This window comes from Poecilia reticulata, chromosome 17 (assembly GCF_904066995.2).
Source record: "Poecilia reticulata chromosome 17, P_reticulata-male-v2, whole genome shotgun sequence".
Classification (NCBI taxonomy): domain Eukaryota; kingdom Metazoa; phylum Chordata; class Actinopteri; order Cyprinodontiformes; family Poeciliidae; genus Poecilia; species Poecilia reticulata.
In genome coordinates this window covers 5,640,333-5,882,312 of record NC_088846.1, presented here as the reverse complement: position 1 = coordinate 5,882,312, position 241,980 = coordinate 5,640,333, and the positions used below count along the sequence as shown (strand labels likewise).

Genomic DNA, 241,980 nt, shown 5'->3' with positions numbered 1-241,980 from the left:
TTCACCCTCAGATGGAAAAAAATTGGTTTGTAATGATGCAGAGAAAAATGAGTGAGCACAGTGTGTTCCTCATGTGAAAGCCTCTGTTGGTGATGACGACTTTACATTTATCGTAGAAAAAAAAATTATGTTTACACAGAATAAATATTTTGTAAAATATTGTACCAATATTTCTGATGAAACTAATTACAGATAAATGTCAGTATAGACAGGGGAAATATTAGCAATTTTGTAAGAAGTACAATGGACAGAAAAAATAAAACTAATTTGTTCAAATTCCAGTTCAGCACTAACCAGTTCAGAATATAGTCATTTAGGCCAGACATGTTATTAGAAATGCAACAATCATTAAATAGGATACAAATGATGGGATTAACAGTTATACTTATTTGCATTCCAGCACATATTGGGATTAAGGGAAACAAAACAGCAGATAGGGAAGAGAAAAAAAGGACAAGTCAACTTTACAATAAATACAATCAAATAAAAAGTGTAACTGAACAAAAATTGAGGGAATGGGGTGAAGATAACAAAGGAAGGTGGTAATCTTAGGATTCCAAAAAAGTATGAGGAATGAGAGAAGGAAGGAGAAACTTTTAATAGTTTTCAGAGTACATCAGCACAATACAGGAAATGCCAATATTATGGAGGAAATGAGACAACCGAACATTATTTTCGTTCGTAGAAGATGTGAGATAGAAAGGAGACCAATGGAGGGATTCTGAAAAAAAGAGAATCCCTCTTTTTAAAAAAAAAAACGTAAAATTTGGGATGTATCCAGTGGCGCAAAAAGTGGGCATGCAGGGTATGCAACGCATAGGGGCGCAGCACCAGAGGGGGCGCCAAAACCCCGTCTGGAGGGGCGACGCGCCGATGACGTTTTCCCATACACTTCAGCGCGCCTTACGCTCCTTCACCTCGCGCCCATAACGAGGTAAATGTAGCGAGTTTTACCCTTCACATGATTAATTGTGGCTATGACAAATATTGGAAAGATATTTTTTGGGTTGAATTAAGGTCTTTCATTTACATTTCAAAGAAAAACCTGAGTATTTTAAAAAACAGTACTTATTTTTTATATCATTGGTATCTGATATTATGACAGTATTTGCCTTTTTGACAACATCCGGTCGCTGAGTCATGTGACTCGTGTGATGCGGGGGAAAAAAAAAAGTGTTTCCATTGAGGATTTGTACCGCTGAAACTTGAAAGAAAAACAAGTCTTTTCTTTCGAAATTGGCGTATTTCCATTAAGCGAATTTATTTTCAAAATGTCAACTTGTACGCTCAATGGAAATGCAGATATGCCGTTTCTCCACAATGACTGACGCCATTGTGCTCAAGAAGCTATAGCTTAAAAAAAATAGTGACGCCGTGTCAAAGATGGTTTCCTGCTCACCTGGTTTTCATCTGCTGTTACCTTTCAGACCAGTCTACACATTGACCTCTGAAAGTGTCCAGACAGCTGCTGTTCACTGCATATTTATGCATTTTCAGCCCATTTTTTGTAAACCAGAGATGGTTGTGTGTGAAAATCCCAGCTGAGCAGCAGATTCTGAGATCTTCAAACCGTCTGAGCTCGCCGCTATGTTTGCCTAATAACTTGTCCAATTAGTCATTAACCAAGGTCTGATGGCGTTGTTGGACGGTTCCACAGTGCTGTGTTGATTTTAACTTTGAGTTTGTGTTCTTCTTCCCCTGTTCTCCGCCTCTCATTCTGCTAACCATTTATTTCCCAGTTCACCCTGTTGAACCTTCTGCCACATTCCATCTGGATTCTCCTAATTGTTATTATTCGTGCCTCTGGCTTAATTCTGACCCTTCAGCTTGTGGTCATCCGGTTTGTCCGGTGGAATGATAATGGGCGCCTCATGGGGATTTTTTTAATGCACACAGTGTAAGTGGGAGGCTGGTTAACTGAGAATATTTTTTTTGTTTTTGCTTTTTTCTTTTTCTTTTCCTCTCAAGAAAACTTTGGAAGGTCATCTGGTGCTCAGAAAACAACAACAAAAAAAAAACACATTTAAAGTTTGTCCAAGATTATAAAATACTCCGTCCATTAAAAAGTCCTGCTTGGACTTTTTTTTCACCACGTAAAATGATACAAGTTACACAGTGGAGAGGAAGTGAAATATTTTAACTTTTATTTTGTTTTTACACATATTTTTACTAAATCCTCACTAGTAGTTAGACAAGAATTAGAAGAGATAATCCATCATTTTGAAAAGTTGCTGCAAGCTTCACCAGCTTTGCTTTTTCTCCCGATTTCACTTTTAAAAGTTAACTGTTTAAGCAAATAATTATAAAGTATTTTTTGAGAACTGTAAATTTAATTTGTGCTTAAAAAAGGTCTAAAAATATAAAGTTCTAATGACTGCACTGAACTCCAATGTGTTTTAAGACAACCGCTAAAGAACGCAACTCAGAGTGGAGTTTTGGTTCATATGGTGCTGATGTCATTTCCTGGGAGCCGATCTGATCATCTGTTCACCTTGATTAAACCTGACGACAAAACTGCTTTATAAACCTTTCAGTTTAAAACAATAAGAAGAAAAGGAGTGTTGTTGTTACTTTGCTGCCAATGCAGGTCCATCAATAAATAATATTGATACCAGGTTTGTATCGGTATCAGATCGATAGCAGCAGGATAAGATAACATTTTAAATAAAATTTTATTTTCAGTATTGTAACTCTGCCTCAGAAAAGATTTTGTTGTGATTTATTCTCAGATGATCTTTTTTCTTTATACAGTAGTATCAGAATCGGTGATACTGATACTTATCAGATTGATACCAAAATATGCAACATTGCACATCTCTAGTGTCTGTTACTTAAATACATTTGTTATTTATAATACCATTTAGCTTGAATTGTAAATGTAAGTAAATTACAAGATATTTTATTGATTAATGGGACTAATCAACATTCTGATAACTGACATGTTCTGATTTTTCTTGGTTGGATTTAGAAAGTTTTTTTTTTGTGTGTGTGTTTGTGAAGCTTCCTATGGACAATTTTAACCAGAACTCTGAGGCCATAACCTGCTGTGGAGACGGGAATGATCGTATGTATCTGTATAAATGTGTTGGAATGGTTGCGCACTCAAACTTTTTAAATGTCCATGTCTGAAAGCAGCTAGTGGCAGCAGCACAGACTCAGGTTCTTCTAAATGTGTTGCCTGGTTTTGTATTTATTCATCTTTTTCTTCTTCTTTTAATTAACAAACATGCGGCGACAGTAGAGACACGAGACGGCGCCTGGACGTCAACCGAGGGACGCCACATTGACTATCACACTTTGGTGTCAAATTGTTTGCACTTTATGTAGATTCCTAATGTTTTTTTTTGTTTTGTTATTGCTGTCTAGTCCACTATGTGTGCTGCTGTCTTTCTTGACCAGGTCATCCTTAAATGTCGGTGTATTAAGGCTATCGTCATTTCTGACAATTTGAGATTAACCTCCTAAACTCCAGAAGTTTTTTCTTTTCTAGGAAATTTCTGAGTTTGAAAAGTTAAAAAAAAAAAGAAAAGAAAAAGATATATATATATATATATATATATATATATATATATATATATATATATATATATATATATATATATATATATATATATATCCAAAAGAAATAGAAAAATATCCAAAATGTTGAGATTAATCTCAGAAAGTTTCTTGAAAAAATCAGCTTCAAAAGTCAAAAACTTTTGACTTTCAAAACTCAGGAATTTCCTTGTTTTTTTTTTTTCTAGAAATTTCAGAGTGTTTTTTGGCAGAAATTTACTCCTCAAATACCCCTGTGAAAGAAGTCTTTACCTCAATGAGTTTTTAAAATGTTGCGTCAAATCTGGCCTGGTTGACGCAGACGGACACTTTACCTTTTGCTTTCTTTCTTTAACAGATAAATATCTTTTAAAAAATTGGTCCAAAAAATAGATTCCTATTTATTAAAGTTTTTACTTTTGGAGTAAGTAAGGCCACAAACATTGACCTACTTTTTTTTTTTTTTCATCAAAAGCAAATCTTACTTCATAAATAAGAAAACAATCAGCCCTCTTCCCCCAAGAAATGTAGAAACCTTAAGTCTTTTTTATGTTTTGCATCTACAATAATTTACAGATCAGTTTTCTAAAATCGGAATACTTGAATTTCTAATAAAATCGAAATGACTTTGTTTAGAAAGGCACCAAAAGTCTGTTTTAAAAATGTTTTCCACTTAATGACTTTGTCCCTCATGGTTAAAGGTTTGACCGTTTAGAGCGTAAAGTATCTATAAGCTCTTAATGGTGATTTATTAAACCACATAACATTGTGTTATAATTATATACTTGCTTTAGTAAACCCAGTATCTCATCTGCAAACTACAGAGACAGAGTGAGGCCAGTTTGCTGTACATCGTTGCCATGGCGATGATGTTTCTCTATAATTTACACTGTAAACAAATGGAAGCGGTGTCTGTTTGTAAAGCTTGTTAGAGGTTTCGATGAGTCGATGTTTATCTGCAGTTCACTGTGGTTCAGTTAAAGTCTCAGTACTTTGAGCAGTGAGATATATTTATTGCAAAAGGGAAAAAAACAGAAGTTAATTTAGAAATGAAACCATGACATATGAAATACTGAACAAAACCTGCTGTGAGCAGATTCTGAATGGATTTCTGCCTGTTGAATTTTTATTTATTTTTTGACACTTTTTGCCTGATTACAACCCTAAACCTAAACGTAATTTTTTGGGACTTTGTCACTGAGTAACATGAAGTGGCAGATAAACGTGGGGAGGTTAGTACCTTCACTCTCTGATACCCCTAAATAAAATCCACCTGTGTGTAACTCAGTCTCTGCCTACACTGACAGGCGAAGGCATAATGGTGCTTGGTGAAAGCACTTCTATGTTGCAGGATGTCCTAGTTAAAGACCAAATAAAAATCTAGCCAAAACTCTTGGGCAAGACTTGAACAGTTGTTGCTCACAGACACCATCAAACCAGTCTGAGAGAGCTTGAGCTGTTATCACAGAATCAAAGGCAAAAACTTTCAGTCCAGTTTTTTTTTTGTGAAAAAAGCAAAAAATATAAACGATTTGTTTTTATCCTGCACAACGAAACTCGTTGGAGTTTGTGGTTTTGTAACGGGACAAAATGTGACAAAATTCACCAAATATGAGGCACTATGGGCTGCACAGTGGCGCAGTTGGTAGAGCTGTTGCCTTGCAGCAAGAAGGTTCTGGGTTCAATTCCCGGCCTGGGGTCTTTCTGCATGGAGTTTGCATGTTCTCCCTGTGCATGCGTGGGTTTACTCCGGTTTCCTCCCACAGTCCAAAAACATGACTGTCAGGTTAAGTGGCCTCTCCAAATTGCCCCTGAGTGTGAGTGTGTGTGTGTGTGTGCATGGTGTTTGTCCTGTGTGTCTCTGTGTTGCCGTGCGACAGACTGGCGACCTGTCCAGGGTGACCCCCGCCTCTCACCCAGCACGCTAGCTGGAGATGGGCACCAGCAACCCTCCCGACCCCACAAAGGGAAAAGGGTGTCAGAAAATGGATGGATGAGGCGCTGTAGCTTTAAGAAGTTAACACCAGATCAACAAATGTGGCAAATTAAATTCCTTTTCCAAAAAAAGCCAAAGAAAATAACCAGATAAAGTTAAATACTTTACCGCTTTTAATGAAACAGAAGTCCAAACCGTATTCAACGGGTTTCATTTGGACACATAACCTGCACCGGTGGCTCATGTCGCATTTCTCTGCCTTCAGACAAGATTTTCTACATTCATGTTTTTTTTTCTCTTTGCCATTGTGTCGCCAAAACACTTTATTCAAAATAAAAGCATTGTGTTTAAACAAGTGAGTGATGCTAAAAAATCCTTACAACAGCTTTTATTCCCATATATGCATTCTATATATATATATATAAAAAAAGACGTTTAGATTGATTCGATTACACATCCAGTACCTTGAATACCATGAACCGTTAGGTATGTTGCTCTACCACACATGCTTGTAAATTATTAGGAAATAATCAATGCTGTGAATTTTTACAGAATTGGACGTGAGCAGAAGCTGAGCAGGAAAAGCAAACAGAGCCTGGTTTGTGGTTGTCGGCTGGCTTTATGGCGGCTATGCTAGGGCTAACATGCTTCTCCTGTTGGTCATTTAAGGCAAAAAAACAAAAAAAAGGGGTTGGAGTAGGAATGCTGAAGATAATGTGAGATGGATAAGGAAGCGTGGCGTTCAAGTTTTTTGTTTTGCATTAATAATGGAAGGATTTGGAGGATCCTGGAGGCTCAGAAGGCAGAGAAGCAGAAGGAAACGTCTTGTTTTAACCATCAGACATGCCTCAGCCTGTTTTTGGACCACACCGTTCTTTCTTTTTGTTTTTTTTTCTTCTTTGCTTGCATGTTTCATCACATCTTCTTTAACGAGAAAACATTTTCCACTGCTGCCGTGAACAGTCAGAATAAGAAAAAGAGAAATATATAAAATCTGGTTGTTATGCTAAAACATTTCGAATACATAATAAATAAAAATATCTATTAAATTATGCTTTTTTTTTCTGGTTGAAGTCCACAGAAGAAACCAGAGGCCTTTCATTACTATCTGACGACTTTCTTCTGCTTTGCTTTGTGCTGTTGTTGTTGTTACATTGTTCATCTTGTGAGTCTCGCAGCACGCTGTCGCCGTCGCTAAATATGACATCTTTGATAAATATTTACACATAAACATCAATAATATAATGTGGGTCATTATACAGGTTATGTAAAAAAAAAAAGAAAAGAAAAGAAGTCTGTTTATTTAATTTAAAAATTTTTCCCTCTGGTTCCAGTCTCAGTGCGAACGCGAAGCCGTCCCCTCTGCTTCCATCCATTGGAACCAGAGCTCTAAAGCGGGTCGGTCCGGTCCGGTCCGGTCCTCTCAGACGTTGGTCTCCAGGCCGTTCATGTCCACAGAACAGTGGTCCTTGTCTCTGTGCTCTCGCTTGTGGTGCGGGCCGTGGCCGTGTTTCTTCTTCTCCACCGGCCGGATGCCTTCCTCCAGCTGGATCAGGCGGGCCACGTCCGGGGACACGTGGTCCTGCCGGCTGCCCGGCGGCGGCGGCTGGTAGCAGCCGTTCTTTTGGTTCTGGTACGTCATCATCTGCTGGATGCTTATCATGGGTTTGGTCTCACAGATCAGGGGTACCTGAAGGAGAAATAAAAAAAAACAAAAAGCGACTGAATCGTCTCTTTAAATTGTCTGCAACAACGTTATAAATATTTCTGAAGATTTAAAGGGGCAGTATTACGTATTTTCCAGGCACATAGTGTAAGTTTGTAGCACAATAAGGTAGTTGTGTTTTCTTCAGTTGTTTTAAAAGTGCTTTATATAGAATATGACTTAAAATAAATTAGACTTTGCAATTGGGCCTCTGTCTCTTTAAAAACTCCTGCTCTTTCTGAAACTCCGCCTCCAGGAAGTCATCACATCATGGCTCCTCTATTAAAACCCTTTAACAACGTTTTTACCAGCATTTCACTGAGCAGCAGCTCCTATAATGAGCTCAAGAAATGTGTAGTTCCACCAGGTGTTTGCTAATTGCTGCTGGCTAGTCTGAAGGAGCTGAGTGGAAGAGTCTGTGTGACAGTCCAAGCGGATGCTGCCACCTCACTGTAGCAGGTTTGTCTTGAGAAAATGCAGATTTATTTTTGAAAAACTTACTTTCTCCAACCTCCTGATATTAAAAACAGCTGTTAGACTTCTTCACTCAGTAAAACTCCGTCTCAGTTTGTGCCTTGAATTCAATTGAATTTATTAATTTGCATATGGACAAATGTTGCATATTAACAGTTACCATAAAGCCAGAGCTAATTTGCAAAGCCTTGACCTTAGCTTGGTTTTTAGTTCCATAAATTCATTCACTCACACGTCACTTTGTAGCTACAAGCGGTCGCTCCATAGATGTAAACAAACAATTTTTTCCCACCCAAACCATTGGATATAATTGCATTTTTTCCCCTTGTAGTCAAGTACCGCCATGAATATTTTAACTCGTCCTAAAAATCTCAAACTTTCTGAAAACTTTGCACCACAACCAATTAAGTTTTATTTTGGCTCTCGTCCCGGCCGGTCCACGCTCCTGAAACGCAGCAGATCAGAACCAGAGTGACTTTAAACAACGTCTTGCTGCATATTTTAATTATTGGAGTAACATAACCACGTTGCCTTCCAGCAACTGTAAACAAATGATAGAAAAAGCTCCATTTTTGCTTTCTAATTTCTACACTGAAATGATTCGTCAAAGAAAAAAAACAGGCATTTTCTGAAATATGCTTTCCTTTGCCGCTAATAGCCGTGAAACCTTCCACAGCATTTCTTCCGGCAGAACACAAATTCGTTTGGCCTTTTCTGGAGGTCGTATGGAGGAGCTACCAGCAGGACCGTGAGTGATGAAAGTGATATTTCTTGGTCTTTGCAGCCTCCCACTGCTGCTGGTCTTTTTCTCAACGATCTGTGTGTTTACACATACCCTGCATCCCACCAAGGTAACCTTCCATCAGATGAAACTTTACTCTTTTTTCTTCTTCTTCCACATTCATATATCATATATTCCTCTTTCTTTAAAATAAAAACAAGACCGATGTTTGTACCGGTTTGTACCGTCCGAGTCGTATCGATCCAGCTTTTTCTCGCTCTCACCTGCTCCCCCTCCTTGACGAAATCCTTTCTGCAGATGTGAGCCATGATGCCGGTAGCCAGAGCGTCGCCCATAACGTTGACCATGGTCCTGAATCGATCCCTGGACAACACAGTGAAAGGCCATTTGTTGTTACAACTATTAAACATGTATTTATGGCCGTCACTGCACAGTATAGCTGCTTTGACACTGTCACTGCAGACATAATAGGAAAAAATGAAAACATTTGTACCGAGATGTCGATGGTTGACAGTAATATGCCCAGATCCTCAGGGTTTCTGCAGGTCACCTCAAATTTAATACTTTTTAAGACCACTATGAATGAAAATTAAGACCTGTATCACCTCAGAAATGTACCAAAGAAACAGCCTTAACCCCGTAGTGCTAAACGACAGAATGAATTTAGCATCGCGCAGATTAGCAAGACAAACAATCCAATGGCGAAGACGAACGTTTTCCAGCCACCTAGGGATAAATTTGCACATAAACCATGGTAGACGCAAATAAACAAGCTTGCTAGCTTTCTAGCTCACTTGTTTTTCTTTTCTTTTTTTTTTTACAGCTAGCCAGATGTTTTTAGCCAGTTTTTGTCCTCCCTCTGTTTTCATTGCAGGAACCAGAACCTTTGCTGCTATGTTTTACTGTAGATGTAGAACTCGCATCTATTCTGGATGTAAGATCTACCTCTAAAGTAGATGTAGATGTTCTACATATATATGTAGCTACGTTGAGGCTACCAGTAGCCTCAACAGCCTCCTGTCACAGAACAATGAAGAAGCAACTCAAACATCTACCTAACAGAAAAGTCCCACTAGAATACCACATTAAATAGTCCTGCCACCACAAAGTTTCAGACCTGTGATGAACATATTTAAGGCCAACTTACTCTTTCCTGATTAAATTTTATTCATTTTAAAGCCATAATTTTAGATGCATAAATTTAAGTCTTTAAGGATGTGTGGAGACCCTGTGGCTTCAACAAAGCCTTTCTGCGCCAACAGCGAGGTGCCCGTGTTGAAACGCTGGTTGGGTTTTCTGTGAATGTGTTGCTCTGCTTCACAGCCTCACATCTTCACTTCTGGTGAAACTGTCTGGGGAGCCGGATGAGCCTGTTGGCAGCAGTGGCAGCGTGTCCATTCTGTTGAGCTGGCAGACACCAGCATGGCCTCATTTGTCAGACAATTTCAAGTTGGACTGGCTATGCTAACCTCATGCCAAGGCTACAACCAGAGATGCGCACAAATGGACACAAGGATGTGCTAAAGCACTTTTTAGTTTTTTTTCTTCCTTTGGACAAAAAGAAAGTACCCTTCTGAAATTAATTTTTTTTTTTTTAACACAGTGTATTGTGTGCAACCCAAGAGAGCTCACAGCTAGCAATAAATCAATTAACCGCATGATGAACTAAAACGAACTCAATTTCTATTTGCAGGATTTATTGTTTTTCTTTATTCTCTGCTAAAAACTGGATGACCAAAGTCTTCAGTCTGGTGCTTTAGACCTATTTTTTGTGAAGGTCAATTTTAACAGAAGCGGTGGGACGTGCCCGGAACACCTCACCAGGGAGGCGTCCAGGAGGCATCCTTACCAGATGCCCGAGCCACCTCAACTGGCTCCTCTCGACGTGGAGGAGCAGCGGCTCTACTCTGAGTCCCTCCCGGATGACCGAGCTTCTCACCCTATCTCTAAGGGAGAGCCCAGCCACCCTGCGGAGGAAACACATTTCGGCCGCTTGTATCCGTGATCTCGTTCTTTCGGTCATGACCCAAAGCTCATGACCATAGATGAGGGTGGGAACGTAGATCGACTGGTAAATCGAGAGCTTCGCTTTTTGACTCAGCTCTCTCTTCACCACGACGGACCGGTACAGCGCCCGCTTCACGGCAGACGCTGCCCCAATCCGCCTGTCGATCTCCCGCTCCCTTCTTCCCTCATTCGTGAACAAGATCCCCAGATACTTAAACTCCTCCACTTGAGGCAGGACGACCCCCCTGACCCGGAGAAGACACTCTCCGGGTCGGGGGAAAAAAAAAAAAAAAAGAGGGGGAAATGTATCTTGATAAAATGTATCTTTTGCCCTGAAGGCAAAGGGACATTTTTAAAACTTATGTTCCTCAGTCATTCCGTTGTGAAGCTTCAAAAGGTTGTTGTAATTAGTTTTTCTCAGTCCTGGCAGCAGCAGCACCAAAACCGTATCTAAAAGATTCACTGAACACCATTGCGCTTTTCTGAAGTGGGGAGGAAAAAAAAAAAAGATTTTACTTACAAGGCCCAGTCAACAGCAATGATGAGAGTGATGTCATCGGTGGGTAGACCCACGGAGGTCAACACGATCACCATGGTGACGAGTCCGGCCTGCGGGATTCCAGCTGCGCCAATGCTGGCGGCCGTGGCGGTGATGCTGGGTATAGCGAGCGGATCAGCGGGTCATTAGAAAAAAAACAAAAAAACAAATCACACAATCAGAACCGAAGGTGTGTGAAAGCTTTCTGAGCTGACCGGCGCGCATTTCTTAGCAAGAGACTGTTGGAATAAAAAAAACAGCAAAAACACAAATCAGAACAGCAGGGGAAGTGCTTTCAAACACCTGAAGTGTTCTCTGTACTTTTATTTTCCAGCAGGATTTTTATTTTCTTCCCTTCCAACTGAAGGTTACCATGTACTTTGAGTATTTATTTTTTTTAATTTGATTGGCACAAAATGCCTTATATTAGAGGAGTATTTGAAATTCTGGGGGTGGGAAAACAACCTCAAGCCTCAATTTCTTGAGCCGATTTGCAGAAGTTACAAGCAGTGTGTCTATTTTTTAATAATCTTGTTACCAGAATGTTAATCTTCAAGCGAGAAGAAAGAAGCGCTGAAGCTTTCTTAAGGTTGCTCAAAAAGCTGTTAGATGATCTTTAAGTCGCTTTTTTTACGTCTATTTGAATTGGTATTTTTTTTTACTTGAGCGTCCTGAAAGCTGCTTTTAAATACATCCATCCATTTTCTATCACCCTTGTCCCTTAGTGGGGTCAGGAGGGTTGCTGGTGCCCATCTCCAGCTAACGTTCCGGGCGAGAGGCGGGGTCACCCTGGACAGGTCACCCTGGACAGGTCGCCAGTCCGTTGCAGCTTTTAAATACAATGTATTATTATTTTTATGATATCTATTGTTTTAAATTATTTTTAGACAGAGTTCTTAAGGGCCATTGTGGAAGATTCAAAGAGCCTCTCGGTCTCAGACCCCTGACTTTCCCAAATAGGTTAAAAACAAGAGCAATCATAACAGTGCAAGTCTTGCTATTCTGGCGTTTTAACAAACTGATTATTTTTGGCAATGATAAAAACGGGATTAGCAAAACCAGAAAACGTTTAGCCTGATTTCATCTCAGACAGTGATGGGAGAAAAAAAAAGGCCTTTTTTTCCTTCTTTTTTTTTTTTTTACAGTTTATATAAACATCTGGTTTGAACCGCGGTCGCTGCAAAGCGGTCGGTTTGGACTCGTTATCTGAAAGCGGCGCTTCGGGTCGGGTTGGCGTACAGATGGAGGAGCTCCGTGGTCCGGAGCCAAGCGGCGCAGGGACAGAGAGGGAAGCGATTATAATTCTGTCGTGAGATGAGTAATACAGGTCATGTGGGTTTTACAGCCGAGGGATTAGACGGAGGGACCGTGCGTCAAGAGCGCGGCCGTGAGGACAGGTCTGCTCCTCACAACGTTACGGTCAAACGTGGCCTCCGGTCAGGTGAGGACCAGGACGTTTGTTAGCGTCTCTTTTCCTTGTTGCTAGCGGAGTCAGAACGTTTGATTAATTACATTTTTTTTTTTTTTTTTTTGCGCCATCACCGAGTTCCAATTCATCTGAAATCAGATCAGACTAAGAGGCTCTCACACCAGCTGTAATCTGTGTGACATTTACATATACGCGAATCTACTCAATCCCATAATAGTATTAATAATTCAGATTTGAACGTGTGATGCTAAATTCCTTCACATGCTGAACTCGAAGCAACCCGGTCAGGCTGGCTGTGACTTCCTGGGATTCTGATTTTGTTTTAAGAAAATTCAGATTTGCACTGAAATGCAATGGGTGAGCCAAGTTCCAAAAAAATAATTTGTAACAGAAAGTCAGATTAAGTTTATCCATGTAAATATATTAAATTTACTAAGTTGTCATATTAAACAAATTAAAGGGGCAGTAATTGTGTGTTTTCCTGGCACATATAAAATGCATTTTATAGAATAATCAAGTAGCTGTTATCTTCAGTTGTTAGAAAAATGCTGTTCATGTCATATATGACCTAATAGAAAATTTACTCCCTAATGACAATTAATTGGGCCACTATGTCTTTACACAGCCCCTCTATTAACCCTGTAACATTTTACCAGTGTTGCTCTGAGCAGTAACTCCTACAATAAGCTCAGTTCCACCAGGTGTTTGCTAATTGTTGCTGGCTAGTCTGAAGGAGTGGGGGAAGCTCCGAAGCTTGGAAACTGCAGCTCCAAGGAGGAGCTTCGTCCTTGAGGGCAGGGCTAGGCCCACCCAGACGTTTTGAAATGCTGAATGGTTGCTATGGAGATTCAAGGATGTTTTTTTTCTCCCAAACATACATGACAGAATCAAGGCAACACTCCAGCTCTGTTTTTGATGAGGGAATAACATTATAAGATTATGTTAAGCTAAAGAAGCCGATTTTGCATAATACTGCCACTTTTGGTTTATTCAGTTGTCATGTTAAACATAAAAAAATAAGCTGGACACACTAAATTTGGTTACATTTAACGAATTAACTTTTGAAAAGTTGTAGCTCCATTCTTTTTTTCACCTGTGGTTTATTTTTTATTTAAGCTGAATTAATGCTTTAGTTATGAAATATCTTAGCATGGATTGTTCGCTGTAAAACATTCAACAGTTTTTTTTTGTTGCTGTTTTATTTTTCTCAACAATTTGACTGGATAAACTTTCCACAAGTCGGCTTTTACCACAAATGAGAGTGAAAAGTGTCCCTGGGCCTTTCTGTTCAGAGAGTTAGTAGCCTCAACATGTAGTTCAACGATGCAACGCAACCGTGGAAACATCCTAACCTTTAGTCTTTACTGAAAGGGTAAAAAAAAAAAAATTCAACACAGGATTCTGTCTGAAGGTAAATATCAAGCACTTTTAAACTCCCTGTTCTCATTTGAAAGCAAAATTTGAAGCAGGCATGTGAGCCTGGAATGGCTAAGTGTTCAGGAAGCTTCTTTAAATTCACAAAATACACTAGACGGTGTAGCTTAATTAGCATGCTGAACGAGAAACCACGCATACGTTGAGCTGAACTTGACCTCATGTAAAAAACCCTTAGAGCAGCTATTTAATCATGTAGCTTTTCTAGTTATTTAAACTGAAAGAACCTGCCACGAGGAAACTTTGAAATATTTGCTTGAAAAGGGCAAACCGAGCTAATATCCCTTCTCCAGCCTCCTGCCGCCCCTGAGGCTGACATTTCTTCGCGCAACATTCAGCAGAAAAGCCTCAGAGTTGTTTCGACTTTACCTGATGGTGATGATCTGCCCAAAGTCGAGCTCGTAATTATTCACTTGGGCGATGAAGATGGCCGCCACGGCCTCGTAGAGAGCGGTGCCGTCCATGTTGATGGTGGCCCCGACGGGCAGCACGAAGCGGATGATGCGCCGGTCGATATGGTTGTTCTCTAGGAGGCACTTGAAGGTGATAGGCAGAGTGGCAGAGCTGCGGCACGAAGGCAGAAAAACAAAAGGTCAAAGCAACGGTCAGTGGTGTTAATGATTACTTATTTTGATCGGAACCCCCCCCCCTCACCCGGATGAGATCAAATCGCTAATCGCAGAATTTAGCTGTAAAACGTGAGCTGGAAAAGTTACATTTTCTTTGTGACTTTAACTGAAGATCAAAAGAAGTTTTTTATGCTCTTATATTAACTCTGGCAGCATTTCAGAAGATGCAAGTCTGTTTCAGAACCAGCCACAGTACATAGACTGATATCATACTAGCCCTTAGCGCAGTTTTTGACCATCATAACTATCCAGTTTGACACTGTGGTCAAAATGTCACGGGTTTGAAGTTGCTAAAAGAAGTGTTTAGTTTGTGTTGTCAGACCCGACTGAATCACCTTTGTGAGTTTCCAGAGTGTTTTACATTGGTGTGTATTGGAAGTTGATTGACTTTGTGGATTTGTTTAGCTGACTAAGAGTTTGAATTGTTGGGAGCAGTGCTTAGACTGCATAGGGATGTTAATATACTGTGGCAAGCAATGAAGCTCAGTACTCAGAAGAACTGTCTCAACCGTCTTTGTTAAAAGGTTTTTACATTTTAGACAGATTTGAACTTCTAGAGCTGCCTTGAAGTCGGGAACAGAAAACGTGTTCATTAGAGCGGTGTATCCAAAATATGGTGTTCCACAAGGCTGAGCTTTTAGGTCCCACACTTTTCTTAATTTTTCCCCCTCCAATCATTTGGTGGTGTAATCAAGGGGCATTAATTTTCAGTTGCGCTGATGACACACAGCTCTTCATTAGCGTCTCTCTTTAACGATCCCAGACCTATATGTGCATTTTTAAACTATTTGAAAGCTCTGATTGGCAGACAATTTGCCTCATCTTAGGAAAAAACTGAATGTTTAATCATAGACGGAGATACTAGAGCAAGAAAATCACATCCCAACCTCTGACACTAACCTTTAACTCACCATTAGACTTTACAAACCACATTAAGATTGTTACATAAAATGTATTTCGGCATTTGAAAAAATGCAGTAGTTTCTTTGCCGGTCTAACGGGGAGATTTTTCTAAGCTACTTTAGAATTTAGCTGCAAGAATTGTAGACGAGGACCAGAAATCAAACTCTCTTCACATCAGTCTGAACGTCTCAGCATTGGCTGCCTCTCCATGTTAGAATTTATTTTAAGTATTAATAAAAGGTATGAATGATCTTCCCCAATCTATTTATCAAATTAGGTTTTTCTTGCTTCAGACCCGTCAGGTCTTCTATAGATCCTGTTAAAACCTGAATCATAACAAAGACACACAATGAGTCGATTTTTGTTTTTTTAGCCATGAATCAGGCTTGTTAAAGACCTTAAGGCAGCTAAAAACATGGATGTAATAAGCAATCTGTTCAGTTTATAGTATTTATTTTTTAGAATGTACTACTTCATTTCAATATTACGTAGTTCTTTTTTATTTTGGTGACCACTATATCTTTTTGATAGTTCAGATTCTATCACAAACATGTAGGTATTTGTATGTTTACTACTCTATTCATACTTTTAGGTTACTATAATAGTGTTGCACTGCAATGCTGGCTTTTCATTACTAATTTAAACAGTTACATGTCCTCAGCTCATCATCCCCCAACAGTGATTCATTTATCTGATTGAAGAAATGTATTTTTTCATATTTTTTACTTTGTCTGACTATTTCTAATGTGCGTAGCTCCCTAGTTTTTTTTATTTTTTTATCTCTGTCCACTTTAAACCCTTTAAATCTCTTGAAAATACAATGAGATGTCTGAAATGTGTTCTGTAAATAAAAATTGCTGGGTTTTATTGATTGATTCATCTATAATTCTGGGCTAAAACGTCCTAATAACTGTCCAGCATGATGCCGGTATCACAAAAATGCATCCATATGTTTGGAGGACATGTACAAAGCTCAAGACAACAAAACCCCTACTGAGCTGAGTATCTGAAGAGGTACAGATGGATCATCATTTTGTTTTTACCTGGAGGAGGTGGCGAGAGAGATGAGCAGAGCCTGCAGAATCCCTCTAATGTACACGATGGGACTCTTCTTGGTGATGAAAAAGTACATGGCAGGGAGGATGAAAAGGCCATGGAGCACCAAGCCCATGACCACAGTGATGGCATAAAAGCCTAGTTTCTTCCCCATGGCTGACGGGTCATCCATTTCCAAGATCTTCCCAGCAACAAGGAAAACGATGCCAAAGGGAAAATACCTGGAGGAGAGGAGAAGAGAGACGAGGAAAGCTTGTTAAGAACTTGGACTCAAAATATAAGCTTTCCCAAAGCCGTATTCTTTGTGTGAGTGTTGCTAGTGACCCTTAAACATTAAGTAAGAGCTGAAAACAAAAACATCCTCATGCTAGAATAAACTGTTAGCCATCAGAAATTGGCATGTTAGCAAAGGTAGTTATAGCTAACTAAATCTATCGAAATGACAGAAACTGAAATTGAGAAGATTTTTGGTAGCTGAAATGAATAAAAATGGTAATTTATGGGGAACAGCGCTAACGGGAACTATGTTACGCATTTATAAAACCAACTAAAAACATACTGAAATTATAGATGTATCCTTTGACTTTGTGTTTATAAAGCTATTTATTAGCCTTTTGAACTAATAGTTTGTTTGTGTCACACAAGCTGTTTACGTCAGCTATCAGCAAATTACGGCACTCCGTAATCTGATTGATACTTTCAAAACAGTCTGTGGTTCAAAACATTCAAACCCACTACTGGTGCCAGCAAACCATCTACCAGCACAAACAAATACAACAATTTGAACCGCATGAATGCTTCTGATGATTTGGGTTATAAGTCACCAATCTAAATAAATGCAGAATGTCTCCGCTGGCAACGAGGTGTTTTATCCTTTTTACTGTCAGTTCTCATTCCTCGTGTGATCATTGTTCAGTGAACCATGTAATGTCAGGTAATAATAATCACAGACTTCCTGAGGATTAAGCTGTGGATTTCTTTTGGTTGGGTGTTGAAGAACGAAGGAAAACGTCCCGGTAAATGCCTTCAGGACGTGCTGGTGAAGATTTAACTGTTTTATCATCAACGGAAGATCACTGTATAAAAAACTGGCCTCAGGTCAGGTCAACACAGCAGTGAATAGTGCAGCTCTGCACAGAGTAAGCTAGCCAAGATACTTAGAGAAACCTGGAAATAAACTCACCACATCTCACACTGAAATCTTTAGGACAGTGGCGTCCAAAATCTATTGTAAAGTGGCCAAAGCTGACAAGTTGAAAGGACTCTAAGGATAACTAACACAAAATCATTTGATTGTGAATTGTTTCTTTTTTTTTGCCTGCTGAGGAGCACATTCAAAATACATTATTCCAATGAAACAAAGAAGAAATGAACAAATAACTGTATGTCTGAAAAAGGGTCTCAGGTGTTTTGTCTTCATAAAAGAAAAGTATACAGTTTCCTGAGTTTTTGGATCAAATATTTATGGCTTTGTAGGTCTTGAATGTGTTTTTAGCTTTTTATTGAAAAAAAAATGAATGGCTGAATATTTCCAGCCATTCACAATAATATGAAAGGGAAAAAAAGGCTTACCAAAGAAAAATACATTTTGCTGTCTCTAATATTTTCATTTAAAAAGAAATAAATTTGTCATTAAAACTCTCATCCTATTTATTTTTCTTCTTTTCATCAGCTTCGATCGCTGTAGGGTCAAATTGCTACCTGCTCTTGAACTGCACTCTGGGGCCACACTTTATAATAATCCAACATATTATTTCAGAAATAAATAATATTTTTTCCCTTCTATTGTGTGAAGGGGTGCAGGGGGGGAAATCCCATATCGAGAAATAATTGTTTTCTCTATTGGTGCCCCTAACGATACTTTTGAAATGCATGCAACTGAAATTGAAATAACTGGGTTTTAATCCCCCAACTCACACTTTCACTCAAACATGTCCAGCTACAGTATTTAGGCATAATGGAGGAATTAAATACCCCAATGCTGCTAGAAGCACTGTGGAATTAAAATTGTAATGGAACAATAAATGATGATCAATATTTTTCTAGGATGTCTAACATGATGGGGATGACTGAGATTTGTTATATTCCATTTCATTTCTGAGAGGTCAAAGAACTTCCGTTATGACTTAAGGCAATAGAACGTTTTCTGCATCCCCAAGCATTTGGCTCTGGCCCCAAAAGGCAAAAACAGAAAATTACTGGCTTTCCATACAAGAAAGAAAAATTAACGTTACAAAAATGTCGACACATTGATACTTTTGTTTGCACTTTCAAATCCGATTAAAAGTTGTTCGTCTTGGTTATTGGGACAGGTTTGCTTGGGTGTTGATGAGCGCTGAAGCCCAGTTTGCTCTGGAACTAAGCTGCTCTGTTGTCCGATGTTTTGAGGGAGGTAATGCAACAGCTCCAAAGCTGGCTGTTGGAGAATTGCACAGGACAGAGGCATCTTGAGGTTCACCAGGTCTTAATAACAACCATTTTCTGCCAACTGGTTGTTTGGGAGTGATGACTGAAAAGTAATTTTCTGTCTTTTCATCACACACGAAAACATGGGAAAGTCGACACATATCAGCACTGGGAGAACGATCCAGAAAATAAACCCAACTCAACACAGAAACGGTTAATCAGACTCAAAATCAGCCTTTCTTTGTTGAATTGGACATTTCCAAATTGACAGCCCATTTATGGTCGTCTGAATGATTTTATGCAGCACCATAAATAATTCAAAAATGAAGACTCTGGCCTGTGAGTAGAAACTGATCGATGCAGATGGACACTTTTTAAAAAGTATTTTATTTTCACAGTCGCCCCATTATACAAACACTAAATACAACAAAGGACTTTTTATTTATCAACTCGGTTTAGTCATTAGAACCAAAAAAAACCCTTACCCAACAAACAAAAGACTCAAACCAAGAAGTTAGGCAACTACTATCCTCTTCTGTAGTAACCCGTCTACTCAAGACCCTTTTAACATATTGGATTGTCTGTGATTTCAGTTTTGTAAAAAAAAAAAAAAAAAAAAAAAAAATAGACTATTTTGTTTTGGTAGTTTTGTAAAAAATTGCATTTTCAGTTTATTATTGGGCAAATACAGAAAGAAGAAATACATTTGCTTAAAATACATTTTTGTGGCCTCCAAGTGCTTTCAAAATTTTCCATAAGGAGTGACACTCTTGCAAAAAACGGGGGAACTTTATTTTTAGGCCGTTTACACCTCCCTTTAGATTAGACTCAATCTTTATTCATTAATATACTTCTTTAGTGGATATATGAAAATTTAGAATTGGAAATATATATATATATATATTAGTCACTGTTGGATTGGGCTGAGTAAGGTGTGTTGTTGCTTTATGTGAACTCTCCGTTTCCACTGTGACTCTTACCAGATGACAATGGCAACAATCTTCAGAACTGCTTCATTTAAACTCTGGCAAAAGTTGACCAACGCGCTTCCATTGGGTCCCATCCTTCCCAGCATGATTCCTATAATAAGAGGTTAAAAAAAATCAACAGAAAGTAACTACGTTGATCATGTATACGGGGATGCATATTATGTTTACCTGGGGTTCATCTACAGGGAAGTTTTCAAACTGTGCTAATTGCTCACCAGGGGTGAAACTCGTGTTTCTAACTGAATCATTTAGAAATGTGGAACATGCCCAGACCGTCACTTTGAGCTGCTGCTACTTCGGGTGTAGTGCATGCTAATGTTTGCAGGGGCCAAACACTTACCCATAGTCGCAGAAAAAATAACAATCCCCAGCACGTTCATGCCCTCGCTGGTCCCGGGCGACGTCTTGACGATGACGTCGGGAGGCGGCGTCAGGTCCAAGGAGAAGTTCTGGATGTCGGTGCCGTTGTCGTCCTGGACGCCGTAGATGTAGACCCGCCGTGTTGTGGTCTCATCCAGCAGCTGGGTCACCGTGGGCTTGGGGATCAGCTCAGCCACTCTGTGTGTCCGATACTGGAGGACGGAAAAAAAACAAGCAGGAGCCTCTAAATCAGCACAATAATCGGAGTGGAAACACCAACCACATGGTTGGGCTTTTTTTTTGTTGTTGTTGTTTTTTAACAACTGACTGCATGCCATTTTCTCAATGTTATGTTTCTAATTTATGATAATCCACACAACAAACACTTGATCAAACAGAAGTCTGCACTGAATTGGGACAGGCATTTAAAAAAAATTTTTTTTAGGATCACCTTCATTTTAAAATTACACGCCATTATCTTCTGGTTTTGAAGATGACTAGTTCAGACAAGATAATGACTTTACTTCCACACAACTAGAGATTTAAATTATATCTATTCAAATAAATCAGCCTTTCAAATTCAGGATAATTATCCACTAATCATAGGAAACAAGAAGATTTATTGTAAAGAGCAACATTTTTGAGATAAAGAGAGCAATTAAAACTGATCAGCAGAATCTTGAGGTAGGAGAGTTGATTACTTCTGGCATCTGCATTATATGACACATGAGGCTGTATGAGTTAGTTGTAAGTCTAAAACCAAGTTGGATTTGTTTATTGCTGTGTTCAGTGACATGGCTAAGTATTGTGACACGCCTTCTCCAATTTATTTTTGGAAAATCCGTCCAACTTTTTTTCTTCATAGCGTATCAAAAATATTTGAATTGAAAAATGCGACTTGAGGAGGTGAAAACCAATGTGCACTGCTACTTGGCACCCTATTGGTAGATGTTTACGAAAGGAGCCAATCCAAGGGCTGCATTTATTTGTCTTGTCACTGATTGGTTCTACCACCAGTAGCAGAAATAAAGAAGACTGTAGATGTTAGCCTGTGCGGTTGAGCTAATATGGTTTCCACTGCCTGTATTAAAGCACAGTAATATATATTTGGTGTTTGAACTATTAAAATAAGCAGCTGTAAGCAATTTCAACAATTTGTAGATTTTAAATTTTGGCAGTGGTTCCTAACACCCGTGAATCGCCGTGCTGTAAGCTAACTGTCTGCTAGCTTTGTACAAATGCTGTAGCATCTTTTGTTGACATAAGATAAGATGTATACATTTTTTGTTGGAGAAAAAAAATGTATACCTGCAAAATCTTAAACGACACCATGTATGATCTCCTTTCTAAAATATTTTATTACCATGTCATACTGATATTAGCTTACCTGTTGAAATGTAGCTTGAACCAAGTTGGCTGGAAACATGTTGCTGGGGGAAAAAAGTGGGAAAAATTGATCAGTGACTGTCAGATGTCATACTGTATGGGTTCAATGATGCGGTTTCAACAGTGCTACTAAATGTTACTAAGGCTCATGTGGGAGGACAGGCAGCCAGTGTGTAACTATGGCAACACATGCAGAAGTACCGGAGATATCAGAGACTGAGTGAAGATGAAAAGGCTAATTAAGAAAAACTTACTATATCAAAACACTAAACCTGTACTTGTCAAATATCACATGTAGGCTTTTATCAAACTATGGTTATGTTCAAATGATCTTATGTTTCCATAGAACCTTGCTTTTTGTTTCCGTCTACAGTTAAGTCCAAAGTTATTCATAAAGTAGCTGTTCAATATTACCAACACGTTTCTTCTGACTAATATGAATATTAATGCTGTGAAACAGGTCATCCAGAGTTCAGGCATGAATCTGAAATAAAAATCTGTTTGTGTAGCTGGAAATTAGAGTAAAAGGAAAAAAAGGCCTTAAAGAAACTAGTGACAACGGAAGAATCATCAGTGGACCAGTGAAAAACTGGTACAAGCTGCTCAGCAGTATGAGAATGGTTTCATTGCTGTGGAGCCAATTTGGAGTTTTCCAATGGTGATTGAGAAGAATATGTATTACTAAATGCAAAAACTGATAAATAATTATCTCTCTATACAGATCCTTCTTTCAGCTTGCCGGTCTCTTTTCCTGACAGACGCAAACTTCTTTGTAGGAGGAAATTTATTTCAGGGTTTTGAATCACTTTTGGCAGTTGGGTAAGAAATTTATCAGTGAGCTTTCTAGAAGAAGACACAGCTGTTATTATTGGGGCGGCAAGACGTTTTGGTGGTTTTATTTGATGGTAAAGAGTACTTGTCAAGAATTGTTATTAAATCTGTAACCCATGTAGAGGTGAGCCCAAAATCAGACCTGCTGCTAGCACAACAGCGGCTAAAAAAGACCAAGCAATCCCAGCAGACACAAATATGTATGTAATATATATTAACTAACACAGTTCACCACACTGATACATCTGGTTGCCCAAGCAGTCATAACACTTTGAATTGAAACCCAAATTTTGGGTCATTGTTAATAATTTAAATACCCTGTCTTCACTCAGTATCTCTATCCAATAGTATTTTTTTTGTAGTCCACGTTGTGTCTGATGTGAAACTCTTGACTAATACATTATAAAAGCAGGTTTTACACTATGAAACATCCTTTAAAGTAATAATAAACACATTTCACTCGAACGCACTCAGCTTTTCTCATGTAGCAACAGAACATCACCAGATTGGGATGCCTCCAGGAAAATGATGAATAAACAGCATACTGCACAGCAGACCTGCAAAAGTCCTGACCATACAAACTGATGAGGATTTTCTCATTTTCTCAATGTACCAACAAGAAGGTCACTTGTTAACAACAGAAAGGACCCAACGTGGTCAGAGACCCCCATGCAGAATTCCATTTGTGGATCGACTTGCACTTAAAACGCCTTTTTTTTTGTCTAGGGATTTATTACAGACAGAGACATCGCATGACTTCTGATCATTTTGATCAACATGGTTTACAGATAATAACCAGAAAGTTCAGAAATGTTGAACTTTAAAATAGGATTTTAGATAAAGAAATGCCTTAATGGTCACATAGTCTCACCACATGGTTAGGAAGTGCCGTTTGTTATGCAATACTCAAATCGTTGAAGAAACTAAATTTTAAGGTTTTCATTAACTGTCTGCTGTGATCATCAAAATATATCAGTGTGTGTCACTATTCTAATAAATGAAATACAAATTTTACTTCTTGAACTGAATTGCTAAAGCAAAGTAACTTTTTAATACTTTATTTCCATCATTTGTATTTAAGCTCAAATGACTCGTTTGTCATTTTGTCCTTTTAGAATTTTATTCAGTCTTGGAGCTCCTCGTGCCTGCAGGGGCCCTCAAGCACACTGACCCTCAACAAGAAAGGTCAAACTGACTTTGAATCTGCTGGCACAATTACCTTCACGTTTCTGTACATAAGCGGAAAATAATCTTGTAAAATGCATCGAGGCGACGTTTGCCGTGAACCTGCGCCGCGTAAACAAACCGAACTGAACTGAAACGCTGGAACCGGTTGTCAATCCCACGCCAGTGCAGAGTCAAAGATGAGTAATCTATGAGAGATTAAGACGTACTTTATTCTAAAGAAAGCTTAGTAAACAGAGTGGGCGGAGTCAGTCAGGTGGGACTTATTCACGAAGTCCTCTGAACTGATTTAATTACAAAGAGAAACTGTAGAGCAAACTGCGTTTTAGTTAATGAGCCACTCTGCGTTCAGAATAAACGCATTCATGCTCATTTATATAATGTGGCGGCACGTGTTCACTCACAACAAACACCACTGCGTGAGGGTCAGGTGCTTTTGTGAGGATGCAGCTATAGCTGACCATGACTGCATGTTAGATGGAGGCAGTAAAGAAGCTTTGCGCAATAAATCCAAAGCCCAGCTGTGCTCTGTAAACACACACACTCACACACGCACACACACACGCACACACACACACACACACACACACACACACACACACACACGCACACACACACACACACACACACACACACACACACACACACACACACACACACACACACACACACACACACACACATACTGGTTTTGGTGTACTAGCAGGACACTTTTTTCAAACCAGTTTTTTGCAACACTAAACGGACACCCCCTTCCACTTATGCTAGAAAGACGTAGTAAGTTGTCAAAAATCTTGTTAGAGCTACACAACATAGATCTCACTTAAAAATTTAGATACACACTTCAGAACTCAAAATACAAGAATGTGACCCAATGCTGTATTAAAAGGACAAACGATAATGAGGTGCTTGGCTCCGCCCATGACACCAACAGTAATTGTCAGGGCCAATTTTATTTATCAGGACCATGGCATACACATACAAAAAACATAAAATTTATGTGCATTAAGAAGTCCAAAAATGGAAATATGGACTATAACTAGTCCATATTTCTGTGGAGTGCATTTGTCATCCCATGAGATGTCTGAATCATCTACGGAATCAGGAGCATACTCCTCTTCTGATGATATCGCTTCACTTGAACTTTGTTCTGGACAGACCTGTTGATTAAAAACATATTTTGTATACATTGAAAGCGTTTCAGCAAGAATATTTCTACTAAAAGCTTACCAGTGATGTCCTCCTTTTATTTACAATAACACATTTTGTGCAGGGACTGGTTGCAAACTAGACAGAGAAAAGTAAGAATTGACAAAGGGAGGTAAGCATAAGTATTTAAAAAGTCAGTGCTGCACTATGACTCAATTTCAACATACAGCACAACTAGACATGGAAGATCATATTCAAAAGATGAACCCAATTCCCATTCTCAAAAAATTACCTTTACATCACACACCACTCCATTTCAGAGGTGAAAACAGTCCTTCACATAAAACATTTTTCTAAACTTGACATTTCATCATGGATGATATCATGATCTCACACACAGTTAACCACTGTTAACCGAAAAAAGTGTAATCTTAAAATAAGAATTTGATCCTGACACTTGTGAAGGTATCAAAACCAATGAATTGTTATGATTATTTGTTTTTAATCGTAATTACCCTGTGTTTGAACAGTACTTAGTATTCTCATGACTATTTAGAAAATAAAAGGTCATTGAGATAAAACTTATGTCAGGTGAGTTACCAGAAAATAATTTGCATGCATCCAACTCAGCAGCCTGACAAGGCATCTCTATGGAGAGCTAAAATGAAGGATAAACACTGAATGATTGTTTCTAAAAATAAAACAATGTCCACCTAATGTATGAACCTATCCAGTTTATTAGAGGATCCATGTGTCTGTGCTCATCTGAACTTAACTTTCATTCTTTTCTACATGTAATTTCAAAACTCAGTCCTCCAAATTTCTGCACCTTACATGATGAGTATTACACAAGACCAGTGTGTTTGAATAGTACTTAATATTATTTCAATGACTTTATATAAGAAACAAAGTTGGTTGTCGGAGACCAAATTACCTCTGGAGGGTTGGTTGAACAGGATCCGCATACATCCATGTCACCAGCCTGACACAGTTCATCTTTGGAAATCTGAAATGTAAAGAACACTCACTAAATGTGAGTTTGTTGCCAATGTAGAGAACAGTCCTCCCTATTCCTGCACCTTACATTTTGAGTATTACACAGGACCCATGTGTATGTCCACTCCTAAATGTGACTTTCATTCTTCTGTACTTGTAATTTCAATACTCAGTCCTCCCTATTCCTGCACCTTATATTTGAGTACTACACAGGACCCGTGTGTATGTGCGTTTCTAAATGTAATTTTCATTCTTTTCAACCTGTAATTTCAAAATTCAGGTTTCCACATTTCTGCAACTTACATGATGAGTATTACACAAGACCAGTGTGTATGTGCACTCCTAAATGTGACTTTCATTTTCTGTACTTGTAATTTCAATACTCAGTCCTCACTATTCCTGCACCTTATATTTGAGTATTACACAGGACCTGTGTGTATGTGCATTTCTAAATGTCATTTTCATTCTTTTCTACCTGTAATTTCAAAATTCAGGTTTCCAAATTTCTGCAACTTACATAATGAGTATTACACAAGACCAGTGTGTATGTGCACTCCTAAATGTGACTTTCATTTTTCTGTACTTGTAATTTCAATACTCAGTCCTCACTATTCCTGCACCTTATATTTTGAGTATTACACAGGACCTGTGTGTATGTGCGTTTCTAAATGTCATTTTCATTCTTTTCAACCTGTAATTTCAAAATTCAGGTTTCCAAATTTCTGCAACTTACATGATGAGTATTACACAAGACCAGTGTGTATGTGCACTCCTAAATGTGACTTTCATTTTTCTGTACTTGTAATTTCAATACTCAGTCCTCACTATTCCTGCACCTTATATTTTGAGTATTACACAGGACCTGTGTGTATGTGCGTTTCTTAATGTAATTTTCATTCTTTTCTACCTGTAATTTCAAAATTCAGGTTTCCAAATTTCTGCAACTTACATGATGAGTATTACACAAGACCAGTGTGTACGTGCACTCCTAAATGTGACTTTCATTTTTCTGTACTTGTAATTTCAATACTCAGTCCTCCCTATTCCTGCACCTTACATTTTGAGTATTACACAGGACCTGTGTGTATGTGCGTTTCTAAATGTCATTTTCATTCTTTTCTACCTGTAATTTCAAAATTCAGGTTTCCAAATTTCTGCAACTTACATGATGAGTATTACACAAGACCAGTGTGTATGTGCACTCCTAAATGTGACTTTCATTTTTCTGTACTTGTAATTTCAATACTCAGTCCTCACTATTCCTGCACCTTATATTTTGAGTATTACACAGGACCTGTGTGTATGTGCGTTTCTAAATGTCATTTTCATTCTTTTCTACCTGTAATTTCAAAATTCAGGTTTCCAAATTTCTGCAACTTACATGATGAGTATTACACAAGACCAGTGTGTATGTGCACTCCTAAATGTGACTTTCATTTTTCTGTACTTGTAATTTCAATACTCAGTCCTCACTATTCCTGCACCTTATATTTTGAGTATTACACAGGACCTGTGTGTATGTGCGTTTCTTAATGTAATTTTCATTCTTTTCTACCTGTAATTTCAAAATTCAGGTTTCCAAATTTCTGCAACTTACATGATGAGTATTACACAAGACCAGTGTGTACGTGCACTCCTAAATGTGACTTTCATTTTTCTGTACTTGTAATTTCAATACTCAGTCCTCCCTATTCCTGTACCTTACATTTTGAGTATTACACAGGACCTGCGTGTATGTGCGCTTCTAAATGTAGCTTTCATTCTTTTGTACTTGTAATTTCAAACCTCAGTTCTCTCCTTTTATGCAGCTTACATATCAAGTGTTACGCAAGACTTGTGTGTTTGAACAGTACTTAACATCATATCAAAAACTGTATTTTAGAAATAAGTTGGTCGTTGGAGACCAAAATTACCTCTGGATGGTTGATTGAAGAGGACCCGCCTGAATCCACGTCACCAGCCTGACACGGTTCATCTTTGGAAATCTGAAATATAAAGAACACTCACTGAATATGAGTTTGTTCCCAATTTAGAAAACAGTCCTCCCTATTCCTGCCCCTTACATTTTGAGTATTACACAGGACCTGTGTGTATGATCGCTTCTAAAACAGCTTCCATTCTTCTGTACTTGTAATTTCAAAACGTAGTCCTCCTTATTCCGGCACCTTACATTTTGAGTATTACACTGGACCTGTGTGTATGTGCGCTTCTAAATGTAACTTTCATTTTTTTGTACATGTAATTTCAAAACTCAGTCCTCCCTTTTTATGCAGCTTACATATCAAGTATTACACAAGACCTGTGTGTTTGAACCGTACTTAACAGTCATCCCCAACCACAGGCCGCAGATCAGTACCAGTCCGTGAACCAATTGGTACCACAAGAAAAATATTTTTGGTTTACATATTGTCTGAGTATGGAGGATCGTTTATTTTGAAAACCCTTTAACCGGATTCTCTCTGTTACGTCTTGCTCACCAACATTGAGCCCACAATGAGTAAGAAAGCGATATGTTTGGAAAGTTTCTTTAAAAAAGGGGAAAAGGACCAGAGACAGGAGAGTGGATTTATCCTTGACTTGTAGGTGACTCCCATGTTCCAAGCCCACTCTGCATAATATGTACCGGCTTACAGATGAGGCAATGGAGCTTCAAACTGCTTTGCCATTACACCCTCTGCATTGTGTGTCATCGTTTCCAAGGTGGGATCATCTCATTGCAGAGAAACAAGCTCAGGACTCCCATTAATTTGTCATTGTCGTAAGTTAAAATTTTCATGAAAATAAATATTCGTTTTTGTGGCATTTTCAAATCTTATATTGAAGGGATGTGTGAACGTTAGCATAGCGACTAGAGTCAGAAAGCATTATGGCAGTGATCGAGACGAGAAAAGAGGAGTATAGCTTGTAAGTCTTAAGTCTGGTTCACACGGCAAGATTTAGGATTGTCAGACGATTTTCCAAATTCTGTGACCACAGAGCTGATAAAAGTACAACAGGTTTATGTGTCCAGCCACATAACAGGAGCAAATCTTGCCATGTGAGCAGGCTTTAGTACAAAATGATGTCACAACTACAATCTACCTGCAATGCATATAGCTAGTGTAAGCATCAAGCCTTGACTGAATGAATAGCCTTGTGTCACGTTAATTTAATGATGGATAGCTGAAAAGTTACCGGGTTTATCAACTGTGGTAGCAATTTTGCTCCAACTCCACTCGTCATCATTTCTGTGGATATTCTTTGTACGAAATGCTGAATAAACATTCATGCTGTTTCCACATATCTCCGATGTCCACCGGACTCATTTTGGGCATGTCAGCTCAGCTGTTTGGGATTCCCCTCCATGAGCTACGTCATAGCGCTTTCTGATTGGCTGCCTGTCAAATTGAACAGGTTGAGTTCTAGCTCCCAATCAAGGAAAACCCTACAAGCTGTGAGAATATGCCCGATTTTAGATCGGAGCAGTCCCAATGTTCCAACGACTGGATGCGATCAGTCTTAACAAGCCATAGATGGCAGGATGAACGGTTACGATTATCGCAAGCAACGTTCTAAGATTGTTGTAAGGGGAAATTCGGGGTAAAAAAGAAGAAACCGAGCCACAGAAAAATGGCCAAGTCTTCACCGGTCCGCGGTGATAAAAGGATGGGGACCACTGGTACTTAATATCATTTCAAAGACTTTATCTTAGAAAATAAGTTGGTCGATGGAGACCAAAATTACCTCTGCAAGGTTGGTTGAACAGAATCCGCATGCATCCACGTCACCAGCCTGACACAGTTCATCTTTGGAAATCTGAAATGTAAAGAACACTCACTAAATGTGAGTGTGTTCCCAATGTAGAAAACAGTCCTCTCTATTCCTGCACCTTACATTTTGAGTATTACACAGGACCTGTGAGTATGTGTCCTTCTCAATGTAACTTTCATTCTTCTGTACTTGTAATTTCGAAACTCAGTCCTCCCTATTCCTGCACCTTACATTTTGAGTATTACACAGGACTTGTGTGTATGTGCGCTTCTAAATGTAATTTTCATTCTTCTATACTTGTAATTTCAAAACTCAGTCCTCCCTTTTAATCCAGCTAACATATTTAGTATTACACAACACCTATGTGTTTGAACAGTACTTAATATGATTTCAATTACTTTATTTAGAGAATAAGTTGGTCGATGGAGACCAAAATTACCTATGCAAGGGTTGGTTGAACAGAATCCGCATGCATCCACGTCACCAGCCTGACACAGTTCATCTTTAGAAATCTGAAATGTAAAGAACACTCACTATATGTGAGTTTGTTCCCAATGTAGAAAACAGTCCTCCCTATTCCTGCACCTTACATTTTGAGTATTACACAGGACCTGTGTGTATGTGTGCTTCTCAATGTAACTTTCATTCTTCTGTACTTGTAATTTCAAAACTCAGTCCTCCCTATTCCTGCACCTTACATTTTGAGTATTACACAGTACCTGTGTGTATGTGTGCTTCTCAATGTAACTTTCATTCTTCTGTACTTGTAATTTCAAAACTCAGTCCTCCCTATTCCTTCACCTTACATTTGAGTATTACATAGGACCTGTGTGTATGTGCGCTTCTAAATGTAATTTTCATTCTTCTATACTTGTCATTCCAAAACTCAGTCCTCCTTTTTATGCAGCTAACATATCTAGTATTACACAACGCATGTGTGTTTGAACAATATTTAATATCATTTCAATTACTTTATTTTAGAGAATAAGTTGGTCGTTGGAGACCAAAATTACCTCTGGAGGGTTGGTTGAACAGGATCCGCATGTCCACATCACCAGCCTGACGGTTCAACTTTGGAAATCTGAAATGAAGGGATGTACACTGAATTATTCCATAAATAAAGTCCACCAACTGTATGAGCAAAGCACCTTTAGCTGAACACACCTCTACCTGTAGGTACACATAATAAGTAGGATAAACTTCAACAATGCAGATATATCAAATAGTAGCAAATGAAATTAACATTTTTCAAATCAGTCAATTGATCTAATTGTATGTCTTTCTGTGGTTACTTAAACATTTTTTGTCAACCGAATGCAACTCATTATTTTGTACTTGTAATTTCAAAACTCAGTCCTCAGACTGTTTTCATATATATATATATATATATATATATATATATATATATATATATATATATATATATATATATATATATATAAAAACAGTCCTCTCTATTTTTTTTTTTTTTTTTTTTTTAAAAAAAAAAAAAAAATATTTGATTAATATATATATATATATATATATATATATATATATATATATATATATATATATATATATATAATATAAGCTTTTGTATTTTGAGCAGTTGCTTGTCTCCTTTGGAAAAAGAAAGGTATTCTGATTATAATGATCATCGAACATGATCTATGCTAATAATGTGTAGTATAAAAATTGTTTAAAAGTGAAAGCAAAACAAAGGAAAAAACAATACTTTAATAAACACTGGAATCCTATGCATAATAAAGTCACAACTCACCTTTAAATGAATTGGGATATTTTACATCAAATCCTTCTTTATCTTCACCTAAGGAGCAATAACAATTGGAATCATGTTTGCTCTCTGAGACCTCTTTGCTGACATCTTCTGCAAAGATCAGAGAATGTGTTGCTGAGTAACAACATGATACTGTACACCAGGGGTGTCAAACTCCAGGCCTCCTGGGCCAGTGTACTGCAACTTTTACATGTCTGTCTGGTCTAAAACACCATAAGTATATTACTGAAATAGCTCCTCAGTGCAGTCAAGTTGATGACCATCCCATCTGATCCAGCCATGTGACATCAGAAACACATCTAAATGTTGCTGGACACCAGCCCTCAAGACCTTGAGTTTGACACCCCTGCTGTACATAATATGATTTGGTGTTATTTATGCGAAAATGATGTACTGAAGTACACAGTTCTACATAATTGACTTTCTATTGACAGGTTCTCAAAATCTTAAAAAAATTAAAACATCATCTCAATACTAATGATTACTATCTAGGATAATTTGTGCCCGTGAAACAATATCACTCACTGATGTACAGAAAATGACCAAATACAGTTTTATCTAATTCTGGAGTGAGCCACCTTCCCTTTAAACTCTGGTACATTGGCTAACATGGTTGGTAATTACTAGCTAAACTGCTGCAAATCAGATGCTTTGGTGTATCCAAGCATCAAGTAACCTACAACATTCTGCAAAATTACTAAACTATATGTACTTAAATGTCTTAAGAGATTCTGTATGAGTCTTACCTCTTTCTCCACGCAAAACAAATGAAACAAGTTAAATGAATACTAATGGCTTGCACCTGGACTTGTCGGATTGTACCAAGTTGATAGAGGAGGAGGGATACAACAAAAGGAGAATTCCATTTTGTTTCTGAAGCACACAAGGTCTGATTTTTTTCCAGGAACAAGAAAAAACTATTTGAGTAATATTTTGTAACTTTCATTCAATATTTCAAAGTTAAATAGTTTATCATACATTTTTCTTTATTTAAGAGGCAACAGTTAGATGGTATCTCCCACCAGCAATGTTGTCACTTCTTTTAATCATTTCTGTTCAATCAATTAATCATGTTTATTTGTATAGCACATTTCAGCAGCAGGGCAGTTCCAAACACTTGTTTTTATGATAAAGATCCAACATAAACTGTTGTCTAATGGCAGACACAACACCTGCAGAAAAAGGTTGGCTGATGTACCTGCCAATAGACAATTTAGACTACCTAGACAATCTACATGTATGCAGAGTAGCGACATTGAGATTACGACAAAATATACATTTTAAAAGTTTTGTGCTAACAGTAACATAAGTAATCATGATATTTTTGGCACTTTAAATATTTTTTAAATAAATGCTTTTTATTTTATATTTGTAATTATGTATTATTCCATGACTGGTTATCCCTTCTTTCAAATTCAAAATACTTTATTGATCCTAAAAGGGAAATTAAATTAAAAAAAAGCTTGGGTCCTCTACCACAAGCCTTGGAGCGTGAGTGGTCTTCACAGTATATTAGCAGTTCCCAAAGGTGTGCTTCTCTGTATCAAGAGGTCTGATGTATCTCCAGGTATTTGTTTGAGTCACTCTTCCAGTTTAGGGGTCATTACCCTGAGGGTTTCAGTGACCACAGGCACTACTGTTGACTTCAACTTCCACATTCTTTGTAACCACCTAAGACCCAAACTCTTGCATGGCATGCATTATTAATTCATCTGATATTTGGGTTGATTGGGACCTAATGATTGCAAAAACAAAGAATTATCTTTTTACATGATATCTGGACATCATTTTTCTCAGAAAATACTTATTCATTTTAAATCACCATGTTTAGCACCATGGTAAAGCTATACAGTTGCTAACTTTTGTAAACTTACACAACAAAAGAAACACTGAACATCTTGAGTCTAACCTGTAATGTGTTATAATCTTCCACCACCACTAAGTCATAAATAATGGCCTAACGTGTGGACACCAGACCCATCTAGAACAAAATTTAGTATTGTGGACTAGACAGTCCAAAATAAGTCATCCACTTATGTGGACAAATTTTTTCTCAGGTTCTAGGAGGATGATGGTTCTTTTTAGTCTTTGGTATTTCTCTAGTTTTTTCTGTACCTTCTGTTCATTCAGGATAGCTACATCATAACAACTGCTTTGCTCTGCTGCTCAATGATCACCATGTTCAGTTGGTTTGCTTTTCCTGTTTTGTCTTCCTGTATATGGAAGGCCCACAGAATCTTAGCTTGTTCGTTTTCTACCACCTTGTGTGGCATTTCCCATTTTAAAGAGGTGTGTTCAAGGTTATATTCCCTTCAGATGTTTCTTCACACTATTCTGGGTACTTGGTTGTGGCGTTCCATGTATTCTTATCATGCTACCATCTTGCATCCTGGTGTTAGCTACTAGATTGTCTCAGGGGACTCATTGCATAGCATTCACTGAATATCTTGCTTGGTATTACAAATCTGGGTCGTTATTGCTCTGGTTCTAGGGACCTGCTTATGTGCCATCATGAATACTGCCTCTGTGCTGTGGTTCAGTCTAAGACTTTGTCAAATGGAGCTGTCAGTGCATACCTGTTGATTGTCTGGACCTTGTTTCTGTCATTGGACTTGCCTTACTATTTGTAAGTACAGTGGCTTGCAAAAGTATCCATAGCCTTGAACTTTTCCATATTTTGTCACAACTGCAAATATATTTTCACAGAATTTTATGGAAAATAAAAGCTAAAAGTCCAGTATTCAGCCCCCGTCCCTGAATGCAACCAATTGTCTTCAGAAGTTGACTGCTAATGGTAAAAATTCAACTCCTCTATGACTGCCACAAAAGTTGGCTAAGAGAATATTGGGGAACAAACAGCATGAAGTCCAAGGAACACACCAGACAGGACAGGGATAAAGTTGTGGAGAAGCTTAAAGCAGGCTTAGGCCATCTCACAGAGTACTGTTCTATTAATCATCTGGAAATGGAAAGAGCAAATCACACAGCTGTGAACCTACCAAGAAAAGGTCATCCACCTAAACTTACAGGCTGAGCAAGAAGAGCACTGATCAGAGATACAGCCAAGAGGCTCATGGTGGATCTGGATGAAATGCAGAGATATCCACACCTCAGGTGGGGAATCTGTCCACAGTATAAACTATTAGTCATGCACTGCAAAATGTGGTTTATGGAAGAGTGGCAATAGAAAAGCCATGGTATAAAGAAAACTATAAGAAGTCCCTATAACTATGAGAAGTTGCAGTTTGCCAAAAGCCATATTGGGATACAGCAAAATGATGAGACAAGACCAAAATGAACTTTTGGCAAAAATGCAAAGCACTATTTGTGGTGGAGAACAAACACTGCACATCAATCTGAACACACCTTCCCCACTGACAAACATGGTGGTGCCAGAATCTTGCTCTGAGGGTGCTTCTTTCTTCAGGGACAGGGAAAATTGTTAGAGTTGATTGTAAGATGGACTAAGCCAAATACAGGGTAATCTTGGAAGAAAACCTGAACACACCTGAACCTGGAGTCTGCAAAAGACTTGAGGCTGGGGCAGAGGTTCACATTCCAGAAGGACAACTACCCTAAACATAAAGCCAGATCTACAATGGAATGGTTTAAATAAAAACATATTTATGTGTTAGAATGGCAAAGTCAAAGTCTAGACATAAACTCAGCAGAGATTCTTTGGCAAGATCTGAAACTGCTGACAAGTCAATTTTATTTGTATAGCATATTTCAGCCACAAGGCCAAAGTGCTTTACATCAAAGAACTAAAAAGTCATAAAATAACATACATTTACCATAAAAGAAAAACAAAGAAATTAAATTCAAAGTAAATCAAAATTAAAATCATATACATAAATGTATTGATACATCTACCAATGATTAAGATTCAGAAACAACTGTAAATTGGTGTGGTTTTAGCCTTGATTTAAAGGAATTCAACTGTGTTGCAGTTTTCTGGAAGTTTATTCAAGATTTGTGGTACATTGAAGCTAAATTCTGCTTCAAAATGCTTGGTTCTGGGGATGCAGAGCAGACCAGAATCAACAAACTGTTAGCAGTGGAATAGTTTGGTGAAAAAATTGCTTTATTATGGTTTATATTTATTTTAATCCATGCACTTATTCCACACATTTATTATTCATAATATTTTAATTAAACAAAATTTGATCAAAATATATATTAATTTCTGTATATTTTAGGTGCCACATACATTCCAAGGTTGGGTTTAGGCATCCAACTAACCTTTATAAAATATTCAGTCTTATAGCACAGAGTAATCATATTGCCATCTCATCCCCAGTGTAAGAGTTGGCAATTTACACACAATTCATGTGTGTAAACAGCGACACGTGAATTAGAAAGACACTGTAGTAATTAGCAGGACCTTCCGGCAGACAACCAATCAGAATGAGAGGTTGTGTGAATATTCATGAGGTCCTGCTATTACACAAACCTGCCATAGGGGGCGCTGTGGTGATACACAGATTATACACAAAATCAGGTTTATGTGTATTAACCGGACATCTCGTTTTTTTTGCATTTTTGGGGTTATTAGACCAATAGAAACCTTTCTACGCTTTTAGATTTTTGTCAAAATTAGCAGGACACCGCTCCTGTCCCGTTAATTCAAAATGTCCTGCTAGTGTTGTGTGTATTCTGACGAAATGTCCTGCTAAACCACATTTACCAACGCACACACACACACACACACACACACACACACACACACACACACACACACACAGTTTGTTGCCTATTATAGACCAGGCTTCACCACTGCACATGATCAGTACATAGCTGGATTTATGAGCTCGGCCAGTTTATAACCCTGTTTTTTTTTAATTCCTGCTAAACGCAAGCCAAAATGGAATATATTTTAATTCTGTTTTTATAGCAAAACATCCTGAAGCTAAATAAAGTCCTAATTAAGCATTAATTTATTTAAATTACCTAGACGTCTGTCTGTGTTTGTTCACGTTTTCGAAGGTTTTTATGAATTTCTTTAATTCATCTCTCCAGATCTTGATTTGGTGGCGTTTGGCCGTAGTCCACCGTCCGACTGACACGGCCCACGTTTTCCTCAGCAGGCCTGACCCAGGTTTACCTCTAATACAACCAGACTTCAGCACTAATTAGCTTAGCACAGTAACCCAGTCACATATAAGTTTCCAGGCCCCTGTAGTCTTAAAAGAGCAGGGTGGATCCTTTAAGGTTGCGTTATTTTATGTTTAATTTTTCAAAATAATTTAAATCAGCTGGTATCGATACTTTTGCAAGGCCACCCTTTCTCCATGGGTTTCTCGATGGCCTCTTACCGGATGAGGTCCAGCAGCGCATCGGCAGAACTCGTCATGGGCTTCTTGCTGTCCTCAGAGTCCTCCTTCTGGGCGGCGCCACCCGGATGGATGATGTACACCATGAGGATGCCCACCACCACGGCAACAAACGTGGTCCACAAGTAGTAGGAAATGGTCATGATGCCCAAGCGACTTGAGCACTTGGCGTCCAGGGCAGCGAGACCTGACATCAAACTGAAGTGTGGGGTGGGGTGGAGTGGGGGTGCCACAAACAGGAGAGAATTCAGGAAAGACAGAGAGGAAAAAAGGAGGAGAAAGTTAGTATTTGACAAGCTTTGAGGAGCTGCTTCCCTCAGAGCTCCTTTTCTACTGCCTGTCAAAGAGGACACTTTGAATGAGTTTTCCTGCAGAGGGAGATAAGCAAGAAGCACGAATGCCGAGTTGTGTTGGAAACGCTCAACTAACGCTTTGTGTGAGGAAATTATTCACACCGCCGTATTTAGCAATATAAAATTTCCACCATAATTATGCAGCGTGCCTCACGTGAAAGTAAAAGCTCGCCTTTTCACGTTCGCTCGGGAGCAATTGCAGCACTCGACGAGACTGAATGGGCCTGTTTAAAATCACGGAGGGCCTCCGTGTCGCCCCACTGCCTCAGCTCCCTGAAGTACGGCAATCTGAACACATTTGCTGTTAGGCCTTTCACAGCAACATAACTTTCCTTTTCAGCTCAAAGATTGTAGGCTGGGGTGGGGGAGTAGAAAAAAACAAAACAAAAACTCTTTTCACAGCATAAAAAGACAAATTTGCATTCAAATTGGCTTTAAATCCTTTTTCACTGGAGCAATTTGGGTTACTTTAGAAGCGAACTCAGGAATACAGAAAAAAGAAGCAAGCAGGAAGCTTTCAGGCGTAGCTGCGTCTCAGTTGGTGTGGAACCCAGCGGGCTGAAAAATGTCACTTCTGAGAAGTGAAGGTACGAAGATATGGAGCCAGAAACAGGTGGTGGTGTCACTGAAGCAACGCCTGGGAAATCCTGATTCAACTGAAAGCTCCTGTCTGATGTTCACTTACGTACTGTTGCAGTGTGATAATGAAATAAAACCGTGAAAATAAGTTATTTTTGATGATTTCACTTGACCGTACCTTTAAGAAGACTATTAATCATTGCATTACAGTCATGTTGCAAGCTAGGCGTTAGACCGTGTTTAGAAGAAACACGGTCTTCTAAACACGCCTTCAAGCTTTTCATCAACCATACAGCTAATTTCAAACAAAACCAACATACTATTGACTCACTAAATGTAAGAACCGGTTGGAGGGTTTAAAAGGAAGATTTTAGATATCCACGTTTAAAGGTAAAGACAATTAGTGTCTATTTTTTTTCTTCTTCCTGTGAGCACAGCTGCCAAATATGTAAAATCTAAAAATGACAATGTAATGAAATGCAGCCCCAGAATCGATCAGCGTGATGGTGTGGATGGTAGAAGAGGAAAAAAGAACCAAGGAAACCTTTCAAGCTGAACTCCAAGGTGGTAAGATTGCTCAGTGCTTTGCAATTTGAACTTAATGAGCCCCATGAAAGAAGCAGAGGGATGCACCTCTATTTACAGAAAGACGAAAACTGTCTTTCTGTAAGTAGAGTTCTGTCCACAGACAGAACTCGGAGAGAATGAAGGTGAATACTTCCATATTCAATAGAATCAGTTATCTAAAGCAAAGCCAGGTTTGTCTTTAAGGGAAGGTATTCTGTATTTTCCAGGCACATAGAGCCATTTTATAGCACAATCAAGTGTTGCCTTCAGTTTTAAAAATGCAGCTGAACATAAATCAAACAAAGAAAAGTAAAATAATTTTTACTTTATTTACAAGGTGCGCAATTTGGCACCTTGAAATTCGGCCTCTGTCTCTTTAAGAAGCTCCTCCTCTTTCCGACACTTGGACTTTAGGAAGTCACCACAACAATGTTCCTCCGTTAAGTCATTTACAACCATTCTTAGGCGTGTTGGACTGAGAAGTAGTGTGTATGATGGACTCAGAAGACGTGCAGTTCCACCAGGTGTTTGCTAATTGCTGCTGTTGCTAGTCTGAAGGAGCTGAGTGGGGAAGTTGTGGAGGGGGGGTGGAGCTTTGTGGAAATAGGCGGTGCTTTGTGAGAGCAAGTGTTTAGGCGCCCCAGATGGTTGCCACGGGAGAATCAAACATGCATGAAAGAGTTAAAGCAACACACCAGATATGTTTATATAAAGCTATAACATGACACAAAGCTTAAAAAGTCAATTTTACATAATTCTTCCTCCCCTTTAAATATAGGAGAAACAGTAAAAGGCAACTTAAAAACATGTCATTTTCACGTTATTCCAGAAGTACTTTTGTTGTTTTGTGGAAGGGCGCCAACATTCGCCTGCAACTGTATCTCTGCTCAGTCTGTTGAGCTTGTGTGACAAGATTATCTGGCCGTCAGACCATAATCTGCTCGCACTTGGTCAGTGTTGTCATGGACGTGTTCAGTGGGTCAGGACTTCATGGATTTTCACAGAGTGATTGGCGGTTACACACCAATCAAAGGCAAATATGTAACCTTATTACAGCGTAACGAGCTGCTAAACTGAAAGGTTTCAGACATCGAAAAAAAAGTTTTCCACTTGATGAAAGCAATGTGAGGTATTGTCATTCCATCGATCTCAGTGTCACTGCAGAGAATTCAGCGTAGCAACATTCAGCAAATGATTTAATAGAAATGGTAGCTGTTGAATGTGAATCGGATGCTTTTTATGGGAACAGTTACCTGTGAAGATATTAAAGTTCCTGTTAAATAACCTCAACCCTCGTGGTTAATGTATTTGATAACATATAACAAACAACAAGAGATCTGAAGGTTTTTTTTTTTTGTATTGTTGACCAGGTTGTTCTCCTACTGTAGCAAGCATTACAGTGAAAAACTAATTCTCACATGTCAGTCTGTCACACATTCAGCCTCAGTGTTCGATCCTCGGTCCGGTTCTATTCACCATTTTTATTAAGCATTCATTGAAAAACTGTAAAATCAATCTTTAATGCAGATTTATTTACTGCTTTACTGACTGTATTATGCTGTTTAAAATCTAAAGTAATTCTCGCTTAACCTTCAGAAACACTTCCATAATTTAAAACTGCTCAAGATGGATATCGCTAACAAATGTAGGAAAGTTTATTCTGAGCCAATAAGTGATCTTCCAGTTTAGAGAGTGTTGATCTGCAAATATCGAAGCATCTGGATGTTAATTATATTATAAATACGGACTCAGACATTAGATTTTCTTTTTAGAAAGAATATTTATATCTGTTCATCTGCAACACTAAGTCTACTGTCTGACATTTGATGACCGAAACAAGTGTAAAAAAAACACCCCAAAAAACAGTAGAAATTTGCCAGGGGGAAAATGCTTTCTTTTTCTTGACAAAAAATTCTTAATTGAAGAAACTCATAAAAAATGTTAATTACTTTATCACAGAATTATATGTATTGTAGATGATTGGGTGCTTGATGATTTTTTTATTTACTTGTTACACAACTTAAAAAAAGAAGAAATCCCATTCTAGATTGAAACATAATTTCAAATCATCTGAATACACTTAGTAGCACAAACAGTATTGATATTTCTCATAAATCACTTGAACTTTGACTCGTTTCACCATCCAGACAACGATAATATAGATTTTCTACATGAAATGAGGCGACATGTGGGCAGTAAGAAAATCTTTTTTTTTTTCCCCCTCTTACATAAGAACAGAAATGCTCTATTAGTTGTTGCTAAATGTTAAATACCTTTGACAATTTGTTGTCCTGAGCTGAACGTTGGGATCAGACAGGATTTACATATAATCATAGATTGATGCACAGATTGTGAGAATACCCTCTCCGCCCGCCGGTATTCTGGACACCGAGCTTGGCGGCGGGAACGACCGAGGGACCCAACCCTTTAGCCTGGCAGAGTACGATAAGCTCCAGCAGAAAGAAAAAAACATCTCCAGCATTCTGCCGAGGGTCAAAGCAGCAGAGTCGTACAATATGAAGGAACACACAAATGACGGGCGACATAAGCCAAGATGTCTAAGGGCGAGAGGTGAAACATCTCCTGAGGTGGATCTGTTTTTAAACTGATAACTTCCTCAGCAGAATAACAAAAGGTGGACGAGAAAAGACGGAGCGACCAGTGAGAGGCGGGGCCCCCGCTGGGCACGCCGAGCAAATAAAAGAAATGAAAAGTTACAAACAATAATCAAGAAATTGCAGCGTGCATGTCCTTCTTGTTGTCCTCCCAAGCTTACTTATGTTAAACAGAGTTCCATACTCGCAGTATGCACACTGTAAATCAAAAGTCAAATGTTAGTTCACCTTGTTTTGGTTCTAAACCTTTATGCATGAGATTGTAGTAAAAGTCATCTGGCTCTCTATGGCTTTATGCTGTTAAGCAGATTCTACATCTATATTTTCTTCCAACATTTCAACTCAACTTAAGCTACGTCGTTCCAAATCACAACAAAGGTCACCTCAGTACCAGACCAGCTCTGATTCATACATAGGCATGCAAAATCAGCTTCAAATATCAGAATCCAATCATAAAGACAGATTAAAACTCATGCGTACTTTACAATCAAACCTACTTACAACATAAAGCAGTCAAATTTGGATTTAAAGCCCAGTTGGTAGAAATTTAATGTCGGTCTTGAATTTTTGGTTCAAGACCATACACCATGGCCTTCACTGTGCCATAAACTTGAAAATCAATCAAGTTTATTCGTATAGCATATCTCAGCAGCAAGGCGGTTCAAAGTGCTTTATATCATAGGATAATTCCTTATTCTGATTGATACCTTTGTGCAGTGAGAACAATGTAAATGTTTGTAACTGTGGCTTTAGCTCGTACATGAGTAAATGTCCAGAAAAACCTACTAATTGACAAATTAATCAATCACTCAATAAAATCAATTTTACTTCAAAGTACTTGTCTTTGCAACCAGGTTTTGTGGTGCTTATTACTTAGTTTTTTTTTTTTCCTCTACATAATTTTTATTTTCCTCTTGGGTTGAACAGGTCAAAGGCAAATTATTGGTGTCATGTCAAATTATTTGTGGAAACAAGTTTTAATTGTTTAAAAGTTTTAATTGTTTAAAGTCTCAGATGTGAATAAATACGGCTTGGTACCAGAAAGTCTTCTTTGTAAAACAATACGGCAACATGTTTTAGGTTAGAACAGGAAAGTCCAGAATGAATATTTATGTACTTTATCATTCTTTGGCTTCATCATGTTGAAGTGAGTCCAGACGGAACAGATTAGCAGACTTCATCTGGGGGCAGGGCTCAGAGGCCAAAGACTCTTCTGAATAGGATGTGTTTGAAACGCTTCTATGAGTCTGCAGCAGAATGGAACATGAATAAATAATGTTTAATGTCACAATAATCTGAACCTGAACCTTCACAAAGATGGACTTGAAATAACTCATTCAACTGAAGCCGGGAGTCGTAATGGGAGTGGTAGAGGAAACGCATGTTTCTATCTAATCCAGCTACAGGCGTCTCGAGGCTGTTTAATGATTTTCATCACTGCTTCTGTTGTCTGGGTTGCCTTTTCTAATGCTTATGTCATTTATGATGTGTTGTAACTTGTGATTCACCTCAGGTGGCACTTTTTACATTTTGAAAACCAGAAAAGGACTATATCCATTCTAGCATGTATATTTTTAACCGTATTGCCCAGGCACTTGTTGTTGCAAGGCGACAGTGCTAACTTTGCTACCATCCAGTTGAGTTGTTGAATTTCTGAAAAGTCGTGTTTTTGTATGCATTCTTCCTGAATGAAGAGTCTGCTGAACCAGCATTTGCTGCAATTCCAGCTTCAAGTCTTGGGCTGTTACTAGATTTGCATACTTTCTTTACAAAACAGCTCAGTCTCAGAGTGAATGGACATAATTAAACATCAGATTCTCGGGTAGATGACGTCTGGTCTTTGACTAGATCATTCTAACACATGAATATTCTTCGTCTCTTCTGGTCCCCTTAAGCCTTTTGCAGTCTCTTAACAGGCTTTCTTTTAGGCTTGCCCTGTATTTAGCTCCATCCCTCTTACCATCAAACTGCTGATGAAAAGCATCCGCAACACAAAATACTCAACATGATGGATCAGCATGTGCAGGATGACATAACATCACACATAGCGTTGCACTCGGGTTATGTTAGACTCAATCAACCAGAGCACCATCTTCCACATGACTGGCATCCACGACAAGATAATGTTGAGAGTTTTTTAGGTCACTAGCAAAGTCATTGTCATGACTAATCAATTCCTTGCTGGTGTCATTGACACTAATGATTCTAGAAAGTCCCCAACAATGCAAAAACTTTTCATTTTTCAAGATTTCATCTTTCTAACACCTCCACTGCAGCATTGGCTCGTCTTCGCAGACAGATTCACAGAAATTCACACCTTAGGACGTGACCAAAACAGTGTAGATGTTGGCTGTGTTGGGGGCTTGTTAAGATCGTCAATGTCAGCAACTCCAACAAGGAATTGAAAGAGTCTAAATTCAGAGACTCATGTGACCTCGATGGCCTTCATTAGTAATATCAATGGCCTTGTTAATGATCCCCGTTGCTCAGTCACATAAATAGCAGCTGATGCTGTCCCATAGTTTGAGCTTTTCCCACATCTCGCCAACTACAAAGGCCTTAAATACCTTTGCAAGGCACGGTAACCAAGAAACCTTGCAGCTGAGCTGCTCTTGAGACTGGGCGGGATTATAGCGTTGGCACCTGCCATGTGCAGCCTCCTTGACCGCGACAGGTTGGGGCACATGCGTGGCTGATCTGCCACAAGAGTTCAGGGCCATATGGAGCTTAGAGCCTTCCCTGCTCCACCTTTGCTGTGCAAGAGCATTAGAGTAATCCCACATCCAGATGAAAGAGAGACAGCAGCGGCTCCTTGGAAGAGGGTTATCCTTGACATCTAGGACTGACACCCTGGCCTTTTCCTTGAGCAGCTCAGATAATTATAGGCCGGATGAGTCCTCTAACTCTGCGGCAGCTTCTAAATTTGATTTCTCCGGTTTTTATTTTGGGTTTATAGATGCAACGAGGGGTGCACTTGGTACCACCGTTTCCTTGGTTGCAAGACTTTCACAAGCAGGTCCGTGCCACACCGAGTCATCACAAATCCCGTACAAAGAAGTGTGACTGTGCACAACAAGCTCCAGCTGGAAAAGGCTATTGTTTGAATGCGGCGTACTTCAGGTTGTGCCAGGATTGATTAAAATTAAGAAAAATAGCCCCTTTACAGCGTTCCATTCTCTTTCAGTGAGCTGCTGTGATGGTGCTAAAAAATAAATAAAATAAAAAAAAACATGACACACTCCCTTGTTGATATAAAGCTGAATGCTTTGTGAGCATCAGTGGAAAAAACAGCGTCCGGACAGTTTTACCTCATTTGTCCGACTCTCTTCTTCTGCCTTATTTGGAGCAACAGGAGGTTCATGGACAGCAGACCGAGTCGGGAAGAGGATTCTCCTGGCTCTGCTCAACTCCGCTGTGTTTATCTGGCCCTCTGTACGCTGAGATTAAGAAAACCAATTTTCCATAAACCTCTCATTCATCCAACTCCACTTCCTGACCTACCAAGCAAACCAATTGCGGCATGAAGCATGCAGCTGAAGTCTTAGCTGTAGATTTACATTTTCTCTGCTGGTCAGGACCAAGGACCAGGCCTTGACTAGAAAATAAAACATACCTACCTCTAGTTCCTACAAAATAAAATATGTATTCTTTAATGGACTGCTGGAATGAGGTCTGTCAAGTAGCCATCCGAAAGAAGAAATAAAAAACGCCATATGTTGTCTTTTGCAGGACAGATGATGATGTTATCTTTTACATTTTATGATGGTATTAGGAACAATCCACAGGAAAGGAGAGGACAAGCTTAAAAAAAAGCAAATCCAGTAGATTTTGGTCTCATCTTGAAATTGATGACATCATGAGGAAAGAACATTATGTGGAAATATTGAGGGAACATCAAACATCTGCAAGACAGTAGGAGTGCCCCTATTTATCTGCACAGATTTCCTTCATTTTGGAAGAGCAGTGATCGACCAATTCATATGAAGCAGATATCCCCATCAGCAAAGGTCTAAAAATCAACCACTGTTCTCTTCTGCTCTACAGAGAGAGGTTTGACTGACAGACCGGCCCACCAGGTCATGTCTGCATGTTTGTAGTTAATATTCATCCCACTGTTGCCAACTCAGTGACTTTCTTGCCTTCTGACATGTTCATTCTCTCAATATTGTGGCATTTAGAAAACAGAAATAATTTTGTTTTTTCTGTCTAAAAACAAAAGAAGTTTTATTTGATTCTCCTTCATGTTCTAGGTTTGCGCCGAGGACTTGGAGTCTGTCTCAGCAGTCAATAAATATGACACTTTGAATAGTTGCCCAGCAACAGGGCCAGCACTGAAACACACAAAGACAAACTCCAGTGCTTGTTATCAGGTCAGCCTGAGATGAGTTTCCTCAGCAGAGCAGCGAGGCTCCTTCAAATCACAGTGTGAGCTGGAGAGGGACGGCGGGGGTGAGGGGTCGTTTTAAGAGCCAGCAATTAGGGAGGGAGACTGATTTCAGTCAATAACCACGTCCAGACTTTTGGCCTGCACAGTTCATCTTTGGTAACTAGTTGCATAACTGTTTTTTGTTGTTGTTTTTTTTCCCCTAAACATGCTTAAAGGTTTTTGAGGAGAATTGTGTCTTTTAGCTTCTCACATTTTCTCTTCATTAGAAAGTTAGTTTATGTAACTCTTATTTTATTAGATTTTTAGTTTATCAAAATATGGAAAAACTAGGATCCCAATTTATTTATTTATTTATTTATTTATTTATTTATTTATTTATTTATTTATTTATTTATTTATTTTTAAGATCTATTATCCAATATGCTAATTTGCCCAGCTCCATTTCACCATTCTTTTTTATTTTTTATTTTTTACAGCTTTGCCTTGTTGTCGTGACTTTTTCAGGGCATGATTCAGATTGCAGAAAGAGTGGGACGTAATAATGCCATACAATGTGGAGGCAGAAGCAGAAAGAGTCGTTGTGTTCTGTTCTGATCTAACCTTGTTTCTGAATGAAAGCTATGGAGGAAAAAAAAGGCAGGTTGCAAGAAAAATGTGTAGCGCAATCAAAACCAGACGTAAAGTGTTATTTTGTGCAATGAGGTGAAGTGCTTTTTTTTTTTAGATAATCAGTGAGGTTCTGCTTTAGTTTGAATGACAAAAGCATGTAGGGAAGGAAATGTAATTCAGCCCCTTTTATAAAATTGAATACAAGGATACAAAGCCGCCATGGATCTATTATTTTTATTAGAACTGTTATGTAATTCACGCAATAAAAATGTTGTACCATGATACAATAAAAACCCTGCATTCCTAGTCGCTTTAATTCAATAAATGCTTGAATGCTTTAATTCAATAAATGCTTGAATTAAATCTTAAATTAGGTTAGATTAGATTTGTTAGAGAATGAGAATATGAATGAATTTGATTTGATGATTTCAGCACAGATACAATAATAGATTTAAAATATGACATAAGATTTATAAAGGTATACTTGTAAAAGTGCAAACAATAATCCTAATTATTTATAGCCTAAGGCCACAAAAAGAGAAAATGTCTCATACATAAATACTAAAACGTACATAGTTTTCCCATAAATTGAAAATAAACATGTTTAATTTACATCAGTAGATGTATTTGGCAGATTACTTGAAATTCAAACACAGGGGTGAAACTCGTGGAGCTCTCTTGACTTTTTAAAATGTTAAAAATAAGGAAAAACTGGACATTCGCTACATCTGCTTTGAGCTAACAACAATGTCGGAAGGATAACTGGGGTAAAGATTTGCTTTATTTGATTCCTTGTTACTTGCAACCTCTGTCTACCAAGGAGCATTAAGGACTTGGACATGCTTTGTAGTCTGTTAGGTAGGAATATTTATAATTTATTTGGAAAGTACTCAGTCTGCCAATACAGTTAGTGATGCTAACTGTGCTAATTGCTAACAGCTTAGCAAAATGATCAACCAGACGAAGCTATAATGAAGAGTAAGAAAACTGAGAGAAAATGTGAAGTTAAAGTTTGCTGTTGAAATAATAGGAAATTTGAGAGAAGGATAAAGTAGCAGAGCAAGAAGAAATGGAGTTGGTTCTCCAGTAGCCAAAGCCTGTGGTAGCACATCTACAGAGATAGCCCAGGAAACCTAAGCCAGTATGACTAGAAGCTTTATCAGAAAGTAAAGTTTTAAGGCATGACTTAAAAGACGACTGCGAGAGACGGAGTGTCTGAATAACACAGTAGAGGAGCCTAATAACTAAAGGATGTGATTCCCATTCTACCTTTAGAACCTTTAGGAACCAGCACCAAATCTGCAAAGTCCTCTGTTACGAACATATGGACCAGTCAAATCTCTGATTAAGGGTTTTATGTGAGCAGGAGAATCTTGAAGTCCATTCTGGATTGAACAGGGAGCCAGTGGAGGGAGTCTAAAATAGGGATTGTTTAATTATCCTGATCAAAAATAACACAGAGTCTTTACTTTACCATCTAAGCCATCCAGATCAAGAGATTGATTAAGCAGTTTTTCAGATACTCTGGTTCAAAGACAACAACTTCTGTTTAATCAGAATTTAAAAGCAAAGAATGTCTTAAAAACCAAAAAACAGTCTGGTTTTTTGGTCTTTAAGACATGCGTGTACTATACTTAAGTGACTGAATTTATAAGAATTTATGGATTTAAAAAAAAAGCTGAGTGTCATCAGCATAGCAGTGGAAGTTTGTCCCTTGCTGTATGATGATTTTCCCATACAGCATCAACCGCACAGAACCCTGCGGTTTCAAGAAGCTAAAGTCACAGTCTGGTTAGCGCTGTCCTATTGGCGCTAAAAGGGCGTTTTACAGTTTAAGTAGTCTAGACTGCATTTGATCATCAGCATCTTCATTTCTAGTTCAAATCTAAAATTCTTAATCTGGCCTTTATTCTATTCATGAAGGCTAAGAAGGTGTCACTTTCAAAGTGTTTGTTTCTTTAAGTTCATGTTAAAATTATAGTAGCAAAAAAAACCTTCAACATGTGGACAATTAAAACTTAGACCAAAATGCTATTGTTCCTATTAGAGACTATTTAAGACTAAGTTTGTAATTTGTGAAGCATATTTTTTTCTCATTCTCATAAACCTGGTACGATGACACGTCATATTATGAGTATACAGTATTGCAACATTGCAGAAAATTATGCACAGATCACAAATCTAAATTGTTGTATTTTGCTACATTCAAAGCTTAAATTCCTTGTTTTCAATGTTTTGTATACCATGAAGGACCAAGTTCCTCTATAATAAGGTTCACCGCCTGTTTTCTGTTATTGATTTTTTTTTGTCACTATTTGTCTCTCCCAAAACAAGATTTTTATACACAAAATGAAAGCATAAGGAGGCTTCTAGTGTAGTGGCCATTGTTTTTTTTTTGTTTTTTGTTTCTTTTGGCCTGACGTATTCATGGGATAATCTGGTTTCCGCTTTGGTTGGCGCACAGATGGCACTGGGAGGGGAAAAACGGGGACAGACACACCGTGGGGCCAGAGAGGACATTCACCCCTAGATAAGCCCTACTGTACCGCGCGCCGGGCCGAGCAGCCGGCCTCTGGGTCCCGGCAAGACCTTCCAGCAGAAGAGAGGAGGGGGAAAAAGCAGGTGAAACTCTGCGAGACCGCAGCTGGATCAGCATCAGGCGGAGTGAGACATTCACACATATAAATGATCCTGAAAGTGGACAGCGTAGCGGGCCAACGGTGGTCAGCCGAAGGTAACAGGAAACGTCTTCCAGGCTCGATACGGGTCATTGCTGCGGCCGAGATGCTGTCTGATGCGCCGCAGAATCACAGCATCAGTTAAATAATCACTCTGATTGCTTTTATACTCCCATGTGCTGGACTGACCTGCAGAGACGACTTCAGATCAGTTCATGTCTTTTCCTGTAACATGATCCATGTTTGGCACTGAAGTGGAACCCAAATGCAAAAAAAAAAAAAAAGAAAAAAGAAAGGAAAAGGACACTAGCAGGAGTTGATAAACAAGTCTCCATGCTTAGAGTGCACATGTTCCAGGATGAAGACTGGAAATATTCAAAGAAAATGTGTGTAAACACCAACAGACAGAGATGAAGACAGAGCGGGAGAACAGACAGCAGAGATGGAGCGATGGAGAGAGAGAGGGGGGGATTAACCTCTCATCCAGTCTTTGCTGTTGCATTGATTGTAAGTAGCTTATTGCACAAAACAGCCTGGATGTTGCCCGCGCGTCTGCATGATTCGTTTGGAGCGTGTGTGCGATACACACCGCCGATCTCATAGAGGAAACCAAGCGCTTCTGAAGGGGGGGGGGCAGATGATCAAGCATTCTCTGAAGCCGGCACACGGCGACCTGCGTTCCCAGAAACATATTACTCTTTAATCCTGGATTCTTCAAAAAGTAATTGGGCAGAGGAACAATCTCATCAATGTTGTCCGTCTCATCTGGCCTAATCATCGCTCAGGCACGCAGGAAGACCCTCGCATGTCCGGCGGAAGCAAATAAATGAATCGGAATCTGGAAAAAACATCACCCAGCATTTTTTCCTGAGGCTTAAAAAAAACGAGAGCGCTCATTATGTGTGCTTTGCAAAACTAACGTTACGCAAGGCACACTAAAAGCATAAACCTTAATGTATGCCTGCTGAGATTTTATGGGCTTAACCAGCACACCAATTTTAGCTAAATTTAAGCTACAATTGGTGTAAGATTAACAGTTGGCATCAAATTTCCAGCAATATGACGTAAAATGTTAAATGTAAAAGAAAAAGGGACACACTGTTTTGCTTCTCATTGTGAACACTACAATGACTGGATAACAAGGTCAGAAAAAAAGTTTAATTAGAACAAATAAATAGAGAGGGAGAGAGAAGTAGTTCACATGTGCTAGCTTGACTTTGACAACCGTAATACATAGATGTGCTGTGGAATTTGGCGTGTTTCAGTTCAGGTGCAAAATAATAAAAAGGCAACCTAAACACCAACTCTGACAAATCATCAGTAGAGCAGGTGTTCAAATTATCTAATCAACCATAGCTGTGGTAGATTAGCTAATAACAGTGGTAGTTGGTGCTTGTATCTGACAGAAAATTCTAATAAAATGCATTAAAATACTGGTATTAATGTTAACAAAAAAAAGTGAAAAGGTTCAGAAGGTGAGTGTTTGCGTTGCGTCATGGCTGCACTGTAAAACCTGTTTTTCTGTTTTGTAGAGGGGGGGAAAAATAGAGATAACTCTAATAGAGGACATGAAGACATGCCAGGCTTTCCTAAGTAGTCGTTCTCGTTGGATCATGATTCATAATAAAACTGAGAAGCCGCCTCAAATTGAAAGCTAAACACCTTATCCTGATGCAGCACATGCGCTTGCAGCAGAGTGGCCGTATTTTTTCCCAGAATGCGCAGCTTTCATTATTTTTTCCCCATATATATTTCATCAAGTCTGAGGAAGAAAGGAGACCTGTTAAGCTGATTTCTCAGTCGGAACATATTTGAAGCATTAATGATTGCTGCCAGAGGCAACGACGCAAAACCAGTGTGATAAATAACTCAAACGCTCTCTTTGTATGTATGAGCATACATGGGGACAAATGCAGCAACAATGATTGTTCTCCAAAAACCAGGATACATTAGATATTCGTTTAGTCTTGTTCATTTAGGCCTGTTTGATGTCCTTCACTTGGTAAGACAGATTCAATACACAGCGAGTTACACACACATTAAATTCCCATCAAGAATTTTACATCTAGTCACCTTTGGGGTTAAAATCATGTTAAAGTTGAATTTTTAATGAGACATTTGAACTCTTCTTTTAGTGGCGTGGACTGATATGGGAACTCTACATCAAGGAGTTGTTTTTAACTCAGGTTTAGGGACACACCTCTGAATTTTATGTGTGTTTTTCTCCAATCTACACAGAGTCAAAATTATATTAGACTCAAATATATCCATAAACATGGGTTAGCTGCCAATGTCCCTGACTTAATAAATAAAACAAATCTGATCATTCCCTGCAATCTAATTCAGGGAGTCTTGGTTAATTCATTAAAATATGTAAATTCTACTTTTGCTCGCAAAACCAGCAAATAGTTGAAACAAAGCAAACACAAGGTGTTTTTTGCCCACACATTTGCTCTCTCCTATTTTGTAATACCATTAGGTTTCCATGGAAATGCACCACTAATAAATGACTAAAAGTTGTGTAACAAGGAAACCACACTGTCTTTGTAGCCATCGTCAATAGTTCTGGCATAAGTCTGGATGGATACGCAACCTTTAACGTATGTGAAAATGTTGAGGTTCATTTTAATTGGTTGGTTTTCTGGTCCTGATTCGACTTTGATTTAAATCTCAAAAATTTATATGATTAGGTCAAGTTCAGGGTCAGGTAAGCAGCGAGACGCTGACATGTTATGGGGATTATTACGACGGCCATTGCATAAAGGAAAAAATAGAGGAGTAAATTTCCACCAAAATACTCAGAAAGTTTGAGATTAAACTCAGAAATTTTCTAGAAAAAACTTGGAAATTTGTGAATTTGTAAAGTCAGTTTTTTGACTTGACAGTTTCTCAGAAATCTCAGAGGTTAATATCAAAAGTCCTCTTTTTTTTTCTAGCAAATTTTTATAACTAATTCTCAACTTCCCAGGCTCAGAAATTTCCAGGTTGCGTTTTCTCAAAAAACTCAGATTACTCTCAAATTTCCAAGTTTTTCTAGAAAATATCTGAGAAGTGTCATAAATTCACTTGGCTGTGCAGGTTTATTGCTCAGTCAGAACAACAAACTGTCTCAACCCTTTACCAGCTGGTTTAAGGAAAAACTGAAAACTTGGATGCTTTAGATTTTTCCAACCACTTTGTTGAGTGATTATTCTTGTGTTAAAAAAACCCACTTTCCTTGGACTTGAACACAGCTGGACAGCCCGACAGGATAACAATCTCAAAAACACATCAGAACTTGTTTCGAAAGGGATAACTCCGGCTTCCTGAATGCCTCACAGCTCACTGCTGGGGGAAATTTATTCTTGACATTCCTACCAAGCAGAGCGGTCAAATATCCGGACAGAACTACAAAAAGTGTGTGTGTCAGACAGTAGCACACAGCATGTGTGTGTGCGCGTGTGTGTATTTTGAAGTGTTTCTGTCTAACAGCTGGTTCTCTTACCTTGAAACAACAAGAGGCAAGATTAGCATTTTCAGCATCCTCATCAGCAGCTCACCGGGAAACTGGAAGTACTTCACCTCCTGAAAGCAACAGAGACGGTTTTTTAATGGATGTAGTTGCTGACAGCCAGTCACAGTGCCGATGTCTGAGAACCGAGACGCATCACGCATTGTTTCTTCAGTAAATCGGAGCCTGAGAAGGCGCCGGTCTTCGTGTTTTTCTCACTGAATAGACTTAAAGATTAAATTCTTCTCTTGGAGTACGTTGTTCGCCGCCTTTCAGTTTAAAGCGGGATCTCCGCGCAACTCCGGATATCAGGTCATCAGAAGTTTCTTCTTCCAAAAAGGTTTTTCAGCGAAAAGTTATTTTTCATTTACTTGTCAATAACAGTCCCTGACCTTGTTGTGACCTGTATGTATGAGAGAGAGAGAGAGACAGAGAGAGAGAGAGACAGAGAGAGAGAGAAAGAGAGAGAGAGAGAGAGAGAGAGAGAGAGAGAGAGAGAGAGAGAGAGAGATGTTCTGAAAGGCCTTGCTGCCTGTTTCAACACTTTGTTCTACACAGTACTTGATGTGACCCTCTGTGGTATTTCTTAATTTTACTTTTTTTTCTTCACAACTGAAAAGACCTACCAAACATTTTATAAAAATCATTGGCAAACGCAACAGAAAAGACCAGTGTGACTTTAATTTCTAAAATGTCTTAACGTTTCGATTAAGCCTTTACTGTCCACAGCCTGTATAGTCTTAGAGCAACCTTGAGCAACACTTTGCGATTGCTTTAAGAGTTTCTGTTTTATTAAAATGCATTTCACCCACACTAACTTTGTTGAGATGGGACTTGAGAAATCAGTGTACAGTTTTGGAATGGTTGGTTGAGTATTTTCTTTAAAGGTTTTATTAGCTCTAGTGGCCTTTATTTGATAGTTAGTTGACAGGAAAGTGGGTAATGAGAGAGGGGGAAGACATGTGGCAATGGTCTCCAGGCCGGGAATTGAACCTGCAATGGCCACGTCGAGGACTGAGGCCTCCATATGTGGACTGTGCTTAACCCCTGCGCCACCACAGCACACCCAAGTATTTGTTCTTTGATGATCGGTTCAGTTTCCTCTACAGATTATAGATCAGAAACCCCCCCCGCCCCCACAAAAAAAACAAGACGGCTCCTTCTGGTTCTAATAAAAACAAAAATTCAATTATAAACTGGACCATAAATCTACAGTATGTAACTTTTTATTAAAACTATCACCCTGTTGTGCGATAATCTGTGAAGAAAATCCAGCTCCTCTTCCTTCTCGCAGTGTTAACTGCAGAAGTACGCCACTCAGTCAGAAACATCCAATCAGAGGCAGGAGGAGGGCCTTACAGCTGTCAGTCATGCTTGTGTATGCACCGCTCACACCCTCCCCATTGCTAAGGCATTCACGCGATAGTCATTGGGGGCTATCTCCAGTCATAGCCCCCAATGACTGGAGATAAACAGTTGTCTTAGAACAATTAGTTGTTTCTACGCTATTAGTTCATTGAGCAGCGCATACATGAGTGTGATTGACAGTGTTAAGACCCTCCTCCTGTCTGATTGGTTGTTTTTGATCGCTATAGTAGCTCAGGGGGAAGGCAGAAGAGCTCGATTTGTTTGGCATCTTATGACAGTATCATAAGATGTTATCATGACATGGTGACAGTTTTAACAAATATGCAAAAAAAAAAAAAAAAACATATTTATAAAAGTTATATACTGTAGTTCTAAGGTATTAACCTTATCATGGTCATTTTTCATTAATTTATGTGTAAAGTCAACCAGCTGACTTCGCTCAACGTTGGCCACACCAAAAACAAAAATGTTTCATGGTGGAGGGTTTGTTTATTTTGATTTATTTCAACCACTGGATTTTCATATTTTCTTTTTTTTTATTTGCTACTTTCATTATTTCACTTATCAGTTACAATATATAGAGGAAATGTCATAAAAAAGTGGTATAAATAAAACCGTCTGAAACACAAACTGAATCCTAAGTATCTGACCGGTGAAAACGTGACCCGGTCCTCTGTGGGAAGGCAATTTCCTCCTCTTATCTCCTCCCCCCTTCGATTGCTCCCCAACTCGGCGTTTGAAATAAGTTCTCATTTTTCCCAAAAAACTAAAAAAAAAAATCAACCGGAGGATTCGTAACGGAGCCTCCAGGGCAAAAATTAATTGGTCTCACTGGAGGACCTGAAAGGCTAAGAAATGTCAAAGCCAATTAAAGGCAATAAAAACCGAACAAACACCCTGACAACGCAACTTTTCCTTGAGACATATTGATAGAATGAAAAACCAAAATAAGCTGCAATTATTTTTTATTTTGACTGCTTGCTTGTTGAGGACTGACGTTGGTACAAATGAGATTGTTTGTAAAAGTCAGGACCGTTTTCAGCATGAAAGTTGATTTTCTTTGCACCTTTATTACGAGGCCTCTGGAAGACATTCAATTTAGAAATAAAGCATTCTGTTTCACATCCAAAACCTAAGATGACTTGAAATAAAAAAAACAAACACTGAAATGTGTTACTCTGTCTGAAACTAAAATGAAAATTATTTTGAAACAAAACAAGCTAGTGATCGAGACACTGAGCCAAAGTATCAATGATATCAATACCAAGTCAGTATTGGTATCGGATCAATGGGAGCAGATCAATAGCTACTTTAGCTTCAGATTCAAAATTTTACATTATTTTTTATATCGTAGTTTCTCAATTCTACCTCAAAAAATTTGTTTTGATTTGCTCCTTTTGATCATTTTTTGCACTCTTTTAAGAAAATGGGTAGAAATGTGTTTTTTTTTACTGTTGTCCCTGTTTATTTGGATATGTAAAATAGTTTATAAGCCTTTAAACTTGGTTCAAATTCTGTCATTTAGCAAAATGATTCAATAAGTAAACATTCAATAATAGAAAAAGTATCGTTACCTGTGATACTGGTGTATCGACTTCATCGGATTGATAAAATATTATTAGCTCAAGTTATTTATTTATTTTTGCCAAAATTGATTTTTACTTAAATCATTAACTCTTTTTTGCCAAGAGATTGTTTAGGTAAAAAAAAATAAAAAAATAAAAAATCAGTTTTAGCAAAAAATGACTTTATTTTAGGAAGATGACGATATGCAGTATCACACACCTCTCCTACAAAACACGTTACTCACTTCCACCCAGAGGAGGGAAGAAACCAGCTGAATTTATCCACCTTAGTCAACAACAGAACCACTGACCAGGTGATGCTGAAGCAAATTCGAAAGTTTATGGGAACTTTTACTGCAAATGATGTCCAACCGATGACAGCTGCCCCCTGAGGTTTATTTCACTGGGATATCTTCTGACACGTGGCAGCTGCTGTGTTGTATACTCCAAAAAAACAAAAACATAACGCCGAATGAGTATGACAGATGCAAATATGAAGGACTTAAATTGTGCAGGACAGAGGAAGGACAGCAAAGTGGCCCCAGACCATCACACTGCCTCCACCGTGTTCAGGGTTTCCCTCAGTGTGTTATAAGCCTTTAGACGGGTTAAAAAGGCTCTTTGGTGAAATGGTTGGAGCCATTATCTTCAAATTTCCTGTCAACTTTCAACATTTTTTAAGATAAAAACACTTTGCTTTCTTCCCTAATGTTTGTTGACGTTCTGTTTCTGAAACTCTGTGGGAGTTGAATGTCGGACGTAACAACATTGTGCTCCAAACGAAAAAGGTCCTGATTTCTCATTTTGTCTCAAAGGTCCACAGAATATTTACCTGACGAGTTTCAGGACATTTGTGGTCTTGTAGGTCAGCAGTGGTTTAGACCTTTGAACTCTTTAATTGATGCCATTTTCTTGTTGCTGAATCCTGAACTCTGGCTTTAACTGAAGGACCTGCTTCAGCTAAAGTAGGCTTTGTTCTGGGTTATTTTGCGTCTTCTTGGATGAATTTATGAAGTAAATTTGGATGATCGGCCACTTCTGGGACGGTTTGTAACTATATATATATATATATATATATATATATATATATATATATATATATATATATATATATATATATATATATATATATATATGGTGTTAGGAACAGGCCCTAAACACCAGAGCAATAGAGGCTCAGATCTACCACACCAGACAAGACCCAAGGTGTAGGTTGTGCAAGGAGGCCCCTGAGACAGTCCAGCACATAATAGCAGGGTGCAAGATGCTGGCAGGGAAAGCGTACATGGAACGACATAACCAAGTGGCGGGCATAGTGTACAGGAACATCTGTGCAGAATATGGACTGGAAGCCCCGAGATCAAAGTGGGGAACACCCCCAAAAGTGGTGGAGAATGACCGAGCTAAGATCCTGTGGGACTTCCAGATCCAGACAGACAAGATGGTAATGGCGAACCAACCGGACATTGTGGTGGTGGATAAAGAACAGAGGAAAGCCGTTGTGGTGGATGTAGCAATACCAAGTGACTACAACATCAGGAAAAAGGAGCATGAGAAACTGGAGAAGTACCAGGGCCTCAGGGAGGAACTGGAAAAGACCTGGAAGGTGAAGACCACAGTGGTGCCTGTGGTCATCGGGGCCCTCGGGGCAGTCACCCCCAAACTGGAGCAGTGGCTCAAACAGATCCCAGGAACAACATCAGACATCTCAGTCCAGAAATGTGCAGTTCTAGGCACAGCCAAGATACTGCGCAGAACCCTCAAGCTCCCAGGCCTCTGGTAGAGGACCCGAGCTCAGAGGATGAAACAGACCACCCGCGGAGGGTGAGAAGGGAATTTTTTTTTTTTTTTTATAGATAGATAGATAGATAGATAGATAGATAGATAGATAGATAGATAGATAGATAGATGATAGATAGATAGATAGATAGATAGATAGATAGATAGATAGATAGATAGATAGATAGATAGATAGATAGATAGATAGATAGATAGATAGATAGATAGATAGATAGATAGATAGACATTTTTGTTTCATCTGTGGATAATAGTTCTTCCTGTGGTTTGTTGGACTCACAGCAAATCACAATTTGCTGTGTTTTCTTTTTCTTTTTTTCTTACAGCACAGCAAATTGAAAATAAAACATAGTTTCTTGCTGAATTGCGTGTTCTGCTTTGACACAAATCAGGTTCCTTGCTTGAATTTCGGATCCATTTTTAAACCAGAATGATTTGTAGATGATATGGCTTAACAAACACAGACAATCTTAAAAGATCTCAAGAAAGTCTGGCACTTTAGAAGTAAACAATAGCAAGTTAAATAGCAAGTTTTCTCAGAAGGATTCATGTGTCATTCCAGTGTAAGGTGGGAGACTCCATACTCAAGATTTGCAGCAACATGTGGTAGAAACAAAAACAAAACACAACTTCACATGCTGTGTTTTGAGCTCCTTCTGACCTATCATACATAATTATTACCTCCTGTCACAAAGTGTCCTCTGAGCCATATTGGACTTTTTTTTTCACCTAACAAAAACTGAAACAAAGGGTCACTAAACGTCTTCCTGCAATCTGTTTACAGCTACAAAACCCTCATAAGAGGAACTCGGACAAAGCGAACCCAGCTCTCTGAGACGCCTGCTTTGTTCACAAGGATTCAATCAGTTGAATACCTTTGATAGCAAACCTTGTTAAATTGACGCATTCATCACCGTGAGTATGAATGTAATGTAAGTGAGCTTTCTAAAAACATATAATCATTTTTTTCTCATTCAAACACGTCAAAGAGAACATTTTATTCTATTTTAACACTAAAATACCAGTTTGCTGAGTTTTTAAAAATGTCCAATAACAGATATGTCTCCAAAAATGTTTACAGATGACAAAAACGCAAAATTCAGTGTCACAGAAAATTAGAACACTGTGAAACCGGTAATTATTGGAAACCAAGTGTCACAGCCTAATCAGATAATTAACTCAAAACACCTGCAAATGTTTCCTGAGCCTTTAAACGCTCGATCTGGGTCAGTCGGCTGCACAATCTGCTGAGTTCACAGATGTCCAGAAGACGGTCACGGACGTCCTGCACAAGGACGGGAAGACACTGAAGGTCGTTACTAAAGAAGCTGGTTGTTAGGGCGTTCGTATCCAAGCAATTTAAAGGAGCAGTACTGTGGGTTTTCCAGACACATAGAGCCATTTTATGCCACAATCAAATAACCGTCACCAATAGCTGTTATAAAAGTGCTGGAAATATCGAATATTACTCAGAATTATGTTGCCATAGAAATGTTATGTTGCAACACCGACATGACATTATTGATGCAGAAAGTCTCTTCCTGTAGTTTTAACTTCCACAAATGTATTTTTTTTAAATGAACGAAAAAATCTTTGCTGTCCAATGCAAAAAATCTAAAAAGAAAATGGTGGAAAACATGAACGGTAATATCTGAAGGAAGTTGGAAATCGGTAAATAGAAAATAATAATAAATGTAAATAGCGGCATATTCAGAGAAATGCATTTTGAACAGGAGTTGATGGCAATAGAAACACTTTGTCTCACTTAGCGTTAGCCAGGTGAAAGCTTCCAAGGAGGAACAACTTATGAACATTTTAAAAATAAACATTTAAAATACACAACCTGGTGAAATTTTGTGGAATTTGCATCAACTGAGCCAAAGTTTATGTATAAACACGTATTATATAAAGCGCAAAGATTTTTTACCCAGATCTGGTCTGTTGAAACATTTAAGGTAAAAATGTTTCTTCCTCACTTTAGCATCTGTTTCATTTGTGGCTGAAGAAAAAACAACCGACATGATAAAACACAAAATCATTTAAAGAAAAGGAACAAATTGCTCCTGAATGTTTTTGACTCTGCTGCAGTTTTACTGCTTGTGAATCGATTACAGAAATGAAGCAAATAGATGGAGCACGTGGAGCAGCTGCAGTAAATAGACGGACCTTGTGGTCCTTTGTGATGTTCCCTGAATTGCAGACGTACTTTGCTTTCTTGTTTATTTCAGACCAAATTATGATGAAAGAACAAGAACTGGTTTAGATTTCATCCATTCTAACCTGGATGAGTCGAGTCGCTCCTGCTCTGAGTCTTTTTTCTTACTGCAAAAAATTACAAAAATAATGAATCCGTTTACCTTGAAAGAGATTCGTAGGATGTGCAGGGTCACTGCCTGCAATGGCTTAAAAAAGAAAAAAAAAACAACATTTCTGACTTTTAGCTAATGGGCAACATTAACATTCTTTTGTTTAATGGAAGTCAGAGCGCGGAGCTGAGGGCCGAGAACAGAAATGTAAGTACATGACATCTGTGAGATGACGGAGCAATGAAAGCTTTTCGCTAGTGTTTTGGAGTGGCAGGGCTTTTAGCGCAAATGAGTGTGTTCATTTTGTGTGTGTGTGAAGTAGGGAGGGGGGTGTATATGAGGACATACTGAGGGTATATACCAGCTTGTGCTAGTTGGTGTGTGTGTGAAGGACAATCGCAGCTGTCACTGTGTCCTGGCATCTGCTAAACAGTGGAACAAACAGTGTCAGTACTCCCACACACACACACACTCTCTCTCTTTCACACACGCAAACACACACGCAGACAGGAGGCCCATTAACTCAACAGACGTATGGATTCTTGAAGTTTCTCTTTGAAAGCTGCTGTTAAAGTTTTTCCTATAATAATGCCTGAAGCTGATGGCATGACGATTATCTCATGATTTGTCTCTCAGCAGACTGTGCAATAATTTCGCTGAAACTTAAAGAAAAATGAACAAAACTATTGTTTGAAGAGCAGCAGGATGCCTGTTGAAGCTGCTAATCTTTAATCTGCACCGTCATGCCGGAGGTTCGCAGCTCCCTGTACTATTACGCTCCCATTATTTTTGGAAATTTCCATCGGCTCGGATAATTATAAGAGTTTAATTGCTTTTTTTTTTTTTGAATGGTAAACTTGTGCCTGAAATGGAAAGTTTCTTTTCTTTCAAATCGCATGCATTTATTTTTCATCTTTTTGCCCCAGACGCCTGCATTGTTGATATCTACTATTAACAAGTTATACTACTTGTTAATAGTACTATTACTATTATGGCAAATCCAAATTCCTGGTTTTGCCAAATCATGAATTTGGCAAAACTACTAAAGCTTTAAATAATGCAGCTAAATTTTTAAAAAGCAGCTGATCAGTAAGGCCCCACAATATGGCTGAACCATATAAGCGTTTCCTATCAGTTGATGTCGATAATGAAACCCTTTTAAACCTGTGACGGTACCTCTCCTGTTTTACCTACAGCTTTCACTCCACGTTGTTTTTTTTTTAAGCAGCCATGAGGCAAAACCTGAAACTGCTGCTGCGCGAGTTCCTCCACAGATCGCTGCAAGGTAACCAAAGAGCGAGTGAGTTGATGCCACCCAGCTAACTTAGCTGGCGATGAGAGGTTGAGCAGCTGAAGTCTTTCCTTTGCCTACATCTCCCAGAATGCTGTGAGGTTCTGAGTCAGTGAAATAATTAAATATTCCATCAGATGTATTATCTATTGATACTGATTACTTGTCTGATGCAGTGTGTATTGTTTCTTCTTAGTAGGGATGCATGATATATCGGCAACAACATCGGTATCGACCAGTGTTAGTAAAGCTGGGCTGATATTAACAACCAATGCTTATTTCCATCTGGTTGCCATGGTTTCAGGATGGTGACGTGTTTTCTTTTTTTGGTCATGTGACAGTGATAGAGAGATTGTGGCACGTTTAACTGAAGCAGAGAAGCAATTTCAGCAGTGTCGTATTTAAAAATTTTTTTTTCCTGGATTAGGAAAGAGCAGGGAAATATTTACATCAACATCAGATACATCTATCAGTGCATTCTTACTAAAAACAACAATTTAATTCCTAAGAGAAATAAAAACAAACCGAATGGCTGAAGATTAGTGGCTTTACAATGTGGTAACAAAGAGCACAGCAACTCACACAGAGAACTGAATCTATGTCAGTGACCCCGGGGTCAGCGTCTGTTATGCTGACCCCAACCTCACCAGATGCAGCGGAGCAGGTTTTTATTTGTTTTGTTTTGTTTTTCCCCACAACGTCCCCAAAAATGCTGTTTTCAATAACTGTCCATTCAGAGTTCGGTACTGAATGTTTGAGTCCAGCTAACAGATGATGGGATCAGATCAGTCCTGTAGCGTTTTATGGTTATATGAGGAACAAATCATGATTGAACTAAACCATAAAAACAGAATGTTTGTCAAACCGCCATCAACCTTTAATGCGTTGCTCATTCTGCACACGTTTATTCTTAGAACAAAAAAAAAAAAAAACAGAACAGTTTTGGTTAGTTGGATATTTCTTTGTTGTAACAGTGCTTCTTGGTAATAAATGTTACTTTTTTAGAAAGTCTGTGCATTTCCTCTCCTTGGATTGTGTTGTAATTGCGACGCTGTGCGCCCCCCAGCGACACACAGATTGGATTTCAGACCAGTCAGAACTTGACTGAAGCTGGAGGAGTCGCCTAACGACGATCACGGCTCCATTATCCGCAGCGCCATCAAGACAAAACTTTAGGAGAGAGCACCGACTCAAAGTAACGTATAAATGTGTTCGAGTGCTTTCGCGCTTACCAAGCGAGAACAGAGTCACTCTGACCAAACAGATCAGCAATCATCACAGCGCAGCCCTGGTTCCCGACTGTCCAAGGCTGGCTCTGTGTGTCGGATCTATTGACTTTTACTGCAGGTGTTGCAGCTTTTTTTATTGTTCTTGCTTCATGTGTGTGTGCGTGCGTTTGTTTGTTATACCTTGTGGGAGCCATTTCCTGACGCATACTAAGTTGTGGGGACCCACTGCTTCTTGTGGGGACCAAAGTCTGGTTACCACAAGGGGAAACAATTTTTTGTGGGGTCAGGGGTTAGATTTAGGACTAAGTTTGAGAATTTTCACTCTCGAGGTAACCAATTGACCCTAACCCTAACCAATTGAGTTTTGGTTAGGGTTAGGATTAGGATAAGGTTTAAGCTGTGGAAATGCATGGAAGTCAATGGAAAGTCCCCACAAAGATAGCCACACAAACATGTGTGTGCGTGCATGCGTGTGTGTGTGTATGCAGAAAAAAATCAATTGTATAGAAAATCGCAGTTTCTAGTCATGGGAGTTCTGAATCAAAATGCTCAAAAGTTGATTTTAGTTAGCTTAATTAATTTTTAAACTTTTGGTAGTTTAAGATTCAAAATTGAATCCACAAACTTATTTTTGTTTAAATATAAACTGATGGAAATGTATTTTATTTTCTTAAACCTCGACTTCACCAGGAAAATCCCATAGAGATTAATTAAAATCTTTTTATCGAGAGAATCCTGGTAGCAACAGGCAGATGGTTACAGAACATTCGCGGCAAAAGCAGAAAAAAAGTTTATACTGTCATAAATAAATTCAATTTTAAAGATTCCTCTGTTGGAACAGTTACAGACAGGATGATCAAAATAAAAAACAATAAATCATGCAAATGGAAATGATTGAGCTTGTTTTAATCCACCGTGCGATTAATCGATTCATTGCTTATTGCGACACACCCACGTTTGAAAAGAAAAAAAAAAGCAAAAATATCGGAATCTACTGGTTAAACGCTGAAGGATTCACATCTCTAGTCATTCAGTCTGAAAATCTTTAAATAAACAACTTAGTGGTTTCAAATATGCTCTATAAGATCTGATCTTTAGTCCACTCTGACTGGGGCAAAGATTAGGGTTAGGCTTGTAATCGTTGCGGTTAAGCCTCTGGGAACTTGATGTGTATCTCCAACACAACCTGTGGGATTTCTGTTGTGTTAAGAAAAAATGTGTAGAAGAGGGAGTGTGAAAGTTGGGGGCATCACTCAGAGACATCGTGAAGCGAGGGGGGCCAGGGTAGAGAGGTAAAGAGGGCAGGAAATTGAGTGTGTGCATCGGGGCAGGGTGGGCGTTTGATGGGGGTCACGGCCACCAACTGACCTGCTCGGAGAGCTGCTTGCCTCTGAGGAAGAAGCCCAACAGGCAGCCGATGACCACGGCCAGCACGGACAGGATGAGCAGGCCGTTCTGCTTGCAGACGTTCTTAACTCGGCCCCACACTTCCTCCAGAGCCAGCGCCATCCTCCTCCTCCGCCGCCACCGACGGTCTCGACCGCAACTTAGCAACCCCCCTCAGAGAAAACCACCGAAGCAAGCCCCCGTCTTTAATCTGTTATTCAGCCATGGAGATCCTGTCGGGTCAACCGCCGCAGCAAACCGGGGAAGGGTGGACGCAACGGAGGCTGTGAGCAGCAGGTGGGGGCGACTAGAAGGAGGCAGACTGATTGAGGAGAAAGCGGGCTTTAAAAAGCACAAAAAAAAAAGAAATTAGGAAAAACAAAACAAAAAGGGATTTTAGTAATTAAAAAAAGTGAATAAATTAAATAGAGATCCCAAAACATGAACAGGAGGTTTTTGAGCGTCTCCCCCTCCGGGCTTCGTCCGACAGTACTTTACATCAAACCCACAGAATCCCACAGACACACTGATTGCAACCTCTCCCTCTCTCATCCCTCGTGCCCCGCAGGCCACATTTTTGCCGGCGGCCAGCAGGGGGCCCCGCGACAGCTGGTGGTATTGTCATCAGGGTTAATACTACGATCCTATTAGGCATGGTGCAGTACGACTCAGATCTAAGGCTGGATTAGAGAGCTCTCTGAACAATTGGACGGCAGATTGGTCAAGGCCACCAAACATGACGAGGACGGGAGGGAGAGTGGGGGCCATTTGCGGCGTGCGCATGCTAATGACATACAGGAAAGAAGAAAGAAGTGAATTCCATTTTATGGATTTCTTTCAGAAGTGTGTAGGTTGCGAGCCATTAAGTCCTCACCTCACAGCTTGTTCTGTGCGAGTACAATGTCAGCTGGAACGCTGTAGAGCTATAATCACAGTGCTTCGGCCCTTTAGAATACTGATTTAGAGCCATACATGAAAAACAACAGGTAGTTTACTTCATACTTTTTTCTTGCAGTTTCTTATAAGAGCGTGAGAATGTGGTGCGTTGAAACGGTTTAGCAAAAGCAATAACACCAAAAGAAGAAGTAACATTTTGTGACACATCACAGCCTAAAAATTGAGTGTAGTATATGGGGTGTTTTACGTTGTTCTTACGGCTGTGGTCACACACATTTCATTCAGCTGAAGTTCTTTAACCCCTCCAGCGTTACCTCAGGTGTCCCCCAGGGTTCTGACCTCTGGGCTTCTACTATTCATCATCAATATCATAACCCCTTTGCAACATTTTTTTCCACAAATTTGGAGGTAATTTCCACTGCGAGGCTGATGACACCCAGCTCTACCTCAACACAAAACCCTTGCCCATGCTTTCGCCCACCTTCCTCAATGATTCCATCCCTGAAATAAAAACGTTCACGCATTAAACTAAAAATTTGAGTCATATTTCATAAAGAAATTTTATCACTGAAGGTAACATAGTTACTTAATTATGCATAAAATGGCATTATGCACATGGAAAACACATAATACTCACCCTTTAAATGGATTCAAGTGATTAACACCAACCAGGAGAGTGTGTGAACTCACCTCTCAGCTTGTGTACCTGGTCTGTTGGAGGACAGAGTTACGTCAAGAGCCGAAAACGAACGCAGCGCGGCTCACTGTAGGGCTTGTTCAGTGAGGCTGGAGGGAGTCCAAGGGAGAGTAATCAGCAGAGAACAGTCAGGCTGGTAATTAATCATGAACCTATATGTCTGATTAATAGTAAGTAATAGTAAAATTGAACCACTGCCTGCACCTTCAGAGAATAAGTAACTTGCGATAGAATAATGAAGATTTATCTCTCTGGAGTAAATTCATAACATCCCAGAATGATTTCTGTCTGAGCAAAGTCTGCTTCATGAAATATGACTCGATTATTGGCAACAGGAACGTTTACTTGGGTAGCAAGATTGATTTCAGAGTGCTGTGCAGGGAAAAACAAACTGAGGTAAAGATTAATCGATTAAAGTAGGAACTACATCAAAACAATAATAATAAAATTCAACAGAAAGCATTCAAACCCACAGCAGGGAGATAGTGCATTAAGACTGCTTCCATTGGATCTATTTTTTGAGGTTTTCCTGTTTTTACCATGTAGGTGCCATTATATTAATTTAATACGATATAAATAAAAACGTGCAAGTGCCCATGTGTCCTGTGTTGACAGTAAACCGTAATGGACATTATGAGGCGGTCAAAAATGAGGCCAAAGCGGTTGACGACAACAAATTGTCTTTGTTCTTTCTGCTTACTGTGTTGTTGTTGTTTTGTTTTTTTTAGAATCAGTAAATCTAGTTGAGTCTTAAAAATGTAATTTATTTATTTATTTTTTTGTAAATTGACATTAAAATACTAATATACGGACTGGGTTATTCTACATTGCTAACAAGACTATTTAAAATACAATTTCTGTTTCTTTTTTTACATTTCTTCTTTTTTTTTTTACTTTTACAGTGTAAATTGTATTTAAACAGCAAGTGCTTTACAGAGTGCAGGAAAACAGCTTACAAAATCAACAAGAGGTGCTTAACTAAATGTTTGTCCACAAGAGTGACGTGGAGAGACTGACGGTGTGGATAGAAGAATAAGTAATTTAAAAGTCTCTGCTATTAAATTTGTTTCTATTTCCAAACCATCGGAAATCCAGGCAGTGTTTGTTTCCCGTAGGGTTTAGGTCCAACACTGCTGAATAAACATTTGTCATTCTGAATCAGTCCAAAGGAAAATTATAGACCTAAAGATAATAGAGAATAAAATATGGCCATGAATACAAGAAAAGTTTGACTGGTTCAGAAATTATAGAGAAAAATACTTAAATAACTTCTGTGTCATTAAATCATGGCCAAAGTTCATTGCTATGAACAAATGCAATTTATCTCACTCCTCGCTGAAGTTAAATAAATTAAAGAGAAAAGCCCTCCAGGAAACCTGTGGTTGTTTACCACACTTTCCATCTCCTACTATACTGTTTATGCACAGCTAATGAGCTGTTGTTGCTGTGCTGAATCATGACGGTTCTGCACGGCCGCTCCTGTACGATCCGGGTTCTGTCTAACAGCGTACGTCTGACATTTCACTCGTTAAATTAAACAACAACCTGCCAGGTAAAGAAAAAAAAAAAATCACATATCAACTCATCTCTAAGCAAGGCAGTGAGCAAATCAGACATGCCAGAGTTCTGTAGGGGAGCCGCCTCGTGCTAAATATGTTCGCAGCCGTAGTTTCTTAGCAGCTTATTAGTTCTAAAATTCAAAATCGCAACGTTGATGAAAGCTTTAATAAGACGATTTGGGCACGACTATTGACAAAAAGTCAATTAAGCGACTGGCAATGGACAAAGCCGCTGAAAAGTAATTTTGTTCTCCAAAGAATGCCGCAGCAGTCCGTTTATCAATAATTCAGATCCATTTGTCAGTCAAGTCAGGATTTGACTGGTCCAGGTAAACAAGCGATGCTCCGGCGACACAACAGGAGCTGCGTTTCCATTAGAGATTCTTTGTCTAAATCCTGCTAATGTTGAAAACAACACAATTTTGCGAGTGCAATGTTTCCATTAAATAAGACATGAAATAAAAATCACACTTTAAAAAGCTTGTTCTCGTGGTAAGTCATTAAAAATCAACGATGGATGTAAACACACGCATGAGATATATTCATAATTTGGCCGCGGCGCTAGAGCTCATCATCTATCAGCCGTCAGAGGAGACGTCTGCGTTTTATTCATGCGTGAGAAACCCCTTATAATTGGAAGCGGCTATGAATGCGACGCTTTGGGGAAATAGTAGTCAACTATTTTATAGAGGAGTTATGGATTGAAAACGTTTGAACTTGTGCGATGGCCTGAGAGCTCTGGTGGAGTCATTTATCTGAAAAAACCCCCCAAAAACAAACCATCATCGTCCTACCACCTACCACTAGGAAAAGATATGAGGGCTTTAAGCTGGAGGTCTGATGCATCTCTCCTCTGCAAACAGAAACAGTTCACTGAAGCCACAGAGAATCCATTCTGTCATCACTTGCTGTCTGCATGTCGAAGGAAAGCAGCAGCATATTCTTACTGATCAAATGAACTCTAACCACTGATAATCAGCGAGTGTGAATGTGTCTGTAAGAGCAAGAGCTTCAGAGGTTTTCTGATCGAAGCTATAATGAAACCAGAGCGATTCTTCTGCGAAAAGTAGGACATGAATGCTTGTCAAAACACGGCTTGTTGTCACTGGAGGTAATCTCTGTGAGGGGAAATATCAAGATCAATTTCTGTAACTCTGTATCTCCTCTTTTAGAGTCTAGACTGTGTCAATTCAGACTGAGGCTTTATCTGAGACTGCCTAGAGAATTGAGGGAGTGAAGAGGGTGGAGCTGTCTGCCAGCAGAAATAACCTCAACGCATTTGAACATTTGTTGGATCAGTTTGGTTGTGCGGTTTGTGAGTTGTCAACGTAACGCGCTGAATCATAAAATGTACCCGTGATATATAAATAAAAGAAAAAGGGACACGGTTTATTGTCAACACTACAATAACTAGAATAACAAGGTCAGAAAAAAAGCTTTAAAAAAAAAGTAGCGAGGGAGAGAGAGGTAAGTCAGTTATGCTAGGTTGACTTTGACAACCTTGACATGTAGAGGTGCTGCAGAATTCAGCGCGTCACTGTGAAGGATAAAAAGGCGACCCACAAACTAAAAACTGTCTGGCAAGTCATCAGTAGAGAAGGTGTTTAAATTAGCTAAGATCTTCCCCCGCTGTGTTCAGATGATCACTTATTATCGCAGCAAAATTAACATCAAGCCTGGAAACTTAAAGCCGCAACGGACTGAATGTTTGTTTTGTCTTTGTGTGGGAAATGTTTTGGTTTTTTTTTTTATGTTGGATCTTGATACATTAACGGAGTTGTTGTCAGTCGGTTGCTATGGCAACGGGTCTTTGTGTAGCATAGCCGGCACAGAGAGCGAGAAAAAAGATGAATATGAAGTGGTTTTGAGTTATTCCTTAATGTTTTTTTTCTGAGTTATTTCCCCCTTTGCTGTGGGAAAGGCACTAATTTAATAACACTTCTCCAGGTTGCATTTTGCTAGCAGAATTGTTGCAGTGCGGCAATGGATGGTGAGTAAAAGAATCGTCTTTTGTTTTCTCTGGGAGAAAGACGGAGGGCAGACACTGCGTCTGCAACAGGAAACCAGATGTGGTGTTGCCAGATTGGGCGGCATATAGAGCAAACTTAAGCAATTTCGATATTCTCTCACGAGTGTATTTTTAGGTTTCCTCTGGGGTTTTGTTTGTAGATGTTTGAAAATTGCCTATACCAGTGAGTGTAAACATGTGACGGATTGTTTGCCCCGGGGTGAACTGAAGACTCGTCCGCCCTGTTGCACACTGACTGCTCACGTTTGCTCCCATCGCCAGCGATAATGAAGAGGAAAAATAGCAAGAGTAGATGGAAGATGTCAACAACTCGTCGTGAGAGATGGAGAATGTTATCAGCCATCTGTCCGAGTGGAGCATGTGTGAAATGAAAAATGTGACAACGTTGACCTGATGGTGCACACCTTGGGACGGATTTGTGGGAACGGGAGAAAAACAGTTCGGTGGGTTGGTGTGAAAATGACTCCAGTTGACAGAATGGTCATTTTCTAAAGTGATGAGAGGATTAATGTCAAAGTTTTTTAAATGTTAGAAACCTGAAATTCTGTAAATGCTTTGTACTCTGGTGGTTAACACACTGGCTGCTGCATCCTAAATGTACAAAGGAGTGTTATATGAGATCCTTCCTCCCAACAGCTCTTTTATTGCCTTAACTACACAGTACGCTGGTCTTAATTTTTTATTCATTTTTTAAATATTTTAATATCTTTACCTTTGTGTGAACCTAAGGCCTCGATATCCTGTCATTTTGCTGCTGTTACACCTGAATTTCTCCACTGTGGAACAATAACTGATATTTTTATGGCTTCCATCCTAGCACCTTTTGCACTTTGAGAATAAACCTGCAGCTCAGCCAAATTCCTGCTGCTAACTTTTACCTTACAAAAATGACCTACATTTTTAAATTTAATTTATTATATATATATGTTTATATTTATATATTTTTTGCCTTAATCGTATATATGTTTATATTGATATTTTTTTGCCTTAATCGTCTTTTGGGAAAAAAAAAAATACTTGGACCATTATATTAGGGAGGTGACGATTTTCAGGTGTTCATGAGCTGATAGAAGGTGACAACAACGTAAGATATTTGGATAAAGGGACATTAACTTTTATTCTGTGAGATTTAGTTTTTCCAGAATCCTTTCATTCTCCAACACCGGGATAGCTTGGAGCAATAACAAAGAGTCACTGACATGCTTTGATGATATGCAGTGAAAGATGACTGCTGGTGATATTCAGAACACATTTTATGCTTTACTAATAAGCCCAGCAAACCTCTCTTTTTTGTGCGGTTGAGAAATGGTTTTAGAAAAATCAATTCCACAGCTTCAAAGACAACTGGGAATTTCTGTATTTCAGCATGAATTCAGCCAGACTATCTGGCAGCAGGAGAACAATCTAATCACTGTCTTTAGAAACTGATAAAGAAAAAATGAAAAAAGTCCATCAAATGTGTCATAAAACCTTCTGGGAAGCCATGGTTGAACAGTGTGACTGAAACTGACAAGACAAGGATGTGTATTAGCCTGTCACTTCCAGCAGAATGCTTCGCCAAGTGTCATCCCGGCGACAAATGAATCATCGTATCCCCATCAGGGTTGTTCTCACCGCGTGGGAATAATCTCGCTGTGTTCTCGCCTTTTGTTCTTCGCAAAATCCTGTTCTGCATATTAAAAGCCTGTTGCTCCACCCAGGCTGCTGGTCGCGTGTGTCCCGTCATATTCCTGCCATACACTTTTGATGAAATAACAAAAATGTTTCCTTGATTCTTTCACGGATGTTTGAAAAAAAAAAAAGTTTAAAATCCTTTAACCTCCCATGGCAGCCATTCAGCTGAGTGGACCTAGCTCCGCCTCCCAGACGGAACTCTTCCTCGGAACAGTTTCTGAGCTTCCACCTCCCAGAGCACCGCAGGACTCCCGCTCCTTCAGATTAGTCAGCACCTGTGAGAACTTCTAAGTCCAACAAAATCTGAAGGGACAGCATTACTTAAAATCGATTTTTTTGTTAGCTTTATATCACGTTATAATGTTATTTCCTCATCAAAATAATACACTACTTGATTCTACATGAAAGAATCATTTAGTGTTGCCTTGATTCTTTCATGCATGTTTGAGAAATGCTTTAATCTCCCGTGGCAACAAATCAGATGTCCAAAACGCCTGGTTGGACCTAGCACTGCCTTAAAGGCACAGCTCCTCCTCAGAGCTGCAGTTTCTGAGCTTCTGCCTCAAAGAACAGCTCTCATTTCCCACTCAGCTCCTTCAGACTAGCCCGCTGCAATTAGCAAACACTTGGTAAAATTGCAAATCTGATGAGCTCATTATAGGAGCTACTTGTCAGTAAAACGCTGGTTAAAAAATGTCATTAAATGGTGAATAGAGGAGCCATGTTGTGATGACTTCCTGTAGGCGGAGTTTCAGAAAGAGCAGGAACTTCTTAAAGAGACAAAGGCACAATTTCAGGGTATTAATTCGGGAAGTAAAATTTGCTATGAATTGGTTCCATATTTGCCTGAAAAATACAAGCAAATTTATTTTCCTAATTCCAGTCTGCACAATTTGAATGTAAACTGAAATGCCTTAAAATTGTGCATGTCAATTTTAAGGCATTTAAATTGAAACTCACAGTTTAATCTCATTGGACCTTCAAACCAGTAGAATATTTTCCGTTTTTCTTTCCTCGGATTTATTCCTTCAAACAGTCTCATCTCGGAGGCTTGCAGACGATTCCTTAGATTTCATGCTGTGTGCGCTCTGACATGCTCTAACCATGGGACCTCACACAGACAAGTGTGTGTGCCTCTCCAAATCAATTCCAGTCAACTGAATTTACCTCCAGTTGAGCTGCAGAAAACACCTCAAGGATGATGGAGCTTCATCCACAAATGCTGTGAACACTTGTGTAAATGCAAGTTTCTTTTTTTATTCTTTTTAAGACTCAAAAACAGAATTTTGAGGGGGAAAAAAAAATTCATACAATTTGGAATAGGGCTGTAATGTAACAAAAAAACATGGAAAAACGGAAGTGCACTGAATGTCTGGACTAACAGAAACACACACAGACAAACACACCATCAGTCAGTCTGCAGGGCCGCATCTATCGACTGGCATCTCAAAATTGGTGTCCCTGAGCACTTTAAAAAAAAGCCCACACAAACACTAAAAAAAAAGACAAATCCATCAAACTGAAAAAGAAAAAAAAGTTCTAAACATAGATATAACAAAAAACAAACAAAAATAAAACCCACAGTTCCATCGCTGAAATGAAAGTGAAGTCCTCTCGCAGGACTTCACTTTCGATTCCATTTAATAAATAATAACTCCCCCCATATGAGAAGAACCAGAAGTCCTTCAGTCATGTCAGTGTCACAAGCTTTACCGTGATGGGAGATATTACTCTAATTAAAGTCCCAGCTGCCACATCTGCTGCGAGGCTGGCTGTTGTGTAATCTGTAAGTGGTGTTCTTTGTGTGTGAATACACACACCGGCTCGTTCGTGTGTGAGAGCTCATAAAAGCTTTTCTCAGCCTTGAAGTGCTTATCACTCAGGTCATTATTACCTTGAAAAGTTTCAATTTAAAGGAAAAATAAATAAATAAAAGTCCACACAGCGACTTATTCACCTGCCATCTGCTGTGCGGAAAACCAAATCTCACCAGCAGACACTCAGATTTCAGAGACATTAGCCAAGGGACACAGGGACTCAATCTGGAGGCACAGCGGGTTAAAGCAATGTATGTTTTAGATGCATAAATTAAGGCAAAATGATTGGACAGATATGAAAACAATATTTTTCTTTAAAAAAAAGAAAGATTAAAAGGGACTTTGCTGGCTTCTCCTTGAGGACTGCTGACATTTGTCAAACGATTCAAGACACGCAAAGGTATTTGTTGGAGGAAGTGGTGAATCTAAGCTGGGGAAACACAATGTCTCCAGCTCTGAATCAACAGCTGACATGTCCCTCTGGGCAAGGAGTTGCTTTGGGGGAGGGAAACTGTTGCCAAGTGCTGCAATGCAGAGTACCAGGGCCATGAAACCCACTCATTTTAAAACCTTGTGTTACAGCCAGGCACTTCAAGACACACAATTTACCAACATAATAGGAAAGTGGAACACACGGCTTTCAAAACATTTCTGAAAATCTGAAAAATGATTCAGCCACCTTGTTCACTGGTAGAATCAATGATGGCTATTGCCATGCGAAGATGGATAGTTAGTCCGCCTGTGTGTGATTTAATCCTTCTGTTCTATGAAGACCTCAGAGGTTTGTTAGAGAACGTAAAACAAACAGCAGGCGGGTCAGGGAGAAGGTTCTGGAACGGTTTAAATCAGGGTTAGGCGAGAAAGCAATATCCCATACTTTGAACGTCTCACAAAGAACTGTTCAGTCAATCATCTGAAAACGGAAACATTTTGTCACAACTGACCCACCAAGATAAGAACGTCCGTCTAAATATAATTCATATTCTGGACTTGTATGGTGCTGTGGATCAACGGTTCTCTGAGTTCTCTCACACAGCTCTTAACACAATGTCTTGCCTTTTTCTTATAGTCTGTCATCTGCTGAAATACCATTCAGTCAGAAACAACCAATCAGAGTCAGGAGGAGGGGCTTAGTGCTGTCAATCACCCTCCTGTTTCCTCTCTGCTGTGCTACAGCACCTTCCTCCTACTGGATCCTGTCAGAAATGCTACTGCTAGTTAGCATGGCCACCGATGACGACGGATAAACTGTTTTCCTAGAACGGTAAGTTGCTCCTCCGCCATTAGCACATTTAGCAGCGCAAACATGAGAGGGGTTGAGCGGTGCATTTCATTAGATGACACCAGGAACTCACTCTTTTTACATATCGTCTCTTGTCACAACATGGTGACAATTTTAACAAATAAAAAAATAAAAACATATTTTTGTAAAATTTACATACTGCAGCTTTAAGAGCGCATCCAGCTGCAACAGAAATTTCTTTCTTTCTAGAGGGGAGGTGCAGTTGACCCCATTGTCAAGAGAAGCTGAGCAACCATTATGCTCCCATTTTAGAGAAGTGATCATAATCATAATCTAGACTGGATTAAGAAAAGCCTCATCATGATGAATCTACGCAAAACTAAATTAAATTGTCACAAAACATCAATATGTTTGATCGCACCATATTTACATCCTCATCACCGTTTTGATTTGTCATGTCTTCTCACCATGCTGGTCATTTTTACTGCTTCATCTATTTGATCATATTGTACACACTCGGTTGTCAGCAATTTGCCCGCTAGAATAAAGTTGCGTCATCATAAAACATGGAAGTAAAGGACAAGAAAACCAAAGTGGACAGAGGAGCAGAGCCTGCTGTTGGAGTGGAGAACAGAGAAAAGTGTTGAAATACCAGATTTGGTCCAGGGATCACACTGTGCAAACAAACAGGCAGACTTGGAGAGCGCATTGCTATGCAGATGAATGCATCGTTCTGCCTGCCGACACGCAGCAGCTGGGTATGTGAGAGGTGCTGCTGTGTGCTGCAATCAAACGCCAGAACAGGAGCCGAGCGAGGCGTGACGCAGACCTGTGGGTGTTGTAGATGACCATTTAGACTGTGGCTGCTGACATCATCGTGTGCAACACAGCAAACACTGATGTGCGTTTGTATATAACGTTTATTTTATTCTAGACTTTATTTGTCACGTTTTGTCAGGTTTTGAATAAAATAAGGTTTATTCAAGCCTTATTTTTCCAATCCGGTTCTGTTCGTCTGAAAAGTTTTTTTTTTTTAATCGTCAATTTATAAGATATATAAGATTATACATTCTTGTTCATTATATTTTGTGTATGTCAACCCACTTTTCATTCACTGTGTGTTTTGTGCTCTGATATTTATTTATCTGTACTAGAGGTTCACCCTTGACATTCCCTGCTGCAAAACTTTGTTGACATTCCACTAATGCTGGAAAAACTAAGTGGTGTTCCCATTAAATAAGGAACAGAATTAAAAATCACACATGAAGGAGGGTGTTCATGCAAAAAGTCATTGCAAAATATGCCGCGTCATCGTCGTCTTCCAACTACTTCCTGCCATCATCTTCTTCATGGTTCACGGAGCTGCCAACAAACGCTACAATAGAAAAGTAGAGTTAGCCACTTTGAGCTATTTTGATACTTAGAGCAGCCAGCAGCTGAGCTTCTGTGAAGGTTGACCAGTCAGATATTTAAACTTATTCGGTGAGCAGTAGTTTAAAATAGGGCTGCACCGATTGCAGTTTTATGGCCGATCACAGAGTACAGATCTTTTAAAAAAGCCTGACCTGCCAATTCTGATTTTTGCCGATACCAATTTTTTTGTCTGGAATGTTGCTTGATATAGCAAGAAAGTTGCTGAATTGGCAACAGTGGGGTCACTATAGTTAACTGTAAACGTGCAGACATGAGCTGGTGGGCCGGTCTGTCAGTCAGAGCTCTATAAAGGGAGACCAAAGGACTCAGAAATCAGTGGTTTTTAAACCTTTGCCAAGGTAGATAAAATCGGCGGATAAGATCAGCTTCATGTGTAAAAATCAGCCAATCACTGATCTCCCAAAATTAAGGAAATCTGCACCGATAAATTGTCTGGCCAATAAATTGGTGTAGCCCTAATTTAAATTATTTCATACTATAAACAAGTGTTACGAGGCAATCAGCTACCATGTCTGCTATGGTCTTATCATTGACTACAATCTCAGATCCACGCCACGCCCTCCAGCTCTGTCAGCAGCAACTTTGTACACCATCAGGTAAAACATAGGCTGCCTTAGCTTTGATTTGTCCCAACCTGATGAAAATGAGTGTGTGATTGCATATAAAATTCTTGATGAAAACCTCTTGTTGTTGTTCAGCCTTTTGTACTTTAAGATTTGTTGTTATAAAATGTTTTCAAGACTTGCTCTACGTGCCCCTTTCCGACTTTGAGCACCTGCCCCTCCAAAGGTCTCTGCGTGACCCTCGTTGCCAGGCAATAGAGTGGCAGAGGTGTTCAGAGAGCAGGAATGTGTTATCTGGCATTTTCTGACGTGCGTTAAAGGCAGCAGCAAAGAACGGGGCTTAGAGGAGAGCTGCATTAGGTGGGGGCGCTCCCCTCCTGCTGTGAGTGTTTTATTTCTCACACCGAGAAGCAAAGGAGTGAGTTAGTAATGAGAGAAGACTCGACTTCAGCCTCAAAGACTCAAAGATAGGCAGAGCGTTTTCCGAGTTAGAATTCATGTGAGCGGTTTTCATGAACAACTGTGTGCGTGCGTGTGTGTGTGTGTGTGTGTGTGTGTGTGTGTGTGTGTGTGTGTGTGAGAGTTCCAACCATGACACCGCTTCTCAATCTCTCCTTCACTGTCAAGTAATCCCATGTCTTTTGCCAATTTTTTTGCTGTTTGTGGATTGGTTTAGCTGAGATAATCTGGGATTAATGCCAGCAGTCGGTGATGACGTTCTCATCAGTCAAGGCAGACGTGTTCATCATTGACTGGTACTCATGCTGCGAGCCTATGCATATTTCATGAGTATAGTTTTTCTTATATACCTTACATAGTGCAATAGTGACAATCCCTGAGGACATTAGAAGATGAGACTCTTAAGTCCTTTCTTCATTGTCAGTTCTCACAATTGCTGGAAATGTCACTAGCCGAGTTGGCTGTGTGTCCATTGGCAGTGTGTTCCAGACTATGTGGGCAGGAATGTGAGTGAGCTGTAAGTACGTAGGGGCTGTTTTCGATTCTCCGATGACATTATTTAGCCTCTTTATGCCTAAGTGTGAAAATCTGTTGCTGTGTTTGCAAGGGGTGATGGTGGCAACCGTGGTAGGAGTTTGTCTTTCTGGCTCAAGCCTCCACTCTGACTGTCTCCATTGTTGTGCCCTTGGGCAAGACAAGTGGTGCCAGTGAATGTTAGCCTTAGTTCCATCAGTCTGTCCTAGGGTAGTTGCTTGCCACCATCGGCGTGTGAATGGGTGAAAGGCTGAATCCTGTGAAGGGCTTTGGTATCCTCTGGACTTGATAAAGTGATGTAGAAGTACAGGCCTTTTACCATTTGTTCATTGTGGGCCCTACACAGTTGACTATGTATGCTCTCTTCTACCACAGTTTATAAAAAGGTTTGAACCTCCAAGTTTGACCGTGCATTTATTAATTTGCAGTTCTCCATCTCTCCAAATACAATCTTGTTGCAGATTCCACGGGCCAATCAGTGATTGCAGTCTGCTTCCAATCAAATCATTTGCACGCAACAGCTGGCTATGTTCGGCTTGTACAACCCTTTAAGTGGTTCCCCAAAAAATGGGAAATAACTGCGTAGGATTTCTGAATAGAGATGTCTAACTGGGGCAAGAAATCTATGGCTGTGGAGAAGGAGCTGCACACGTCATTCAATCTTCAGACAAACAAGAAAAATACATGAGCAATCAATTCATCTCAAATAGGTTTCAAGAATCCATCCGTCCATTGTCGATACCGGCTTAGCATTGCAGGGTGGTGTTTGGGTTGGTTCCTAACACCAGCAGTTAACTCGTTGACCGCTGGAGATGGACACCAGCACGCCTCACGACCCCATCCATCCATCCATCCATCCATCCATCCATCCATCCATCCATCCATCCATCCATCCATCCATCCATCCATCCATCCATCCATCCATCCATCCATCCATCCATCCATCCATCCATCCATCCATCCATCCATCCATCCATCCATCCACAGATGGATGGATGGGTGCTTGGAGGTGTTCGTGGATGAACAAACCATTATATATGCAGCAGTATGCTCTGAAAATCCTAAAAAAGACATTTCAGAGGCAGATTGGCTCTTTAATATGATCATTGGGAATTTTTTGCAGACTCCAATTATCAGAGCAATTTCCCCTGTGCCATGCTAACCAAACAGACGGCCCCAAACCTGAAATGTGGAGTTCTCATTAGCAAGCCAGGTCTGTTCATTTGAATGCCATGACCCTTCCTGTGGATAGTTACCTCATATGAGTCTTGTGGTTTCTGTAGGGTTTCTCACATTCATTGGGATGGATGGGTTGTGTTTGTGTTTTGACTCAATCAGCTCATACATTTATCATATCGGAAAACCTCTTGCATGCAAGTCCAAACCAGGACACAAAAGTATAAATTAAGGAAGTATACTGCTGTAGTTATTTCAGTTTCATCCCATGACTGAGCATGGGCGAAAACTTTATTTATAAAATATTGTTACTCTTGCAAGGCGGTGTGTCCCAATGCAAAGTTATGAAGAATTGAATAAAGAGATAATAAAATAATAAATTGTATTTAATTGTTTTCAAAAAAGAGAAAACAATCTGAAAAGTGTGTTTTGAGTCCAGCTGGGAGTTTTTTGAGGTGGATCTTTACCAACTTTGCACATCCAGAAACAAAAAAAAATGCCCTTTTTTTTTAATTTGGAGTGCATCTGTGGACTGTTTATGTCCAGTCTTGCCACGGATGGGTATTGTGACATAAGCTTAAATACAGCTTGATCAGTGACGTGCGGTCAAGGGAGGCAGGTGAGGCTGTGCCTCACCTGTCATCATGGAAAATGATAATATAATAATTTATATTGCTATATTCACCCTGTGGTTTGTACTAAAAAGTACCTATTTTTTACTTAGCTTAACCAATTCTGATTATTTTTTCTTAAAAATCGCTGTATTGTCGCATTTTCCCATTCAAATGCTCAGAAGTGAAACCGGTGAGGCAGCAGTGAGCTGAGCCTCACTTGGGATTGCACAACCTCTCGCTAACTGCACTGGCTGCCACTCTATGGGAACATGTTCGTTCTGTCTGTACGCCGGCAATAAAATGATTAAAATACATTTAATATATTGTCAGATTTTCCATAATTTAGCTTATGCACAGTGTTTTTTGTCACCAACTGTGTGTGTATCGTGTTTTGTGTGTGGAGGAGCGAACAGAAACCGCAGAGAACCGACTCGAGGTGAGGCAGGCAGTTTTCTTGCCTCATCGCTGGGGGCGCTCATGATCCTTGATATTGTGACTCCACAACTGCAGAGTAAGACACAGTGAGCTAGCCATGGAGCTAGCCACACAGTAAATAAGTAAAGTACAGCCATATATTTGTTTTCTTCTCTCTTCCGACGTCAACATGAAAGACTACATTTCTACACTTAAACAGTTTTCTGAAGTGAATTTTCAATTGAAGCAGGAGATGATAACTAAAGGAAGACCAACACCGGAGCTGAAAGTTTTGCTTCGAGACAGTTTGATGATTCTCAAACGGAGTAGAAAAGACATGCCGAGGATAAACTTGGCTTTGGATGAACGGATATTTTTGTGCAGAATTAGGGGTGCATGGATTTCATTGATAAGTAAAGGTAAGACAGCAATAAGATGTTTTTTAGTTTTTTAATGAAATGTGCGTTTTCTGAGCTACAGTTTGTATGTCTAAATAATTCAGTAAAGTAGAAGCGGTAGCTAATCTAGCACAGCAATTATTTATTAATAAAATATTAAGCCTAAAACGTACTATAGCAACAGCCTTAATGTTCTGTTCTGTGTGCAAAATTTTTGGATGCATTTTGGTGTTAAATCCTAAAACATGAAGTGGCATTGTTGTCAGTTGCTATGGCAACGAGTCTGCGTGTAGCTCGGCTGAAGTGCTTTCTCGCTCTTTCCCTTTGCTGTGGATCATAGCACGAAATTAATACCTACATTTCTAGGTTTCACTGAGTTAACGCGGCTATAGATGACATGTAAAAGATTAGTCTTATTGCCCCCCGGCGTTGTATGCCTGCGCGAAATTTCCATACGTCCAATAACATGCATGGTGTCCAGTGGTGGGAAGTAACGAAGTACAAGTACGTCGTTACTGTACTTAAGTACAATTTTTGTGTATCTGTACTTTACTTAAGTAGATTTAATAATGGATACTTTCTACTTTTACTCCACTACATTTTACAGTAAGTATCTGTACTTTCTACTTCACTACATTTTACAAAACTGTCGCGTTACTCGTTACATCCAAGTCGCGTTGCTCTTTTTTCCCGTTAAAATGTGAAGTTCAGGGATTTAAGGTGGCGCCGTAAAATCCAATCAATAACGTGACTTAGTGTCTGTTGTCACGCATCGGCTCCACCTTTACTCGCACGCGGAGCTCCAAGACATGCGCAGTGGTTTCCTCTGAGCGTCAGTAATATAATAGAACAGAAGCGCTGCATAAATCATAAGATATGGCGACATGTAAAATCAGCAGCGCTTCGCTTTCACAGATGGTGGGGACTTTGTCCAATTTTTAACGTCACTTGGAAGGAAAGCCTAAAGAAAGGTAAGCTCCGTGGACGTGATGCTAGCAAAGCTAGCTGTATTGACTGAGACACATGTTGCATCTGCGATGACTGACATGTCGCAGATATGGGACAATGCTGTGACCAAAGTGCAATATAGTAATATGACATTCATGGACGATCCGATTCTTCTGGACGGATATTGACTAAGTCCTATAGTACTGAAGCCTCAGTGAGAGCCGTTCTTTGTTCTTGTAATGCTCTGCGTACACTGCAGTAGCTATTTTATTTCATTAAAATATCTTTATATTTAATTGGCGAATAAATAAAACAAGAACATAGGAACGCAGAGCATGCTCATTGCTCTTTGTTTTCGTCACCTGTCATGGTGGCAGACGTTGCAGCAGGAGGGAGGATGAGAACAGTCACTGTGCTCCTCCTGCTTGGTTACTTCTTGCTTATTGGGCCTTGGACAGTGTTCATAGTTGAGCGTTGTGTCGAGAAAAGTCGAGCTCATCCCACTTCCCCATGCTGGAGATTTTAGTTTAATAGTAATAATAAATAAAATTACCTTAGAATTAATTACACAGGTGACATCAAGACCCAACAGTAGAATCAGACGGTAATAAAATTAATCTGGTTGTGTGTGTTATTATTGTGTCCTGCAAACTTTGCTTTAATTCTACTTTTTTCTATTTAATCATAAAAAATCATAGTCAGGCAGAAAGAGAGTCATGAAACAGGAAGAGCTGGTTTCCTGAAGAAAAGGGGAAGTTTCTATCTTGCATCAGGCTAAAAATAGTTCAGACCATTCCTTATTTTAAAGCATTAAAGGTTTTTAAAGAATAAAATCTAAACATTTTGAGAGATTGGATAAAACCCACAGTAAAATACTTAAAATAATGACTTATAATTATGCCAATAATTAATATTGGTTTAACCAGTGGTTGATGTTGGTTTGATTATAAGAATATTTACACTTACTCTTACACTTGTGGAAGTACTTAAAGGTGAAACAAGAAACTGTAACATGATATCAGATAATTAGAATAATGGGTATTCTTGGTTTCTTTTCAGAAGTATCTGTAATAACTCACATTATGATTGTAATAAGAGTAACTAATAAGTTATGGTTATTATAACATTATAAATGAATGTTAAATCAAAAAGGTTATAAATGTGATTTTGACATTGAACTTGAAAAGGTGTAAAATGTTGTAACTGTAATTAAAGGTCACTGATGTTGTGTTGAAGGTAGATGGTAGGTGAAAGGTCAGGGGAGAAGAGGAACTGATAGGAGAGCGGAGGTGACTAAGGCCTTATTGCTAAACTTCAACTTGCCTAAGAAAAGGTTGAGCAGGAAACAGAGGTAGGAGGAACTGTTGAGCAACTTGGGGACATTAGAACAGACATCAGGACATAACTTCTCCAGGGTGATGGATATGAGATCATCTGTCCAAGCAGTCAGCCAATGAGACAGGCACAGCAACAAAGCTAGCCAATGCAAACGCACCAAAAGGTGGATAAACCCTTTATAAGGTGGGTGCAAAAGAGGAATCTTTGGTTGGATCCTTCAGGCAGCTTCGAGCCAAGACGGAGATGGACAAAGAACTCTGCAGCTGAAGAAGAGCCGGGGCCACAGAACCGGAGACTGTTCTGCACATGGGGACCAACCCGTTAGCCCCGCAACATGTGGCTTCAAATCGCACTTCTCTCAACAGCTGGGTTTAGACCCCCAAAGACAAAGACCAAGGCAAAGAGGAAGATAAAGACAAGATAAAGACAAAGGCAAAGAACAAAGGCAAAGAGGAAGAACTGGTGTGTTCCTTCCGTGGGACCAGGAAGTAGAGTGAGAGAGAAGGGGAGGGAGGTGTTGCGCAATAACAGTTGTTAATTGCTATGTTTAATGGTGCAGACAATTATTATTTCTGACATTGGCAATATGGGCAACCGCACAGGGCGTTATTTTTTTAGGGATGGCAGGAGACCTCTAGACCTCTGTGTATTGTGGCACAGAGATGAAAGCAAAACAGAATGAAGAAGAGTTTGAATTGATACTGGTTAAATTTATTTCAGCTCTAAGTATTTAATATCTAGGTGTTTTTATGGGAAAGTGAATCTTTCAGATCAATTTGAGAAGCAGTTTTGATAGGTGCACTAAATTTTATTGTCATGTAGCATGGGGTACTGGTTTTGATTTGGTCTTGGGTTCAGTGGTCCAGACTACAACTCTGCTACGTGGCTCCTTGGTTCCATGTCCTCCTCTGCCAGTTGGATTTCTTTCAAAATAAATGTGTGGCAAAAAAAGTGAAGTTTATGTTATGTTATGTTAGGACAGGAGATGTTTCCATCCCTGAAATTATGATGCATAGAATCATATATCTAAGTCTAAACTATGTTACAGAGTAAACGCAATAAAAACATGCTTTATCTGTGGCATATGATCATATGATCAGTACACTTAATGATATTAGTGATTAGGCAATGCATTCAGCAAGTACTTTTACTTTTAATACTTAAGTAATTTTAAAAACCAGTACTTTTTTACTTTTACTTAAGTGAAATGTTAATGTGGTACTTTGACTTTTACTTGAGTACATTTTTGTCTGTGTATTTGTACTTTTACTTAAGTACATTTTTTGAGTACTTTCTCCACCACTGATGGTGTCTATATAAGTCGTAAGTCAGTGCCTCACCAGCAAAGAACCTCACCGCACGTCACTGAGTTTGATGCTACCATATTGTTAAAAGGTAAATTTACTAAGTATAAACTTCTGAATTTGATGAAGAATACAGTCTGGTATTATTCAGGGAATGAATAAACAGAAAAAATATTTCCAAATCTTTACTTGACAGAGGAAAAGATTGTTTCACTCTCATCGTGTGACTAAGGAATCAGAAATTGTAATGTGACTTTTTGGTAACACTTTATTTGAAGAGGTCATTTGGTAAATAATGACACTTTTATTGCAAAGTTGACTCTATTAATGGACTCCTAATGCAAGTTTCAATGAAACTTTGCATTGAAAGTGTCATTATTTACTGAATTACACTTTGTAACAGTCATAAACATTGATGAAGACTCCTTTATGTTCATAACATGTGTTAAGTCATGTTTATGACAGTGTCATGTCAGAACACCCCTTCAAATAAAGCGTTACTGTCTTCTTATATCATGTGCACAAACTTTGGCTGTATGGTATAAAATAATTTGTTAACATTGGGTTTTTAAAGCAGCTCAAATGATGTTAAGTGTTAAACACAAACTATGTTAGTTGGAAATGATCTAAAGTCCAGAAATGATCTGGAAAAATTTTTATCATTTGGATAAAAGAGTTTCTAACTAACTAGAGACCTAACCACACTGCGTTTCTGCTGGAGCTCTATATATATAAAAAATTCCCTTCTCACCCTCCGCGGGTGGTCTGTTTCATCCTCTGAGCTCGGGTCCTCTACCAGAGGCCTGGGAGCTTGAGGGTTCTGCGCAGTATCTTGGCTGTGCCTAGAACTGCACATTTCTGGACTGAGATGTCTGATGTTGTTCCTGGGATCTGTTTTAGCCACTGCTCTAGTTTGGGGGTGACTGCCCCGAGGGCCCCAATGACCACAGGCACCACTGTGGTCTTCACCTTCCAGGTCTTTTCCAGTTCCTCCCTGAGGCCCTGGTATTTCTCCAATTTCTCATGCTCCTTTTTCCTGATGTTGTAATCACTTGGTATTGCTACATCCACCACAACGGCTTTCCTCTGTTCTTTATCCACCACCACAATGTCCGGTTGGTTCGCCATTACCATCTTGTCTGTCTGGATCTGGAAGTCCCACAGGATCTTAGCTCGGTCATTCTCCACCACTTTTGGGGGTGTTCCCCACTTTGATCTCGGGGCTTCCAGTCCATATTCTGCACAGATGTTCCTGTACACTATGCCCGCCACTTGGTTCTGTCGTTCCATGTACGCTTTCCCTGCCAGCATCTTGCACCCTGCTATTATGTGCTGGACTGTCTCAGGGGCCTCCTTGCACAACCTACACCTTGGGTCTTGTCTGGTGTGGTAGATCTGAGCCTCTATTGCTCTGGTGTTTAGGGCCTGTTCCTGGGCGGCCAGGATGAGAGCCTCTGTGCTGTCCTTGAGTCCAGCTTTCTCCAGCCATTGGTAGGTTTTCCTGACATCAGCCACTTCAGTTATTTGTCGGTGGTACATCCCATGTAGGGGCTTGTCCTCCCATGACGGTACTTCCAGCACCTTGTCTTCTGTTCCCCATTGCCTGAGACATTCGCTGAGCACATCGTCCGTTGAGGCTTTGTCCTTGATGTATTTATGGATCTTGGATGTTTCATCCTGGACAGTGGCTCTCACACTCACTAGTCCTCTGCCTCCTTCCTTACGGCTCGTGTACAGTCTCAGGGTGCTGGATTTGGGGTGGAACCCTCCATGCATGGTTAGTAGCTTCCTAGTCTTAACATCCGTGGCCTTCATCTCTTCCATTGGCCAGCTAATTATTCCGGCAGGGTATCTGATTACTGGTAAGGCATAGCTGTTTATTGCACGGATCTTGTTCTTGCCATTGAGCTGACTTCTCAGGACTTGCCTTATTCGTTGGAGGTATTTGGCTGTGGCTCCTTTCCTTGTGACCTCATCGAGGTTGCCATTTGCTTGTGGTATTCCCAGGTACTTGTAGCTGTGCTCTATGTCTGCTATTGTTCCTTCTGGGAGTGAGACCAATTAGGCTCGGTAAGTTCTCCCGTTCCTATTGGTCGGCATGAATTCCATTTAACTGGGAACTGAGTGAGTCAGTCTGAACCCGCAGCCCACTAATGACATGAAATGCAACATTTCAGCCTGCAGAGCTTTCAGCCTGAAGTCATGGGCTGACACCAAAGGGCTTCAACATAGTGAAAAGAACCCCATGACACTGGGTCGGTCCATTTGTGCCTCATCCTCCATGCTGCTCCTTTTTAAAGATGGAAAAAATAAATAAAAAAAAACATTTTAAAAGAAACCCTCTTTAGCTAGGTTCTATCTGAGATTCAGTTTGTGAGTAGTTGTTACTTTGAAATAATAATAAAAAAATCTCTTTTTATTACTTAGTCTGAAAAACATGCAGGAAAATACAAAGGTTTTGACTTTGCAGATTTTATGAATTATTTTACTATTATTGTTTAGAAATTATGATCATGAGATGCACTGATACGCCTTTCAGATGTAATCATAACATTTTCCAATTGTTTTACATTTTGTCAGGAAACACCACAAACGTCGTTTTTTTTTTTTTTTATGAAAAATCTATAATTGTGAAGTGGAAGAAAAAGCATACAAGGTTTTTAATAATTTTTTTTTTACCCATTAAAATTTACAACAGTACACTGTACATTTACATTTCACATTTGACGGTTTACTTAGAGAGCAAACAAACACACCAGTGTTTAGTAGTAATGAAAGTATTCCACAGAAATCACGACGACTGTGTTTGGTTTTTAATGATCGACTTGCTCTGTCCCTTCAAGCCTTTGTGATGACAAAGGGCTGCCTTGTGCAGTTTCGGGACTTGAGTACAGTTCTATAGTCAGTTTAAAGGTTTTTATGCGGAAGGGAAGAATATATTGATAGCTTTTGTGAAATGATCCAGAATTAACAACATAAGATGGAGTGTTGGGGAGATGGGGAGAGATTTGAGGTGGAAGATTTTGTTACTTACTGGTGTTACAGTTTAAACAGGATTTTGAAAACATGTCAATTATATTTTTGCTTAATAATTTACTGTCTGTTTTTTAAGGTGTTGCTTCCATTTCATCGGCTGCGTTTAATTGCACTAACTGAAACTATGAAAATTAAATTTGCTTAATGGAAACATGGTCATTTAGAAAAAAATTCACGTTTTTCAATAAAAAAATGTTTGAGTTAGGATGAGGTGGATTTTCAGTAGTATTGAAATCTGTGTGTTTTGTAAAATCACACGAGTCATGTGATCAACAACCGGTGTTACCACTAGTGGGAACGACGAAGATGACGACAGGAAGTGGCAGGAGGATGATGATGACGGCACGGCACCGTTTCCTGATGACTTCTCAGATGAACAAACTTATCCATGTGTGATTTTAAGTGCGTTTCTTATTTAATGTAAATTCCGCACTTGCAAAATTGTGTTTTTTTTCTTTTTACATATTGACAAAGTTTTTGTGCACATTTGTAATGGAAACGCAACTATTACTTTATCAACAAAACCGAATTTTGAGATTTTTCATGGCACTTCCAAATAATTCTAGAGATCACATTGTGACTTTATTTAATATGTGTTGTTTTGATTATCCTGCAAAGAACAGGAACTGTCTGCTACCTCCGGACAAAATCAGTCAACTCACAGATTTATTCTGTTTTTGCCTTTTTTGTGAGAAACTCATGTAAAGCAACTTTAAATAACAAGTATGATAACCTGGGTAAATTATACTTAAATTAACAAAATGCTATTTCAACTTGATTTTATTTATTAAGCCAAAAAAAAAAAAAAAGCTAACAGACCCAACTTTTACTTTTAATGAGAAAGTTGAAATGTTGATAGAAAAATCTGCTCATAAATATACCAGTGATTGAAGCATCATTTTGTTTAAACCTGACAGCTGACAAACTCATCAGATGAAAACATCTGCCATGTTGGGTTTGGTTACCTGAAACCGGAGAGAAAATGACAAGAAATAATAATAATGATCACAGAATAATTCAAACTTTATACCTCTGCTCATCTGAGCTGCCAGCCTCCAGCTGCTCCTCCCCTCTGTGTGAGAGCCAGGCTGCAGCTGCCACACTATTAACAGCAGACACCGAGTGCAAACTTCACAATTAGCACGATCTGCAGAGCCTTCGGTTGATATAGTTACATTTCAGGCAAAGTGGAGGGCAATCCATTATCGACAGCGGGTAAGGTGAGACAGATGTTTTAGCGGTCGGAGACACTCCCCGCACACAGCAGAGCTCTGCTCTTTGAAGAGAAATGTCACGACTTCTTTCCTGAACGTAGAAGATTAAGTCTGTTCTGAGACCTTCACTGTGTAAAGCTTCCAGTTAATACAGCACCTAGTTCAGTCTAAAGACGCCAGGGAGAAGCTCTCGGTCTTACAGCGGAGCTGCTCCCGCTACAAGTTTGTCAAACACGGCATCAAGTTCAGTATTCTTTGTTCCTCATAGTGCATTCCTCATTCTACATTTATTTATGTTACAAAAGAACATTGGAATAAAATGTTGCAAGCATAGCAAAACTAACCCTAGAGATTGTTGTGATATTGGATTTAAAGGAGGACCAAATAGCAGACTGGAAGTAGATGGAAAAAAATGAACAAACCACTCAGAATGATGGAAAGTAGTCAGAGTGCCGCAGAAAGAACTACTGGATAATGATAGAAAACAGGAGAATTACGGGTAACTGAATGCAACCGGGGAAGGGAGAAGGTAGGAACAAAAGAGGAAATGATAAACCACTGAGAAGGGCAGCAAATGCAGGGCTGAAGGTGAGAACAAAAACTAATAGAAAGAAAGGGGGAAGGAAATCTGAACAGTAACAAAAACAAACACGTAAAGGCAAGGGTGCCCGAAGTCGGTCCTGGGGGGCCGGCATCCTGCATGTTTTAGTTCTCTCCCTGGAGGTAGTAACAATCTTCTCAGCAGGTCAATGTTCTTCTTAGGCCTTCTGATGAGCCATCATTTGATCCAGGTGTGTTAAACGAGGAAGAGAACTGAAACATGCAGGATGCCGGGCCTCGAGGGTCAACTTTGGGTACCACTGACGTAAAGGAGAGGTATTATGTAAAATTGTTTCTTTTGTAAGCTTTACATCGTATTATAATGTCGTTCCCTCATCCAAAATATATCTGGAGCGTTAGTTTGATTTATACTGCAGTCTGGAAGCAGAGCCTTCCCCTCATAGAACATCCCTGCCCCACACTTTCCCCACTCAGCTCCTTCAGACTAGCCAGCAGCAATTAGCAAACACCTGGTGGAACTGAGCATCTGCTGAGCTTGTTTTGTGAGCTACTTCTCAGTGCAACGTTCCTGAGATTGATTGTAAACGGCATAATGGAAGAACACTGCTATGATGCTATGACGCTTCAGACCCGAGTCATTCCAAATTGTACCCACAAGTCTCAAAGTTGGAGGTGTGCAACTATGGGTACGGAAATGTTCCCGGCTCCTTCCACTGTACGTTTGCATGAACACTTGACTGTGAACTATTCAGTAGTGAGGAAACACCACCACTCCTCTGTTGAATCGCCACTTCAATGTGGTGGAGAGGTGTTGCATCCCTCCTGAGGCTACGTAGTCCAGAACTTTATCTCCTAGCCGAGTCTTCCATGGAAAATGGACCTCAGACTAAAAGTTCCCACATACTTGGACGTACAGCACGCATTCTGTGAGCTGTACAAACTCCACGCATAATGTCCATCTACAGTTGCGATTTCATACTTGAGCGTACCAATTTCCTACATGGGTCGTAACAAATTCCTTCATTTCCCACAACCTGAATGGATACTAGAAAGTTTGATGAGCTCGGTGGGTGCAGAGCCCTGTTTCTAATCCACCAGGGCATCCGCCACACACCTGTCGGTGATGCACAGAGTGGCAGTGTGAAAGCTACGTGTCATTCCGACTGTTGGCATCTTATAATCTAGGTGTTCTATGAGAACACCATTTTCCACTAATCAGTTGACTGTGTGACACAGAGTACACATACACGGTTGTAAACATTTTCCTTTGCACCCAAGTGTCTGGTAGATGTCCCTGTTGAACCTGCCTCGAGTGCACTTAGACCTCTGCAGAATGAAGTACACCAGTGTACGTGGAGCCCTAAGAGTGATTCAAAGATTCCGGATACCAAGGTGACTGAAGGTGTCTGACATTCAGAGGAAGCTCATGGTAGAGCCACTGCTCCTCTACACTGAAAGGAGTTAGGTTAGGTGAGGTAGTTTGGGTATCTGACCAGGATGGTCTTAAGTATGCCTCCCATTGGAGGTTCGCTGAGCATGCCCCAGTGGGAGGAGACCCCTGGGAAAATCCAAAACTCACTGGAGGGGCTATATATAATCCACCCAGCCTGAGAACGCCTCAAACCCTCCCAGAGCAACATGAAGGATGTCGCAGAATGTCTGGAAGTCACTCCTGGACGTGTTGCCTCACAACCCAATCTCAGATGAGCAGAAAACGATGGATGGATGGATGGACTTACACCATAGGTGGCATCATATCTCAGCACCAGGCAGGATTTCACCAAGCTCTTGAGAGAGACTCATTCTTTCACAGTTGTTTGTAGAAACAGTCCACATGCCAAGGCGCTGGATTTTATACACCTGTCGCCATGGAAGGCATTGGAACATCTCAATTCACTTACGGGAGGGGGAAACGGATACTTCTGGAAATACAGATGATGCTCTATGAAGCTTTACTGAAAGTAAAGTTTACTCCCATATCGAGCACAGATCAGTGACGTTTCAGAGAACTGCTCTCAGTTCTAGCCTCTCACGGACAAAACGGCGTTATTCTCCATGGAGCTTACCCAACTCGTGAACTCCTTCTTAGACAACATAGTCCGTTGTGTTAAGACATTCCAGACGCGTGTCTGACAGTGACTTGACACCGGCAAACACAACAGTGCTGCTTCACCCTAATTGGATATACAGCTTATGAAAAAATAATCACATTCTCACAGCATTTCAAGAAAGAAAGACAGAAAAAAAAGATGCTGATGAGTGTGTCAGTCGGTAAGAGAGAGAGAGATAGATCCATACTTTCCTTCCAATTCAAAGTTTTCTACCTCCCTCTCTTCCTCTCTCTCTCTCTGCCTCAGCGCCTTCAACTTTGCTCCCTCCATTGATGCAGTCTCACTCCTCTTCCCCCCTGTGCCCAACGGCCATCTCTCAGCCCCCAGCTCGCGCAGGAATCCGTCTCCGCGCTCTAATCCTCACATCAGAAGTGCTGTCTGTCTGTATTCCTCGCTCTTTTTTTTTTTTTTCTTCCCCTCTTCGCTGCAGCATGAGTGCTGAATGCAGCAGTTACTACAACACTGACGGCGTGTTCGTGGAGGCTTTCTCCTGCCCCAAACCCGGCAGCGCTGCCTTCGCCGTCTACTGTTGCGGCTTTAATGATGTGAAGTATTGCTGCGATGATCCCAACAGCTTTTTCCCCTACGAGTATGGATACATGTGGTGGCTAAGGTGAGCATACTTTTCTTTTCCTGTGTTTAAGACCAACGTTCTCTTAATGACTCTTAAAGACTTAATTGAGTTTGTCAGCCAGTTAGTGTGTTTATAACTGCCATTAGGATTTTGCTCCTAAAAAGGCTAAAGTTGTTTGTTTTTTTAGATTTTCTAGTCTATAGATCAACGTGATTATAAAACCTTCAAAAGGCTTTTCTTCTACCATCCCCCCCCCCCATTGCTTATTATCTGCAGAATAACCTGATTACTGCGTGACCCTCTTTTTTTTTTTCTTCCCTCAAGTATGTTTGTTTTCCACCACTAACAGAATGAAAACATTCTGATTTATCTCGAAAGTGTACAGTATAGCTTAGGTATGAAACAAGCGTTTGCACATGTTTAAATGTTAATTATTCTTCCCACCACACCTGTTTTCAAACCTGTTTTTGGTTTTTTTTTAGCCTACCAGCTCTGTTTCCTAATCGACCGCCCTGTCTCCTCTCAGTATCGGTGCTCTTGTAGGTCTATCAATCGCAGCCGTGGTGCTTCTCGCCTTCCTCATCACCGTCTGCGTCCTCTGCTACCTTTTCATAGCCACCAAACCCAATCGCCTTGACAACGGCCTGCCCCTCAGAGCACCAGGTCAGGATGGGTGTGTGTCAGACTCTTCATTTTGTGCTTCTTTTCTTCTTTTTTTAATGTGGTTCCTGAAAGCCTTAAATTAGGACGGATTTCTATTATTTGAGTGTGTGTGTGTGCGTGTGTGTGTGTGTGTGTGTGTGTGTGTGTGTGTGTGTGTGTGTGTGTGTGTGTGTGTGTGTGTGTTTCTGTGCCAGGTTAGGGTAGAGGTTGTTTTGTAATGGAACTGAACCACCTGCACTGCCGGTGAGCTATGACACAACACCAGCAGTGATATTTCTATACGCTGCATACATATCCCTTGATTCGGGCATCTACTTTTAGATTATGCTCAAAGTAAAAAAAATGTGCAGCTGGATTGTGTCATTTCTGAGTTTGGCCTTGATTTTGATTCCAACAAGTTACATGATTGGAATTTCCATGTTTCTGAAAAACAAACAAACAAAAAACAATCTAGTTGCAGGCAAACAAGACAAAATGCAAAACCCAAGAAAATCCTTTTCGAATTTTCGATGCTTGATGGAAGGTAAGTCCAAACTCTTTAGGCTTTCACTTGAGCTCTCTCTCACCCTCGTTTGTTCATAACCCTGCTGACATTACCTCCCAAAATGGCATGTAGAAATGTCGCGTTGCCGCTGCTCTCTAAGCTACGGAAGCGCATTGCTATCACGCAGGAACATTAGAGCGCTATCACGTTATAACGTGATACGTATCTTGTTAAAACGTGATACGTATCTTGTATAAACGTGATAATTTTATGTCCAGGAAGTGGCGATATTATGCTAGGCTAGTACAGTGGCTAACAGGAATTGGTCAGGTTTCCCTTCATGTTCGGTCTACACGGATACGGATGCTGCTTTGCACTGTGGTTAAAACCATTAATAGCATGTGTTAAGGAAGAATTTTTATATTACTGGTAAATTTAGCAAAACTCTGGCTCTGATACTTCCTTTTGATCCCGGGTTTTCTCGCGTGGCCACGTGCGGGGACAAAAACACAACAATGCGTGTTGACGTCACAGAATTACAGGATTTAATCCAATCAGAAGTAAATATAAGATAGTACAGGAAACTAAAGAAAGACAGATACAAACATTGTTACCTGAGACAAGAAGACAAAGAAATATCAAGGACGTCCTTGGAGAAAGAGCTGGTGCAGAAGTAAAATAAATCAGCTTTTTTTCTGAATTGTTTCCTTGTGCACAAACTTATACCTGTAGGTGTGTTTTCCTCTTTAATGTATTCAAATAAGGCGTATCTCTACTTGACCAATTGGAAGGCATCTCTGGCCCTGTTAAATTTTAGAAAAAGTCCCGCAGTTGGTCGCAAGATCAAACACCTTTGTTAAATAAGGTAGAAGCAGACTCTCTGAATTCATGGTGGTTTATGGCTTTCACAGATCAGTGTGAAAAGCTAGAACTTCCTACTGATTGTTTCCCAACAGACAAAGAGCAGATCAGAAGATCTTGACAAAACCATCTGCTTTAACTACAGTAAATATATCAATAGTCAGAAATGTTAAATTTAAAACTATAATTATGGTATTCAATCAAGTCATGATAAATTCTAAAACTAACTTATTTAAATTTATTCTTAACACTATCCGGCCTCCCGTGGCTCTACAGCCATCTGGGCAAAGAGAAACAGATGCAGAACCTCACAGGTAGCTGTGAAATTCTGGTTTCTTCTGCTCTGCCGGAACAAACCTTTAATACTTATTTAATTCAATGTAAAGTTCTCCAAAAACCCAATTGTTCTTCACTCAGCATCTCCAAAGTTTATTCTGATATCAAACCAAAAGCAATAGATAAAACAGAAAATAATGAAGTACAATTCCTGTTTCTAATTAGGAATTAGAAACAAATAAGAATTAAGACATTCATTCACCATAAACCTAATATTTTCAATACTAAACAAATCATTTCATGTGATTCTAATATAGTCAGAAATAATCAATTTCAAATACATTCATCATTAACTAAATTAATTCTAAAACAAGATAATAGAATTTTAGTCAAAACATATTATAATACTAGAAAAATGTCTTACAAATAAATGTTAGTGATTTAAAACATTTTCTGTTAATTCAGTTTTTTTGCACCATGTCAGATGTTAGTTCTGGAAGATTTCTCATCCTGGTTACGTGAACCAACCAAAGTTCCCCTTCTCAGAGTAATTCAAGTGATACTGTCCTCCACCTTCCTGCATATGTTAATTTATGACCTCCTGTCTTTAATGATAAGACCCCAGGGGTCTGAGCTGAAGCTCTCCTGCAGATCCTACAGTTCTTCGGGTTTTAAATCACTCACACAAACCTGTTCAAACTTAAGAAATTCGGTCTAAAAGGTTTAAACTGTGTTAAACACTTAAAATAATAATTTTTCTCAACAGTCCCCCTTTTGAGGTCTGAGATACACAGACCTCACAAATAAATTGATTAGGCCTTCCAATATAGGAACAAAAAAAATTCCGTGTACTAGAATAACTAAAACATTTACCTTCTTATACAGTCCCCCTTTTCAACAGGACCCCTCAGCTCCACATCCCCCTCATCTGCAGCACCACAGTAAAGCATCTGATAGGGAGGCGGAGCAGGTGGGCCTCTGCTACCCTTAGCAGTTTTATGCATCTAAAATTAAACTCCTTATTCTACCTGTAGATGATAGATTTGTTCTGTCCAGTAATTTAATACTCACCTGAAGTATTGCAAAAATTTGTAACAATCTCAATTTAAATGTAAAAATACCTATTAACCTTTTAAAAATCCTATAACTCAATTATAGCAAAACAAGCAAAACACATTACAAATCATCACCCAAAAATGATAAAATGGAAAGATGACTGAGGTACACAAAACTTACCAAAGATGGACACCAATCACAAAATCAATACTGATCATAACAATTACAATCCTTCAACAGTGTAAAAAGCAAGACCAAAAACAAAGCTGTCAAGGAAAAAGAAATTAGAACACATAAAAATCAATTACACATTTCCTTTTTTTTTTTTTACAGAATTCAATAATAGTCTTAGAGTCTGTATCTTTCTTCTTTGTCTTTCCTCAAAAACAAAAGAAGTTCTTCGTCCAGAAATGATCTAAAAATACGCGCGAAAAAAAGAAACGAAAGTTCATTGAGTTCGCAAGAAAAGACGAAAATACGCAAAAGAGAGAAGATGTGTTGACGGTGATGATCCTCTTGTAACTTGATTTCCTCGTCGGGTTTAAACCTCAGGTTCCCACCTGAGTGTCCGTTGCTCACTGAAAATTGGATTTATTGTGCCAATATAACAGTGAGTTTAAGGAGAAGGTGCAATCTCCTTTTCTTAATATAAGGACACCGGAAACAGGAGTATTATGCCTGTCCGGGCCTTTTAAGCCTCGAATTCCAGGAATTAGAAGTGGTCATGGCAGGAATTGCTGATCCTCCTCGGTCCTGGGAAGTGCCTGCAGACGCTCCTCGTCTGAAGTTGCAGATCTTCTTGTACGTCTCGGAGCGCGTTGTGGCTCCTCAGCTGTTGTGCAGTGACTCCAATGGAACCAGGTGTCTCCTTTCCCTTGCAGACGGACAGCATGAGACGTCCTCTCCACGAGTTGGTATGGTCTGGTGAAGCGAGGTTCAGACCACTGTCTTTTGATGACCTTCAGCCACACCCAGTTGATTCCTGGAACCAGTCCTGAGCCTGGACGGTCCTATGACGTCTGGTATTTTGCAAACTCTGTTGCCAGAACCTGTGACTCACTAAAAACATAATTATGAAATAAATATGCAGGTTCACCTGTCCATTCTGGAATCCGAGTGCAGGTGCTGGAAGCATCCTTCTTGTGTGGAGCTCATATGGACCCTGTTGATTTGTTAATGGACATTCAAACAAACATCCAATAATAAGCGATGCATTTACCCAATTTAAATTTAGACTGTGCACAGTTTATAGCCAATTTTGTTTTATTTACTCTCTCAACCTTGCCTTGTGATTGGGGATAATATACTGTACCGAATAAATGGGTCAATCCGAGCATCTGTTCCACATTCTGCAGATCTTGATTCCTAAAAGGAGTACCATTTACTCACCTGATCTTCGTTAGAAATCCATAGCGTGGAATGTAATGATTGATCAAGCAGAATATGAAAGCTTTGCTGTCTTCCTTTGCGCCGGCCACGCCTCCAGGTATCTTGAGTATTGCATCCAGAGGGATTAATACCTACCAGCGTCAGCATATCTATCCTTTAACCCTGTCTTTGAGAAAAGATACCACCTGTGCTCCAGGTTTTCATCACCTGTGAAATCCTTTCATGCCAAGTCCATAGACTTCTTGAAGAACCTGGAGTCTCATATCCGGAGAAAGAATCACCTTACCATTCAGTCCTTGTCTGAGTCGGTCATTAACTGACTCCTTATTGCTCATCAGAAAGCTCCAGTGGTGACACCCCCTTTTTGTGTTAAAATATCTTGTACAGATGGTTCTATTCCACCTGCTTCAGTTCTAATACTTACCATTTAAAGGAATGACAAGAATCAAACAGCCTTCTTGGCTGTGTTTGTCAGTGGCAGCGCCTTCAGCTGTCACTCTTGTCCTGCTTTCTTCATGACCCCTGTTTCAATCACAATAACAAATTAACACAGGAATAATGCTTCTACCAATTTCCATTTCAGTATCATATTTTATGCGTTTTTTAAGAACCCTGCATTTGTTGTCTTCTATGTTTTTGACTAAAGTCCCAGTTAAACGTCGTTAAACTGAAGTCCTAAAAAGGAGTGTGGGTTTTAATATTTGTATTTTTTTTTTTTTTTAAATCTCTCTATCTCACTGTTTACTCACTGTCACATGCTGTTTTATTTCAATTATGTAAAGCACTTTGAAATGCCCTGCTACTGAAATGTGCCACACAAACAAAATTCAATTTATGGATTGGTTCTGTTCCTGAAACTCACTACTTAAATCTTAAAGTAGTGCATATGCTGCTTTTATTTCATATTTACAACAGGAACCGTCTGTGTACAGACTTCTCAAATCTTTCACTTGTGGCACTCAGATGTGCTCTCCCCCTGTTTCTGAGGCAGAACTGTGTGCACTCAGTTCAGCCACAGAAACATCCAAACTAAATTGCAAATGGCAACAAGTTAGAGCCAATCATTATCAGGATAATCTAGGAGCATAGTTCCTACCATTCCTAGTCATAGAAAGAAAGTGCAGCATGTCCACCACAGTCATATCCCGGGGTGATTCAAACTCACAGCTCTGTGACTTGCAGACATCTAAATGATTTGAAACAACAAAAATGAAAATGAAAAAATAAAAAATATCAAAACTAAAAGAAGCTCTGTTCCTGGAGACTGACAGCTCAGATGTACACAGTGTATAACACTCACTAACTGAATATGATAACAAGTATGTGCAGCCTTTATCCAAGAACACAGTGTAAGTGCATTTAACAAAATATTATTCCTTTCTTTACTGAATAAAAGCTTGACCTCTAATAAGTAACACTCGAGCCAGCTTCTGTTGTCCCCTCCACTGCAGCAGACTTATGTAAACGACCAAAAGAGGAGGACCTAGTTAAAAATCAAAAGCAACAGGTGTGATGTCAGCGTGCCCCAAGTCAGTGGGACATGTGGCCCAGAACACTATATTTCATATGTTTCATGGATGGGAGAAGAAAAAGCGAGGAGCAGGAATATACCGTCAGTCTAGAATCAACAGGGAGCATGAAATTACACCTCCCAATAACTAAGGCTATGAGCCAGAGTGCAGAGCCAAAAGATCATATGGCACTGCCACTTCTAGCATGCTTTTGAGTCCAACTCATGCACCAGCAACAGCTACTTAGGCACCAAAATGCAAAAACATGTTCCAGGCACTACCTACTAAAGTTACATCAAACTACTCCTGGAACCATTCTGTCCAATTAAATCATTAAAACAGGGTGGCATGGGAAAAGGTCAAAAATCAGCCCAGAGAACACAAGTGTTCGGATCTAGGGTTTCCAAAGTGAGAAGCAGGACCAAAGCTTGGTGTGTTCATTCGTGTCCAGCTGTCAGCCAGGTGCTCCACTGATAACTGCAGCAGAAAATGTCCATGTGTAAAATCATGCACAAGCGTGTGCAAAAATGTGGCGACAGGCAGAGTCCAGTGTAGTGCAGAGAAAAGAACCACTGATTTTATTCAGTCAGAGGTCAGTGTTCAGTATGGAGTGTGCCACTCCTGCAACCACCACAAAATGGCAACAAATGTCCATCATTCTTCACGTCGATCAGGAGATCTGGCAGTGATCTCAGATCAAAAGGTCCTGCGTGTGTCAATATCGTCCAGCTTGTTTGTACTGTGCATCACATCATGGGACCGACGCAGGATCTGGTGCTTCTCTTGGCAGTTATATGTCAGCCGTACTGCCTCCAACAGGAATATGAAGCTTGTGTGGGCATTGTCGAACCCAGTGGCCCTGTTCACCACAATAAAAACACATGTCCCTGCAGTTCACACCTTGTAGACCCCTTCCCCTCACACCTGAGAAACCGGGTGCCCTTTTCCTTTTGCCACGCCAGCCTGGAGCTAAATTCTGCCAAGATGCAGCTGCAGACATGCGAGGGCCAGAATGTGTTGCTGGAGCAGGAACCCGACCCAAAACAGGTGGAAAATTTTCTGATAATGCATCAACCCCCACCTGCATTTGTTTTTCATGTTTCATCACTTTGTATCTAGCCTCCTTTATCTGAAGCTTAAGCAATTGTTTCTTTAACCGCTCCAGCTCATCAACCTGAGTTCTCTCCGCACCCTGAAACATATGCAAATGATGTAACAGATGTTTCTCCCACTCAGCATGATCACAACCTATCAGCTCCCGATTTTGGGTCATCTTTTCAGCTACAGAAGAAGGGACACCAGCTAGGATCGCCTGACGAAATTGTTCCCTCTGCTCTGAATGATTAGCCGGATGTAATCCCGTATGTTTAATCCAGATTTCAATACCCCTGTCCAAATAGAGTCTGGGACTATTAGTAAGGTCCCAAGTGAATTTTGGAATAAACAAAGGAGCCAAGAGGGGGAAAAGAATCCCTACATCTGAGCTCTGTTTATGGAGATGAACTGTTCCTTGCCAAAAAACCAAGCAACGAGCCCATTCGTGCCTGATCTGCTCTGCCTTCTCCAGGTTTTTAAAAGCGGCACCCTTAGTGAACAAACCAGCTTCACAAAGGTCTGACCGGGCTGCAGTCTCATCCGCGACTGCCCGTTTCAAAGCCTGACTTAAAATTAGGCCCAAAGGCATTTCGGTATTTAAAGGTTTATGCTGTTGTAGTACTTCCCGTTTCAAATCGTCTGCCGTCACTTTAACTGTGTTCCACCCCAATTGTTCCAAAACGCTAAGTAAACCTGTGATCTGTTCATTCAAAGATTTCCACGGACCTGAACAGAAACTCAGAATCTTATCATTTAACAAATCAATATCCATATTTAACTTAACACTAGATCCGCAGCGCAAAACACGAATTCAAATTCACACAAACAGCAGTTTTCAAACGCAGCGTCCCACTCACACTGATTCGCTCACACAACGCCACAGACACACAGAGCTCTTTACATACAAACAGCACAGATACAGAGAAACACAGAGAACAAGAGAGACAGGCTCAGGTAACAGGAAAAACGAAAAGAGAGGAAAAAATTTTGAAGCCGGCTAAAATATAGTTCTACTGCAACGCAAGAAATTCCCAACAACTTCTCAATTTTCAGAGTCGGGTCAAAACTCAATTTCAATATGTTCTTCCATCAATCCGCCCAGCTACATAATTTACGAAGAGCCAGCGAAGAAGGCGACATCAAAACCCGGCCAAATAATAATTTATCAAAAGTCTCTTCAGCCAATTTAACCCTTAAAATTATCAGTCCTTGAGGAACGAGCAAAATTCCCTGGCCGAATCAAGCCAATCCTACAACTAGAACACACAAAATTAAATCCAATTAAATTTGTTAGTTTACAGGCACAGTAAAATTCCTGCAGGCCACAAATTAAAGCCTAGCTTGAGACAGAGACTGCGCCGTTTCCCTGTTTGAGCCCGCCACCGGCTCCCTGTAGTGTGTATTCATTCATTAACATTAAACTATTCTTGCTCTTTTCGGGGGGAATTTTCTATGACATTGCAGAGAATTCCATAATTCTGCGGCGTCGCACAGCAAAGGGAAGTCGGAAGTGTCAAACGAAGCGGCGCCGCCCGCAAACTTAACACAGGCTTACCAGACCGCAGCGTCAGACCCAGACGAATTAAAAAGTCCCCACAGACGCACGTCCGAAACTTCGGAACCGGTACGAGCCCCCAAATGTTAAGGAAGAATTTTTATATTACTGGTAAATTTAGCAAAACTCTGGCTCTGATACTTCCTTTTGATCCCGGGTTTTCTCGCGTGGCCACGTGCGGGGACAAAAACACAACAATGCGTGTTGACGTCACAGAATTACAGGATTTAATCCAATCAGAAGTAAATATAAGATAGTACAGGAAACTAAAGAAAGACAGATACAAACATTGTTACCTGAGACAAGAAGACAAAGAAATATCAAGGACGTCCTTGGAGAAAGAGCTGGTGCAGAAGTAAAATAAATCAGCTTTTTTTCTGAATTGTTTCCCTTGTGCACAAACTTTTATACCTGTAGGTGTGTTTTCCTCTTTAATGTATTCAAATAAGGCGTATCTCTACTTGACCAATTGGAAGACATCTCTGGCCCTGTTAAATTTTAGAAAAAGTCCCGCAGTTTGGTCGCAAGATCAAACACCTTTTGTTAAATAAGGTAGAAGCAGACTCTCTGAATTCATGGTGGTTTATGGCTTTCACAGATCAGTGTGAAAAGCTAGAACTTCCTACTGATTGTTTCCCAACAGACAAAGAGCAGATCAGAAGATCTTGACAAACCATCTGCTTTAACTACAGTAAAATATATCAATAGGTCAGAATATGTTATAAATTTTAAAACTATAATTATGGTATTTCAATCAAGTCATGATAAATTCTAAAACTAACTTATTTTAAATTTATTTTCTTAACACTATCCGGCCTCCCGTGGCTCTACAGCCATCTGGGCAAAGAGAAACAGATGCAGGAACCTCACAGGTAGCTGTGAAATTCTGGTTTCTCTTCTGCTCTGCCCGGAACAAACCTTTAATACTTTATTTTTAATTCAATGTAAAGTTCTCCAAAAACCCAACTTGTTCTTCTGCACTCAGCATCTCCAAAGTTTAGTTCTGATATCAAACCAAAAGCAATAGATAATAAACAGAAAATAATGAAGTACAATTCCTGTTTCTAATTAGGAATTAGAAACAAATAAGAATTAAGACATTCATTCACCATAAACCTAAGTATTTTCTAATACTAAACAAATCATTTTCATGTGATTCTAATATAGTCAGAAATAATACAATTTCAAATACATTCATCATTAACTAAATTAATTCTAAAACAAGATAATAGAATTTTTAGTCAAAACATATTATTAATACTAAGAAAAATGTCTTACAAATTAAATGTTAGTGATTTAAAACATTTTCTGTTATATTCAGTTTTTTTGCACCATGTCAGATGTTAGTTCTGGAAGATTTCTCATCCTGGTTACGTGAACCAACCAAAGTTCCCCTTCTCAGAGTAATTCAAGTGATACTGTCCTCCACCTTCCTGCATATGTTAATTTATGACCTCCTGTCTTTAATGATAAGACCCCAGGGGTCTGAGCTGAAGCTCTCCTGCAGATCCTACAGTTCTTCGGGTTTTAAATCACTCACACAAACCTGTTCAAACTTAAGAAATTCGGTCTAAAAGGTTTAAACTGTGTTAAACACTTAAAATAATAATTTTTCTCAACACATGGTACTCTGAGCAGGATCCTACACAGAACGGGGCTGCACAGAAGGAAACGTCAATTCGGTTCTCTAGCTGTGGCGGCGTTCCAGACTGTCTGGATCGAAGCTGAAGTTGGCTTCCGATTGTAGCTTCTGATTCGGGAAATGGCTAAAGAGCCATTATAACTGAGGCTCAGATGTATTTGCTGAACCTTTTCTGTTCAGATTCTTTTCTTTTAACAGTACACTTGCTGAACAACGGCAACGGCTGTTCGTAACCAAGCAACCGAAATCAACAGAAGGCTAGATAGTGGCAAAAGACAAAACTTCACCACATTACCAGTCGTTACCTTTGTTACCCCCTGGTGTCTCTTGTTTCATTGTGTTTTGGATTTCCTTGTTTTTCCTGGATTTTGGATTTAGTTTTGTTTAGTTTATTAAAAATAACATCTTCATAAAGTACGTCCACTGCCTGCTGCGTTTGTGTCCACCGCCACACCATGACACAAACCAGATGAAAGAGCCCATCTTTAAATAATTAATGTGTAATTAAACAATAAAGATGACATAAATTTTATGAAATAGATCACACTTTAAGTAAATATTTGTTGTAGTTAACATATTTCAGGTAAGTAAACATGTAATGAAATAGATCCTGTCCTAGAATTGTATATTATTGAACATTACAGGTTACAAATGTGCTTATCATCTGAGGTAATACATTTTATGAAATTTAAAAAATATATATTTTTAAAATAAACATTTGGTTAAAAAATAAAAAAGGAGTCAAAATGAAATAAAAATATGCCTCATCTATATGGTCTAGTGAATAATTTCACTCAGATTTTGAGTTAATGGGGCACACAATTTGGAAGCTATTGAAGAAAACATTTAATATTTGAAATATTGAATATGACAAACATTTTATAGAGGATAGTGTGCCTCGTGTAATAGCATGAATTACCACTTTTTGTATTAGTTGGTCACAAGACAAAGCATTTATTTACAGAAGTGTTCGGAAATGTGAACCTCCGAGCACTTCAGGAGGCATCGGTAGAGAACAGCTGGCCGAAATTAGCGTTCATAAATCGGATCAACCTTGAGCTGAACGTCCCTTGCTCCGCGGAGGGCGAATATCTAGTCACCAATTTGCAAAACAACTACGCTGCGGTTGTTAATACAATGACAACACCGGTGTTCTGACTAGTTTGTTTTGGTCTCTAGGCTGCAAATCGCGCCGAGCGACGTAAATGTCATACGCTGTGACGTCAGCTCCAAAGCTCTATTGGTGCGGATTAGGAAGCACAGCCACCTGCAAAAAGTTAAAATCCATGAATACTTTAAGAAATACCCAGTAATTTAGCTACCTCGTTTTATGATCAAAAATGTTTCGTAATTGTGCGTGAGCTCCACGCCTTTCCATCGCTAACCTCGTTCTCCACCTACAGCGGGAAACCGCTTCTCGAAAAGAATCAAATACACAGTGGAAATGATCTGACTGATTTAAATCATAGAAAGTGCCCGTTCAATACTAAATCTTTTCACTGCACAGCTATAGACGTATACAAAGCAGATAAATATAATGGTCTACAAAACAAGGATGGCGATTTGAGTTGCACACAAATTGAATAAATAAGATTTCAGAACCGGACTTTGACCTTTGACTTACAGACTTGAGACTTCAAACTTGACTAAGGCTTGGGCACACATAGCTGGATCTTTATAAGAATGTCTGTTAATAGTTCTGAAGGGGTAAATATTATCTTTGATAAATTTTCCAAATACTCTAAATCATCCAGTTTTTTGTATAGTGAATTAAATGCTAACAAATTAATGAATAACTGTCAGGAAATAAAACAGGAATCTAATGTTCATGTGGTAACTTTTAACATTTTTAGAAACCTGACCTACAGAGATGCAAGGTTAGAACTGCAGCAGATGTTGTCAATTTGATAAATAAATGTTTTTTTAAAATTGTTAGACACTTGAGACTTGATTCTGACCTGGGACGAAAAACTTTAGACTTAGATTTGGTCCTGCAAGACTCGAGACTTGACTTGGAAAAGGTGACTTGTGAACATCTTCGATGCAAAATAAATAGTTTGTTCTTTCAGGCCGTCCACTTTTTCTTAGAAAGTTGAGGGTCCAGCTGGTTTTAACCAATTTGAAGGGTATAAAGTTGATAAAGAAGAAACAAAGAAAATTTACATAAGTGTCATAAGATGGAAAAGTAAGGTGATTACTAAACTTTTGTCATTTGTGCAATAGCACAAATCTTGTTTTACTCTCAACTTAACTCGTTATTGCTCCGTTGATAATGATAAGGCTTCATTTAGCTTCTTTTCTACCCAAACAAGGTGATGAATTTTGACCCAGCTAATATTTTTGGCTCAGATTTCTTCACCTTTCCAGTCCATTACCCAGCATTTGGTGTAAAGAACAACCCTTTTGTTTGTTTTTTGGTGATTATTTTTGTTTCGTCTTTGTGTTTCCCAGCTGGAGACCCCAACGAGGGACCCAGCCAAGGGAGAGCGGCCGGTGGGTCCGGTCCGCAGGGGTTCCGGAAACACATGATGAACAGGAAAGTGGACTCTGACAACGAGCCGTCGGACCCGGAGCGGCTTTTCCAGCGCTGTTTCACCGCTACGGTCACAAGCGTGAAAGTCGAAAGCCCCACATAGGCCTCCGAAAAACTTGCCTTTGAGGAAAAAAAAAGAAAAAAAAGAAGCAGTCAGTATGTCACGGCTCAGGAAGGCAGGCGAACCTGGACACAGTCAGAGCTGCCAGCGAGCCTCTCTGAGTGGGAGGACGACGGCATTAGTTGGCATCATGTGCCACACGTTGCAGTCGTGGTGGCTGAGTGGAGCAAGTTGTTTGGTTTTTTTCAATTATTGGAGTTAAAAAAAAGAAAAGGAAAAAAGCACTCCCAGTGCCGTAGAGCACTCCTGAAAGTGTTTGTCACGGTTAATGAAACTTTGTTCCATTTTAAGTGGAAATGGTTGATCTTTCATCCTCTCAGAAGTGATTTGCAGACAGTATGTGTGGCTCTGTGAGAGCTGGATAATAACACGGCGACGAAGGGATTGCAGGAAAACACGGAAAGGAAAACAGGATGTGAGTTTTCAATGTTAAGTCAGACCCTTGTGACACTCGGCGCTGCCGATTTGAGGCAGTGTCATCTCAGGAACGCAAGGACTGGAGTGGGCTGCTGGTTTCTTCACATGCTTACTGTGACATGTCTTTACATTTAAATGGCAGACATCCTTTTTCTACCCATCAACGTGACGATGACGAGAGGACGAATGAGATTGTTGGGGCTCGTCACAGTCCAGCGGTCTGACCCCCCGTCGTCAGTCAGCGACGTCGTCTTTTATCAGTTATCAAAACTGTTTTTCTCAGCAGAAGACAAAAGACTCATTGAACATGTCTAATGACATTAATAGGTTTTGTGTGATAACAGTTTGTGACAGCTTGTATTTCAGTTCTAATCACGAGGTGGTGATGTAAGAGGTCAGCTGACAGCACTGTGAATGAGCAAATGATTGTGAGACTTGAATAAAGCGAACAACAACCTCAGAGCTGAACTGGTGCTGTGCTTCAAGAGACTCTTTCACCTGAACGGGGGGAGATGTGAGATCTGACTGTAGCTTTCAGAAAGCAGGTAAAGTAAGTATTGAACACATTAGTGTTGGGCAATCAAAACACGATGAGTCAGAAAATTAATTAGGCTGTGTTACGACTGGCTCAGGGTCGTAACAAAATTAATAGACCATGCCGCGGTTAAAGTGCATACAAATTAATATTTATTAACAAAAACAACAATGGATTGTGGATATAGGTATCAGTGGTGTAATGCAAATGCTTGCATGTGTTGTATGAGTGCATATGGAAGTGTTGAGGTGCCAAAACAAAGACAAACTCAAAAGTGCAACAGGAGGGGAGCTGAGGCCTGGCCACCAAACATCACAGCGGCAGAGTGGACGCTGAGGCGACCAGCGACGCAGAAGACGGAGACAACCAGGTTAAAGTACTCTGCGCTCCCAATCAATTGATAAGAGACACCTGCAAAGGGGAGGAGCACAAAGACGGACAACAAGACACCTGCAGCCCAGCCTACAAGGCCCAGGGCCGTAACAGGCTGTCAAGACATGGGAGGCCACTACAAGCATTCGGCTTGCCGACGTGGGTGAATCTTCATCATTGCAGACTGAACGTCTGCATAATTGTATCATGGGTTTAACGTAACCTGGTTAAGTTGCTCTTTTTGCAAAGCATTGCTGCAAATTTCCTTGCGGTCTCCTTTGCATTGGGGTAAAGGATATTGACAATTTGTTCTCAATCAACCTACCTGGTAAAATAAAGGTTAAATTCAAAACCATAATAATATTCTTAACCCTTTTTACCACTTCTTCCACATCGACACGTTACAACTGCAAACTGAATTATTTTATCGGAAATGGGATGTGAAGGACCAACACAAAGCGGTGCATAACTGTTAAGTAAAATGATAAATGACAGTTTTTCAAAATTTTAATATGTGAACGTTTGACAAATGTGACATGCAATGCATCCCTTCTTACTTTTATGCCCCTTGATGAAATCCAGTCTTCAGAAAACACCTGACTATAAAATACTCAAAATGATAAAATATACCAGGTTATAGTTCCTCTGTCTGGTGCTGCACCTAAAATTGGACGGAGATTAATGCACTCCCAAAGTGACACGCGAATATTCCCGGAACCAATGGTTCGGTTTCTATCGGCCACTGGCAGATGACGAACCAAAGCCGACACGGCGAGAGAATCTGGAGGTGACCGCCGAAAAAACATTTGTGTTTGCTCCTTTCATTTGTCATTTGCACAAAAAATCCTGCCGAGAGCAGATAAGGTATAATTTTACGGTTTAGAAATAACTTGGCAGCAGCTACGATCCTTCATGAAATAACAGCAGCCTAACTGCATTCATTCTCAACTCAAAACCGGAGTGCTCACATATACAGCCGACGTCCTCTGAGAAAACCTAATGTTTTTGCTTTGTAATATTTCAGCAGCTGTCTGTATTTCTCCCTGCGATGACGCCACAAGCCAGCCCTGGGGATGTGCAACATTGGTGATCTGATCGAGGTCCAGCTCTGATAAATTGCTTGTGCTTTGTTTGTGAGAAAACAGGAGCGACCTTATTACCATGTAGATGCTGATGTATATCAGCTTTTCAGCAATGAAGCAGCAAAATATGCTAATATGAATCTTCAGAGGCCATTTTTAGGTCATCCTCCCAATCTCTGGAAGATGAAGGTGAAGCTTTAAATATAAAATCCCAATTAAGTTGTTGATGTTTTACTTTTTTTCATACTTCAAAAAGTATGAATTTTAAAAAAGGTCAAAGCTTTGCATTGCGATTATGGAAATACATCGATCGGGTAATGGATAACAGTAGATCTAATTTTCACAAAATGTATTCAATTATTGTTAAACAACCGACGGGTGTTTTCCCCCAACTTTTGCTGTTGCCATTTTGCAAACTAGTGCAGCGTAGCCACCAGGGGGGAGTATGGAGTGGTGTAATGTGACAACAGTTGACGTAAATGGACCTTATTAAGCTCCGCCCAGAAACGCCCCTCGAAAGTCCCACGTGGCTGCATGTCTCACAAACAAAGCCTCGCGGAGCTTAGTTTCTATGTGTAAACATGGCGTCTTTCATTTCGACTGACTCTCTGCAGAGTATTTCTGAGTTGATTAGTGTAGCATTTCTGCCGGATTTTCAAAAAATCAGCCACGACAATGGACAGGGGCACCAACAAGTTCATGTCATCTTTTTTGGACAACATCAAGGTTTTTGAGCCACGCGATGTCTCCAAGATTATGCGCATCACAGCTAAATGCTACCGGTTGATGAGGAACACAGATGATCCTCAGACCCTCAGCATAAATATAGCTGTGGACAAGATCACTGAAGCCTATTGTTCTTACAAGGCTGGGTAAGTCGGGCATTTATGGTTTTGAGGGTGATTTCTGTTGACAAATGTTCGTATGTGCCTAGGCCTGATACATGGTACTCGGTGCTAGCGTGGCTAACACAATTACAGTTTAGTAAAAAGTCTTTTCAGGTAAAATAAAATCTTTAATGTATGTCAGATACGGTACACATTGCATATTGATCTGTTCAGCTAACGTAAGACTGTAACAGACTGTAAGTTGTATCGGTACTGCCATTATGATGTACTTGGCTAAACGGTTTTCATATTGGATGTGTTTATTATTGATTTTTTTTTCATTCACTAAACACAAAGGAAGCAAAGCAATAATACTTACACCAGCAGACACTCCTTTGTTCTTATTGATCCTACGACGGTTGAGCTGCAAATGCAGTCGTGCACAAGCTTTGATCCAAGCAGATCAGATTTTAAGAAGCTTTTGATTCAGATTTTGGAAATCTGTGAATTTTAGTTCCACAAATACAATCAGGATACCTGACATCGCCTGTGCAGATACCCCACTGACAGTGGAAAACCATTCTTTTTCGAGTTCTGACGCAAAAACTTTCTGCCGGTCTGCCAGTCCACAATGTACATTAGCATGTGTTTACTACTGTAGCTTGTGTTTGTGAGACGGTCAAGCACGTGGTAGCTGCGCTGTGACATGAAATGGGCATTTGTCAATGAAACGCGGCCGCTGTGGTATGGTCCATTGCTTGTGTGTGGGGAAAAAATATCAATTTCACATCAGTTACAAAGACTCAAATAGATTCATAAACACAAAAACGAAGGATATATTAATAATTTCAATATGTTTTAGTTATTTTTATAAACGCAGGATATAGCTCCAGTTAGTAATAGTTTTTCCCCCATTAATTACCGTTTTTATTTATTTCAGCAGGTCACAGATAAATCTGCAGGATGATTATATCAAAAGATTTGCGGCTGTGATTTCAGCATAAAGGTGACTGTTCTAAGTGTTGACTCAGAGATGCTGAATACAAATGCACCTCAAATATTTGGGATTTTTTTTTTATTAACATTTGTTTTTCAAATCCATGTATCAATTTACTTCCTTTCAACAACTACACACCACATTGCATTGCTCAAACTGCTGCAATTTCATTTCAGCCTCGCTTCTGTTTTTCTCCAAAGCTAACCTCGTTGCTGTGCCTTAAAGCTAATCACACGGAGGTAAAACAAAATTCTGTGGAGGTGCAAACATTTCCAAGGTCTGAAATACAGCACTCTCTCCTCCCAGAGCCACTCATCTGAAATTAAATGTTATCCACCAAGGACAGGCACAGTGCACAAGGTAAACCAAGAGCAAAATTGCCTAAATGCCAATTATTTTAAATCCTGACTGGATCTCTACCAGCAGACTGCAAGAGCAGTCAGAAGCGGTTTTGCCCTTTAGTAGATTGTTTGAGATCAGGTTTGCTTCCAGCGGGGTCGGGGTGGACTGACGGGAGCCGGAACGTCTGTAGTGAACTCATTATCTCAGCAGAGATACAGATGTAGGAGGATGACATGTGCTCCAGTCATACCGTTCTCTGCATGTAAATAATGACTGAAAAAAATAAACTTGGCTGTTGAAAAATATGCAATATTCCAAAACATGAAGAAAAACCATTCCATATACCAGTGCAAAGAAAGAAAATATTGGTGTGACTAAGTATGTTACATAAATTTAGTTTTACCTCCTTTAGTTACTTTAGTTTTATTATGTTTCTTAGGTCTAGTTATTTGTTAGTTAAATTTATTTTCCTAGTTACCCAGTTTGTTTACTCTCCCTCGACCCCTGTGCTGTTTTCTCCATCTCTCGCTCTCTCGCTCCCTCCTGTCACATCTGCAGCCCATTTCTAATCAGCCATCTGTACGTTGTTCAGTAATCAAGCTCCCCAGCATATCTATATAGAACTCATTCTCAGTCACTCCTTGCTGGTTGCTCCAGTTAAATCTCAATATGTCCCTGTTCGTTCTTGGTTTCTGCTCTGGCTCCCTGTGATCCCTTCTTTTTTTGTTTTTTGTTCATTTTTTAAAATTAAAACTTTAAAACTACTCCCCATCTCTACCTTGCTGCATTTAGGTCCTCCAACACCACCACACATTGTGACACTAACAGAAATCATCCCATCTGTCTGCACAGATCAATGCTTATTATAAAATTGTCCAAATTACACTTATCAATTGCATGAAATACTTCAAAAATAATCTTAATATAGTCACATAACATTTTAAACTGGTTTTTGGGCTTATAAAAGTTGCCTTTTATCATACTTGTGGGTCACGGAGAAGACATGTTTGTAACAATGTTGCCCAGTTCTCCCTGACAGAACCACAATAGTTCGATTGTGGATCTGTCAATAGGCTACTTCAAAAAGAGGGGGGTATTATTTCAATAAACAGTTAATATTTTTATTAAATTCTTTTAAACTATTTCTCAACCCACTACATTTGCCCAAAATACGCCGCCACCATCATGTTAAACACATATGCCATCTTGTTTGTACGCATTTTGTTAAAAAATACATATAAAAAAACTGTATCACTTTGTTTCTTCAGCATTAAGCACTACTTTGAGAGCTGTACCAAACTTTTTTTGGCATATTGCATTATGATATTTAATCATGAACAGCAGCATGGGCACAGTAAAGTTCCTCTGAGAGACGAGGTCATTTGGACTCAACAAGCTTTTTACCTTGTGTACGTCGGTAACCATATGCGCTTTTACAAGTTTGTTTGTTTGTTTTTTTTTACTTTTGAGTGATTTTTTTAATCACACAAAAGTAAAAGTCTGACACCCACCAGGCTTCCCCACTGTCCGACCGTGACATCTGCTGCGCTCCTCATGAGCGTCACGCTGCAACAAAAAATATACCCCGAAAAAAGGGCACAAACTAGATTGTAGCTTCTAACACTTATGAACCAAAAAAAATATATATTGGTGCCATCAAAAATTGGACTACAGTGTCACCAGGCTGACACTGGATGCCAAAGCTGTGATGTATTGTCATTCTGAACCTTGTGAATCAGGACTCAAAATACTGCAAATTTATGTTTAACAGTGTGCGCAATATGCACATCGCATATAAAAACGGCCACACCTTCAGAAGTTTTTTTGGTAACACTTTATTTGAAGGGGTGTGTATAAGACTGACATGACACACATGAGCAGCAGGAACACAGTAATGTTTAAAGAACAGCCCAGACATATGCTGCCTGCACTGTGGAGTGAACAATGTGTTTTGATTGGAATCATTCAGACAAAAATGCACTTCACAACAAATAATGGTTTTCCTCAATAGGCAGCAAAGAATTTCAATTTGTTCTCTGAAAAACCCTTCACTCTGAACACACCACAGCCTTATATTCATAAAATGAATCCAAATAGTTTCCTTTCACTGTAAAACTCTGGAAAGGTGTTTCTTTCACACGAATGATTTATACATTATGCGTGTTATTACTTGTAGATTTATACTGTAATGAAAACTACAGCGACGCCTGTTTCAGCAGTTCGTTTCAGCACACGTGTGTTTGAGCGCAAACCGACTCTTTGCTCTCGAAAGACGCTTCGCTACTCAGCGGACGTTTACATCTGAAAGAATGACAGGTGGAGAATCTCAAGTGGTTTGATTTTATTTCATCTGATGTCCATATCTACATTTGATTGTGTATTTTTGGATGTGCTCCATGAACTGCATACAGTCACTTATTAAAGCCTCTCATGAAATGTAAATCAAAGTCAAACTCTGGCACTGTTATTTCAGATTTCTGATATACTCTGGGTTATTTAATATTGTGAATAAAAATAAATAATAAAATAATACATAAGTATGTTTCAATGTCAACACGTAAAAGTAGATTTTAAATAATAAAAAAATGTATACATCTTTTTATAAAGACAGTTCTGTGCAATTATATATTTTTTTAAACCAAAAGGACATAATTTTTTGGACAAGTTGCTACTTTCTTTTCAAAGACTTCATTGTTATTAAGCTAGATTAGATGGTGAAACTTAAATTTTTTGGTTCTCCATCAACAGGCAAAGTTGCCGTGTTGCTAAAAACGGCAAAAGAATACAGGAGTCAGTGAGACTGAATGAGAGCAATGATCTGGTTCCAGACTTTTCGCCTTTTCTTTGCCAAGGTTCACGTAAAGCAAACAGCCAAAACTGCACATGAATAAAACGAATTGCAGCCTTCCCTTCACGTATCGTGGCTTTGCTGTAATTGCAGCATCTACAAGTTAAATATATCTATATGGTGTTTTTGCTTTATTGTTATTTACGTCTATTCCTGGATTGCAGTAACAACAAACTAAGCTGGAGCAGTAGATGTGTTTATGAAGGTGACAATTTAAACAATTCTTTAAAGATTGAGAAAAACAGTTTTTTTTTTTTTTTGGTCCCACTTTTCTTGTTAAGAAAACCATGACAATAGGAAGCTTTTGAGGACAGGTCAACCCTGCAGATGTACCAATTCACGACCTGCTTCCTCTTCAAAGTTCTGCTACTGAAGTGTGTGCAGGTGTGAATTAATACTCACTGATATTTTTGAGTTCTAAAAAGCTTTGGGGCCCGACTCTTAACACAATCCAGCTTAAAAGGATAACTTGGGATTTTTTTTGATGTGCTGTTCTTCTGAAGTAACTGTAAAGTAAATATAGTTTGCAGCTAATCCAAACCAAAAAACGGGGGCCAAGACAAAACGGTTCTTGGTCTACATACAAAGCTGCTGTCATATTTAGATGGAGAGGAAATACAGGTAGGAGTCCATGCGCCAGGGATCAGCTTCCTGTGTAAGACGCATCCTGAGAACATTCTTAGTCTGAGAAAGACTTGCTAAAAAAATGCAGTAAACTTGCTTTAAAAATCGTTTTATTATTATATCAAACATTAGCTCAGAAATGCTAAGCAATCAATCACTGTCTTCTTTGGAAATACCAACCAGTTCAAACATGAGGACAGCTTAAAGGGTCATTTACATAAACCTCTATGATAAGATTGTAGAGGTTTCAAAAATCTCATACTATCCCTTTAACACACCCAGAAGAATGTGTGAAGAAGAAATAACCATATCCTATTTTTTTTTATTAAGGTTTTTCAAGTTATTTTATACAAAGAAAGAAAAACTCATAAAGCAGCATGGAAGGGAGTCTTTAGCTCTCCTGCCTCCAGGAGAGTTTTCGGTTCAGTTGGGGAGCAAAATTGCAACATTTGTTACATTTTCAGCTGCTGCGGTTCACCTTCACACTGTGCCAACTGAATCAAACCTTCTGAGAAACCTGTTCACCTTTCGCCTGAGGTGGCGCTGCAACAGGAACCACTGAGCTAAACGACACAGACATCTCAGAAGAAGACATGAGAGCAACTTCCTTCTTCACAAAATGTAAACAAAAAAACAGTAGCGTCAGACTTTAGCAGTTGTAGGATTTCTCTTTTGCCTTCGGTGAAAGACTACGAGCCATTTCTCCTGCGACCGCTAAACACACACGTTTGTTTTGGTCGTGTTTACCCAGAATGCATTGCGCGCTATAGGTTGTTCCATGCTTTTGGAGCGGTCTCCATTCGAACTGCGTCAGAGGTAATTTTACTAGAACTGAGACGTGGATTTCAGGCGGACCAGAGTTCGACTGTGTGTTCACATCTCCCCAAAACATAGTGGACTTTCCTAGGCAAACGGACTGGAGTTGAATTAAAGTGGACTAAACAAGTGTAAGTTTCAATCAGCTGATTTATGTCTAATTTAGACAAAAGACGCATTACAGCATCAGACATTAGACACTCTATCTATACTTGTGTTTTGTGAGGAACAGAGTTACAGAATGGGAAGCTAAAGTGTTTGCTGTTGGTCAGGGGAGGAGTACCAAAGTCCATCAGACATGCTGCTTTCATTGTTGATGTGGCCTAGTTTAAGCAACACCCAGACCCATTCTCATTCATCTCTTCATTCACTTGTGCGATTGTTTTGGAAATGTCTAAAGCATTGTGGAGAAAAAAAAAGAATGCCATCTTGTTCTGCTTAAAACTTATTCAGTATTCTACAAAGACAGGGGAAAAAAAAGGTTTTTTTGTTTCCATCTGTCGTCTCAGTGAGATATTCCTCTTTAAAATCACTTCACTCGTCAGCCATCGCTGAAGTGTAAATTGCCTTTACTAAGAGCACTAATGCAACCACACCCCATCGCAGAATCCCACGCAAGTGTTAATGGAGTTTTTACATCAGCCATGTGAAGACTCCCACCTCGTTCCTTCAGATGTTAATGAACTTAATAAATGATCTGATTTCATGCCATGTCATCTGGGAGATTAATACAAATCCAGCAGCCTAATATGAATGATGAATCCCGCCGGTTGCTCGGGGTTATCTCACATTCCGGAAACATCTTCAACTCCTGTTTTAGAATATTAATGTCACACAACAGTTCATCAAACATGTTTTTCTTATTTTGTTTTTGCAACTTTAGTGCATAAAGGTCACCTTAAAATGTTCTTGCAACAAAAAGATGGACCTGATTGGATCTTTTCAATCTAGTCACAACTCATGTTCATAATTGTTGCATTAATAGCAATTAATTGAACAATTGATTGGACAATTATTTGTAAAAACCAATGACTCTTACTTAAAGGTTCTGCTTTTCTCCTACAGTAAACCCACGCAGTCTGTCAGCAACCACAGCTGCCAGCAATTATCTAAAACCTGGAAAAACATGAGGCCAACTCTTAACGCTTATAAAGTGAAACCTCGAGATACAAGATTAATTTGTTGAGGTTCCACTGCCTTTTTTAGTAGTTCAAAGACTAAATATACCTGAATATGTGTTAATACGCACAGCGGACACATTTTCAGCACTACAGCAAAAGCTAATGTCTACGATGATCCTTGTCATCGCTCTGTGGGCTACAGCCAATCAGCACCAAGGAAAGTGAATCCGTTGGATCGACTGCTTTCAAGAAGCATTGCGCCCATTTCAACTTCCTAAGCTGAATTATCTTTCGAAGGATTTAGATATACTCTACAACAAAATCCACAAGTAGGCAAATCTTCCGCGAACAATTTGGATTTTCATTCTACAGAAAAAGAAATGGATCCACCAATACCGAACCGCGAACAGGTGGACGTCCTCTGTGCCCTCCTTGGCGGTTTAGTGTTTAGAAACGCATGAATAAAAAATATATTCAATTAATTTGATTCTCACAAACTTTTTGCTGTTAGGTTAAATCAGAGTAACACATTTTCTTCAAACTCTCGAGAGACGGACAAACTTATTAAACTTGGTGCTTAATTAGTTCCATAATACCTTAAAAGCTACGTTCGTATTCAGAAGCTCAACGTCTTAGTTTCAGAAGTGGTTGACAAACCAAATTAGTGCGTTTGCTCTTTAGGTTTCTGTTTTTCTGTGTTTCTAATCCTTAGTAAATAGAAACAAGTATAATAAAACAAATACAAACTTTGTTTATGTTAATTATTAGTTCCGAGTTATCCGGTTTTATAATCCTAAATTGAAGTGTATATATTATTGATTCATGCCAAATGAATCTTAATCCGAGAAAAATGCAGAAAAGTCAGGGATTATTCAACAGGAAGGAAAAGACCTCATCTTTTAGCTGAAGGATGAATTTATTTGTATGCATCAACGTGGATTAATGCAGCTTATCAGCTTCAGTCAAGGACTGACGAACCCCCCCCTCCCTTATCTCACTACAAGCCCTAAATTATTCATTTCAACTGGCAGGTTGTCAGTCCACCAGGGGGACGTCTAACAGGAGCTTCCTAAGGATAACCTCACTGATGTATGCATGACATGACAGATGAGGAGGAAACCTGAGAAAAACTACACCTGCATAGGAGAACATGCGAACTCCAAGATTTCAATCGGACCTTCATCACTATGCAGCTCAGAAACATCTTATCAAGTACTTTTGAAAGAACAAATAACACAAGAAACAAAACATGATTAACATTTTGGAAGGACATCAACATTTTATGACCTGCGTCTCTTATTCGAACATGTAATCTGCTGTATTAAGAAAAGAGGAATATCTAAAGTTGGTGGTGGATATTTTTGAGGATCGGTCAAATGTCTACCCTAAAGAACCACTTGTTTTGTTGCAAAAAAAAAAATTGTACAAGCAAAAATACCTGAAAACCAACAGCACCAAAGTCGCACACTAACCGGCCGCACGACACTTTGGAAGAAAATCCCCCTGTGGTTAAAACAATGACTTATCAAGCACGAGCCACTTTTCAGAGCCCACATTGCAAACATCATTTCACTAGAAACCTGCAGAGTTGGAAAAGCGTATCGATTGCCGGCAAAGAGAAATGGTGCGAAAAGCTCAGAGGCGGCAGATTCAGGCAGGAGAATAATAAATGTAGCACTGCTTGGTGACAGCGACTGACGATTGTGACATGAAGATACAGTCGTCTTGTTTTCATGTCCGCTGAGAAGAAAAACATAAAAAATTGATGTCCCATCAGTTTATCTCTTCATTCACAGCTGTCGTTTTCAACGGTCCAGTGGGTAAAACAGTTTTCTCAGTGCAACTTTTCAGGTAAACATAGCAGACAACAAAAGGAATTTCCATGGCGATGAAAAAATGTCTCTAATGTTCAAAGCTTCTGTTATGATATCCCATAAACTCAAGCTATTCTCTTTGCTAATCTGTTTAAAGATGTTTTCCAGCAGTTTCGTGTTTGGTCTTTCGGTGATAATGGAATTGTTGTTTATTGATCGCACACAGCATGGTAATCAGAGACATCCCCTTGAGACTAACTAATATTTTCTAACAGAGCAGCTATTGGCTGCTAAGTTATCAAATTAACTCCAATAATTGTATGATGAAAATCATCCTAGGTGCGACTAGATTAAATGGAAATTCTTTATTTGAGGAGGTGTGCATAAGATTGACATGACATTGTCATGAACATGAAGGAGTCTTTATAAATGTCTGACTGTTGTCATGCAGTGTCATTCGGTAAGTAGACACTTAATGATAATTGCACTAAAATTGCACTAAAAGTTTTCATTAAAAGTGTAACCTTTGCAATAATGACCCTTTCAATCCAAAGTTCTGTTAAAATTTGCATTAAAAGTGTCATTAATTACCAATTGACACTTCATGACAAGAGTTATAAACATTCACAAAGCTTTGAAACATCATGTTGACGAAGGACAGCGAGACAATAGAGTGAGAACTTACCCGTAAGTTCTCAATAGAGTGAGAACTTACCTGCTTAGATCAACAGCATCCACCAAACACAGAGCTGGTAGAGCAGCTTTCTTCACCTAGCAACCGAGCAGAATAGTTCCTGATAGGATGAAAACTATCAGAAATTTTGATCCCATCTAGGATGAAATTGCTGGCCAGTAAATTGAGCCTGATTTACTTGATTTTGGGAGATTGGCGATTGGCGAATACTTGCATGAGAAACCGATCTAATCTAAATCCACAAAGGCCTGGAAATCAGCTATTGTTCCTTTTAGCGTCACATAGTGACAGACCCGCCCACAATGTGACGTCTGCACATGATGAACAATCGTCACCTCGTTGCCAACTTAGTGACTTTGTTGCTATGTTTCAGACAAAAAAAAAATTGTCCCAAATCAGAACCAGCAGGTCAGACTTTTTAAAGATCAGTGATTGGCCAGAGAGATGCAATCAGTGCACCGCTAATGGAAAAACACAATTCTAAAATTGCCGTGTTTCCATTACGCAAATGTATTTTTGTAATTTCGATTCGGGCGATTGATAAAAACACAGATAGTTTTTCAAGAAAAAAGGTTCTTGAGGATGTATGGATTCTCCTTCCATTTGCTTCTCTGCCGCACCGAAAGTCCCGGAGATTCTGTTTTACTGTTTTTGTTGTAGACGTTGTCATTTTTAAACTTAAAATTTCCTTCACTCAAGAGGGAGTGTTTGCAGTAGCCAAACGCTAGAGGGATTTTCTCACATCTGAAAATAACCATCTATCACAGCATTTCTCCTAAACTCTTTATTTACCAAAGAAAATCTTTAAGTCCTCGTCACATTGGTGTTAGAGAATTATTGCTCTAGAAATCCTCCCTGCAGATACCAGTAAATTTTCACCTCACACAGCTGCTGAATCGTTAACTCTCAGGCCCAGAGATGTAACCATAGCAACTAACCCTGACCCTCAACCCCAACCTGAAACACAAATTCATAAAATGTTAAATTATTATTTGTATATTATTCTCTCTGTAGTTGTGATTTGAAGAACAGTCGGGCTGGCGCGTAACGCCTTGGGTCTGGCGTAACTGGCACTGATAAATCTCATTGAAATGTATGGCAGAGTAAATATGCAAATTATATCAGTAGTTCAAGAAAAAGGCTGTTATATTGTTTTTCTTTACACCTCATTACATTTCCATCATGTGCCTCTGACCTGATGGGCTCACAAACATCCCCTCTCTTATCTTTTAAGAGACTCTTGTCTCATTACCCAACAGCAAAAATCAGGACAATTACTGCAAATCTAAAGCTGCAGGGATGTGAATAACATTAAGTTTAAGCTAGAAAAGTTGACATTTTGAATAAAAAAAAAAACAACTTCATAATTTAGTTTCTTAATGATCATCTTCCCTGCCCATCAAATGCTTGGAAATTAATGACTTTTCCTTAAAGTCCTTAGTGCCAAGCAATTAAATGTCATCTCTTGCACGGAAGGAAAGTCACCGACAGGCAAGAAAGAAAAACGAGAACAGAAACCAAACAGGTTTAATTATGTATTTCTACCAGTTGAACTTTTTCCACACTTTGTCAAGTTACAACCTCAGACGTCGGCGTGACGCGGCAACACGAAGCAATTTGTAACTTTGAAAGTGGCAGGAAGCCGACGCAGGAGCTTTAGATTTTATTCCGAGTAAAATTCTGAAAGGTTACTCCAAACAAGCAGGAACCTTCAGAAGCCACAAAACAGAAGAAACGGATGTTCTCGGCTAAAAGTTTGACAGGCATGAATACTTATGCAAAGGTAGCCAATAAGAGCAACTATTAGTTACTTGAACACTTACTGAGTCATTCAAATAGATATTTCACCAATGTTATACATCTTTGCTAAAAGAGATGTATAAATGTTCGACTGTATGTCAGTAACTAAGGCAAATATCTTCAAATGGTTAATGTTAATAAAACTACAGTTACTCTTTTTCATATTACCTTCAAACATATTTTACTGTAGAAAAACAAATGAGTATGAATATGAGTATTTTTGATCCTTCTATAAGTGAGATTACTGAAATCTGTAATAATGATAGAAATCTCAACAGGATTTGTATTAAAAAGAAAGGAATTGAAACTAATTTTATAAAATGAGCTTAAATTGTGTTACAATCTTAAGTAAATTACATATATATATATTTTTTTTTAGAAATTCAACACTTTGTTGATGAATTTAATCCAATTAAACTAATTTAACTGTAACTTGGGGCCTTGTAATGTTTTTTTTACCCTGTAAATATTCAGTCTCCATCATGCTTTCATGTTTTCACATGAAAGCATGAAAAAGTCGTACGGATTCGACTGAAATCGAGAAAAATCCACCGAGCAAAATGTCGGTCCATGTGAGATAAAAGAGCTGAAAGTGTCTCATTTGAAAAGATTACTGCACTCTAGAGGCCGTCACTTTGAAGTCGCTGTTTCTGTTTCACCCCCACCCCACCAAAAAAAAAAAGAAAAAGTCTTGCCAATCTTTTTGGTGGGTTGGAAAAAATAAATCCACGTTGTAAACATGCTAATTAAGCGCATCAATAATTAAACGTTGTAATTTTTTTGGAGACCTGGAGGCTCCATCACTGTGTTCCAAGTATTCATTAGTAATCCCAGGATGCCTTGTATTAGATTAACACGATGGAGTGTGTGTTGACGCCCTGAGCTTCAACGACTGATGTGTGTGCGTGTGTGTGTGGGGTCAAGGGCCAACTGTCTTGAGCTATTTCAGGCCATGCTTTTCAGATTTTTATTTGCCAAAGATTCTGCTGCAGGTGTCCAGTTCACAACTACACAACATGCTACGCTGCTCTACGCCATTTAACCTGGAATAAAAAGCAACAACCAATCAGAATGAAATGTTTCTGACTCGAAGCTGAGGCGCTTCAGCAGAAAGTGGGGAGTTTTCCGTATTAACCAGCAGCTTGGTCCAGTCAGAGCCGCTTAACAACAGGAACCTCCTTCCAACCCGGGAAGGACAAACAGGAATCTGACGTGGCGACACTGCCACCGTGTGGCCTGAGAGCGCAAATGCAGCAGCTTCGAGTACATTTCATTTCTTCCATGCGGACACTTTGTCGACCACTTAGACCAGCTGGTTCATTTCCTCACATCCCGACTGAGAACATCAACAGTTGGTCTGTCAAAGTAAGGAGAGAAGAGGGAGGAACTGTAAACCGTAATGAAGTTACTGATTAACGTCTGCCTTAAGATGGCTGGCATTGTGGTATGCTCTGCAACCTTTGCCCGGCAGCTGACTTTATTATTTCGACGAAAAGGTGAGGTAGAGGAAGAAAGACTAAAACATAAAGTAGCTTTTGCTTCCTTCTGAAACGTCGTCTGTACAGGTAAGCTTTTTTATTTACCTGACTTTGCAGTTTTTGAGCTACTTTGTCATTGTTAGAATTGCTGCTTTATATAAGCGAAAAGTTTAGGATGTTAAGCATGAAAATTGCTGGAACTTCCTTGAGGAAGGAAGGAACAAGTAGATTGTAGTTTATTCAATCAAGAGTTCTCGAATAAGCTTTAAACTCCAGACTGATTGATTAAACTTCACACTGAGACGGGGTAGAGTTGCCAAAAACTGCACTCAAGTAGTGAGCAGCATTATTTCAATATGTTAAGTAGAAGTAGAAGTGGAATGTAGCCACACACAAAAAATACACAAGTATAATAAAGCTACTTAAGTTATGAGTAACTCTGTAAAATAACAATAAAAGAATAAAATTCTGGTATTGTAGGCTATAAAATGAAACTTGAATCATTAGAAAATAATAGATTCATGCAGAGAAAACACATATTTCCAATTTTTTCAAAATAAAATAATTGTAATAAATAGAAAGCTTTGGAAACTGATACTTCCAGTAGTTAATGTTAATATGTTAACACAGCGTGAATCATGTCGAGTGATAATATTTCCACAGACTTAGCCAACAGAAAATAACATCAGAACAATGAAGCTTGTTTATAATCCAGAAATCTGACTTTTATACTTGGTCATACTTGAAAGTAATTTTACTGAAGTAGAAATATAAAGTGCAGAGCAGCAAAACTGCTAAGGTTTGATTTTTGTCAGAATGTTTCTGGAATAACTGTGTGGTATTAGTGTTTATCCCTTCCTGATTCACTTTTTTGTATGTTTCAGAATATCAAACTAATCTCAATATGAGCTAAATGCAACACAAGGGATCATAAAATGCAGTTTTTAAATGAAGTTGTTTGTTTTCATGGAAGGAAAAAAATCCAAACCAAATAACTTGTGAAAGAACCAATAGGGTTTTATTGGGGAATCACGATATATCGGCTTTATCATTGGTATCAACCGATAATGGTCTTTTTGGTATCGGTAAATAAAGTAGGCTGATATGAACAACTGATGTTTGTTTCCATATTGTTGCCGTTTGTGTCTGGAGTGGGAGTGGAGGAGGTTGGTCATGAGATGGTGATGCAGCAAAGGATTATGGGTAGTTTAACTGAAGCAGAGGTGAAGTCAGTGGTATGGTTGTTTCTTTCAAGGTGTCAAATGGGTATTAAAAATATTCAATATATACAATAATGACAAATATCAGGTATCGATATTGGCCCAAATTTTCATATCGGTATATTCCTAGTTTTTTGAATGACTGGACTAATCAGATCATGCCACCCACACAGTCACCAAAAGAGAGTTTTACACTGATTACAATAGAATAATTTGCTGTGTGACCATACATTTGTGTTTATGAAATAAAAATAAATCCAATTCCAGCCACACTTGACTTCAATTTGGATCTTTCCTGTAATAATATCTTATTGTTATTTCCCCTTTAGGTTTGGCGGGACTTAAAAATGTCTCCGTGGAGCAGCCGCGTCTTTGCGTGGATGTTTCTCGGTGTGGTTTTCTTCTCAAACGCTCGTTCTGCAACTATTCCTGATGTCCAGAACCTCAGAGGTTCCCAGAGACATCTTCTGGCAGAGATGGAAGAGAAAACATCCACTACTTCCATTTTCAATTCAACCAGTGAGCAACAAACCACTCAATGTCCTTCTGTTAACGAACAACGTGCTTTTGAGGACAAATGGAGATACAATTTAAATATCAGTTTTGATACAATTCGGTTTTCTTGATGTTCCACAGAGGCAGGATCCGCAAATGGGAACAACACATCCATCCAGTGGTCCTATCTGGCAGCGGGTCTCGGTACGATCCTCTCCCTCTCGCTCTTCGTCGTGTTGGCCATGAAGTTTCGGCTCTTCCACCGCTTCCTGGCCAGCTACAGGCACTCCCTGCTCCAGGAGACCGACGGGGCCAGCCAGTACGGCCAGGAGGACACCTCGTACCCAAACGTGTCGGGCCAAATGGGAGTAATGGGAGGCAGTGGGAGGGGAGTGGAGGACGATGACGACGGCTTCATCGAGGACAACTACATCCCGACCAGTGAGAAGGACAGGGTCGAGAGAGAACGCAGGGAGGGCATAGTGGAGGAGTTGGAAGACAGTGATGACGATGATCTGCACTTCAGCATTGGGTGATTATAGACAGAATTACAGAAAAACTGCTGGTTCATAACTCGGATTAATATTTTCTTAGGAACCATCGCAAAGAGTTTTTTCATATTTGTGTTTCTGCCCATTTGATGACAGTTTGCAGCCCATTTGGGCTGCAAACTATCATCAGTTTTAACTTTACCCAGTTTGAAACAAGAACCTCATAAAAGCTGCTGTAGGTAACTTTTCAAAAAAAAAAATTAAGTTTTTACTTTTCACAGTATATTATGAGACAGATAATGTGTGAAAACAATCAAGCTCCTCTGCCTTCTGCCAGGGCTAACTCAAGAAATACACCGCTCAGTCATACAAGCAAACAGAGAAGTCTTTATTTCCCAGACCAAAAGCAGTCCATACCATTTAAAAATAAGAAAAACGTATCAAGTGAAAACACAAATGCATCCATCACAAAACAAACAGTTTTTCAAATAGTTAACCCTCACATGGTTTTAGTGCAAATCTCAGGAGGAGCGTGGCAGATGTCACAGTCGGGAAGTGGGGGAGGTTATCCCGTGAGACCATCAGTTTCCAAAGCAACCTTGTAAAAGCGCATGCAGGGTCAGTGCAGACTTGCTGCACAGAGTAAAAAGCTTGTGGGATCCAAATGACCCCGTCTCTGAAGACCGCTGGAGAATGAAAAAGCTGATTAAGTTGATCGACACATTCAAACGACTCAAAAATGTTTACTTGTAGTTCCCCGGTGAGACACAGTCAGAGCCAGGAAGAGAGTCTTACCGCTGTCAGTCAAGCTTGTGTACGCGCTTGCCATCAGCATAGCCTTTCATGAATGCTAAGGCTAATTAGCATGGCCACTGATGACAGCGGATAAAAAGATTTACTGGAATGCTAAGTTGTTTCTCCGCCATTGGCACATATAGCAGCGTGTACCCGAGCATGATTGATATCACCAAGACCCTCCTCTTGGCTCTGATTGGCTGTATCGTACCAGGAGCAGTTTATTTCTGCAACAACTCATGGAGGAGATGGAGGAATTTGATCTTTTCAGAGATAATCTGGCTCATAACGTACTGACACACCATGGTGACGTTTTGAACAAATATGTGAAAAACATATTTTTACTGCAGCTTTAAAATATTTTAGTGAAGTTACAGCCTCAAACACTTCATCACACTGGGAAGGGCAGCGTTGTTTTTTTGTTTTTTTTATGACAAGCGTCTGGCATGTCAACTGGCTCAGGTATTTCAGGTCTAGTAATAAAGTCGATGAGCTTGCAGTTGTTGCATTTCTTGTACGCACTCTGACCTCTGATTGCACTTTTTTCCCCTTTGTTCTTCAGTTAAAATGATTTTATTCACATATTTTCTGTTTTATGTAGAGGTTGAAGACCACACAACACCCCCTCCCCCATTGTTATACTCAGCATAAACACTTTAAAACATTTTAAAGCACATGTGAAAGATACTGATATGTTTTCAGAATGACTGAACTCTGTCTCAAGGTGATTATGTCTGAAAATGCAAAAATGAATCATGTTTGCTACAGCCTTGATGTTCACATATATTTTTTACATTACATATATAAAATTTTCTATGAATAAATTCATTCATTGTAATGTTCTAAATGACTTAAATTACATAAACTTTATTTACAGTACCTGTGGAAAAAAAAAAAAAGTACATCCCTGGGTCTGCAGTGTCTGCTTTGGTCCCATATGTCTGTCTTTTTTTCATTCATCCAAACCAAAGTGATTCTGGCAAATTCTTTATAGGAAACAGTTTCAAAGAAGAGTTGCTCTTGACCTTTTTTTTGTTTTCGTTGCATTTTCCTCTTAATTATTTCCACATTTAACAGATGAACTGAGGTCTATTGAGTTTCAAACTTGGTCCACTCCCTCATTGGTAAATGTCCTAAATGCTTTCCAATTTTGAATAATCTTTAACTCTGCAGAAATAAATTGACTTTAAATTGTGTGGAAATTGTCCCCTTAACCCTTCTAAGATTGAAGGCAGCAACAATTGTTTCTCTGAGGTCTGCATTTCCATCTTCCGCGCTACGCGAACACACTACTTTCCACACTGCCAAATCTCTTGCCTTTAACATCAGTTAATGTCATTTCTTTACAAAAAAAAATCTAACTGATGATGCTTTAATTACACGGATAGTAGAGCAGCACCATGTCAAGAAAACATACTTTGGTCCCCATCAATTTCCCTGAGGATTCCCCAAACATCTGCATGAGGAGTGAAACTATCCAACAGGTCAAATATATCACTGCCTTTTAAAACATTACACAATCATAAAGTTGTCCTTTTTTATTAACTGGATGAAGAACCCTGCCTGTCAAAGAGGTCATACAGTCAAATACCCAATTTTATAAAAACTGGGAATCAAGAAGCCAAAAGGAAATGGATTCGTCTTTATTGATTTATTGGCCCTTTACTGTCAGTATCTCTGCATTCTGCATGAAGTTTCTCAGTAGCTGCGTTTTCATTACAAATATGCGCAAATCTTTGTCTATATTTTGTTGATGTCGGGGGTGGGGAGGGAATACACAAATTCAGAACTGTAGTGTTTTCATTAAATAAGAAATGAAATTAAAATTACATGTGAAATAACCTGGTTCCTGGATAAGTGATTAAAAATCATGGATGTAAACACACAGGCACGGCGCTAATGCTAATCATCTATCAGCAATGAGAGGAGACGTCGGCGTCTTAGTCAGGCGTTGGAGCGACAAGCCCCTTATGCTTGGGAGCGGCTGCGTATGCGTTGTTTTGGGGGAAAATTAGGAGTCAAATATTACAGAAAAGCTACGGATTAAACGTGATACAATTACACACAACTTTTTATGAACGGTGTAATTGCTGTGAGCTCTGGTGGAGCCAGAAAAAACAAAACATCATCTACCTTCCACTTCCTGTCGTATTCTTTGTCGTTTCCACCAGTAGAGACATCTGGCTGTTAACCATGTGACTCGCATGATGTGATAAGTGTTTCTACTCCAGTTTTGCAAAATACATCCATTTCTAAATTGCTGTGTTTCCATTAAGCAAACCTGTTTTCGTGATTTCAATTTGCTTTTACTTTATGACTAATGGAAACGCAGCTACTGAACCTTTATGAGATTCTCATCTTTATTACTTAAGCAAATTGCAAAATTTCTCTTTCAGTGCAGGATTTTGTCTTTGTGTTCTGGTCAGTTTGGTCCGTTCAGATCAGACTTGTCCTGCTGGGAGATATGTCTCTCCTGGCATGACTCGCCTGTCGAGGCGAAACGTTGAACATTCGGACGCCTTGACTGCCCAGCCTCCTCGCCCTCCTGACCCTCAGCCTCCTCCTCATCCTCTGTTCCCTTCTCCTCTTGAGATGCACCGTCACACCATAGCCCACGACGGCCAGGCCCATGGCGGTGCCGGCAGCCACCAGCACCGCTCCGGACACCAACATTTCCCTCCTGTCGTGGCTCCGGCCACCCGCCATGGCCACGCAGAGCAGGACCGTCCCGCACAGCGTCACCGCCAGCCCCACGGCCGAGATCAGCGCCGGATCGGCCCTCCCTCCGCTCCGCAGCCGCTCGATCTGACGGCGACTGTGAACGCAGTTCATGTCCTGGATGGCGGAGCTCAGGAGCTGCTTGAGCAGAACGGCGAGGGCCAGGAGGCAGAGTGTGGTCCCCACTCCAAGACGCCACTCCACAGAGAGGCTGTTAGTGGTGGAGAGAAGCCCCACTCCACCAAGGCCCAGTCCCAGTATGAGCGCCACTGAGGCACAGTAGCAAAACAAGGACCGTCTGGGGTCTCGGAACCACCAGAACTGCACTTCTTCCTCCAGGATGTGCTGCTGCGCGACCAAGGGGTCCAGATAGAGGCTTGGGGGCCGACGCATGCTGTAGTAAAGGGTCTGCATCTCAGGCATGGCACGCCAAGACTCTGATGCTGTATTAATGCTCAGAATGCAACTTTAACCAGACTGAGGTCTATATTCATGAAAAAAGTTTTTAAAAGTATTGTGTTTTCTAGACACATAATACTATTTCATATCACAATCAAGTAACATTCAGTTATAAAAATGCTACATATATCAAATATGACTTAGAAATTTTACTTCATAATGTAACACCTTGGAATTAGGTCTCTGTCTCTTTAAGAAACTCCACTTTCTGAAACTCCGCCTTCAGGACTTCGTCACAACTTTAACAGTGTTTTTACGAGTGTTTTACTGATAAGTAGCTCCTATAATGAGCTCAGTACATGTGCAGTTCCACCAGGTGTTTGCTAATTGCTGATGGCTAGTCTGAAGGAGCTGAGTGGGGAAGCTCTGAAGCTTGGAAGCTGTACGTCCGAGGTGGAGCGTCGTCCTTGAATGCGGTGTTAGGTCCCACTAAGAGTTTTGCACAGCTGAACCTTTGCCATAGGAGATTAAAAGATTTCTCAAACATGCATGGAAAAATCTAAGCAACACTCCAGGTGTGTCTCTGATGAGGGAATAATATTATAACATGATCTAACGCTCAAAAAAGTTGATCTTAAACAATAACTGTTGCTTCAAATCAACTCACTCACAATTTTTTGACAATCATGTGTCGTCCGTCCCTCTGCATCTTTGGTCAAACAATAGTTCGGAACATTCCCCAGTTGCTAGGGTTTGGTTTATTCCTTACATACGATGCTGCTCCTTCACAGTTAAACACAGCTTTTCCTAAAAGAAGAACGTCCAGTGGTCCAGTAGCCTCCTCATCTGCAGCAGCGAGTTGAAAAGATGAAGCCAGATGTTGAGTGTGAGAGAATCCTGGTCCAAGCTGAAGGCAAAGGACTGAAGAGGATCCAGCACCGCAAAACAAAGACTGACAGTGTGAATCTGTCTGGAGGTAGAGAATTTACATGATCCCCGTATGTGGTCGTCCTCTGAGTTTTCTGACCGTGCCACTGTCACCGATCGGCGGTCTGCGTCCTCTCTACATTCTCCACCCCAGTGCCAGGCAGACCCTCACCCGCCCCTCTCTCATCATCACGCAGCAACTTCCATTCCGTCTGGTTCAGTGGGAAAAAGACAGGTCACAGCAGCCCTGTTGGATCATGTTTGGACACAGAGATTGGTGACATTGTCCCATTTTGCCCCAACGCAGACAAGGGAACACAATGACTGCACTACAGGAGGCAGGCGGTGGGGAGGTGTGGGGGACACAGAGGGGTATCAGGGCAGCACGCTGGAGAACCGAGTGATGTCAGCGTGAAGTGATAATGGTGTGTCTGTGATCCTGAGTATGGCGTCATTCACACACTGAGCTGGACTCACAGCGCCAGTTGTGTCTGCGTTACGATGCTGACCTCTGCGCCAATAGGACTTACTCAAATGAAATAATACTGTTTGCTTTATGCTTTATTTTGATTCCACACACTTAGATGAGAAAGCTTAAATACTAATAGAAATAAAGGTCGTACCCAAACATTATACTGAAGTAACAGGAGCACTACTTCATAATAACATTAGTCAAGTAAAAAGTGCAGCATAGCAAAACTACTCCCAAAAGTACATATTTTCCAGGTAAATGTAATTAATGTATCTGACTGAATATAGTTACTAGTTACTTTGTTTATGGTGCAGGACATACATGTCTGCTCTCTATAGAGAATCAAATTTGTCTGTCTAATAAGAAAGGGGAAAAATCTGGGCTTTCAGTCAGCTAGCTAGCAGTTTAAATTGTTTATTTGATTTATTGCAATAAATGAGTTGCGAGTGAAAAAAAAAAAGTTCTGTCTACTGTTATTGTGGTTCACCAAAAACCCAGCTATAACTAATGGACATATAATGCAGCTTTAAACTCAAACAAAGCTCAATCAATTATTCCTCTTGAAGAACTGCTGAAAAATGAAATTGCAGTTTGCTACTGGCAGAGATCTGGTTTCTTCTTCTTATTATTCATTTTTTTATGAATCCTCTGATTGAAATTAGAAAAACAAATGCCATGGGCAACTTTTCCCAACAATTGAGTAGAAAATTAAGGCATACTTCTCATAGATTTTCATAATTTTTTTCCCCCAGTTTGGCAACAAATTGACACTGTAACAGAAAAATACACAAAAGAATGAACACATCGCCTTTCTACTTTACATGGACAGAATTAGACTGCATGAGGTTCAACGACAAAGTTATAAAGTTGTCTTGTTAGACAACTTTATAACTTTGCTTGTCCAGCTAGCATATATAAAAATGTCTGCTAGCCAAAAGGTTTTCATATTTTAGTAACTCATTCATAAAGTAGACATATTCAAGTATCTGTTTGTGTTCCTATGACACGTAGAATTATTGTTGATTTTCCCGCAGGCTCCACAATTTGTCTAAAAATAATTTATGAAACTGTCACATCGAGAGCAGTCAACAAAAACATTCAGCATTTGTCTCCCGCTTCAGATTTTTGTGGACAGTAAGCAACCACCAGGGGGCAGCAAAAGCTAAGTTTAAACAGCCGCACGGGATACACAGCAATAACAAATTCTACTCAGCAGATAATATTGTGAAAGCAGGTTTCTGGCTTTAAACTATTGCAAAATCCACATAAAGACACACAATCTGAAAAAACAAATGGTTTTTAGGCTTAACTGCAGACTTCAAATTCGTTGGTGTCTTGGCTCAGGCTTCTCTTACGTTACGTCAAGAATTCTGCATTAATCAAACGGTGAATAAAAATACAAATAATAATAATAATAATTTTAAATATGAATGTTATTTTACTCCAGTAAGTCGCTTTAAAAAGTGAATGCAATTGAACATTTAAACTCATAACACATAGATTGGTATTTTTCAGAAAAATGCTACGTTTCTTGCTCATGTCTGGTTGAGAGTTGAAGGTGTTTAAATCCGTCCCCAGGATGCTGAGCTGCTGTGGGTCCAAAATTCTCACTTACTTTCTGAGGTAAATCAACAATAGTTGCTTGAAGACCTCCATTAAAAATTGAGATCTCCAGGCAACAGGTGCAAGGGAGCCTTTTTTTTTTTGTGCAGAAATTTACCAGAATCAGCACCAAAAGTAAGTTTTAAACCCAAACTGCTGACCTTCACAAGACTTTAATTTGTTCTATAAGCCAGACTGTTAGCTGGATTAACATCATTATGGAAGTTTGTTACACACACAATAAATCAGACAGCTGAGATCAGATCTGTGATCACGAAAATAGATGTTCCGAAATATTTTACACCAATATTTTATATTATATTTTACAATACTTGATGAACAAAAAGTTATTCCACCTCCAAATGGTGAAAAGAAAAGCACCAAATCACTGAGAAGTGAAATAAAAGCCAATCATTAGCTATTTGCAGCAGGTTTCTGTCAGCCTCTCAGCAGTCAGAGCAGCAGTGAAGGAAGTGTGGCGACACATTTCACACAAATGCCAAAACATTTGTGTTTTCAGCCTCGGTGAACTTTATTCACGTTTATGTGAACGCTTGACGACTTTTTGGGTTTTCATGATATAAAACACTTTGAATTGCCTTGTTGTTGAAATGTGCTGCACAAATAAACTTAATTTACAGACTGAAATAAGCATGTCACCTCTGTGTCTGTCTGTCTGTCTGTCTTTTGTTCCATCCAACCATCATTCCAGAACAAGACACCATACTTGGACTCAATACTTGAGTTAGGAATTGACCCCTGACCTGTGATGTCAATCTCCTTTTTTTCATGACACCAGACTTAAAGCTAACTACTCTGGAGTCTAAAATAGATGAAGTCAGTCTAAGTCTAGTCAGTACACAGCCGGATATCTGGGAAAACAAATACATTTTTAAGCGTTGACCTTTCATCCACACAAAAATTATTCAGTCCTGCTAAAAACGATTATTTATCAAAACTCCAACCAGTTGTTTGAGAAAACTTTGTATTTGTGTATTCATGTATGCATGTATGCGTGGGAAAGAAAAGATTTTGGGTTCCCATGCGTTACAATGAGCGACAAATAACGGGCCATTACATCCACATATTGCTTTGACATGATTCCCAATCGACATCGTCTTGTGTTTTATTAATTTTGTGCACAAGTAGCTCAACCTTTTACATCTGTCCACACACAAATTAACCTACCAGCGCCATGTTCTGCTTTCAGTGTCCTGGCGACGTTCAGTTTGTCACCTAAATCCGAGATCGACTCAAAACCTTCCGCGATCGACATGTTGCACTGCTGCTCTAGCAAAGCACGACCAGTTCATAAACAATATGAAATTGGAAAAAAGCGATTTATTAACTGATTAAGTCGTGTTTTAGATTGTTCTTGAAAAAATAATCAGTCACGGCTGATTAGTGGGTGAACTCGCGGCTGCACAGTGAACCCATTGATTTCTTACAGCAGACAGCCGCTCCCCTCTCTTGCAGGTACTGCGTACCCCCGCTAAATCTTTTAAGGGTACCAGTACCCTGCCGTACCCCCTTACTTTCACCCTTGCTGACAGGTATTAGCTTGGTGCTACACTGCCCCCTGGGGTTTGACATATTTAAAATAGCACTCTGTGGCATATTTGTGCAAGGTTCATATGGATAAAAACTTTTCTGAAATCAATCCCAAGTGTATGATATTATTTTTTTAAACAATGTGGCAGAGATATGTGTTTTTATAAAGATTCGGCAACATGCTTAATGTTTACAAGGCATGAGACCAATTCAAGAATCTTAATAGCAAGTGGCTATAAAATGTGGCAAACCATGCTAGGGTTAGACAAAGGGACTCTCCCAGACTCCTTGTGGTTGATCGATGGCTTCTATACCTGAACAATCAACTGGAATGTTCCTCCATGTTGGTTCACCCCCCTAAGGAGACAAATAAAGATGGTGGCTGTGTGAGTTGGATTGTCTGGCTTTCTCAACACTTTATTATTCAAACCTGTTAAAGGACATAAACCAGAAAGGATGAACTGGAAATTTAAGCTAGCTAAATTCAACATTGTGGTTTTAATAAAGGTGGAAATAAATGTAAATATGTAGTTCTCGTATTTCTCAACAAGTCTCAACGGTCTTTAAATCTAATTATGTTAGTGCTTCGAGTCCCTCTGTGGCTACTGTAACTCAGCCATGATACCTGTCAGGACCTGCGCCGGCAGCTGATTGAATGTTGCAAAGAAAAGAAAAAAGACCTTTGTGCTTGCTCAGCACATTTCCTTCAAAGACCAAAGGTGGACCCGGTCAGAGATTTCCTGCAGGCTGTTCATGTCAGAAACAACCTGGGCTTCTGCGCATTTCAACACGCTCAGATTGTATGTGAGGAAAATGGTGTCTCTCCAGCTGCATGCTTTTGGAGCTAGATAACATTATTGGGAACCAGGAAAAAAAAAAGATTTATTTTCTGATTTTTTTCCCCCTCCTCCCACACTGTGGCATTGAGATGATTCATACCACAACAGCCCTGATGCAAATGAGGAAAGATGAAGGTTTTTGTTGTGTGCTGAAATTTGTACAGAAGCTAATGGACTTCCCTGACCTTTTTTCTTATACATAGTGTTCCCAGCTGGTTGGCCGAAATGTTCAGTTTTATGATGATAAATCTGCTTCATTACAGCTAGAAATAGCTGAAGGAAAATCATCTGAGCTTCCCAGGTGATGTTTCCGAGCGCTTCGTTTCCCTGGTGCATGATGGGTTCTGGGGGATACGGTAGCGTCAGGGTCGGCTCTCACCATAGAATAGATCAAAAATAATTACAGGAGTCGAATTTTTTGCTCAAAATTTCACCACCAAGAACAGCTATTGTTAAAAAGAGCATTTTCTTTGCATTCATCTTTTAGTTATGTTTCATAACAGCCTGTAGAGGTTCCATCTATTACAAAAGTTTCTATTATTACCAAAAAAAAAAAAGATTTATTTGAAATTTGTTTTCAATGTAAAATTGTCAAAGGACTTCCCTTTTTAAATTTTGTTTCAAAGACACTGAGAATCTGTAAAGTGAAAACAGTTCTAAACAGGTTGACCTACTTTCTGATGTGTATTACAATACATCTGTAAGCACACAGTTACAAGATGTGTGCTGTAATCTCACGAGAATAGTTAAGCTAAGCTAGTTAGCTTACCAAGATAGCAAGCTTACCTGTAAGCCTGCTAACTTACTGCTAGCTTAGCTTACTGCCAGCTTCCATTACTGGTAGCTTACCACTACCAGTAAGCAGTGTGCTACTGCTAGCATACTGGTAAGCTGTTAAGCTAGTGAGCTTACCAAGTTAGGTTAAGTTACTACTAAGCTAGTTGGTACGTTAACTAGTAAGCTAACCCAAATATTTACAAGCCTCCTATTGGTAGACTGAAATAACTTCCCTAGTGTCTGTCAACCCGTTTGAAAAGCCATCTTCATCCCTCTTTATCGTTGTTGTCTGTCTCCCATTTCTTTTTGTTTTCTACTGTGAGTTTTCTTTCCCACCTTTCCATTGTGAGCTCCCTATCGACGAAAACATAATCCAAAAGAAAAAAAAGGTAGGAATGATTTTTCTGCCATCATTTTGGATCTCCATCTAATGCAGTCCTATCTGTTGCATATAGTTCTTACCAAGTTTTTTCGCGCCAGAAGGTTTGATCAACAGGTCTTCAAGCAGCACAACATTAAATCTAGTAAATACATGGAACCTAGATAAATTCTTAACATAAAATCAAACAGATTTATAGAGTAAAGTTTGCAAAAGTTCTAGCTTAAGGTCGAGAAACAGGGCCAACAAATCTGGTCCCAACTTCATAAAAATATGTGATAAAACTTATCCACCAAGCACCTCAGACCTTAAGAGAGCTCCTAATGTGACCAAGTGCTAGAATTAGAGAGGACTTTTATTTAACTTAAGAGCGTCTTAATCAGGGAAGATGGCGAAAGCACAGACAGAAAGGAGAGATATTCTCCATAATGGATAGAGCTGTGAAGACATCAGACACTGCATGTTGATGCTGGGAATTCATTCAGTTTTGCATAGTTTCATCCTCAGGAAACACTTTTCTTAATCCAGTCTAGATTGTATAGTTGATTAATTTCTATCAACTGATTACTGGGGGGGTGTTTGTTGATTTTGTGCTCTATTTTGTTTCATAAATTATCGAATCACCGTCAAAACTAGAACTTATTGATTCACTTCAGCGAGACTCAAGAAGTAAAAACTATCAGGCTATGTTCTATTTTTAACACAATGTAATTTGTATGGGAGGATATGAGGTGTGAATGTTGCAAATCAATGACTTGATGCAATTTGCTGGGTTTTGTTAGATAGAAAACTAAACTGCTTTGAATAATGAACTCCCTTCTGGCATCAATTTTAGTACAAAGTGATTCTACTGAAGTACTGACTGATGGAGGCTGAATGCAAGCACACACACACACACGCACACACCCACACACCCACACACACACACACACACACACACACACACACACACACACACACACACACACACACACACACACACGCACGCACACACGCACACACACGCACGCACACGCACACACACACACACCCACACACGCACACACACACACACACACACATCAGTTTTCATAAATCTGCGCATAAAAAATTATATCTTTTTCTTTCTCTTCAGTTATTTGCAACTTTGTGTTGTCTGTCACAAAATCCTGACATAATATTTTTGAATTCGAGGAAAGTTACAAGGAAAATTCTAAAAAATAAAAAATGTTCTCGCCACATTTTCTGGAATTTAGCAAACAGAAATAATTTTGATAAGCCTAACTAAGCTAAAACAAGAAAAGTTTGATGTGATTTAACTTTAGAAGGTGAGAAAACGAATGTGTTTGTCTTTTTGTTAAATGCATGTACATTTCTGGTTTCAACCGTAGAGTCTGGCAAATCAAACAAATGGTGAACTGTTTTAGATACTGACAAGACAGCAATCGACAAATTGTTTAGAGCCACAAATGTTACCTGAGTTTGTTTTTGTTTTGTCTTTTTAAAACAATTTCTCATTTTTCAGGAATATTTCTTGTTTTCTTTAAAGAAAAAGCATATTTATATTTTTTGTTTTAAAAAAACACCCAAAACATAATATATTTGCAAGAAAAGATAGGATGGATATACTTTCTTCTGTAAGATGTGGATATTTGTGAAAAGTTGCATCAAAAACATGGTTTCCAAGCTGATGAAGACAAAAACTTTGTTTTAGCAAATATTTTATTGATTTTATTGTACTCATATAAAACAATGTTACACAAGACAAAACCAAAGGTAAAAAGGCTTACCCAGTTTCCCTCATTTAGGTGTTTGATCAAAAATGGTATTCATGTTTTCAGCGACCGACCGAATATGAACAGCCAAGGATCCAGCAGACTTAATATTGTTATGACTGCTTGTGGCGAATATGAGAACATCACTTTACTATGATTTAAGTGAGGATATCTCTGCCAAGCAGTGGTGTAAAGCGGTGACTTAAGTAAATTAGACAGACTTCAGGGACACGATGAGTAAATCTTTCTCTTTATCATCGGCGTAACACTGATAGGACACACACCTGAGGTATCTCCTGGTGTGTTTATCACACAGACAGTAGGTTGGATTAAGTTATCCTCCAGCTTATGACGGTTTGAAATGATTATACTGTCTGTCAGCGATGGATGTAATGCAAAAAAGAGCAGCTCTGGAAGTGAACTACTGTTATCTCCACGAGATAAATGTACAGCCGTCGGTTTAGGAAGACAGTTTATCTGTTGTTTAGTTAATAAAAGAGATACATGGGGTCTTTTTCTCAGGAGCAGCTTTCATTGAGAACCCCTAAAGCTAACAATTCACCTTAACTTTTGCATAATTTGCATGTAGATGAGAGTTATCACATTATTCCTTGGGGCAGAGTGCTGATAATTGGGCAGAAGAGTTTCCAGAGAGAGACGGCAGAGTGAACCGCTGGTTTGGTTTATAATGAGTCCTAAAACTGTGGCTCTACTGTACCTCTAATGCCAGCCTGTCATGTTCTAAATATGTTTACACTCACTCTCTTTGTGCAACATAACTGGTAATTTGGTAATTCTCTCATTCATGATGCGAAATAAATGACAAAGCTGACCTCTTTAGATTTCAGAAAGACCATGAGTTTTTAAAGAGACAGAGAACCAATTTTAAAGCATGAAACCAGGAAATATGTTTTCTTTTAAGTTATATTTTAATATTTCATATATATAGCGGCTGCACAGTGGTGCAGTTGGTAGAGCTGTTGCCTTGCAGCAAGAAGGTTCTGGGTTCAATTCCCGGCCCTGGTCTTTCTGCATGGAGTTTGCATGTTCTCCCTGTGCATGCGTGGGTTTTCTCCAGGTACTCTGGTTTCCTCCCACAGTCTAAAAACATGACTGTCAGGTTAAATGGGTTCTCCAAATTGTCCCTAGGTGTGAGTGTGTGTGTGCATGGTTGTGTGTCCTGTGTGTCTCTGTGTTGCCCTGCGACAGACTGGCGACCTGTCCAGGGTGAACCCCGCCTCTCGCCCGGCACGCTAGCTGGAGATAGGCACCAGCAACCCTCCCAACCCCACTGAGGGACAAGGGTGAAAAGAAAATGGATGGATATATACTATATAGCAAATTGTATAACAACCGAAGGTAACATTCAATACTATTAGGTTATTCAATACTATTTACTAAATGCCCAGAAAACACATAACATTATTTTAAAAATAATGAAAATCCCAAATTCAGATACTCGACTTCTCTCCTGGGACAGATCAGATGTATGAATGGCAACCAAAGTATCAATCTTAATCTATATTCTATAAATATATCAATCCAATGGTGCATTTTGTGACTCAATTACTCATGAACTCTCTTGGATATGAAAATGATCAGAAAATAAAAATGTGAATGCACATTTTAAATCTGAGTTGCAAGTTTGGAAGAGTAATTCTATTTATTGGTCAGATTTGTGATCTGTAAACTACGGCAGTGTATTTTTTACATACAAACGTTAGCATTCATATGTAATATTCATAGAGATACAGTAACCCCAAAAATTAAGCTCCTCTCTTCAGTCTAGCTCGTGTCTTGTCAGTAACAAGAATTTCACACCTTGGGGACCAAAGATTTCCACTTCTGCAGTATTGGAGACGGGGCTTCAAGTATTAAAAATGAAGACTGAGAAGAAACAATATGAATCAAAGTTACAGAACAATTGAACTGCAAAGTCAGGGAATCCAAGAAACTGACCAATTGCAGTCAAAATGCTGTACAGTCCTACTTCAGACAGAGAGAAATCACTATGAAAATAGATGGATGGAGGTAAACTGAGCAGAGATCAGAACTAGTTTGGTTCAAGTGACCAAATATAGTTTTTATATTCAAGCACAATCATAACTAACAGTGATGATTATTATTACAGTTGAATTTTGTCTCATGAGCAGGAAGATTATGCAAACATATGTCAAAACTGCCCTAAGCATTAGACTGAAACCACATGTATTCAGAAAAAATATAAACTTTTAAAATGTTTTCAAACAATGAGCCAGGAAAACTGTACCTTTTTTTTGTCAGAAAAACTTCTTGGATAAGGAAGTTTTTGTTAGCTAGCTAACAGGTTGTTTTTATTAATTCATAAAACAACCTGGATAAACACATCCGCCAAACTGACAATCTTACACTTGCTTAATTTCTTGGCTCCTAACATATCGATTAAAGATACCACTATGAAGATAATCAATGTTGTTCACTTTACCTGTCAAGAATCATAAAGCTATGCCTACTCAGTGTATAATTTAGAAACCTCATAACTTTTAAGATAATTAAAATTCTAATGACCTTATTTATTGTATTTGATAACGCTCGAGTCATTCTTTTTTAAATACTGCAATTATAAAATCTTGAGGAAAATAATCTGGCGCCCCGCCCCACGTGCTCTCGTCTCCACCAGACCAGCCAATGGGGTGGAGGCAGGAGTGAGTGGGTGTTTCGCAGCGGACGGTCTGGCAGCGGCAGCGGCAGCGCCACAACAAGAGCGGCTTTCAGGCTTTGTTTCGTGGATGTGAATGAGCTCGGTCACTTCCTCCAGATATGTGGTCGGATATACGGATATTGTTACTTTTCCATTTGTTCATTCTCAGGCTGCCTTACCTGAAAGGTAAGTAATACGCGTTGCATTTAAACATAGTGGTAGTTTTCTCCCCCCTCGTGCGCGTCAGTGGTTAGTGATGTTCAATGTAAACGGTGGTGTGTGTAGATTAATTGGGGGCGTCTGTGGTACTCAGTGCGCGCGTGCCTGTCATAGCTTAAGGGGAAAACAGAGAAATATACTCGTTATCGCTATTATCGATACCGGTTGGCTCTTTTATGACTGGGTTGGCTTGTTTTGCTGCTTTCATGTGTTCAGGACGCGAAAAGCTGTGTCCCAGTCATGTGTATCCCGGCAGTGAGCATCTCCAATAACCCCACCGCATTAGAGGTAGTATCAGCCTCTGTGTAGTAGTCCAGACTGAATGAACCTGCTCATTTAGAACTGTGGAGCAGAGGGCCTTCTCTGCTTTCTCCCACCCCCCTAGAAGTAATAAATATCCCGAGAAAGCAGAGCGGTAATGTGGAAAACGGAGACAATGACGCTTGTAGCGCATCTTCCAGTTGACCCAAGTGAATTCTGCATATCAATTAGGTATTCATTTGCAAATGACAGCCGAACTACCGACTATACTTATCCATAAACATATTGTTGCAGTGATCATCCATCTGGACCCTGATATCCTCTCTCGTTTTTTTCTTCTTCTTCCAGCCACTGATGAGTGTGAGGATGGACAATTTCAGTGCAACAACAAAAGGTGTATACCGACCATCTGGAGGTGCGACGACGATGACGACTGCTCAGATAACAGCGACGAAGAAAACTGCCGTAAGTGATCCAGTTACAGCGAGGATTAGTACATTGTGCGTGTAAATGTGAGAAATGGTCTCCTTATACACAACGACGAGTTGGGGCAATTCAGGGCAAAGTAATAAATCATTTACCCTCCATTTATTTCTAGTTATTAGCTATAATGAATAGTGCCTTGTTAAAGTATTCACTTCACTTTTACGTTTTTTTCATATTTGGTCACTGGAGATTTTACATTGTTGACCTACACAAAGTTGTGAGGAATTGTATCGAGTGCCTGACTCACAGACACACCTTTGACTTAAACTTAAAATAAAATAAGCTGAGGTTTGAGACTGTCATGCAAAAAAGACAAGAAAGCAGAAGAGTTTAAGGAGTGTGAATATCTTTGTGCTTGATGCTTACTTTTGAGTGAGGTTGTTCGATAAGCAACATTTTTCCAGCAGATATTTGTCAGTCCAACAAATGATGATTGGCGATAAATCAGCACAGGAGATGTAGTTATTGCGATAAATGATAATATTGTTTTGAGACCATTTTCAAGAAACCTAATAGTACTTTAAATTATAACAGATATTTACACTAGAACTGGAAGTCATTTTAAATATCCAAAATAAATATAAAAAACAACAAATAAAATGAATTATTTAGTCTCTGTACACAAAATTGTCCTTTAAAAAATGGCAAAAATGCACCAGACTGAAGACTTTTGTCCTCCATTTTTTGGTAGAAAGAGAGAAAAAGAAAAGATGAATCATGCAAATGGAAATTATAGAGCTCGTTGCAATTCATCATGCAATTAATAGATTTTTTTTAGTTTTTTGCTTATTGCGACAGGCCTAGGCGGAACAATGTAAACATAAATGGACTGATTTGCCAATTTAGAAAAAATAAAGTGCAGAAAGTGAGGAATTAGTTACCAGAAAAGTACAAACTCGCTTATTTAGGATTAATTTGGCTATAAATTGGATGAAGGAGATAAATGGCGTAACCAAAGTGGTTTTCTGCTTGTGCAGTTCCAAAGGATTTGAACACGACAAACTTGCATGAGCGTTGCATGTTTGCCATCCGGTCCATTACGCTACAAGCTATAAAAAAAAACTTTTTACAAGGAGAAATACAATAAAATATGAAAAGGACAGGAGAAAGAAAAATGCATAAAAATTGTTTCTCATCAATGTCACAAATGACAGGAAAAAATACGTACCAGCCAAAAGCACACATTAGGAACTTGACTTTTGTAGCTTAACATATTTTTCCGTTGGCTGCGTCTTTTGACTTCGATAAAGTGGATTTATTACCGTCATTAAGAGAGTCCCCTTGGAACCTTTACGGATGCAACAATAGCTTTGAGCAGCTAAACAGACCTGTCTCCCCTTCACCTGCTGTAAATTTTTGTTTTGGTTGCATCACTCTTGATAAGTCAAGGTCTTTCTAGTTGCTTTTTTAAATCTCTAATACAAACATATTTCAGAGGGGCATAAAGGCTGACATAAATTGCAGAGAGAGATGCCAGTGAAAATAGATTTGGTGTGAGAGCACGTGTTCACCCCAGGCTCAGCGTGCGTACCGGCTGATTTCATTCCTTTTCTCAGAACCAGGGTTGATTGAGTGGAACCCTTCTCCAATCATCTTCAAACAGAAAAAAGCGGTCCAGGTGAGAGATGGATTGCTTTCCGCTTCATGTCTGATGCACAGAGCTTTCCTCGCATCCCACATGTGTTGTGCTGTGTTGTGCGTGAAGGTTTCTCTATTTTGACTGTGTGCCAGTGGCCTACATTCAGAAAGAATGTTTGTGCTGATACCCGTGCCAAAGAGCTGCGTGTTTGCAGCACAGCTACCTTCTTTTGTGTCTGGGTTAATTGTGGCTTGGGAGGAATTTTTCTTTGCTCCCTCCTCCCCTCCTCTGTGACCGTATGTGCACTATACGCTCTCTTTTTCTTGTTGTTAATCTCCACCTCTGTCTTAAAAAAAACCCCCAACAACAACAAAAAAGTCTCCCACTCACTCAGACCTGTCTTAATGTGCTGCATCCAACCATGCTACGGCTCCAGGTGTTGCTGTTGGATTTCTGTATCTGTTCTCTGACATGCAAGTGAAATCAGGAGGTTAGTGAACACCTTTGCTTGTAAAGCATTCATCTGTCTCTACCCTAAACCAACGGCTGATATTTGCGTTTATGGTTTATGCCGCTGGAAAATTGTTTCATTTCACTGCGTCTTTGCCGTCAGGAGGAGCTTCTGACACATTTGACGTTTTGAGTGAAGATGCTTCTGAAAGCCTTGTAAGCTGTGACAAGTCACACCAATGTCTAATTGTTACCGTCTAGCCTCGCTCTGTTACAGTGGAGTCTGGCCTTCACTCTGTGCCCGTTTCCTCTCCGTGTGTGGGTAGCTGCGTCCATGTGGGAAGGTGCATTCAGAGGATGGTTTGTCAAAGGAAAGAACAATTTTTCTCTGAATTAGTGTCCTTGAGGAGTAAAGTCACCAACAGAAAGAGGATGGGACTTTTTACTCTTGCCTGTTGCAGATTTTAATTCACACTGCAATTGACGTGATGCTTCAAGGACATGAGACTAATCAGTGAACTGCTTGGAAGAGTAAACCTCACCTTTAACTTAGATTTGAGCGATTTCACTCTCTGGGTCTGCGGGCCCACCACAATTGGTTCCAACTCACTTGGATACCTCAAAGGTAGTGCACTCTCACTCGAGATCAAGAGTTTGTATTTTAAATACAAAGGCAGCCAGACAACATCTGCCAGATGTGGAGTCGGACGTCCTTTTGATGCTTGACCTGAGTCTCCCGTCTGAAGCTTTGGCACCATGTCAATAACGAATCCTTTATATGCTGACAAAAGTTTTAAGGTAGATCTTCCACAGAATGGATTTGTTTGTGCAGCACATGCATAGTTGGATTGAGATCCAAGAAGTTTTAAAGCAGAGGAAACAAATCAATCCAATTTAACACTTTAATGATTCATTGACTGACTCAAATGAATCGATTCCAAAAAAAAAGAAAAGTAAAAATAAATTAATTCCTCTTGCAAGTGCCTTTTTTTCAATACTTAAATTAGAAACACAGACTGTTTCAGGGAGACAGTTATTGTGGCTACACAACATGTTTTTGTTTACATTTTTGGAAAAGGGTTGGGGCTATAATCACAGCTAACAAAAACTAGCATGCCCTTCAGTGCTGGGATGATGTACACAACAAAGTGAGTCCTGCAGCTTTGAGTGCGCATCTTTAGGCTTTCATTTGTAATTTTTAAAATGAAATTAGGCCTAAGATTAGGGCTGACGTAATTAATCAGATTAATTGTGATGAATCAATTAGTGAAGTAATCGTCAACTAACTTTGTAATAGATTAATCACAACCTGTAGTACACAGACATGAAAAAAGGCCATAGTCAGAAAAAAACATACTCAGAGCAGTAATTATGCCAAAGCTGTACAAAAAATGATAAGTTTTGTATTTAAGATATAAAACCTTCTGCCTGTAATCTATCTACCACTCATCATATGACAGTTCACATTTTGCTATCCAATTATCAATCAGTTAATCCAAAAAATAATCAACAGATCTATTTTCATCTGCCCTCCTCTGATCCGTTTTGATGCCAAGTCGAGCAGAAAGAGCTGAGCTTTTCATATGTTGACGTTCTAAGTATTTATTTGGCTGCAAATGCATCCTTTGCTACAAATGATCAAACATTCGCAATGTTGCTGCATTTTATACAATAAAATGTTTATTTTCTTATTAAATTGCATTATTTATTTGAATCTTTTTGCTATATTTCTAATATTGTCTCAAGAAAGGCTTAAATGAAAAATCTGCAGAATGTGTCAATTTTTCTTATCCGATTAATGTCTCCAATGTCTCCATGCCTGCGTGGGTTTTCTCTGGGTACTCTGGCTTCCAACCATTGTCCAGAAATATCCAGTAAAGTTACCTGGCCACTCTGAATTGCCCCCAGGTGTGTATGAACGGCTATTTGTCCTGTTTGTCTCTGTGATGGATTGTGGACCGGTCTAGGCAGTCACTGTTGCCCTCAGGCAGGTCAAACAGTTCCAGGTCTCTGTCTCTCTATGTTGGAGGCTCCAGCACATTATTCATGATGCACACAGAGAATAAATGACTGAACTGTCAGTCAGCAGAGGGCTGGGATGTGTGTGAGCCTGTGTGAGTACTTGGCTCTGATTGACAACAGGTATAGTGGAAAATGACTCTTGATGTAGATTTAATTATGTAGTTGAAAATCCTGTTAGATTAACAGAATTAAATTTAGTGTATTTAATTATTGAAATACAGTCTATTTCTTATGTTTTTTTTTGACTAATTAGCATTTTTCTTTGTTTGACCTCTTCACGTCTAACAACTCAACATGGACTTATCATTTCCTAGTCACTAACAGGTATCATTGTAATATAATCCTGTTTTTATACACTGTCAAAATGTGCATGAAAATGGTTGAATGTGCCATAGAAATAGAATGTGAAGGAATTTTCTGTAAAGACTTTTAAAAGTTATTTTTTACGTATTTTCTACTTCCCACATTGCATCTTGGGTAGAAGGCGCAGAAGCTGGTGTGTTGAACAGACGACATTACAGCAGCTATCTGGACATGGTTTTGATTTAAGAGTTTGAGTACATTTTTTGGCACATAAAATAAATCAGAACTTTTTTTGAATAGAGTCCTTTGAGATTGTTGTAGTTAATTGAGGTTGCCTGATGTTGGGATACACTTTAAAAAATACGGAAATTTTTAAATGACAGAAATGTTTGCAAATTTAACGGGAGATGTACTGTAAAAATACTGAACATTTCAGTTTTGGAATAACATAAATGTGATTTAAACTTACCATGACGAATATTTAAATTATGGTAAAAATCAATGTCAGAGTTGACAGAGATGTTCATACAATTTTGTATTTTTTAACATACATTTTTCTTACAGTGCACCTTATCTGTTTCCATTTATAATACTACTACTGGTGTAGTATAACAAACCACTGTTTTTTGTTAATCTTTTAGTAATCATTTCTGTATATTTTAATTACGTTTCTGATTTGCTGAGTGGATAGCGTCACTGTTTTGTTCTCAGCCTTCCATTGTGCAGCGCTACACCAAACTACGCCATCCAATGACTAAATGTGCGCAACAGACTGTGGCTGTTAAATGTGCTGACAGGAAGAAACCTGTACCATAGCTGGTCATTTTTCACTCCAGTGTCACTTAATTTCTGACCTGACTGGAGCTGCTGGGAGCTGAACAAATGTCAAGCTTCTGAAACACTGATGTTCTCTATTCTGTTATTATACAGTAGATGGACAACAATTCTTTATCATCCTTTAGCGTTTCTGTTGACCCCAACCCCCCCAACAGTATTACCATGAGTTTGCTGTCTTATCTCTTCATCCACCCCACCATCCCCCATCATTTGATCTGTATTCCCTACTGACCACTCGCTCCTGTATGCTCGCATACAGTCATACATGTATAATTGGACGCCATCATTAGCCACATTCGTGAACAACTTTCTTATTTTTGAAGTTATTGAATACATATCGCCTCACAAAATTCACCCCCTTAAGTCTCCCATATTATTTCAGATTGTACCAACAAACCACAACATATTTGTACTGAATTTTATCTGACAGAGCAGCTCAATGTAATGTCGAGCTGTGGAGGGAAAAAATATATATGGGACAGAAAATGGGGGTAAAAAAAAATCCAAAAAGTACAGTATACATTTGGAATCAGTATCCTTAATTATGACACAATTTAATAATGTTGATCATCATCAACTTAATCTATAAAATGATTTAACACAAGTCAGAACTGAAACAAAGTGCTGAACATCAGTGATAAATAAGATAAAAGAAAACATAAAAATAAAATGACAAAGCTAAATTTATTACTAAGCCAGTAAAAAGTTAAGAACTTAATTAAGAACACAATAAGACAACGCATTATTTACAATAATGTCTTATTATAAATTACATAATCTGCCAGTGAAATTTCTTAAAATCAATGTTAAGGAAGTTTTAACTTAAAACAAACTTCCATATGTTCCATATCTTCCATAACTGAAAGGTTACTTGTAAGTTAGTTTTGTCTTATTTCAAGTGTAATAAGAAACTAGAAATTACACCAGAAATACTCTGTAAGATTTTCTGTTTTTGCAGTGAAGAACTTAATGGCGTTGTTTTGTTCTTGCAGCTCTGGGAAGGAGAACAAATTTCTCTGTTCTTGCAGAGTATGCAAAGATCTTTGTGTCTGTCTTCCAAACTTTCTACAGGGTTAGATTCAAAGCTGGCCGGCCCACTCACCTTCTGAGCCTGACAGTTGAGAAAGCAACAAAAGACTTCTCCCCTTAGACTTCTGAAGTCAGATTAGTGCCAACACTGACATAGAGACACAGTTTAATCCTTGTCCTGATGATAGAAGAATATCGCCCACTTTCCATTTTTTCCTCTTGCCTTCAAAGCCCAGCCTGTCTTTCTTTTCATGCTTGGATGTGATAATGATCTTTATCACCCACTTTGATAAATTTAGCATCTCTACCTGAAGGAAGGCTTCCACATCACAAAGTCTATGCTGTGCTTTCCTCTGGGATGCTGAGTCAGCGCCAAACTGTTTGCCTTTCTTCTTGTTTGCTTTTTTAAATAGATTTACACAACTACTTAATCTGCAGGCACGTTTTTCAAACACCATCCATTCATCTAGACATCCAGTAGAAAAGTTTTATTTCTGAATGGCAGAAATTCTTGGTGTATTCATCCACCCTTACAGCAGTAGTGGAAGGCGAATTGATACTTTTATATTTGTAGAACCTCAAATGTATCTTTAAAACATTTTTTAGAGTTTATCTATTCCAGCTGTTCCTGAAAGCAGGAAAATCCACACAAAATCTGACCAAGTAATTTTGGTCTAGTTTCCAGTGCAAATATCTTGGTACACCAGAATGCACTAATTGTTGTGTCCACTTGCCTTTCTTAAATGTTGCAGCATTAATATAATTTTATCCGCATGAGTGTCTGTGTGACCATTTATTTCCCCAGTGGCTGGCCATACTACACCGCTGGTCAGTGTTTGTACGTCTCAAAGCCTGCTCGCTCTAAGTGATCATTAAGAAGTCTGCCGCTCCAATTGAGCTATTATCTCAGATTAGTGTGTGTGTGACACACAAACTTACATTGAGGGAGAGGGATTAATGTGTCGGGCGAAAAGCATCACTCAGTCTTAGTCTCTCGTCCACATCTGCCATGTATTATCCTCTTCTGCACTTGATGTTTTACTCCTTAGCACCAAAAAAGGGAGAGAAAAATAGCTGCCTTTCCAAGGATAAAAAGCAGTGAGTTTTCCCAAGACGGACTCGGCGGAGCCTCATGTAACATTTAAAGTACGGTTTCTGTTTAGATGAAAAGCGGACATAATGGTGAAGTTTCAAAAAGAGCAGTTTGGAGCTGCTCTGGTTTCTATTCAGCATAATCTCTTCTGAGCTTTCATGTCTGTGTTCGGACTTCAAACATGTTATAAAAAGTTAAATAAAAAAAAAAAAAATTATAATCAAGCATCACAAAAATTTATAGGCTTGCTTTCCTTAAAGGTCACAGTTGTGAGATTACAATTTTAACACCTCAGCTGGCCTCTGAAAGCATTTAGTACTGTAAATGCCAAGTGTCAGATGACTGATGATTGGGTAAAATGTTTTTTACATTTTTTTAAGCTTGGGTGTTGAACTGTTTAGTCATAATTGTGGGGCCAATTTCTGAACTCCAAATTTCTGTAAGGACAAAATCTAATATAAGAAGATAAAATAACAAGATTCATAAAAACTGTTCCCAGCCATGTTGTTGTAGTCGTCAATTTTTTTAATATTGGTAGCAGATCAGAGTGTCACGGGCGGCTGAATTTAAAACGGACAAAATTATATTGGTGTTGACCTTTCAAACTGGCTTCTTTGACGTTATGGAAAATGTTTCTTGTACAGCAGTTGATGTGTGTATTTCCTGTAGAAATTAGATATATTGCTTTATTTTAGGAGTTAAAGGCAGCCAACATTTTTAAATTTGCTGTTGCAGGTTTAGTTTTTCTCTTTCAAGTCTTGCTTTCTCTTACCGTTATGCAGCCTTAAGGAACTGCAGACATGTCTCAATGAGTTGCAGAAAACTGCTTCCTGGTACCACTTTTGTCTTTAATGTGGATTTGTTTTTAATGTCTGCTTTTTCATTTCCCTCTGGCTACCAGTAAACACCAGTCGATTTAATGATGCATGTTTGTTTGAATATGTTGCATGATAAAAAAATTTCCAGCACAGTATAAGTTTGTGATTCATTCGCAGAGTTTTCCCCCAGGAAACCTGCTAAGTGCTAGGGGCACTAGGGCAATCATCCAAAGGGCCACTGTGTTTTTGAGTTAAAAAATGTTTAAAGTTGACAGGAAATTTGAAAATATGTGTTTGTTATTGGAACACATTAATAATAATACCTAAACACTAAAGACAAACATAAAAGAACACAATTAAAATAATCTTTAAAAAAATATTTTTTACTCTTCAGTTGTTTCATCCTAATTAAAGTGTCCAGGATGTTTTAAAATCTTTTATCTGTGACTTTATTCGCTGAAGTTGTTGTGTAGATCGGACAGGAAGTGATTATGGAGTTCTGGTGATTAAAAAAAGACTCTTATTCTCAGTTTCTACTACTTTGCTGCCATTTTGCTTTCAGCAGTTTCACCAGCAGAGACTTTGCTATCTCTGTTGCGGTTGTATAAAGAAAAATTACAATAAACAAACAATATTTGTTGTTTGTTTATACAATAAGGTATAAGTAAAGCCTGGTGGTCCGCCAAGCTTGTAATACGCTGAGGGAAACCCTGCTGATGTGATCCCACGCTTGCTGTTAATATGATATCAGATATTTGGAATGAGAACTCTGTATTTACATCCACAGGCCAGTTCGTTTCATCAGAAATCTGTAATACAAAGGGAAAAAAATTTAAAGAGCCACATGAAAAGCTGTTGATACCACTTATAAAAGTTGTAGCCCTACAGAATTTGTGACTCATTTTAACAGAAAGTGCCAGCTGATGTGATTCAACAGGCCAGCTTGTGAATCATTGCCGACAGTTCCAGGGACGCTGGCTTCAGCCAAGTGTGACTGTGTGAGTCCCACTTTATTTTGATGTCTTTCTTAGTGGTCGAGGGCACACACTCATCCCACAACTACACATGGCGTTATTCCCTGTCTCGAGATAAGCTGGAGTAACGGGGAGCAGCACCCATGTTAGTGGACTGGAATGATGAACCAATAGCTCTGACATGGCAACCTCAGACCTCAGTCTTTGTTTTATAGATGATTCATTGTAGCTGGATGACTTAACGAGTGTCACCTCAGCTCACTTATCTCCACTTGTCCAGCTACAGGGTGATTCATTACAGTGCCGCCATTACGGTGTGGAAACTTTGCGTGTGGGCCGCCAGTGCCATCAGATCAGTCCATATGCCCACAGGTCTGCACCATTAGTATAACTAGGAAACTATTGACCCTGACTGGGAATGAACTGTGGACGACCCAGTTATTAACAAGCAGAGCTGCTCGGCTTGGCATGTCAAACTTTTCACTGCACACGCAGACTTTAATCAGCTTCTTGTCCTGCAGCTAGTCCCCTGCAAAAGAGAGCAGATAATCACTATCATCAATAAGAGTCTCATCCTAAAATGCATTTGGTCTGTTTTTGTCTCTTGATCTATGCTGCCCAGAAAGCTGTTAATCAGTCATCATTCAGCATAATGATGTATCCAGCTCAGGAAACGTCCAGAGGCTCGAGAAATGGTTCACATGATTATGACAAGATGAGCAATGTTTTTGGGAAAACTAAAAAAATCACAAAATGACGAATCTGTAATCAGTACTAATGCTAAATAGTTCAGTTTATGTAATTTCTGTGCTAGCTGCGTTCTGTGACGGTCCTAAGATAATTTTAAAAAAGCATTGAAAAGAATCTTTGTGTGTTTTCACAGCTTTACTTTGTCCAGGGTGATTTTGGGGTTTGATTATTTGATTCCAGTTGGATTATGTTCTGTGTTGCTTAGTTTCTATTTAATTAGATCAGCCTTGGTTGTGTTTTACTTTAGTTCAATCCTTTCTTAGTTACGCCAGTTTAATTATATTTCTTACTAGAGATGTGCCTATCAGGTTTTTTCCTGTCGATACCGATTCCGATCGGTATCGACAGGTGATCACATAATTATTATTATTTTTAATCATAAGCACTACCGGTTACATTATGTAGAAAAAGGAACCATGAATTCACCTTCATTTAGACCAGTTTTCCTCAACCTTTTTTGGGCCAGCGCCCCCCTAGCCTTTATCCAGGTCCCTCACCGCCCCCGCCCCCCCTCCCCCACCAAAGAATTTGCAGGCTACTTTGCACTGACCATTATTTTATCATTAATATTACTATCACTGTTGTAGATGTTTTGATTTTTATGCTTGTTTCTGTATTTATCATCAAAAATAATTTCCCAGAAAACAAAAAAGTCATGGGAATAGAAATTATTTTCACCGGCGTCTATGAAAAATGCAATGACCATTCAAGTTAAAATTGGTAGGTCTAACAGCAGCCAGTCAGAGTGGAAAAAAATATTCTTATTTTGTGCCATTTTCTAGTTGTTAAATATTACACAAAATGACCAGATAAAAGATGAACAACATGCCAGTTTAAACTTTGAACTATTTGCAATATGACTGAGCTCTGCAACATTAAAACATGGATAGAACTGTAACTACATTAATCATAACTCTTTTTCTCTTCAGTGTTTCTGTCAGTTTCTGGTGGTGCAGCTCTGTGCTGCCTTCAGGAGAATGGGACATCAGTGTATCAACCATAAAACTTCACCCACATGGCATTTACTGTGCAAACCAGAGCTTTCAGTTGAAAAACAAAAGTTCCAGGTCCTTTTAATGCCATACAAATGGCATTAAAAGGGATAGAAACATGGATTATATATTTATATAGACCTGTCTATTGATTTATAGATTAATAGTTTTACTGGACAGAAATTACAAATCTGGTTCTTAATCAAATCCTAATGAGTCAAATTGAAAGTGTCATGGAGTCATCAGCCTCATGACATTAACACTGACTAATAATGTTGAAGAAATAAATGTATCAAATCTAATTAAAAACATAAATAAGTGATAAGCTATTTACTGTTATGGTCTGTAAGATATATTTATTCTCAGTACTAGATGTGGTCTCAACAAACCCATGACATTTCAACAATATTATTTTACCTTTTATCTGGAAATAGTGTGTTTATTCTTGCCATACAGTCCTCTGTATTAATTATTGCTCGAAAGGTCTTGCCATACAAGTTTATTCCTCTGTACTTACTTTAGTTTCTTAGTTTATTCTTGCATTTTGTTCTTCATTCATTTCCATTTAGTTTAATTTGATTAGTATTATCTTCTCTTGGTTTATTGCTATGTCCACTTTAGTTTATTTCCTGTTGCTAGATTTATTTGATCGTTTATTGATGCTCACCATCAGTAATCTCATCACCTGCTGCGCCGCCTAATCAACACATGATGTGCTTCACATCATGTGTTGATTTTTTCACTGTTCAGCGTCGGATTCTCTGTTTTTATGCCATAATTCTCATCTAGTTCGTTGCTCTGTTTTATGTCCCGCTTCTCTTGTTTCAGAGTTTTGCGCAATGTGAATGTCTTTTTTTTTTAAGCCCCTAAGGTGCAGGGCGGTCGGGAAGCGTATCGATGGGGAAAAGGCAGACTGACATAAACCTTTTAAAACAACGGAAAAAATTTAAAAGTGCTGTGTTGTTCTATCACCCCCGTTTCATACCGGACCACTTACAGCACCGGAGTTAACGCTATAAAATGAACGCTCTCTATCGTGGTATCACCCATGGAGGGATTTCTTTATTTAAATGGGTTCATTTTTCAGAGGGATACACAGTGAGGATATCGTGATTTTAGCTACCAGTAGCAGGAGAACAGAGCTGCACCAAGAAGCTAACAGAAGCTAACAAACACTGAACAGAAGAGCTGCCATCGATACAGTTGCAGCCAAGCATGGTTTAATGTTACACAATACAGTTTTAGCAAGTTGCTGAAAGTCTAAACTGGCATTGTTGTGCATTTAAGGTGTAAAGTTTACATTCGACCAAACGCCCTCCAAAGGCATCCCAGCGCCCCCCTTTTGTAAAAATGTCCGCCAGCGCCCCCTGCCGTCCTCTGAACGCACCCTGGGGGCGGTACCGCCCACGTTGAGAACCGCTAATTTAGACAAAAACTTGTTTTTAATAACTTTTTCCAAGAAGAAAACTAAACAAAACAGGCATTGTGCAAATTGTATTGCTATTGATAATACTATCTTTAACAGACTGATAACATATGAAGGCTCTGAAGAGATTAAATAATGCAAAGAGCCAAAATAAAACCTCTCAATATTGCCAAAAAAATTAAAAGTATAAAACATTCAAAGGCAAATGCAGGTTCCATTACAATAAACAATCCTGAGTTACTGAATGAAAACTTCCTGATAGCATGGCAGCTAGTTGATTACTGCTAGTTCTGATTGGCTGTTTCTGACTGAGCGGAGTAATTATGCAGAAAAGGGAGTAGAGCGATTATTTTTTCAGAGATTACCTGTCTCATGTTAGGACAACTAAAGTTTTAAAACGTATGTAAAATGTATTTGTTTTAGGTTAGGTGCTGCAGCTTTAAGCAGAGGTTCGGTGTGAGAGTCACTACCAAGTGGAGCAGAAGCGGCGCTCCGTCTGTGAGATATTACTACCTATAGCGCATAGCAGCAGTTCAACAGCGAGAACAGAACCAGCGTCTTACATCGCAGCTCAAAGACTTAAATAATTTTGCGGGTTATTTGTTTAGCTTTCTGACCGTCATGCTAATCCAGGTGAGTGTTTGTAGCTGTGCGCTGCTTTTTGTGCTATCTGATCCTCCATATGTCTTTTTTACTGCAGTGAGCCTCGATGTAGCCAAACTCCGTCAAGTATGGCATTGTTTTTATGCCATATGAGATTCGTCGTGTTGATACATTTTGACGTGCTTCAATTTTCCCCTGAACACGCAAACTTCCCTATTCACTCCGTGCGTTATAGTTCCACACGACATCGCTTAGGATTTGTTGCTGCGCTCTTGCGCAGTGTGAAGTAAAGAGAAGACCAGCTGCACAAGCAAGCTGCGAAATGAGATGCAGGTGATCGGTTTGTGAGATCGGCAACAAGAGACCGTGATCGGCAATCACCAATCATACACTTTTTCACGGAAATCGGACGATTATGATCGGTGGCTGATCGATCGGCACACCTCTATTCCTTACAGGTAGATTAAATTTCCCAGTTCCCCTGTTTACTCTCCCTCGCCCCCTGTTGCTCTCTCTCTCTCTCTCTCTCTCTCTCTCTCTCTCTCTCTCTTTTGCTTTCTCTCTCTTTTCACACCTGCAGTTAATCAGTCCCAGTCTATTGTTCCAGCATTCTTTCTCCCAGTATTTAAACACCTTTCCTCGCTCTCCTCATTATGTTCTTCCATGTCCCCAGTTCCCTTTTTCTGTTCCTGTTTTTCTGTCCTCCTGGCTGTTTTGTAAGTTACTGTTTTAATATCATGTTTCATTAAAATGTCACTCTGCTTAAACCTCAAGAAATCATAGCAGGTTAGGGGTTCAAAAATGTCCATTTTTTCTAAAATCTCTGTTCAATGTAAAATTTCTTGATCAGTGTTTAGTTTTTGAGAGAGAGGATATTAAAGGTAGAGTCATTAAAAAAATCATGTAGCTCTTTAATTTAACACCAGTAGGATATTCTGAAGCAGATGATCTCCTAATTGTTGCTAGCAGCTAAGGGTTAACCAGTTACAGGATTCTCAGAGCTTTAACTCTGTGTCTTTTTCTCCAGTTGTGACTAAGTTGATTTAAAAGTGGTGTGCACTTCTCCCACACTTCTGCTAGCGAATGTTGTTGGTCAGCTTTACAAGGGGTGTTGTAGTTGACTTTGTCAACTACAACACCTCTGCTGCAGCTTTAAGCTTAGAGCTTAAAGCTGCAGCACCTAAAATTTTTAAATTCAAATTTAAAATAAGAAAATCAAACATATCTGCAGCAGGATGCCATTCTTAAAACCTTCACTTTCATACATGGAGCCCATAGTAATTCTTTACCAGAGGTAGAGCCACCTGATTACAGCATCCTGGTAGTTTGACAAGAAATATTGGAACATTTTACTATTGCGAGATCTCGTTTCAGTGTTGGACTGAAGTGGCTCATCAGACTTCATCTGCTAGGTTTGAATGAAATGAAACTAACAGCGCCAGCTCCTTCTTTACCTGCACATTGATGGCGAACAAGAATGAGCCTTAAACTTTAATACTGCGCAATCGTTTTTGTAAAAAGCCTTGAAGTTAAGGACTGCATGTGGGAACTAATAAATATGTTCTTTATGAAAAAACCATTAAACTGGCTGTTCTCTCTGTAGGGCTTTACAAAGAGAAATATGACACATTTTGACTGTAATGCAATATAAACGACTCAGAGATTCAATTAGGTCTCTGCTCACACTACAGAGAAGCTACCGGGAAGCTCTGCAGTTCACAGCAGGCTGTGTTTGACATCAAAGTGTGGATTTTTCATCAACACACTTAAACTCGTGTTTATTTTGACGCTAAGACAACAGCTTCAATTTAATTCCTTAAGATACTCTTGTTTTTATCAACAGCCATTCAAAGTGTGTTTTTGGTAGACCTGATGGAACTGTCCATGAGTTATTGCACCTCCTTTAACATCTCTATAAACATGATGAAGCAGACAAGTTAAAGAATAGGAGAGGTGAAGAGCCGTTTTAATCTTAGGTCAAGAAATATAGGTGGTGGAGAATATTCACCTAGACACCAAACTAAACTAGATGCATAACTGTGGGGAAGATCAAATTAAAGGACAAAACACAGTTTATTTCAACTTTAAAACAGAACAAACAAACTGGCAGAAAACTAGATGAGAATGATATCTGTTAAGACTGGCAAGGAGTATGTTGTTGCCATTTATGTTGAATTTTGCATCATACGTTCTGTCTTTAGTTTTGAACATTTAGAATATAGTTTAGAACCAAAATTTGTAATATGTATATTTGGAATTGTTTAGATTACTTTGATAACTTTTAGACCCTCCCATTAAAATTGAAACATCAGATTAAGTGAACTTCCAGTGTCATCTAAGTTGTAAGAGACTTAGTTATTGTTTTGTCCATATTTTTTGCAAGAAATTGAAAATTGTCTTTCAAACAAGCATTCAAGAACCAAACCACCTGTTGCCTATCACGACCCTTCTTGGAAAAGTTTGGTCCTGGAGCCAAGAAGGTTGTGACAGAGTAGGTTAGAGGGTTTGTAGTAGAAGCTTTCAACAATGAACAGAGAAAATAATGGTAGAAGGCTCCGCCTCTGTGCTAAACGTCCAACTGTGTTAGAAAGTTTTGGCCTGGAAGATGATTCTTCCCTAAGACTGAAGGATGTAAAACAGTTGATCTCCAGTCGGGATGATCTCATAACCTAGGGCTTCAAGAAATGATACTGGAATTTACCTTTTGAAAAAGAAAATAAAATAATGATTAATAGAATGCAGCCTTCCTCTAAAAGGCAACCCAGTCATAAGCAGAGTCCAGACCAAGCAAAACTTTTCCGACTGCTTTTGATATGATGTTTGACCTGCAGATTAAAATGCATACCTTAATCATGTTCTGATTATCAATTTAATGCTGCAAATATTGACCACATGCATTATATATTTGGCCAACTTGAAGGACTTTCACTGTCCTTCATTCCTACACTTGATGGAAATCTTAGTGATTAAGAGGATAATGCTGAGGATAATGTAGAGTGCTGTAGGAAAAGTACAGTCAACCGCACAAGTTGCTGTTTAGATAATTTACCTACTTCCATTTTAAATCTTGTCACATCATACCAGTGCTTATGGTAGTAGGCTGAGGTTGAAAATACTATTAAATGTTCTCAGAGTAAAAACGGAATTTAGTAAAACTACCTTTTTATCACTTCCTCCAGGGTTTTTCTTAACTGTTATGAAAGAAACTTGTAATTGTAAAACTTAATTGTGTTGGATTTTAGTTGCTATTGTTTTAGATATTCGTCTTTACTTGTGTTAACTTCTCTAAGTGCTTTGTTTTTATCTATTCCTTTTCTAAATTGTTGAAATTTGACCCAATACTTAGAAGCAGATCAGAGGATCCATAATTGGGGCCTGCCATAGAAATGCATAGGCAGGCACTTATTGTTCTACACCTCAAAATAACTGCCTCTTCCTAGTACCGTTAATGCGGCTTGTACTGCTGCGTGCCCCCTTCACAATGTATACATTAAAACGTGCTGCTCGATCCCGTGAGGGGAGCTATTGCTCTTGTTGGCATTTCGAGTAACTGTGGCGACATAATTAACACAAAACAAACCAAATTCAACTCAAAACAAAAGTCTGACACAAAACCGTGCCACTCAAAATAGACATAGACTTTTGTCTGTCCCTCTGAGCTGCTCTTTAGAACTACAGACATGGTGGAACACTCCGTTACTAGTCCTTTTCCTTTTGTGGTTTATTTACCGTTGTCATAGCAACTGAACTAACGGGCACTGGGAGGAAAACAGAGACGACGGTTCTAGTTAGCTGAGGTATAAACCTACTGTACAGGAGCTGAATTGCGCTCTGTTTATATGTACAGACTGTTTATATGTACAGTTTATATGTACAGATTGTCAGTTATCAGCTTTGAAATAAAATGGTTCTGGAAGTTGTTGGAAAGTATTATTGACATGTTTAGATTGTTTTTTCTTTATATGAGTCGAATCTGTTTAGCTATATTGTGTCTTTCTGTGAAAATGTTGGTGTACAGGAAAAAAAAAATCCAAATATATTGTTTATTTTTTATTCAGTAGCAGATGGGGGTTATTCTGAGACTTAGGTGTGTGACATAAGCTGTACCTTTGTATTAAAGGATCTAAAACTGTTTATTACAGGAATAAGTATATTGTCTAGAATGACAAAGAAAATAACGTGGACACAATGATTATTTTGAGGAAAGATCAGATATGGTGCTGTTTGGAAATGTTAACTATTTAACCAGAACAGATTCCAGGAGGATTAGTGAAGCACAGATTTGTTTTTGCCTCCTCACTCCTACCTGTTCTAGACTTTTTACAGGAAAATCAGCATCTGTTACACCGACACCAGCCCTGATGTGTGTAAAACATGCTACAATCTTTAATGTTTTCTGGAGATGTTGGCATCAGGGCCGCTGCTATAAATTCATTGCATCTCTGAATAATGCTGTTTATGTTATATCATCTAGTGGTGGAAAAAGCAACAAAAAACTTTTATGCTATGTACTTAAGATGGAATATATGCAAATATATTCATGACATGCTTTGGTTAAAGTAATTTATCCTCGGTACAATTCCAGTACCGAAAAATTAACTTTACACCAGGTGAGTCTCTCACCTGAGAATATGAACCTACTAGGCTGATTCTGTGCCTTCAAATAATTTTAATGCTCCTGTAGAAGATTCATAACTTCAAAGTTACAGGAACCTACAAGTTAAACTTATAAGGAACAGGTCTGAAAAAACAGTCTGTGTGCTACACTCAAGAGACAGATTTTGATGCATTTTGATGCAATCTTCCTTTGATGCATCAAAGAGTGATGTCATCACTGATTATGTCATTGTTACCATAGGAACTAAACATTCTAATGGTGCATTCACACCAAACACGTTTTGAGCGTCAGGCGAATCTGCTTTATATTCAAAGTCTATGTGAAGAATTTGATGCGCTGGACACGTCAAATCTCCAAACGGTTCGAAGAGTGCCGCAACGGCCCTTGTCGCGCCTCCACATAGAGTTTGAATGTAAACCAGATGCGCCTGACGGTCAAAATCTATTTGGTGTGAACGCACCATTATATGTCCAGTGTCATATTAGGTCCACCATATTAGGACCAAAGACTTGTCCTAATATGATGGATTCATTGCTTTGGGTCAGGGGTAATCCTTAGAGGTAAGATGTGAATTAAGGTTTAGTTAATGTTAGGAATAGACTAGTATTGGTTTGGGTTAGGGAAAATGTCTGAGTTAGGCAAAATCGCAGCTACTAAAATGAAAGGAAATCAATGCAAAGTTCTAATTTGGGTCGAAATAGTTTTGACAAGCCTGTATAGAATTTTGTTTTCTAAATCATTCTATAAATAATGATGATATAATGTTAGCCTCATCCATCATCTAACATACATAGGTATGTTAGATGATGGATGAATATTATATAATATAAAGTGTTTGAGGCTTTGCCAAATTTGTGCAAAGCCTCAAATTTTCATAATGCAAAGTGTTAGCAAAACCTGGGCTTGGATATAGTGACCTAGGTTAGTGCCACCTGGGTGTGGGTCGGTGTAAAGGCCGAGCCGGGCTTAGCTTGACCTTCTTGCCAACGCCAACACGAAGACCCTCCATGCAACCAGTGGAGGTTGATTGCATGGATGTCTGTCTTTCCTCGGACCTCCATGTTTGTGTGGAGGTTTGGCTTTGCGTGGACTCCTCTGTTTGCAACCTGAGTGTGGGTTGGCGCAAAGGCTGAGCCAGGCTATGTATGGAGACCCCTCGTTGATTCAAGGTCTGTCTTTCTTCAGACCTCCCTGGTTGATAAAAGATCTGTCTTTCTTCGGACCTCCCAAAGCCAGCAGGTTTCAAATTGGCATCAAGTCAGCCTGACAGAGATTTCAGCTCATCTCCATCAGAACCATTCACACCTAACGGATGCCAGGGTTTGACTGATGAACTAACAAAAAGATGATCAACTTTAATATCTCTGCCTTCGTCAAAGGGTAAAAAATTAGGTCATAAGTAATTTGCTCAGCCGGCTTTTATTCTGATCTTTGTGCTACATTGAGTTTGAAACATTTGCTATACGAGTCATATTGCTTTTATGCAACTTTTTAAAATCAAAGTTGCCTTTCCCAGTTTAAAGTATTTTTAGCTTAAAAAGTAGGGCTGCACAATATATTATATGTATTGTCACCACATTTCCAGTGTGTTCAACATTTACATCATGAAGAACCGTTTGGGGTGCAATATTTGCCATTGAATATATTCCAAGTGTCGCCTGTTGATTTAATTGTTTTTAAAGCTATTTTAGCTCAACTTTGTCCTGCTGCCTTGTAGTCTTGGTCAGGGTTCAGTTGACAAAGTCATTATACAACACAAATTGATACACATGGATCATTTAACAGATTCAGTCAAATTATGCTGTATTTAATGCTGACTCTAATAAAATGTCATGTATTTAAAAGGTTGCTCTCTTAGCCACTGATCCCTGAACGTTGGTCGGATGATTTGGTGCTTGTTCTGGTTCTCGTACAGTAAACAGTGTTCAACTGGTTTTTGTGTTGGCAGCTAATTCTGGGCGTTGGGCACCTTTGACACCATTCGGCATCTGTTTGGTTGGATTATTTGTTAGAGGGTTTTCTTTTCGTCTTCGATCATGAGTTTGACATGTTTTTGCAGATATGTTTGCAAATCTCAATGGCTTTTTCTTGAAGTGAACTTGTTGATGATCACATCTGAAAACAGCATCTAACCTGTATCGCAATACTCTTTAAAAGTCACTTCACCCACCTTCAGCATTAAAAAACAGCTAAATAAACAGTTTCATCAGAGCAGGTTTGTAAGCATTGAATTTGTGCATATGCTTCACAGTCTCAGGATAATAAACGACATAACGGATCTTTTTAAAACTGTTTAATGCTGTGATGCAGCACTTTTGCATAGGCTGCGTTGGAAATAAAACTGCAAGAAGTTAGAAGAATGAGCATCAGTAATGCTCCTACAGAGCTGCAAAATCTGGCAAAAAAACTCAATCAAAACTCAAAACCAATCATAATTCAGCACAATCCATGACAGAAGCAAGAAATGACAGCAACTCTTCACATCATCTCTATCATTTTACTGTTCGGCAACATGGATGTGAAGAATTCATTCATTCAAAGAAGAACCAAGCAAGACAAACAAACGAACATAAGATCTTGGTTGGACCAACAGTTGCATAATTACTCTCAGCAATATATACTCATAATACTCATAAAAAATATAAAAAAGTAGCATAGGATACAGTACTACTTTTGAAACGTTTTTCATAACCAGAAACTTGTCCTTCAGAGGACAGCTTCTTGGAAGTGCTACAAAAAATAAAACGGCTAAAAACTAAGCAGTAGTGGGAAACGTTTGCAAGAAGCAGAGCTTGTCGGAGCCGTGCCCGCGCCTGGCGCGCTTCAGGGAAGCACAATACGATCAAAGCTTTGACGCTCGACTCTGCCGACATGTAGATAGTTTTTAAAAAAAAAAAATTTTATGCATGGCTCTCAGCTACTCGTATATGCTGAAGAATTTCACAGGACCGCAAACACGCCGAACATCAAAACACTCGATTTGCACACAATGAAGTGTTTTCTTAACTTGTGTATACCTGTTGTGCGTGGCAAGGGGTGTCATCTGATTCGACGTGGATCAACAGAGGGAGATGAAACTGAGTAGTGGCGAAGAGAAGGAAGTGGTGGCAGTGTGGGCTAGCTGAGGAGGAGGAGGGAAGGAGAGGGTCATTGACTTTAAAGTGATTGTTTTGCTGTTTTAGTGGTGAATTAGATCAGATATTCTGTACCTGATAAGACACACGGCGCTTCAGGGATTACCTGTAAACCCCATTGAAAGGTCAAAGTCAAGGTTGTGTGTTCTGCTGCTCTGTTTTAATTTATGTTGTCATTTCCTAAATAAACCATTTAGTGGTGGTTTATGTAGGAATTTGATCCTTAAGTACAACATAAATATGTTTTGTTGAAGCTGTTGATGACAGAAAGTAAGAAACAAAAATACTGAGCTCAAAGCAGAAGTGTTCATTTAAGTGATGTCCAATATTATATTTACAGCTTTGCCTTTCTACAAATGGTGTTGTTTGAAGTTAGCCCATACTTATCAAGCTTTAATCAGTTGTTCTTTTACATAAAGAAGAAAAAATTCTAGTCTTTTTAAGTCATTAAATGAGAGTAAATGTCTTTAACTTAATAAATAAAAATAATGGTATAACCAACAGAGGATATTTCATAGTATGTCTGTATTTTCAAAATCTTTCGCTTTGCTTACATCATTTTTACAAGTGTTTTTCATGCATAATTGGGTTCTTTTATCTGACCAATTAGCACCCCTGATAAAGATGTGGGAAGTCTTTAAATAAAATAAGCTTTCTTGAAGTAAAGTACTTTCTGAATATTTCAGAAAAATGCCTTTTTAACTTGACTCCATTTATTTATTTACCCAGGAATCCTTTTTTTCCCTACTTCGTCCCACTTTATAAAGTTTACTTCAACCCCATGTGGCCAACAGGAAAACTTCATCTTGTTTCACAAGATTGAAGCATCCAGAAAATTGATCTCTGATCATTTCTCTTTGCAGATGTTTGTCTAGATGTTCAAACTGAGGTTCACATCCACCATGTTAACAGATGTTTTAAATGTTTTTATTGTTGCTCTGAGCTTGGGTACAGGCACACTTAAGGCTGCCATGTCCTCCAGCATACAGTTTGTATTCTCCACACACACTGTCTACAGACAGCTGACATTTCATATCCATTTCCTATATTTCTTGTGACAAATTCCTTCATTTCCTCTTAGCTTGACACAGTGCCCGGTCTTTAGCCACAGTTTGAGCTTTTTGCGCCCACATATTTTGCATTCTCTAAATGTCTGTATGTCCCCCTCATTGATACAAATTTCTATATTTATTCTGTCTGACTCTCGTTAAAATTTGATTCCATTTCATCTGCAAGATGGCGCCGACACTCAGCCATATCAACTGGGTGCCGCACAAAAACAGTTTCATGTGAACATCGTTTCGAGTAGTCTCACTTTTTTTTTTACGTTGTCGTTGACCTTTACGCAGATGTCCAATTTGAGTCTGTATTTAGTCCACTTCCAAGAAGAGAATTACACCATTGTGTGCGATTCCAAACTAGTGAAAATCAACAGACATGGACTTTATTTGAATAGCATTCCCGTTTTGTAGGCTCTTTGTCTTGGTATAATTACACCCTAATGTGTACATAATGGATCACTTTTCATGTGGATTACTCTGAACAACTTTCAGTCAGATTTTGCCACTGTACCAAAACATTGCACATTTAGCATCCTGCTAAAATGTGCGATGCGCCACCTTGGCCTACTTTCAGTCCTGACACCAAGTTTCATTTTATGATGGAAATAGTAACAAAAAAAACATGGCCTAGAAAAAACTTCATTAAAATTTCTGTTACAGTATTAGGTTAGTGTTTCCTGTTTCGGTTGTAGCCTATTTTAATCCAAACAGTGGAAAGAATGTGATCTTCATATTATTGCCATGTTAAGTTCTTCTAAAAATGCCTTGCCGGAAAGACTTCATACAAATGTTTTTTCTACTTTTACAGTCATATTTATCTAATTCCAATTCCTGTGTAGTGACTTGATTGAACTTGGTTGTTACTGTGTAAAATCAGCTTTCTGTTCAGAAATTCATTGCTTCTGCAGCATTCCTCTGTCTATTAACCCTGAAGTAAGATTTTTAATAAAGCTGCTAACGAATCACCTCTTCTCTCTCTTACTGGTTGAATTAGGCCAACTGAAATGCTAAATGTCTGATGCGCACCAACTGTACTGTGCCTTTAATGGAGCTTTACACGCATGGCGGAAACTGCAGTTCAGAACATCGCTGATTTCATCTTCAGCCTTCCTGAAGAATTACTTGAAGACGCATTGTGTTTATTTTTAGGACATGCAGATGTGAACCCTTTTGCTGGAAAACATCTGCTGCATTGACAGATGATGCTATATAGCCTTTTAAATGTCTGGTATTTTAAGCTGCACGGCCTTTTTACCTTAAAGGGGAAAAAATGCTTTGTTGCCCACTTTTAATCTGTTCTGTGGGAGAAGTCATTGTTTGTCAGGGTTTCTGCTTATCTTTAAAAAGTCTTAAAATCAAGGCCTTAAAAAGTATTAATATTATGTATCTGAAATTAAGACCTTAAAATATCCTAAATTCATAAACTGTAATTTGGCCTCAATACTTTAATCCCAGGTCTTAAGTTTTATTGTGGCAGGATGTGAGGAGTTGAAGCTCTCTAAGAGTTTTAAAACCTAATTTGAAAATATTGTTAAATGCAGCTCAGGTATGTAAACATTAACTGTATGACTGTGTGTGTGTGCCAGTGACCAAGTCTGTATGTGTGTGTTTGTGTGCTGTGATTGGAAACAGACTTATTGTTTTGTTTTCTGTCTTACTTGATTATTGTGTTTTATATCCATTTTTGTAACTTGCCAAAAGGCTGCAGATGTGAATTAGCTTTTGCTGTAATCTGGTACAGCCCATCAAATGGTGACATTTATGTGTGAGTTGTACATGGTCTCTTTTGAAATAAAGTTTTTTATCATATTATCACCATATAGTCTTGTATGTGTAGTTTATTTTTGTTTTGTTTCTCTCTGGACTGTTGTCTCTCAAAGGTTTGAGAGACAAAACAGTCACACATTGAATTGTGTGACTTAAGGTGGATGAAGCTACTGTTAACTAACTGCTAATATACCATTGCTAGCTTGCTAACTGGCTTGCTTTGTTGCATCTATCGTGGGTAAATTCAAATTTATCACCGCTTGGCTCGTTTTCACCACTGGCTTACTTCTGCTGTTAACCTATACAAACTAGCAACAGTTTGTACGGGCTAGCATACGCATGTACCTTTTGCTAGGTACATTCTGTGCAAACCTCTTTTTATCCCCTCTGCCCCCCCCCCCCCCCAAAAAAAAAAACATTAAAACTTGGCACTATGGAGGATTTGCGATTATTAATTCTAATTAGAATCCTACAATCATCCCTTATGCTGTTTATTGGGTCTGCAATTTCCAAAAAGGTCTTAAAAAGTCTTAAATTATACTTTTTGTAACCTGCAGGTATCCTGTTTTGTGCTGCTTATGTAGCAGTTTAGCTCCTTGATCTCTGGACTGTAAAGGAAGTGTTTAGTGGACTAACTTGGCGTAAGCACTTGCTGTATTTCCCTCCAATCTAACTGTTCTAATAACTTCAGTATGAGATGCAGGAAAAGAAACAGTGCTGACTTGTAAACACAAAGGGCCAAATGACACAGGTGGAGGACGTGTGTGCGTGTGTGTGCGTGCGTGTGTAATGCTTCCATGCAGCTGTTGAGTTAGGTTTAAACATCAGCTGGGACTTGAGCCTGGCTGTGTCTTAATTAGTCTCCTCTGTTACTAGAAGCTGATTTTTCTAGAACAAGAAATCTGACCTCAGGCAGTGTTACAGTTATGTAAATTTTTTTGCCTGCAGTGGGTAATGTAATGTGGGCTCCCAGTGCCTTGACAGTAATTTCTATGCTTTAGTCCTCAGGCCAGTAAATGGGTCTTTCTGAAAATTTGGTCCGCATCACATTATGCAGTACTTTTTAATTTTTATTTTTTTTTGGTGAAATTCAATATCTTAAAAGAAGGGAGGGGAAAAAATGAAGAGATGTCTCATTTTCCGCTAAGGGTAAAAGGCTAATCTCCCATTTCCAAGTAACTACCCCTCAATTAAGTAGGGAGACACTATAATCTGATGTGACACACATTTCAATATGCAGAAGCGCTCCCGTTCCCTTTCTGGGGGAGTTTTTAACATTTGCTGTCAAAAGTCAGATGCAGGCGTTTAGAAGGTCTTTCCAGAAAAATGACAGCAGAAATAACCCGTTTTTAAAAGGTAATAAAGCTCTGAGCCAAACCTAATGGGGATGGATGGGATGAGAGATGCACTAATGGGGGGGAAAAGTGAAATTCTTCCACTGCTACCAAGAGAAAAGTAAGAACCTAATATTCATGAAAACTGGTGAACATGAATAAATCAATGAATCAATTTTATTTGAAAGACACATTTCAGCAACAAGGCAGTCCAAAGTTCATAAAAACACAAAAATAAAAAGTCACAAAAATGTCACACAGTCACCGATTTGAGAAACCAGTAACAAACATTACAATTTGTCCAGTGTCATCATTTAAATCATCGACACATTATTAAATATATTGGTCAGTGTTTCATTTATTATGGTCCAAATGCATCTCTAAACAAGTGAGTTTTTAGCCTTGATTTGGTCTCGGCTGTTTTTCAGTTTTCTTGCAAGTTTGTTCCAGATTTGTGGTGCATAGAAGCTGAATGCTGCTTCTCCATGTTTGGGTTCTAGTCCAGAAAACCTGGTTCTAGTCTTAAGTATAAAATTATGAAAAAAAATAGTAAAGAAAAAGTAGCAGAGTGAGCAAAAGAAATATTTGTAGAAACTTGGAACTTTTTTGTTTATTCTTTGTTTACTTAGATGAGTCCAGTGTTAAACATAAGCAAAATACGGAACTCTTATAACATTTATAGCCTTAGCTAGTTTGCAAACTCTGCCTTCAGGAAGTCATCACAACATCAATCTTCTGTAACCTTGTAACAATGTTTTTACCAGCTTTTCACTGAGACGTAGCTCCTGTATTGAGCTCAGCAGACATTAAGTTCCACCAGGTGTTTGCTAATTGCTGCTGGCTAGTCTGAAGGAGCTGAGTGGGAAAGTTGCGGAGGAGAGAGGTGCTCTCAAATCAAAGCAACACTCCATGTCTGTTTTTGATGAGGGAATAACATTATAACCTGATGTAGAGCTAAAAAAAATGTAGATTTTACACAATACTTTGTTTTTAATATTTATTCAAAACTTTTTTTTTGTTTAATTCAAAACAAAGAGATGCTAACATGACTACATAGTGAGTTGTTTTCTGTCTTGACATGCTGTATGATTGCAGTCTCAGGTCTTAATGACTGAATGCATTCGGTCAGCAGTTCTAATTATTTTTGACAGATTTAGAATGATCTTTAAGTGGTCGGTGTCTCCTGTGTGTTCAGCTGCACTGAAGTAGGGAAGATTTACTTAAATGTAGGAGGGAGTTGCTTTGGGATTCTGTTGATTCCTCCTCTCATCTTTACCGCTCAGCCATTTCAGACCCATCACGGCACGTTCGCTGCCATCCTTTCGGGGTTAAGTTGCTGCTAACAGTTCGACTGCGAAGCGAAGCATCTCTGCTTCCTTTGTTGTTAAAGGTTATAGAGCGGAAATGTGAGATCTCAGCGGAGAAGCTGTTTCGACGGCTTTGATTGCGATGAGAAACGTGAAATCTCAGATCTCCACAATTAACCGCGCGGAGGTTTAAAAACTCTGCAGGATATTGAAGTTCTGTTCCCAGGATCTCAATTTGAACCTAATGGTATTTTACTCTGTAAGAAAGCATCTGGCTTTTGTGTAGATTTTCTTTCTTTTTTTATAATATGGTCTCTATTAAAGCACACAGATTCACTGCAGGGGAGAGAAGTGATTACAGTTTCAGCTGTTCCACAGAGGGATGAAAAAGACTTTGTCAACAGGAGCTCTGAGGCAGATTTCTATTTAATTCTCAAGACGTCATACAGTTTAGCTGTAAAAGTAACTAAGAATTAGAAAACAAACAGATCTGGAGTACTGCATTTTCCTTTCCCTGATATTAAAGTCATGGGTTTTAAAGAAACTAGATCAAGTATACAGTTTGGGTTCTTAACACAGAAGACCCATCCATCTGTCTGGTAGGATTAGTCTTTGAAGCTCCCTGGTTTTTTTTTGTTTTATTTTGTTTTTTTTCCCCCCCGGACTCTTGTCATCAAACAGGATTTGAGTCTGCATTTGTTTCAACAGAAAAAAAGAGCAGATAATTTGACTTGTTGGCCTGGATTTACAAACTGCAATAAGGACTGTTTCATCAATGGCTGTTGGTCATATTTCAGCTTTTCACCCTAAATATTTTCCCTTTGCTTTTCAGTTTACTGTGGAAAATCCCAGCGGTAACGCTAAAGTTTAAATTGTGAGTCACATAAACGGTAATAAACTATTTTACTTGGATTAAAAACAAAATAAGGTGGGTTTGTAAGACGGGCTTTTTGTCTGTATCGTGCCGCTTTGACGCCTTCGTTAACCTTCACTGAGCTTCCATTACGTCCTGCTACAAAACGCTTCCCACTGTCTGTTTGTTGTGTAGGTTTCTCCTGAAATTGAATCTTTTGCATTTCACAAGCAGGGATTTGATTGCGTTGCACGCTGAATCGTTAGCAGGAATCCATTTGGCGATCAGGCCCCATTCTAAAGACCTGTGCAACCGATTGAACTGCTTCGTAGAGCAGTTGTTTAAAATCATAATGGGATGTAATATCCCTGCTTGAATCAAGGTTAAATGTTCAAGTAAAAGTGGGAAATGAGAGCTGTGTGACATTACAGCCTGATTGCATCTCATGTGCTGCTGTAGGATTATCAAAGAGGCTTTTTAGGGAGACAGTACAGGGAAGCAAACGTTTAATAAATGATTCCAGGTAATAAACTCGGTTCACTATCCGACTGCGAGTGTCCAACAGTTTAACATGAAGATGTGTCAAGCACTTTTAATACAACCCCATCATCTCATTACAGAGGCCCATCAGGTTTAATTACTTTCTGCGCTTGGTGCTATACTTAACCTGATACGTCTGATCGCTTTCATTCCTGTTACTGAGCATCTGCCACTTTGACCCAAGAGCGTCTTCCAGCCGAAAGAGATCCAAGTAGAGAGGACATGCTAAAATTGTGTTACCCAGTCTCTGTTCAGTTTAGACGGGAAAAAGTCCTGTTTGTCTGGATTGTATCAAGTTTACCCAGAATTACCTTTCTCACATTTAACCAAACGTGAATGCATCAAAACATCCATTAGGTTTTTCTGCTTCTGAATATTAAATTTTGGAAAACCTGGATTTTATTTTCTTCACCAATGCACCTGTGGGGTTTCTATTGTTCAGAGATATGTTAGTCCACCCAAGAACTACCATCTTGTTTGGCAGCTGAGTTTTACAGCTTCTGTTTTCAGCTTTGAATTCAAGTCAGTTCACAGAAGGAATGATTGAAATAAAAGCCAGTCCTAAAAGATATTTTCTGACATTCATAATTTCTTTTTAATGGTGGGAGGGGAAAGATTAAAATCGTATTTACTTTAAATGGTAGAAGTCTCAAAGGAAACACAAATAAGAGCGAGGAGTGGAAAAAAATAGTCATATTGCAACTGATTAGTTATTGCAATATCTATCATTGCTATCCGCGTCAGAAAAATCTCTAATTTTACAGCATTCGTTTTCATTATACTTGTCTCTTGCTTCTACTGGCTATTTTTTTTTGCAGGGCAGTTTAGTCACTGTTGTGATAAAACTTTTTAATTAGATTGTAACGTATTTCATTGGCATCCTGTATAAATTTGTGAGAAATTGTTCCTCTGTATCAGAAACGTACAGCTTTCCCTTTGAACATTATAAAGTTTACTGACTGTTGTTTCAGCTCCTCTCTAACACATGGCACACACTGACTGCAAGTAGTGTTTCAGTTTTACAAACCAGGATGAAAACCAGTTTGTTGATAAAACACAGAGCAGATTGGTCAAATAATAAAAAGTTTTGCAACATAGATTGTAACTTTTAAAAGAATCTGCTGTGCAAAAGGCAGCCACATGGTTTGCTTGGGGTGCAGCTGACAGGTCAACCACAAGTAAAGGGAGCATTAACCTCAGCAAATATGTCACGCTTGCTTAAAGGACAGATAAAATATATGGCATGCTTTAGCTAGCAACAACCAAAGCCTCCTGATGATTTTGCCCTCCCCCCACATTCAGTTTATACACAGATACAATATGTAGCATGAAAATGTTGATATACTGCCAGAATAAACTAGGAAACGGAAGAGAAAACAAATTTAAAGTTGAATCATGTCTGTAGAAATGTATTTGGCAAAACCTGTGGATGTGGCTGCATGTTTGTGTTTTTGTTGAAATTCAGCCCCTCAGGAAGCTTTTCTTTGTGCTTGAACAGAGCTATGCATCAATATATATTATATATATAATAAACTATAAATTCATTCTTATGGCCTTGAAGGTCTAAAAGGAGGCACCCTTTTATGAGCAACAATAAACGAATGTTCTGCAACTGCAAACTCCTGAACATATTAGACGATCGACATCGGTAAGTGTATTGGCGTCTATGCTTTCACAGCAGCGCTGACACATTTCCACCTGTTTGTGTTCATATTTGATGAGACTTTGTCATCCGTCTGACTACAAGATAAATGCCCACAGACGTCTACCAACATAACCTGAACATAAATCACTGCGAGGTTTCCTCCAAGGGGATAATGAGGCTTCCCAGAGTCTTGCTTCAAGTGCTTGTGCCAGTGTGAGCTGACAGGAAAGGAGAAATCATGTATTTTAGGAGGCTGTGGGGCTATAATTAGCACAGTGTGTGTCTTTGGTCAGTACACAAGGTTAGAGAAATTGCTGTGTTTTGAATCATACCAGGTAGCCGCTGACATCCTGCATTCCTCTTGAAGTGGGTTTGGAGGTTTAGAATAATAATGTCACCATTCCCTCTTTGGCAAAATATCAACTTTTTTTAACAGTTTTTTTTCATAGTATCAATTCATCCATCCAGTCATTCAAAATTTAATACATTATCCCCTTTCATAAAAAGCACTGTAATTATTAAATTATTGGCAGGTATTGCGTTATTAGCCAATGAGTGACACAACAGTTTATATATAAACGAGCAGAAAGCTTTTGATGTTGCCTAGCGATAGCTAAAGTAACAACATGAATCTTCTGGATACATAATAACCCTGGAAATGTAAATTATAAACTGGAAACAAAACCTGCACCTGGCATTTCGGAGGCAGCTAAACTCACGCATCAGTCCAATTAAACTCAATTATTACTTACAAAAACAATCTTGAGAACGGCTTGTCTCAGGATTTGTTGATGTCGTGCTGCATTTTCTACGCTTCCATCACACTCCATTAATTTTAGGAGGTTGGTGATTTGCATGCTGCTTTTGGCCGACAGGATATATAATGCCTTCTGTTTTGACAACACTCCCATACTTCACTCTGAGCTAATGAGGCAATTCATCTTTGATACACGAGGGAACGTGCTTATCACTGCATTATCTGCATTCAGCTCTTCAGGGTCACCAAAAATGAATAATGAACTTTTATATAATTTGTTGTAAAATGAAACACTGGGAGGGCTCCTGGGTACGATTCCTGGCCCAGGAATCCATGCAGGGTCTTTCTGCATGGAGTTTGCAAGTTCTCCCTGTACATGGTGGGTTCTCTCCGGGTACTCCAGCTTCCCCCCACATTCCAAAAACATGACTGTCATTAACCATTAGGTTAATTGGTCTTTCTAAATTCTCCCTAGGGGTGTTTGTGTGTGTGTGTGTGTGTGTGTGTGTGTGCGCGTGTGTGTGTGTGTGTGTGTGTGTGTGTGTGTGTGCGTGTGTGTGTGCGTGTGTGTGCATGGTTGTTTGTCCTGCGACAGACTGGTGACCTGGTCAGGGTGTACCCCGTCTCTTGCCCAAAAAGTTTGCTGGAGATGGGCACCAGCACCCCTCCTGACCCCACTAAGGGACAAGGGTCCAAGAAAATGGATGGATGGATAAAACACTGTGGAAATAGTGGGTTGTGTATCTATTTGTATTTATTTATGTATATATCTAAAAACCAAATGCTTTTTAGCAACTGATTGATCTCATTTCTTGAATAGCTGCAAAAGAAGTTTCACCAGCTCCAACACAAATGCACACCTTTTGCAATCCAATAATTTCTCAGTTGATCCGAGAAAATAATCAGCAGAGAAAATAATCAACAGAATAGCCTGAGACTGTATTGGTGTTAAATCAAGCAGAAAAGATTTAGCTTTTCACAAGTTGACGTCGGAGGTATTTTCTTTTAGCTGCACATGCATCTTTTGCTACAAATGCTCAAGTGTAATATGATGGCAGGTTATTGCATTTCAGACTATAAAATTTTCATTTTCTTGTCTAAAAAAAGGAACAAAATAATTTTAATATTTTAATGTATGTCTAATTTTGTATTAAAAAGTTTAGGTAATTAAATGAAAAATCTGCAGAATGTGACAAATGTTTCTTCATGTAATTGTCACAATAATCAATAAAGCAAATGATTATTAAATTAATAGTAATTTAGTAGTCCTCAGGCATGTTGTTGCAGTACCGCCCACGTTGAGAACCGCTAGTCTATATGAATGTTTATGACAGTTGTCATGAAGTGTCATTCGGTAAATAATGACACTTTTAATGCAAAGTTGCTCTAAAAGTTGCATTGAAAGTCCATTAAAAATGCCAACTTTGCATTAAATTATCATAATTTACAAAATCATGCAAAGTTGGCACTTTTAATGGACTTTTAATGCAACTTTTAGAGCAACTTTGCATTAAGTGTCATTATTAACCGAATGACACTTCATGACATCTGTCAAACATTCATAAAGACTTCTTTATGTTCATGACAGGTGTTATGTCATGTTTATGACAGTGTCATGTCAGTCTTATGCACAACCCTTCAAATAAAATGTTACCTATTATTGTCTTAAAGTTGCATATATTCATTTAGAATAGAAACCCAAGAGTCTGAAATTCACGTATAGAAGGAAATAAAAAAGAATGCAAATGTTGGCAACTTTGCTTCCAGGGGAGATGCCTTTAGGTTCATATATCAGTGTTCACATAGGCATCATTCTGACTGAGTCATATCCTATTTCTGATGCTGATAAGCAGTGATTCACCATAACACCAGACTGCAGTTGTTTAGGTTTTTCTCTGATGTGCTAAAACTGTGTCCCAATGTCGGAATTAGCGATTAATGATTGAGCAGGCAGGCAGCGGTGGTTTGTCTATGGGTGAGGTGGGATCTAGTTGTGTGCATCTCTTCCGTTGGCCGTGCTGCGCATCGACCGTCTGCCTGCCGATCCTCATCTCACTTTCGTCTCGATGCCTATCAAGCTCACTCCTTTCCCAATGAGCCTAACATTTGCAAACTCCCCTTCCCTGCCCCTAATTAAAACTAAAAAAGTCATTCCAAGCAGATGGTACGAGCCGGCCGGGGTAATTATTGCTAAGTGAACTGTGGCCAAGTAGATAAGTTGGCTAAAGAAGCAGAAATTGAATATGACGTCCCACTACGTAAAGCAGAAGTAAAAGTAATTATTAAAGATAAAATAAACAATATATAAGCGCTGTGGGTCACGGCATAAAGTGCAGTGTTTAAATAAAGAATCATTTAGCAAAACAATGCTTTATGAAGAGGAAAGAAGAAGAGGAATTGTGTAAACTTATTAGATGAAACTGATTTAAGTGACACATTCTTTATTGGTGTTGTGAACTGTGAAAATTAGTCAGAAAAAGTGCAGTGTTGACAGCGGGAATAGGACTTAAGTGCATCTGGCAGTGAGGGGTTAGGGCTAGGCTAACGCTAAACCTAGGTTTGACAATTTTCATTCTCGAGGTACGGGTCGCTTCTCGGAGTGCTGATGCCTCGCCTGTCCTGAACACAGCGTTCCTAGCTTTCAACAGAGCTTTCACCTCAACATTCAGCCAGAGTTTCTGGTTCGGGTAACGGGTTACTGTCCTGGTGGTGGAGACATCATCAGCACACTTGGAGATAAAGCAACAAACAGAGGAGATATATTCCTCCAGGTCCATCTCTCCCTCATATGGAGCCACCTCTCTGAAGACCTGCCAATCTGTGGACTGAAAACAGTCCTGGAGCGCACAGGCTGCATCCCTGGGCCACACAGTGACTGTCTTCTTCCTTGGCCTAACCCAGGGGTGTCAAACTCCAGTCCTGAAGGGCCGCTGTCCTGCAGTTTTTAGATGTGACACAGGTACAAAACACCTGAATCAAATGGCTTAATTACCTCCTCAGTTCTCCAGAGCCTTGCTAATTACTTAATTATTCTATTCAGGTGTGGTGCAGCAGAGGCACTTCTAAAAGTTGCAGGACACCGGCCCTCGAGGACTGGAGTTTGACACCCCTGGCCTAATCTATGTCATCAGCGGACGATATGCTGGCACCAGCAGGATGTAAATGTGGTCAAAGAGGCCAAGATGGGGGCGAGGAAGAGCTCTGTACGCACCATGAATGTTAGTGTACGCACAATACAGAGTATAAGAAAGATGACATGCTGATAAAAACTGAGCAGAGTGTCAGTCAGTTTCACATGGTTAAAGTTCCCTGCAACCACGTAAAACGCCTCCGGGTGCTTCATCTGCAGTGAGCTAACGGTGTCATACAGCTCCTTCAATGCTTCGTTGCCACTAGCACCTAGCGGAATGTAAACAATGGTGACAAACACCGCAGTAAACTCCCGAGGCAGATAGTATGGCTGACAGCTTTTAACCAGGCCACAGTTCATACACCAACCTTCATTCACTTACATACATTGTCCTCCTCTCCGTGTTTTTCCTGACCGTTGGTCACGGTCTGCTTGGAATAACTGAAGAACGTTGATCTGGAAGGCTAAAGTCTGGCATGTTACTGGAAATTAGGCAAATTCTTTGCCTAATTTCCATTAGGCAAAGAATGGCACAGTTCTTCATCTCCGCAGAAACTCTTAACCTCAGATCTAACAAATACACTTTCTTACCCAGTGAGCGGACTTTGGCCAGAAAGAGAGTCAGAATTAGTGGCTTCCTAGGCATCAGCTGGGCCAACACGCCCACCTGTTTCCCCTTCTTCTGTTTTCGGGCACAATGTTTCCTTTTGACAGTTGGTCCTCGCACCCTGCTGTTCATTCCATTGTCCTCAAGAGCCGCTGTCTCCCAAGTGCGGATTTCTGCCTTGGTGATGTATGACCAGTTGAACTGTCTCCAATGGCCATCAGCTAAGCAGAGCTACATTCTGCTGTAAAGTTTGTTTTTATTCAAACTTCAGCAGTTTTCTAGTTGTTTTGCTGAGGTAGTGACATCAATTTGTGACATCACGCAAATTGATGTCACAAAGATGTCACTCTTAGGAAACAAGAGTGACATCACAAAGCTGCACTGTCATAACCATTGCAGAAAACAAGAGCAAGTACTTGTCACCAATTTCTAACAAACAAAAGGACCAACAATGAGTGAGAGCAGAAAGCCATCGTTTTCTTATTCCCTGAATGAGAAAACACAACAGAGATTAGCTAGAGAGACAGCAAAACTGGAAGGCATTCTGAAAGACGTCAGCAAGGTGACTATTGAGAGGCAGACCCTGATTAAGTCAAATGAAGAACTAAAGATTAAAAAGGAACAGGCTGCATACGAAAAAGAAAAGCTGCTTCAGGAAAAAGATGAAGAATTTAAAAAACTGTTCAGTGTAAACAAAATTTTAAATGAGGATAATACCAACCTGGAGATGAGAAACACCGCCCTGGAGAAGGAAAGCACTGCTCTCGAGCAGAGAAACACCGCTCTGGAGCAGACCAACACTGCCCTGCAGCAAACAATCACTGCCCAGGAGCAAGTAGATGACACTCTGGAGGAGATAAACGCTACCCTGGAGCAGATAAGCGACACCCTGGAGCAGAGAATCAACGCCCTGCAACAGAAAAACAGAGCCCTGGAGGAGAAAAAGACCACTCTGGGGCATAAAAACACCAATATGAAGCTTAGGAACAGGAACCGGGAGCGGAGTATCCATACAGTGGAGAAGAAATACAAGGCCCTTGAGAAGAAAAAGATCGCCCTGGATCAGAGAAACACCGCCCTGGAGCAGACAAACATCACCCAGGAGCAGATAGGCAATGCTCTGGGGAAGGTAAATGCCAACCTTATGCAGACAAACAACAGTCTGGAGCAGAAACACACCGAAGTGAAGCAGAAATACACGGCCCTGGAGCAGAGAAACACCACCCTGGGGTTGAGAAATGTCAACCTGGAGCAGGGAAATGCCATCCTGGTGCAGAGAAACGCCGTTCTGGAGAAGAGATGCGTTGGCCTGAAACATAGAAACGCTGCCCTGGAGCAGAGAATTGCCCCCCTGGAGGAGAGAAACACCATCCTGGAGGAGATAAACGCTGCCCTGGAGAAGGAAAAGACCGAACTGGAGCAGAATTACACCGAACTGGAGGAGGATTACGGCTGTCTGCTGGAGAAAACCAACGAGCTGCTAGACAAACACAGCATCCTCAGACAGGAAAACGACATCTTGGAGGAGGAAAACGACGTCCTGAAGGTGAATCGCATCGTCCTCCAGCAGAGAAGCCTCTCCTTGCAGCAGCAAAACACTGTCTTGCAGCAGCAAAACACTGCCTTAGAGCAGCAAATCAGCGCCTTGGAGCATATAAGGACTGAACAGCAAATTGAAATGGAACAGCTGAATAATAGGCTGAGGGACGCAGAGGAGCAGCAGAACCAGCAGAACCAGCAGCCATCTGAAGAAGAGACCCACGAAGACAGCCAGTTGGTTACAGACCAGCCACAGGAGCAGCCATCAGTATTCAGACGAGTGGTTGGAGGCATCACCGATACACTTGTAAAAATGTATGAAACAGACACGCTGAGGTATTGGGTTCAAGTTTGGTACTTCTAAATAAATTTGTGTCATGAGGGCCAACGTTTCATGCTTGATTGTCGGTGGCAGAATAGCTTGAGGCCCGCAGGACTGCGGTGCTATGGGAACTTCACTCCATCCAACTCAGGTCAGTGTGATGATTGAATGAATTATGTTTATGTCCACTAGGTGGCGAGCATGAGTTTCTGTGAATGCATAAATGTAAAGAATAGAACAAGAGAAGAAGACAGTTAAATTTTTGATATTGAAAAAGCATATGACATGCTTTGGAAAGAGGGCTTATTAATTAAGATGGATAACATGGGAATAAAAGGGAAAATGTTTAATTGGATAAAGGATTTTTTAAAGAATAGAACAATAGAAGTAAGAGTTGCGGTAAATTGTTCAAATATTTATGCTATACAAAATAGAACTCCACAAGGTAGTGTATGTAGTCCGTTGCTTTTTAATATAATGATTAATGATACTTTTGATAATATAGATTTTAGAATTAGTAAAGCATTATATGCAGATGATGGGGCATTATGGGCGAGAGGCAATATTAGTATTTTAAAAAATAGAATGCAATCAGCAATTAATAAGGCTGAAACAGGGTCACATGAATGGGGGTTTCATTTGTCTGTTGAGAAGACACAAGTATGTTTTTCAAAGAAAAGGTTAATCCTACAGTAGATCTTAGGTTATATGGGAACAATTTAAAGCAGGTAAATATTGTAAGGTATCTAGGTGTAAGGTTTGATAAAAAACTTTCATTTAAGATGCATATACAGAAGATTATTGATAAATGTAAAAAAGGTATAAATATATTGAGATGGGGCTGCACAGTGGCGCAGTTGGTAGAGCTGTTGCCTTGCAGCACGAAGGTTCTGGGTTCGATTCCCGGTCTTTCTGCATGGAGTTTGCATGTTCTCCCTGTGCATGCGTGGGTTTTCTCCGGGTACTCCGGTTTCCTCCCACAGTCCAAAAACATGACTGTTAGGTTAATTGGCCTTTCCAAATTGCCCCTAGGTGTGAGTGTGTGTGTGCATGGTTGTGTGTCTCTGTATTGCCCTGCGACAGACTGGTGACCTGTCCAGGGTGTACCCCACCTCTCGCCCGGAACGTTAGCTGGAGATGGGCACCAGCAACCCTCCCGACCCTACTGAGGGACAAGGGTGAAAGAAAATGGATGGATGGATGGAACTGTGGCCCTTGCGGACCTCTAGTGAAATGAGTGGAGCGCAGCTGGATTAGGTTGGAAGCTCCGTTTCTCTGAGTAGCTGCACAATGAGGAGACATTTGACCTGCAGGAGATACGCAGCCCATCGGTGTTTTTCTTTTTTTTTCAATCTTCATGCAATCAGAAAAAGTCCAAACTGTGAGTGCTGCAGAGCTTTTCATCTTGAATTGTGTTTTCATCAGTTTTTTTTATCACATAATTTTTTCAGTGATAATACTAAGAAGTTAACTTTTGCTTTTCTAAAATAAAAGAGAATAAATGATCTTAAAATATCCCCAGCAGGATGTGTAATGTCTTTTGAAGGTTTGAGTTGGCCGCTCTCTCTCTGTGCAGGATGTCTTTACCACCTACTGCCACACTGCAGCTACATTTTAGCATAAATTATAGGTTCTTTGAGGAACCAAGGAGGTATATATTTCAAAAATATGCCATGTGACTGATGAGATTACATAACTACAATTGAAATGTTCAAACAATGCTGCAGTCCTTATTTGCTACATTAGCTATCCATCTTTGATTTAAAAAAAAGGCCTTCATTCCTGCTTGTCACTGAGGATAGAAGAGAAAAATAAGCCTCATACTGAAAAATGTGTTTCCTTTCTTATAGAAGAAAAATTGCCATCAAACATATTTATATTCTTCGTTGTTTACAATAAGACAGACGAATACGAAGAAACACCCAAACTTGAAAGAACAAAAAAGAAAAACAGCAAAATGCTGTTGTTTTTCTTTCCAGCATAACCGGGTCAGTTCATGCATTTTGCAGGAAAAGCATAAAAGAGTTTGTGACAAACACATTTATTGCTTCACATGCAGCTAGAAGACTCTGTCAGTGTTTTCCCAGCTGCAAGAATTAGTGAGCGATAATCGGCTTCTTGTGCGAGTGCTTTTCAGTGAGGAACGTCTCGCTGCTCTTACAGCTGGAGAGCGGTCAGGAAAATCACACAACGGCTGATTCTCAGCTGACCTCTGCAAATACCCTCTGCCTAACAAGTCCAGCTCTTTTAGTCTTATCAAGAACATCGATTGTTGATTTAAAGGGGAAGGGCTTGACATAAGTAGGTGCTTGGTTGATGGTACGCTAGTGTGCGACTTTAATTAGTCTGGCTGTAGCTGTTTTCTGTGGTAATTAATAGTTTATGCTTTCTCTGGCTTAATTCTTAGACAAAATCTGAGTTTAACTTGTGATTGCCTGCTCACAGCCGTGATCAGGATCCAGTGATAATGGAAAATGACAGAATGGAGCTCTCGCTGATTCACATTTACCCCCTTAGCCTTGGAACTAAACAAACACGCTTGATTAACCATTATGCCAATGAATCAAGGTAACAGAAGTGGCAGCATCTGTCATTAAAAAGGCAATGAACAAAGGGATTTGTTGATTGGTTTAAAACAGGGGTCTTAAATGACATCACTGTTACCCGCCTTGGAAGTGTTATTATTAACCTTTACTTTAGCAGGAACTAAGCTGATACTGATTATGCTTGCCAGTCATTATCAGTGTGCTGATGTCAGATAATGAGAGAGAATTATGTCTAACTTTGCTGGACTCTAAATTGTCCTGGAAATTATTTAAATAAATGATAATCATGTCCTTTTGAGACCATTTTTTTCAACTTATATAATGATTAAGGTATAATAATGAAAATGCACCCTCTTAAAGTTTAATAAAATTAGATTTCCAAAGAACATTTAACACCGGAACTGGTGGACATTTTGAATATCCGAAATAGATTTAAAAAAAAAAGAAAAAAAAAAAGACCAAAACAATAAATAAAATGGATTATGAAATCTCAACAAAACGTTTCCCTTCAAAATCATATTAATCACAAGCCTCAGTTTGGGAAAACAAGCAACACTACCAGTTAGGACATTTATAACAAAAAAGAGACAAACTAACTACACTGTACCATGTGTCAAATGTTTGCTGTACTTTTTTCAACATGGGAGCTTTTCAATAATATTAAAGGGCAACATCACTTTAAAGATTGATCAAACTATACAAAGGAGCACACAAAGAGAAAATTAAAGCCTATTTTAACTTGTGCTGCTTGGTGTATTCCTTATTGTGGCAGGATCATATCCAAGTACAGTCTAGGTATGAATACTTTTGCAAGGCAGTCCGAGCGTGTTCTCGGATTGCTGACTGCTTGCTTTGGCTGCACATCCATTTTGTGGTGTCCTGCGATGGGAAGTGGAAAATGAGCCAGCAACAGTTGTGTGTGAATAACAAGACCAGACAACTGTGCTGAGGGCTTGTAGCCAGTGATTTATTAGTGTGTACAACAGGTCCTCCTGGAGTATCAGCCTCAGGAAATTGATTGACTCTGACCTCTGCCTGTGTTCGAGCCTTTGGCAAAGTTTCTGTGCAGAGCGTTTGTTTATGTTTTTTAAGAATTAGTGAGATAGCTACTGTGATAAACTCATGGTCATAATTTTCTCCCAACTTCCTTAACAGACACGATCCTTAAATGTCTCTCATTCTTTATGCCCATGATATGTTTTCCGGCTGTTTTTATATTCCAAACAGCTTTGGAAGGTAAAACGTTTAACCTCCTTGAGATTTAGCAATTAGCATCCATTTCACTGCTCTGCGATAGAAAACCTGCAGGAAGAGGCTCATTCTGTCGACCAGACAGATGGAGCGAGGGGAAGACGGCACAATGAATAAGAGTCGCTGAAATGGTTGGAAGTGGAGATAATTAGCGCTGGGTGTCAGCGGTGGCGAGGTCTAGGCAGGAATAATGAGAGAAATGATGAGACTGATCTCCTCTGATCAGAGGATGTTTGCTGGGATTTACATCAAGTGTACAGTTTCTGGCCGGCGTGGTTTGACTGCTGTGTTTTTACAAGTTTTACTTCCCTACATTCACACGCTCTGACCTAAGCTGCGCTTCTTTTTCTCAACAGCCAGGAAAACCTGCGCCCCTGCTGAGTTTGCCTGCTTAAACGGACAGTGTGTCCCAGGCCGGTGGCGATGCGACGGGGAACCGGAGTGTCCAGATGGCTCTGATGAGGCAGAGGAGACGTGCAGTAAGTTCCATGCTCTGTTATCCTGCACCAAACGATTGTTGTTTTTTCTACGTTAGCAAAAGTTGCTGAGTCAAGGTCTACAACCTAGCAACATAAGCTGCATTTCCATTGATCTTAAAATTGAGCAAATTGAAATTATGAAAATAATTTTTCTTACTTGAAAACCTTCAGTTTTGAAAAAGCTCACCTTATTCCAAAAATGTTTTTGCGCAAGGTATTTCTGAAATGGATGCATTTCGCAAAATGGCAACAGGAACGCTTTATTCACATTAGATGAGCCACGTGTTCAACAGCTGGATGTTATACTGGTGAAAATGACCAAGAAGACAATGACAGGAAGGAGCAAGAGGTTCCCACTTGTTTTTGTTTCTGGATCATTTTGAGTTATTTATTATTGCCATTCAGGTCTTTAGCTGTAAATTGTTTTGAGTTCTTCTGTTTTTTCTTGGGTTCTGCTCTTTAGTGTTAGTCCTTTCCTTTAATTACAACATAATTTCCTGTTCACTTCATTCTGTTACTTCTAGATGCTTAGGCTAGATCTCAGCAGTTAATTTAGTAAAACTTGCCACCATTTTTTGCTTATGAAAATTAATATGGCACCAAAGTTTGAATTCAAATTCAGAAACTAGTCTTTTCTTTGATTGACTGTGGTATTTATCTCACCTACCGTTTCCTTCTGTAATGAACAGAATTTTGCGGCCATTTTCTCGTTGTATCTTGTCGTCTGAGGTGTCATGCCTCCACCTCAGAGATTTTAGATTTAACATGTGTCTCCTGGAACCTGTGTTCAAGTTGCTGATTTCCATTGCTGTCTTGGCTCTGGTAGCAGTTCAGCCGTCTCGCCCGCCTCCACTCGCCCACTCACTCTAGAACTCAATGCTGTCTGACGGCGAGTACAAGAAAGCCCTCGATTATCTCTGCCAAGCTGTGAGAACCCGAGAATGCTGCCTGGCTCTCTTTTGGTGTCGGCTTCATTGGTCTCACATGCCAGGCCTCAATGGAGGCGAGTTCATTTAAAAATGGAGCAGGATCTCTAGCATGGGAGGTTAATAATCATTTTTTTCCCCTTTGATTTAATATTTCTTTGGCTCCTGGTTGCTTCGATTACCCTTCAGTTATCAGAAAACGTCAAATGCTGTACTAGAAAATGGGATTACGAGATTAAGAAGTAGTTTCCGTATATTTACAATAATTGGTAAATGGGTAGTATTTGTTGTTTCCCCTCATTGGTTTGTTTTTTTAATTTTGTTCAGATTAGGCAAGACGTTTGCCAATAGAGTGTCTACTACTTCAGTTCCAGCCTCAATAATTATAGTTTTGAGATTTAAAACTATACTGGAAGTGTTTCTTTGGAGGGATTGCAAATGTGGAACCATGCTGAAAATGAAAGAAGGTTGCAATTCAAGTTCTATAACATTTTATTGGCTGTGAATGTGTTGGTCTGGGTTTTTTCTAAATAATGTAGCAGCCAAGTAGAATCCCCCCAATGCCTCTCGCATAAAAAGGCTTTTGGAAGGACAGCATGTTTATGTTGGAAACCCAATTAAAGATAATGAAGGAAGGATTCATATCTTGGCGTCAAAATAAAGAGATACGAGTCCCAGTTTGGGAGTAATCCATCAAAATGGAAATCTCATATGCATTAGCTTGATGCTTTAAATTAGAAAAATTTCAATTCCATAAGTTGAACGGAGGTTTTATTTTCCAGTTGGCGTCCAGAAGGCCACATTGGAAACATCACACAAAAAGAGCAGCTTGAGCATAAGTTGCTCTAACCTTACTGCCTCTGGGTATCTAGATAACTTCACATGGAAAGAGTCAGATCATCACAACATTAACCGAACAGGGGATTCCTAATGAGATCTTCACCACAGCTGTCTCTCTGCTGTTTGGCTGACTCCAGTTGGGACATAAACACAGCAAAGAGGCGAAAAAGAGAGAGGGGAAACTCTAGAGTGGTCAATTTAGAAATGCGTCTTGAGCTACAGTCATCTCATCATCTGTCATAAGACTCAATTTATTACTTGTCTGATTGTGGAGTAACAGATTCAATGGGAACTTTATGCAATAAGATATTTCAGCTTGCATGCTAGATATAAGTTAGATTAGTACAAGTTTCAAAAGTATAAGCTATTGCTTATTATTGAACAATAAACTGGTAGTTTAAATTAGACACAATATGCATACATCTGGATTGTAGTCTGTAGCTCATTAGCTAACATCTGTAGGCAGTGCACATGGAAGGTACAGGGCTTCACTTTCTTCCACATTTTGGTGTCACAGTCTTACTCCAAGTTGTATTAAATTGATTTCTCTCCTCAAAATTCTAAGCACAAATACTCCATAATGATGATGTAAAAAAATGTTTTTGAGTGTTTTTTTTAAATGCATAAAAAAAAATCATGAAATCCCATTTATCTAAATATTCACAGCCTTTGCTAGCCTTGTCGTTGTTCCACTCAATTCTCATCTCCCTTCAGTGCTCTGTTTAGGATTCCTCCATTTGAGTTTGATTTCTTGGGTTGAATTTTATCCTGGCCAATCAGCAAATAGAGAGTTGAGTTGTGAACGATAATGTAAATTTTTTGCTGTGTTTTACATTTGTCGTCTCCTTGTAGTTTTAACAGTGGAGGAAGTGAACAAAGCCATGTTGGCCACGCCTTCCAGGATTGACTGAGAGTCAGGCCTTCTTGTCCAACATTAGTGTGTGATCTCACAAATGTTCTTTTGGATAGAAACATTTCCATAAACACCCTAAAACTTGTGGAGAATCTCCCTAGAATCTCACATGCATTCATCACTCAAGTTAAAATGCGTGTGAGGGCAGATGAGAGAACACTTTTGGCAATCCAGTGTATCTTCCAATTCCAAGATCGTATTGATCAAATGCAATTCCTTTCATTCAAACAAGCCCAGATACACCTGGTTAGAGCTGCAAAATAAGATTCATGCCTACAGATATAGAATATTCACACATAGATAACACTCCCTGAAGATTACCTTTAACTTAACTGAGCGATTACTTTTGGTGTTATGGCAGTAATTATTACAGATACAGCTCCAGTTAGATGGCTTTTTGAATTTTTTATGTTTCCCAAGTACCCACACACGCGCTACAAACAATCACGCTTGCACACACATAGCTGAGACATTTTTTGAACTTTGTGCTGCAGACATCTGTGCCAGCGTCATTCTGCCTCACTGATTGGATTCCCAATTACACGCTAGAGTAGCACTGCTCTGATGACTCCAAATCCGGGCCACACGGAACGAGTCAAACTCCCGGGCAGTGAAAAATGAATGATTCTTTGGAGAAACACGTGAAGTGCCAGAGCTCCTGGCTTTCAAATTAGATTAGCGTGTAATCAAGGAGGAAGTGGGCCACGGCAGCCAGCTGTGCAGGAGCTCCTCCTGCTCCCACAATGCAGCAGCGACAGTTTCATGGGCTTTAAGAGTGAGGGTGGGATGGCGGCCGCATGACGCTTCCTGACAAAATTAATAAGTTCAGCTCAAGTCCGTGTGTCGGCTGGTCCTCGGGGATTTTGAAGACATATCTGTGAGCTGACAGTTATGAGTGAACTTTGGTGTTTTCCTGCTCCTGCAGGAGGCTTTCATTATTCAAATGAATTAAATTAAAAGGAAATGGAAGTTTTAAATGCCCCTGTGTTCTGCTTTTAATGTAATTTTTCACGTGTTGCATAATTTAGAGCGGAGTATAGATTTTTCTATAAAAGAAGTTTCCTCATAATCCTCGGCAAATATTGACTTTCACATCCTGCTGGGATTTTTCTGGAGGAGTTAAAGCCGAAGCCATGGTCTTATATTGACTTTGGGTTTTGTATTTTAAAACGTTATTTAACCAGGAAGTAGAAATCTCCTGAGAATCCACCAGTGTTATGGCCAAGAAATTCAGCTGTTGTCAGTAGAGAGAAAAAATATCCCCCCAAATACAACACAATGTATCCTAAATGAAATATTGAGATTATGTAAAACTGGGTATTTGCCACTAAAATGACTTTTTTTCTGTCATTGTGACTCTTAAGTTTAACGTTTGTATATTTACTCGCACTGATGGACACATTCTGAATTCTCATTCTAAATTCAATGAATACAGAATTTTCACTTCATATTTACTTTAGATTGTAGATTAAAAATCAAATGTTGATATATGTCAGTCAATTCTGATGAACTGATGAAAAGTCTTCCTATTTAGATGCTCATTTTTGTTTAAAGAAATATATATAGAAACTTTATTTCAGACTCAAACAAGAAACAAAACAAAAAAACACATAGGCATACATATCCATTTCTACAATTATTTAGAAATCAAATAAAATAAGATAAGATGTAATCACTGACAACTATACCAGTGTTTCCATATGTGTGAATGGTATCGTGTTGAGATCAGGCTAAGGCAATGATAGTTTTATTCTGAGATTTATTCAAACGATATATAAACTTAAACATCAGACTCCTAAGCACTGTGCAGAGTGCGTACTCCAGCACTCTCCATGCGGTTATGCTAATACTTCAGCGATGGTGCTAGAGCTAATCATCTATCAGCCAATCAAAGGAGACATCGGCATCTTATTCAGGCGTTGGAGTGACAAGCCCCATAAACTTGAAAGCAGCTATGTGTGCAGCATCTTTGGGAAATTGTAGTCTGCAATTTTACAGAAGAGCGATGGATTCAACACGTTCAAATGACACAACTTTTTATGAACTGCGATGCTGTGAGAGCTCTGGTGGAACCAGCTGTACATTGTCTAAAAACAAACCATCTTTCCCCTAATATTTCCTGTTGTCTTCTTTGTCATCTCTGCCAGCAGTAACATCTGGTTGTTGGTGAATTGCGTGATGCAAAGTAGTGTTTCTATTGATTGCAGTTTTCTACTTTGACACAGCTGGAAAAACCACCTAATCCTAGCGCAAAATCTTTTTGTTGAAAACGTGAGTTTCTTCAAAATTGGTGTGTTTACATTGAGCAAATTTATTTTTGAAATTTCAATTTGACCTACCTCCATGTCAGGCGAATAATTGCTCTGTGGGGGTTGTCTCCCGGGGGGTGCTGTGGCTTCCATGAACTGATGCTGTTCTGGGTACTGGATGCTGTCAGGTATATGCGCTTTCAATTCCACATAAATCATTAGCACAAACATCTACTGCACACACATACATACTCTACTAACACACGCTACCCCACACACATCCACATTTACATCACCTTGACGCCAATGGTCATAGAGCTTCATATTTCATTATGCTACTTTGATGCCAGAGTAACCCTGATTTATAAAAGTCAATCATGCAATTAGCATCTATCAAAAGGTAACCTTGGCATAATTTTTAGCGGTAAAACATAAACCTACTTGCTTTGAATCCAAGTCAACATATTTGATTTTCTAGGAATGAAGTCATAAATTGACCTCATTACAAAAACACTTCAGTAGTTTTATTTTGATTGCAGAACTAGTTTCCACTGCTCACATCTCTCTACGCCGAGAGCAGGATTTGGAGGTAGGTACGCCGAGTTGTGATTATATCTTCACCCAACTGCTTTAAGCTGTACATTATCAAATTAGTGGGGAAAAACATGTGCGTGTTATCGGTCTAATGTGGTAGAACACTTTTCAAGTATATCCTCCAAATGAAGTCTGAGAGGTGTTGCTAACAAATCAGCGGGGGGAAAAAAGTATTACAGTGGTTTTATTTGGATAATGAAGTAACACTCCAGGAGCCAGGGTCACGCATTTAGCATGCAACAAAAGTGTATTCCTTGCTACTAACACACTTTACTGAGGATAACAATTTTCCATCTTGTAGTCTCCAAGCAGCAAGTGGGTTTCTCTTTCACTACAGATCTATAATTCAAAGACGGAGACTTGTCCATCCTAACGCGGTTTAATGAAGCAGTGAAACTGAGAATGACTCAAGATGGCGAAACACTTTGTGCCTGTTTTAGCTCCGAGATGGACGTGTTGAATCAGATCCTTCACCACCCGAACAGCGACCTTGACATTTACAGGTGAACATGCCTCAGAGTGCTCTCACAGTAAATAGAAACCCACCAGATGGGTTTATTTCTCATGAATAGATGCTAGTTTCTCTAGTACATGTGTTCGCAATGATTCTGCCCTTGACCTGTTGAGTGTCAAACTCATTTTCATTTTGGGCCATATCAAGATCACAAAGTGCCAGTTGTGGCTGAATTTATTGACAAAAGTAGCCAAACTAAGGAACATTTTAAATTCAAAAACCATTTTTGCTGCTAAATTATTGAGTAAATAGACATACGGGCTCAAAAATAAAGATATGTGTTGTTTTGAATTTGTTATTTAGATTATTCCACCATCATATTGGTTCAAAGTTCTATTTTCTCCATCCAGCTTTCAAGTTTTTCAGGAACTCTTGATCATCCTTTTAAAAAAATCCTTCTTTAGATATGTGGACGCAAACGTTAGCCTTCGAGACGTGTGTGATGCTGTTACTTGTTTAGCATTGAGATACTAAACTAACCTTGTTTAGCAATGAGATGCTAAACAAGGTTAGTTTAGACCTGAATAGCTTCGCTGACAGGCTAACTCCTTTTAGCACAACTTGAAGACGACAGTAGTCTTTCCCAGCAAGCCATTTTGAAGCACAAAGTAACCCCCTGTGGGTTGAGAGAAGCAGCTTCGTCATCCATCGCTTGTGCATCAAATTTACAGGCGTATTAGAAACGAGCAAATACAAAGGCTCCCGTCGGAACAATGTAAAGAAAAAATATTAAATTTTTACTTTAAACAATATTAACGAGTTAATAAATTCCGGTCCTATTTATAATTACATAATACTCTATCTTTTTATGTTGATGACATTTGGCACTGTACATAAAGAAACTGCTTTGTTTTGATTGATGAAATAATATTTAAGCACGCAACTATTATCTTGAAGGTTCTTGTGGCGGTTTGGCTTTGCCCCGAGTTCCACACGTGATCTAAATCATCCTGCTGTAGCTCTGGATTTATGTGGATGGATAGTTCTTATTATGGCCTGTTCTTGCCATGTTACAGCAGAACCATGTGACGAATGAATGATTGTCACTCTTCTAGATTTCAAGCCTTTTATTTCTTCATTTAAAGCTTTATGTTGTAAAAAGCTGCCACTATTAGCAAGGTTAGCCATGCTCATTAAATAAAAAGTGCTGTGTCATTGCTGCTGAGATGAATTCTCTTTTGTCTTGCAGCAGAAGTCATGAGTAGATTTGTCTTCAACAAGAGCCAAGTCTGTGGCAAATTTGCACTTTTATTAAGCTGTTACCGTTTGAAACCAGAATCCATTAACTTTTGGCTGTCTCGATGTGGATTGAGACGGCATGGCTCTGGTCTGATATCTTTGGAATGTGAAGGAGCGGAGCTCACGCTTCATTAAGGAGCCATCAGTTAAAAGGACAGGACAGCTCGCCCTCCGCCCGGTAGATTCGCATTCTGCTCGGCTCTGTGCTCGGTCTGCCGTTTCTTCCTCATCTCCTTCCATTTGGTATGGACGGTTTCGGTTTAGCCGTAGAACAAAAACGGGAAAGGTTGTGCAACATTCTGACTATTCATCCGTCCCTACATTCCTCCTTTCTTCGCCGATTCTCTTTTGCTCTGATTTTCCACGTTATTCTCCGCGGGTTCTACAGATTCATCCCAGTGGAACAGCATTTCCTCTTTCTAAGACGCCTTCCTCTTCACCACTTTCATCTCTTTATGTTTTGTGAATTCCAAGCAGCCCCTGTATTCTTTGGCATTCAGACGTTACTCATTCGTGAGCATTCATTTCGGTTCAGCATTTACATACTCCACTTGTCAGTGCTTGACAGTCGTGTTTGGAAAGAAGCAAATTAGGTTTGACTGGAAAAGACAAGTCGCAGAACAAAGACTCGACATCGCTGTTGCTGCCATGAAAGTAGCAGAAAACATTTACTGTCTCGACTCGATACTTTTTTTCTGTTTTGCTAATCGAGAACCGCTTGATCACGCTGCTTATTTGCGATACATGATATTTTCTTATCTCCTTTATTGCTGCAGAACATTTTCCAGAGTATTATTTTAATACCGTACATCTGTCAACATTGTTGACTGACAGTTTTGAAGCACAGCAGACTTAAGTTCTCCACCTCATTCTGAAATCTCTTCAGAGCTACAAATCTCCTGTTTGACATTTACCTGCAGCTGTTTTTCAGCCCGTAGTTTGTGCATGAGGCAAATGTCACTTCCCAGTTAACAGAACACGGTAGCACATGGTTTTCTGAGTCTGAAGTATTTGCTGATGTAGACTCTGAGAGTTTATTTATTTATTTATTTTATTTGAAGGGGTCATGACCTCTCTGCATTAGCCATCTTTGCTGCTCGCTTTCCCCAGACACAAGCTGTCTCCAGCACTTCCTCCTCCTGCCTTCCTACTGTCAACCTCTCACTGTTGCAAGGACAGCAGCACTCAGGCAGAGGATGAATGCTCGGCTCTAATTACACATTAAATCACTTTTAAGGCAGGTTTGATGTTTTCATTTTATGCTTTCAGCTCTATTGTTTGGTTGGTACGGCTGGCATGTTGCTACAGCTTCATTTAGCTGAAGTTTGAGGACTATTTTCAAACCTAGAACTAATATTTACCCTGAATGTTGAATAACTTTTTTTGACTCAAATAACCAAATTGTTGACAATGATGCTCAAGATGGTTCTGTCCCACAGAGAAGCACAAAACTTTGTGAAACTTTTACTGCTAAGATTAGATTTTCATTTTTTTATACTTTATAAAAAGTCCTATTAAGTATCATTCAGAGATGAAAAAAGTTTGGATCATTTTATACAGTGTGTACATTTCAAGTATGCATATAGAATTTTGAATGAACAATTAATCAATTAATCACATAAATTTAAAATGAGCTTGATAATTTCCATTCTGATTATTAATATTTGTTCAAGGAAATTTTGTTTTGCAGAGACGCCATGAAGTATTTTATTCATGGTTTTGGTTACATGTGCTTTTTATCTCCGTTTTATTTTTTTATTGTCTTTGGTCGTCGTGTTTTATTTTGAATAGTTAAAATATCTCCCAGTTTCATTGGTAAGTGTTCTTTACAAAATTAAAGTTTATTTTCTCTTTAGAGGCTAAAGAGAAAATATATTATTGGTAAATGGTCTCAAAAAGCAATATCATTTATCGCAATAATTATGGGGACAATTTGTTGTCTAGCAAAGTTTGTAATTGTGACAGGCCTAGTAATCATAATGCTTCTTGCTCTCCATAGAAAAGGGAAAATAAAGGCCGATATCAGTGATATGTATTGGCTTCACATAAGTACATAGTTATGACCATCACGCTTACCGTACATTGGTTGCTCCAACTGTATTCTTGAATGGAAATGGACTGAACTTTCTAATCATTTTGACCACTCAAAGTGCTTCACACTAGAGTCACATTCACCCATTCACTCACAAACACACACATTTATACACTTGAGGCAATTTGAGGTTAAGTACCTTCCCCAGGGGCACATCGACATGTGGCAGGAGGACGCTGGAATCGAACTTACAACCTTCAGATCATAAGACATTGCGTTTCTGAATAAAAAGAGGCTGGCAGGTTTCAGCCAGCTTCATGTTCATACCAGCTGTTTTTGCATTAGTTTGATATGGGATAGTTAGTTACTCAATCTGTTCTTTTTATCTTCTTACTAATGAAAACAGTATAAAGTTATGTGCTCACTGGTTTCTAAATGGAAGTGGTGACTCGCTTGCATACAGTATGTACCACAGCAGATTGGTAAAAATACATCCATTTCTTATTTTGAAGGGGTTAGAGCTGTGAACCTCAACGAGCGTTGACTTAAATATTGTCTCTATAATTACTATTAGTCAGACAATAGAAATTGAATTCCAATTATTTCTATGTAAATGATGTACAGACATTCACTACTGCATTTCTATGAAGAAAAACTGTGATAAGAACAAAGTCATTTACACACAGAGTGTAACTGACTTGTAAGACCGGCGCACCAATAGGAACTGAAACTGGAAAGGCATTAAAAACCATGTAAAACATCGCATTATGCATGTACAAATCATAAACTGGCACTGATGTTTGAATAAAAGAACTTCTACGAGCGTTTTGTAATCCAAAAGATTTTTCTCTTTTTCCCTAATCGAAATCTTCAGCAAATCGGATTTGCCTGAGATAAATAGGAATTCAGATTGAACAGAAATACAATGTTGTTACTGTACGAACAGATGTGCTCTGTGTGCAAACATGGCCTCGGAGACTCCCTCCTTGTCTGGTCCAATAACCCGCCATGCAACGTACAGCTAACATTACTGGCGACAGCATCAGAGATTCTATTAGAGCTCACAAATGATGTTCATTATGGAGCGTGTTCTTACTCTGCCCTCAGCAAATAATGGAGTTGCTTCCTGCGTGGGGGGCTGCAAATAGGTTGTCACGGGCAACGTGCATAACTGGGACAGGGATACCTATACTATGAAAATCTAAGCCAAAAGAATGACTTTAGATCCCCTTTATCAAATATTATAGTTCATTATTTTTTTCTATGCTTTTTAAGAATGTAATATGTGTCAATTAAGAAATGGCAACAACATGATTATGTAGTGAATATTTTTATACTGTCTTTAGCATTTTATTTCAGATGTATATTAACACAGTTAGCACAGTTAGCAGTTACCTAGCATGTAAAGATGTACCTTGATAATATAACGGGGCTAAATGATGTGGCTGGAAAACATATCACAATATAACATTTTCATATCAGTTTATTGATAATTATTTATTTGTTTTTTTATTTTAAATGTCTGAAATATTGCCAAACTGATCCTATGTTATCCACTGTTGATATTGATCATGTGTTTATTGCAATATATATTATTGATTTATTACCCAGTCCTACTTGATAGTTACCTTGATGCTTCGATAAATAAATTACATTTACTTAAATTGAATTATCTTCTTCAACTGTTTGTGCTTCCTGAAGTCATTTCATCTCACTGATGGCTAACAGAGTCGTCTTCCTGTTGTAACAACTTCCTCACAGAGTAGTATTCATATGACGGCCCCAGAAGGGTCAAATAAAAAGCAACACCACAACAGCATAATAAATAATCTAAGCATAAAAGAGGCTGGATGATTCGTTTTGTAGGTTGTGCCTTTGATTTCTTGCTGGAAGGCTTCAGGCGGCTCTGTAAGCAAAGGGTTATAATTAACCACATTCGTCATATTAAACACGCTGTAATCAGCATCAAATCGACTGTGCCAACCCGAACAGATTGGCAGGAAAAGAGGGAGAGGAGGGAGCGGACGGGGAGATGTGGACGGGGAGATGCGGATTGTACTTTTGCATTTCAGCCAAATTCGCCTTCGCTGTGTTTCAGGATCCTTCTGCAGGCTTCCCCGCTGTAGAGGCGGCCCATACAGTAAAAACCAAGTGTTGTAGCATCCGATGAGTTTTAATCGCATGCTGGCTGTTGTGTTTGTAGTTTGTTTGTTTGTTGTTGTTTTTAAACTGCTTTTATGGGCCTATAAATTCACCGTGGAAATCTTCCCCTGTCTGTTTGATCTCCATCTACAGGCAAACAGACGTGCCCTCCAGAGAAATTTGACTGCGGGGGATCCACCAACAAGTGTGTCTCGTTGTCATGGAGATGTGATGGGGAGAAAGACTGCGAGAACGGGGCGGACGAGGAGGACTGTGCATCTGGTGAGCTTTATATAAAGTCGCCTTCCTAAAAGCAAATGACTTTATATGTATATATTTTTTTCTGTTACAGCTGATCACATTTCAGGAGACATTCTGATAAATACCTGCAACATTCATGGTTTACAAGTGAATAAATAAGAAGTGCAGATGAACTTTTAGATCTGAAAAGGTTTTATCCTCTTCAGTTTTATTACTTAGAAGTTCAACGCATTAAAGCACAGCAGGAAAGTCACTGTATATTCCGACGGATTCGAAGTGATTCCAGATTTAAGCTACCCGTGCTTGACAGCAGTCCCTCTTTGATGTAAAATGATCTGTGGTGTGAAACATCAGATACAGGGGGCTTCCCGGTGATACCAGGAGGATTTCTACAGTTCTTAAACTCTCCATGAAGCTCTTAGAGCCATCAAATATGAAGGCACCTTAGACACAGCCAATCACGTGACTCGCACGTATGGTAGCCCCCTCCCCCAAATCGCTTCGGGGACCATCCTTGGCCTACTTCTGAGGAGCCGTGAAGAATATGCTCGGTTTCCTCTTCACGTCAGGAAAAATGTGATTGAGGCAATAAATCTGAACGTGTTCTGAGTTGAAAGCTGAGGAAATGGCACATTTAAAAAAAAACATCTCTGAAATGTCCCAATATGTTTTGTGTCGTGTGAATTTTCATCAAAGCAAGAAGCTGCATATGATAGAATCAGTGTGAGAGTCAGAAAAAGTACATTAAAAACACATCTTCTATTTAAACTCACCTGATTAAAGACGGCGTCATTATTGTATGACAATAATTAGGTCTGTCACAATAGGCAATAAATAAAATAATCATGTGATAAATTAAACCGAGGTCAACAATTTCCATTTGCATGATTTATCAATTTTCTCTTTTCTCTGTTTCTACCAAAACCTAGAAGATAAAGTCGTTAGTTCGGTCTCAAATAGCCTCTTTCTTTAAGGACATTTTTTTTAAAAGACTAAATAATTCATTTTATTTATTGTTTCAGTTGTTTGGTTTATTTATTTTAGATATGTCTTCCAGGTCCAGTGTTAAAAGTTCATAAGGAAGCCATTTTGTTTTAAACGTTCATTTAGACGCCTCCCTCTCTGGAGGTGCTGCGGTGGTGCAGCAGCTGTAGAGTGCAACCCATGTCACAAGCCCAGCCCTCCATGCGGTCGTCGCAGGTTTGAGTCCCGGCCTGATGACGTTTGCTGCATGACTTCCACCTCTCTTATTACCCACTTTCCTGTCTGACCACTCTCAAATAAAGACAACTAGAGCCAATAAGAAATGGATGGACCCTCTCCATCCATTTCTACGAGCGACCAGCATAATTCATGTGAAACTTTGAGCTAGCACGACTTAACGACGCAAAACAGAGTTGAAAACATTTCAGTTTTATCACGTTAACGTTGACAGTCCTAGTACTTATCCTTGTGTACTCATTCTGGAGCAACTGTTAGCAACTCTATTGACTTTCAGTCCAGCTCCTTCTTAGCTTAGATGTCTTTTCACTGCGCTGCTCATTGAGACCCAGTCTAGCCTGAACTAATCCTGCTCTCATTCTAATGTCGGTATTGATGTGGCAGCCTTAAACCTCTCAGCGGTGACACGGGGGGGCAGGCAGCAGGATGTCGTCCACCCGGCCAAAGACTCAAATCCCAGCGGGGACAAATGGCGCCAAGCGTAACCCACTGAGAGAGAGAGGCTGGCTGTAGCATTAGCAAAGAACGGGGATGATATCATCACAAATTAGACCTCTTAAATGCTCCTCAGAGCAGTTTATCTGAAGAGTGACTTGACTCAGTTACCAGCCTGAAAGAGGACGTCTGAAACAAGGATTAGAAGCTTTTAACTGTCTGTAGATCAAATCTTGAGCTGCAAAGTACTGATTTTGTTTTCCCCTACTGTGTCTGCGCTCCAGCTCAGTGATCTGAAAAAATATCTAATTCTAACGGCCGTACTCATCAAAAATCAGAAGGTAGTTCTAACTTAGCTGTCATACTTCTTTGGTAAAAAAATAAATAAATAAAATAAACAGAAAAGATAACCAAGGCTTCAGACGAAACCAAACTTTTATTTTCCTTTGTAAAAGCGATGAGTGTTCTTCACTGCTGTAATGCAGAAAACTTTTCCAAAAGTTGCACAGCCGTTAAACTGATATAAACGTTTGTGTAAGCGATCTAAGCTCAGATTCAGAAGTAAAAATTATGAATACACAGAAAAGTCAGTAAAAAAATCATGCAGAAATTCCAGAAAGCGTGAACCGAAACGTGAAGACGGCTTCGTTTGATGCTTCACGAAGCCTCTTCAGTTGTGAATGTGTTTTTTTGTTTAATTAAGAAGTGAAAACCGAATGATATTAAATATGACTGTTTACTGTGGTGACAAATGGAATAAAGACACATTGGTGTTAAACATTAAACCTGTAAAGTCTGGTTAGTTTTCAGCTTGAATGTTTAACAAGCAACAGAGACAACAGACACAACTCACCTGTAATCAATAAATCAATTAATTACATGATAAATTAAAATGAGCCTGATCATTTCCATTTGGACAAAAATCGTTAATGAGATGCTAACAACAATATTACTATGCTTAATATTGTTCAAAACAGGACATCTGAAAAATGCTGCAAACATTTGAAACTCACTTTTTTCTTGTTTTTAACAAAAGTCCTGACTGGAACTTTTGCCTGCTTTCCCCAATTTTAAGTTTTCTTAATGTAATTTTGCTTGCAGAGACTTCATAATTTTGTTGTTGTTGTTATTTTGTTTATTTTGGATATTTAACATTTTCTCCAGTTCCAGCATTAACTGTTCCTTAGAAATGAAAGTTTTTAGTTTTTTTTTTATCTTTGTACTTGCATTAATATGCCATTACTATCATATATAGTTAAAAATGGTTTATCGCAATCATTTCTGCGATGATTTGTCATCCAGCAAATTTAGTTATTGTGACAGGCTCAGCCTCCTGGAAATGTTGGCGGTGGTGGAAGGGCTAAAAGGCAGCAGCAGCGGCAATGTGACACATTCTGCAGGATGATTCAGAAAGCTTAAACAAACCATTCAAATTGGTGAGGTATGTTCATGCGCTCTGCGGCGTGGATGGGAGATCACATGTGAAGTCAACTCTCTGCCTAAACTAGCTTGCAGGCATCGCCTCATTTCACGTCATTTTCATTAAAGTGAAATTGTCATTTGTTCCACAAGAATCTTAATTTCCAACCACAGTTACGCTCCCATGCAGCCGCAGCATCCCTGCTGCTCGAAACAACGACATTGAGCCTCAGCTTAAATGTTCTGCTGTCATGTTTTGCAGCATGTTGAAAATTATTTACCAGATATCAATTTTTGCCAAGACGATTACGAATCATGTGGATATCTTCAGTGTTTTCTTTTACAATCATACAAAAATGTCTTTACGTTTCATTAAGTGTTTTATCAAAATGCTGCTGCAAATCAACTTTATCTGTACTTCTGGCAAACTGGTAATAGTGAAGGGCTATTTTTAGATATTGTCTACATTAATAAAAAGAAATAGGAGTGTAATATTCATTAAGATAAGGGAGGGCAGTAATCTTTATCAGGCAGATTTTATTCTTTTTATTAAATTTCATATGAGGTTTTTGTTTAGCTTTTTTTTTACTATGATTTTGAAGAAGAAGGTAAACTTTTATCTATCTATATTTAGGAGCTTGCACCAATATTTTTAAAGAACATGGTTGTTGAATGTTGGAGAGCACACAATAAAAAATGAAAATGTCAAGCGGATTAATTTTCAGGATTAGAGAAATTTATTCGGTTTCAGTCAAATGATGTAAACTTAGTTTAGTCTGTGGTTAGTTTTTTTTTTTTTTTTGCAGGAATTGCTAGGTGTTTCTTTACAATCTCAATGCTCTTTCTTTTTATTTCACATTTGTAAGTTTCACTTACTGTTGATTCTGTTAGAAAACATCATATACGGTATTGTCCACTCATATAAATCATTAAATACACCCATTCTCAGAGTTTAGATCCAGTCATTCTTTGCACTTTTCAAATAAAAAGAAAAGAAATTAAAAACATTCTTAGATGTTCATATAGTGACCAGGCATTAAAAGTGCAAAATCTCACACTTACAAATTATCCACCAATAATTACCATCAAAAAATGGTTCACTGACCTAATGTAAACAAAAACAACAATAGCATTTAAAACATGAACAAACACATTTGTTGCTGAGGCACAGATTTCTGGAAGCATTAAATATCTCTGTAAATTTCCTCCTATGATGGAGAATACTCTGAGCAAAATATGTTCGGCTCAATGGAATTTGAACATTAATACGTTTGCATGTAGATTCTCGTCTGAATGTTTACAGTCTGAAAACATTCACAGACTTTATTCTTTATTAATATCAGATAGTGTGTAGAAGAGGCTGTATGTCTTGTGTAGGTAAATGAATCTGCAGATTTCATGCATTTACCCTGCAGGTGCGCTCCACTGTATAAACGATAAGAGCTTTTTCTACTTATGTAAGTGATGGAGGAAAAAAAAAACTGTACAAAAAGCAACCAAGGACTTATACCTATTTTCTAATATTTTTTTTGCACTTGAGTTCCCTGCTCAAAACTCTTGGTGTAATGAATAGTTTAAAACCATAATGCCCAAGGCTATTCTTTTTCACGGTTCCACCGTAGAAATATATTTAACTTCAATCAATAAACCCGCCACTACTGTAAACTCCAAGGCATTGAAATACTTCAGAGAACTCTGACATGCATTGAATTTCACTATTTGTTTCATAAGAACTGAGTGAAGGCAAAATTCAAATGTGTTATATTTATACAAGTAGAAATGAGACATGGGTCCATTATCTCCATTGTAGTTGCAATTACAGAAACAAAACACAGTACATGGTTAAATTGATAGTAAATTACATAAACCCGCTAGTCCTGGGTGATATTATTGAGACCTTTAATGCTTTCCGTCACTTGCTTTGGCTAAAATGGCATAAGAATTTCGATTTCCTCTAAGTTTCTGATTAGCTGTTGGCACGACTTTAAAACCAGTTTAAGGCTGGAAGAAAACAAATGGGTACGGAGAAGAAAGATTAGGCATTTTTAAGTCAACATCAGGACTTAAAAATGAATTCTGTGATGCAAAGGAGCGAGGACGGAATGGGTAAGATGTGCTCATACATGCCTGTACCAGTTAAAAGCCAGGCAGTGAGACGCTAACAAGCTGAAGATGCATAAAGAGTAAAGTTCACCACAGTAGTTGAGAGGTGATATTTTCTCAACGTTGTGTCTCAACAAAACTGGCTTAAGCTTTACTATTTACCTTAACTGGAAGAAAAACAGAGCTGATTTAAATTCAGAGTCAATAATTACTCCCATACTATTTGAAGGGTGTGGGTTACTATGAGCTAAAAGAAAAAAACTCTCTTCCTGAAAATGTACAGCCATCCAAGCCTCAATATCATCAAGACTGTGTTTTTGTGAGCTGAAAGTCATACAAGTTCAAGTTCCCATTTCATTAATGGGGTCTGTTTACTTTGAATGCAGATGTAGTCATGATTTATTTAAGTCGATCCAACAATTAGGTTGCGATCTTGAGATATGCTTCCTGTAGAACAAAGCTTCTGTGCGTATGTAGGAAATGGTATCTCTATATGGTACGCCTGAAATCAAATGAAAAGACATGACAGATAATAATAATGAAAATTAAAAAAAAAACATTTGTTGCGTCTCTATACAGTTTACACCTGATTGCTAACAATTCTAAGTTTGTGACTGAGATCAGGTTTGTTCCCCTCAGCCTGCATTTTTTGGGAAATGCTGTCTCAATGCTAAGCTAAGCTAATCTAAGCTAAGATTGCTCTTTTGCTTGTTATTCCTCTGCACCAGTTGGGTGATGATGATGTTTGAAGAAGGAAATTAAATCCTATGTAGAATCAGATTTATTCCTTATTGCTGTTGAACAGTGGTATGTTAAGCTTTTGTTTAATCCGCCTTTTCTTCTCTGTGGCGAGACAGACTGAGAAACTGTAATGCTCCTGCACAGCAGACTTTATGACTGTAGGGGGACATTGAGCTCCAGATTTACTGTGACATTGCATATAGTGGCTATAAAATCTACTCACCCCCTTGAATGTTTTACCTTTTTATTGCTTTTATAAATAAATCATGATTAACAAAATGTAACTATATTTCACACAAAAAAAAAAAACCTCCCCTGGCTCAAAAAAACTATTTAATGTCGAAATGAAAACTGATTTCTGCAAAATAGTGACGACTAAATAAAAATATGAAGCGCCAAAATCAGTGATTGCATAAATATTCACTTCTTTCAAAGTTGGTATTTATTAGATGCACCTGTATGGGTAGGCCTCAATCAAACTCGCAGGCTTGGACACTGAAATTTTACTTGATTTAACACTATTCAGCCTGATTTGCTTCATCAGAAACTCCAGAACACACAAGTGGAGGCCTCAGCAAACGCCTGGATCAATGACTAGCTAAAAAACAGTCTGAAACTCAGACCTTCTGTTGTGTGCATGTGTTCTTCCTGTGTACAAGTTTAAAAAGGTGCCGAACTTATCAAGTGGGAGGAAAAACCGAATTAAATTTTCTGGACAAATACATCTTCAGCTACATCCTTATCAATAACAGTAGTAGACTTCAACAAACCACATTAGCCCTCTTTAGTCCCACTTTAATCCAGCTTGCCTAGAAAGTCTGGTTTGAATGTACAGTACATGTGGAAACAGCATGCTCAAAAAGCAGGAAGTGGATTACAATGCAGGGCATTTTGGGTAAATACAATCTTAACAAACACGACAGTCTAATACTAGCTGGAGAAATGGTTCATGGTTTTTTTAAGAGAAATTCTACAACTACTAAAATATGGCGACAGTCCATTTGTGTTCACATTTTGTGAAGAAGGAAGTAGCGCTCATTGTCTTCTTCAGAGGTTTTCATCTCTATTTTTTTCAAATAGTTCTTGGTGCAGCAAGGAAGGTGAACAGGTTTTTAAAATGTTTGGGTTGTTTGAAGCACTGCAGTGGGAAAGCAAACAACACTAGCTGAAAATGTAGCAAAATTGGCAATTTTGGTCCCCAATTGAACCGAGTCTGCTGGACTATTAGGTGTGAAAACACCGTTTAAGGTGTTGATTGATGAGAAAATGTCAGTCATTAGACAAAGAGAAGTGATACGCAGAGCAGTGTTGTAGTACTTGAGATCGGTCTTGGTCTCGAGACCATTTTTTGATGGTCTCTGTATCGTCTCGGACTCAACCGCATTTGGTCTCGGTCTTGTCTCGGTCTCGGGCGCTGAGGACTAGGCATTTTATTTCAAGACCAGTTGAGACCGCAACTGTGAAAATATAGCTAAACGTACAGCATACTGTCCAGTTTATTTGTTAACATCGTTGTTTTCAGTGGATGCAAAAGGTGCGGGGGAGTAACAGAAACACAGAAATAATGTGTTTCTGTTACTCCCCCTCCACCTCCCCACCCTTCACTCGCACGCGGCGCTCCAAGACATGCGCAGTGGTTTCCTCTGAGCGGCAGAAGATGTCTAATCGTCAGTAATAGAATAGCGCTGCATAAATCATAAGAAATCCGATGGCCACAGCTAACTCAGCAGCGCTTCGCTTTCACAGACGGTGGGGACAACGTCTAACTTTTTTCGTCACTTAGAAAAGAAGCTCAAAGAAAGGTACGCTCCGTTGACGTGATGTTAGCAAAGCTAGCTGTATTAAGACACATAAGCATTCGTGATGAAAAAAAGTTGTTCCTCTCTGCACTTAATTATTGTGCGGAGGTGTTGACTGACTTGTCACATATATGGGACATCGCTGTGTCCAAAAGTCTGCAATATAGTGATGTGACATTCAGGAACAGTCCGATTCTTCTGAATGGCTCTTTACTTAGAAAATAGGACTGGAGTGTCACTGAGAGCCGTTCTTTGTTCTTGTAATGCTTTGCGTACACTGCAATAGCTATCATTATTTTATTTAATCATGTACATTGATATTTTTTTAATTAACAAATGAATAAAACAAGAACGAAAGAGCATGCAGAGCATGTGATTGGTGAAGCACTTCATTTTAATATTGGTAAAATTTATTAAGTATTTAATATCTAGGTGTTTTTATGGGAATATGGATCTTTCAGATCAATTTGAGAAGCAATTTTGATCATATTTCACATTTTATTGTGTCATTTAGCACGGGACGCTGGTCTTGGTCTCGACTTTGTCTCAAACCCTAAAAGACTTGGTCTTGTCTCGGTCTTGATACGCTCTGGTCTTGGTCTTGTCTTGGTCTCGGGTTAGGTGGTCTTGACCACAACACTGTCGCAGAGTGTTTGTCTTGAGAAATGTGTAGGTGCTTCACATGTTTTTCTTAACCACAGCATTACAACAAGTTTTTTTTTCTGACTGAAAGGAAGATATCTCTCTCTCTTTCTCTCTCTCTGTCTCTGTCTCTGTCTCTCTCTCTCTCTCTCACACACACACACAGCTCAGCTCAGCTGGAACCCACAGTGAGCTTCAGCACATTCTGCTAGAGGAAAAGAGGCACCCTGCTAATTGAAAAATTCACATTTTGAATTATACATTTAATTGATAATAGCTTTCCCCGATGAAAACTTCTGTAGGTCAGCCTCACATTGAGCAGCAGCTTTAGAGAAAATAAATGCGAAAGTTGAGACGCGTGCCTTTGACTCTCAGTGATGAAGAGCTTAATGTTTACTCACTAACCTGAACTTTTATCTTTGAGCATGTCTGTCTCCAGGGAACTCCATGTCAGGATTTGTGTGTTTTCGTGTGTTTGCATTTGCAGTTTATGTCTGACCAGGTTTACTTCCTGCTATGTGGTTACCCTTTAATCTCTTTTTCATTATTGATGCTTCTCATGTCGTGCAATGCATGTTTTTACAAGCAGAATGTGTTATATCCATGTCCTGTGATGAGTGAAACTGATCTTTTTAGTTTTGTTCATTCTCTGTGAAGCAGAGGTCCTTTTTATTTGACTGAAGGTTTTATTTTCATTTTTTTTTTTTTTTTTTGAATCTGGGGAGGCTTTGATTTTCTGGTGATGGGTGGATATTTGTCTTGTGTCCTCTGTCCTCACCATGTTTCAGAAAGCCAAGGTGACTAACAGGCTTAGGATATGTGTGTGTGAGTGTATACAGAGGGGAAAAAAGTAATTAAATCTTTTTATAATCCATCCATCCATTTTCTTCCGCTTATCCGGGGTCGGGTCGCGGGGGCAGCAGCTTCAGAAGGGAGGCCCAGACTTCCCTCTCCCCAGCCACTTCTTCCAGCTCCTCCGGGGGAATCCCAAGGAGTTCCCAGGCCAGCCGAGAGACATAATCCCTCCAGCATGTCCTGGGACTTCCCTGAGGCCTCCTCCCGGTGGGACGTGCCCAGAACACCTCACCAGGGAGGCGTCCAGGAGGCATCCTTACCAGATGCCCGAGCCACCTCAACTGGCTCCTCTCGACGTGGAGGAGCTGGCTCTTTTTATAATAAAAAATATAATTTACCTTTTACTTTCTTTATCTGTTCATCCTCACTCTCATGCACAAACACTCTCAGTTCATTCTCATCACTTGTCTTGGTAGTGCAAAGCAGAGCAGCCTGTCTTCCTTTTGTTCTTCGTCTGAACCACTGATTGCCGCTGGCAACAATCTTCCATCGTCAATGCAGCCAAGTTTAGGAAAGTGCTAAGCTTCCAACTTCTGACTAGTGTTGGTCACAAAAAATGTTTTCCCCTTTTGGGATGAAAAAGAGCAAGAATGGAAAACGCTGATCAAGCATTTTAAGTTCTCTATGATTTTTGTTTATGATTCCTTCACACTAGTGTGTGCTTTCGGTTTCATGATGTAATGCATTGTAGCTGGCAGAAAAACGCCTTTAATTTGAAAATGGTGTTATTACATTAGCCAACTTGCCTGAATTATTTCCGTTTCATGCCAGTGACGACTTTTGACTGATAAAACAAAAATGAGCATAACAATCTAGTCCAAGTTTGAATGATGCAGGTACTTCAGGTTTTTTTTGTTGCACTTTTTAATTTTATCGTGTGAAATTACATTTTTTGAGCTTTATATCATGCTATGATGTTATTCCTTGAGTTATTCCCTGAGTCTTCCCTTGATTCTTTGTTCATGTTTGAGAAATTCTTGAGTCACATGGCAACAATTCAGCTGTGCAAAACACCTGGGTGTATCTAGCTTCGCCTTCTAGGCATAGCTCTCCCTAATTACTTGAATTATGCTAGATAATGCCACTGATTGTGCCTGGAAAATATACAATACTCCCTTTTACTGCTTAATTGGGCTATTTAAGTGTGGTAGTATAAAATAAAAAACAAACGGTAGGAACTACAGATCTAAAATATTTTGTTATCAACATCGGTATCCACTGATGTTGGCAATTATATGACGCATCGTATCGGTCCGATAAGTACAAGTGGGCCAATGTTAACATATGTTTATTTTCATCCTGTTGTCGTTTGTGTTTCAGGAAAAAAAGGGAAGAGAGTATTTTGTTTGGTGATATCAGACTTTGACATCGGCCCAAATTTTTATATCGGTGCGTCCCTAGTAGAAACTTGTCAAGAGGCAAATACTTTCCTCAGGTGCTGTAAATAATATGAAATCCTCAACTTCACATCCAACTTGTTTTCTGGATTTGATTTATTCATGTCAGTTGAAACTCGCTGACTTGTACGGCATCGTCAGCAGATGGTCTGTGGGATCGAACCTCCTCAGAAGTCTTTAAGTACATTTACTCATCGCCCCAGAGGAAAACAGAGTGCCTCTCTGGTGTAACCCGGCCACTTGCACACTGCTAATGCTCTCGCCCCTCGTATAATAATGTACATGTTTATTGAAGCTCTTTAATTATTTAGCTCCAAATTAGGATAGAGAGTGTGTTGAGGCGAAACCGGGCCACTGGTTTGAAATCCACTTCAGAATCAGCTGCGGCGGCTTGTTTATTAATATTAATGAAAAATCACCCTTTTACTGAGCTGAAACCACAACACATGTTTTCATGATGTTTTCATGTTTCCATTATGGTACCAGTCAGGTAATTAAGTCTGGGCATTTATTAATAAAAATTAGATGATGGACATAACAGTAAGTAACCATGATGCTTGTTTCTTTCTTTTTTTAAGGGATGAACTCAATTTGAGTCTATTGAAGGACATCATAACCAGACCGGAGCACAATTATGTACTCTGCAGCCTCTGAGCAGTTTTATTTTGTGGCTCCTTCACATGTAGCTGCTTCCTCAATCTGTACTAGTTAGACATGATGTGTGAGATTTGCAGTTTGGTCCTGCGGTAACTACAGCGCCACATTACAGCTGATAATATGAGGTAAAACCACCAATCCTTTCCTGTAACTAGCTGGAGCAACTAACATCCAGGTGTGAAGCTGCTGAACTCCCTGGGGTTTGTAGAAATATTAAATTCCTTTTCCTGCTGCTGACCTCTGTGCAGCTTGTGGACTCTCAGTGGGAGCCCTCACTTTCCACCCCGAGTGCTTTTTAGCGAGATAAAACGTGACTCTAACAAAACTGGAAAAGGCATCGAGAGAGAGAGAGGAAAAAGAAATGGAGAAATATAGATTTTTTTGTAAGTGTAAAATTAGTGTGACACGTGGAAAGTCAATCAACTAGACGCCATGCAAGTGCACACTCACTCATACTTAAGGGCAAATTCTGGACACAAACTGCTTCGACTTTTACCGTCAGGTCAGCGCTACAGAGAGGTATTTGCAAAAACCAGCCACCAGACACATACAATAAAAGCCTTACAGCCTGAGTAGTTAGCCACTCTTCTGTCAAACAAAATTAGCTCATTTGCACTATCACTACCTGTATTTATGAAAGCATAAATACTTTGCTGAAAACTATGAAAGCATAAATACAGGTAGTGATTTAATGCTTAGTAAACCCTGATTTACTAAGCCCAGTAAGTCAGGGCTTAGGATTTTTTATAATTGTTTAATTTTATTTTGTTGTGATGTTTTTTTTTCTTTCACCCAATTTAGTTAGTTTCAATAGAGTGGGTTTAATAGTTTTCTAGCTAGATGATGGTTTGCTAGCTAAATATTAGCTGTGTTTCCATTACAAATGCGCGCAAAACTTTGTCAATATTCTGCTAATGTCAAAAAACACAATTTCGCAGTTGCTGTGTTTCCATCAAAGAAAAAAACGCAATTAAAATCATACGTAAGTAAGTTTCTTCACATGAGAAGTCATTAGAAAAAAAACTATGCACGCCATCCTCCTCCAACCAGTTCCTGTCGTCTTCTTCGTCTTTTCCATCAGTAGTAACATCCAGTTGTTTGCCATATGACTAGTGTGATTTGAAAAGAGTTGTTTCCACTGCAGCTTTGTGACATGTACCAACGTCAGTACAGCTGGGAAAAAAAAACACATGATGCAAACCCAGAAACTTTAAGCACAATTATATTATTAATGGAAACAGAACTACTCTTTAGTTCAGTGTAGTTTTTTCATACTGGTTTAGTTTTAGGTGTACAATCCTAAAAGTGAAAGTATTGTATTGTGATTCTGTATTTATCGATTATGTAATGAATATTCAACAAACGAACCATTTTCAAAATATTTACTCAATTGTTGTTGCACAACCAACTGACTCGTGTATTCTCCCAACTTTTGCTGTCGCCATTTTGTGGACTAGCGTAGCTTAGCTGCTATATGAAGCATATAGTGCAGCTGACGTAAACTGTTTATTTGGAAAATGTTTTCTCAGTTTGTTTATGCTGTTTAGGTTGTTTTAGTTAACTATAATAACCTCAAACAAAAATGTATTTTGTTGAAATTTAGTGTGAAAGACCAGCAGAAAGAGGCATACAGTTGTGAATAGAAGGACAATTAATGATTTGAAACATTTTTTAGTTTTGCATTTGAAAAAAATGCTTTTAGTCGTGTATATTTTGTAATGTGACAAAATATGGAGAAGTTCAAGGAGTATGAATACTTTTAGAAGCCACTGCTTGCCCTGAAATGAAAACTTTTAACACAAACAGTATTTTTCAGGGAAAAAACTCTCCTTAACTTATTATAAGGTAGGTACAACAAAAACAAATACTCTGGTTCATTTTATGGTCTTTGACCCAAAAAGAAACAAACAAAAAACAAAACAAAACAAACCTGGAAAATGAAAGCCCTCTTTACAGAAGAAGATGTTCACAGAGAGCTACCATGCCACAGATTGATTAGAGAGGAGAAGGATTGGCTTCTGGCAGAGGGAGCTGTATTATCACCGACTCCCCCATAGAGTAAACCTCTCCACATTTTCTTGTGATTACTGCTCTCATCCTCTCCAGCTTTATTTTAGTCAGATATGCTCTGCTTCTGTGGCCTGCTGCTTAAAGTTAATTCACGCTATCATGTCTCTGCTTTTAATTTCCATAATACCCCTTCAGCTTTTGCTAAATGCCAGGAAAAGCGTTTTAACATTATTGGACAAAATTCAGTTCTGATTCTAAAAACGTTAACATATTTGTAACTTCTGCCCGTAGACGCCAAAGCATGTCCCAGCGCAGAGTTCATGTGTGCCAACCGCAAATGCCTCGCCGCCGTCTACGTGTGCGACGGCGACGACGACTGCGGAGACGGCAGCGACGAGCTCAAGTGTGCGGCGCCGCAGACCTGCGGGCCCAACCACTTCCGCTGCAACACATCGGAGTGCGTGCCACTGATGTGGAGCTGCGACGGAGACCCCGACTGCTCGGACGGCTCTGACGAAAGCCCGGAACGCTGCGGCGACGGCGCCCCCTACCTGCCCAACCGCAGAGCCAACTGCACCGCAGACGAGTTCCGCTGTGCTAACGGGGAGTGTATTCGCCTGACGTGGAAATGCGATGGAGATCCAGATTGCAAGGACAAGTCCGACGAGTCAGACTGCCGTGAGTGTCCCATGGCTTCATTAATCCTGAGTGGTTTCCGGTTTTACGTTACGTCAACTTGTAAACATTTTTTTCCCTCTGCAATTCAAGATTGTCCTCAGACTCTAAAGCAACCTAATACATAGTAATGGTTCTCTATGTTGGCATGAAAATATATTTTTACACTATATAATAAACTGAGACGGTCAGTCTTCAAAAAGTTTTTATGTGGCATTATTTAGAGGTGGCATTAACTGCATCGATTATCATTTGTCATGAAAAATATATCATAGTAAGAATTTTGAATTATTGTAATAGAAGAAAACACTGTATGATTGGAAACTTTATTTTTTTTTCTATTTTCTCCAATGTTTGTTTCAGCCAGATCATTAAAAAAATATCAATATATTTTCAAATATGATTAAATGCAGTTTAGTGATAAAAATTCCACTTTTATCTAGTCTATCTAGAATGGGAATGTTTTTCAAAAACAATAATTGTTTGTGGTGCTAAGAATGCATACAGTATTGCACAACAGCAACTGTTTTATCATAATTTTTACAGTTATCACAATAGTACCACACAATATTGCAATAAGATTGTAAGTCCATATTACCCACTCCTATTATTAATGAAAACTGTCCTGAGAACAACATCTACTATATTATAGATATTTATTAGGGTTTTGAAAGAAGGTGTGCACATCTTTAAGAGCCTGCACATGTGACTTCATCCAAGTTTAGTAATATTTAGAGCCTCTTTTAAACGTCTTGCTTTGGTTAGAATTTCTTCTGTTTATCTTGGCACATATACCATTTGAGTTTCCACAGTGAGTCTGTGCACAAACAGCTCCGGTAGCTTGAAACAGCATGCGCATTAGAGTCCACTTCCACAACTACAACTGTCCAACTCTGCAGCAACTTTTTCTAAACTGCAGGACAGAAACTTGACAGAGCAGAACCCTCTTATCTCAAAGTTTTTTTTGGTAGCCGCAGTCCTAACACACACAGCGTTTATACACACTGCTTCTGAAGGAGAGATTCTGCCGTACAGATGATAGCGCCAGAGCTCATTGCTCTAAAACCCTTTTGCTCAGCGAGATATATCTACATTTGAATCAGTTGCACACAAAGAAGGATTTGATTAGCAGCAGATCAATTAACTGGAGAGTGTGATGTCATGTGTCTGTCGCATACACAAGCACACACCAAAACAAGTACATTATCAGTGGAGAGTGCTCATTCATGGGTGATAGCTTGCTATTGAATTAATATATTAACCATTTTATTGCTCACATTCTGCTTTAGGTTAATGCACGACCAGAGCTACTCTCTCTTTATGAAAAAAAAGAAGTTTTTACAGCGTAATAAGCCCTGTGGAAATGGATGAGTTCCTATAAAACTGAAGCTTAACATTTAAAGGGGCAGTATTGTGTCAAATCGACTTTTTTGAGCTATAATGCTTTAATGTTACTCCTTCATCAAAAACAGACCTGGAGTGCTGATTTGATTATTTCACGTTTGTTTGAGAAATCCTTTAATCTCTTGTGGTAACCATTCAACTGTGGAAAACGTCTGGGTGGACATAGCCCCACCTTCAAAGACGAAGCTCCTCCTCTGAGCTTTCAAGCTTCCCAACTTCTGGCTCACAGAGCAGCTCCTCCAGACTAGTCGGCAGCTATTAGCAAACACCTGGTGTAACTGCTTAGCTTGTAATAGCAGCTGTTTCTCAGTGCAACGATGGTTAAAAACGTTAAATTATTAAGAAGTGATGGGATGACTTCCTGAAGGCAGTTTTTCAGAATGAGCATATTTTAAAGAGACAGAGGCCCAATTTCAAGTTGTTAAATCAGGATATGAAATTTTATATTTAATATATATGGCACTTTTATAACAACAGAAGTGAACATAGTTCCTTGGTTGTGCTATAAAATGGCACTATGTGCCTGGAAAACACATAATCATGTCCCTTTAAATTAGTCTTCTTTGATATTTTTGCTAAATAACAGTGAGTGGATGAAGTGATGAAGCAGGAATCCCAGCGCCCAAAGCTCTCACCAAGCCAAAGTGTGAAACTCAGAAATGTCCTTCCGCTTGTTACGGAGATGTGCAGCGAGCTTGTCTGACAAACCGTCATGGTGTGCAGTGTCGTCTTTGCAGTGTTTGCAAGAGACGGAGGTGATCAGGTTTAAATTAGGAACACATTTCTTGTAGACTCACTCACTTTCAGGATCTACATAAGGAGTTATCTGTCAGAAAAATGTAATTTTCTACAGAAATATTTCAGATTAGAGACACTGATCAATATGTTTCCCCAGTTATTGCTTTTTTATGTCATGGATCTGTATGAAACATTATTTATTTACAGATCTCCACTCTGATATTGAGGTTTCACCACAGCACAGAAGATCTGCTGTGTCCGTCTACGTTGAGGCGTCAACACAGACATTCCCTCTGTCCTGGTCTTATCTTATCTCATAAGACTAAATCATAACCCAAGAGTCATAGATATTGCTTTTTAATGGGGTTCAGAGGGGAGTTCTGCTGTTGATAAAAAGCTGCTCTGGTCTTGGGATAATGATGAATTTTGGTTTGGCCTCATCCTGCCTCCTTCTTTTGGCCTTCTACATTAAAATTCATTCATCACACGACCCTGGGTTGACATTTTCTGGGCTGCATCAAACTCTGAATGAAATTAGCATAGATATATATATTATTTTCTCTCTCTCCTTCTCTAACAGCTCTGCTGACATGTCGACCTGATGAGTTTCAGTGCGGTGATGGTTCTTGTATCCACGGTACCAAACAGTGCAACAAGGTCCATGACTGTCCTGACCACAGCGATGAGTCTGGCTGCGTCAACGGTGGGTCTCTGAGGCTTGATAAATCACTGCTTCATTTACACCAAGTGGATGGTTACATCACGGTTACCTGGGAAACGCACAGTACCAGAATGTGCTACATAAGGAAGGGAAGTTGGCAGGACAATGTTCAGCTTGGGACAACTAAGCTAGCTCACCATACACTGTGCATAGCCACAAAAAGAAAAAAAATCAGGCTTGTGAATATAATAACATATTTATTTAAATATGTGAATCATTTTAGCAGATATAGGCTAAGCAGCACAAGAACTGGTTTCACTGGCAGATTTTTTCACAAGTAACATGGGAAAATGTTTTGTTATAAGTGAAATAATCTACCAATGGAATAAATACTTTTTCATCAATATTAAGGAATTATTTACTTAAAACAAGCTGTAATATCTAACGAAAACTGTACTTGTAAGTTAGTTATGTTTTATTTCAAGTATACAAAGATATTTGCACTTGAAACTAGTCCAAAAAAAAACTTGGTAAGATTTTGTGTTTTTTGCAATGGGGCTTTTTTAATCACTTCAAAAATGTCAAAACGTAACATCTTGGCATTTTTCAACTGATCTTAAAATGTTGATCAGGAGTGTAAGCATGCTGTCACAAAGCAAAAATAGTTCGGATGGTATTTGTGAATTAACTTGTAGTAATTGAACTTTCATTCATAGCAAGGAAGGAGTTTTTTCCTGCCTCACTGAAGAGTTCAGGATCTTAAAATGTGCCAATATTATTGCTGTAAAAATGGGCGTAAAAATCTCCACAGTACAACGTGACCTTATTGCCAATAAAATAGTTATTAAAAATAACGAGTACAGTACTAATCTAAGAACATTGTCACAATTAGTTACAATTTCTGCCTGCTAGAAATGGAACAAGATTGAGTTTATCAGCCCCAAAGTACCTCTGTGCTGTCTGTGAAATTCATTATCACAGGCGTAAATATATCCTTCTGTCACATACCACAAAGGGTTACTGTCGAAACAAACAAACAGAGCTTCTGCTGATGGTTCACAGTTATCATACTACTTGGACAAATGCTGCCAAGTCTCACCGGAAACTTAAAAGAGCAACAGGCAAATCTCATTGATTCGCAGCACAGCAGCTGTGCTGCCAGGTCCATGAGATTGTTTACAGTGAGGTGCCACCTTGTTGAGTAGGTGGATACATTCAGTCTGTTGCTTTCAGCTCTCTAATTAAAAGCTCGATGTAGCAGCCTTTTGTGCCATTATCTAAAACAAACGCAGTACTTCACAAATGCAGAAAACATCCGTTGTTTGGTTTAAATTCATCCCAGCAGGTTCTGTTAAATGCGAGAACAAATGATTTATTATGAATCTGTGAGACTGACATCAGTTGGATAAAACAAGACAGAATTACCTTGGGTGCAGTTTAGCAGACCATTTAAAGCTATATCGTAATGCCAGCTTTGCAGAGAGGTGACGAAAGTGTGAAGACTACAAACCAAGATGAAGAAGCTGTTAAAGGCGTTGTAATAATGACAGCAGGTTGTGTGGTATATGGACTCAGACAGGACTCTGTGTAAACCAGTCTCCTAAGTTCTTCTTCTTATGGATAATTTATCAGCTTCCTGCAAACTAAGAGGGCAGAGAAAGTGAAATTCACAAGAGGAGGTGAGAAAGATGAAAAGTAACGTTAAATTTTTAATATTGTAACTTTTTTGTGTAGTTGCATACAAACTTGAGTTAGAAAAATTATTTTCATGTTTACTTATTTAATGTTTTTTTTAAGTACATGGCCCTTTTTTACTGTCTCAAACAAAACATTAATATTTTAAATGTGTGATTTACAGAAGCTAATCTCTACTTTTTTTTTTTGCTGCAGCCACAAAATGCGAAGGGCCACTGAAGTTTCAGTGTAAGAACGGAGAGTGTATCGACAGCTCCAAGGTGTGTGACTCTGTCAAGGACTGCAAGGACCGCTCGGATGAGCCTAAAAAAGAGTGTGGTAAGATGTTGTTCTTGATGTTAGAGACTGCTCGTGTGAACTTTTATTTCTGTCTGTGATAAAATAAAATAAAATAAAAGGCTTGTTCCAAATGATACTGATTCACGGGAGAGTACACATACACTGGGTCTAGAATGAGTGTTTCTTCGTTCAGAGGAGTCAAGACATTTGCACACGTTACACCAACAGTGTGCTTATTATTAGATGGCTCCTGTTAACACAATAACCAGTCACTTTATTCATTTACCTTTTTAGTTGCTTACACAAATAGTGCATCATGACAGCCTCTCATTAAATTTATGCATCTAGAAGATGAAGAAGGTTTGAAGTTTAGAGCAGCCATCACAACAAGGAAAAAGAGGGATTTAAGTGACATTGTACACGGCATGGTTGATGGGTATTTTAGAGTATTGTAGAGACTTCTGATCTGGGATTTTTTATGCTCAACATTCTTGGGTTTACAGAGAGAAAGAGAGGAAGATATCCTACGAGAGCAGTGGTGTTAACACAGATTTCTTGTTGATGTCAAAAGTCTTAGGAAAATTACTTATTAGAGTTGGTTTTCTATGATCTCAAAGGACAACTCAGTACAAACAACATATGCAAAATACCACCTATAGACAGCCACATTCTTGCTCAGGAAGAGTGTGGCTGCAGATCAGCGATTCGCTTCTTTGCACAGATGATTTGAACCTTGAAGGAGATGAGCTACAGCAGCAGAACAAACACCACACTGAGAGCCACGTTTGTCATATAATGACTGGAAACTGAGACTACACACAAGGCCACCAAGATTAGAACGTAAGAGATGTGGAAAATGTGGGGGCTCGTCTGGGATCAGAACTAAATGTAAATAGATGGAAAAATTGATTCATCCTACTTTATATCAGTGCCTCAGTCTGGTGTTGGTTTCTTTGTACCAGTTAAGCACAGTTGAAACGCTTCAGTCTACTTCAGTACACTGCTGATCATTTCCAGCGATTTATGACCACATTATTACCATGTCACAAAGCTCAAATGATGCCCAATTTGTGTTTTTTGAGCATACAGGGAGTTGACTGTACTCCACAGTCACTGGATCTCAATTCAATGGATGGAAAAAGAGATTTCCCTCTTTGCTGCACCTGCTTGATAATATGGCTTCAATATGGACTCAAATATATGATCACTATTTTAGACACCTTGTTGAATATATGCTAAGGTGAATTAAAGCAGTAGGGAAGGCAAAGTTTTCATCATACAGTGACCAATACAATATGATTCCTTGGAGAAATGTGTCTAAAAATAATCAAAAATGCTAAAACAGATATGCTCAATTTGGTCAAAGTGATATTCATTAAACAAAACATGTTGGTTTTTTGGATATCCGTGATTTCATTTGCAGTGTAAGAAATCAAGGAGCTGACCTCCAGCTTCTTGCGAGGACATTTCCTCTGAGGAATCTAAAAACCTATGTGGGGAAAAGTGACAGGCACCAGAGCAGACTGACCTCTGCCAGGAAATGAAATTATAGAACCGAGACCGGCACTGCAGAGCGTAATTCCCTCTCCATCTCCTCTCCCTCCGTCCCCTCACATTCTCAGCTCATTAAAAGCATGTCCACACACACGCAGGCACACACACCTCGCTCATCTCTGCACTCGCTCAGCCATTTGTGTCCAAGATGTTCCACATCTAAATCACACGCGGAAAACAAGATGCTTTTGATTCGAACTGGGACGCAACACTCTTCCTTGCATTTCCTAAAGTGCTCAGGTGAATGTTTTACTGTCTCACCAAAAATAATGACATATCGCCACTGTTATGTTGCTCATTATTTAACACTGTTCATTCATGTTAACAGATTCACTGTGCAGGATAGATTTAGGAAGAAGGGGAAAAAAAGAGATGTGATGTTTTCTCAGTGATAGGGGGAAAAAGGGATCTGGCCTGTAAATCTTCTTGGTGGAAAGAGCAGTTTCTGTTTTCACACATGGATTCTCTCAGGCGGAGGCGGGGGGCTTCATGCCCCTCCTGAACTCACAGGATTGAGTGAGAGCTCACAGGCAGCTACGTCTTGCACTTTTTTCTTTTATCTTGGGTCCATTTTCAGCTGACAGTAGGAGGATAGATTGTGTTGCCGCCACTCATTCAGTCGATTTGCAGAAGAGAATTTAACAGCGGGTCGGTCTGTTGGCGGCGACACAAAGCGAACGGCGAAGATTACCCGACCAAATTTTTTACTTTCAATTGATAGAAAAGTTCGATTTCAACTTGCAATCGGATCTACCTGCAGCTCGTCCTCCCCAGTCTCCGCATTGTCGAGGCATTACCTGTGGTTCCCGGCGGTCTCTCGGTGTGACTTTTAGCAAATTCAGCAGGTCCGCTGGCTCCACGTCAAATCTGCAAAGCATCTCACCCACTTTTGGCACATTGTTTTGATTTTTCCGGCCTGCAGCTTCTCTGTTTTGCCTCGCTCTTAACCAATCTCAAAAAGATCAATAGTCCCCCACTTGCTGTCTGTTCAGAACCAGAGTCTGAAATTACATGGTAGCCCTCATAACTCAGGAGGCGATGTGACGCTTCTACCAGTTAAAGAGAATGGAGACTAAGAACCCGAAGCAAAGCTAACACTGACTGCATAATTAACAGAAAATCCACATCTCGTAAATTCCTGGTATACCTCATTAACTCCTGTGACGATAGGAAATCAGGGCATTATTCCTTATTTTCTGCTGTTCCCAAGGGGCATAAAACATACCTCTAGCGTAGAAAAAACGTCTCCCTTCAATTTTCTACTCCGTCTTTGTCCTGTTCAGGGTGACAGCAAGGTTGGTGCCTGTCCTAGGTGTTACCATGTGAGAGAGGAGAGGGTTAGACCCAGGAGGGGTCGTTCTCTCAGGATCATCGAAGAGAGAAAGTAGAAAAATAAGCTAGCATGGCAAATGACACACTCCAGAAATATTTCCTCTTACTTTCTTTTAAATAGAAAGTAAAGAGAGATAGAAGTCTGGATGGTGGCTGAGGCTTTAAGGCAGGGATGGGCAATCCTGGCCCTCGAGGCCTGGAGTTACCCATCCCCGCTTTAAGGAGCGTCCATGGCTGAAATCCAGTAATTTGTCTCGTCTCAACACTCATCCTATATGTTACAGTTCCTATGTGACATGAGACGATCTATGTTTCCCACCATGGCATGTCTAACTTTTTAGCTGGTGCTATTGCTAAAAAGCAATAGCAGTGTTCCCTTTTTGTGTTTTCATAAATGGAAAATAAAAACAGGGTGTCTAAAGTATGATCCAGGAAACATAAGCAGTCCTCTGAATAATCAAATCAACCAATCAAGTTTATTTAATGGCACATTTCAGCAACAAATCAGTTCAAAGTGCTCTACATCATACAAACACAAAAATAAAAAGTCATAAAAACACAATGTGGTGACAAATTGAGAAACCAGTTACACACACATTACAGTTTGTCCAGTGACATCATCAAAATCATTGATACATAGCAAATAAGTTGGCCCTTTTTAAAGTTTTCTGGAAGCTTGTTCCAGATTTGTGGCACATAGAAGCTAAATGCTGCTTCTTTGTGTTTGGAGACCTGAGTTATCAAATTAGAATTATGATTTAAATGTCCATGTAGATTTTTATCAAATAAAAAAAGTGAGAATGTGGAAACATAACACAGAAAGCCATGCAAACCCAAAATCTTAACCAAAGACCATTTCACTTAATAAGCACAGAGCAACGTATCTTGGTAACCATCAAATTAATTTACCTGCATAAAAATATTAACAGCACAGACTTGAATTCCTACATTTCCTGTGTTGATGAACATCAAATACTATCAGGAAAATGTTCATAGAATTTCTGAAAAAAAGTTTGTGCATCCTTAAATAAGCATGTTACCACAATCTTATGATGTGAAGCTGTGAAAAACTAAATGTATTTTTAGAAAATGGTAGTTACAGTGTGTGTGAAGTCGTCTTGCAAATGAATCAGAGTTAGATTCATTTGCAATCTAATTCAAATGAATTTTATTGCATTTTCTTCATGCAATAAAATGCATGAAGAAAATGCTTTCTTCATGCATTTTATTGTGCATGAAGAAAGTGCAACGAAATTTTAAAAATAGCAACTCTCAAAGACAAGTCGAATAACAATAAATTAATAACGCATAAGTAGATCTCAATAAATATAAAAATATAGTAGAAACACAGAACAATTAGGGCGTTAAGAAAAACTAAATAAATGACATGGTTCCAGTGTTTTTTTTTTTCTGTAAACCTTATGAATGTGAATTTTAGATAAGCAGTTTACTAGATATATTTCAAGAGGTGAAAGTGTTTATTCTGTTTACTGTGTACTTCTTTTGTCTAATGCAGTTTCATCTTGGCACCATTCACTATTACTCTGGGGAGTAAGCTGATGCTGAGTTTCGGTTTGTCTAAGTCGTCGAGTAACTCTCAGAAAAACGCGCACACACACCCCCGCGCACGTATATGCACACACACACACACATGCGCACACTAAATTTTAGCTTTCAAGAGCCGATAAGAAGCTCACTAGTTATTGACAAATGTGTAATTCTAGATTAGGTAGTCACACTTCTGATGGAGTTAAATACTCTATGATTGAGGAGGCAGCTTCTCTTGCTGCTTAGTCCATTTTTCTTTTATCAACCCTCTCCAGCTGCTCGTTGTGCAGTTGCGCTTTTGCTCTGTGAAAACCAATCCAGTGCGTCGACGTTTTTCACTTTGTGTTAGGGTTACTCATTTAAGGATTAAAAGAAAAAAACACAAGTGTACTGAAGACTTGAATAAATCACATGCATACAAGGATATTTTATAAATTCAAGATGATGTGAAGCAACGTAATGCTTCCTTCACTTGCATTTTCATTTCGCATGAGCAGTTTTTGTTCCATCAGCTGCTTTGCTCAATTCAGTTGAGTTTTTGTCAATAGCGGCAACAAATATAGTCTGAAAGCATTTTACAGAAAAAAAAATTCAACTCTCATGTAGATTCAGTCAATGGCTGCATTTCCATTACAAACATATGCAAAACTTGTTGATATTCCAGAAATGTTGAAAAAAAAAACCCATAATTTTGCAATTGCTCTTTTCATTAAATATGAAACACAATTAAAATCACATGTAACTAAGTTTGTTCACACATTAAATCATTAAAAAACATGCTGCGCCATGAACTTCCTGTTGCTCCCCCAGCACTAACATTAGTTTGTTGTCATCACTCATGATGTGAATAAAGTGTTTCCATTGAACAGCCAAAAAAACACACCTCATCTTAGTGCTAAAGCTTTTATCGAAAAAATTTAGTTTTGTTGAAATTCAGTGTTTCCATTCAGCAAATTGTTTTATCAAATGTTTATAATTTTAGTAAAGGGAAATGAAGCTAATGATATGCTTTGGTCCTAAATAAGACAAATGAAGCTCAGTTTATTTTCCAAATTGGCTAAAGTGTTTCCATCCGGAATGCATCAAGTCGTTAACTTGTAGCATTCAGTCCTGGATGAGCATGTGGCAACAGTGGAGAGGAAAGACTGCCGTTTAACTGGAAGAAACTTAGCTCTGCCTTCGAGACGCAGTTTCCAAGCTTCCGCCTCCCAGAACAGCTTTCCTCCATCTTTCAGCTCCTTCAGACTAGCAAACAGCAGTTAGCAGACACCTGGTGAAACTGTGCATCAGCTGAGCTCATTATAGGAGCTACTTCTCAGAATGAAGTTGGTAAAAACGTTGTTAAAGGATTAATAGAGGAACCATGTTGTGATGACTTCCTGAAGGCAGAGTTTTAGTAAGAGCAGGAGTTTCTTAATGAGACAGTGACCCAATTTCAAGGCATTAAATTACTAAAGGAAATTTCTTTTAACTCATATTTGATATAATTAGCATTTTTATAACAACTGAAAGTAACATAGTTACTTTATTTATGCTACAAAATATCATATGTGCCTATAAAACGCTTAACACTGCCCCTTTACACTCTGTAGAAGGAAATGCTTTGTTCAGCAGAACTCAACTAATTTCTTTGTCTAGGAGAGAAACAGAACAATGGCGTCAAGTTTTCTACATTAAAAATAAAACGGGCCATTGGTGGTGTATCCCATATTTCAGCTTTTGTAATTTTTAGGATTACTGTGTCACAAATCAAACGGAGTACCTGTTTAATTTAGCTGCCCCCCTTTACTTATGTGACTGATCCTCCTGGGGCTTGTTTGATTCTCAGTTCGCAGCATTAAAGCCCCTCCACACACGCACGCACACACACACACACACACACACACACACACACACACACACACACACACACACACACACACATATTTCATATCCCAACAGATGGGACTGGATTTCAATTAACCAGCTCCCCTTATGTGCCGTAGTGGCGTCTCTTTGAGGCCGTCTCTACTTTGGAGAACGTCTGATGAGCATTACAAAAGGACAAGACGGTACAAAAGTCAAGATGAATGACTTTTTTTTTCTCTTATAAGCGGGTTAGAGTCGTTTTTCAAAAAGTCGACCTGCAAGTTGATTACATTGTGCCTGCCTCTCCTGTAACTCTGTGCATCAGAACGCTGTCTTCTCTTTGTTTTGCCTCACAGGGTTGAATGAGTGTATGATCAATAACGGCGGCTGTTCCCACGTCTGCATGGACAGACCAATCGGCTTCGAGTGCCAGTGTCCCACAGGCTACCAGCTGCTGGACAAGAAGACTTGTGGAGGTAAAACTGGAAAAATGTTAAACACCTTGAGATCAACAGAGCCTCAAAAAACATCAAAAATAGGAATGCACAATATTATCGGCATGGAATCGGCTGTTATTAGCTGTAAAAATTTATATTGGACATCGGCCATTCCGTCAAAATAATTCACTGATATAAAAGGTGTTGCTTTTGTATGACTGCAGCCCAACATCAAATTTGCGCTGTTTGAGTGCTGTGAATAATTTTGACATTAAATATAATGCAAGTTGAAAATGTTGCATAATTTCCGACCTCCCTTTTAGAATTTGCATTTGGTAGCAGGCTAAATTGTCAAAGATAATGCAGTATTTTAATTCCGGAGAACAGAAAGCCACATAGTTTCAGTAAGTAAGTAGGTATAGGAAAAAAAATATCGGTATTGGTTATTTGCCAAATGAGTGTTAGTAAATCGGCATATCGGATATGAACCAAAAATCCAATATTGTGCGTCCATAAAAAAAGACCCACCTAAACTTTATCGTATTTTTATGGATTATTGTGTGATAGCTTGTTTTTATTTCTTCATTTTATATTTAGATTATGTATGAATTGCAATATCACACTTATGTATATGTTGATATATACATTTCTAGATGAACAGAAAGAGTGCAAGAATTATGGAAAAGTGGGAACAATTATGCAATTGTTATAAACTAAACAAACCAAAAAAAAAAATTTTTTTTCACCTTTACACAAAATTCAAAATTGTGGAAAAGAATTTAATGATTAACTTCTCTCCAAACACATCAGTCCCGTGGTGAAAAGTAGTGGTGGCAGCGGCGTGCAGCGGGGAAGAGTTTCTTCAGCAGGACCAGAGAAACTGCTCAGAGTTGATATGAAGATGGATGATGATAATAAATGCAGGGCAATTCTGGAAGAAAATAAAAATCTGGAGACTGGAAAACAACACTAAATAGGCAGCCAGACGTTGATTATTTTTTCCTTCAACTTTGCATTCGTGATTTATATTGTTTGCCACTTCGCAGAGCTTAGACGTCCTTGAATAGCCCACTTAAAAAACGGCAGTCAATGTTAATTCTGCACACAAAGTAGAATATTATGTCTTTATTTTGAAAAATCAGCTTTTATTTTGAGTGTAGCTTTTGTTAAATATAATATATGATATGTAAAGCACCCTTCTAGAGCCCTCCATCAGTGCAGCATTGTAAGCAGGCTCGCCACCAATAAAGATTGCAATTGATTCTCAGAAGAAAAACTGGATGCAGAAATGCTGATATTCTTTTTTCTATCAACACAAAGACCTACTTTTTTGCTTAAAATAAACAAAACCAGGGATGCTCTCAGTTTGTGGAAATCCCAGACTTGTTTTCCGGAATTAGAAACAAAATTTATGATTGTAAAAGTACATGAAAGTTGTACATTTATAAAAACCATTTTTAAATGTAGTAAAATAATATGTGAAGTTTCAGCTATTTGCCTTGTTGTTCATTGGCGATGTATGCTGTTGCTGGCAAGATACAATTCTATTTAAAATGTATTGTTTCATACTTAATTGAACAAATTGTGTTCGACCAATCGTATGGCTCCTAGGAACAGTCATAGTTGCCGTTGTGGGAGAAGAAAATAATTGTACACTCCTGATTCATAACATAAAATCCCAATAAGCAACAATGAAGTTTTAACGGATTTAGCATGGGAAGAGGTGAAAAAGTTTAAGAGGTGTGAATACTTTTCAAAAGGCATCATGAGAAGCAGCCGGCTGACTACTGACAAAACCCGTTTAAATGTTTGCTGCTTTTCTAGCCGAACTGCTCTTCATTCTCACAAGGAACCAGATGCACTTTCTATGCTCTCACAGGTTCACACACACATAACACATTTTCACACCCTTCCCCAACCCGTCACACCCAGCGTAACCCAAAGAAAAAGGTGTTTAAAAAGAAAGGTCAGATGTGTCGTTCTTTCTTTCCTCATATGATCTGCGCTTCCCCATCGACAAAAGTCATCAACAAGCATCCGTTCTTAACAATTATCACACGACAAGAATGGTTGTCACTTTCTGTTCAGCTCTGCTACTGATGGCATCTGTTTCTTGCCTTCTTCACAGACATCAATGAGTGTGAGAACCCCGACGCTTGCAGCCAGATATGCATCAACTACAAGGGAGATTTTAAGTGCGAGTGCTATGAAGGATATGAGATGGACCTGGTCACTAAGACTTGCAAGGCTGAAGGTGAGTCACAACAATTTACACAAATGAAAGTAAAAAAAAAATGTAGGGTGCGTTCACACCAGCCCAGTTTAGTCCACTTTAATTCGAATAATGTTTGTTTACCTAGAACCTACGGTTCGATTCGGGAGGTTGTGAATGTGCAGTCGAACTCTGATGTGGACCAAAAAAGCAAGCTCTAGTCCTCCTAAAAACCTCGGCCTCTGTTCCGTGAAGTGAACTCTGGTGTGGTTTGAATGCAAATGTAGATACAAGTGGACCAGAGAACACTCCAAAAGCAGGAAGCAAACTGTAGTGCAGGGCATTCTGGGAAAACACAACCAAAATAAACAAGCGTCTATTGCTACTAGGATAAATGGCTCTTGTTCTTTTGCCAAAGACAAAATGCATACGGGGGTGTGTGTGTGTGTGTGTGTGTGTGTGTGTGTGTGTGGTGTGTGTGTGTGTGTGTGTGTGTGTGTGTGTGTGTGTGTATGGATGGCATATGTAAACCCAGATAAAATGGGAAATTAATTAACCTACGTTTATTTTTATTTTTTTTTTTATTTAATAACGAGGGTCCATCTGAAAACATGTTTCTTACTTCCTCCTACTCCTTTTCGAGCATGTTAAGAATATAGTAGTACAAAAATGTGTCTTTTGCATGTGTTTTATCTTCTACTTCTTTCATGTTTGACACAGTGCAGTGTGAAAGTGAACCACACCAGTTGAAAATGTAACAAATGTTGCAGTCTTGTAATCAAACAATCCACCGGACAATCAGGTGAAAACACCCCAGTAACAAGTGTTTATGATGGGACAAATAAAATTCGTAGTTGAGTTTTTAATATTACAGGTAATAACTTCTACAGATGCAATTTAGCTAATTTTATGTATGCATTTTCTTTGATAAGCAGGAAAGTCTGCTGTTTTACTGATAACGAAACAGTCTGAGCAGTTGCTCATTAGTGGACCCAATCACTCGTTTGTACCGCAGCGTCAAACCCTCTGTTTCATATAATCACAAACATCTTTCTACAATTACAGTCCTATCATCACTTTGCAGCTGTTTGTGTACCTAAAAACATAAAAATGGCAAGCACGATTAGAACAGCCAGCCTTGTTCTTTTTTTTTTTTTTTCCACTGGCCAACTCCATCCACAGGCTCTCATCACTTTAGAGTTTCCTGAGTGACACCCTGATGTGTTTAGCCATGCTGAACATTTATAAATAGGCATATCAACTCTTCAGGGGTACCTGGCAGATCTAGGTGGAGGGAAATTACATCAATTTAGTTAATTTAGTTTGAGGATGCTGATAAATGTTAGGTGACAAGCGGGGAACAGAGTGAACTTCTTCAAAGTACCTTGATGCTCATTGGCTTTCAGCCATGACTCGAGGCTGAGAAGAACGTCGTTGTGCCTCATTTAATGAACAGAAAACAGTGAACTGGATTAATCACATTCATTTGTAAGTACTTTATTTTGTTTAATAAAAATGCAGCTAATATCCCATGACCTTTTTCACACTGCGTCACACATTTTTATCTATATTATATTTTATCTATGTCAACTATAGTGTATAATTTTAAATTTTAATTTTAAAACAACAAAAAAAACCTGAAATCTGAAAAGTGTGCTGTGAATTTCATATTTAATCACATTTTCTCTGATAAACATGCTTATATTATAGTCAAACTTGCCAGACTTGATTTCGTTAGAAGATGTATTTAGTCGAGGGCTGTCCAAAGTGTGGCCCGGGGGCCAGTTGTGCCCCCTGGACTGCAAGATCATGCAAATGGACCCCTCTAATGCATGTGGTTGAGAATTTTTATTTTTATTTTTCACCAGAGCAAAATTATTATAGTCAAATAAAAAGTTTACAGACATCTGATCTGTTTCTTACTCATTTGCTGCTTGAGGGCTCAGTGTTGGCGCGCAATTAACCGAGAGAATTCGGTTAAAGGATTTTCAAAATAATAGATCCTCCAGACTCAAATAATACATAAAACGGAAATATTACACTATTTTTTGCGCGGCCCGGTACCAATTGGTCCACGGACCGGTACCGGTCCACGGACCGGGGGTTGGAGACCACTGGTCTATGCTAAGACTTAAACAATTCATAAGATTCACAAAGAAGCCTGTGAAGATGGCAAAAGCCTCAGAAAGCGCAACCTAGACCTCAAAGTCTGACATGTTGCAGCTTTTAAAAGGGCCCTGGTGCAGAGAATATTGTAGAACAGAATGTTTATTAATAATGGAACAAAAGGAAAGACTTGCAGGGGAATAGCAGGTCGTACAGGATGGGGAACGGGGCAGAGCAGCCAACAGGAAAATGGAAGAATCCAGCTATGAATAACGAGACCAGCGGCTTTCAATGCTGGAGGAGGGAGAGGAAACGAGAAAAGAGGCCGGCTGAGGGATGGTGAATGATAACCAGGTAGAAGCTGAGCTTGGAATCAAAGAAAGTACAATCAAAAGGTGGAAAGTAACAATAATGGCATAAGGAAATTAAATCAAAATAAAGAATAATAATAATCATAATAATAAAAAAACTCAACAGAAATGAACTTGCATTATTTATTTTCTTCCGTACTGGTACTGTGGTAATAATTTCAATGTGTAGAAATAACTATCTTCTTTTGTTTGTAGGTAGAAAATTGAGAGAACAGCAGTAAAAAAGGGTGAGACATTGCATTTTTTCAGCTATTGCAGTGGATAGTAGAGATTAATAATCCAGACGTCCTGAGATTGAGAGTCACCACTGTTACTACTGATGCAAGTCAATCTTGCCCACAAATGGCGTGCATTTAGACTTCTGTCACCTGTAAAATAAAAATGTCCAACCAAGTCAGTTGGGACATTTATTAACCTTCTAAAATCTTCTTAGATTTGTCTTCAATAAACAAAATGCTTGCTGGTTTTTGTGTGATTTATTCTTAACTTAAACCCAGCTGTTCTGTGAGGGACAGTTGGATTAAAAGGTAGGCTATAAAACACGATCCAGAGCTGGAAGCATCTAACTGGTCACCATTCAGTCCATCATCAAATCAATGGAAAAACGGTGGTAAAATTACAAACCTACTAAGGCATGGACGTCCATCTAAACTGGATTCAAAACATTTTTATGTGCTTCTGTAAAGTACAGAACTACAACTGACAAGTTGTGACAAAACTTTAAAAAAATGTTATTCAAGCACTGACTTAAGGTGGGTTTAAAAAATATGGACTCAGAAGGACTGAATACAGACGCAGTTCAGTTCTCAATTTGCAGTGATCCTGAAAACCTTGCATTATCCCTCCAATTCGAATCATTACACTGCTTTGTTTTAGTCAGTTGCCTAAAATCCCAATAAAAACTAGTAATATTGGCGGTTAAAGCATGACTGAAAAAATAGCATCTGTTGGGTATGAAAATGTTTGCAGGGCACAATATACAGTATGCGGTTATAAACTGCCTTCTTTATTTCAGAGTGTGAGATGAAGTGTTAGACAGGGATTGGCAGACAATGCAGCAGCTGCTGTTGTTGAGGCGATAAAAAAAACGAAAATTCCACCTCAGCACTGACAGCCCATGACTCCAGCATGGCAGCAATTTCCCCCTTAGAGACTTTTGAAATGACAGTATAATGACTAGTTTTTTGGGGGGGATTTTTGTTGTTTTTTTGTTGCTTTATTTTTTTGGAGCACTTGGCCCAACACCATACTGTCAGTGTTCAGATTCGGGCCGGGTAGAGGAAGGAAAGGGCAGAAATGGAGAGAAAGTGTTGGATCACCACACTACACTGAGGTTGTGACACAAACTGTCAAATGGGGGAGCTAAGGACTGTAAAGTATTAATGAGAAACTTTCACATCTGCCTCTGGAGATGAGAGGCAGCTGCAGCTGGGATCATACTATTATACTGTGTTAGAGGGACATGGGTTCAGAGAAAGCACCACACAGATAAAACCCTACACACACTATGTTACAGTCCGCTGTCCTCTTGACTAAATGCACTTTGCATTTAATTATGGGAATCGGGCAGCTATAACAATAGGTTCAAACATAAAAGACGTGTGCACAATAAACCATCAGTCAACAATGCAAAGGAATTTTATACTTCTGATTATTTTGTCCACATTTTCGTTGGCATTTTCTGTAGCACAACTTGAAGGTCTGTAATTATATTGAGGTCAGTAAAGTATATTGATGGATTGCCAAAGAAACACAGTATTTATCTGAGATTTGATTTACAGCTGAAGCCTTGTATCAATCAGCCTAAGCTGTGCCTAGTGTTTGGAGTTAATTAGCACATGTAGGCATACAAACACCCTCATATTAATGTTATTTTTTTTAGTATATTAGGTTTTTTTTTTTTTACTTATGGGATCAACTGGTTGTGGGGACGCAAAATATAAATGATTATAAATGGAATTAATTTTTGGCCAACTTCAAATTGTAGATTTTATAAAACTCTGACCTGACAATGGTATTTTTTGTATTTCAGAACAATAAATTACAACAAATATTAAGATTTTTTTTTAAATACAGCTAAATACTTAGTTTTCAGATAGACATATCCATACATTAAACCAAAGTATAAGGAGATGCAGCATATGTCATTTACTGTGGTACAAGACATATCATGTCTTGCTAATTTTCAAGTACATCACAAGATATTTAGTTATTTATTTAGTTTTCTTCAGGATCACTTCATCAAGGCAATCTTAGTTTGGTCACTAACTTATATATTTGCATCTATTTTAGGATGTTGAGCATCAAATCAATCAATCAGAACGAGTGTAAACTGAACCGTTTTAGCATTTCTAAAATAAGCTGTGTGAGGGGTAAGATGAGCCCCTCCTTTATATGTACCCACAGCTAAAATGCTACACTTTCAGTCAGATTTATAGCCTCATGTTGTAGCTCAGACACAGTACCATTGATATATAAAGCAAATTTTCAAATATTTACTTTGGTCTAAACACAATTCTTATGAAGCTTCATAAGAATTGTGTTCAGACAAAAATACTTTAACTTCCAAGAGTGAAAAATGTTTTTTAAGAAATAAAAATTTACCCATGAGGTTCTTGCATTCATTTAATAAAGCCGTCATCACATGATCAACGTTCCTAAAAACAAACAGTGGCTCAGCTTGCCCTATTCTCCCCTATTATCTATGTACCTGTTTAAACCTTGCAGTTTAAATGACTGCTGCCTCAACAAGTAAGAGGATTTCTATTCTATAAGCGTCTTCCACCCTTTTGGTTTCCCCTGACTTCATTTTCAAGCCTATCTGTGATGTGGATAGTAGCTAACTGAGCCATCTTGTTTTTTATTCACCATCAGCTGAGAAAAGGCAAAACACTGGCTGGAGCTGCATCTTTTTTCTTCTTTATTTTACGGTTCCCAAAGGTTCTTCTCTTTTGTTGTCTTCCATATTTGCAAGTTGCCTGTGTAAACGTTGACAACCTTTTTTTAAAAGATGTGATCAGATTCACATCTATATTTGCCAAAAGACCATGTTACTTCATAATACACTCGGACCTGTTCATTGATTTTCCAACAGTTTCGTCATTTCAGTGAAGGATTATTGCCTCTTAATTGTCCGGGGAGGATTGTCAGCACTAAGTAACCATTCCTGCGTTATTTATTTTGGTATAAAACATGATATTTAGAATATCGACTTGTGTGCTGCAAAGGTGGAGCTCATTAGTTTCCTGTAGTTTTGATTGTAAGGCGAAACCCAAGTGCTTCAGGTAATAACTAATGTCTAAATCATCCTGACAAGGAACATCACGGTTCACAAGTCTTGCATGTATTGACTTGAGAGCAATTACATTTTGTTTTCAATCTCTTTGTTGGGATGCGATCGTAAATTGATCCCTCTACAGAAAGGTTAATTCGCTTTTATGCTCGGCACATACACTGGCTAGTTTGAATTATGTTATTGGCTCAGTGTTTAAAGATTCTGTGGCACGCCAAGATGAGATTTGATTCCTAATTAAAGGACCCATCCGGAGCCTTTCCTCGACTTTCTGCTAAACTGTCAAAGCTTATTCAGCTCTGCTTTAGTGAGTAAAATCACATCTCTAATGTGATCCCCATATTAACCCTGTTTTTCCTTTCCTTCTATTTTCTCTGGTTGCAGGGAAAAGTCCATATTTGCTGTTCACTAACCGCCATGAGATTCGACGCATCGACTTGGTGAAGAGGGACTACAGCCAGGTTGTGTCTACACAGAAGAATGCCGTGGCTCTGGACTTGGACGTGGCCAACAACCGCGTCTTCTGGTGTGACCGATTCCACAGGAAAATCTACAGGTACGACAGTTTAATTATTTCAGAATATCACCAAATGAAGAAATTCAGGTTTTATGCATAAACAGTTTCTCTCAAATATTTGCTTATCATGTCTTAAAACAATTAAAATGTGTAGTTTGTGTGTGGTAGCTCCTGCTACTAGCAATTTTGATCTTAATCAGCAGCATTTGTTGGAACATCAAGATTTAAATGTTTCAGTGAATAAACTTTAAACTCTTAGAAGATATGTCTAAACTCTACCAGGTTGAGCTAAGTATAACTAGTTTATCAGGCTGCTTTAACACTCATGGGCAGGTGCTCGCCTGCATTCTGCACTAAATGGACTCAAAGACTGATATTTATAGTAAATGCTAACCGCGCTATTCACAAATTATTACTTTTTAATCAATCTGTCCTTGTTTTAAAACTTTACGCCGTCTGCTTTTTCACATGCAGGGAATAAAATTTAATCTTTACTTGCGACATACATTAATAATAATTAACTGATATACTTAAATGCTGCTAATATTAGTTCAGGGTGTAAAAATATATGCTTAAAAAGTCTTAAAAGTTCTTAAATTTATTAATCTAAAGTTAAGGTCTTAATGTCTTAAATGAATTGTTTAAATGTGTTAATCACAGGTCTTAAATTAAACCAAAGTAATTCAAGACTCAGCTCATACCTAGGATTTCTGTCGGCTAATGTATGGTCTCTCAGACTTTGAAAATGGGCTGACAACTCCTGTAATGTGCGCTGGGCATTACACTAAGGAAATGAGGAAGGGAGGGTCAGTGCAGAGCACCGGAGTTGAACCTTTTTTCATTCAGTGTCATCAACAGAAAGAAAAAAGGCAGGAAGAGACGATAAAGCCGATAATTAAAATGAGGTCGATAGGTTTAATTTATCGTGCGATTAATTGATTTATTGTTTATCGCGACAAGCCTACTGCTAATATAAGCTTTGCTAGCTTGCTAACTTTTTTATATACAAGCTTATAAGGTTTTTCCATGGACTATTGAGTTATTATTGCGGGGAAATAAGTCATCTGATTGTGTCTATTGTGTTTGTCTGAATGAGGGCTGCTTTCAGTGCCGTTCCATCTGAGCCTTAACAGACATAAACATAAACATGTTTTGCGTTCCCTCACAATACTTTTGCGTTCCCTCGCAATAATCTACTGATCAGTTCATGCGGCATTGTTGATACTGTAAGCCTTTCTTATGGTGGCCACCGTACTTTCTGCTTTACTACAATGTTATGTAAGGTTTTTCCATGAATGTTAATATCTCGTTGTGAAATATCTGACGTTTTATATCTTTTTCTTTAGTATAGAAAGGCACAACAAACCTATGATATAAACAGAAACTTTCCGTAAGTAGGAAAGAAATAAAAATACATCTAAACTATTTGGACTATTTCTGAGTTATTATCGCGGGGTAATCAGTCATCTTACAGTTTTGATTGTGTCTCTGTTGTGTTCGTCTGAATGGTTTAAAGGGCTGCTTTCAGTGCCGTTCCATCTTAGCCTTAACAGACATGTACATGCAGTAAATAAATCGATTTTCAATCAGTTTTTTGCACCAAAGCGTTAATAATAATAAACACATTTTATTATTATAAAACACAGCAAACTAATGGTGGTAGAGGGCAACACTGAGTTTACTCGGGGAATCTCATCTGTCCGTGTATCAATCAACTCCAAACCTCTTCTTTGTTCTGTCACAATTATCGATTTATTTAATTTTGATTATCATGCTCCAAACTTTGCGAGGACTGACACACAGAGACCATCTCGCTCACCCTCACGGGTGAGCGAGGTGGTCTCTGTGTGCTTCCTCATGCACACAGAGCCCGCAGCATGCCAGTAACCTTCCCATTCATACTTCATGACAGTCACGCCCACATCGACACACCCACCTCCAGGTGTCAAAGCCGCCGCTTCTGTCATATCAATAATTATTTAATTCACATGGCTCTTATAGAGCCTCAGTGAAAACGTGTTTATTATTATTAACTCTTTGTCTCTTAATGTCTGTTAAGGCTCAGATGGAACGGCACTGAAAGCAGCCCTCATTCAGACAAACACAATAGACACAATCAGATGACTTATTACCCTGCGATAATAACTCAATAGTCCATGGGAAAACCGTACATAAGCTTGTATTAAAGCAGAAATTACGGCGGAAGCAGAAAACTATTTAAATAGTTTTATGCAATCTACTTCTCTAATGTTGTTGTTGATGTCTTTGGCATCGTTTTCACACAAATCCACCTTCTGTACACAAACAAATACGAAAAAAAAAAATCTGCTTTTTAAAGACAGTTATACTTGCTGATGATCATCTCAACAATGGATTTGATTAGCAACACTTGACTGATACTTACCCTCCTAATTCATCTCGCAAACTAGTGAGGCTGGGTTGCTGGAGTGCATTTTTTATATTGTTTCTTGATATCATTTAATCTACAACATTACCTGAATTAAGAATTTCCAACAACAAAGTCTCTGGGATGCAGATACACATCTGAATCGTAATTATGTCTTTTAATGCTCTCTGAGATTCAGCTGTATTTGATTGTAATGAGACTCGGCTCACATCTCCTTTTTTGTTATCCAAACCATACTTTATCCCCCAGAGCATTCTAATTGGAGCGCCGTGTTCTTTTTATAACATAGACGTTAAAAGAACCACCTCTCTGGAGGAACTAAAATTGAAATTCTTGCTAGCTGCTTTGCCCTTTCCTCGCACCTCTGCCGGGTCCAAATGATTAGCGACCTGGGCAAGCCTCAAATGAAGCCTTGTCTGTTCTGATAAGCGATTTACCTAACAAGGACAATAACCTCGGCATGAACCTGCATTGTGCAGGCCCAAGGCTGCAACTCCCATAGTAACCTCATTGTCTGCTATTCATTGACTTTACAGCACATTGCTGATTTCAGGTATTCTATATATGTATCAGCTGCCATCATAGAAAAAAATTAAAATCTGTAAGTTACTGTAATTGCTCCTTGAAAAATGCATCAAACCAATGTGCCAAAGAGACATTCTCCCTCTGTGTCCTTCTCTGCCTTCCCCTCCCCCTTTTTTCTGCCCCCTTCGCTCCCTGCAGCGCCTTCATCCACGAGGCCAGCGACCCGTCCCAGCAGGTGCCGCTGGTGGATTCGTCCCTGCAGACTCCTGTGGGCCTGGCGCTGGACTGGCTCCAACACAACCTGTATTGGACCGACTCGGGAGACAAATCCATCTCTGTGTCCTCAGTGGACGGCACCAAGAGGCGCGTCCTCATCAGCTCTGACCTGAGCGAGCCTCGGGCCATAGCGCTGGACCCCCACCACGGGTAATTGTGCAGACATGGCCGCCAGCGCCATTTTACAGTGCAGTTTTCATCTTTTCCACATTTAAATGAATGTCTTGTTAATTTAGGGCTTTTGTTGATGCATTTGAATTCTTCTCTTGACATGCGTAGTTTCTCTGCATTTCTCAAAAGGAGTTTTAACCAAATAATATGGAGTGTGCATTAGGGCTGAAACAAGTAATTAGATTAATCCGATTAATTGTGATTAATAGATTATTGAAATAATCTTCAACCCGTTTAATAATCGATTAATCATTCATGTGAATGTTGTATTAATTTTTTACTTTTATTGATACATATGAATTGTTATTTTGTAGCAGGTAGATTTTCTGCAACTCTAAAGGATTTTTAGACAAATAATAATATAGGGTGTGTTAACGCGCACCCTATATTACAGGATTATTTGTGATTAATCTATTATTGAAATAACGCATCTAATTTACTTGAGAATATACAATGGAGTATACAGACTTAAAAAAATTAATTTGCTTTAAGAACAACAAAAACTCAGAGCAATAATTAATCCAAAACTGTACAAAAAATATATACATTTTGCATTTAAAATTTAAAAAATTATTTAAGAAAGTAATTGAAATATTTGCATATATTTTAATGTATTTCTAATATTGTGTAAAAAAAGAAAAGCTAAGTAGAAAATGAAAAATATGTAGAACGTGCCAATTTTTATCGTCAGAATAATCATTATAATCAATTCCAATGGGAATGGTTTGTTACAGCCCTAATCTACGTCTTCATAAATATTTGAGCCTGTCTTTATAATTATGAAACTGTGTGATTTAGACAAAATCTGCAATGAATGTAAACCTGTGCAAACATGACCTGTCTTTGAAAGTCATTGAAGTTTTTTTTTTTTTTTTTTTTTAGCCAATCATTCAACTATTCAAAAGAACATTTCAAATACATCATTTATAACCTCAATGAGTGGAGATCAACTTTTCTCTGCCAATGTTCTTTTCCAGCCAGGCATTAAATCAGTAATTGACTCTGGTTAGTGAAACAAAACATTAATAATTTTAATAGGACCTTTAATCATCATTAATCATGGCTAATGAAAACTGTTGTGATTATTTCTTCCGCACAAAACCTTTATTTGACCTTCTGGTTTTAAAATCCAGGCTTATTAATGAGGTTCATGTTGCGAATTCGCATAACAATTTACAATACATCAGCATAATACGGTGTCAGACTGAGTTTATAGACACAAGACGGCAATTATTCTGGATTTTTTTATTCATCGAGCTAAATTATTGAAGATGATTGTGACGGTGAACTTGGATATGAATTTCGGTTGAGCCATTTGACATTTAATAAATGAAATATGTTTCCACTCATCTCTATCCTGAAGTTAAAGGCCAAAGGTTTTTTTTTTATTGATTTTTATATATTGTCATTTCACTTGAGAAGATGTCTGAACAGTTTTATACAGAAACATTTTCATATAATTTATCAGATCAAGTTGTGATGCACAGAAAATCAGGACTTTACATATTCAGACTTAACCGAACCACAAGAACATGAAGAATATTGTGATGTTTTTAGTTACCCAAGAGTCATTTTTTAGGTACTGGTCATGCTATTGTGACTTACAGCAAATATTCTGTAAATCACATGTGTTGGAAAAGGAGCTATGTAGCAGACTAGTCATAATGTTCTATAAGGGGTTCCTTATTGCCGTTTTTTAGCGTTGTACATTTTTATCATTATCAAAATATTCCAAATAGAAAAATAAATTTATTATCTTTCTTTCAGCTTCATGTACTGGTCAGACTGGGGCACACGAGCCAAGATAGAGAAAGCTGGGATGAACGGAGTGGATCGGCAGGTTCTGGTGTCTGAAAACATTGAATGGCCCAATGGCATTACTCTGGGTAAGTGGGGACAATAAAACTACATTAAAGGGGCAATACTGTGCTGAATACACTTTTTTGAGCTTTACATCAAGTTACAATGTCATTCCCTTATCAAAAACATATCTGGAGTGTTGCCTTGATTCTTTCATGCTTGTTTGAGAAATCCTTTAATCATTCAGCTATGCAAAACGCCTCGGTGAGCCTAGCCCCGCCTTCAAGGCACAGTTTCAACGCTTTCAAGTTTTTGCTTCACAGAGCAATGCCCCCCTTTCCCATCCTGTGAGTCCCCAAATCAGCTCCATCAGACTAGCCATTAGCAATTAGCAAACACCTGTGTCACCTCAACTTGTTATATGAGCTACTTCTCAGTGGAAAGCTTGTAAAAACGTTGTTAAAAGGTTCATAGAGGAGAAATATTGTGATGACTTCCTGAAGGTAGAGTTTCAGAAAGAAAAGGCTACTTTTTTAAGTCATATTTTATATGTAGAGCATTTTTCTAACAACTGAGTTACTTGATTGTGCTATAAAATGGCCCTGTGTGCCTGGAACATACATAACGCTGCCCCTTTAAGAAAAATACTTTTGTTTTGAAATAATATTTGAAGTGTTTTGGATCCGTAAATCTCTGTGTGTTGTGTAACACTGACAATCTGACATTTAAAAAAAAAAAGTAATCAATTCCAACCAAAGGGATTTGTCGGTCAGAGTACATGAAGGCTTACCACAGAGACGATCAATTTCTGTTGAGTCTGGGGAAAGCCCTCCCTCCCTCCTCCTCCTCCTTTTTCTCCTCCTCCTAACGTGTGTCTGTGTGCTCCCCAGACGTAGCCAACCGGCGCCTCTACTGGGTTGACTCCAAACTGCATCTCATAGCCAGTGTGGACCTGAACGGAGCTCACCGGAGAACACACATGTCCTCTGCAGAGAGACTGGGGCACCCCTACGCTCTGGCTGTCTTCGAGGTTTGTGTGTTGCTTCTCAGATTAATTTGCAATCGATTTTCTCCTCCCACATTTTATCACATCTTCAAATAAAAAAAAATAAATAAAAAAAAACTCATAGGAGTCGTGTATTTGAATTCCAATCAATCCATTTAATTCAGCTTATTTCATGCTCAGTTGGTGGGTGTCCATATTTTTAGCCCTTTGTCTCGTCTCCTTGTTGCTTTCATTGGCTTTGCATACCAAATAAGAAGTAGAGATGATTCCAAAGGAGAATACACACTTCTCTTTTTGGTCACCAGCCAAGTCTGTTGTGTTCATGTGATGAATCAAGGCCTTCAGAGGAAATAAATAAAAATAAATTAATCTTTTTTTGCAGTAGCATAATCTCGCAGACATTTGACATTTATATTGCTATTAATATTGCTCTTATGGCCGATAACCAATATTTACTGGTACTGTATTGTTTATTTATCCTCAGCTTCTGTTAAGCTACCCATAATCCAGTGCTGCATCGTTCTCACTGTCTCATGACTAAAACAAAATATCACACGACCAACTTTCTTCCCTTTCCCTCCAGCAGTAAATGGCAACAAGAAGGAAATAAATATTGGTTGTTAATATCGGCTGTCTATCAGGTGTAAAAATGCCGTAAATTACTATTATTTTTTTTGCAATTTTTAGTAATCAATGACTTCCTTTTTCCCTGGGGTATAAATAAGACGTGAGACAAACAGATGGAAACATTTCTTACAGCCATTTACCACAAGGCTTGATGGTAATGGAGATCAAACTAAATCAACTGCAAACTGCACCAAATAGTGCCATCTTTTTGTCACCAAGTCTTCATAGGGACCATTAAACACTAATTAAATCTTTTCTGTCCTACCATCACAAATGGAAACATGTGGAGTTGCTAAAAGATGGCGCTTTTAAGCAATACCCGGTCCAGGTATTTTTAGAGTGCAACAACAGAGGAATGTGTGGACGAGCACCTGAGGACTGCTGATATAGTCAGCCAGACAGAAGCAGTAATGCGATGCATGCGACAGGCACCACTCAATATTGCTGGGCTGGTGTGTTTCCAGCATGCTGAACAAGAGAGTCACCTTGTAGTCACAACAGGCCAGAGTGAAGCCAGGCATCGATTATGTCTTGTACTACAGGGAATTTATCATAATTTTACTAAGTACCATCACAGTGCCGACTGAAGCAGGACAATAGAAAATTGGCAGGGTTTTATTTGAAGCAGCCAAAACAACATTTAAAAAGAGGATGAGGTAATTTCATTTACAATGTTATTTGATTATTTAAAAAAAACAGTATATGAGTGGGAAGCAAACTGATGATGTGCTGTGTTTGACAAACACAGAGCTCCATCGTGTCAGTGTTCATAGTGTACATTTAAGGAAGCATCGCAAACAAAAGCTTTCTTCAGTGAAACTTGTAGCTTTAAGATACTAAGCTTAAGATTTTTGTGACTGATTCTGTCATTTTGTTTCACTTAATATCTAACAATGAAACCACTTGCTTTGTTTTTACAGCAAAAATGTTTACTCTGAAACACCATGTTAAATTTTTTCAGGTAAACAGCAATGGACAAACAGAGAAAACATTGTTGCGTGAAATGTAATTAAATCACTGAGGCTGTTGAATTATACTGCTGTGATGAACTGTTTTGTTCTCAGATTAGGACTCCCGACAACTTGTAGCATAAGGTATTATCTGGAGCTTTTAATTGGGTTAATTAACTAAAGGTAATTTCAGAGGAATCATAAAGCCTCTCATAACTAAACAATATTTGCACAAATTCATAAACCAGTCCATAAAACAAAGCAATGCACTTTCTTTTAGATATCAAACAAACGGAACCAAAATTAAGTGGCAATGTTAAATATTTAGGTACAAGTTTGGAGTTTTGCAGCGCACTGATTGTGGAGTACCACTTGTTGCTTCAACTAAGAACCAACCATAACCAAAGTAACCTGGGCGCCATAAATGTCCTTGCAGGAAAGATTAATTTCTCTGAATGTAAAACTGTCAGAACAGCTAAATGAGAACTGAAGATGAGAAATGAAGATCATAAAATCTGTGTAATCTATCTACAGGCTCTTTCTGGGAATATACTTCCTGTACAACGCTTGTAAAAATATCTGAACCTTAGGAGTTGCGGTGGTTAGAACTTCACCAGCTCTGTGAGCGCAAACATGAGATTAAGATGTGTTTGCAAGTAGTGAACTTTGTTTTGGAATTTACCTCAATTACAATGTTTTGGCTGCTGTCCCGAGGTCACGGTTGCACTGACAAGAACAACTTTTCATTTTTATCTCCCGTGCTGCAGGATCGGATCTACTGGACCGACAGAGACAAGGCAGCAGTTTTTATGGCCAATCGGTTAACTGGTCAGGACATCCAGGCTCTGGCTGAAAACCTGAATGATCCCCATGACATTGTGGTTTTCCACCAGCTCCGACAGCCGCCAGGTGTGTGTTCAGTCTGTGCGAGGCCCGTGGGTGTGTGGAAATGAGCTCATAATCAAACTCAACCACGTTTTCTCTTGGTGCCTAAAAAGTGCTGACCACTTCAGAACAGGCACCCAAAGGACAAGGACACATTTGAACCGTGTAAATCCTTGCTGTCTTTATGTTAACCTCAAGATCTTTTTGCCTCTCACTCTTTTCTATTTTCAGGTCCAGACAGCTGTAATCTGGGCAGTGTAGCCAATGGGGGTTGTGAGTACTTATGCCTTAAAGCACCGCAGATCACCGAACATTCTCCCAAATACACTTGTGCGTGTCCAGATGGACAGGACTTGGGGCCTGATATGAGGGGCTGTGTGCCAGGTGAGGGTCTGAGGGGTTGCATGGTTTTGTTGGGTACAAAAAAGATCCTGCTGTACACATGGCTATCACCTAGAGCAGTGATTCCCCACTGGAGTGGATTTTGCAGAGCTCGTGTCAAAAACTATGCTTTTAAAATGTCTCAAATTTATGAATCTAAAATAAAGACCTTAAAATGTCTTGAGTTAATTAGAAAAAATGTGAGTCAGCCTTAAATATGTTAATCACAGGCCTTAAATTTTGTGGTGGCAGGAATACTTAATCTCATATATTCTATGTAGTTTATTTTTCGCTAACTACCTGCTAACATACTCTTGCTAGCATGTCTGTTTGGCACAGTTTTTTGCATCAATCATGGATAAGTGCAAATTTATCACCTGCTTGCTGGACAACATTCGTCTTTCCTACTGACTCACTTTTGTTACAACCCATACCATGCTACGTTCATTCTCTGCAACAAAGCTAGGTGCTACTACTATATAAATATGCAGTTTTCTTTTGTATGTTTCTACCGTGAAACAGGTCTTAAATTTTGTTTGTAATGCTCTTGAAAAGGTCTTAAAAAGTCTTAAATTTGAGGTGGTGAAACCTGCAGAAACATTACTAATGCCAAAGAGATTGTCAACATGCATGCTATAAAACAACAGTTAAATGAGTAGTGATAGTGTGGATTGCAAGCCTGGGGTCTACTGGTGAAGAAAGAAGCAGGGTTGTTGATCTCCAGTCCTCAAGGTCCAAAATGTTTCGAGTTTTAGATGAAAACTCCTTCAGCATACTCAAATCCAATAACTAGGACATTAGTAGGACTTTTGCAGAACTTAACTGCATGCAGAGGACATTATTTGGTCTTTTTATTCAGGTGTTTTGGACCAAGGACACAGCTAAGCCCTGGAGTTCAACACACAATGATTTTTTTTTACATCTTAAACTGTGTTTTACATAATCTATGTTCAATGTAGAATAATCCAGTTCTGGTTAGATCTTTCAAAGTTTACATTTTGAACAAGAAACTGCCAGATGCAGTCCAGTGAAAAACTGAAATAACCCTTTAGTTTACCACCGATGGGAAGATCTTAAGAGGATATTGACTTCATTGTCAGAAGGAGCTAAGGAGGGATTAGCCAGGGATTCTCGCAGTGCTAAGAATATTCTTTCATTTCAGGACCTACTTCCTTTATTATGTCAAAATAAAAGTCTCCAACAGATTAAAACACTCACTTTCATATTAACGACTCCTACTAATAGATGAGATCTGGATTGTGGTTGGCAAGTCAGAGTTTTATGTGACGAGAAATATTGTGGTGTGTTATTACCGTCACACTCAAAATGGTCTTAGCATGGTTTTCATAGATCCTGCTCAAAAACTGGGAGTATCTCAAGACTTCACAATGTTTTTGTAAACTTAAGTTTAAGTTTTGTTTATTTGAATATAATAAACATCTCTAGATCAAATCTCTAGCTTTGATTTAACTTTCCTCTTAGCAGCGCCGAGGGACGACATGACGGCAAGATTGCCACCTGCCTTTGGATTTACACCTGACGCCAGAGAAACTGACGCCAGAGGCATCGCTCCTTCCTCAGAAGGAGTCTCGCAGGCAGACGACGTCCCCTACTTGAGCACCGCTCCATCTGCTTCTCCCGAGTTTCTCACGCCACTCAGTACGCTGCAGCCTCTATCATCGCAGGAGTCTGAATCGCTGGGCTCCCACTCCACAGCCACGGCCATGGTCATCTCAACCACGTCTGCAGGGGACAGCAGTGTCTCCCAACACTGTGAGTGTGCAGTCTTCGATCAGGGCTGAAACGATTAATCGAATCAATCATGATTAATCAATTATCAGCGAAATCGTCAACTATTTTAGTCATTGATTAGACGTCAGTTGGGTTATACGTACTCTGGCTATAGGCTGAAACTGTACAAAAAATATACACATTTAGGATGATACACTTGTCTTTAAATATATTGATTCAAGTTCTGTAAAATAAATAAATAAAATCTCCCACTAACTGCTATCCAGTTATTAATCCAAAACAATTAATCAACAGTAGACAGTTGTTTTTTTTTAGCTGCAGTGCATACTTTGCTACAAATGACTAAGCGTTCACAAAAGGAATGCTGTTATTGCATTTTGCGCAATGTTTGTTTTATTTAAAGCAAATTATGTCAATTTGTTTTAAATAAAACAAATTTAGCTCAGTTACTGTCTTTGTAATATTGTGTAAAAATGGCTGAAGTGGTTACGTAAAAAAATTTGTTAAATGTGCCAAATCTTTTATCCAATTAATCGATTAATCAATTAATCCTCAAAAATAATCGATTACTAAAATAACTGTTAGTTGCAGCCCTAATTGGGATTAAAGAAAACTATTGAGTTGCGTCTACTTCCTGTTGGGAACATGGCTAGCAATTTCGTCTTGGCTGTAATGAGGACATTAAAGTGGGGAATCTACAAGCCTCAGCCACCGACGACAGGAATAATTGTCACCTTGAAAATTATGCCGTTCTCCTCATAAAACTGAGCTTTATGTGGGTGGAGATGGTGGGGGGTCGCATATCTGGAAGGAAATTTGTGTTGCGGCATAAACGCTTGCCTCATAAGTGTGTTAGTAAGTACTGCATGTTGAATGCAAATTTTGCTCTAATGCAGTTATACGGAGCCTGTATGTATGAAGGTGCAGAAGGTCGGGGGTGTCTCAAAGTCACACTCTGGCAAATACTGAGCTCTGCATCCCTTACATTCCTTTTTTTATTTTTTTTTTCTCCCTCCTCCCTCTTTTCCGCCGCTGTCTCTCTTTGTAAAACACTCACGGCCATTAACGCATGGTCACCCACTTCTCGCCTCCCTGTTTTATCGCCTCTCTCCTCCACCGTCTCGACCCTTCCTCGACGCGCTGCTTATCTCACGCTTTTTATATCTTACCTGCCTTCTTTCTTTTTGTTCTCTTTATCACGACTCCCTTTTCATCCCATCACTCTTACACCATGTAATTTCTCATTCCTTCTCTCTCCCCAGCCGGTGGCGAGAACTTTGTTCTGGGTGAGAACCTGACGGTGGCCGTTCTGGGCGTTGTCATTCCTATCGGTAAGCTGCATGCAGCCTCTGTTTTCTGTGTTTGTCTGGTTACAGAAAAATCGTTTGGCCTCATGTACAAAGCCTTGCAAAAATATTCAAATCTTTTGAACTTGTTCACATTTTTTTCACATTACATCTTCAAACTTCAATGTTGTTCTATCGGTATTTTATTACATAGATCAATAAGAAGTGGCACCTAACCAGAAAATGATATCCATCCATCCATTTTCTTGCACCCTTGTCCCTCAGTGGGGTCGGGAGGGTTGCTGGTGCCTATCTCCAACTAATGTTCCGGGCGAGAGGCGGGGTACACCCTGGGCAGGTCGCCAGTCTGTCGCAGGGCAACACAGAGACACACAGGACACACAACCATGCACACACACTCACACCTAGGGGCAATTTAGACAGACCAATTAACCTGACAGTCATGTTTTTGGACTGTGGGAGGAAACCGGAGTACCCGGAGAAAACCCACGCATGCACAGGGAGAACATGCAAACTCCATGCAGAAAGACCGGGGCCGGGAATTGAACCCAGAACCTTCTTGCAGCTCTACCAACTGCGCCACTGTGCAGCCCCAGAAAATGATATGTAGGCTTTACAATTTTTTGCAAAAAGTCTCCCTCTTCCCGATCAACTCATTCAGACTAGCCAGCAGTGATTAGCAAACACCTAATGGAACTGTATATGTCCTGGACTCGTTATACAAGTTACTTCTCACTGCAGCACTGGTAAAAATGTTGTCAAAGGGTTAATCGAGGAGTCATGTTGTGATGACTTCCTGAATGTGCAGACTTTCTTAAAGAGAGAGAGACCAAATTTGAAGGCGCTAAATTACTAAGTCAAATTTCTTTTGAGTCATATTTGATATATAAAGTATTTTATAAAAACACTGAAGGTAACAGATTTTCTTGATTGTTCTACAAAATTATTCTGTGTGGCTGGAAAACACATAATACTCCCCATTTAAAATGTTAGAATACATTTCTATTCATTGCCCTTGAGTTGCAGCCATTATTCCTCTGTAATAATGGCTGCAATTCTTGTAATTCTTCACTAAACGTCACAAACTAAGTCAAATTGGACGGAAGTCCAATTTTTTTTTTCATGCCCAAGATTATTATTTGAATTTATGTCTGGGCCTAGATCCGCTGTGTTCAGTGTTAACCTGCTGGAACGGGAACTTCATCCCCAGTTTCAAGTCTTTTGCTGTTCCTCTGTATTTAGCTCCATCCATGTTCCCTTCAACTCAAACCAGCTTCCTGCTCCTGCAAGAAAAACACACCCACAGCTGTTCATTTGTACAGCTGATGATGATTCTGCCAACATACATGTTTCACCACAACCACGGTGTGTTCTGATTGCTATATATTGTTAGTTTTCCTCCACACTTATCGTAAATATTGGTGTTTAATTTTGGTGTTGTCTTAGCAGTTGTGTTGGCCCATTACATAAAATCTCAATAAAATACACTGGTTTGTAGTGGTGGCATAAAAATGTGAAAATTATGATGGATATTTATACCTTTGCAAGACTCTGCACATGTACTGTGTCACCCTCATTTATAAGGTTCCTGTTTGTTGAGTCCGTCACACATTTACAGCTGTGCACTGGAGGAGTGAATGCTTGTCTACAAGTCCTCCTCTCTGTTCATTTTTTGTGTTTTTGATATTCTTGTCATTGTGCATCATTCACCTTCTACTGCACTGTTTTGTGGGGGATGCTTTGGCATTGTAGTTTTCAAACTTTAATGAGGAGTAATAATAATTGAAGATAAAAACAGCAAATACCTTTGAAACTACCTTTAATTGTTAGAATTTCAAAGTTCTACCTACTTATGAGTAGTTCATCAACTAAAATACTTGTGGCTCCATCAGAAAGTCTGTGCTGGAAAATATCACACCTCAGACTAAACGTCAGGATATAGTTAGAAAGATTTTTCATATGACAAAAAATTTGGCTAATAAATAACTAAACTGCTCAGCTAGCCAATACGCTAAAAGAGGAAATTCTATTCAATCAGCCATTAGGGATTCAATCATTACTTTACGTCCAGCTCATGGTTACATTTGTAGTCATAACTCAGAAATTTTAACTTACCAGTTGGAAAAAGTTGGACTTCCTCCTCGGAAAGTGGGAGAAACCCAGACTAACCCCCGTCAGGATTTTTCAGTGTTCCAATATGGCCGCTCCTCGCATCAATAGTAGTACGCTGTGGTGGAAACCTGTTTACTTTACAAATACACATACAAGAGTGCATCTAAAATCATTGGTACCTTTACTGCCTGCAGCTCTTAACTGAAAAAACTAACAGTGGTCTTTGCTTATGGAAAGTGAAGCAGCTTAAACAATGTTCATCAGCAGTCCTACTTGGCCATCGCCATGTCGAAGTCCAGACTTCTCCGACTATGTTAACTGGAACACTTTTAACTCAGGTGTGACGTCAAAACCAGCATCACTGCTCTAAAAACACTGGGATGAGAGCCAAATGATTAGCTGCAGGTCTGAGTCATTTAAAGGTGGCTACATCTGCTTGTTATACAGCTACAGTCTCTGGCAAATAACAGCGAATGAAGCTTTCTTCATTTTAACCCAGAAAGGATTAAAATGGATCCCAAATATTGCTCACTGTTTTCTTAAGCAAAGCCACACAACTTAATTCATTTGCTACACCACATTGTTTTTGTTTTCTTATTTAATTGTGACTAAACAGAAAAAAGGAATACAGCATTTATTAATCACTGCTTATTTCCTTTAAAATGACAGACCTGATTTAAATCCGCTTGATATAAGGAAAATAAACATAATTCAGCTAAAAATATGACCTTATACCCAGTACATGCTTCAAGCTAAAACCTGATTCTGGACTAAATGAACTGGAACGAACTGAGTCAGCCTCCTTTTTCAGACGGACTTTTCATTTTTTGTTCGTAATAAAATCAGGTCACAGTACAGGTGGAGAACACAAAAGGTGTCTATAAGCTGTGACAACTTTAACAGTGTTTTATTGGTGTGATTTAAAGCTGCAGTGTTAAACTACAATGAATATTTAACGGCATATTTAATGTGATCATTTGCCATCACATAGTCAGGCATCTGAAGATTCAGAATATCCTCATTAGTATAATCAGCTACTTTTCCTCATATTGGTTTGTATAATAAAGACACTACATTTACAAAAAAAAATCATATTACAGATGATGTAATAAAATAACACATTCCATTTTTCCTGACTCTTAAAGAAAAACAATCTTTAGTTTTAAACTGCAGTATGTAACTTTTTAAAAAATGTTGCTACTTTTGCCATCTGAAGAAATGCAATGCTCCTGACCAAAAACAACCAATCAGAGGCAAGAGGAGAGTCTTAGTGCTGCCAATCAACCTCTTGTACTCACTGTGCATTGTGCTAATGTTGGAGAAACAACTTACCATTACAGGAAAAATGTTTATCCGCCATCATCAGGGGCCATGCTAACCAAGCTAACCATGCTAACCAAGCTGGCGCTTAGCGTTTACAACAGGCTATGCTAGCTGCAGCTTAGCGGAGGGTGGAGAGGAGGAGGATGAGCGTCGCCACACTGAGGGTGATTGACAGCATTGAGACCCGACTCTGGTTTCTGATTGGTAGTTTCTAGTTAGCACTGTGAAAAGGCAGAGGAGCTCAATTTTACAACAAACATATATAAATATATATATATTTAATAAAAGTTACATACTACAACTTTAAAATAGCAAAATATTTTAATTTCCCATCCAAAATAAAAAGGTATATCTTCTTTGAAAGTGTCTCAGAGGATCCTTAAAACAAACACTCCCACTCTAAGCTTTAATGAGGGTCATTCAGAGTCTGTTTAGAGACTGTGAGTACTTGTGTGACTCATCTTTAGCCTATGCTGCACCACCCACCCACACGCACGCACGCACACACACACGCACGCACACACCCCCGCACACACGCACGCACACACCCACACACACACGCACACACACACAGTCTCCATACCACTCCCTCTTCCCTCTCTGTGCCCCACATCCCGCATGCCTCTTCTTCTCCTCTCCGTGCCCGTCATATCCCACCCTGGACTCGTTCTGCCTTGTTAACGCTGCCCCTCCCTTCCCCGTGTCCCCTACCACTGTGTGTTAAACGCATGCAGTTCCTATCATTGCCACAGTGGTGTTCGGCCTGGTCTGCGCCGGAGTCTACCTGGCGTGGCGGAACTGGCGTCGCAACTCCACCAAGAGCATGAACTTCGACAACCCGGTCTACCGCAAGACCACCGGCGAGGGGGAGGAGGACGAGATCCACATTGGGAGGACCGACGGAATGGGACACCACGTCCACCACCACCACCCGTACCCCCAAGGGGTCAGCATGGGCGTGGTGGGGGCTGGGGGAGGCACCTGCCCGCAGTTCATCGCCCTGCCTTTGGGGGGCAGCATGCCCGACGCAGGGACTCACTGGTACACGGAGCAGCCCATGCTCTCCACTGCAAAGTGAGACAAAAGGACCTGCTTCTGGTGCAGCTGGACGCTCAGGCACACGGTGAAGTCAGAATGAACTTGGACTAAGTTTACCGAAGGGATGAACGACATATCATAGTTTCATTCAGCCACACACACACAATCACACCCACGCACGCACACCCCCACACACACACGCACACACACACACACACACACACACACACACACACACACACACACACACACACACACACACACACACACACACACACACACACACACACACACACACAGAGCCATGTCATGTCATGTTTCATGTAAATTGAGAATGAGAAGGAAAAATTAGGGAATGAAATCTGATTTTTCTCCGGTAGGTTCTGGTAGTTAAGTAATCAGGTGTTGCAGACGCTCTCCCAACGCTAGAAAATCAAGTCACACTCTCTGTTTTTAACTTCAGATGCATAGAACCGTGTGCATCTGACGCTGCAAAAACTTGCCGGGCTTGAGCATCCGTTTCGTCCTTGACGTGTTAGTTTGAGTTTTGTGTTACTCCTGGTTGGTGGCAGCGCTCTTGGACAGCTACTAAAGAAAGAGGAGCTGTTAAACTGGGGCAGCTGGTGGAGACAATCTGTTGGGATCAATCCCAGATGCTGTTTCTGGAGATGCCTGGTGTCATACACATTTTTTCCTGGATCAGTTTGTCCGGTTCAGAGCTTCACGATGTTGGTTGAGCACTGTCAGTTTTGAGTATTTCTCTTATTTAGTGTAGAGAGTTGGAAGAGTCTTCTGTGAGCATAAAGGTGCAAGTCAGGCTTCTTCTTCTTCTTTTAGTAGCTTGTTTTAGATGTTCAATGGTCTGAGAAAAGCAATAGGCTGCAGATAGCAGCCAGTTGAGGTGTTTTATGGTTGATGGAAATCACTGAGTGGTAATGATTTCATTTGACGACCCACTTTTGACTGTGACACACACACATACACTCCACCTGCCGTGCAGCGGTATCAGATTCCCGTTGTTTTCCAGACGGGGTGGAGGGGGACAAGGACGAGGTGCAGTTCGCTCTCTGCAAACACAAGCAGCATGCAACCAACCGACATCTCCACCGTTCATTGTTCCACACGAGACTCTCTCACTCACACACACACACTGCACAGTCGATTCCGCCGCCGCTGCCACTGTTATTTGAGTGGACAGTTTGGGACAGGAGGCCCAGCTGGTCTCTGCTTTGGGAGAGAAATAAACCTGTCATATTATGTTACCATGAACGTGAAAAGAAAAATCGGACTCCTATGTAGTGCGGCGTGGCGCCTGCCGGTGAACAAGTTTCACGCCGGTTTATACAGATCACCTGGAAATTCCCCCGTGTGTGTGCTCATCGAAATGCATGTGTGCCAATTGTTCATCGCACAGCCATATTTGAAACTGTTTTTTGGATGCTATTTGTTGCACAACCCTCTTAGAATGCCTTCTGGTACTGTGTTTCTCATGGAGAAAGAAGGTGTGTGTGCGTGTGTGTGTGTTTGCACGTGTGTTGACCTCTGTGTGTATTGGTGAGCAAGTGTGCGTGTGTCGGCAGAAAAGCTTTGAGGGTGCTTTTGGACTCATTGGGTTGTAAATACCTTTTCATAACGTTTTTTGATAATGTATTGTATAATTCTGTAAAAGAAGAGCTGTATATAAGATTTTAGATAAAGTGTTGACACCTATATTAATTTATTTGTATGAAGAAAGCACTGTTTTTTTCCTCCCTGATTGTTTAAAATCAGAGTTATCCACCAAAGTGGTTCGTTTTAGTTGGTGTTTCTTGCTGTGTATCGTTTAGCCTCATTTTTGTGTGAAAACTTTTTTTTTCTTAGCTTTATATAATATTAAGAGGCTCCACACCCTCCACCCAAAAAGAATTTAAAAAAATTCCACATTGGTGGAAAATTTTTAAGCCCAATGTCAGTGAGAATGTTGCTTTGTATTTATTTGTGCCTTTTTTTGTTTACACTTTCATATTAACCTTGTGTTTTTTTTGTTTTTTGTTATTTTTATTTCATGAAAAAAAAAGTCAGCCAGTTGCTGTACGTCTAATACCGAACTGTACTGAGGACAAATTGGTTCTGTGTTTTATTTTCCATAACTGATTAGTTTAAATATCTCTTTTTCTTGTTATATAAAATCTGACAAACACAAGTCTGCAGTTTCTCTCTTATTTTTTTCTATGTAAGACAATTTCCATGTCACTTTGTATGAAGAAACATAGAAAAGATTATTATTTTGTGTAACAATGAGTCAAATTAACAGTGGGCTACTCTGAGTTGTGTGGTGATCTAGTAGGGGAAAAAGCTGGCGCATCATAATTTAGCAGAAATCAGATCATCCACCAGAATATTCTTAGAATTTATGTTTTTCAATTAAAATTTTGTCACAGGTGTTCATTCAAAATTAACCAGGCTTCCCACTGAGCTCTTTGCCTAAAGTAGCAAATGATACACAACTTTAAATTATGTTCATACATTAAATGTTTTTAATGTATGAACATGATAAAATGTATTATTCCCTTAAGTCTGAATCCTCGGTTTGTCGTATTGTATTGTGGTTCCTTTATTAAAAATGTGTAATCAACAGAAACAGTTTATCTCGGTGGATAAACTGTATCTCACCAAGTAGATTGGGATAAACAAATCCAGTCAGACTCTCTTCTTGATTCTCTATCATTTTTTTAGTCTGGTCCAGCATCAAAGGTTTGTCAATGAAAAGTGTTTTTGTCTGACACTGATTATCAAAACATTTTAGTATAAAACCAAAACTAAAAACAAATGGTTATATTTCAGAAATGGAGCAAGATTTACCACTGTCTGGAGCAACAGTTCAACCCAAGGTTGCTAAAGTCTTTAAGAAGAGGCAGCCCAAGAATGCGTTCAGTTTATAACCTTAAAGTTGCAGTGGGTGACTTTTAGCAAATATGCAAAAATTCATTTATATAAAACTGTCACAAAGTCTTGACAGTAGAATATAAGTCGGGTAATCTGAAAAAAAAAAAAAACTTTTCTTGCTCCTTCCAGTAATCTTACTACCATTTACAGAAATGCACAACTCCTGGACAGAAACAACCAGTCAGAGCCAGGAGGAAGGTCTTAGTAATGTCAATCATGCTTGTGCATGCCCTGCTTATAACCTTTCTCCATTTAATACGTTCTGTCGCTCAAGCTCAATATTGCCGGTGCCCTGCAGCTATTTAAATATCTGAGAAACAACCGAACAATTAAAGTGCTAATTTCTTGACTTCAGTGCCGGCTCAGCTGTGGGGGAAGGAGCTGTGGAGTGTATGCTTGCTCAAATTTTTGAGCTAAGTATACAGTTCTTCACAGCAACCAATGTACAAAAGGTCCGTAAAGTTCTATATCACTGCCACAGGAAGCCGGTTTGTTAGGTCTCCACGCTACTGCTTTCAGCCAACATTACTCCTGACTTCACCGGCCAAGTTCTGAATCTACATATGAACTCAGAGACTTCAGCATCAAACATCATTTGCTACAGATTAATCTCAGAGTTTGGTGTTTTGTACAGTCAGTACTGACATTAGTAACTTTCGGCTGCATTCTAGCAGCCGAAAGTGC

General features: G+C 39.2%; 6 protein-coding genes and 2 long non-coding RNA genes across 12 annotated transcripts; 4 read left to right on the top strand and 4 right to left on the bottom strand.

The window, feature by feature from the left end:
• Nucleotides 1-6,758: 6,758 nt before the first annotated feature.
• On the bottom strand, nt 6,759-66,927 carry slc1a7a (solute carrier family 1 member 7a). The gene is made up of 11 exons (XM_081598479.1): nt 62,758-66,927; nt 51,828-51,907; nt 36,538-36,753; nt 21,533-21,575; nt 20,126-20,357; nt 19,777-19,876; nt 16,378-16,611; nt 14,172-14,366; nt 10,922-11,056; nt 8,658-8,757; nt 6,759-7,163 (listed from the first exon to the last, which is right to left on the bottom strand). Exons 1-11 carry the CDS (start codon nt 62,896-62,898, stop codon nt 6,897-6,899), a joined length of 1,743 nt encoding a protein of 580 aa, XP_081454605.1. The 5' UTR covers nt 62,899-66,927; the 3' UTR covers nt 6,759-6,896.
• On the bottom strand, nt 24,451-32,581 carry LOC145548036 (uncharacterized). Of its 2 annotated transcripts, XR_014084326.1 has the most exons (7): nt 31,205-32,581; nt 30,456-30,523; nt 29,882-29,954; nt 29,416-29,487; nt 27,606-27,677; nt 25,631-25,702; nt 24,451-24,834 (listed from the first exon to the last, which is right to left on the bottom strand). It is a non-coding gene; the product is annotated as an uncharacterized LOC145548036 (long non-coding RNA). The 2 variants fall into 2 exon arrangements; XR_014084325.1 differs by lacking the exon at nt 31,205-32,581 and having other exon boundaries at nt 30,456-30,641.
• Nucleotides 66,928-87,768: 20,841 nt separating the features above from the next.
• Nucleotides 87,769-103,434, top strand: LOC103479012 (protein shisa-like-2B). Of its 2 annotated transcripts, none has more exons than XM_008433208.3 (3): nt 87,769-89,408; nt 89,896-90,042; nt 102,353-103,434. In XM_008433208.3, the coding sequence occupies exons 1-3, from the start codon at nt 89,068-89,070 to the stop codon at nt 102,450-102,452; spliced, it is 588 nt and encodes a 195-aa protein (XP_008431430.1). In that variant the 5' UTR covers nt 87,769-89,067; the 3' UTR covers nt 102,453-103,434. The 2 variants fall into 2 exon arrangements, with proteins under 2 accessions (XP_008431430.1, XP_008431429.1); XM_008433207.3 differs by having other exon boundaries at nt 87,778-89,408; nt 89,896-90,032.
• Nucleotides 103,435-117,746: 14,312 nt separating this feature from the next.
• LOC145548083 (uncharacterized) lies at nt 117,747-121,994 on the top strand. The gene is made up of 3 exons (XM_081598639.1): nt 117,747-118,409; nt 119,872-120,061; nt 120,179-121,994. The coding sequence occupies exons 2-3, from the start codon at nt 119,890-119,892 to the stop codon at nt 120,571-120,573; spliced, it is 567 nt and encodes a 188-aa protein (XP_081454765.1). The 5' UTR covers nt 117,747-118,409; nt 119,872-119,889; the 3' UTR covers nt 120,574-121,994.
• Nucleotides 121,995-122,615: 621 nt separating this feature from the next.
• Nucleotides 122,616-125,705, bottom strand: tmem125b (transmembrane protein 125b). Its single transcript, XM_008433209.3, has one exon. The coding sequence runs from the start codon at nt 124,462-124,464 to the stop codon at nt 123,760-123,762; it is 705 nt and encodes a 234-aa protein (XP_008431431.2). The 5' UTR covers nt 124,465-125,705; the 3' UTR covers nt 122,616-123,759.
• A 9,721-nt stretch (nt 125,706-135,426) lies between these two features.
• On the top strand, nt 135,427-240,553 carry LOC103479194 (low-density lipoprotein receptor-related protein 8). 3 transcript variants are annotated; one of them, XM_081598477.1, is made up of 18 exons: nt 135,427-135,607; nt 136,250-136,366; nt 176,031-176,153; nt 187,756-187,884; nt 201,434-201,820; nt 204,540-204,662; nt 206,511-206,633; nt 213,233-213,352; nt 215,442-215,567; nt 221,679-221,850; nt 224,942-225,169; nt 226,958-227,076; nt 227,881-228,020; nt 230,341-230,482; nt 230,690-230,842; nt 232,325-232,612; nt 233,854-233,922; nt 238,068-240,553. In XM_081598477.1, the coding sequence occupies exons 1-18, from the start codon at nt 135,541-135,543 to the stop codon at nt 238,409-238,411; spliced, it is 2,970 nt and encodes a 989-aa protein (XP_081454603.1). In that variant the 5' UTR covers nt 135,427-135,540; the 3' UTR covers nt 238,412-240,553. The 3 variants fall into 3 exon arrangements, with proteins under 3 accessions (XP_081454603.1, XP_081454604.1, XP_081454602.1); XM_081598478.1 differs by having other exon boundaries at nt 232,322-232,612; nt 238,086-240,553; XM_081598476.1 differs by having other exon boundaries at nt 232,322-232,612.
• Nucleotides 165,442-167,576, bottom strand: LOC103479014 (uncharacterized). The gene is made up of 2 exons (XR_535882.2): nt 165,855-167,576; nt 165,442-165,740 (listed from the first exon to the last, which is right to left on the bottom strand). It is a non-coding gene; the product is annotated as an uncharacterized LOC103479014 (long non-coding RNA).
• LOC145548035 (uncharacterized) lies at nt 168,213-172,650 on the top strand. The gene is made up of 2 exons (XM_081598480.1): nt 168,213-171,891; nt 171,971-172,650. The coding sequence occupies exons 1-2, from the start codon at nt 170,468-170,470 to the stop codon at nt 171,978-171,980; spliced, it is 1,434 nt and encodes a 477-aa protein (XP_081454606.1). The 5' UTR covers nt 168,213-170,467; the 3' UTR covers nt 171,981-172,650.
• Nucleotides 240,554-241,980: the final 1,427 nt, after the last annotated feature.

Coding starts and splice junctions, on each gene's coding strand:
- slc1a7a (XM_081598479.1), bottom strand. CDS start 62,898: ATGGCGCTGGCTCTGGAGGAAGTGTGGGGCCGAGTTAAGAACGTCTGC. Junction 11,057..14,171: donor GGGCAGATCATCACCATCAG/GTAAAGTCGAAA, acceptor CGCTATACCCAG/CATCACCGCCACGGCCGCCA. Junction 8,758..10,921: donor ATTGCTGTTGACTGGGCCTT/GTAAGTAAAATC, acceptor TGTGTTGTCCAG/GGATCGATTCAGGACCATGG.
- LOC103479012 (XM_008433207.3), top strand. CDS start 89,068: ATGCAGTCTCACTCCTCTTCCCCCCTGTGCCCAACGGCCATCTCTCAG. Junction 89,409..89,895: donor GGATACATGTGGTGGCTAAG/GTGAGCATACTT, acceptor GTCTCCTCTCAG/TATCGGTGCTCTTGTAGGTC. Junction 90,033..102,352: donor CCTGCCCCTCAGAGCACCAG/GTCAGGATGGGT, acceptor TGTGTTTCCCAG/CTGGAGACCCCAACGAGGGA.
- LOC145548083 (XM_081598639.1), top strand. CDS start 119,890: ATGTCTCCGTGGAGCAGCCGCGTCTTTGCGTGGATGTTTCTCGGTGTG. Junction 120,062..120,178: donor TTCCATTTTCAATTCAACCA/GTGAGCAACAAA, acceptor GATGTTCCACAG/AGGCAGGATCCGCAAATGGG.
- tmem125b (XM_008433209.3), bottom strand. CDS start 124,464: ATGCCTGAGATGCAGACCCTTTACTACAGCATGCGTCGGCCCCCAAGC.
- LOC103479194 (XM_081598476.1), top strand. CDS start 135,541: ATGTGGTCGGATATACGGATATTGTTACTTTTCCATTTGTTCATTCTC. Junction 228,021..230,340: donor ACGCTCTGGCTGTCTTCGAG/GTTTGTGTGTTG, acceptor CCCGTGCTGCAG/GATCGGATCTACTGGACCGA. Junction 233,923..238,067: donor GGGCGTTGTCATTCCTATCG/GTAAGCTGCATG, acceptor AAACGCATGCAG/TTCCTATCATTGCCACAGTG.
- LOC145548035 (XM_081598480.1), top strand. CDS start 170,468: ATGAGTGAGAGCAGAAAGCCATCGTTTTCTTATTCCCTGAATGAGAAA.